The sequence below is a fragment of the Pelobates fuscus genome, chromosome 6, assembly GCF_036172605.1.
Source record: "Pelobates fuscus isolate aPelFus1 chromosome 6, aPelFus1.pri, whole genome shotgun sequence".
Taxonomy (NCBI): domain Eukaryota; kingdom Metazoa; phylum Chordata; class Amphibia; order Anura; family Pelobatidae; genus Pelobates; species Pelobates fuscus.
Genome location: NC_086322.1, coordinates 50,115,493 through 50,403,850, shown reverse-complemented (window position 1 = coordinate 50,403,850; position 288,358 = coordinate 50,115,493). Strand labels below are relative to the sequence as shown.

The 288,358-nt window shown below is 41.4% G+C and overlaps 4 protein-coding genes across 6 annotated transcripts; 3 read left to right on the top strand and 1 right to left on the bottom strand.

The window, feature by feature from the left end:
* Nucleotides 1-58,214: 58,214 nt before the first annotated feature.
* Nucleotides 58,215-81,855, top strand: NELFA (negative elongation factor complex member A). The gene is made up of 11 exons (XM_063457677.1): nt 58,215-58,474; nt 70,860-71,031; nt 72,773-72,934; nt 73,071-73,160; nt 77,097-77,227; nt 77,459-77,528; nt 77,642-77,733; nt 77,970-78,081; nt 78,344-78,603; nt 79,592-79,691; nt 80,133-81,855. Exons 1-11 carry the CDS (start codon nt 58,265-58,267, stop codon nt 80,315-80,317), a joined length of 1,584 nt encoding a protein of 527 aa, XP_063313747.1. The 5' UTR covers nt 58,215-58,264; the 3' UTR covers nt 80,318-81,855.
* Nucleotides 81,856-102,701: 20,846 nt separating this feature from the next.
* Nucleotides 102,702-138,629, top strand: LOC134615340 (multiple epidermal growth factor-like domains protein 11). Its single transcript, XM_063459845.1, has 9 exons — nt 102,702-102,808; nt 110,985-111,122; nt 119,410-119,545; nt 122,046-122,134; nt 125,418-125,481; nt 132,252-132,340; nt 135,365-135,477; nt 136,814-136,970; nt 138,408-138,629. The coding sequence occupies exons 1-9, from the start codon at nt 102,769-102,771 to the stop codon at nt 138,614-138,616; spliced, it is 1,035 nt and encodes a 344-aa protein (XP_063315915.1). The 5' UTR covers nt 102,702-102,768; the 3' UTR covers nt 138,617-138,629.
* A 5,706-nt stretch (nt 138,630-144,335) lies between these two features.
* Nucleotides 144,336-213,618, bottom strand: NSD2 (nuclear receptor binding SET domain protein 2). 2 transcript variants are annotated; one of them, XM_063457675.1, is made up of 23 exons: nt 213,502-213,618; nt 188,365-188,955; nt 185,818-185,977; nt 183,680-183,846; nt 183,020-183,475; nt 181,033-181,174; nt 177,421-177,498; nt 175,671-175,780; nt 173,840-173,915; nt 172,575-172,693; nt 170,981-171,109; nt 167,762-167,882; nt 164,474-164,674; nt 164,023-164,202; nt 163,453-163,609; nt 162,075-162,280; nt 159,169-159,272; nt 158,814-159,083; nt 158,540-158,656; nt 151,834-151,975; nt 150,290-150,396; nt 147,431-147,635; nt 144,336-146,727 (listed from the first exon to the last, which is right to left on the bottom strand). In XM_063457675.1, exons 2-23 carry the CDS (start codon nt 188,896-188,898, stop codon nt 146,483-146,485), a joined length of 4,026 nt encoding a protein of 1,341 aa, XP_063313745.1. In that variant the 5' UTR covers nt 188,899-188,955; nt 213,502-213,618; the 3' UTR covers nt 144,336-146,482. The 2 variants fall into 2 exon arrangements, with proteins under 2 accessions (XP_063313745.1, XP_063313746.1); XM_063457676.1 differs by lacking the exon at nt 177,421-177,498.
* A 39,752-nt stretch (nt 213,619-253,370) lies between these two features.
* LETM1 (leucine zipper and EF-hand containing transmembrane protein 1) lies at nt 253,371-287,436 on the top strand. Of its 2 annotated transcripts, none has more exons than XM_063457674.1 (14): nt 253,371-253,609; nt 265,931-265,988; nt 267,839-268,286; nt 268,905-269,048; nt 269,752-269,889; nt 271,810-272,013; nt 272,735-272,854; nt 274,290-274,421; nt 277,421-277,591; nt 279,176-279,307; nt 282,313-282,447; nt 282,912-283,105; nt 284,891-285,029; nt 287,128-287,436. In XM_063457674.1, the coding sequence occupies exons 1-14, from the start codon at nt 253,519-253,521 to the stop codon at nt 287,278-287,280; spliced, it is 2,259 nt and encodes a 752-aa protein (XP_063313744.1). In that variant the 5' UTR covers nt 253,371-253,518; the 3' UTR covers nt 287,281-287,436. The 2 variants fall into 2 exon arrangements, with proteins under 2 accessions (XP_063313744.1, XP_063313743.1); XM_063457673.1 differs by having other exon boundaries at nt 284,873-285,029.
* The last annotated feature ends 922 nt before the right edge of the window (nt 287,437-288,358 follow it).

Below are 288,358 nucleotides of genomic sequence, written 5' to 3'. Positions count from 1 at the left end.
CAGGAATTGTCTGTGATATTTAGCCTTTTACTGTTTGAACTAATCAACACAGGAAGTGGATCAGAGCCTGATAATTTGTTGCACAAAGACACTTGTTAAACATGTTTATAAATATATCTGGCATGACACATTACCATTCCATTGTGTAATGAACACTGTTGTTTCACTTTTAATGCTGATAGATAAGGTCAGATTAGGTATCTTGGGATCTTAAATGACGAGTTGTAAAATATGGGCCCAGTTTATTTCAATACTGCAACACATACAAGCAAACTCGAAGAATTCAATAAAAGCAGTATATCAGCCGATGCCTAGCTTACTTTCCTTTCATATATTTATATACATAACATGTGTGACTGTTTATATTGGAAGTACTTGAAAATAACAACATTTCAATACATAGTCTTTTTTTTCTTTCTAAGTAAACAGTCCACACTGTGAGAAATAAGAGCATTTACGTTAACACATTTAATCAACACATTTACGTCAAGAAAAACTGCCTTGAACCCACAGAATGTGCCGTGTATTGCTTGTTGTACTATTTTAAATAATGAGTTCTTGGCATGTGTTAATACTACCCACTCCCTCCCATCTGACAGCATTACAATGCATTCAGTACATTACATCGGCATGCTGTCACTGCGAGCCTCATACATATGTAAAAACATTGCATTGACATCAAAGCATATGGCGTGACCACTTCCTGAGCAGTCCATATACACTGTCTTTATATGAACACCAAAAATACATTGAAGGAATACTATAGATATCAAAATCCTTAGGAGCTAAAGTTGTTATGGTGCTTATGGTATGCCTTTAAGTCTCTTTGTATTCAAATGAATAAATGCAATGTGATAAAAAGATAGAAACAGGCGAGGATTATTCATATGTAGAATGCTAAGGGTTTATTGATTCAAATTCACATTGTTGTAAATTAAAATCCAAATGGCAAAATGAAGGCTAAGCTAGCCAAATTGTGTCTAAAAGAGTTGAAGAATTTTTCCAGATCTGCAATTGTTTCTCAAATTAACGCCGATTTTGCTAGTACCACACAACTGCCCTGTTCCAGCAAGACCATTCTCATATTCACGATTCTGTCCTGCCGTCTTAGGGTTATTGTCCCCAAATGTAAACGATCAGGTCATTCAACGTCTGCTCATAGCTCTGTGCATGGGGTGCCATGAGTGGGGAAGGCTAGAGTGGCTGTGAATCATAAAGGCAGCCTCCTTTTTGGCTTATTCACCACTGTCCTGGATCCATGTCTGCTGTTGCTGGAAGTTATGAGACCTCCATGATTTGTAAATGACCAAGGTAATTAGGGAAGCCCATGAGCTAATTATAAAATGTTTTACCTAGATGTTTTTTTGTTAATAACTCTTTAATTTTGTTGTACAAAATAATTATAGGCAGGCCTGCCATGCCACAATAGCAATATCAGACAATACAAAGCTTACAGTATCATGACATCATGACAGCACAATTTTTTATGAATAGTAAACTTGCAACATATGTGAAAGGTTGGGTGTAGTAATAAAAGCAACATATGCAAACTGATATGTTAGTCAAGATAAAATAAGACAAAAAAAATATAGCAAGATTTCACCCCTCTCCACCTTCCGGTAGATCATTTCCAACCACAGTGACAAGACTCTGGAGCCACCTCAATACACATGGCAGGCCATGCTGAGCAAGGTTTCCTGGACGGCATGAGTTGTGCTTGTAAGGTCACTGTGTAAGAACTCTTTGGTGGGGTACAGCATTTGGCTCACCATGGATCTGTGTGTGTAGCTGACCCTTCTCTCTTCTCTACACCACCTGGCTGCTGCGGTCCTGTGCTAAGCGCGGCGGTTGCTTGAGCCTCTGTCTTGGGTGTAACTTAGTCTGGGAGCATTTCTGGGTATTTGGATGGCACACTGGGCAGGGCACCTGTTGGACCTCCTGTCCTGAGGAAGATGGAAGAATCGCAGGAAAGCTAGGATGATTCTACATGCGAGTCCATAAAGCTTGGCAAATTTGAAAAAATTTAGCTTCAAAGATTTCACATCATGTCAGGTCCTCTATGCTAGTGTTGACATGCTGAGACTCCAGGGTAGCAGCCATCATAAGTGCACCACGCGGGCTCTGATTCAGCAGGGTAGTGCTTCAACACTGTAGAAATGCAAGTATGGCAAGTGGGGACCAGGATACCCCCCCCCCCACCCAATTGGTCCAGTGGGGTATGGGGGGCAGTAACAGGGCTTTAAGGACTTGAGTTCAGAGCCGGAAAAGCAGCTTCCTCCACTTACTACTGGACCACCAGCCTCAGTAGGCCACAAGATCAGACTTTTCCGTCAGGACCCCTGGAACAGGCATAATATGTTGCAGGATTATTGAGGGTGGTCCCCGGTCAGTTTAGGGGCATTTACTGCAAGATTAAGTTGGTTGTTTGCTCTATCGGTGGCTGGTGGAATACACATCTGGCCATCTTTGATGCACCAGGCCTCTGTGCTGGTAAGGCAATTTCTTCAACACCAAAATCATCCGACCATGATTTTATGGACCTTGCTTTGTGCACTGTGGCACAGTCATGCTGGAATAGAAAAGGAATTTGCACCAATCGATCCGATGCTTGGCATTGTATTTGGTGATGTGAGCCTTGTATGCAGCTGCCCAGTCATGGAAACCCATTCCATGAAACTAGAGGTACATAGTTTTTGAGCCGATATTAATACCAGTGGAAGTTAGGAACTCTTCAGACTGCGGAATTAGCAGAGCAATGGTGACTTTTACGCACCATGCAGCTCAGCAATTAGTGACCGCTTTACGTGGTCTTCCGAGTCATGGCTGAGTTGCTGCTCTTCTTAAACACTTCCACTTTCTGATAATACCACTTACAGTTCACCATGAAATATCTAGTAATTCTATATTGTTGGTGTGACTGAGTGTATAACAGAGCTCCACAGCAATAATAATCTCAGTAATGTGTATTTAAACTACAATAAATGTGTTTAGAAATCAGTCTGTGTAAATAAGATACATTGTCCTTCTTCTAAATTACATTATAGTTGCAAAAATGGTGCTTACAATTTCTCAGTACCCGCCCCTGGTCATACCCCCACTCACACCCCTAAAATTTAAATGTGCCTCTTTGACCATGTAAAATGTTGGGAGGCAGGGCTCGAGTCCTGCAGGAACGCATGGGAACGGCGTTCCTGCACTTTTTCCAAAGCAGGAACGCCGTTCCCGTTCCCAGTCCTGCAGGACCTGCCCTGCTAACTGCACACAGGGGCCATCACACGCGGTGTTTTTCTCCAGCTCTAACTCTCGCGAGAGACCCGCGGCTGTCAGAGCGTTGCCACGGGTTACCATGGCAACGCTCCGCACAGGCGAGTCTCGCGAGAGTTAGAGCTGGAGAAGAACACCGCGTGTGATGGCCCCTGTGTGCAGCGGCTGCTTCCCTCCACCGGACCACCAGGCGATCTCCCCCCTCCCTGACAAGGTAAGAAGCAGGGAGGGGGGAATAAAGTAAAAAAAAAAAACACATAAAGGTTAAAAAGCAAATGCATCCCACACATCATCCAGCACACACACACACACATCATCCAGCACACACACACACACATCATCCAGCACACACACACACACACACACACACATTATCCAGCACACACACACACATAATCTAGCACACACACACATAATCCAGCACACACACACACATTATCCAGCATACACACACATAATCCAGCACACACACACACATAATCCAGCACACACACACACATAATCCAGCACACACACACATAATCCAGCACACACACACATAATCCAGCACACACACACACATAATCCAGCACACACACACACACATAATCCAACACACACACACATAATCCAGCACACACATAATCCAGCACACACCCACATAATCCAGTACACACACACACATCATCCAGCACACACACACACACACACACACACATAATCCAGCACACACACATAATCCAGCACACACACATAATCCAGTACACACAGACACATCATCCAGCACACACACACACACATAATCCAGTACACACACACACATAATCCAGCACACACACACACATAATCCAGCACACACACACCATCCAGCACACACACACACATCATCCAGCACACACACACACAATCCAGCACACACATCATCCAGCACACACACACATAATCCAGCACACACACACATAATCCAGCACACACACACACCCATAATCCAGCACACACACACATAATCCAGCACACACACACATAATCCAGCACACACACACACACACACACACATCATCCAGCACACACACACACATAATCCAGTACACACACACATAATCCAGCACACACACACACATAATCCAGCACATACACACATCATCCAGCACACACACACATAATCCAGCACACACACACATAATCCAGCACGCACACACATCATCCAGCGCACACACACACATAATCCAGCACACACACACACACACATAATCCAGTACACACACACACACATAATCCAGCACACACACACACATAATCCAGCACACACACACATCATCCAGCACACACACACACACACATAATCCAGCACACACACACATAATCCAGCACGCACATACATCATCCAGCACACACACACATAATCCAGCACACACACACACACATAATCCAGTACACACACACACATAATCCAGCACACACACACACATAATCCAGCACACACACACACATAATCCAGCACACACACACATAATCCAGCACACACACATAATCCAGCACACACACACACACATAATCCAGCACACACACATAATCCAGCACACACACACATAATCCAGCACACACACATAATCCAGCACACACACACATAATCCAGCATGCACACACATAATCCAGCACGCACACACATCATCCAGCACACACACACACATAATCCAGCACACACACACATAATCCAGCGCACACACACACATAATCCAGCACACACACACACACACCATTCAGCACACACACACACACATCATCCAGCACACACACACACATCATCCAGCACACACACACACACATCATAGCCCACACACACACACATACATCATCCAGCACACACACACATCATCCAGCAAACAAACACACACACTTCATCCAGCACACACTTCATCCAGCACATACACACTCTGCATTCACTACAAACACACTACATACACTGCATTCATTATACACACTCTGGATTCACTACACACTACATTCACTATACACACTCTGCATTCACTATACACACTCTGCATTCACTACAAACACACTACATACACTGCATTCATTATACACACTCTGCACTCACTACAAACACACTGCATTCATTATACACACTTTGCACTCACTACAAATACACTGCATTCATTATACACACTCTGCACTCACTACAAACACACTACATTTATTATTCACACTGCACTCACTAAAAAACACTCTACACTCACTACAAACACACTGCATTCATTATACACACTCTGTACTCACTAGAAACACACTACATTCATTATACACACTGCATTCACTACACACACTACATTCATTATACACACTCTGCACTCACTACAAACACACTACATTCATTATACACACTCTGCACTCACTACAAACACACTGCATTCATTATACACACTCTGCACTCACTACAAACACACTACATTCATTATACACACTCTGCACTCACTACAAACACACTACATTCATTATACACACTCTGCACTCACTACAAACACACTACATTCACTATACACACTTTGCACTCACTACACACTATATTCATTATACACACTGCACTCACTACACACACACTACATTCATTATACACATTCTGCACTCACTACAAACACACTACATTTATTATACACACTGCACTCACTACAAACACTTCATTATACACACTCTGCTCTCACCACAAACACACTACATTTATTATACACAATCCGCACTCACTACAAACACACTGCATTCATTATACACACTCTACACTTACTACAAACACACTACATTCATTATACACACACTGCACTCACAACAAACACACTACATTCATTATACACACTCTGCACTCACTACAAACACACTAAATTTATTATACACACTGCACTCACTACAAACACACTACATTCATTATACACACTGCACTCACTACAAACACACTACATTCATTATCCATACTCTGCATTCACTACAAACACACTACATTCATTATACACACCCTGCACTGCACTATATGCATAGGAGTGTAATTTTTTTTTTAAGGGGGGGAGGCGGAATCTTGGGTGAGTTCCCACACTTTTTTCCCCAGGACTTGACCCCTGTTGGGAGGTATGCCTTTTCTGTCAGGCCCACTTGTATGAAATGGTATAACTGGCACCTGCTATTCTGCCCATTCCATCCCGATAGCTGATCTTTCAGTGCCAATAATGGTAATGGTAATTATGAATTATGGTAACTAATAATTCTTAAAAAATAAAAAATACAAATTGTGGAAAAAAAAAAAAGCAAGTGCAACAAAACCTACATATTGAACCATAGGTGTGGGTACCTGGAGTTCTCCTTCCGACTTGGATGCTTTCCTATTCAGACACCTATTTAGAAGAGCAGCACAGTTCCGTTACCAACTGAATGAGTGTATATATAAGCCCCGGGGATTTCCCTAATATAAAGTTTCTGCACGGTATATATCAGAGATAACAATCCAATTAGATCTTGGCTGACTGCTTGAGAAGTGTCCAGAGATTCGTAACCTAGATTCCCAAATAGTTATAAAAAAAAAGTCACTATTTGCTATCTCTGCTTTTAAGTGTAACATCTATCCACATACCTCATCCAAGACACATGTGGGTCACACGTATAACATGAATCTAGTTTGTTCTTGTGAAGTAATTTACATAGTCCATAGAAATTTACATTTTTTGTGTATTTTACTGATGTAGACAGTTACAAAGCCATTTATTAACATACCATGCCATAGCCATAATCAATGTTACACGGTACATCCCATCTTTAATACAGATAGATGGCTTACAGAACCTGAAGCGGATGGTGTTTTTTATCTTCATTTTTAGATTTCAGAATTATATTAAACAAATACAGCATTTGTGTTTTAAATGAAAATTATAATTTAAAAATAATATCAGGAAGTATTACTTTACTGAGAGGGTAGTGGATGCATGGAATAGCCTTCCCCCTGAAGTGGTAGAGGTTAACACAGTGAAGGAGTTTAAGCATGCGTGGGATAGGCATAAGGCTATCCTAACTATAAGATAAGGCCAGGGACTAATGAAAGTATTTAGAAAATTGGGCAGACTAGATGGGCCAAATGGTTCTTATCTGCCATCACATTCTACGCTTCTATGTTTAAGATGTTCTAGTCAGTCTCAACTTACATTGCTTGCCATTTACATACTACTCAACATTTCAAATGGACAGTTTTTAGCAGTGCAATGGGGGAGTGACCAGGGGCTGTTCTGAGACATTTTAGGATAAAAAAAAGGGACAGAGGGATTTTAGCTTAAAATAGTGACTGTCCATCCTCAGTAGGAGCATAAGGGAGGTATGTGTTTATTTGTCGCTGCCATTACATAAGCTGCAGAAAGTTAATTACTCACCAAAGCGAGCATCATAAACTCTTGTTGCATTATAACTCTCATGATTCTCTGTTCATCTATTGCCTTCAAAGAATTCTGGGAGTTGTAGGGCGTCAGCATCAGGAAGGGGGGGGCTAGGTTTTAAGATTATTGCACTAAAGAGTGGATTGCAGGGAATAAACAGGGAATTTCAAATGTTAGGCGGCCACAATAGCTCGATTGGAAAATGTAAACAAATTGGCAACATTTTCAGTTCAGTTATTTGGCTTAAAAATTTAAATTAAATTAGAATTCCCGGCAATGTGCAAATATTGTAGTCTACTCAGTGGCGGCTCGTCCATAGCGGCAGCACCCCACCAATTAAGTGGGGGGGAAATGTATTTGCAGTAGTGCCTCTAGCTTCTCCCAGAATGTCCGGAATATACCTGAGCTCTGTTTCCTTTCGGATTGTGAGCACAGTATCGGAGCATTGGCAGCCCACCATTTTGTGGGCTCCGCCCGTTGTTTATGGACTTCGTGGTTTTGTCACTTGGGCCTTGCGTGGCCGGTTAGTCTCATGTGGCAGGACCGGGATAACCCCCGCCGGTCCAGAGGGGGGGGGACGGGGGCTCCACCTCTGAGTTCCTTTCGTTCTCGGCGGCAGGAGGGCAGCTACCTCTCCTGCGCCCGCCATGCCAGTAGGCCTCACCGGCTCGTGGGTCGCATTTCGGGTCGGTCGTCGCTTGTTAGGTATCATATTGTGTGTCCCGATTTCCCCTCATGCTCGGTGGCCCTAGTCCGGCTCTCGGGTGCCATTTCAGTAGGATTTTCCCACCTACACAAATCTTATATCAAAACGTTCAGCTATCCCTGCTGTCACTAGAAATGTCCACGGCTAAGCCGTACTCCTGATAGTTTTCACAATATGAACATTTGTTTGCAACTCACGACGTCCATTGACATTCATTGAAACTTCACTCTAGCCAGCTTAAATTTGAAGGGCAATTTCTTAACTGTGACTGTGCCTTCATTGTTAATATTTCAGAGATATACTATGCATCAAAATGTAGGTCTGGGTCTTGTGATTATCACAATATAAAGCTCTTCGCTGTAGGATTTATAGTTTTTAAAATACGACCGTTTGAAGATGGCAACCGCCAAAATACTCTGACCTGTGCAAGGCTGGAGCAGCAAGTGATGTCATAGACAGGGCCTTTTGTACACCTGCTAATGTTTTTATAAATGTATGTTTTAATGTAACCGTCAAGCACTTTGGGCAACAACGTTGCAATTAAATGTGCCAAATAAAAAAATAAGTTACTGCGCCCACTCCAGTTGTAGACTACTGGTGGAGGCAAGAACACTTCACACAATTTCCCCAGAAATTGTAGCTTTTCTAGTTAAGTGTTCTTGCATAGCAAGACCACTTAATGTTAACTCACATATATATTATTAAGTGTTCTTGCATAGCAAGACCACTTAATGTTATCTCACATATATATTATTAAGTGTTCTTGCATAGCAAGACCACTTAATGTTATCTCACATATATATTATTAAGTGTTCTTGCATAGCAAGACCACTTAATGTTATCTCACATATATATTATTATTATTAAGTGTTCTTGCATAGCAAGACCACTTAATGTTATCTCACATATATATTATTATTAAGTGTTCTTGCATAGGAGCTGGCAAAAGCTGAAAAATCAGGACATGATTTCTAAACTGCCACCGCTCCCTCATTTTCAGGCCCACCTACACAAATCTTATATCAAAACGTTCAGCTATCCCTGCTGCCACTAGTAATGTCCACAGCTAAGCCATAGTCCTGATAGTTTTCACAATATGACCATTTGTTTGCAACTCACGCCTTCCATTGACATTCATTGAAACTCCACTCTGCAAAGCTCACATTTGAAGGGCAATTTCTAAACTGCGACTGTGCCTTCATTGTTAATATCTCAGAGACATACTATACATCAAAATGTAGGTCTGGGTCTTGTGATTCTCACAATATAAAGCTCTTCACTATAGGATTTATAGTTTTTAAAATACGACCGTTTGAAGATGGCAACCGCCAAAATACTCTGACCTGTGCAAGGCTGCAGCAGCAAGTGATGTCATAGACAAAGCCTTTTACACCTGCTAATTTTTTATAACTGTATGTTTTAATGTAACTGTGAAGCACTTTGGGCAACAACATTGCAATTGGTGGAGGCAAGAACACTTCACAATTTCCCCAGAAATTGTACCTTTTCTAGTTATTATTATTATTCTTATTATAGCCAAATTTGCCACCCTAACTCCTCCCACAGTTTTTACACTACATAGACAAAAATTTACCAAAACGTGCAGATTGTTCCCGATCGCGTTGCTATTACTTTGTGGAACATTTCGCTGAATGGTTCTCGGAATATCGTCGTTCTTGTGGCGAAATTTGTCCCATAGGAATGAATGGCAAAGCTAGAGTGGGAGCTGGCAAAAGCTGAAAAATCAGGACATGATTTCTAAACTGCCACTACTCCCTCATTTTCAAGCCCACCTACACAAATCTTATATCAAAACGTTCAGCTATCCCTGCTGCCACTAAAAATGTCCACGGCTAAGCCATAGTCCTGATAGTTTTCACAATATGACCATTTGTTTGCAACTCACGCCTTCCATTGACATTCATTGAAACTCCACTCTGCAAAGCTCACATTTGAAGGGCAATTTCTAAACTGCGACTGTGCCTTCATTGTTAATATCTCAGAGACATACTATACATCAAAATGTAGGTCTGGGTCTTGTGATTCTCACAATATAAAGCTCTTCACTGTAGGATTTATAGTTTTTAAAATATGACCGTTTGAAGATGGCAACCGCAAAAATACTCTGACCTGTGCAAGGCTGCAGCAGCAAGTGATGTCATAGACAAAGCCTTTTACACCTGCTAATTTTTTATAACTGTATGTTTTAATGTAACTGTGAAGCACTTTGGGCAACAACATTGCAATTAAATGTGCTATATAAATAAATACTAACAGTTACTCCGCCCACTCTAGTTGTAGACTACTGATGGAGGCAAGAACACTTCACACAATTTCCCCAGAAATTGTAGCTTTTCTAGTTCTTATTCTTATTCTTATTATAGCCAAATTTGCCACCCTAACTCCTCCCACAGTTTTTACACTACATAGACAAAAATATACCAAAACGTGCAGATTGTTCCCGATCGGATTGCTATTACTTTGTGGAACGTTTCGGCGAATGGTTCTCGGAATATCGTCGTTCTTGTGGCGAAATTTGTCCCATAGGAATGAATGGCAAAGCTAGAGTGGGAGCTGGCAAAACCTGAAAAATCAGGACATGATTTCTAAACTGCCACCATTCGCTCATTTTCAGGCCCACCTACACAAATCTTATATCAAAACGTTCAGCTATCCCTGCTGCCACTAAAAATGTCCACAGCTAAGCCATAGTCCTGATAGTTTTCACAATATTACCATTTGTTTGCAACTCACGCCGTCCATTGACATTCATTGAAACTCCACTCTGCAAAGTTCACATTTGAAGGGCAATTTCTAAACTGCGACTCTGCCTTCATTGTTAATATTGCAGAGACATACTAGGCATCGAAATGTAGGTCTGGGTCTCGTGATTCTCAGAATATAAACCTCTTCACTGTAGGATTTATAGTTTTTAAAATACGACCAGTTGAAGATGGCAACCGCAAAATACTCTGACCTGTGCCAGGCTGCAGCAGCAAGTGATGTCATAGACAAAGCCTTTTGTACACCTGCTAGAGTTTTTATAAATGTATGGTTTAATGTAACTGTGCAACAAAGTTGCAATTAAATGTGCTATATAAATGATAACAGTTACTCCGCCCACTCCAGTTGTAGACTACTGGTGGAGGCAAGAACACTTCACACAATTTCCCCAGAAATTGTAGCTTTTCTAGTTATTATTATTATTCTTATTATAGCCAAATTTGCCACCCTAACTCCTCCCACAGTTTTTACACTACATAGACGAAAATATACCAAAACGTGCAGATTGTTCCCGATCGGATTGCTATTACTTTGTGGAACGTTTCGCCAAATGGTTCACGGAATATCGTCGTTCTTGTGGCGAAATTTGTCCCATAGGAATGAATGGCAAAGCTAGAGTGGGAGCTGGCAAAAGCTGAAAAATCAGGACATGATTTCTAAACTGCCACCACTCCCTCATTTTCAGGCCCACCTACACAAATCTAATATCAAAACGTTCAGCTATCCCTGCTGCCACTAGAAATGTCCACGGCTAAGCCATAGTCCTGATAGTTTTCACAATATGACCATTTGTTTGCAACTCACGCCTTCCATTGACATTCATTGAAACTCCACTCTGCAAAGCTCACATTTGAAGGGCAATTTCTAAACTGCGACTGTGCCTTCATTGTTAATATCTCAGAGACATACTATACATCAAAATGTAGGTCTGGGTCTTGTGATTCTCACAATATAAAGCTCTTCACTGTAGGATTTATAGTTTTTAAAATATGACCGTTTGAAGATGGCAACCGCAAAAATACTCAGACCTGTGCAAGGCTGCAGCAGCAAGTGATGTCATAGACAAAGCCTTTTACACCTGCTAATGTTTTTATAACTGTATGTTTTAATGTAACTGTGAAGCACTTTGGGCAACAACATTGCAATTAAATGTGCTATATAAATAAATAATAAGTTACTCCGCCCACTCCAGTTGTAGACTACTGGTGGAGGCAAGAACACTTCACAATTTCCCCAGAAATTGTAGCTTTTCTAGTTAAGTGTTCTTGCATAGCAAGACCACTTAATGTTATCTCACATATATATTATTATTATTATTAAGTGTTCTTGCATAGCAAGACCACTTAATGTTATCTCACATATATATTATTATTAAGTGTTCTTGCATAGCAAGACCACTTAATGTTATCTCACATATATATTATTATTATTATTCTTATTATTCTTATTATAGCCAAATTTGCCACCCTAACTCCTCCCACAGTTTTTACACTACATAGACAAAAATATACCAAAACGTGCAGATTGTTCCCGATCGGATTGCTATTACTTTGTGGAACGTTTCGCCGAATGGTTCACGGAATATCGTCGTTCTTCTGGCGAAATTTGTCCCATAGGAATGAATGGCAAAGCTAGAGTGGGAGCTGTCAAAAGCTGAAAAATCAGGACATGATTTCTAAACTGCCACCGCTCCCTCATTTTCAGGCCCACCTACACAAATCTTATATCAAAACGTTCAGCTATCCCTGCTGCCACTAGTAATGTCCACAGCTAAGCCATAGTCCTGATAGTTTTCACAATATGACCATTTGTTTGCAACTCACGCCTTCCATTGACATTCATTGAAACTCCACTCTGCAAAGCTCACATTTGAAGGGCAATTTCTAAACTGCGACTGTGCCTTCATTGTTAATATCTCAGAGACATACTATACATCAAAATGTAGGTCTGGGTCTTGTGATTCTCACAATATAAAGCTCTTCACTATAGGATTTATAGTTTTTAAAATACGACCGTTTGAAGATGGCAACCGCCAAAATACTCTGACCTGTGCAAGGCTGCAGCAGCAAGTGATGTCATAGACAAAGCCTTTTACACCTGCTAATTTTTTATAACTGTATGTTTTAATGTAACTGTGAAGCACTTTGGGCAACAACATTGCAATTGGTGGAGGCAAGAACACTTCACAATTTCCCCAGAAATTGTACCTTTTCTAGTTATTATTATTATTCTTATTATAGCCAAATTTGCCACCCTAACTCCTCCCACAGTTTTTACACTACATAGACAAAAATTTACCAAAACGTGCAGATTGTTCCCGATCGCGTTGCTATTACTTTGTGGAACATTTCGCTGAATGGTTCTCGGAATATCGTCGTTCTTGTGGCGAAATTTGTCCCATAGGAATGAATGGCAAAGCTAGAGTGGGAGCTGGCAAAAGCTGAAAAATCAGGACATGATTTCTAAACTGCCACTACTCCCTCATTTTCAAGCCCACCTACACAAATCTTATATCAAAACGTTCAGCTATCCCTGCTGCCACTAAAAATGTCCACAGCTAAGCCATAGTCCTGATAGTTTTCACAATATTACCATTTGTTTGCAACTCACGCCTTCCATTGACATTCATTGAAACTCCACTCTGCAAAGTTCACATTTGAAGGGCAATTTCTAAACTGCGACTCTGCCTTCATTGTTAATATTGCAGAGACATACTAGGCATCGAAATGTAGGTCTGGGTCTCGTGATTCTCAGAATATAAACCTCTTCACTGTAGGATTTATAGTTTTTAAAATACGACCATTTGAAGATGGCAACCGCAAAATACTCTGACCTGTGCCAGGCTGCAGCAGCAAGTGATGTCATAGACAAAGCCTTTTGTACACCTGCTAGAGTTTTTATAAATGTATGGTTTAATGTAACTGTGCAACAAAGTTGCAATTAAATGTGCTATATAAATGATAACAGTTACTCCGCCCACTCCAGTTGTAGACTACTGGTGGAGGCAAGAACACTTCACACAATTTCCCCAGAAATTGTAGCTTTTCTAGTTATTATTATTATTCTTATTATAGCCAAATTTGCCACCCTAACTCCTCCCACAGTTTTTACACTACATAGACGAAAATATACCAAAACGTGCAGATTGTTCCCGATCGGATTGCTATTACTTTGTGGAACGTTTCGCCAAATGGTTCACGGAATATCGTCGTTCTTGTGGCGAAATTTGTCCCATAGGAATGAATGGCAAAGCTAGAGTGGGAGCTGGCAAAAGCTGAAAAATCAGGACATGATTTCTAAACTGCCACCACTCCCTCATTTTCAGGCCCACCTACACAAATCTAATATCAAAACGTTCAGCTATCCCTGCTGCCACTAGAAATGTCCACGGCTAAGCCATAGTCCTGATAGTTTTCACAATATGACCATTTGTTTGCAACTCACGCCTTCCATTGACATTCATTGAAACTCCACTCTGCAAAGCTCACATTTGAAGGGCAATTTCTAAACTGCGACTGTGCCTTCATTGTTAATATCTCAGAGACATACTATACATCAAAATGTAGGTCTGGGTCTTGTGATTCTCACAATATAAAGCTCTTCACTGTAGGATTTATAGTTTTTAAAATATGACCGTTTGAAGATGGCAACCGCAAAAATACTCTGACCTGTGCAAGGCTGCAGCAGCAAGTGATGTCATAGACAAAGCCTTTTACACCTGCTAATGTTTTTATAACTGTATGTTTTAATGTAACTGTGAAGCACTTTGGGCAACAACATTGCAATTAAATGTGCTATATAAATAAATAATAAGTTACTCCGCCCACTCCAGTTGTAGACTACTGGTGGAGGCAAGAACACTTCACAATTTCCCCAGAAATTGTAGCTTTTCTAGTTAAGTGTTCTTGCATAGCAAGACCACTTAATGTTATCTCACATATATATTATTATTATTATTAAGTGTTCTTGCATAGCAAGACCACTTAATGTTATCTCACATATATATTATTATTAAGTGTTCTTGCATAGCAAGACCACTTAATGTTATCTCACATATATATTATTATTATTATTCTTATTATTCTTATTATAGCCAAATTTGCCACCCTAACTCCTCCCACAGTTTTTACACTACATAGACAAAAATATACCAAAACGTGCAGATTGTTCCCGATCGGATTGCTATTACTTTGTGGAACGTTTCGCCGAATGGTTCACGGAATATCGTCGTTCTTCTGGCGAAATTTGTCCCATAGGAATGAATGGCAAAGCTAGAGTGGGAGCTGTCAAAAGCTGAAAAATCAGGACATGATTTCTAAACTGCCACCGCTCCCTCATTTTCAGGCCCACCTACACAAATCTTATATCAAAACGTTCAGCTATCCCTGCTGCCACTAGTAATGTCCACAGCTAAGCCATAGTCCTGATAGTTTTCACAATATGACCATTTGTTTGCAACTCACGCCTTCCATTGACATTCATTGAAACTCCACTCTGCAAAGCTCACATTTGAAGGGCAATTTCTAAACTGCGACTGTGCCTTCATTGTTAATATCTCAGAGACATACTATACATCAAAATGTAGGTCTGGGTCTTGTGATTCTCACAATATAAAGCTCTTCACTATAGGATTTATAGTTTTTAAAATACGACCGTTTGAAGATGGCAACCGCCAAAATACTCTGACCTGTGCAAGGCTGCAGCAGCAAGTGATGTCATAGACAAAGCCTTTTACACCTGCTAATTTTTTATAACTGTATGTTTTAATGTAACTGTGAAGCACTTTGGGCAACAACATTGCAATTGGTGGAGGCAAGAACACTTCACAATTTCCCCAGAAATTGTACCTTTTCTAGTTATTATTATTATTCTTATTATAGCCAAATTTGCCACCCTAACTCCTCCCACAGTTTTTACACTACATAGACAAAAATTTACCAAAACGTGCAGATTGTTCCCGATCGCGTTGCTATTACTTTGTGGAACATTTCGCTGAATGGTTCTCGGAATATCGTCGTTCTTGTGGCGAAATTTGTCCCATAGGAATGAATGGCAAAGCTAGAGTGGGAGCTGGCAAAATCTGAAAAATCAGGACATGATTTCTAAACTGCCACTACTCCCTCATTTTCAAGCCCACCTACACAAATCTTATATCAAAACGTTCAGCTATCCCTGCTGCCACTAAAAATGTCCACGGCTAAGCCATAGTCCTGATTGTTTTCGCAATATGACCATTTGTTTGCAACTCACGCAGTCCATTGACATTCATTGAAACGCCACTCTGCAAAGCTCACATTTGAAGGGCAATTTCTAAACTGCGACTGTGCCTTCCTTGTTAATATCTCAGAGACATACTATACATCAAAATGTAGGTCTGGGTCTTGTGATTCTCACAATATAAAGCTCTTCACTATAGGATTTATAGTTTTTAAAATACGACCGTTTGAAGATGGCAACCGCCAAAATACTCTGACCTGTGCAAGGCTGCAGCAGCAAGTGATGTCATAGACAAAGCCTTTTACACCTGCTAATTTTTTATAACTGTATGTTTTAATGTAACTGTGAAGCACTTTGGGCAACAACATTGCAATTGGTGGAGGCAAGAACACTTCACAATTTCCCCAGAAATTGTACCTTTTCTAGTTATTATTATTATTCTTATTATAGCCAAATTTGCCACCCTAACTCCTCCCACAGTTTTTACACTACATAGACAAAAATTTACCAAAACGTGCAGATTGTTCCCGATCGCGTTGCTATTACTTTGTGGAACATTTCGCTGAATGGTTCTCGGAATATCGTCGTTCTTGTGGCGAAATTTGTCCCATAGGAATGAATGGCAAAGCTAGAGTGGGAGCTGGCAAAAGCTGAAAAATCAGGACATGATTTCTAAACTGCCACTACTCCCTCATTTTCAAGCCCACCTACACAAATCTTATATCAAAACGTTCAGCTATCCCTGCTGCCACTAAAAATGTCCACGGCTAAGCCATAGTCCTGATTGTTTTCGCAATATGACCATTTGTTTGCAACTCACGCAGTCCATTGACATTCATTGAAACGCCACTCTGCAAAGCTCACATTTGAAGGGCAATTTCTAAACTGCGACTGTGCCTTCCTTGTTAATATCTCAGAGACATACTATACATCAAAATGTAGGTCTGGGTCTTGTGATTCTCACAATATAAAGCTCTTCACTGTAGGATTTATAGTTTTTAAAATACGACCGTTTGAAGAGGGCAACCGCAAAAATACTCTGACCTGTGCAAGGCTGCAGCAGCAAGTGATGTCATAGACAGGGCCATTTGCACCTGCTAATGTTTTTATAACTGTATGTTTTAATGTAACTGTGCAACAACGTTGCAATTAAATGTGCTATATAAATAAATAATAACAGTTACTCCGCCCACTCCAGTTGTATACTACTGGTGGAGGCAAGAACACTTCACAATTTCCCCAGAAATTGTAGCTTTTCTAGTTATTATTATTCTTATTATTCTTATTATAGCCAAATTTGCCACCCTAACTCCTCCCACAGTTTTTACACTACATAGACAAAAATATACCAAAACGTGCAGATTGTTCCCGATCGGATTGCTATTACTTTGTGGAACGTTTCGCCGAATGGTTCACGGAATATCGTCGTTCTTGTGGCGAAATTTGTCCCATAGGAATGAATGGCAAAGCTAGAGTGGGAGCTGGCAAAAGCTGAAAAATCAGGACATGATTTCTAAACTGCCACCACTCCCTCATTTTCAGGCCCACCTACACAAATCTAATATCAAAACGTTCAGCTATCCCTGCTGCCACTAGAAATGTCCACGGCTAAGCCATAGTCCTGATAGTTTTCACAATATGACCATTTGTTTGCAACTCACGCCTTCCATTGACATTCATTGAAACTCCACTCTGCAAAGCTCACATTTGAAGGGCAATTTCTAAACTGCGACTGTGCCTTCATTGTTAATATCTCAGAGACATACTATACATCAAAATGTAGGTCTGGGTCTTGTGATTCTCACAATATAAAGCTCTTCACTGTAGGATTTATAGTTTTTAAAATATGACCGTTTGAAGATGGCAACCGCAAAAATACTCTGACCTGTGCAAGGCTGCAGCAGCAAGTGATGTCATAGACAAAGCCTTTTACACCTGCTAATTTTTTATAACTGTATGTTTTAATGTAACTGTGAAGCACTTTGGGCAACAACATTGCAATTAAATGTGCTATATAAATAAATACTAACAGTTACTCCGCCCACTCTAGTTGTAGACTACTGATGGAGGCAAGAACACTTCACACAATTTCCCCAGAAATTGTAGCTTTTCTAGTTATTAAGTGTTCTTGCATAGCAAGACCACTTAATGTTATCTCACATATATATTATTCTTATTCTTATTCTTATTATAGCCAAATTTGCCACCCTAACTCCTCCCACAGTTTTTACACTACATAGACAAAAATATACCAAAACGTGCAGATTGTTCCCGATCGGATTGCTATTACTTTGTGGAACGTTTCGGCGAATGGTTCTCGGAATATCGTCGTTCTTGTGGCGAAATTTGTCCCATAGGAATGAATGGCAAAGCTAGAGTGGGAGCTGGCAAAACCTGAAAAATCAGGACATGATTTCTAAACTGCCACCATTCGCTCATTTTCAGGCCCACCTACACAAATCTTATATCAAAACGTTCAGCTATCCCTGCTGCCACTAAAAATGTCCACAGCTAAGCCATAGTCCTGATAGTTTTCACAATATTACCATTTGTTTGCAACTCACGCCGTCCATTGACATTCATTGAAACTCCACTCTGCAAAGTTCACATTTGAAGGGCAATTTCTAAACTGCGACTCTGCCTTCATTGTTAATATTGCAGAGACATACTAGGCATCGAAATGTAGGTCTGGGTCTCGTGATTCTCAGAATATAAACCTCTTCACTGTAGGATTTATAGTTTTTAAAATACGACCATTTGAAGATGGCAACCGCAAAATACTCTGACCTGTGCCAGGCTGCAGCAGCAAGTGATGTCATAGACAAAGCCTTTTGTACACCTGCTAGAGTTTTTATAAATGTATGGTTTAATGTAACTGTGCAACAAAGTTGCAATTAAATGTGCTATATAAATGATAACAGTTACTCCGCCCACTCCAGTTGTAGACTACTGGTGGAGGCAAGAACACTTCACACAATTTCCCCAGAAATTGTAGCTTTTCTAGTTCTTATTATTCTTATTATAGCCAAATTTGCCACCCTAACTCCTCCCACAGTTTTTACACTACATAGACAAAAATATACCAAAACGTGCAGATTGTTCCCGATCGGATTGCTATTACTTTGTGGAACGTTTCGCTGAATGGTTCACGGAATATCGTCGTTCTTGTGGCGAAATTTGTCCCATAGGAATGAATGGCAAAGCTAGAGTGGGAGCTGGCAAAAGCTGAAAAATCAGGACATGATTTCTAAACTGCCACCACTCCCTCATTTTCAGGCCCACCTACACAAATCTAATATCAAAACGTTCAGCTATCCCTGCTGCCACTAGAAATGTCCACGGCTAAGCCATAGTCCTGATAGTTTTCACAATATGACCATTTGTTTGCAACTCACGCCTTCCATTGACATTCATTGAAACTCCACTCTGCAAAGCTCACATTTGAAGGGCAATTTCTAAACTGCGACTGTGCCTTCATTGTTAATATCTCAGAGACATACTATACATCAAAATGTAGGTCTGGGTCTTGTGATTCTCACAATATAAAGCTCTTCACTGTAGGATTTATAGTTTTTAAAATATGACCGTTTGAAGATGGCAACCGCAAAAATACTCTGACCTGTGCAAGGCTGCAGCAGCAAGTGATGTCATAGACAAAGCCTTTTACACCTGCTAATGTTTTTATAACTGTATGTTTTAATGTAACTGTGAAGCACTTTGGGCAACAACATTGCAATTAAATGTGCTATATAAATAAATAATAAGTTACTCCGCCCACTCCAGTTGTAGACTACTGGTGGAGGCAAGAACACTTCACAATTTCCCCAGAAATTGTAGCTTTTCTAGTTAAGTGTTCTTGCATAGCAAGACCACTTAATGTTATCTCACATATATATTATTATTATTATTAAGTGTTCTTGCATAGCAAGACCACTTAATGTTATCTCACATATATATTATTATTAAGTGTTCTTGCATAGCAAGACCACTTAATGTTATCTCACATATATATTATTATTATTAAGTGTTCTTGCATAGCAAGACCACTTAATGTTATCTCACATATATATTATTATTATTATTCTTATTATTCTTATTATAGCCAAATTTGCCACCCTAACTCCTCCCACAGTTTTTACACTACATAGACAAAAATGTACCAAAACGTGCAGATTGTTCCCGATCGGATTGCTATTACTTTGTGGAACGTTTCGCCGAATGGTTCTCGGAATATCGTCGTTCTTCTGGCGAAATTTGTCCCATAGGAATGAATGGCAAAGCTAGAGTGGGAGCTGGCAAAAGATGAAAAATCAGGACATGATTTCTAAACTGCCACCACTTCCTCATTTTCAAGCCCACCTACACAAATCTTATATCAAAACGTTCAGCTATCCCTGCTGCCACTAGAAATGTCCACAGCTAAGCCATAGTCCTGATAGTTTTCACAATATGACCATTTGTTTGCAACTCACGCCGTCCATTGACATTCATTGAAACTCCACTCTGCAAAGCTCACATTTGAAGGGCAATTTCTAAACTGCGACTGTGCCTTCATTGTTAATATCTCAGAGACATACTATACATCAAAATGTAGGTCTGGGTCTTGTGATTCTCACAATATAAAGCTCTTCACTGTAGGAATTATAGTTTTTAAAATACGACCGTTTGAAGATGGCAACCGCCAAAATACTCTGACCTGTGCAAGGCTGCAGCAGCAAGTGATGTCATAGACAAAGCCTTTTACACCTGCTAATTTTTTATAACTGTATGTTTTAAAGTAACTGTGAAGCACTTTGGGCAACAACGTTGCAATTAAATGTGCTATATAAATAAATAATAACAGTTACTCCGCCCACTCCAGTTGTAGACTACTGGTGGAGGCAAGAACACTTCACACAATTTCCCCAGAAATTGTAGCTTTTCTAGTTATTCTTATTATTCTTATTATAGCCAAATTTGCCACCCTAACTCCTCCCACAGTTTTTACACTACATAGACAAAAATATACCAAAACGTGCAGATTGTTCCCGATCGGATTGCTATTACTTTGTGGAACGTTTCGCCGAATGGTTCACGGAATATCGTCGTTCTTCTGGCGAAATTTGTCCCATAGGAATGAATGGCAAAGCTAGAGTGGGAGCTGTCAAAAGCTGAAAAATCAGGACATGATTTCTAAACTGCCACCGCTCCCTCATTTTCAGGCCCACCTACACAAATCTTATATCAAAACGTTCAGCTATCCCTGCTGCCACTAGAAATGTCCACAGCTAAGCCATAGTCCTGATAGTTTTCACAATATGACCATTTGTTTGCAACTCACGCCTTCCATTGACATTCATTGAAACTCCACTCTGCAAAGCTCACATTTGAAGGGCAATTTCTAAACTGCGACTGTGCCTTCATTGTTAATATCTCAGAGACATACTATACATCAAAATGTAGGTCTGGGTCTTGTGATTCTCACAATATAAAGCTCTTCACTATAGGATTTATAGTTTTTAAAATACGACCGTTTGAAGATGGCAACCGCCAAAATACTCTGACCTGTGCAAGGCTGCAGCAGCAAGTGATGTCATAGACAAAGCCTTTTACACCTGCTAATTTTTTATAACTGTATGTTTTAATGTAACTGTGAAGCACTTTGGGCAACAACATTGCAATTGGTGGAGGCAAGAACACTTCACAATTTCCCCAGAAATTGTACCTTTTCTAGTTATTATTATTATTCTTATTATAGCCAAATTTGCCACCCTAACTCCTCCCACAGTTTTTACACTACATAGACAAAAATTTACCAAAACGTGCAGATTGTTCCCGATCGCGTTGCTATTACTTTGTGGAACATTTCGCTGAATGGTTCTCGGAATATCGTCGTTCTTGTGGCGAAATTTGTCCCATAGTAATGAATGGCAAAGCTAGAGTGGGAGCTGGCAAAAGCTGAAAAATCAGGACATGATTTCTAAACTGCCACTACTCCCTCATTTTCAAGCCCACCTACACAAATCTTATATCAAAACGTTCAGCTATCCCTGCTGCCACTAAAAATGTCCATGGCTAAGCCATAGTCCTGATTGTTTTCGCAATATGACCATTTGTTTGCAACTCACGCAGTCCATTGACATTCATTGAAACGCCACTCTGCAAAGCTCACATTTGAAGGGCAATTTCTAAACTGCGACTGTGCCTTCCTTGTTAATATCTCAGAGACATACTATACATCAAAATGTAGGTCTGGGTCTTGTGATTCTCACAATATAAAGCTCTTCACTGTAGGATTTATAGATTTTAAAATACGACCGTTTGAAGAGGGCAACCGCAAAAATACTCTGACCTGTGCAAGGCTGCAGCAGCAAGTGATGTCATAGACAGGGCCATTTGCACCTGCTAATGTTTTTATAACTGTATGTTTTAATGTAACTGTGCAACAACGTTGCAATTAAATGTGCTATATAAATAAATAATAACAGTTACTCCGCCCACTCCAGTTGTATACTATTGGTGGAGGCAAGAACACTTCACAATTTCCCCAGAAATTGTAGCTTTTCTAGTTATTATTATTCTTATTATTCTTATTATAGCCAAATTTGCCACCCTAACTCCTCCCACAGTTTTTACACTACATAGACAAAAATATACCAAAACGTGCAGATTGTTCCCGATCGGATTGCTATTACTTTGTGGAACGTTTCGCCGAATGGTTCACGGAATATCGTCGTTCTTGTGGCGAAATTTGTCCCATAGGAATGAATGGCAAAGCTAGAGTGGGAGCTGGCAAAAGCTGAAAAATCAGGACATGATTTCTAAACTGCCACCACTCCCTCATTTTCAGGCCCACCTACACAAATCTAATATCAAAACGTTCAGCTATCCCTGCTGCCACTAGAAATGTCCACGGCTAAGCCATAGTCCTGATAGTTTTCACAATATGACCATTTGTTTGCAACTCACGCCTTCCATTGACATTCATTGAAACTCCACTCTGCAAAGCTCACATTTGAAGGGCAATTTCTAAACTGCGACTGTGCCTTCATTGTTAATATCTCAGAGACATACTATACATCAAAATGTAGGTCTGGGTCTTGTGATTCTCACAATATAAAGCTCTTCACTGTAGGATTTATAGTTTTTAAAATATGACCGTTTGAAGATGGCAACCGCAAAAATACTCTGACCTGTGCAAGGCTGCAGCAGCAAGTGATGTCATAGACAAAGCCTTTTACACCTGCTAATTTTTTATAACTGTATGTTTTAATGTAACTGTGAAGCACTTTGGGCAACAACATTGCAATTAAATGTGCTATATAAATAAATACTAACAGTTACTCCGCCCACTCTAGTTGTAGACTACTGATGGAGGCAAGAACACTTCACACAATTTCCCCAGAAATTGTAGCTTTTCTAGTTATTAAGTGTTCTTGCATAGCAAGACCACTTAATGTTATCTCACATATATATTATTCTTATTCTTATTCTTATTATAGCCAAATTTGCCACCCTAACTCCTCCCACAGTTTTTACACTACATAGACAAAAATATACCAAAACGTGCAGATTGTTCCCGATCGGATTGCTATTACTTTGTGGAACGTTTCGGCGAATGGTTCTCGGAATATCGTCGTTCTTGTGGCGAAATTTGTCCCATAGGAATGAATGGCAAAGCTAGAGTGGGAGCTGGCAAAACCTGAAAAATCAGGACATGATTTCTAAACTGCCACCATTCGCTCATTTTCAGGCCCACCTACACAAATCTTATATCAAAACGTTCAGCTATCCCTGCTGCCACTAAAAATGTCCACAGCTAAGCCATAGTCCTGATAGTTTTCACAATATTACCATTTGTTTGCAACTCACGCCGTCCATTGACATTCATTGAAACTCCACTCTGCAAAGTTCACATTTGAAGGGCAATTTCTAAACTGCGACTCTGCCTTCATTGTTAATATTGCAGAGACATACTAGGCATCGAAATGTAGGTCTGGGTCTCGTGATTCTCAGAATATAAACCTCTTCACTGTAGGATTTATAGTTTTTAAAATACGACCATTTGAAGATGGCAACCGCAAAATACTCTGACCTGTGCCAGGCTGCAGCAGCAAGTGATGTCATAGACAAAGCCTTTTGTACACCTGCTAGAGTTTTTATAAATGTATGGTTTAATGTAACTGTGCAACAAAGTTGCAATTAAATGTGCTATATAAATGATAACAGTTACTCCGCCCACTCCAGTTGTAGACTACTGGTGGAGGCAAGAACACTTCACACAATTTCCCCAGAAATTGTAGCTTTTCTAGTTCTTATTATTCTTATTATAGCCAAATTTGCCACCCTAACTCCTCCCACAGTTTTTACACTACATAGACAAAAATATACCAAAACGTGCAGATTGTTCCCGATCGGATTGCTATTACTTTGTGGAACGTTTCGCCGAATGGTTCACGGAATATCGTCGTTCTTGTGGCGAAATTTGTCCCATAGGAATGAATGGCAAAGCTAGAGTGGGAGCTGGCAAAAGCTGAAAAATCAGGACATGATTTCTAAACTGCCACCACTCCCTCATTTTCAGGCCCACCTACACAAATCTTATATCAAAACGTTCAGCTATCCCTGCTGCCACTAGAAATGTCCACGGCTAAGCCATAGTCCTGATAGTTTTCACAATATGACCATTTGTTTGCAACTCACGCAGTCCATTGACATTCATTGAAACTCCACTCTGCAAAGCTCACATTTGAAGGGCAATTTCTAAACTGCGACTGTGCCTTCATTGTTAATATCTCAGAGACATACTATACATCAAAATGTAGGTCTGGGTCTTGTTATTCTCACAATATAAAGCTCTGCACTGTAGGATTTATAGTTTTTAAAATATGACCGTTTGAAGATGGCAACCGCAAAAATACTCTGACCTGTGCAAGGCTGCAGCAGCAAGTGATGTCATAGACAAAGCCTTTTACACCTGCTAATGTTTTTATAACTGTATGTTTTAATGTAACTGTGAAGCACTTTGGGCAACAACATTGCAATTAAATGTGCTATATAAATAAATAATAAGTTACTCCGCCCACTCCAGTTGTAGACTACTGGTGGAGGCAAGAACACTTCACAATTTCCCCAGAAATTGTAGCTTTTCTAGTTAAGTGTTCTTGCATAGCAAGACCACTTAATGTTATCTCACATATATATTATTATTATTATTAAGTGTTCTTGCATAGCAAGACCACTTAATGTTATCTCACATATATATTATTATTCTTATTATTCTTATTATAGCCAAATTTGCCACCCTAACTCCTCCCACAGTTTTTACACTACATAGACAAAAATATACCAAAACGTGCAGATTGTTCCCGATCGTATTGCTATTACTTTGTGGAACGTTTCGCCGAATGGTTCACGGAATATCGTCGTTCTTGTGGCGAAATTTGTCCCATAGGAATGAATGGCAAAGCTAGAGTGGGAGCTGGCAAAAGCTGAAAAATCAGGACATGATTTCTAAACTGCCACCACTCCCTCATTTTCAGGCCCACCTACACAAATCTAATATCAAAACGTTCAGCTATCCCTGCTGCCACTAGAAATGTCCACGGCTAAGCCATAGTCCTGATAGTTTTCACAATATGACCATTTGTTTGCAACTCACGCCTTCCATTGACATTCATTGAAACTCCACTCTGCAAAGCTCACATTTGAAGGGCAATTTCTAAACTGCGACTGTGCCTTCATTGTTAATATCTCAGAGACATACTATACATCAAAATGTAGGTCTGGGTCTTGTGATTCTCACAATATAAAGCTCTTCACTGTAGGATTTATAGTTTTTAAAATAGGACCGTTTGAAGATGGCAACCGCAAAAATACTCTGACCTGTGCAAGGCTGCAGCAGCAAGTGATGTCATAGACAAAGCCTTTTACACCTGCTAATTTTTTATAACTGTATGTTTTAAAGTAACTGTGAAGCACTTTGGGCAACAACGTTGCAATTAAATGTGCTATATAAATAAATAATAACAGTTACTCCGCCCACTCCAGTTGTAGACTACTGGTGGAGGCAAGAACACTTCACACAATTTCCCCAGAAATTGTAGCTTTTCTAGTTATTCTTATTATTCTTATTATAGCCAAATTTGTCACCCTAACTCCTCCCACAGTTTTTACACTACATAGACAAAAATATACCAAAACGTGCAGATTGTTCCCGATCGGATTGCTATTACTTTGTGGAACGTTTCGCCGAATGGTTCACGGAATATCGTCGTTCTTCTGGCGAAATTTGTCCCATAGGAATGAATGGCAAAGCTAGAGTGGGAGCTGTCAAAAGCTGAAAAATCAGGACATGATTTCTAAACTGCCACCGCTCCCTCATTTTCAGGCCCACCTACACAAATCTTATATCAAAACGTTCAGCTATCCCTGCTGCCACTAGAAATGTCCACAGCTAAGCCATAGTCCTGATAGTTTTCACAATATGACCATTTGTTTGCAACTCACGCCTTCCATTGACATTCATTGAAACTCCACTCTGCAAAGCTCACATTTGAAGGGCAATTTCTAAACTGCGACTGTGCCTTCATTGTTAATATCTCAGAGACATACTATACATCAAAATGTAGGTCTGGGTCTTGTGATTCTCACAATATAAAGCTCTTCACTATAGGATTTATAGTTTTTAAAATACGACCGTTTGAAGATGGCAACCGCCAAAATACTCTGACCTGTTCAAGGCTGCAGCAGCAAGTGATGTCATAGACAAAGCCTTTTACACCTGCTAATTTTTTATAACTGTATGTTTTAATGTAACTGTGAAGCACTTTGGGCAACAACATTGCAATTGGTGGAGGCAAGAACACTTCACAATTTCCCCAGAAATTGTACCTTTTCTAGTTATTATTATTATTCTTATTATAGCCAAATTTGCCACCCTAACTCCTCCCACAGTTTTTACACTACATAGACAAAAATATACCAAAACGTGCAGATTGTTCCCGATCGTATTGCTATTACTTTGTGGAACGTTTCGCCGAATGGTTCACGGAATATCGTCGTTCTTGTGGCGAAATTTGTCCCATAGGAATGAATGGCAAAGCTAGAGTGGGAGCTGGCAAAAGCTGAAAAATCAGGACATGATTTCTAAACTGCCACCACTCCCTCATTTTCAGGCCCACCTACACAAATCTAATATCAAAACGTTCAGCTATCCCTGCTGCCACTAGAAATGTCCACGGCTAAGCCATAGTCCTGATAGTTTTCACAATATGACCATTTGTTTGCAACTCACGCCTTCCATTGACATTCATTGAAACTCCACTCTGCAAAGCTCACATTTGAAGGGCAATTTCTAAACTGCGACTGTGCCTTCATTGTTAATATCTCAGAGACATACTATACATCAAAATGTAGGTCTGGGTCTTGTGATTCTCACAATATAAAGCTCTTCACTGTAGGATTTATAGTTTTTAAAATATGACCGTTTGAAGATGGCAACCGCAAAAATACTCTGACCTGTGCAAGGCTGCAGCAGCAAGTGATGTCATAGACAAAGCCTTTTACACCTGCTAATTTTTTATAACTGTATGTTTTAATGTAACTGTGAAGCACTTTGGGCAACAACATTGCAATTAAATGTGCTATATAAATAAATACTAACAGTTACTCCGCCCACTCTAGTTGTAGACTACTGATGGAGGCAAGAACACTTCACACAATTTCCCCAGAAATTGTAGCTTTTCTAGTTATTAAGTGTTCTTGCATAGCAAGACCACTTAATGTTATCTCACATATATATTATTCTTATTCTTATTCTTATTATAGCCAAATTTGCCACCCTAACTCCTCCCACAGTTTTTACACTACATAGACAAAAATATACCAAAACGTGCAGATTGTTCCCGATCGGATTGCTATTACTTTGTGGAACGTTTCGGCGAATGGTTCTCGGAATATCGTCGTTCTTGTGGCGAAATTTGTCCCATAGGAATGAATGGCAAAGCTAGAGTGGGAGCTGGCAAAACCTGAAAAATCAGGACATGATTTCTAAACTGCCACCATTCGCTCATTTTCAGGCCCACCTACACAAATCTTATATCAAAACGTTCAGCTATCCCTGCTGCCACTAAAAATGTCCACAGCTAAGCCATAGTCCTGATAGTTTTCACAATATTACCATTTGTTTGCAACTCACGCCGTCCATTGACATTCATTGAAACTCCACTCTGCAAAGTTCACATTTGAAGGGCAATTTCTAAACTGCGACTCTGCCTTCATTGTTAATATTGCAGAGACATACTAGGCATCGAAATGTAGGTCTGGGTCTCGTGATTCTCAGAATATAAACCTCTTCACTGTAGGATTTATAGTTTTTAAAATACGACCATTTGAAGATGGCAACCGCAAAATACTCTGACCTGTGCCAGGCTGCAGCAGCAAGTGATGTCATAGACAAAGCCTTTTGTACACCTGCTAGAGTTTTTATAAATGTATGGTTTAATGTAACTGTGCAACAAAGTTGCAATTAAATGTGCTATATAAATGATAACAGTTACTCCGCCCACTCCAGTTGTAGACTACTGGTGGAGGCAAGAACACTTCACACAATTTCCCCAGAAATTGTAGCTTTTCTAGTTCTTATTATTCTTATTATAGCCAAATTTGCCACCCTAACTCCTCCCACAGTTTTTACACTACATAGACAAAAATATACCAAAACGTGCAGATTGTTCCCGATCGGATTGCTATTACTTTGTGGAACGTTTCGCCGAATGGTTCACGGAATATCGTCGTTCTTGTGGCGAAATTTGTCCCATAGGAATGAATGGCAAAGCTAGAGTGGGAGCTGGCAAAAGCTGAAAAATCAGGACATGATTTCTAAACTGCCACCACTCCCTCATTTTCAGGCCCACCTACACAAATCTTATATCAAAACGTTCAGCTATCCCTGCTGCCACTAGAAATGTCCACGGCTAAGCCATAGTCCTGATAGTTTTCACAATATGACCATTTGTTTGCAACTCACGCAGTCCATTGACATTCATTGAAACTCCACTCTGCAAAGCTCACATTTGAAGGGCAATTTCTAAACTGCGACTGTGCCTTCATTGTTAATATCTCAGAGACATACTATACATCAAAATGTAGGTCTGGGTCTTGTTATTCTCACAATATAAAGCTCTGCACTGTAGGATTTATAGTTTTTAAAATATGACCGTTTGAAGATGGCAACCGCAAAAATACTCTGACCTGTGCAAGGCTGCAGCAGCAAGTGATGTCATAGACAAAGCCTTTTACACCTGCTAATGTTTTTATAACTGTATGTTTTAATGTAACTGTGAAGCACTTTGGGCAACAACATTGCAATTAAATGTGCTATATAAATAAATAATAAGTTACTCCGCCCACTCCAGTTGTAGACTACTGGTGGAGGCAAGAACACTTCACAATTTCCCCAGAAATTGTAGCTTTTCTAGTTAAGTGTTCTTGCATAGCAAGACCACTTAATGTTATCTCACATATATATTATTATTATTATTAAGTGTTCTTGCATAGCAAGACCACTTAATGTTATCTCACATATATATTATTATTATTATTATTCTTATTATTCTTATTATAGCCAAATTTGCCACCCTAACTCCTCCCACAGTTTTTACACTACATAGACAAAAATATACCAAAACGTGCAGATTGTTCCCGATCGTATTGCTATTACTTTGTGGAACGTTTCGCCGAATGGTTCACGGAATATCGTCGTTCTTGTGGCGAAATTTGTCCCATAGGAATGAATGGCAAAGCTAGAGTGGGAGCTGGCAAAAGCTGAAAAATCAGGACATGATTTCTAAACTGCCACCACTCCCTCATTTTCAGGCCCACCTACACAAATCTAATATCAAAACGTTCAGCTATCCCTGCTGCCACTAGAAATGTCCACGGCTAAGCCATAGTCCTGATAGTTTTCACAATATGACCATTTGTTTGCAACTCACGCCTTCCATTGACATTCATTGAAACTCCACTCTGCAAAGCTCACATTTGAAGGGCAATTTCTAAACTGCGACTGTGCCTTCATTGTTAATATCTCAGAGACATACTATACATCAAAATGTAGGTCTGGGTCTTGTGATTCTCACAATATAAAGCTCTTCACTGTAGGATTTATAGTTTTTAAAATAGGACCGTTTGAAGATGGCAACCGCAAAAATACTCTGACCTGTGCAAGGCTGCAGCAGCAAGTGATGTCATAGACAAAGCCTTTTACACCTGCTAATGTTTTTATAACTGTATGTTTTAATGTAACTGTGAAGCACTTTGGGCAACAACATTGCAATTAAATGTGCTATATAAATAAATAATAAGTTACTCCGCCCACTCCAGTTGTAGACTACTGGTGGAGGCAAGAACACTTCACAATTTCCCCAGAAATTGTAGCTTTTCTAGTTAAGTGTTCTTGCATAGCAAGACCACTTAATGTTATCTCACATATATATTATTATTATTATTAAGTGTTCTTGCATAGCAAGACCACTTAATGTTATCTCACATATATATTATTATTAAGTGTTCTTGCATAGCAAGACCACTTAGTGTTATCTCACATATATATTATTATTATTAAGTGTTCTTGCATAGCAAGACCACTTAATGTTATCTCACATATATATTATTATTATTATTCTTATTATTCTTATTATAGCCAAATTTGCCACCCTAACTCCTCCCACAGTTTTTACACTACATAGACAAAAATGTACCAAAACGTGCAGATTGTTCCCGATCGGATTGCTATTACTTTGTGGAACGTTTCGCCGAATGGTTCTCGGAATATCGTCGTTCTTCTGGCGAAATTTGTCCCATAGGAATGAATGGCAAAGCTAGAGTGGGAGCTGGCAAAAGATGAAAAATCAGGACATGATTTCTAAACTGCCACCACTTCCTCATTTTCAAGCCCACCTACACAAATCTTATATCAAAACGTTCAGCTATCCCTGCTGCCACTAGAAATGTCCACAGCTAAGCCATAGTCCTGATAGTTTTCACAATATGACCATTTGTTTGCAACTCACGCCGTCCATTGACATTCATTGAAACTCCACTCTGCAAAGCTCACATTTGAAGGGCAATTTCTAAACTGCGACTGTGCCTTCATTGTTAATATCTCAGAGACATACTATACATCAAAATGTAGGTCTGGGTCTTGTGATTCTCACAATATAAAGCTCTTCACTGTAGGAATTATAGTTTTTAAAATACGACCGTTTGAAGATGGCAACCGCCAAAATACTCTGACCTGTGCAAGGCTGCAGCAGCAAGTGATGTCATAGACAAAGCCTTTTACACCTGCTAATTTTTTATAACTGTATGTTTTAAAGTAACTGTGAAGCACTTTGGGCAACAACGTTGCAATTAAATGTGCTATATAAATAAATAATAACAGTTACTCCGCCCACTCCAGTTGTAGACTACTGGTGGAGGCAAGAACACTTCACACAATTTCCCCAGAAATTGTAGCTTTTCTAGTTATTCTTATTATTCTTATTATAGCCAAATTTGTCACCCTAACTCCTCCCACAGTTTTTACACTACATAGACAAAAATATACCAAAACGTGCAGATTGTTCCCGATCGGATTGCTATTACTTTGTGGAACGTTTCGCCGAATGGTTCACGGAATATCGTCGTTCTTCTGGCGAAATTTGTCCCATAGGAATGAATGGCAAAGCTAGAGTGGGAGCTGTCAAAAGCTGAAAAATCAGGACATGATTTCTAAACTGCCACCGCTCCCTCATTTTCAGGCCCACCTACACAAATCTTATATCAAAACGTTCAGCTATCCCTGCTGCCACTAGAAATGTCCACAGCTAAGCCATAGTCCTGATAGTTTTCACAATATGACCATTTGTTTGCAACTCACGCCTTCCATTGACATTCATTGAAACTCCACTCTGCAAAGCTCACATTTGAAGGGCAATTTCTAAACTGCGACTGTGCCTTCATTGTTAATATCTCAGAGACATACTATACATCAAAATGTAGGTCTGGGTCTTGTGATTCTCACAATATAAAGCTCTTCACTATAGGATTTATAGTTTTTAAAATACGACCGTTTGAAGATGGCAACCGCCAAAATACTCTGACCTGTGCAAGGCTGCAGCAGCAAGTGATGTCATAGACAAAGCCTTTTACACCTGCTAATTTTTTATAACTGTATGTTTTAATGTAACTGTGAAGCACTTTGGGCAACAACATTGCAATTGGTGGAGGCAAGAACACTTCACAATTTCCCCAGAAATTGTACCTTTTCTAGTTATTATTATTATTCTTATTATAGCCAAATTTGCCACCCTAACTCCTCCCACAGTTTTTACACTACATAGACAAAAATTTACCAAAACGTGCAGATTGTTCCCGATCGCGTTGCTATTACTTTGTGGAACATTTCGCTGAATGGTTCTCGGAATATCGTCGTTCTTGTGGCGAAATTTGTCCCATAGGAATGAATGGCAAAGCTAGAGTGGGAGCTGGCAAAAGCTGAAAAATCAGGACATGATTTCTAAACTGCCACTACTCCCTCATTTTCAAGCCCACCTACACAAATCTTATATCAAAACGTTCAGCTATCCCTGCTGCCACTAAAAATGTCCATGGCTAAGCCATAGTCCTGATTGTTTTCGCAATATGACCATTTGTTTGCAACTCACGCAGTCCATTGACATTCATTGAAACGCCACTCTGCAAAGCTCACATTTGAAGGGCAATTTCTAAACTGCGACTGTGCCTTCCTTGTTAATATCTCAGAGACATACTATACATCAAAATGTAGGTCTGGGTCTTGTGATTCTCACAATATAAAGCTCTTCACTGTAGGATTTATAGTTTTTAAAATACGACCGTTTGAAGAGGACAACCGCAAAAATACTCTGACCTGTGCAAGGCTGCAGCAGCAAGTGATGTCATAGACAGGGCCATTTGCACCTGCTAATGTTTTTATAACTGTATGTTTTAATGTAACTGTGCAACAACGTTGCAATTAAATGTGCTATATAAATAAATAATAACAGTTACTCCGCCCACTCCAGTTGTATACTACTGGTGGAGGCAAGAACACTTCACAATTTCCCCAGAAATTGTAGCTTTTCTAGTTATTATTATTCTTATTATTCTTATTATAGCCAAATTTGCCACCCTAACTCCTCCCACAGTTTTTACACTACATAGACAAAAATATACCAAAACGTGCAGATTGTTCCCGATCGGATTGCTATTACTTTGTGGAACGTTTCGCCGAATGGTTCACGGAATATCGTCGTTCTTGTGGCGAAATTTGTCCCATAGGAATGAATGGCAAAGCTAGAGTGGGAGCTGGCAAAAGCTGAAAAATCAGGACATGATTTCTAAACTGCCACCACTCCCTCATTTTCAGGCCCACCTACACAAATCTAATATCAAAACGTTCAGCTATCCCTGCTGCCACTAGAAATGTCCACGGCTTAGCCATAGTCCTGATAGTTTTCACAATATGACCATTTGTTTGCAACTCACGCCTTCCATTGACATTCATTGAAACTCCACTCTGCAAAGCTCACATTTGAAGGGCAATTTCTAAACTGCGACTGTGCCTTCATTGTTAATATCTCAGAGACATACTATACATCAAAATGTAGGTCTGGGTCTTGTGATTCTCACAATATAAAGCTCTTCACTGTAGGATTTATAGTTTTTAAAATACGACCGTTTGAAGATGGCAACCGCCAAAATACTCTGACCTGTGCCAGGCTGCAGCAGCAAGTGATGTCATAGACAAAGCCTTTTACACCTGCTAATTTTTTATAACTGTATGTTTTAATGTAACTGTGAAGCACTTTGGGCAACAACATTGCAATTAAATGTGCTATATAAATAAATACTAACAGTTACTCCGCCCACTCTAGTTGTAGACTACTGATGGAGGCAAGAACACTTCACACAATTTCCCCAGAAATTGTAGCTTTTCTAGTTATTAAGTGTTCTTGCATAGCAAGACCACTTAATGTTATCTCACATATATATTATTATTATTATTCTTATTATAGCCAAATTTGCCACCCTAACTCCTCCCACAGTTTTTACACTACATAGACAAAAATTTACCAAAACGTGCAGATTGTTCCCGATCGCGTTGCTATTACTTTGTGGAACATTTCGCTGAATGGTTCTCGGAATATCGTCGTTCTTGTGGCGAAATTTGTCCCATAGGAATGAATGGCAAAGCTAGAGTGGGAGCTGGCAAAAGCTGAAAAATCAGGACATGATTTCTAAACTGCCACTACTCCCTCATTTTCAAGCCCACCTACACAAATCTTATATCAAAACGTTCAGCTATCCCTGCTGCCACTAAAAATGTCCACGGCTAAGCCATAGTCCTGATTGTTTTCGCAATATGACCATTTGTTTGCAACTCACGCAGTCCATTGACATTCATTGAAACGCCACTCTGCAAAGCTCACATTTGAAGGGCAATTTCTAAACTGCGACTGTGCCTTCCTTGTTAATATCTCAGAGACATACTATACATCAAAATGTAGGTCTGGGTCTTGTGATTCTCACAATATAAAGCTCTTCACTGTAGGATTTATAGTTTTTAAAATACGACCGTTTGAAGAGGGCAACCGCAAAAATACTCTGACCTGTGCAAGGCTGCAGCAGCAAGTGATGTCATAGACAGGGCCATTTGCACCTGCTAATGTTTTTATAACTGTATGTTTTAATGTAACTGTGCAACAACGTTGCAATTAAATGTGCTATATAAATAAATAATAACAGTTACTCCGCCCACTCCAGTTGTATACTACTGGTGGAGGCAAGAACACTTCACAATTTCCCCAGAAATTGTAGCTTTTCTAGTTCTTATTCTTATTCTTATTATAGCCAAATTTGCCACCCTAACTCCTCCCACAGTTTTTACACTACATAGACAAAAATTTACCAAAACGTGCAGATTGTTCCCGATCGGATTGCTATTACTTTGTGGAACGTTTCGCCGAATGGTTCACGGAATATCGTCGTTCTTGTGGCGAAATTTGTCCCATAGGAATGAATGGCAAAGCTAGAGTGGGAGCTGGCAAAAGCTGAAAAATCAGGACATGATTTCTAAACTGCCACCACTCCCTCATTTTCAAGCCCACCTACACAAATCTTATATCAAAACGTTCAGCTATCCCTGCTGCCACTAAAAATGTCCACAGCTAAGTCGTATTCCTTATAGTTTTCACAATATGACCATTTGTTTGCAACTCACGCAGTCCATTGACATTCATTGAAACTCCACTCTGCAAAGCTCACATTTGAAGGGCAATTTCTAAACTGCGACTGTGCCTTCATTGTTAATATCTCAGAGACATACTATACATCAAAATGTAGGTCTGGGTCTTGTGATTCTCACAATATAAAGCTCTTCACTGTAGGATTTATAGTTTTTAAAATACGACCGTTTGAAGATGGCAACCGCAAAAATACTCTGACCTGTGCAAGGCTGCAGCAGCAAGTGATGTCATAGACAGGGCCTTTTGCACCTGCTAATGGTTTCTATAACTGTATGTTTTAATGTAACTGTGAAGCACTTTGGGCAACAACGTTGCAATTAAATGTGCTATATAAATAAATAATAACAGTTACTCCGCCCACTCCAGTTGTAGACTACTGGTGGAGGCAAGAACACTTCACAATTTCCCCAGAAATTGTAGCTTTTCTAGTTCTTATTCTTATTCTCATTATAGCCAAATTTGCCACCCTAACTCCTCCCACAGTTTTTACACTACATAGACAAAAATTTACCAAAGCGTGCAGATTGTTCCCGATCGGATTGCTATTACTTTGTGGAACGTTTTGCTGAATGGTTCTCGGAATATCGTCGTTCTTGAGGCGAAATTTGTCCCATAGGAATGAATGGCAAAGCTAGAGTGGGAGCTGGCAAAAGTTGAAAAATCAGGACATGATTTCTAAACTGCCACCACTCCCTCATTTTTAGGCCCACCTACTCAAATCTTATATCAAAACGTTCAGCTATCCCTGCTGTCACTAAAAATGTCCACGGCTAAGCCATAGTTCTGATAGTTTTCACAATATGACCATTTGTTTGCAACTCACGCAGTCCATTGACATTCATTGAAACTCCACTCTGCAAAGCTCACATTTAAAGGGCAATTTCTAAACTCCGACTGTGCCTTCATTGTTAATATCTCAGAGACATACTATACATCAAAATGTAGGTCTGGGTCTTGTGATTCTCACAATATAAAGCTCTTCACTGTAGGATTTATAGTTTTTAAAATACGACCGTTTGAAGATGGCAACCGCAAAAATACTCTGACCTGTGCAAGGCTGCAGCAGCAAGTGATGTCATAGACAGGGCCATTTGCACCTGCTAATGTTTTTATAACTGTATGTTTTAATGTAACTGTGCAACAACGTTGCAATTAAATGTGCTATATAAATAAATAATAACAGTTACTCCGCCCACTCCAGTTGTATACTACTGGTGGAGGCAAGAACACTTCACAATTTCCCCAGAAATTGTAGCTTTTCTAGTTCTTATTCTTATTCTTATTATAGCCAAATTTGCCACCCTAACTCCTCCCACAGTTTTTACACTACATAGACAAAAATTTACCAAAACGTGCAGATTGTTCCCGATCGGATTGCTATTACTTTGTGGAACGTTTCGCCGAATGGTTCACGGAATATCGTCGTTCTTGTGGCGAAATTTGTCCCATAGGAATGAATGGCAAAGCTAGAGTGGGAGCTGGCAAAAGCTGAAAAATCAGGACATGATTTCTAAACTGCCACCCCTCCCTCATTTTCAAGCCCACCTACACAAATCTTATATCAAAACGTTCAGCTATCCCTGCTGCCACTAAAAATGTCCACAGCTAAGTCGTATTCCTTATAGTTTTCACAATATGACCATTTGTTTGCAACTCACGCAGTCCATTGACATTCATTGAAACTCCACTCTGCAAAGCTCACATTTGAAGGGCAATTTCTAAACTGCGACTGTGCCTTCATTGTTAATATCTCAGAGACATACTATACATCAAAATGTAGGTCTGGGTCTTGTGATTCTCACAATATAAAGCTCTTCACTGTAGGATTTATAGTTTTTAAAATACGACCGTTTGAAGATGGCAATCGCAAAAATACTCTGACCTGTGCAAGGCTGCAGCAGCAAGTGATGTCATAGACAGGGCCTTTTGCACCTGCTAATGGTTTCTATAACTGTATGTTTTAATGTAACTGTGAAGCACTTTGGGCAACAACGTTGCAATTAAATGTGCTATATAAATAAATAATAACAGTTACCCCGCCCACTCCAGTTGTAGACTACTGGTGGAGGCAAGAACACTTCACAATTTCCCCAGAAATTGTAGCTTTTCTAGTTCTTATTCTTATTCTTATTATAGCCAAATTTGCCACCCTAACTCCTCCCACAGTTTTTACACTACATAGACAAAAATTTACCAAAGCGTGCAGATTGTTCCCGATCGGATTGCTATTACTTTGTGGAACGTTTTGCTGAATGGTTCTCGGAATATCGTCGTTCTTGAGGCGAAATTTGTCCCATAGGAATGAATGGCAAAGCTAGAGTGGGAGCTGGCAAAAGTTGAAAAATCAGGACATGATTTCTAAACTGCCACCACTCCCTCATTTTTAGGCCCACCTACTCAAATCTTATATCAAAACGTTCAGCTATCCCTGCTGTCACTAAAAATGTCCACGGCTAAGCCATAGTTCTGATAGTTTTCACAATATGACCATTTGTTTGCAACTCACGCAGTCCATTGACATTCATTGAAACTCCACTCTGCAAAGCTCACATTTAAAGGGCAATTTCTAAACTCCGACTGTGCCTTCATTGTTAATATCTCAGAGACATACTATACATCAAAATGTAGGTCTGGGTCTTGTGATTCTCACAATATAAAGCTCTTCACTGTAGGATTTATAGTTTTTAAAATACGACCGTTTGAAGATGGCAACCGCAAAAATACTCTGACCTGTGCAAGGCTGCAGCAGCAAGTGATGTCATAGACAGGGCCATTTGCACCTGCTAATGTTTTTATAACTGTATGTTTTAATGTAACTGTGCAACAACGTTGCAATTAAATGTGCTATATAAATAAATAATAACAGTTACTCCGCCCACTCCAGTTGTATACTACTGGTGGAGGCAAGAACACTTCACAATTTCCCCAGAAATTGTAGCTTTTCTAGTTCTTATTCTTATTCTTATTATAGCCAAATTTGCCACCCTAACTCCTCCCACAGTTTTTACACTACATAGACAAAAATTTACCAAAACGTGCAGATTGTTCCCGATCGGATTGCTATTACTTTGTGGAACGTTTCGCCGAATGGTTCACGGAATATCGTCGTTCTTGTGGCGAAATTTGTCCCATAGGAATGAATGGCAAAGCTAGAGTGGGAGCTGGCAAAAGCTGAAAAATCAGGACATGATTTCTAAACTGCCACCACTCCCTCATTTTCAAGCCCACCTACACAAATCTTATATCAAAACGTTCAGCTATCCCTGCTGCCACTAAAAATGTCCACAGCTAAGTCGTATTCCTTATAGTTTTCACAATATGACCATTTGTTTGCAACTCACGCAGTCCATTGACATTCATTGAAACTCCACTCTGCAAAGCTCACATTTGAAGGGCAATTTCTAAACTGCGACTGTGCCTTCATTGTTAATATCTCAGAGACATACTATACATCAAAATGTAGGTCTGGGTCTTGTGATTCTCACAATATAAAGCTCTTCACTGTAGGATTTATAGTTTTTAAAATACGACCGTTTGAAGATGGCAACCGCAAAAATACTCTGACCTGTGCAAGGCTGCAGCAGCAAGTGATGTCATAGACAGGGCCATTTGCACCTGCTAATGTTTTTATAACTGTATGTTTTAATGTAACTGTGCAACAACGTTGCAATTAAATGTGCTATATAAATAAATAATAACAGTTACTCCGCCCACTCCAGTTGTATACTACTGGTGGAGGCAAGAACACTTCACAATTTCCCCAGAAATTGTAGCTTTTCTAGTTCTTATTCTTATTCTTATTATAGCCAAATTTGCCACCCTAACTCCTCCCACAGTTTTTACACTACATAGACAAAAATTTACCAAAACGTGCAGATTGTTCCCGATCGGATTGCTATTACTTTGTGGAACGTTTCGCCGAATGGTTCACGGAATATCGTCGTTCTTGTGGCGAAATTTGTCCCATAGGAATGAATGGCAAAGCTAGAGTGGGAGCTGGCAAAAGCTGAAAAATCAGGACATGATTTCTAAACTGCCACCACTCCCTCATTTTCAAGCCCACCTACACAAATCTTATATCAAAACGTTCAGCTATCCCTGCTGCCACTAAAAATGTCCACAGCTAAGTCGTATTCCTTATAGTTTTCACAATATGACCATTTGTTTGCAACTCACGCAGTCCATTGACATTCATTGAAACTCCACTCTGCAAAGCTCACATTTGAAGGGCAATTTCTAAACTGCGACTGTGCCTTCATTGTTAATATCTCAGAGACATACTATACATCAAAATGTAGGTCTGGGTCTTGTGATTCTCACAATATAAAGCTCTTCACTGTAGGATTTATAGTTTTTAAAATACGACCGTTTGAAGATGGCAATCGCAAAAATACTCTGACCTGTGCAAGGCTGCAGCAGCAAGTGATGTCATAGACAGGGCCTTTTGCACCTGCTAATGGTTTCTATAACTGTATGTTTTAATGTAACTGTGAAGCACTTTGGGCAACAACGTTGCAATTAAATGTGCTATATAAATAAATAATAACAGTTACTCCGCCCACTCCAGTTGTAGACTACTGGTGGAGGCAAGAACACTTCACAATTTCCCCAGAAATTGTAGCTTTTCTAGTTCTTATTCTTATTCTTATTATAGCCAAATTTGCCACCCTAACTCCTCCCACAGTTTTTACACTACATAGACAAAAATTTACCAAAGCGTGCAGATTGTTCCCGATCGGATTGCTATTACTTTGTGGAACGTTTTGCTGAATGGTTCTCGGAATATCGTCGTTCTTGAGGCGAAATTTGTCCCATAGGAATGAATGGCAAAGCTAGAGTGGGAGCTGGCAAAAGTTGAAAAATCAGGACATGATTTCTAAACTGCCACCACTCCCTCATTTTTAGGCCCACCTACTCAAATCTTATATCAAAACGTTCAGCTATCCCTGCTGTCACTAAAAATGTCCACGGCTAAGCCATAGTTCTGATAGTTTTCACAATATGACCATTTGTTTGCAACTCACGCAGTCCATTGACATTCATTGAAACTCCACTCTGCAAAGCTCACATTTAAAGGGCAATTTCTAAACTCCGACTGTGCCTTCATTGTTAATATCTCAGAGACATACTATACATCAAAATGTAGGTCTGGGTCTTGTGATTCTCACAATATAAAGCTCTTCACTGTAGGATTTATAGTTTTTAAAATACGACCGTTTGAAGATGGCAACCGCAAAAATACTCTGACCTGTGCAAGGCTGCAGCAGCAAGTGATGTCATAGACAGGGCCATTTGCACCTGCTAATGTTTTTATAACTGTATGTTTTAATGTAACTGTGCAACAACGTTGCAATTAAATGTGCTATATAAATAAATAACAGTTACTCCGCCCACTCCAGTTGTATACTACTGGTGGAGGCAAGAACACTTCACAATTTCCCCAGAAATTGTAGCTTTTCTAGTTATTATTATTATTATTATTCTTATTATAGCCAAATTTGCCACCCTAACTCCTCCCACAGTTTTTACACTACATAGACAAAAATTTACCAAAACGTGCAGATTGTTCCCGATCGCGTTGCTATTACTTTGTGGAACGTTTCGCTGAATGGTTCTCGGAATATCGTCATTCTTGTGGCGAAATTTGTCCCATAGGAATGAATGGCAAAGCTAGAGTGGGAGCTGGCAAAAGCTGAAAAATCAGGACATGATTTCTAAACTGCCACTACTCCCTCATTTTCAAGCCCACCTACACAAATCTTATATCAAAACGTTCAGCTATCCCTGCTGCCACTAAAAATGTCCACGGCTAAGCCATAGTCCTGATTGTTTTCGCAATATGACCATTTGTTTGCAACTCACGCAGTCCATTGACATTCATTGAAACGCCACTCTGCAAAGCTCACATTTGAAGGGCAATTTCTAAACTGCGACTGTGCCTTCCTTGTTAATATCTCAGAGACATACTATACATCAAAATGTAGGTCTGGGTCTTGTGATTCTCACAATATAAAGCTCTTCACTGTAGGATTTATAGTTTTTAAAATACGACCGTTTGAACATGGCAACCGCAAAAATACTCTGACCTGTGCAAGGCTGCAGCAGCAAGTGATGTCATAGACAGGGCCATTTGCACCTGCTAATGTTTTTATAACTGTATGTTTTAATGTAACTGTGCAACAACGTTGCAATTAAATGTGCTATATAAATAAATAACAGTTACTCCGCCCACTCCAGTTGTATACTACTGGTGGAGGCAAGAACACTTCACACAATTTCCCCAGAAATTGTAGCTTTTCTAGTTATTATTATTATTCTTATTATAGCCAAATTTGCCACCCTAACTCCTCCCACAGTTTTTACACTACATAGACGAAAATTTACCAAAACGTGCAGATTGTTCCCGATCGGATTGCTATTACTTTGTGGAACGTTTCGCCGAATGGTTCACGGAATATCGTTGTTCTTGTGGCGAAATTTGTCCCATAGGAATGAATGGCAAAGCTAGAGTGGGAGCTGGCAAAATCTGAAAAATAAGGACATGATTTCTAAACTGCCACCACTCCCTCATTTTCAGGCCCACCTACACAAATCTTATATCAAAACGTTCAGCTATCCCTGCTTCCACTAAAAATGTCCACAGCTAAGCCATAGTCCTGATAGTTTTCACAATATGACCATTTGTTTGCAACTCACGCAGTCCATTGACATTCATTGAAACTCCACTCTGCAAAGCTCACATTTGAAGGGCAATTTCTAAACTGTGACTGTGCCTTCATTGTTAATATCTCAGAGACATACTATACACCAAAATGTAGGTCTGGGTCTTGTGATTCTCACAATATAAAGCTCTTCACTGTAGGATTTATAGTTTTTAAAATACGACCGTTTGAAGATGGCAACCGCAAAAATACTCTGACCTGTGCAAGGCTGCAGCAGCAAGTGATGTCATAGACAAAGCCTTTTACACCTGCTAATGTTTTTATAACTGTATGTTTTAATGTAACTGTGAAGCACTTTGGGCAACAACATTGCAATTAAATGTGCTATATAAATAAATAATAACAGCTACTCCGCCCACTCCAGTTGTAGACTACTGGTGGAGGCAAGAACACTTCACAATTTCCCCAGAAATTGTACCTTTTCTAGTTATTATTATTCTTATTATAGCCAAATTTGCCACCCTAACTCCTCCCACAGTTTTTACACTACATAGACAACAATTTACCAAAACGTGCAGATTGTTCCCGATCGGATTGCTATTACTTTGTGGAACGTTTCGCCAAATTGTTCTCAGAATATCGTCGTTCTTGTGGCGAAATTTGTCCCATAGGAATGAATGGCAAAGCTAGAGTGGGAGCTGGCAAAAGCTGAAAAATCAGGACATGATTTCTAAACTGCCACCACTCCCTCATTTTCAGGCCCACCTACACAAATCTTATATCAAAACATTCAGCTATCCCTGCTGCCACTAAACATGTCCACAGCTAAGCCATAGTCCTGATGGTTTTCACAATATGACCATTTGTTTGCAACTCACACCGTCCATTGACATTCATTGAAACTCCACTCTGCAAAGCTCACATTTGAAGGGCAATTTCTAAACTGCGACTGTGTCTTCATTGTTAATATTGCAGAGACATACTATACATCAAAATGTAGGTCTGGGTCTTGTGATTCTCACAATATAAAGCTCTTCACTGTAGGATTTATAGTTTTTAAAATACGACCGTTTGAAGATGGCAACTGCCAAAATACTCTGACCTGTGCCAGGCTGCAGCAGCAAGTGATGTCATAGACAAAGCCTTTTTCACACCTGCTAATGTTTTTATAAATGTATGTTTTAATGTAACTGTGCAACAAAGTTGCAATGAAATGTGCTATATAAATGATAACAGTTACTCCGCCCACTCCAGTTGTAGACTACTGGTGGAGGCAAGAACACTTTACACAATTTCCCCAGAAATTGTAGCTTTTCTAGTTCTTATTCTTATTATAGCCAAATTTACCACCCTAACTCCTCCCACAGTTTTTACACTACATAGACAGAAATATACTAAAACGTGCGGAATGTTCCCGATTGGATTGCTATTACTTTGTGGAACGTTTCGCCGAATGGTTCACGGAATATCGTCGTTCTTTTATTTATATATACCGTATATACCCGAGTATAAGCCGAGTTTTTTAGCACATTTTTTGTGCTAAAAAACCCCAACTCGGCTTATACTCGAGTCAGAGTCTGTATATTATTATGGCAATTTGCATTGCCATAATACAGACTGGCGGAGAGGGGGGCTGGCAGAGCTGTAACTTACCTGTCCTGCAGCTCCTGTCAGCTCTCTCCTCCTCCGCGCCGTCCGTTCAGCACCTCGGTCAGCTCCCAGTGTAAGTCTCGCGAGAGCCGCGGCTCTCGCGAGACTTACACTGGGAGCTGACAGAGGGAGCTGCACGGACGGCGCGGAGGAGGAGAGAGCTGACAGGAGCTGCAGGACAGGTAAGTTACAGCTCTGCCAGCCCCCCTTCCCCCCACTGAACTGCCAATGCCACTGGACCACCAGGGAAGGAGAGCCCCCCTCCCTGCCATGTATCAAGCAGGGAGGGGGGACGAAAAAAAAAAATTAGTAATAATAATAATAAAAAATAATTAAATAATAATACAATAATAATAATAATTACATTAAATAAATAAAAATAATAATGAATAATAATAAAAAAATTAAAATAATAAAAATGTAAATAATAAAAAAAAAAACACCCACCCCCCACCAAGGCTCTGCAACACACACACACCACTCATACACTGCACTGATACACTCACACTGCACTCATACACACGCTGCACTCATACACACGCTGCACTCATACACTCACACTGCACTCATACACACACACTGCATCCATACACACACGCTGCATTCATACACACACGCTGCACTCATACACACGCTGCACTCATACACACGCTGCACTCATACACACGCTGCACTCATACACACGCTGCACTCATACACACACTGCATTCATACACTCACTGCATTCATACACTCACACTGCATTCATACACACACACTGCATTCATGCACACACACTGCATTCATACACACACACTGCATTCATTATACACACACTGTAAATAAATATTCAATTAATATATTTTTTTTAGGATCTAATTTTATTTAGAAATTTACCAGTAGCTGCTGCATTTCTCACCCTAGTCTTATACTCGAGTCAATAAGTTTTCCCAGTTTTTTGGGGTAAAATTAGGGGCCTCGGCTTATATTCGGGTCGGCTTATACTCGAGTATATACAGTAGATGTCATAGACAGGGCCTTTTGTACACCTGCTAATATTTTTATAAATGTATGTTTTAATGTAACTGTGAAGCACTTTGGGCAACAACGTTGCAATTAAATGTGCTATATAAATAAATAATAACAGTTACTTCGCCCACTCCAGTTGTAGACTACTGGTGGAGGCAAGAACACTTCACACAATTTCCCCAGAAATTGTAGCTTTTCTAGTTAAGTGTTTTTGTATAGCAAGACCACTTAATGTTATCTCACATATATATTATTATTCTTATTATAGCCAAATTTACCACCCTAACTCCTCCCACAGTTTTTACACTACATACACAGTAATATAATGAAACGTGCGGATTGTTCCCGATTGGTGTGCTATTACTTTGTGGAACGTTTCGCCGAATGGTTCACGGAATTTCGTCGTTCTTCTGGCGAAATTGGTCCCATAGGAATGAATGGCAAAATTTTCAAAACTAGAGTGGGAGCTGGCAAAAGCTGAAAAATCAGGACATGATTTCTTAACTGCCACCACTCCCTCATTTTCAAGCCCTGCTACACAAATCTTATCTGCAAAACACTCAATAACCTACTCAATCTGCAAAACACTCCCTAACCTACTAGAGGGAGCCACCCCCACTCTACTACACCACCTCAAATACAGACAACTATGAAGTTATGTACGAACACTCCCAGGCGGCACAGCCCTGACGAGAAACCCCACCACGTTTGTGCATGGACCCAGACCCCCAGCCACATGGGATCTCACTCCTCTACTCCACACTCCAAAGGGAAACCCTGATAGAGCTACCAAAGTTCATGGGGAAATGGGAACAGACACTAGGTAAAACATTCACTGATGGAGACTGGGAGAAGATATGCTACTTAACACATCACTGCTCAGTCTTCAGCAGGACACAAGAAATGGCATTTAAGCTTCTTACAAACTGGTACTGCACTCCGACCACACTCCACGCTATTAATCCGGAACACTCAGAACTCTGCTGGAGATGCAACACTGAAATAGGCACCACACTCCACCTCTGGTGGGACTGTGAGGCTATCCGAACCTTCTGGAAAGGCATACACGGCCTCCTCCTAACATTTTCCGACGCACCCCCACCCTTCCTACCCGAAGCCATGCTCCTACACCACACAAAGACCCCCAGATCACGTTACAAGAAATCACTAACCATACGAATTCTAAACGTAGCCAAACAGGTGCTCCCACAATTTTGGAAGCAGACGGTTACACCCCCACTGACGATATGGTTCTCCCAAATGGAAGAGCTTAGGGCAATAGAAGAGCTCAATATGTGCGCCACTAACGCCTCTGACAAATATCTAGAAATCTGGTCACACTGGCTCCTGACGACCTCCAAAACAGACTTTGCACACAGACTCAGATATGAGACCCAAGTGAATGCCGACGGAGACATACCCCAACAACGACCCGACCCCCCACGGACAGAACCCCCACCCAAACCCCCCCACACTACACACACGCCACTAGAGATCATATGAACCGACGACTAGACCTGGTGTATGACCACCCACGGTAGTCACCAACACCTACAGTGACACGCGCAGAACCATAACACCACGGAGAGGCGCGACCCGCAGAAGGGGGCCATACCCGAGGGCAGAACCCACAATTAGGGCACAAGCTGTGCACACACAACACCGTTACAAGCGCGACGCCACACGACAGTGCGTGGCAGACCGGACAGTGCGTGGCAGACTTGGTTCAGGCACCGTGAGCCCACAACATACGAACACCGGCAGACTGTCTAAAGTGCCGACACCGGAAAACCTCACCAGACGCAACACCCAGACGACTTATAGGCCACCACGACACAGGTCCATGAGTTACAATACACTACTACCACATAGGCCTCTGTGCCACACGACAGACAACAGGTGAGGGATCTGCGTATCCCGACTTCTTAGACTGCTGCACCGCACAGAGACTTGCGAGCCTCAACTGCCTCTGAACCTCTCACAAAGGTGACTCTGTCATGATACTACCTGCCACCTAGTGGCCTGCGAGCCAGGGAAACAAACACACAAACCCGCAATGACACACGAAAGGGCTCGTAATCTCCTGTAACGTGCACTAACCTTAGGCGAAATGAGACCTGCGTGTCCACACTATCATTTACTGTACCGCGTGAAAACACTACCTAATGTTTATGTTTCATGGGACCTGCGAGTCCAACAAGTAACTGTTACTGTCGCTACGCTGTGACCTGCGCGTCACCAACCTTTGTTTGCATGATCAACACCATCATTTCTTCAGTTATCCCAAGGTGCTAGTTTTTAAACAAACTTTCTGGGACCTGCGTGTCCGCGTTATATATTGGCACTGAAAAGTGAAAATACCCAATAAAAAATATATTTACAAAAAAAAAAATCTTATATCAAAACGTTCAGCTATCCCTGCTGCCACTAAAAATGTCCATGGCTAAGCCATAGTCCTGATAGTTTTCACAATATGACCATTTGTTTGCAACTCATGCAGTCCATTGACATTCATTGAAACTCCACTCTGCAAAGCTCACATTTGAAGGGCAATTTCTAAACTGCGACTGTGCCTTCATTGTTAATATCTCAGAGACATACTATACATCAAAATGTAGGTCTGGGTCTTGTTATTCTCACAATATAAAGCTCTTTGCTGTAGGATTTATAGTTTTTAAAATACGACCGTTTGAAAATGGCAACCGCCAAAGTACTCTGACCTGTGCCAGTCTGGAGCAGCACGTGATGTCATAGACAGGACCTTTTGTACACCTGCTAATGTTTTTATAAATGTATGTTTTAATGTAACTGTGAAGCACTTTGGGCAACAACGTTGAAATTAAATGTGCTATATAAATAAATAAAAGTTGGAATGCATTTCTCACTCTATCAAGCTTGCCATGTGCTCTTTTTAAATTTGATCAATCGATTAGTGTAATGTTTACTATCTTTACTCACTCCAAACACTCCACACAGTTACTCTGCCCACTCTATAAAGTTACTCTGCCCAGTCCAACCTTTCCACAGTTACTCCAGCCACTCCAACCACACAACAGTTACTCAAGCAACTCCACCCAGTTACTCCGCCCACTCCAGTTGTAGACTACTGGTGGAGGCAAGAACACTTCACACAATTTCCCCAGAAATTGTAGCTTTTCTAGTTAAGTGTTCTTGCATAGCAAGACCACTTAATGTTATCTCACATATATATTATTATTATTATAGCCAAATTTACCACCCTAACTCCTCCCACAGTTTTTACACTACATAGACAGAAATATACTAAAACGTGGTGCGGATTGTTCCCGATTGGATTGCTATTACTTTGTGGAACATTTCGCCGAATGTTTCACGGAATATCGTCGTTCTTTTATTTATATATAGATTACATAGACAGGGCCTTTTGTACACCTGCTAATGTTTTTATAAATGTATGTTTTAATGTAACTGTGAAGCACTTTGGGCAACAACTTTGCAATTAAATGTGCTATATAAATAAATAATAACAGTTACTCCGCCCACTCCAGTTGTAGACTACTGGTGGAGGCAAGAACACTTCACACAATTTCCCCAGAAATTGTAGCTTTTCTAGTTTTACCTACTGCACATACCCACCATCTTATTAAAATTGAGCAGTCACTCTTCAGATGAGACCTTGTCAGTATATTTACACTGGCAGACATTTTGTGTTAAGATAGAAATTAAAAATGTATACTGTAAGTCACCATCAGAACAGAGGTGACTCCATTTTGTAACAAATTTCAAAGAAAGACATATTTTTTACTTCTCTGTACTCTATTCATTCGGCCAATAGCAAAGGAATGCGACTAACATAAACAGTAAAACAGACACGCAGCACCGCTCACACACACACAGCACCCCTCACACAAACACACTGCAGCCCGCACACAACATCCCTCACACATACAGCATCTTTTACACACACTGCACCTCTCCCACACACGCTGCACCCCTCAAACAAACACACACGGCTCACACACGCAGCACCACTCTTACACACACACACAGAACCTCTCACACAAATACACTGCACCCACACACACAGAACCCCTCACACACACACAGCATCCCTCACACACACAGAGAACCCCTCACACAAACACACTGCACACCTCACACACACACACACTGCATCTCACACATACACACGCACACTGCGAATAGCAACATCATCAAGCTAACATCACACCAAAGAGAAGCAGTTCCAGCCATCACATTAGGAGTGAGTTAATTAAAATACAGCAGGCTAATTTTTGAGTTGATTATTTTGTATGACCCGTTAATGATGTTTTAAATATCCAAATAGCCCTTGGTAGATAAAAGGTTCCCCACCCCTGGGATAGATAGATCGATAGATAGATAGATAGGTGGCTCTATATGTATTTCTGCGTTTTTCTGTCTCTTTATATTTATTTATTCATAATAAACATATATCACTACATGATATCTAATGTGGTGAGGAAATGTCTGTGGTATGTAAGTTATAGTGTCTGAATGTTGATAACTACGAGGAGGTGTGGGTAGACATTGTAGATAGGTGTTAAGCTGAGTGGAGCTCAGGCACGCCCAGTAAGGTATAATTGGTATGTGGATAAGTGTCAAGGATAATCCACACTCACATTGCCCAGAGCTAACTCAGAGCTCAGCTGTTAACCCGCGTGGACGGAACAATCCCCGTCTAAGGATATGTAGGTATCTTGTCAATCTCAGGCAGGCGATATGTAGAGAGAAAAGAATCCAGATGGTGCAGTATGTACTGATAAAATATACAGATAAATAATAAAATATCGTACTCACATTTGCTAGAGCAGAACTTGCTCTAGTCTTAATGGCGTGGGTGGTATAGTCCCCACCAAGGAACAAGATGGTAACCAGGAAGGAAAAATAATAAAATCCAAATATAGTAAAAATGGATAAGGATAATTTATTACATATATATTAAAATAATAAAAGTATATGTATAAAGTCTATAAGAATCCACTTGACGCGTTTCACCTTCAAAAGGCTTCCTCAGAAGTGTACGTATATATATTTGTTTATTCAGGGCGTGGTCTCCTTTCCCTTTTTTCACACACCTATTTATTACAAGGTCGGGGTTCCTTGTACTGGTTACTGCTGCCACACCATTATATTTCATATAGTGAGCGCTTAATTGATCTTAATTTGTACGCCCAGTAAGGTGTCATTGTCAGGCACGCCCATAAGGTGTCATTACTGATTCTCATAGAGAACCATTGGAGCATGGCCATTATTGGACAGTCTGGCTGAAATACAGGAAGCAGGGAGAAAGCAGAGGGGGAAATGACATGAAATCAGAGGAGGATCAGAAAATGTGATCATAGTAAAGATTAAAACAGGTACCTTTAAAGCTATTTTTTTACACTTTTTTTAGGGGGAAAAGCATTTAGTGACACTAGGTTTACTGTAGGGGGGGGGGGGGTTGAGGTGATATGCATGTTTTTGCCTATACAGTTCCTTTAAGTGGTTTTGATAAGTAAAAGAGTATCCCTTTAAAATTGAATGTAGTGCATAGCTCAGCTTTGTATTGATCTTGTATGGACATGGCAGTAGAAAAAAAAGACAGCAGCTGTAGATGTCTTATTTTCTATAAGGGTGATTTATGTGCAACAAAAATACCCTTTTAATAACTGTCAGAATAAATTAGATGGATTGCCCAGTAGCTCTGGTTAATGTATTATCAATAGTTCAATCATTCACAAGATGCCATCACAATGTTTTTTTTCTTGTAATATATCGGGCACTTGTTCAGATTACTGCGAGGCCTAATGGAATTCGGTTCATTGTGTGTGACAGCTTAATATGTATTCTTTGTAAGCAGATGAGGATACAGAATAACAAAGCACATTCACTGGTGATTGTATACATTAGAATGTACATCCCATGGAGAGAATATTAATTACACACAATTACTTTACAGTTGGATTTAGACATAGACACCTAATCTCAGTGAATTAAAAACTGCATTGTTTATTTTAATCTAAATTTTACAATAAATTTTTCTGTTCAGCTGTGATTGGTGAGTGTTTTATTCACTAAACAGTGAATTGTGGTGAATTCATAACTGAATTTGTTACATTTAGATAAAGGTAGATTGGGTATGCATGCATGAGTTGTGTTTTTTTGTCTTTGTAAAGAACAAACCTCTGATTGTGTGGGCAGGTTTAGTAGCAAAAAGGGTTACATAAGGGATACAGTTTTGTTTTTTTTATAATTCACTGAAGACACATTTTGTTAACAAAGTTGATGGAGTTCCTCTATGTTTTAACCTGATCATGCGACTACTTCCCATCCATGTGAGTTAGTGTGCCTGTAGCCTGTCTTGTAAAACAGTGCCCCCTGCTGGGACGCACACATGCAACAGCGCAAACCATATGCTAAACGCACCAGGGGCTTTCAACGCTTCCGTCTAGCTGTTAATAAATTATAAATCCAACAATCCTTCATCAGCAGACCCAGTGTGTGAATTACAAAGAAATCATCAAAGAAATCAAAACGTAATGCAAGAGTAAGTGAGATGGCTTGCTCTATGGCCGACTTGGAGAATGTGCGATTCCCTGGTGATTTGCAGCAGTCACCATTAAGTGCACTATGCGACTGTGACTATGGTTGAGTTAATGATTTTTTTTTTTTTTTTTTTAAATCTGCTATTTTGGCCTCACGTGATGCCATTTGAATTTGAATTCACTAAATTTTTTTTTTTAATTCTTTATTTTCTTGGTGCTTAATTGTCAATAAAGCATTGATTGGCATTGTACATTGACATCAACAGTATACATTGCAAGGTAAAAAGAAATATGAGGACATGCACCGTTTTATTTTTTTGTCCAAGGAACAAAAATAGAGTATAGGATAATCTTGCTCAACAAACATGTCAAAACTTTACATACTGATTAACATACATCAGTGAGGCTAGCTAGGGATAAGGATGACTCAGTAAGTGTTTTCTAACTTGTGGGCCGTTACGTGTAAGTATGAAGTGTAATTGATACTCTACAGGTAGGGTATTTGTGCCTCTCTTATAATTAAGAGCATCGATGGCTTCACTGTTCTCTGTGCTATCGGGTAGTATAAGGAGAGTTGGAAGATTCAAAGCGAGAGCTGGGATGCCTAGTCGCAATAATACTTAATTTGGAAGACATAGTGGTTGTACGCCTCTGAGGTGAGAAATTATGGCGTACAACGCTGTCAATAGGCAGGGGGGGGGGGGGTGTGGGTCGGTCTGTAAGACCATTCCAGCTGAGAGTAATAGGTGTTATCAGGCTTATTGCCTGAACCGCAAGTCCAGTTATAGTGAGTCCCAAAGAAAACTAAAATGGTTGAGAGTGGTGGGCAACTACTATGTGTCCATGTGGAGAGGTATTCATGTAGAATCCACTGTGGATCGCACTTGTGTGGACCGTTGAGGAACAAAGGGTCGTGCTGTAGCCGGGTTCCACTGATGAGGTGCCCTTTCCTTTGCCCGGGTTCCCGTGGGAGTCTGAGAGTTCTGCGGTACGTTCAGGGTAGGCAGTAGGGCCTTGGCTTCCTCTAGGTCGCGTACGAACCATCTTTCTTCGTCCTTGAGCACCATGAGGGGGTGTGCCGCGCGCCACCAGTATTGGAGGTGGTGTTGTCTGAGCAGGGACGTGAAGGGCAGTAAGGATCTCCTCCATGCCAGAGTGCTTCCCGAGAGGTCTGAGTACACTGTAAGTGACATGTTCTCAAACTGGTAGGGTGTGCGATCTTTGATGGCACCAAGGACTGCCCTCCCATCTCCTTCGCCCCGAAAGCGGACTATCAGATCCCGTGGTGCGTCGGCTGGGGCCTTGGGTGGCTTGGGAATGCAGAATATACCCTCCAGCTCCATTGTCTTGCGGTCAGGAGCGCTGCCATTAGGCGCCTAAGAAAGTGCGGTAGTTCCGCTGCTGGCATGTCTTCGCTTATTCCGTGTATTTTTATGTTCTTTTTGCGCCTTAAATCCTCCAGTTCCGCAAAGCGACGGTTGTGGGCATCGTTTTGATTTTGCAGGCCCATCATTGCCTGCTGCAGGGAGGCGATTTGTGTTGTGTGTTCTCCCGTAGTGGCGTCCTGCACTCCTAGCCTGCTTGACAGGCCTTTGATGTCCGTGCGGATCGTCGCCAGGTCCGACAATATGGTCGCTTGAAGGTCCGCTAGGAGGGATTTAACAGGTTCTTTGTCTGGGCTCCGTACTGCCGGGTCCGGAGGCTTTATTATCGGCGGAGCTTCGATTTCATCCTCGAGGGAAAAATCATCGGAGTACTCCGAGTAGGCCTCGGGGCGCGCAGCCATTTTGAGTCCCACCGCGTTGTTTGCTTGGCGCAGGAGGTCTCCGATATTCAGACCCGGTCGCGGTTTGTCCTGCTTCAGTTTTGGGTTTTTTCTGCCCATTGTGGTGCTGGGATAGCAGGTACTTGTTCTGGGGTCCCCAGTTTAGCGTTTTGGGCTCTCCAATGTGTAAATTTGTCGGTAAATGCCCGGAGCTCTATCTCAGTGCGGCCACTCTGCTCGGGTGCTTGGCTCCGCCCCCTAAATTTTGGAGTTTTAGTGAATAATTTAAAAAAAATTTAAAAGAGAGTATTTGTCCATAAAAATAACTCCTGAGAGATTTGGGGCTTATTTCCTTAGCACAGACATGTGGTGAACTGACAGACAAATTGCATTATTTAGACTGAAATAGCCAAGCTGTAACTTATAGTTGGCGTTTAAGAATTTTTCCAAGTAAGCCTAAATTGTCACTCTGGTTTAAAGCCGGAAGATCCTCAAGTAATAGCAATTTCTCTTAATGAACAAAAAACTGAATTTTACTATTGATCCCGGGGAAATGGTCCTGTATATCATGGAGGAGGAAATGAGGGTTAATAATCCCAATGGGTGCAGATTAGACTTGCGCAAAGCAAAACAAAATAAAAAATGGTTTGTCTAAAATTAAACATTTAGACTTGCTGAGTTCCATCCAATAGTTAAACTCAAAGTGTCTGGAAGAATCCTGCTTGGAAATATATATAGCTTTACTGCTCCTACTTTCCCCCCCTATATTGCTCACTTCTCACTTAATATGTGAATAAAATCAACATTTAGTGGCTGTCCATTAATCATCAATAATCTTTTTCTCCATTTTATTCCACCTCAAAAGATACAGCCCATATCATTAGCCTCCATGGGAAAAAAAAGTTTCATTTTCAATCATACTTTAGCAGCACAGTATGTTTACTATAGACATTATTATCACCTACTCTTGTTAAGTGAACTTTAACCACACAGAAGGCTGTTGCAGGCTCTAGCAGGCAATTAAGAGAGCAAGGGATAAGAAATTATAAACTAAGTGCACAGCACAATAAGATAATCTAAACAAATGAGACATCTTTTTTTCAGGAAGTGTGTAGGGAGACTGCTACAGTGGAGGGCTGGCATTTTTGGCCTGGGAGATTTGTACAAGTGAATGGCTTTTTGTTTCACAAAATTCAGAAGTGCCCACCTTTCTCTCAAAAATTGTACTCAAAAAATGTTGTTACAGGTACATACTGTTGCTCGCAAAGATTGATGAATTTCTACTTAGTGATTTACTCTTTGTCCACACAGTCTTTTTCCAACACTAAAATGAAAACTCTTTTGATATAAATAAAGATTGTCAAAATAAAAAACAACTCAGAAGTGTGGGATATGAGATGTATGGATTTGACAGATAAAAGCTGATGGAATTGCGAGGTCTGACATCATATATCAGTGTAGCCACCATGTGTATGACTTATATCACATCATGGAACATTCACAGATATCTGTGCATGTCTAAAGACAAAGACTTTATGTCCCAAGACTCCACTTCCACCGATCAGGGGTGTATTTACCCCGAGGTAAACAAGGCATCTGCCTTGGGCAGCACTTTCTGGGGGGGCCCCGCAGGCTGGCAGCGGCGGCACTTTCCGGCCAGGCGGCGAGGGAGCACTAATCCTCCTGTTCAGCTCCCTCACGTGTGTGTGTCTGTTAGTGAGTGTGTTACTATGTGTGTGTATGTCTGTTAGTTTGTGTGTGTCTGTTAGTGTGTATGCATGTCTGTTAGTAAGAGTGTATGCGTGTCTGTTAGTGAATGTATGCAGGGGCGTTTAAAGGAATTTGGGGGCCCCAAGCAAAATGGACATGGAGGCCCCCCAAACCTCCCCTCACCCCCCCGCACGCATGCAAAGCCTACAGGAACCACAGCATAGCCATACAGTTTAAGTTCACCCACTCTTTATATAAATAAAAAATGTTTACAGTGCAAATACTGCTGTTGCATATACTGTGCATAAATAAAAAAATGTTTACAGTGCAAATGCTGATTTTGCATATAATGTGCATAAAATTGGAAAATTTTCAACAATTGAACATTTGCAAAAAACACCACTGTACCATAACATCAAATATACATTAAACAAGTGCACAATAACTAAATCCAACATACTTAAAACACACTCACTGACACACCCACTAACAGACAAACACACACTCACCCACTAACAGACACACACACACAAACAGACATACACACACTAACAGACATACACACACTAACAGACACACACTCACTCACATTAACACACACTTTTTTAATTTAACCCCCACAGCCTCCTTACCTTTGGGAATTCTGGGGGAGGGGGGTTCTCCCTCTCCCTGGGGTCTAGTGGTACTGCTGGGCGGTCGGTCGGGCGGCGCTGGCAAGGGAGCACTTTTCCCTGAGCGCTCTGCTCGGCTCCCTCGCGTGCCGCAGAGTGATGCCGGGAGCCAGCAGCCCCACTGGACCCCAGGGAAAGTGTTAATCCACCCCAGCATTCCCAAAGGTAGGGAGGCTGGGGGGATTGAATTTTTTTTTTTTTTTTAAATGTGAGTGTGTTAATGTGTGTGTCTGTTAGTGTGATAGATAGTCAAACAGACATAAAGATCCTTAAGTTTGACTTTGAGATTTTATTTACTTAAAGGGAAACTCCAGTGCCAGGAAAACAATCCGTTTTCCTGGCACTGGAGGGTCCCTCTCCCTCCCACCCCCCAATCCCCAGTTGCTGAAGGGGTGAATAGACAGCCACTAGGGGAGGACTTAACCCTGCAAGGTAAATATTGCAGTTTTAAAAAAACTGCAATAATTACACTTGCAGGGTTAAGGGTAGTGGGAGTTGGCACCCAGACCACTCCAATGAGCTGAAGTGGTCTGGGTGCCTGGAGTGTCCCTTTAAAGGGACACTATAGTCACCTGAACAACTTTAGCTTAATGAAGCAGTTTTGGTGTATAGAACATGCCCCTGCAGCCTCACTGCTCAATCCTCTGCCATTTAGGAGTTAAATCCCTTTGTTTATGAACCCTAGTCACACCTCCCTGCATGTGACTTGCACAGCCTTCCATAAACACTTCCTGTAAAGAGAGCCCTATTTAGGCTTTCTTTATTGCAAGTTCTGTTTAATTAAGAATTTCTTATCCCCTGCTATGTTAATAGCTTGCTAGACCCTGCAAGAGCCTCCTGTATGTAATTTAAAGTTCAGTTTAGAGATTGAGATACAATTATTTAAGGTAAATTACATCTGTTTGAAAGTGAAACCAGTTTTTTTTTTCATGCAGGCTCTGTCAATCAGGGCTGCATAAACAGAAACAAAGTGATTTAACTACTAAATGACAGTGAATTGAGCAGTGAAATTGCAGGGGAATGATCTATACACTAAAACTGCTTTATTTAGCTAAAGTACCGTAATTTAGGTGACTATCGTGTTCCTTTAACCAGCTGTTGTTGAAAACAAACAAGACAATTCCAAATGTTAACCCAAAATAGATTAGTTCTAAAATATTACATATTGTTATTCACTGAACTGGGAATTGTAGAGAAATGTCAAGAAAACGAAAAAATGTTTTATCAAAACAAATCCCAATTTACAGGGTTATTCACTGAACTATAGCTAAAATGCATCAAGCTGAGTCTTTAGGTGAGAGATATTTTTTCCTGAACATTTTCTCTAAATTTTGCAATATGGGTTTTAAATGTGTTAGCATTGTAAGCTTAGTGAACTTTATTAATCTTTATGAAATACTCATTTTAGTGAAATTCCAACACAGTCAAGAGAGAGAGACAAATTATGGACTACTTTGTCTCTATATTTCTCCTCCGCCTGACTTTTCTTGATACAAGGCTGAGTCTAAGTGTCAATCGCTGCAGCGAATTCGATGTGTCTATAAAGCCCCGCCGCGGTCTCCTCCATAGTCCTCAAAGCTGTACTCTTGCGCACGTGAGTTGGCGCTGACGGGGACCTCGCCGGACCAAAATGGTGGCGCTCAGGAAAGACAGGTTCAGGTATGTAAACCTTTACCTTACCCCCACCCCTGGGCAACGAGCGGTGATGTCATCGTCAAGAGAATTCGGCAAAGTCCCAAAAGAGTGACAATGCTGGTTTGGGGGGGGGAGGAGGGGGGATTTCTCTAACTCTAAAATCCATGATTTTTCAAAAGTGTGAATTGTCGAAATATGCAATTTTAGTTCAAAATAGTGGAAAAACTCTCCACGTGGAATCTGATGGCGCTGTATAAATAATAATAATAATAATGTGGGCTATGTTTTCTATAGCTTCAAAAATCACTTTGAATTCCTGAAAATTGTCACAATATATCCCTGCCTCTGCTGGATTAGTGGATACACCGCACAGCATGGAGCAAGTATTGCCAACCCATCCCTTAATTTACCACCAATATAGTGCAGGATGTGGGGAGTGACACAAGCAAATCCCGAACAATTCCCGCTCCTTATAAAACGGGTTCAAGGAGCGAAAACAGCAAAAACGAGATTGTCCTCTGCGGGGACCCGTCCAGGGCGCCCGGCTACGTCACTCCCCCGCCGGCCATATTTGATTAGGGAATCGACTTCTCATTCGAAAGCCGCGAGCAAAGAGAGAGAGCGGTCTCGGCTGGTTTCCTTCCCTTGGCAGCGCCTCCTATACAAAGCGGGCACAAACATGGCGTCTCACCGCCGTTTTGTTTCTGTCAGGCGATCCCCGCGTACGGATGCGGCTCCCTGACGGAGGGGGTGGGGAATATCGTTGGTCTCTCCGTCTCACAGTCCGCGCGCGCGGTAAGGCCAGATCTCGCGAGACTCAGCGCGCGCACTCGCTCGCTCCTGGGTCCCTCAGCGCGCGCGCTCCGAACGCCTAGCGCCAGCAGGGGGGCCTCGCGGTGGGTCCTTTCCCATTTTTTTTTTTTTTTTTTAGGTGTCTTCATAAAATGCCTGCTGCCGCTCGGTTTCTTTTTTCAAGATGGCGTCGATGAGGGAGAGCGACACCGGCCTGTGGCTTCATAACAAGCTGGGCTCGGCGGACGAGCTCTGGTCTCCCCCCAGTATCGCCTCGCTGCTCACGGCCTCGGTCATCGACAATGTGCGGCTCTGCTTCCACAGCCTGTCCTCCGCCGTCAAAATCAAACTGCTCCTGGGGATGCTGCACCTCCCGCGCCGAACCGTGGACGAGGTGAGACACCCCCACCCCCCTGCTGCTGCTCCCAGGGGGGGGCAAATACTGGGCCTCCAGCCGCTACAGGACTACAACTCCCAGCATGCTTTGCCAGGGGAGCTGCAGGTCTATCATTGCCCATCCCTGCCCCAAATCTCCCAGCTTTATTACTTACCCCCTCCATGTACCCCCCCACCGAAACTGCTCCCTGTGTGTACCCGTACCCTGTCACCCAGTCGCACAGTATCACTGCAGGGAGAGGGGGGGGGGGGGACTGTAATATTAAACATTATGTTGGTCCAATAAAACAAAATGTATTGGTGCATACTGCAGTACTCTGATATCTTATTTATATATAATATGCAATCTAACTTTCTTTTCCCTCTTACTAGACATTTTTTTTATTTACACCACCGCAATACTTTTAAATGTTCCACATTATTATAATTCTGTTTAAATATCTGTATGGAGAGTCATGTATACATGGCAAAAGCAGAGCTGACAGGATTTTTATTTTTTTATATATATATATATATATATATATATATATATATATATAATCTCTTTCCTGGTAAAATATTTCATAAATAAATAAAAAAAAAAAAAAAAAAAAAAAAATATATATATATATATATAATAATTTTTCTGAGCCCATATTTCCATTTCTGATATAATGTGCAAAGAGATTTTTCTTACAGTAGCATACCAATTATACATGCTGTGTGCTGGCAGCATTTTGCATGTGATGCCCAACATATCCAGGTTAGCATAGATAAGAGTTCCCCCCCCCCCCCCCCCCCAAGTCATTTCCATACTGACAGGGATAAACTATGTGGCAAGTGTAGAACGACTGTGAGTGAGCAGATTGCTGGTTTTTGTTTAAAACGTTGCAAAAAATGCACCTTTTATTTCTATAGCAGCTTTTTTAGAGAGAGAAATGTTGGAATATGATTTATACTAGCTGAATCTTTGACAGTTGGAATACAGACTTACTTTGTACATGTCTGTAATTTCTGCAAAATGCACACCATAACAATCTCAAAAAATATTTAAATTTTATTATGTACAAAAAAGTACCAGAATGTAAACATATAAGAAAAAATAAATATAAACAAAGTAACAGAAGTAAAGGCAGATACAATAAAATAATAGTAATAAATTACCACAAAAATCTTTACAAGCCTCAGACAGAAACACGAGTCACCAAACCCCCCCAACGTTTCGGCACCAACTGGCTGCCTTTATCAAGGTTACCCTTGATAAAGGCAGCCAGTTGGTGCCGAAACGTTGGGGGGGTTTGGTGACTCGTGTTTCTGTCTGAGGCTTGTAAAGATTTTTGTGGTAATTTATTACTATTATTTTATTGTATCTGCCTTTACTTCTGTTACTTTGTTTATATTTATTTTTTCTTATATGTTTACATTCTGGTACTTTTTTGTACATAATAAAATTTAAATATTTTTTGAGATTGTTATGGTGTGCATTCTATATCCTATATACATTTGAATATTTAAAGCACTTGAGGGAGTGCTTATATGGTTTGCACCTGGCTGTTTTTATATTGTTTTGTCTCTCCATGTGCTGTTGATTTGAGAATGTAATTTCTCCAAAAAACATGCATGGCACCTTTTTACGTACAATAGAAGGATTGAGAAAATTAGGGCATGCTTCCTGACCTGAGTGAGCATCTCTACTACTGTCTCCCTCTATTGCTAGGCATTGTGCGGTCGCTCACCGAACAGGCATCTTTGTAACATTCAGCAAGACTTCTGACACTTGTGGGATGTTGCTACATGGAGAGCGTACCATGTACACAGTCAATACAAAAGGTAGAGCGTGCCTTGTCCGTAAGCTGAGTTCTAGCCATTGAAGTTTTTTTTTTTTTTTTTTTTTTTTTTTTTTTTTTATATATATACAAACTACTTGGCTAGATGGCCAATTAGCTAACTATCTAAAGATATCACACTGCTCTCTCCTATGAATCTTCTGTTGCTTGGCTCTGAGAGATGACAGGATTGGACTGCAAGTCAAACAGGATGAAGTGTCTGAAGTACAGGTTGATACTAAAACGTGTTCATCTTTGATTTTTATTTTTATTGTCACTGTACCACCTGCTCAGTCATCAACTCCCTCCATACAAACTGACCCTAAAGTACCTACGCACCCTTTATTTTTGGACATAGAAAGGTATAGATTAAAAAGGAACGGAGGGAGGGAGGCTCTTACAGCTTCGATATAGTGTAAGCGCACAAGGTTATAATGCTGGCATCTTGGCATTATAACCTTGTGCTCTTAAACTATATTGAAGCTGTTGATGAGAAGAGGAATATGCTAGTTTTATCTGACGCTTCTGTAGGAAAGACTGGCAAAAAGCTTGGTTGCCAGGATGAATGCTGAATTTCAGACAGTAAAAGGGCTTTCTATAGTGTTAACATCCTTTTGCAAAGTCTTTTTTTATAGTCATTCTCAACCCCTATACTACTATACACAGAATTTCACTTTGCACATTATTCCTTGGCTAAACAGCGAGCATGCGTCAAGCACCCATTGCTGTCATGTGATCTTCGTGCATGAAGCTCAGGAAGATTTATTTTTTAACTGGGGTAAGGTATACTACAGTTCTTGTATAGCTGTTAACCTATGATCCTCACATGTTGGCACACTAATGTTATTTCTCATGACCATGTCAAGTTGTAATTGCTGTACAAACTAATTTTATAAACCATTACAAAATCCCACATTTCATTGCAGGAATTGGTCACAACTGTTCTTCACATGGTTCAATATTTTATGTATTAAACTGTGTGTGGTGGAGGGGTTTACTGGAGATCTAATCTTAATAAACATTTTTAAGTGGTCGACCGAAGGTTAAAGGAGTCCATTTCAAAGACTTTGTATACTGATCATCATAAACACCACTATGTCTTTATATATGCATTCTCTTGTTTACAACCTTTAAATATGTACTATGTAGATGGTGTAAAATAATCAAATGCATTGTAAATATTAGGGGTGCACCGAAATGAAAATTCTGAACCAAAACCGAAAATTACTTCCCCCCCCCCCCCCATCCCCCCAAATGATTTTAAAATAGTTTTTTCTATATTGTTATTAATATTAGACTTTTTAATGAATCTAATAAAAAACTAGAAGCCAATTAAATAACCACACTTTTATTGAAAGTAAGTAATGCACCAAAATTGGACAGAAAATAATATATAAAAAAATAAAAATCTACATTTAGTTAAGCAGGGTGAATTCATTTACACAGCAGTGAGAACAGTTTGACAGTCCATTTTCAGTATCAGCTGTGTTGCAAAGTGAAACACTACAACACATGCAAGAAAAAAAAAAGTATTCACTTGCCATTAGACTAGTGCTACCATGTTTGTGGAATAAAGACATCCCACGGTACACATGAAACCAAAATAGTAGCATACAAGTGTATAGTGGCAGAATTGGCAATAGCTTTAAACTTACTGGTGGGTCTGTGCACATGTCAAGGAACTAAAATTAACCCAAAACCCCAGGAGAGCCATCACATCCCTGGGGAGGGGAGGGGAACCAGGGATTGACCCAGGAGCTGGCACTCCTATCCTATCAGGAGATTAAATCTATAGAGATGCTCTACTCAGCCCTGTGTAGATAGTGTCCTACAGCTATCTGGGCACTCCCTGTAACGTGATCGGGAAAGCCGCAGTCAGGTCACTGAGGGAGGGAAGCCAAGCTAAAGCCATGTCGGGGGGAATGGATAAGGAGCTGCTGAGGGGGGAGCCAGGGTGACTGGGGTCTGAGCCATTGAATGATGCCTTGCCCCCACCCAAAGTGCCCTAGTCACTATGTCCCGGTCACAGCTCACCTTAGCTCCCATAATGTGGGCTGGCTGTGATGAGACATGGCCGGCTGGTGTGCGGTTGGCCTGGTTTGCGGGAGGAAGTGGAGGATGCGGCATGCCCTGGGTGGGGAGCGACTTGTACTTGGAGCCAGCAAGGAGCGAGCCTGAAAGGCCAGAGTTTGGACAAGGTTGAAAATGATTCTGACCCCTCCCCCTGGGCAGTGACGTCACGTGGCTGCCCTCTTTAGAGAGGCAGAAGGTGAACGGGGAAAGCTCCTGGAACGTCTGGGAGGGTTGGGATGTCTGCGCACGCGGGGGAAAGGGAGAGGGTGTCATTTTCGGCAGATTTTAGCAATTTTCAGCCGAAATGGAATAGGTCCAATTTCGGCCGCCAAAATTTCGGTGCACCCCTAGTAATAGTTCTCCCTACTTTTGCTACAATTTCACCAGCTCTGCTTCATTTGAAGTGACCTCTGCTGAAGCCACATGTCAAAATTCTATCAATTCTGGTCCTATTGTAGCTTTCCGTGGAAGATTTGTATCTCATGAACAGCTTTATGCCTGCATGCACAAAACCGCATTGCTGTGTATAATAGTTGTAAAGGTTTCATTCTTCAATGAGTAATTTAATGAAAACTGTTCATGCAAAATGAATGGTAACTTTATTTACGTTATTGTTTGTCACATTCTTGCAGTTTTGCTGGGTAGAGTATCGGTTCCCAAAAATAATTTTATTGAAAATCTAATAGGTCAAGTAGCAGTCGTGGTTTACGTGTGATCAAGAAAGAACAGTTTGTCATATGAATCAAGAACCAACTGTGCAATGGTGCCAGTGGACTGTTGTCACTAAAACTCCTACAGCAATCATCAGTGGTTATGTTATGGAGTGCTCCTTTAAATTATCAGTAGTTCACACTGCAGGGGTGCCCAAGCGGTAGACCCCCAGATGTCGTAGAGCTAAACTTCCATTATGCTTTTAGAATGACAAAGCATCATGGAGGTTGTAGTTTTAAATTATCTGGGGATCTACATTTTGGGCTCCTCTAGCGTAGTGTCTATGGGTAAAGCCCAAGTAGTCTGCCAGTAGAGAACGAAAAATTGATTTATTTGGTTGCATCTCTCTCATCATGCTCTTGAAGTTGGCGTTTCAAATGTGAAAATAAAGATAACACCAGGCAGTATCTTCCACAGTCTGTTTGTTTAAAATTACTTGCTTGATAGAGGTGAATAGGAACCTGTAACACAGAATTTTCAAGGGGTCTAGGAGTGATCCCCCTAGATTTAAATTCACTCCTGAGTGTTTACTTTGGCATACAAACCTTTTCTTTAACTGATTTATTAATGTTAAAGCAGGGCTTGACTAATTTGCTTGGAATCTAGAAGCCAGCTAGAAAATTTAGGAGCCAAAGAAATCAACGACTAAAATACAATTCTTAAAGGGACACAATAGTCACAGAACCACTACAGCTTAAAGGGACACAATAGTCACAGAACCACTACAGCTAATTGAATTTGTTTAGGCTTTCTTTATTTCAAGTTCTGTTTAATTACGATTTTCTTATCCCCTGCTATGTTAATAGCTTGCTAGACCCTGCAAGAACCTCCTGTATGTGAATAAAGTTCAATTTAGAGATTGAGATACAATTATTTAAGGTAAATTACATATGTTTGAAAGTGAAACCAGTTTTTTTTTTTTTCATGCAGGCTCTGTCAATCATAGCCAGGGGATGTGTGGCTAGGGCTGCATAAACAGAAACAAAGTGATTTAACTCCTAAATGACATGGAATTGAGCAGCAGTGAAGGGGTTAATGTAGTTATACTTAAAGGGACACTTCAGGCACCCAGACCACTTCTGCCCATTGGAGTGGTCTGGGTGCCAACTCCCACTACCCTTACCCCTGCAAGTGTAATTATTGCAGTTTTCAAAAACTGCAATATTTACATTGGGGGTTAAGTCCTCCTCTAGTGGCTGTCTACTAGACCGCCACTAGAGGACACTTCTGTGTTTTATAACAACGCTGGATGTCCTTACACTATGTGAGGACCTCCAGCGTCGCCGAAAACCCCCTAGGAAAGCATTATTCAATGCTTTCCTAGGGGGAGGTCTAATGTGCGTGCCGACATTGACGTCGGCGGGGGAGGAGCATGGGTGCTGTGGGACATCGGCACTGGATACAGGTAAGTCACTGAATGGGGTTTTAACCCCTTCAGCAATGGGGGGGGGGGGAGGTAGAGGAAACCTGTTTTCCTGGCACTGGAGAGTCCCTTGAAGTCTATATCCTGTCCCTGAATGCTTTTCAATGTAAACACTGAATTTTCAGACAAAAGGCAGAATTTACATTGCTGCCTGGTGACACCTCTAGCGACAGTCACTCAGACGGCCTCTAGAGGTGCTTACTGGGTCAGTGCTTCAAAATGTGCGGGACGTACATTAATGTTTCTTATAGGTATGCATTGATTCAATGCACCTTTATGAGAAGTTAAATTGGCGCAGTGGCATTTTGCCGTGCATGTGCAATAGTTTCCAGTGCTTTCCTATGGGGAAGCATTGGATTGGCTGAGATCGTCAAGATTGATAATCTCAGCTATGGAGGGGCTAGCTACGGCGTGAGTAAAAACACCTTTCCCATGTGATTGGAGGGAAGACACACTCAGTCCGACAGTTTTGCTCACAGACATTCAGACACACACTCACAAGTAATTACTTTTGTATTTAAATCCATCCAGCCTCCTTACTTCTGGAGTGGATAGGCTTTCCCTGGGGTTCAGTGGGGCTGCTTTCATCTCCCTACTCTGCTGTTTAGTGGGCCAGAGTGAATGAGCAGAGCAGCGAGATTACAGCTCCTACGCCGCGGCTCTAAGTCAGCCGTCCGCCCCCTCCCTCAGCAATACATGAGCAGGCCAGCCGACCGCCTCCTTCAGTCAGCAGCCTGCCTCAGCCCTCCGTGATCCGACTGCAGTCTCTGCTCTCAGGCAGCCGGTCACCTTAGGGGCTGAACAGGGTCACAAATCCCAGGCCATGGCGACCTGGTGTCTGGGATTTGTCGAGCCCTGTGTTAGTTACAAAATGTGATTTGTGCAATAATTGCCTATAATTAAGCAGTTTACTGTAAATGTATTGCAAATATGCAAGTAACTAGCAGTTCTGGCTGCAAGCCTCTGCAGAGAAAACTGCTGGAGGGGTGTCTGTCTGGTCCCTTCCTGCATTGAAGATAAAAGTAAGCTGCCCACGTAGACTGCAGGTCACTGAATTGATTAGTAGTGTTGGCAGAAACACGTGTTAAGTCTCTGCAGTGGAGGTCTGATTGGAGAACTCTTAAAGGGACACTATAGTCACCAGAACAACTACAGCTTAATGTAGTTTTTCTGCTGAGTATAATGGATCCCTTCAGGCATTTTCATGTAAACACTGCCTTTTAAGAGAAAAGGCAGTGTTTACATTGCCCCTAGGGACACTTCCAAGTGGCCACTCCTTAGCAGCCCTGCTGTTCAGTGTCCCCATGCTCTGCATGGAGAAGCTGAATTTTCCTCATAGAGATGCATTGATTTAATGCATCTCTATGAGGAGGTACTGATTGGCCAAAACGGCATTTGGCCCTGCCCTGTGCCTATTTTAGCCAATCCAATGCATTCTCTATAGGAAAGCATTGGATTGGCTAAAAATCGGCCGTTTTGATGGTGTCACAAAGGGGCTGGCGCTGGAAATAAGGGGGAGTTTTAAATTTTTTTTTTTTTTAATGGGGGGGGGGGGGGGAGGGTGGTGTAAGCCACCTAAATGGTGGGTTAAACACTATAGGGTCATGAATACATGTGATCCTTTAAATTCTGTAATATGTGTGTACTTTAGCCTGAGTCTCTGGGTATAGTTCAAACTCTGCTTATTCGGTTCATATGTGGAGGGATGGAAATCCTTGTAATATTTACCAAAAAAGTCATTTGAAATGCTGCAATTTGTGATTCAGAGTATCGGGTGTTTAAAAAAAAAAAAAATCTAGCATCAATTTTTAAAAATGATCAGTCTTATTTTTGTGGTTGAAAATAATGTGTAATGAGGACCACCCCAACACCCATTAGAACACGGAACACCCCACTTCTGAAGTGCAAAACGGCAAAGGAAACAATAAATGCTCTCCTGGGTGACCACCATTTTCTTAACTTATTTTGGATAGGCACTCCGGTGAAGATGAAACTGCTGACGAACGCAGAGACGAACGGCTTTTGGCAGATATAGATTGTAAGCTCATTTGAGCAGTGTCCACAACTACCTATTGTTCCTGTTGCATTTTGTTATTGTCTCATTTGGTAAATTCCCCTCTTATTGTAAAGCGCTGCGGAATAAGCTGGCACTATATAAATAATAACCAATAATTACCGAATGGAGGGAGCATTCGCTACGTGAAAGCAATGGAATATCCTTTGTGGTTTTCGTATAAAAACCCTCGAACTGAGACAGGCCGTTGCCACTATTTCTCTGGAACTATTTTGGGCTTCTACCTCGTGGTTTTCGTATAAAAACCCTCAAACTGAGACAGGCCGTTGCCACTATTTCTCTGGAACTATTTTGGGCTTCTACCTCATGGTCGGCCAGTCAAAACTTTACCCCAGTGGGATTCCAAACTACTGAACCAATCGGAGGGCTTTTTGGATATGTTGGGTGCTCAGATCAGGGCTATCCGGGGATGTGACTCTCAAGGGGTTTCCACGTATTTTTTGGGGGTAAATTTTTTATACTTTTCGGTACCTGTGAGATAAGTTACAGGTTTCCTGACTCAATTATATCTCAGGCACAGGGAGGAGTTTTACTGTGTCTAAATTGCTTGCCTGAAATTAACAGATCTACTGCCTGCATTCAGTCTCGACTAATGTATGGGGGGGGGGGGGGGGGAAGCTATACCAACGATATTTACTTTAATGGTTGGTAGAGCTACTTCACTTTGGGAAAGGGAGTCCGTGGCGGCGATATAGTGGCGGTCCGCCACACTGAGTACCTCTGTAATCTGGGCTAAAGTCCATATCTATTCATAACCTGTACAACAAACATACACTTCTCTCCCTGGGAACTTCCAGGAGACAGTACTTCAGTACAGATTTTTTGAGGTAGGAAATGACACAGTTGATTCACTAATTTGGAAAAAAAAAGTGTACTTGTAGTTTTATTTAGTTTTCTTTCTCCTCTCCTGGCGTGTCCTTCTTTTGAGGCAATCGTCACATTGTGAATCTTTGCAAAAAGCTTTGAAAAGTTCAATGTGTGTTTTTGTCTGTATTTGGATCAATTGCTAGAGGGATTTGTGAAACGCTGACATTGATGGACTTTTAAAGTGACGTTTCAATTTATAATCTCTGCTAGAAGACTCATTGTGTACAGTCAAGGGTAGGCATCCTTTGGCACTCCAGGTGTTGTGTACTAAATCTCCCATAATTCTCTTGCAGCCATAATGCTGGCAAAGCATCAGGGGAGATATAGTCCACAACATCTGGAGTGCCGAAGGTGGTCTACCCCTGGGAACGGTGATGTCTCCTAATACATAGCTAATAACGAACAGGGTTTTTGCAAATGTATCTGTACTCAAGCCTTCTCCTTTCATGTCAGGGGAAGCTATACTTACTCTACTTTCTGTCTCTAAGCACTTGCTCCACAGTTGTTTGCATGCACAGTAAGAAGCATGGGCAACTGCTGTATACAGGACCAATAAAAACTGCATGGGGATGCCGAAATAATAGCCGCTGTTACCCACTTATTCATCAGTTACAATAAGAGGCTCCTGATTATGCCATTACCTGCACTGGCAGAGCTCTCTTCCTTGCTGGCTGCCTGTGTATTTACATCAGAAATATTAGTGTTACACTCCAACCTGCACCATACCAATTCATACCAGGCATTGTTGTAGTGATGTGCTGAGAGCATTCACCTGATGGTGTCAGCCCATCACTAAAAAGTTTAACTGTAATTTGGGGCCAGGCACATAAGGACTCCAGGCACTGTAACCACTCTACTTAATCAAGGGAAGTTGTGGTGCTTATCAGATCCCTTTTGTATCATCGTAAATGTATCATTACTATGATACACTAGATCAGGGGTTAGGCAACCTTTGGCACTCCAGATGTTACAAACTACTTCTTCGTAATGTTTTTACAGCCATGATGCTGTCAAAGAATCAATGGAGATGTAGTCCTGATGGTTGCCTACCCCTGCACTAGACCATAAAATCATGTTTGATCCATAAACTCCCTATACACAGCAGATCCAGATGTGATTTTTGTCTTGGCCTCTAGTTTTCAGTTTGTGAATACATTACACTCCTATAAAGATGTTAATCTAACACGCTGGAAGCTGGTCTTTGTAAAGAGTTAATGGCTGCAAGGTGAGCTTCCTTAGAGGTGAACTTGTTTCATTCTATTGCACCAGCACATGATGAAACAGAGAAACTGTTATTGCAAAAGGTTCTTCTTTTGTTTTCAAAGTGTCAGGTATTCTCAGAAGTGTAAAAAAAAAAAATCCCCTATGCCTTTTCCCACCCCTCTAAAAATATGAGTATTAAAACAACACGATAAAGGCATTTTTATCCAAACACCACTGGCATGTTTTATACAAAAACATTTATAAAAAAAAATTGCTTGTAACATTTAAAGCAAAACTATAGTATTAGGAATACAAAGTACAAGTGACTTCTCATTGTTTAGAATCCAGAACTCCACATACAGTTAAAAAAAATAATAATAATAATTTACCCGGTACAGCTGCCCACTCCTCCTGTAACAATGTCATCTGACAGGTGTTGTTTCTATATCTTCTCATCCTCATCAGGAAGACAGCCAGTAAAGGTGTGGTTAACCCTACAATTGAAACCTTGCTGCGTCTACTAGACCCCAATGTCATTGCAGGGCAAAACCTAAAAAATCACTGTATTCAGAACATTTCATTGAGTGTATTATAATATTCTAACTATTGGGACTGTACCTGAAGTCTTCTGACATTTGATTAAGTAACATTGTTGCTTCTGGCTTTCACAAACAACAAACCTACACACAACCTATGAATGATGACCAAAATGTTGGTGAATTTAGCAAAAGGCACATCCAGCATCACTTGCTAACTGGTGTCTAGTGCAGAAGAAGACTGTTGCATCTCATTAAGCATGCTTGAGAAGATCTGTAGCAGATGTTTGTCAAACCGAAGTCAAATTTTCTTTTTTTGTCTGCTTTGTTGGATCTTTGTATAACTTACTTTCTCTGTAGAAACAGTGTTTGTCTTCATTCTCTGTGTGCCTAACAAAAAATTAGTTGAATTTCGTCTTTAAAGGACCACTATATTGCCAGGAAAAACACTCTTTTTCCTGGCACTATAGTGCCCTGAGCGTGCCCCCACCCTCAGGGTCCCCCTCCCTCCAGGGCTCTAGGGGGTGGAAGGGGTTAATCTTACCTCTTTCTCCAGCGCCGGGTGGACATTCAGTCAGTCTATAGGAAAGCATTCTCAATGCTTTCCTATGGACGCTGGTGTCTTCTCACTGTGAAAATCACAGTGAGAAGCGCGGAAGCCCTCTAGCGGCTGTCAATGAGACAGCCACTAGAGGCTGGATTAACCCATAGGTAAACATAGCAGTTTCTCTGAAACTGCTATGTTAATATAAAAAAGGTTAAACCTAGCTGGACCAAGCACCCAGACCACTTCATTAAGCTGAAGTGGTCTGGGTGCCTATAGTGGTCCTTTAAGTTTCACGTATGCCTATTGGTGGTGGTATTGACTGTGTTGTGCTTCCTATAATGCTGCTTATAAGTGCACCTATCAGAAAATGTCCTGTAAAGACTACTCTTCTCCATCTTAAAGGGATACTGTAGGCATCAAAACAACTTTAGCTTAATGAAGCCGTGTTTGTGTATAGATCAAGCCACTGTGGTCTTGCAGCATAAAAGTTGTTACCTTCCCATCCAACTCTGAGGCAGCCCCAGCTGCAGTTCCTAATAGTATGGTTGCATTCCACTTATTCAGCACTTCTGCTCATCCTATGTGCAGCATTTTCATTTTTCAGATATAAAACATGCAATTTGCTTTAATTTTTATTTTATTTTAATTTTTTGCACCAGATGAAAGCACATACTGGTGCTGCCTGGTCTTGATGCAAATGTCAAGAGTTAAGCTATAGGCAGAGAGCTTCCACCTCTCGAAGAGGCAGGGACTGAAATTTGGCGGATCCCAACTAAAAAGTCGTGCCAGTCATTTAGATGAGAGGGAGTGTTAGAGCTCTCCTGTCCCCATAACCTTTAGAGCATGCTGTAGTGGTTATGGTGCTTGATGTGTTGCCTTAAATACCCAACTACGTAGGTTCTTTACTAAAATGTTGTTGAAATGGTGTTCACGTAAAAACTGTTCAGAATGGGGTGGAAAAAATAATCAGCCAACAGCACACCAGTCACTTAATTTTTACACCCTTAAGGACTGACCGAGTACAGTTCCATGTTCTTAAGGGATACATATACATTTTCTGTATTAATCTTGTGGGGTTTTTTTTTTTTTTTTTTTAAGATTTTATTGTGAAACTAATGGTCTTATCATAATGTTCTCTCTTCAGATGAAAGGCGCTCTGACTGAAATCATCCAACTGGCTACCTTAGACTCTGATCCCTGGATATTAATGGTAGCTGATATTTTGAAAACCTTTCCAGATACAGGATCCTTAAATCTTGACCTCGAGGAGCAAAATCCAAATGTTCAGGACATCTTAGGAGAACTTCGAGAAAAAGGCAAGCTACCAATTCTCACAATCGATTTAGTCCAGCATTTTAATACCACTGCCCTCTCAGAGCTTGTTTACTCTTAAAGGGACACTCCAGTGCCAGGAAAACAATCCGTTTTCCTGGCACTGCAGGTCCCCTCTCCCTCCCACCACCCATCCCTGGTTGCTGAAGGGGTGAAAACCCCTTCAGTCACTTACCTGAGACCCTGCCGATGTCCCTCGGCAGTGGTTTCGGATCGCCGCCGCTCCTCCCCTTCCTTACGTCAGCCGGTAGGCGAAACTGATCCCGCCGGCTGGGGAGACCTAATGCACATGCTTTTCAATGTTTTCCTATGGGGAATTGAGCGACGCTGGAGGTCCTCACACAGCGTGAGGACGTCCAGCGACGCTCTAGCACAGAAAACCTATGCTATAGACACGGAAGTGCCCTCTAGTGGCTGTCTAGAAGACAGCCACTAGAGGAGGAGTTAACCCTGCAATGTAATTATTGCAGTTTATAAAAAAAAAAAAAAATGCAATAATTACACTTGCAGGGTTAAGGGTAGTGGGAGTTGGCACCCAGACCACTCCAATGGGCAGAAGTGGTCTGGGTGCCTGGGCCTGGAGTGTCCCTTTAAAGTAAAGATACTTCGGTATTGTGAGTGGAAATCTTGGACCTATATAAACTATACGCTGTGACATAATAACCCTTCACTCACTTTAAAAAAAGTGCTCTGAATCTTGTTACTTTGTGTGTATTTTAGAATTGTTACTAGCAATGCCTGTGTATATTTTAACGTTTTGAGTGTGATGTTACACTTAATAGGTGTTTCAGTGGTGTTTTATTTCTATTTACCGTATAAACCGAGGTACTTAATTTTACCACCAAAAACTGGGAAAACTTAGTGACTCGAGTATACGCCTAGGGTGGGAAATGCAGCAGCTACTGCGTGCCGAGCGGAGCGTTGCCATGGTAACCCGTGGCAACGCTCTGACTACCGCAGGACTCGCAAGATTTAGATGGGGGAGCTGAAGGGAGCTGCTGGAAAGGTAAGTAACAGCTTGTTGCTGCTCCCAGGACCGCCGTGCTTGTAATGAGCCCGGAGGTCCTGGTCTGTATTATGGCAATGTAAGTTGCCATAATACAGACCCTGACTCGAGTATAAGCAGAGGGGGGCTTTTTCAGCACAAAATACTAGAGTATATACGCTGTTTAGTTTACTAACTCTTCCTTGGCTATAAAGTAGGGATGCACCGAAATTAAAGTTCTGGGCCGAAAAATTACTGCAGTATTCTTGACTTTTCATGTTATCATTACTATCTTTCATTGTGATATATAATCATCTGAATTGTCAATGCAAGCATGTCTGTTAAACTGTGCACTACAAAATTTATTTATTTCTACTATAAAGCAGGATAGATGCCCCAGTGTAAAGTTTTAATAACTGACTTTTTGGTTTGTTGACATTCTATTTTTATGATCAATTAACATGCTAGTATGGATTTTTTTTTTTTAGGACTTTCCCAACACACACGTGCCATTTATTCTATACACTACAGCTTATTCTTGTGCAAGTAGTCAGATTGCAGTCAGAGCGTGTTTGGCAATTATGTGGATGTAGTGTCCTCTTATAAACTTGTTTGTGTTTTCCTGTATGGGCATCATGCTGTAAATCTAGGAACTTCTGACTTCCCCCTCCCACATAGAGGAAGGTTGTACTGATTTAGAATGTCATTACACCAGGTTTACTTTTCTTGCTCTCACCCAGTTAGTGAATGCGAGGCTTCTTCAATGCTACCTCTGGAGTGTCAGTATCTAAACAAGAATGCCCTCACAATGCTGGCCGGACCACTTACTCCTCCAGTGAAACATTTCCAACTCAAGCGCAAACCAAAGAGTGCCACGCTCAGGGCTGAGCTTTTACAAAAATGTAAGTTGTTAGAGTGCTTAACACTTGAGGTGACCTCTCATGTCTTGTAAAAAGTCAAAGCTGCTTTTTCTGTAACTTTTGCTAAACCTTATTGTTTCTCTTGTAGTTTATGAATGAATACATTGTTTGTTTTTAGCCACAGAAGCTGCACAGCAACTGAAAAAGACAGCAGGAGTTCCATTTCATGCGAAAGGAAGGGGCCTGGTGAAAAAACTGGACACAACAAGTAAGTTTAACCTTGCTGATATGCAAGCAGTATATTGTTTGTTTTTGCGCTTTTTATTTTCCCCCCTCTATTTTTTGAAGATTGTATAGGAGGTCTGTAAGCTGTGCAGAATTTACAGTGAGCTCTCCCTAAACAAGAAAGCAACGGATTACTAGACTTTTTCTAAAGCACTGCTTAACTCTCCATAATCAGTGCTCTAAGAACACAGCTAGAGTTTCTGGGCACTGGTTGAATTACACTGCATTTGGAACAAAACTAGTGCTTGGTTTGCTTTTAAAAATAACACTAAAGAACATTAAAGGGACACTAGTCTCCAAAACAACTTTATTTTGTTTTGGTGTATAGATTATGCCCATGCAGCCTCACTGTTCAATTCTCTGCCATTTAGATGTTAAATTACTTTGTTTAGGAAGCCCTAGTCATACGTTCTGTAAAGAAGCATCTAATGTTTACACATCCTGTATTGCAAATTCTGTGTATTTTAAAGCTTCCTAGACCCTACAGGAGCCTTCTGTATGTGATTAAATTTTAACTTACAGAGCAGGAGATACAAACTTTTAAAGTAAGTTACGTCTGAAAATGAAACCACTTTATTTCATATAGGATGTGTCACTCACTGACCAGGGAAGGTCAAACAAAAGTGATTTAACTCCTGAATGGCACATAATTGAGCAGTGAAAGTTCAGAGGCAGGATCTATACACTAAAACTTCTTAATTAAGCTAAAGTTGTTTTGGTGACTAGAGTGTCCCTTTAAGAAGGAAAATTCATAACTGTAACTTTACAGGAGCACTACAGGGTCAGGAACACAAACATGTATTCCTGACCCTATAGGGTTAAAACCACCATCTAGCCACCCTGGTCCCCTCATGCCTCCCTAAATATAGTAAAATCTTACTTGTATTCAAGTCTGGAGATGTTTACTTTGTCCATTTCCTTTTGACCTTCCCACTGACTGCTGACCTCATCAGAAGTGGTAGCCTGATCCAATCACAATGCTTCCCCATAGGATTGGCTGAGACTAACAAGGAGGCAGATCAGGGGCGGAGCCAGCACAATTCAAACACAGCCTTGGCCAATCAGCATCTCCTCATAGAGATGAATTGAATCAATGAATCTCTATGAGGAAAGTTCAGTGTCTGCATGCAGAGGGAGGAGATACTGAATGTTTGGATGCATTTTAGGCAGCCATGACCCAGGAAGAATCTCTAGCAGCCATCTGAGGAGTGGCCAGTGGAGTTATCACTAGGCTGTAAAGTAAACACTGCATTTTCTCTGAAAAGACAGTGTTTACAGCAAAAAGCCTAAAGGTAATGATTCTACTCACCAGAACAAATGCAATAAGCTGTAGTTGTTCTGGTGATTATAGTGTCCCTTTAATACACATAGCACTAAACATATGTTGGTGTGTGGTGTTCCTTTTTAAAGGTCTCTGGCATATTTGCACAAGGACACAAGTTATGATCTTGCCCCATTCTTAAATTTTCAATATGGCTTTTTAATGTACCGTATTTTTCGCTCCGTAAGACGCACCTCACCATAAGACGCACCTAGTTTTTAGAGGAAGAAACCCAGAAAACAATATATTCTGAACAAACTGTCCCATAGTGTTTCTTACTATGGGACAGTTTGTTCAGAATATTTTTTTTTTCTCCCCTGTCTTCACCCCCCCTCCCCATAGTCTTCATCCCCCCCCTCCCCTCCCCATAGTCTTCATCCCCCCCTCCCCAAAGTCTTCATCCCCCCCCTCCCCTCCCCATAGTCTTCATCCCCCCCCTCCTCTCCCCATAGTCTTCATCCCCCCCCTCCTCTCCCCATAGTCTTCATCCCCCCCCTCCTCTCCCCATAGTCTTCATCCCCCCCCTCCTCTCCCCATAGTCTTCATCCCCCCTCCCCTCCCCATAGTCTTCATCCCCCCCTCCCCATAGTCTTCATCCCCCCCTCCCCTCCCCATAGTCTTCATCCCCCCCTCCCCATAGTCTTCATCCCCCCCTCCCCTCCCCATAGTCTTCATCCCCCCCTCCCCTCCCCATAGTCTTCATCCCCCCCTCCCCTCCCCATAGTCTTCATCCCCCCCTCCCCTCCCCATAGTCTTCATCCCCCCCCTCCCCTCCCCATAGTCTTCATCCCCCCCCTCCCCTCCCCATAGTCTTCATCCCCCCCCTCCCCTCCCCATAGTCTTCATCCCCCCCCTCCCCTCCCCATAGTCTTCATCCCCCCCCTCCCCTCCCCATAGTCTTCATCCCCCCCTCCCCTCCCCATAGTCTTAATCCCCCCCTCCCCTCCCCATAGTCTTCATCCCCCCCTCCCCTCCCCATAGTCTTCATCCCCCCTCCCCTCCCCATAGTCTTCATCCTCCCTCCCCTCCCCATAGTCTTCATCCCCCCCTCCCCTCCCCATAGTCTTCATCCCCCCCTCCCCATAGTCTTCATCCCCCCCCTCCCCATAGTCTTCATCCCCCCCTCCCCATAGTCTTCATCCCCCTCGCCTCCCCTCCCCATAGTCTTCATCCCCCTCGCCTCCCCTCCCCATAGTCTTCATCCCCCTCGCCTCCCCTCCCCATAGTCTTCATCCCCCTCGCCTCCCCTCCCCATAGTCTTCATCCCCCTCGCCTCCCCTCCCCATAGTCTTCATCCCCCTCGCCTCCCCTCCCCATAGTCTTCATCCCCCTCGCCTCCCCTCCCCATAGTCTTCATCCCCCTCGCCTCCCCTCCCCATAGTCTTCATCCCCCTCGCCTCCCCTCCCCATAGTCTTCATCCCCCTCGCCTCCCCTCCCCATAGTCTTCATCCCCCTCGCCTCCCCTCCCCATAGTCTTCATCCCCCTCGCCTCCCCTCCCCATAGTCTTCATCCCCCTCGCCTCCCCTCCCCATAGTCTTCATCCCCCTCGCCTCCCCTCCCCATAGTCTTCATCCCCCTCGCCTCCCCTCCCCATAGTCTTCATCCCCCTCGCCTCCCCTCCCCATAGTCTTCATCCCCCTCGCCTCCCCTCCCCATAGTCTTCATCCCCCTCGCCTCCCCTCCCCATAGTCTTCATCCCCCTCGCCTCCCCTCCCCATAGTCTTCATCCCCCTCGCCTCCCCTCCCCATAGTCTTCATCCCCCTCGCCTCCCCTCCCCATAGTCTTCATCCCCCTCGCCTCCCCTCCCCATAGTCTTCATCCCCCTCGCCTCCCCTCCCCATAGTCTTCATCCCCCTCGCCTCCCCTCGCCTCCCCATAGTCTTCATCCCCCTCGCCTCCCCTCGCCTCCCCATAGTCTTCATCCCCCTCGCCTCCCCTCGCCTCCCCATAGTCTTCATCCCCCTCGCCTCCCCATAGTCTTCATCCCCCTCGCCTCCCCTCCCCTCGCCTCCCCTCCCCATAGTCTTCTCTTCTCTCCCATACTGTCCCCCTCCCCTTGTCCCATAATTACTTACCTGTCTTGTAGCGTTTCTCGGCAGCACAGGGCGCACCGCGGTACTGGAACTTGAATTTTTTATGTTCCGGTTTCCGGCAGGACTGAAAGGAAGTGCGCACACTGAGCTGAGTGCGCACTTCCTTTCAGTCCCGCCGGAAACCGGAACATGAAATTCAAGTTCCAGTACCGCGGTGCGCCCTGTGCTGACGAGAAACGCTACAAGACAGGTAAGTAAAGCTTCATATTCGCTCCATAAGACGCACAGACATTTCCCCTCACTTTTGAGGGGAAAAAAGTGCGTCTTATGGAGCGAAAAATACGGTAAGTTACCCTTGTGCTGGTCAGCTGAGTGGCACCATCAGAAGTGCTGCTAATTGTCTGACAGTGCCCATAAACGGTCATCAGCATAACCACTATACTAAGCTGTAGTGATTATTTTGCTTTGTGTCCTTTTCAAATTTACTTGAACACAAATCTGCACACACAAAAAAAGCACCTGAATTCATTTTTTTTTTTTTTTTTTCATGTTCTCCCATCAGCTCCTTTGAAAGGCATACCAAAGCAAGCTCCATTCAGGAGTCCAACTACACCTAGTGTATTTAGCCCAACGGCAAACAGAACACCCATTGCACCTTCCAGAACACCGCTGCGGAAAGAGAGAGGCGTCAAGGTATGTGAACATTCTTTTAATCATTTCCTTCACTCCATGGTGCCTTTTTTTTTTTTTTTTTTTTAACATTTGAGTACATCTTGTTGACATATTTTGTCTAGGCTATGCAGAGCTTTAGATTGCTTATTTATTTATTACATTTTTTTTTGGCTTAAACAATTATATTTTTAACAGCTTCAGGAAATAAAACCCTCAGATGATTACATATTCTTGCATTTACTGTTTTGATAGTTTTTGGACATAAAGGAACTGGACATGGTGGGCGCAGGCCGAGAAGCCAAGAAGAGGAGAAAGACTGTTGGTGAATATAGTGTGGTTTTACAAATGTTGGGGTATTTTAAACCAACTGACTGTTGCCCTTTGTTTAAATCTGAATTCAAAGAACTTTTTTTTGGTTTGTTTTTTTATCAAAAGATGTGGAAGTTGTGGAAAAACCCCCAAAAGAAGAGCCTGTTGTGGAAAGTGCTACTCCGGATTATGCTGCTGGCCTTGTACCTACTACACAAGTACGTCTGTTTTTAGTCTTTTTACAAACCAGTTTATTTCAAGTCCACCTTTTTGTAAAGAAGTAAAATTGCATGGGGCATAAAAGTTTTATATATATATATATTTTTTTTTTCTCTAAAATGTATTTACTATATTGATTTTCTATACTATGTATAATATGTTTTTAATTTTAATGTTTTGTCGTTTCCATGTATCAGATGAAACTGCTTACAATGACTTTCTATTCTCTGTGTAGAAACTTAGTGCTCTGAACTCGGAGAGTGCACTTCCATCTACCAGCTACATGCCTGCCACCCCGAGTGTGGTACCATCCTCCTCTTATATCCCAACGTCAGAAGCACAGCAGGGTGAGCAAAGAAATGGGTGGGGCATGTACATCCCTGCATGTGGTCATTATAGCACTGCTAGTTATTTTATTAATTTGTTTAGCATTCTTCAGTGATTCTAAAAAAAAAAAAAAAAAAAAAAGTGTGTACTTGTCAGTAGGAAGGTGTTTATGTACTATTTGTGCATTGCCTTGTTTTCATTTTATATTGAACATATTTGACACGGTCGTCCTTGTCAGCAATGTGGTTAAATAAAGTTGGTTTTTGGTTTCCGGTCCCGTAGCTGGATCTGTACGGGAAGCCTTGCAGACTACGAGACAAACTGAGGAGTCCATACCTTCTAGCAATCCACCCTTTAAGCAAAGGACTCCTATGTATCACAGCAATTCCAATGCCGCTGCTGCTGTCACCACACCAACACCTGCAGCCACGCCTACCTCTCCTCTAACACCTGCAGCGCCTCCACTCGTGTCTCCAGCAGCTCCGGCACCTCAGATCACCACTCAAACTCAACCTCAGCCCAAAAAAAGTCTCTCTCTCACAGTAAGCATAGCCTTCTCTTCTCTGCATGGTTTAACTTTATCATGAGATCTGTGTTTGTAAAATCAGTTTTGTAAAAGAGTACATACTCCCTCTACTGTACAAAGGTGTTTACAAATTCCACCTCTGCTGCCAGCCTTAACTACCACTGGGAATGTCTTTTATATTAATAAGGATTTATTAATAACTAGTAATTCTAAATTCCAAATGGAAATCTCCTGTAAAGCATGTCTTGTTTATCTTGGTGGGGGGAAATATAAAATAGATTTTCTGAGTCACTACCAATATGCCGAACAATTAATTTTCTGTGTGCTAGGTTTTACTACGTCATAAATGTAGAATTGGTGAGGGTAGGACTGGAAAATCCTCCACTGATGGTAGTCAAACACGTTGGTTTAAAAGAACTCTCCCCACACAGTGGTTTTTTTTTTTTTATTATTTATTTATTTATTTTTTTATTATTATTATTATTTATTATTTTCTTTTTTTTTTTTAATAAAAGTTTTTATTTCAGTTGAAATTGGCACTTTTATAATTGTGGGCAGAAACATTTCTTCTCAAGCTGTCTGGAATTTTCTTCCACCGGTTCCACAGAGCTGGCAGGAATGGCAGCTCCAGCTCATTGAGAATCAGAAGATAGCTGCAGTCACCGCTCCATGGCAGTGGCTTCTTGATGAGATTTTTAGTCTGTGCCGGGGAAAGAGCGGAGGGCTCCCGCAGGTCTGCAGCTTTTGCAAGCAAGCTAGTTTTTCATGTACCTCACAAGAAAAAATAAAAAAAATCTTGGGGGTATATCTATCAAATTGTGTAAAAAAAAAAAAAAAAAAAGAGGTTTTCCTTTAATAATGATTAAAATGTTTTCCAGATACTGACGTAGGTGGATACTGTATTCTCTTACTTGTTTATAAATCATAACCATTCATAATTAAAGCACAATGTGTATGCATGGAAGGTAGGTTAATTGTCCTCTAATATTGTGTCATTGTTACAGAGAGAACAAATGTTTGCTGCACAAGAAATGTTCAAGACTGCAAACAAGGTTACAAGGCCAGAAAAGGCCCTTATACTTGGTTTCATGGCAGGTTCCAGAGGTACGTTTAACAATAAAATCTCTAATTGATTACATTAACAAGGAGGGGTGAGAACGCAAAGGGTTTGTAATTGTAAGATACGTTCCAAAATGCAAATTTCACATCTGTTGGTAATCTACTTTTAACAAGTTTGTCTGCCTTACTTGAGCAGATTATTTTATGTGTGTGAGACTGTGTGTGTGTGTGTGTGTGTGTGTGTGTTTTTTAAATCTACAATAGTTATGAATTGTCCAGAAACCTACAAGTCTGGAGTTTTGTTACAGCTTACTTGAGGGTTATGGGGCAGCACCTAATGACCAGTGCAGTTTGCCCCATAACCAGTACAATGAACTATAGTGAATAGAGTGCTTGGAGTATCCCATTTAAACCTATGCTGCTCAGGGAGGTTGCTGTGTTTTTTAGTTGAGATTAACCAATGTGTATGTTCTGCTGCATTTACAGAGAACCCATGCCCAGAACAGGGTGATATCATTCAAATCAAGCTCAGTGAATACACAGAAATTTTGCCGAAAGCAGATGGCACAGGCAGCACCACAATGTTAGTGGACACTGTGTTTGAAATGAACTATTCTACTGGCCAATGGACCAAGCTTAAAAAATATAAGCCTATAACCAATGTATCATAATGAATTCCAGAAAGGAACTATGGACCAAACCAGACTTTCTCTCTGGTTCCTGTTTATGCCTAAGCCAACACCACGAATCTAATGGAAACAAATATGGTGGGACGTAAACAAGAAAAGTGGCACAGGATGCATTACCTTCAGCTGAATTCAAAGAGAAATTTGATGTCTATTAAACAAGTTCTTTAAGCAAGATTTACAGATGAAAAATTGGCCAGTTTTTGTACTACAAAAGTCTGTTTTAACGTGATACAATTGGATACAGATATGGTTTGGTTTGAAGATTCTTGCAAACGATCTTGTATTTTGTGACCCTTTATTTCTGCCCTCTTCGTTTTTCGTTTTTGTCCGCCTCACAGGTTACTTTTTAACCCCTTAAGTGCCAAGGACATTCTATGCTATCAGTTTCATCTGTTCATCAAAGACCCCTTTCTAACATGGAATGTCCTACTTGTTTGTAGTTTACAGTGGCCTCCCTATTACTAAATGGGCAGTCTCTTGTCAATGTAGTTTCCATACACAAAAAGTATTTGGTCTTTAATGGGGTGTTGATGGCTAGTGGGTTTGGTTTTTTCCCATTGCTGCCTTTAAAATGTTATGCTACCAAGGCTTTTTTTCCCTCTAAAATAAAGTGATTTGTGCAAACACAGTTTTCACTTAAAATAAGCAGGTTGGTCATAATATAGTTGAATTGGAGGATTCTTCCATAATTTTCCAACTTCGGGTTTTCCTCTTTCCCTCTGTAGTGAATAAACCCCATAATCTTTATCTCCAGATTATTATTTTGTTTTAGTCTGTTGGTGTTCACCTCTCATGCTGGACATTTGAAGTGGACACCCCTGCCACTGCTTAACATTGTGATATCCAGATTGTTTTAATACTTATTACTCCTGACGAGTACAAGGCATCCTCAAAAGCTGACCTCTGTAGACCCAGACCAAGCATAATCTTGTGAATGTGAAGTAGCTGAGTAATGCCATGTGTTGCTCAACCCCTTTGGCATGAACAGAGTTTACGAAACGGACCCTCTGTCACTTTTGCAAACAGAAGTATGGAGGGAAATACACAAATTCCATTTATAGAAGTAACACATTTTCTTTTGGTTTAAAGAAACTCCTCAAACCCATAATGCATTTCAGCTTGCAGTTAAGTGTCAGATCTGTTGCCTAATATAATGGCAATTTAGAGATATATGCACTCTTTTATAAGGCTCTAGGTTGCACCCTCCCAACTGTCTGCTCTTCCTTGTACATTTTTAGGGTTCAATGTTTCTCTATGAGCAGTATTACTGGTAGATTGTGGAAGTTGCTGCGCCCTGCCTCACAGTGCTTCTCTTTGTGAAGCGTTGGTTGACCAGGAGATGATCATCCCTAATGATCTCCTGGACACAGTGCGGTGTGGAGGCCATCTCACTGCTGTATTAGTAATAAAGTAACCGATTTTACAGGATGCTGAAAAGAGTTGCAAAATGGCTAGCCAAGTTAACAGCTTGGGTGAAAATGTTTAGGCGTCCTAAATTAAAGGTTAAAAGAAGTAAAGCCCCCCCCCAAATTACAAGTCTGCATTCACCTCTCTCCAACTCACTGTTTTGTGAATAGGTATGTTGAGTTTCAGTCAGTTGTTGCGTGTTACAGTAAGGGTGGGCATGTTCTAATACACTAGCTCTAATATGATACACTAGCTCTAATATGAACGCGCCATGAGTACAGATCACTTAAACTGAAAAGTTCTACCCAAAAGTTTCCTACAGGTGGTGTTTTTTTTTCTATAGTGTCCACCTTCCTCCTACCCCTCCACATTGGAAGCCCACCAATTTTAAATGCATTTATAACTTTTATTTTCAGTTTATATAAACACACACTGTATAGATGTATGTATGTATGTATGTATATACCGGATGTGGAAAACTTTCATAGCAATGTTATAAACGTAATTATAAAGGGGTATCTGCATCTAATGAAATGTAAAAATTACCTATTCCAAGCACAAGATGGCAATGTCTGTAAAAATAGAGCTGTAACAAAATCCTTTTTCCAGCCTTAATTTTTAGAACAACACTAAACAAAGATGCCCCTGAAATATGGCCCAAATATTCTGTAAAGCAGTGTTTCTTTTCCACCTCCATACCACACTCTACTCTGCGAAATAGACATGTAAGGCAACCGTACACTTAGGTAGTTGGGTAATAAATTCGAAAGGGGGTCAGTGAATTCATGGTCCTGAATAGGTAGTGGTGTACAGAAGTGACATATTGCATAGAGTAATTCGTATAGCATTGAGGCCAATTAAAGTATTCTCCGGTAGGTGAAAATCTAAATCTGATTTTTGCATTTGAGGAAGACCTGTATTTTGCTTATTTTGAGGTTTGTCAAAAATTCTTGTTGGTTTTATTTTTTCGTTTAGCCCATTATTTTGATACTCCAGTTCAGATTCCTGTAAGCAGGATTTAAATGTTTCACAAACGATATATACTAGAATAAACACTGTAAAGGCTTGGTGGTACATTGCCGTGCAATGTTGCAAGTCTCCTGTGGTGCAAAACGTAATGGCTATTGTAGAAATTGTACTAGCGTTTTAAAAAGTTTTTGCATTTGTTAAAATGGTGGAGGATGGAGCCTGGTTGTATTGCTTACAAGCAAAACTTGTAAAGGTTTATTTTATTTTGGTTTTCTCCTTGTGCTGGATCCACATTTGTCCTATATTTACATAACTGAAAGACAGATGATCTCTTCTGAATGTACTTCAAATGCTTTTATGAACCTGGAAACAAGACATGTATATTAAACAAACATTTTACTATGGATTCCAGAACCTGGACAAGATTTTCTTTTGGATAATTTTTTTTTTTTTCTGCAAGTGTTAAATCTACAGCGTCATATGGTTTTGATTACATTTTATTTTTCCTTTTTTTTTTTTTTTTTGTACAGTTGTTTAAAATATGGTTTGTCTTCTGCTATTCATTTTCAGTGTATCACAATGTGTATAATAAAAGTTTAGATTTTCTAAGAAAAGCCTTTTCTCGTAACTCTCATGGCTGTCTAGAAATAATTCTGTATTTTTATTTTTTTTTAAATTCTTTACTTTATTTGTGCTAGAGGTGACAACAGATTAGCAGTGCCACAGCAGCATCTGCAGGCGTATTCGTTGCATCGCACAGTATGGCATGTAAACAGCACATTTTTTATAATATAACATAAAGGTCATAGGCTTTAAAACATTCGCAGTTAGTAGTAGACATGTCAGGTCTAATGTTTGTTTGACAGTTGTACACACAGAAGCTTATGGTGTTTGTGTAGGCATGTTGCAAGACAATAAGGGGGACATATCCTCAACCAAAGGTAATCAAGCTTCGGTTATGCATCAGTAGTATTATGTAAGGAGGTGGCTATTCTCAAAATGCATATAATGACGACTGTGTTCAAGGCTAGGGCTGTGTGAATTTTCTAAAAGCCTACATTTATATTTCACCGGGCCAGCGACAGATGTGTGATTATGTTATCATGTACAATTATTGTTAAGTCGGAGCTTCAGTTTTAGATGCAGGTGTGTCATTTAAACAGAATTAAGTCATGCAAGAACTAGGTTAGTGGCAACAACATAGTACAGTTTTAACATGCTAGTGACGACACTTGGCTAGTGCATTTGTACCTGCTAAGCGTTTAACAGTTAGTAGGAGATATACTGCGTATTCAATAAGAAGCAAAACATGACAAATATAGAAACTAAAGGGAACATAAAAATAAACAGCGAAGCCTTTGACATGTTTAACCACTCTGCTCTACAAGGGGTTTGAGTGGGCAGCGCAGAATGACAGTCCTGCCATCCGAAGTGGGTCTCTCAGGGGTGGGCTGCACATTTAGGTAAGTGTTCCAGCAAGTGTGGGTAGTCCATGTCACAGGTGCCCTAGGGTGAGTCTTTCTCCTTCAGTGCCGTTCCGCCGATGCCTTGTGTGGGCAGAGTACTGACCTGAGAAACTCTGCATGTTGCTGTTCAGATTATTAGACCGGTTTGTGTCCATATGTCAGTCCCAGAGGCTCACAGGAGAGCCTGAACTTGTTGGGTGTCCACTAGGATATACCAGGGCTGCAGTGCCATCAGTGCCTGTGCCATGAGACAGTCCGGAGCTTCTTGCCCGTTCATCCAATGCCGAGTCTATGAGGTGGTTGGTGTTCGCTCGGCAGTGGGTATGTATCATGCCGGAATGTACCTGTCATCCAGACGTGAAACAGTGCTGTGCCCGGGTGCCTCGTGGTGCTCCTGGACACCGGTCCGCCATCTTGTGGGCCTTTGTTTGTCCGAGTTCCATTCGTGAGGCAGGTGTCTCGCCGGTCATCCTTAGTTGCTGGGTTCTCAGAATAGTCGGCAGCTTATGTGTGCCAGTGGTGTTTGCCCTGTTGTTTGGAGGCATAACTGCTGCTGTCGGGGGGGGGGGCATGGTGCTGTTTTTTGCCCCGCTGGTGCCGTTTGTTACTGGAGGTCGCCATATAGTAGCGGTGGGTAGGTGCCGGCTAACCGGGCGGATCCATGCCTCCATTCCTCTTAGCGCTTGCCTGTAGAGTTGTCTTCGGGAGCTCAGTTTCCCCCAGAGGTATGCGCTGAACCTCTCGTAAAATTCCAGAGCATGCTGGGGTGGTTTGGTGAGTGCGCGTTTTGTCTTGGTCTGCTGTAGGGCCGCCATCTTGGCTAGGCTCCGACTGCCCTGCAAGCTGCGGGGTTTCGTCGCTTGGGCTATCTGGGGCGTGGGCAAAGTCATCCCCAGCGAGGACCGGGATGTCCCCCACCGGTCCATGGGGGGGGGGGGCAGCAGGGCTTTGGTATTCTCTCGCTTGTGAGCGCTTTCTGGGCCGTGGGATCGGCCGCCTCCCCCGGACCTCGGGTCCTGCTCTGTAGTAGGCCGCATGGCCGGCGTCTTTTTTTTTTGTTTGTTTTTTTTGGCGTGCCGGGCAGGTATCTTTAGATAGCTTGAGTCCTCCTGTGCCCTTTGCAGGTCACCGTTTGCCGCTAGCGCCTTCAGTTTGCTCGTTTTCACCAATCTTTTGCCTGTTGCTGCAGCAGCTCTGAGATTGTGCGTCCGGCCATCTTGGCTGTCAGGCCCCGCCCCCAATAATTCTGTATTTTTTAAATACAAAACTACTAATACTAAAATCAGAAAAAATGGTGTGGGACTGGAATCATTCACCTGGTTAGTTTCAACTTGATGAAGAAGCCAACTAACTTATGTTGCCCATCTAGAAGGTATTTGCTTAGCCTCAAGCAGTTATGGGATTCATGGTACATTTCATCTACATCTTGGAGAGTAAAAGTTTCATAAATTGAACAGTTTATGCCAAACAGCATAGCATGGGGACATGGTGCCAGTTTTGGCTTTGTACCCTGCCATGTAAGTAATCCACTGTTTTTCTCATTTGACAACTTACTTGGGGGGGTGCTGTCTTCAACTCCTATGATAGCTGAAAACTCATCAGCTGGGATCCTTGGCCAATGAGCTGGCCTTGCGAAGCAAGAGCTTCAGGCTCTAAATGGATTAAGGGACCGGTGTCTGGTAGGATTCCAAGTACGCAGTCAATCTGTTATCAAATTATTTGAGATAAATCTAGAATTAAAAATCAATTAAAATTATAGACCATCCACTAAAGCATGAAAAATCCCAAATGGGTATACATACAAACACCAACATATAATACTGGTGGTAGCGCTGGCATATTGTATCTTCTCTGAAAGGGGTATATACATATGTGATAAATAAAAGGAATTGCATCTAAACTTCAGAAATGTATATAGACTAATGCAAAATGTAATATCATCTGTCAAAAGAATGGCATTTCACTCCATGCACACTGCAAAATACATCATAAATCCCTTTAAGATAAAAAAATGAAACTACAAGAGTTCTTGCAAATATAGCATGATTTAGCTTTCTTTTTTCTTATATACCCGACCTCATCTTTTTACTCCAAAGCAATCCACAAAATCACCTTATATACAGCTGTCACAAATTAAACTAGTCTATGGGTCATCACAGGCGTAAATCAGCCTGAACTAATTAATCATAAATCATCCTAAAGTTAATGCAGGAAAGTCAGGGATTTTATTAAGACACGGAGGCTCCTATTATGCTGCACTCTTTCTTTATTTCCCTCAGCAGCAAAGAAAAAATTTGAAAATATAACCAGTACATAACATTAACAGTCTGAGAGCAGGGCGCCATGGTACCTATACTGCTCATAGGCCCTGACTATCACCTGGCTAGGGGACCGATCTGCCGATGCGGGGGTGTGGGGGCGCCCAGAATCGCCGGATACAGCCCCCCGGGTCGCACCCAGAACCCCGCAACCTACTGCTGAAGTCGCACTGGGGGCCTAGGGGGGCTCACACCCAATTTACATTTCACAGGGGTAACTAAATAAAACCCCAACATTGACAGCAGGAACATACCAGGGCCCCTGGGCGGAGATCGGGAGACGAATTCTCTAGCCACCAAGCAAACACCATTCAGGCGCACTCTCACTCCCACGATCCCATCCCTGCTCCTGAGACCTTTACAATGACGGGCCCCACTAGCCTGCGAAGCATACATCCCGCCTCACCAGGTATAGCATCAGCCTAATGATTACTCATAAACCTATATAGCTGTTGGTCACAGGTGTGCACTAGAGATCAGGGAGAGGACAAGACGCCCGAGATAGACCCAAACCTACCCGCCCCCCCCCTTCCCTTCCCCCCCCCCCCCCCCAACTTGTGAGGGCTAGGATGTCTGCCTACCCTGATACTTGCACGAAGGGGGAATACCTAGTGAAGGGTGACGACGCCCCGCAAGACTTACCGCTCCTCAGACACGACACCACACACACTGACTATCACAACTGGCGACAACGCCATACTAGACACCAAGCTGACCATACTACCTATGCTGACACCGACAAGCATACACGTTTAAACTAATGTTTGGATATTGAATTTGCTATTGAAATAATCTTTACCAATACCAAGATCCTCATGCTGTAGCTATGTTGACCCATCCTCGTGGGGACCCACGGGTCCCGCAGTTTACTGAAAATTATGTTGTTCTTAACTGTTAAAGTATATGTATTAGAATTGACTGGTTCTTAAGTACACCAGGAACAACTGAAGCAAAATGGACATTCACACGCTCTATTCCCTCGTAAGCCTTTCTGATATGGATCTGCGTATCCTTCATCCCCATTGTTGATGTGACTTACTTGGAGACCTGCGAGTCCCACCGCTAAAATGTCTGATATATATGCTTGTTCCTTTATTTTGTCAACTGAACACAATAAAAAGTAACTTTACAAAAAAAAAAAAAACAGTCTGAGAGCAGTGTCTCCTTAGCAACGGTAACAGCCAATCAGGTTCTTCTCTCCAGCATAATAGGTTCTGTCAACCAATCCTATTTCTCTTTCTTTGCTGCTCCCTCAGTTAAGTAACATCAGGTCCCCACGGTTCCTTAACTGTGGGGATCATATTTTGTATTAATTAAATTATATTCATATAGTTGTAATTCATTACTGTACCTTTAACGTTATACTGATTAATATTGTCTATGTACAAAGATCTGTGGGATTTAGGTATCCCTTTAATTGATTCTCCTCATATACAGTTTACTTATATTTTATATTTTGTATGCATAACTGTTATTACATTAATGATCTCTAAGGATCCTGATTCCAACACTGCCGACCTGAGCCCAATCTTTGTTGATCGGGCGCAGGAAAGTTTGACGGAAATCTAGGATCCTGTCAGCGTTTTTTACCCTGTCAGAGCCGACCGCCATTCATTTGGTTTCCTCTAACCACTTATTGGCGGATCGCGAAAATAGCATATTTTCTGTAGTTCCCCCGTCACGATTATATGACTACATTCGACGGCCAGTTAGACAACAAGCTCCTGTCTTGCTCGGGATTTTCGCCACGGCCATTTTTTCTTGGTTTCCCGCGCTCATTATCTGATACCGCCCCCAACGGCCGGACCTCGGAGTTGGAGTTTAGTGTTAATGGCGGTCGGACGGCTCAAGGTATCTCCGGTTTGATTTTTACACTTATCTGTACTTATTTACATTAACTATATTGTGAGTAATTGTGTGTGCCTGATTTCCTCCCCCTTGCTTTGGGTTAATCAACCCTCATTTCTAGGTTGTTTTATTTCTATAGGTCAAATTTAAACTGTCTCTTTACACCTGCCAGTTTTCTCAGCATAATCAATATGCCTACTGACAAGGATAATCAAACTCCCTCTGGGTCTCAGGTCCCCATTCAAGGGATTTCAAATACACCTTCAGCTGAATTTAATACCACTGCTGATATGCAGACTTTATTTGACAGAACTATGTCAGGCTATGACAAAAGCCTTTACTTCAGCTATGGGACTTATGTCTGATTCACTGTCACAGACACTGACACATGCCCTCATGCAGGCACAGAAATCAGCTCAAACAGCCACTACCCAGGCCCCTATACAGCCTCAGGCTGGCTGCAAGGCATTGACCAAATCAAAACCCTCCTCTCTATCTCAGATGGACAGCTATGCACCTGTCACAGATGGCGCGCCTATTCCACCACCGCGCAAAAGAGCCACTAGCCGGGCAAAATCGGCTAGGTTATGGAAGAGGGCAAAAGCCCAACTAGACTCTGAGTCGGATCTCAGTGATATTGAGGAGGATACTTATCAGGATTCTGAAGATCCCTCGGATCTAGAATCAGATAGTCTGGCTGAAGGTTACGATCCTGACTGAGACCGCACTGCGTCTCAAGCCGATGTATATCAGGTGCACCAACAAACCCCAGGGGACACGGATACGATCCTGGACCCCCACGGGGAGCCCCTGTTTGACCCCGTTGACGTGCGTCACCCGCGATCAGCGGAATGGTCACCCTCGGACCATGTGGCGAGATATATTGCATCTAGAGTGCGCAAGCCTTTGGATAAGGTGACACGCAATAAACTCCGGGCAGAATGCCCACGACCCACGGTCCCTGATGATGCTTGCAGAACACCTGCAGTAGACCCAAAAATTATACAATTCCTGAGTAAAACAGGTTGGAAGCCTAACAAAGGCTTGGATTTTTCCCTGCGCAATTGCCAGGATAAAGTGTTAGACATACTTGGTCCAGCAACCAAGATTTTTGAGATGGTCGAAGACGACCAGGAGTTGGACCAAGCCGCCATAAGCGGGTGGATCCAAAGACTGATTTGCTTAATTGGCAATGCCAACACTGTGATGGCTACGGAGCGTTGCAAATCAATATTGCTTAAAATTGAATCAAAATTAATTAATATGGCTCTGAATGAGCCGGGCACCCAAGCCAAAGGTCTCCTGTTCGGAGACAACTTCGTTAAGGAACTGGGCCCTTGATAAGGCGCAATCTGACATGCGCAAAGTATTCCACCCTAAGGTTTTTGGTGGGGCCGGAAGAGCCAGGAGCCGCCTGTCCGGCCGTGTTAACAGGAGTTCTTTCAGACAGAACCGAGGCTCCTACATTGGGCGAGCTACCTTCCAGGAACATCGCAACGCCCCGGCCTTCTTCCCACAACGTGGGCGGCCATGGGTTGCTCGCGAACCACGAAGTGCCCACTCAGGACGACGACTTTATGGTAAGTCCTCTTACGTTTCATTCTTCCCTAGGGGCAGTGGGGGGCAGACTCCGTAATTTTTCCCATGTATGGGCACACATTACATCAGATGTCTGGGTACTGAACACTGTAAAGGGATATGGCATAGACTTCCTATCCACACCAATACAACACTACCCCCCACGGGAAATCCATTTTTCCCAACAAGACACAACCCTTGTCACCAAGGAGATACAAGATTTGGTAAGAAAACAGGCCATTACAGAAATCCCTGTGAACACACCAGGGTATGTGAGCAACCTATTCCTAGTTGCCAAAAAAGGTGGCGGTGTTCGCCCAGTGATCAATTTGAAGCATCTCAACACTTATGTAGCATACAACCATTTCAAAATGGAGGTAATACATTGTCTAAGAGACCTCCTCCAACCATCAGATTGGATGGTAAAGTTAGACCTACAAGATGCGTACCTCACGGTACCGGTTGCCCTACAACACCAGGACTTCCTGCAATTCATATGGCAGGGCAGGAAATGGAGATTCTCATGTCTCCCGTTCGGACTATCTTCAGCTCCGTGGTGCTTCACCAAACTGATGAAGCCCATTAGTCGCCTTATTGCGCAATCGAGGAGTACGTCTCGTAATCTACTTAGACGACATCCTCGTTATGGGCCAATCTTCACAACTTGCCGAAACCCATCTATACTGGACTCAGACTCTGCTACAAAACCTGGGTTTTCTCGTCAATTGGGAGAAATCCATTCTGGTTCCCACACAACACATAGAATTCTTGGGCCTCATCGTGGACTCTACGTCTCAAACCTTACATCTGCCAATAACGAAACTGAACGGTATAAAGAAAGAAATCAGACGCACGCTGGCAACGCCCCAGCTCACCATCAGACAATTGGCAAGGATGATAGGTCTTCTAGCGGCCTCTATACAAGCCATTTTTCCAGGCCCTCTACATTATCGGGCACTACAACGCCTACAGGCTTCCCATTTGAGAGACGGGGTAGCCTACTCGGACTGGATCACCCTAAACACAGAAGCAAAAGAAGAACTAAAATGGTGGCTCCTCCATATGGAAGCCTGGAATGGTCGCGCCATCTTTGGCACCACACCAGACCTCATTATAGAATCTGACGCGAGTTTACTCGGTTGGGGTGCATGCTGTGGGAATGTATCTACAGGTGGCAGATGGTCCGACATGGAATCATCCCTCCATATCAATTGCCTGGAACTTCTCGCTGGATCCTTCGCGATCCGCAGCTTTTCGCCAACCCATGCCCAGTGCTCTATTCTTTTGAAGATGGACAATATATCAGCAGTTCGGTATATCAACCATCTAGGGGGCACGAAATCGAGGATTCTGGCGAACATGGCACGAGATTTCTGGCAATTCTGCCTGTCACAAGGCATTTCAGTCACAGCAGAATACATTCCCGGTCTATGCAACACCACTGCGGATTGGTGCTCACGACACCTCAGGGACCCCAGTGACTGGCGACTGAGCCCCAGGGTCTTCAAAGAGATCCGGTCATTATGGGGCCCCTTGGACAAAGATCTCTTTGCTTCCCGCTTGAATGCACAAATACCCAGATTTGTCAGCTGGAGACCGGACCCATCTGCACTGGCAACAGATGCATTCACCCAAGATTGGGCGTCCACAAGGAATTATGCCTTTCCACCGTTCGCATTGATCCCACGTTGCCTACTGCAACTACGTCGCCAGACGGGAACAATGGTGATTGTGACACCGTTATGGCCTTCCCAACCATGGTTCCCTCCCCTCTTAGAGATGGCGATAGATATACCCCGCATTCTCCCACACTTCGAGTACCTCCTCCAGGACCCGGACGGATCCCCTCATCCCTTGATACAACAAGGTCTTCTCCATCTCACAGCGTGGTTGATTTAAGGGGACCTTGGGCAATCCACGGAGTTTCGGAGGCAACTCTCCAGCTTCTCGAGGGTGCATGGGCACCCGGCACGAGACAGGCTTATAAGTCTGCTTGGAACAGATGGCGTGATTGGTGCTTGGAACGAGGTTTGGATCCCATATCGGCTCCTTTGACTTCGATCCTTCAGTTCCTGACTTCACTATTTCAAGATGGCAAGGCAAGATGATACGGTAAACCTGTATCGTTCGGCCATTTCGGCTTCACATCGGGGTCTAGATGGAATCCCGATAGGAAGACAGCCAATGATATGTAGACTTTTACGCGGCATGAAATTTGCACGCCCACCGTTACCACGATATTCAGTATTATGGGACGTCTCCATCGTTCTCACTTTTCTAGAAGCATGGCCAGACAATGCAGTCATGTCTCTGAAACAACTATCTGCTAAACTAGTGATGCTCCTGTGCCTCATATCCTGTAAGAGGGTTTCTGATGTCAGGGCTTTAGACCTCACCACACGCTCCTACACCCCCGAAGGGGTCACTTTCGATATTTCTCGAAGAACAAAGACATCATCTAAGAGTGTGTCATACCCAGCATTTCCAGACAGGCCACTCCTATGCCCGGTCAAATGCTTACAAACTTACTAATCTCGTACCTCAACAATACGAGACATAACGAAACATGAACTCTTCATCTCATTCCAAAAACCACACCTTCCAGTTTCCACTCGGACACTAGCTTGCTGGGTTAAGTGGATTATGTCCTCAGCGGGCATTGACACTTCATTGTTCGCACCTCACTCTGTTCGGGGAGCGATGGCCTCCAAGGCCTCCTCGATTGGTTGCCGACTTGAAGACATTATGAAAGCGGACGATTGGTCATCAGAATCCACCTTTCGTGATTTCTATTTTAAACCTATTCAACACTTTGCGGGAACGGTAGTCTCCCAGCTTTAAACCAGCATAATAGGAGCCTCCGTGTCTTAATAAAATTCACAGATTTTACTATTACCATGACGTAAAGTCATGATTTTATTAATGACACGGAGGCGAGTATTATCCCTCCCACCCAACCCGAGGAAGGAGGGAATTTGGGTAAGTTGATCTCAAGGTAAGTCCTGACTTGGTAAGTTTCTTCGTAATGTTATAAATGTTTGCTTGATCTTAACCACAAAGGTCGGATAAGTGGTAAGTGGGTGCACGGTAAGTCCTGATGTCATGGAGTTTCCCTCCGGTTATGTTTCTCAACCATTACTACGTTTTCACATTAGCGTAAAATACAGACACTATATCCACAATGCCTGGTAATGTTGCATACATCCAGTTTTATACTAGAATATTACCATATTTCTCCTTTTTCTACAGCCTAACCTACATCTTATTATGGATATTACATTGGTACCCGGATTAATTTTTCTCATTTTGACGGTTATCATTCTTCGGGATCGCAAATAAAGAGGAATAGGATTGGTTGACAGAACCTATTATGCTGGAGAGAAGAACCTGATTGGCTGTTACCATTGCTAAGGAGACACTGCTCTCAGACTGTTAATGTTATGTACTGGTTATATTTTCAAATTTTTTCTTTGCTGCTGAGGGAAATAAAGAAAGAGTGCAGCATAATACTCGCCTCCGTGTCATTAATAAAATCATGACTTTACGTCATGGTAATAGTAAAATCTGTGAATTTCAGTCCATTGATGATGTGTTGGCTGCACATTCACGCAAACCTCCCATTTTGTATTGTGTTAAGATCTAGAGACGGCAGATGATTGGAATACTAAGCTAATGGTTTGTGGAACCAGTTTGAAGTGGAGTACTTTGTGATATGGGGTGTTATTGTGATGTGGGTAGATTGTGGCCATAAAGTGGATACATGTGTTTGGTGCACAGGTAGACTACATGCAACAAAACTGTATTAAGGAGCCTACTGTGTACAAGGCATATATTCCCCCTACCATTGTACCATCATTGGCCTGAACCATATAGCACAAATCCATGACACTTCCTACATTGTGTAAAGATTCTGTTGAAGCAGAAATAGTCTGTGTGGTTTTGTGTCAAAGTATTTCAGCCTATGGCTTCACGATACACTTTTTATTTTATTTTTTAAATTCAGCAGCTCCTTCCCCTTACCCCTAGTTGTATTGATTAAAAAAAATACGTCCGTTACAGGTAGCAGGTTGACCAGGCTGTAAGGTGATCCTGGCAATACCAAATCCTAAAGTTAGAGTGTGTGAATGTGTGTGTGCTTTTAGCCATTTGTGTAATTATGATTGTCTTTGTGAGTGATTGGGCATTTAAATATTTACTTACAAGCAAGATTTCCAGCATTTATATGTGTGTATATATATATGTAAGTAGCGGTTTGGCTCTTTGTGTGTGTGTGTGTGTGTGTATGTGTATGTGTATGGCCTAAATAGTTGTGAGTTGCCATTTCAATGTGAGCGAGTACAGGTATAAGTAGTATAAGTAGTTGAACACGTATGTGTGAGTGTGGTAAGAAGGTATGCTTATTGGGGTCTCATTGACTCACTAGGCTTAGGACAGTCTACAACTTAAATACACCACTATCTATCTACCTTGGTGTTGGCAGTTGGTGTATGCACTTGGACAGAGAAAGCAGTACTGTGGGTGAGGCCTGACTATCATGTCTGCCGGACTCGTTTGCAGTGAGCTCCTCACAACCTCTGCATTATATCTCACTACTAGCCGAGGTATCATCCCCAAAACGTACCCAGCTGGGTACAGACCTGCTTCTAATGATCAGGGGGCCCTCGGAATCAAGCCTGGAGACACGCTCACCGATCCACGGCCCGGCACAGCTCCAGCGCCCTGTATGCCAGGTGGGTCCCATGAAGGGAGGAAACAGACGTTCTTCCAGCCGGGGATCGCAGGTGCCATGCAACTCACCTGATCTCCCTCCTCCCTCCCCCCCATCTGGACCTTACCACCTCAGGTTAAAATGTCCCCCACCATCCCAGAGCCCCAAAACATTACAATGGCCCGGGGCATGCCCTAAACCTGGTAGACCCAGGGGCCCACAATACTGGTGAAGGGATCAATGGAATACAGGCGCGGGCGACCGCTAAGGCCTTGGGCCGAAGATACCGGGTACGGAGACCTCGCAGGCCCACGCATTGGCAGCAGGAAAGTGTACCTCATCCTTGCAGACAGGGAACTCGCAGGGGCAAAGATAGAGCAGGGATGTCATACTAGACATGGCATGAACTGAAAGGACTACCACTCAAAAAAGTCGACTGAAAGCCGTGCTTTTACAGAGGGAGGTCGTGCCAACTTGCTGAGACGCAGCGGTGGCGACTGCGAATACTACCTGCTTCACATTTTCAGTTTTATTTAGGCCTGTTGTCTGTTTAGTTTACTTAAATATTGCAGTGATACCATAATGCCACTCTACCGCCTTCCTAATTCTGCACATTCACACAGCCACTCACCTTAGCAGCTAGCCACGAGCCACCCTAGTGCTTTACACGGCTTTAAATGGCCCTATCTGAGAAGCAACGCTACCTTCCCAAGCTTTGCCCATAAGCATATATAGAGACCGCTTCACTTGCTGTTTAGCCTGTTACTTAACTACATTACAAAACAGGCAAACATATCTACTGCATAATACTACTGACCCTCCCTGCCCGATCCGCTAAGCATGTTTCACTGACTTGTCCACCTAGCTTGACATACTATGACTTAAGCGTGTTTCTTCGTTATTAGTTTTCCTACTACTTCATTGGCCTAGCAGTATGTCTAATTATATTAACTTGTTTACCACTATACAAAATTAGGCTGATATGCACACGGCCATAATGTATGCTACAACTGTATACTTGAATTGTACTCACTCGCTATAACCTATTTTCTTCATTCTGTACCGTTATTCTTTGCCTCAATAAAAGAAAGATTTAAAAACAAAAAGAAGAAGCAGTAATACAAGAAGAAAATTAAGTTGGGACTTCCATGTAGGTTCCAAGACACCACTATGCATTTTTCTCCAGAACCAGACTTTACAAAGTGCCTGACACTTCCTACGATCTCAGTAGGTGCTTCATCCACCACTGACCCTGTTGCTAAATGCAGTCCTGAGCTTCTCTCAAACATTTATTCATCACCCTCTTTCTCATCCCCTTTCGATTCCAGAAAAAACATTTGACTGTGGACTTGACTCTATTGAAAGCTCTTTGCGATGCAAAGACTCTGCTTTGGAGTGTCATCAGATGCTAGTAGTCAACAATCAACACTACCACTCCCGTGTTTAGCTTGATGTAATCACTACTGGCTGTCTGCACTTTCCAGGGAAGATTGGCAGAAAATAATGATTCTGACACACACATGCTCCTCAGCATTGATAAAGGAATATTCATATAAAATATTTATAAGGTGGTACCATACAAAAAAAACCTCTACATGATCACATCTCAGCTGTCCGGGCCACTTGTTGGTGATATGATTCACACTTGGTCATACCCAAAGTTGCAGAATATCTAGACAGCTATACGTATGAACGTCAGCAATCTTGAAGATTCTCCACTCTCAACTGAATCAGCTACAATGCTCTACCATCACATTTCCTTACCAATGAAGATGTATAAAGGTCAGTAGAGTTGAGACTCCTTGAGGCGCTGAAAATCACAATGCCCCCTACTGTTATTGGCAGTCTGGTTCTGATTACTTGAGCACATGGAGAGCTTTGAACATCTACAGTGAACTCGCTGATGGTTTTATTGGCCAAAATAGATTTCTTCTCCAGAAGCTTGTCAGATACTCCAGAGCTATAAGCGACCTTTTTGGACACAATCTAGCAAATTGTTATAGAGCTTTGAACAAACTGCCTTGGATGCATAAACCTTACTGGAACATACAATGTGATCATGCTGATGGACGGCCACTAGGGGGGCTTTTTCAGGCTCCGGCCCTCTTCGGGTGGTGAGAAGCTCGGGGCAAAATACCTGCAGCTATATCCTCCCGCTTCATCTTTCTTTGATGAGGTCTAGCAGGAGATTCCAAGAAGAGTGGAGTAACGAATTAACACAACCAAAACAAACACCAATGGGAACCGAAGAATTCCAGATTAAACTGGGGAAAAAAAGACCTTGTGAAACTAAACTGTAATCACAGAGTGCCGCACAAATCAACAACCATAAAAGCAAACAATTTTAAAAACATCCAAGCAATGCAGCATAGCATGCATGAGGAGTCAAACTTAAGAAACCAAGTGAATCATTAAGCAAACAACAGGATATACAAGTCAAACACCCCCAACAATAAAAAAGGGAAACAAGGGAAAGGAACAAACAAAACCATATGGGAGGGAATAAGAAGCTTTATATTTGCTCTTTTAATTCCCCAAAACGAAGGCAAATGAAGCGTGCGGTCAAAGGAGAATGTCCTAACGGTTGATTTACTAGACCAGACCGCCGCCACAAGGATCTCCGACAAGGGACCACCGGAATCCAAGGCCTGCCAATGACGTGGTGCTACAAACCAAGCAAGCTCCGAAGCATCTCTCCACACCAGCCAAACAAGGAGCCATATGACTCAATAAGCAATTGTTGGAATGAATACCGCTGAATCAAAAGCTGACCATGTGAAGAATTGAGAACAGGCGAAGACATAGAAACACAATGACGTAGACAGCAAGCAACGCAAAGACGTGGTTGATCCGGAAAGCATGGGTACAAAACTGACAGTGTTAGACTTCAGTGTAATTACCATATAGGATACCTCTCTATCCTGAATCCCAGGGTGCAACAGGGCCCGAGGTTGGCCAATCCTCACAATGTAATTTAAGCCCTTGACAAAGGCACTGTTGTGGGGCGAAATGTTTGCTTTTCAGTTACTTTAATAAACCTGCCTATTGGATTTACCATTAATGGCTGGACCATCATTTAGTTTCTGCAAAATAGAATTAGACTTCGTCCTACACATCAGAGAAAAAGAGACACCTTCAGGGGAAAAACTAAAAATAATTTCACACCAAACGCCTGAATGTCCAAAACACGGCAAAAGGACACAAGACAAAAGAGAAGGGTCAACTTCGCCAAGAGCTGACATAGAGACAACCTATGTTATCTGGTCAGTTCTCAAGAATGAAGAGACATCCCAGAATAAAGAATAATGTGAAGAGGGAGGCCGTGAAAGCCTGATACCTCGAAGCAGGTGACAGACCGTGGGATCCTTTCCCACACAAAAACCATGAAAGGGAACATGAGCTGCCAAAGTGGCACTCTAAAAGATGTGAATAGTCCGATAGGACTTACCCTGGGAAAACTCGGAGGATAAGAAATTCAGGACGGCCACCACAGGGGCTGTAAATGAAGCTGACCTTTACTCTTAGCGAGTGAGCAGTGGTATAGATCTAGACTGCATGGGCTGGTGTTTTATTTTTACGATACACATCTGATTCTGATAAACAAATTAGAATCATTTATTACATCACCTATAGATGCTTTGCTCATGCGATAAGTTTGAGCACACATCTGTCTTCGTGAGATGTATTCAAAACATTATAGAATGCAGAACCCACAAACCTTAACTATAAAAGCAATCCTATAAACTGAACAGCGCACTTTAAGGAAAATAAAACCAGCTTTTAATTATCCGACCATATTCTAATTGAATTCGCTGTATCTAATGGCTAATGGTTACTAATTATTACTGTTTCCTGTAGGAGGCAAAGTGTGTGTTCTTGTATAAAAATGTCCTTATCTTGTTTATACTCTATTACCTATTCTAGAGTCTCTGCAATAGAGTAGAAAATAAATTAAAAAGAATGAAGACTGTTTGGTTAAATATTTCATATGTTATAATATATTCTCTGTGTTCTCTTTTACAGCTGCCATATCCTATCAGGCTTCCCCAAAATAATATACTATTCAGATTTGCGCTTCCCCAAACTCCGGCCCTCCAGATGTTGCTGAACTACAACTCCCAGGATTCTATGAATGAAATGGATAGGCTGAGAATCATGGGAGTTGTAGTTCAGCAACATCTGGAGGGCCGGAGTTTGGGGAAGCGCAAATCTGAATAGTAGATTATTCTTCTCTAGCAGATTCCAGTATAATCACATACTCTCCTGGTTTATTAAATCAGCTCCTAAAGTGAAGTTTAACAAGGAAGCAATTGATTTGAAATAATTAGAGCAAATCAAGAAGTCCTCTTCTCTTCATTGTACACACATGACAAAGTATGGCCCCGTGTACTGCACTCATTCAAGGCTGAATTTGAGCACTTATTAGGTGGGTAGCTGGACACAGTGATAAAGAATCATGGTTACTTATTTCCTTTGCTCTCAGTGTTGCCTGCCTGGGGAGAAGCGAGAACGTCTGGCGATATACAGTCAGGTCCATAAATATTGGAACATTCGACACAATTCTAATCTTTTTGGCTCTATACACCAACACAATGGGTTTGAAATGAAACAAACAATATGTTCTTATACTGCAGACTTTCAGCTTTATTTGAGGGTATTTACATCCAAATCAGGTGAACGGTGTAGGAATTACAACAGTTTGTATATGTGCTTCCCACTTTTCAAGGGACCAAAAGTAATGGGACAATTAGCTGCTCAGCTGTTCCATGGCCAGGTTTGTGTTATTCCCTCATTATCCCATTTACAAGGAGCAGATAAAAGGTCCAGAGTTCATTTCAAGTGTGCTATTTGCATTTGGAATCTGTTGCTGTCAACTCTCAATATGAGATCCAAGGAGCTCTCACTATCAGTGAAGCAAGCCATTATTAGGCTGAAAAAACAAAACAAACCCATCAGAGAGATAGCAAAAACATTAGGTGTGGCCAAATCAACTGTTTGGAATATCCTTAAAAAGAGCTCAGCAACACCAAAAGACCCGGAAGACCACGGAAAACAACTGTGGTGGATGACCGAAGAATTCTTTCACTGGTGAAGAAAACACCCTTCACAACAGTTGGCCAGATCAAAAACACTCTTCATGAGGTAGGTGTATGTGTGTCAAAGTCAACAATCAAGAGAAGACTTCACCAGAGTGAAAACAGAGGGTTCACCACAAGATGTAAACCATTGGTGAGCCTCAAAAACAGGAAGGCCAGATTAGAGTTTGCCAAACAACATCTAAAAAAGCCTTCACAGTTCTGGAACAACATCCTATGGACAGATGAGACCAAGATCAACTTGTACCAGAGTGATGGGAAGAGAAGAGTATGGAGAAGGAAAGGAACTGCTCATGATCCAAAGCATACCACCTCATCAGTGAAGCATGGTGGTGATAGTGTCATGGCGTGGGCATGTATGGCTGCCAATGGAATTGGTTCTCTTGTATTTATTGATGATGTGACTGCTGACAAAAGCAGCAGGATGAATTCTGAAGTATTTCGGGCAATATTATCTGCTCATATTCAGCCAAATGCTTCAGAACTCATTGGACAGCGCTTCACAGTGCAGATGGACAATGACCCGAAGCATACTGCAAAAGCAACCAAAGAGTTTTTTTAAGGGAAAGAAGTGGAATGTTATGCAATGGCCAAGTCAATCACCTGACCTGAATCCGATTGAGTATGCATTTCACTTGATGAAGGGAAAATGCCCCAAGAACAAGCAGGAACTGAAGACAGTTGCAGTAGAGGCCTGGCAGAGCATCACCAGGGATGAAACCCAGCGTCTGGTGATGTCTATGCGTTCCAGACTTCAGGCTGTAATTGACTGCAAAGGATTTGCAACCATGTATTAAAAAGTGAAAGTTTGATTTATGACTGTTAATCTGTCCCATTACTTTTGGTCCCTTAAAAAGTGGGAAGCACATATACAAACTGTTGTAATTCCTACACCGTTCACCTGATTTTGATGTAAATACCCTCAAATTAAAGCTGAAAGTATGCAGTTAAAGCACAACTTGTTCATTTCATTTCAAATCCATTGTGGTGGTGTATAGAGCCAAAAAGATTAGAATTGTGTCGATGTCCCAATATTTATGGACCTGACTGTAAGTATTTATATGCACAGAATTCACACTAGGCGGCCCGGTAAACCTGACACCTGGCACAAACGTGCAAATATCTCTGAAGTAATCAAAAATATAGCTGAAATGCTGAACATACAGAATCATACCACTATGACCACTTCTAAAAGCAGACGTTGTCATGCTAGTTGGTGTAACCCTTTAACAACATTACAACGGCATGAAATGTCCTGTACTCTTGGTGTGAGAATAGTTGAATCCCTGCTCACACCGGGGAGACATCATTCAATATCTTTCGTTCCCCTCTGTCAGCTTGGGCTATATTTAGTGACTTCAACCTGACAGTTTGACTTGGCTTTTTTTGCATTATGCTACAGATGCCCATGTACTCTCACTCAATAACATATCAGTAATCAAGGACCACCACATTCCTATGCTCTATTATTCAACCCTTCCCCTCATCCCCTTCACATTTAGTTTTTCTTTTTATAACTCAGCCACATGACTCTGTTGCTTATCCTTGACAGAGGGATGATTTAGCTTTAGTGTATTCTGCAGTTATGTAACTGAAGCAGTTTTGGTGTATAGATCATGCCCCTGTAGGCTGGCTGCTCAATTATCTGCTATTTAGGAATTAAGTCACTTTGTTTATGCAGCCCTAGACACAATTCTCTTTACTGTGACTCACACAGCCAGCTTGACACAAAATTTCATTTTCAATCAGATTTTTTTTTATCTCATGTTCTGTAGCTTGAACTTTTAGCACACACACCAGGTGACTGCATGATCTAGCAGGCTATTATCAGAGCAAGAGGTTTACAGGAAGTGTGTAGGGATACTGTGTGACTAGTGCTGCATAAGAAAAGTGATTTAATCCCTAAATGGCTGAGAATCGAGCGGTTTGACTGCAGAGGCATAATCTATATACACCAAAACTGCTTCATTAAGCTAAAGTTGCTTTGGTGACTATAGTGTCCCTAATGCAGGGCATTCAGCAGGACACTCCCAATTTCAAGGGCATATCCCAGCATCCCAATTTAGTTCCATGAATCCAGGAACACCAAGGAGCACAGTATGAGTGCATGAAACCCATGCATAGAGCACTGGGCTGTATGATTATGCCTCGACATGACAGCAGGAGTTATTTACCTATATTAATGTCTCAAGATAGCTGACTTGGAACCTGATTGGTTTGCTCTATCTTTTCCAAATAGTTGGGAGTATGAGCTTGGGTCAAGGAGTGGGCATGCCTGTGGGGGTATGCAAGCAATGTTGGGCTGGAGGAACAGGAGCCCAAATTCGGGACTTTTACCGAGTGAAAGGAAATAAAGGGAAGAAAGAATGCACAATAAATCGGTATCAACGAGAGGGGGAATGAGAGAATTTGTGCTATGATACAGCGGGATCATCTGTTAATATAGTTATTGGATGACTTTCTACATAATCTAAAGAGACAACATTTTCATTGCACGCCTAGCAATAGCAGTCAATGGAGGGTATGCATAAAAACTCACTTTTTTCTGATTTGCACCAAAAGTTTCCAACCATATCACTTATATATACTTATATTATTATTATTTATATAGCGCCAACAAATTCCGTAGCGCTGTACAATGGGTGGACTAACAGACATATATAATCATATACTTATTTATCTATTTTTCAGGGTACTGTTTGTTTGCATATAACAATTGGAAAGGAAATGTTCTGTATATAAATTATTTTGGGCAGCCTTTGGCCCCACCTCTGCTCTTGGAGCACAAGTCCTACTATCCTCAGACAGGGGCTGGCAGAGGGTAATGGGAGTTGCAGGCCAGCCAAAAGAGATGAAGTGGTTTGGTGGCTGCAGTTGCTGCTGCTGGCTTTAATAAGGAGAGCAGTAAGAGCTGAGATTGCTGGGAGCGGGTATTAGACAGTCTCACATGATGTGGGTCAGGTGATGAGAAGCAGAAGTAGTTGAAAGCTGGAGGCTGGAGGGGGGAAGCTCGCTGTCTGTGTGTTGGTGTCATGCTGTGAACATGAGGATCCTGTGCTCTGTGACTGGGTTGTGCTTGCTAGGTGAGTTCTATCACATCCTCACGCAGACAGGGATTTATCCGTACAAACTGCAACATTGTGACAGTCCACCCAGGATTGTCCCCTGAACTTGGAAAGCTGCAGGTCCTGCAGACCATGTGGGTTAGTGAATGTGGAAACCCAGGGAGCTCTATAGTTAACTATTAGATTGCTGTAAAACATGAAGACCAGGTTTAGAGGTTTGTTAAAACATTACAATGTGTTGTCACCTGATTGTTTGTCTGCCAGAGGGGGATATCAGGATTTTATATAATTAGTAATACTTCCAGTGCAAAGACTTGTGTAGCTTCTAACTGAAAGGGTTAAGTTCTTTCTTTCTAACCAGTCAGGAAAAAAAAATCCCTGTTCTAAGACGGGGGTAGGAGGTAGGGTATATTTTGGCAAATCCTGGTTTCACTTTGTTTTGGATTTGTTTTTGCTTTTTCTTTTCATAGCTTGTTGTCTAACTAGTCTGAGTAACTGCCAAAAACTTTTATTTTTTATTTATTTTTTTATTTTTGGAGTAATTGTTTCAATTAATAATTTTTTTTATAAGTGGAACTACCACATATTGTCACGGTTATTCACTTTCTAATGAATATTCCATTGATATTAAAATAAAATGTTGCATTTTTAGGCTAGAGCGGGTTTAATGGTTAGTGTTGGGGTGCTGTGTAAGGGTTAATCTGTAGTGTTGCAGACATTATTAAAGTGTAGCGTAGGGGCTAAGGGAGACGTTTACTGTCCAAGTGCTGCCTGACATTAGTGTGAGTTACAGTAACTGGTGGCAGCAACCTTGCCTACAGAAATGGGCACTCCACCAGCCTGCTGTAATGGGGATGATACTGGAAAGAAAGCCCTGGCACCCCCATTCCATACTCCTTACAGTAGAGGGCACCAGGCCACTTCTGGTACCATAACCACTTCAGTGCACTGTAGTGGTTATGGTGTTGGAATGTACCATTAAAATGGCAGCAGATACTGTTCAAGTGTTTGCTAATCTAGGTCAAAATGGCTACATATCCATCTGTTCAATGTGGGATTCTAAAACGTAATCTGCTCACTAAAATAACACATAATTTATATATATATATATATATATATATATATATATTATTTACATTTTTTTTTTTCTTTCTATTCTTCTGTTTTTATTCTCTTTTTTCCCCCTCCCCTCCCCCTTTTTATGTGAGCTGATTTGGGAGAAACTCATGACTAGGGTGTATATCTGTAGTAGTTGTTTAGCAGTCACGTATCACAAGGAGTGCATATATATGTTTTGTTGTATTTTTTTTTATTTTTCATTTGGGTATTCTAGGCGTGTGCGTAGATGGCCCTGAGCTTAAAATACACACAAAAGAACCTATTTTTAAAAGCAGACACCCCCAAGGTGTTTTTACACTTTTCCTGTTACCATTTTATTTCAGTGGTTTCTAACACCATATTTATCAATATTTACTGACAAATGCTGACTATTTTACAATAGTTTTTCGGGTTATAAAAAGCATCCCCAAATAATGAGATTTATCACATTTCTTATTTTCCCTGGGCCATGTTTGAGACTTTCTAAAACTCCCAGAAGTCTGGCTGACTGATTTGCTGGGCCTCTGTACTATTTTGGGGGATTTTATCAGACGAGCAATTCAAATTATTTTTACATTATTGATAAGTAGAAGTCCTGGAATATTTGGCACAGGGAATTTTAAAGCTGTTCACAAAATGATTTTACCACCAATTCTTGTTTCGTGGAGGTCACATTGATGGAGAATGCATGGCTATATGAAGTCACTCCTATGGCCATCTGATAGACAGAATCCTGCATTCTCGAAACACAACGCATGTTCAAGAGTACAGCATTGAGATCTATGGAGGAGCCTGCGGTACTGCAATAACCTCCATAGACAAAAGAAATTTCCTGCAGCCATCACTGATGATGGCAGTGGAGAGGGGGGGGGGGGGAGGATTGACACTTCTAGACGGCAATAGCTCCTCTGTCCAATGTTTAGAAGTGTCAAGCAGTCTAAATGTTCAGAGACAAAGTGGTCCCTTCTTTGGCTCCGTATATCTCTTGACTGGGCTCCAACACAGTCAGAAAGCGTTTCATAAAGATTCTGTCTGTATGACTCCTGCTTTGGGGGCCAATTTGAGTAACTCACATCATCTGGCTGTTAATCATCCACTCCCACATTCAAATGTATTGTTCAAGTGCCTAAATATGTATTCTAGAGTTTCTATAATCTCCTCTCAATAATGACCCTTCAACTTTCCTCACTATTACCAGGCAACATGTTCAAAATCCTAGTAATTCTGTAAAATGACTAGGCGGTGGGGAATGACCACCGTGCTTATCTCTGCTTGAGCTCTGAGAGGAAAACAGATTTTTTTTTTTGGTTTTCTCCAGAAAAGACTGCCTCTTAATGGTGAATAATCCTATCAGAAGCCCTTCATTAAGAAGCCTCTGAATCTCTGCGCGCAGTTCATGTGCGCCGTATCGCGCACCTGAGAGATCTGTCTCGAGCTCGCATCTGATCTGAGGTCTCCGGAGGCATTGGTGCTCATGAACATGCTGGTCTCCGGTCTCTGGAGGATGAGGCATGCACACTCTAGTAGAGTGGGCCTGCCACTTCCGTTAGCTCAGTTTGACAGCCAGGGGAATTATTTTATGCCTGCTTTTACAAACTGTGTGTAAAATAGAATATTCCTACTGCCTGACTTAGTGCTTTAAGCATGTGGCGTGGTCTTTTAATAGTTCACCATGAGATCAGGCATTCCAGCTGGGAATTGGCTAAGTGGCCTAGAGCCTTAAGTGAGTCTGCTCCCAACTGTTAAAACTGGTCCTATGCTCCTATTTATATGCCAATTATCATTTAGTATTGCTTCATATATTTTCTGTTGTCTTGCTGTAATTTGTTAGTACCCGAATGAAAAACACGAGCATGCAAAATTCTCACTTGGATTCAAAATAACAATCTACAGATGCTACAGTGTTTTTATATCACTCCGATAATTCACCTGATATATGTCCATATAACTAAAGTAACATATAGTCTGGAAACATCACGATGACCTTTCTGTGTTTGAGGTTTTGTCGAATACTTCATAGAGCCTTGTCTAGCAGTCCACAAACCGAAATGACTTAACCTAAAAGTTGTATTACCGTGCATACAGTCTCCCTTTTATACGATTCATGTAAGATTCTTAGATCCACTTGGAAAATCAGCCCCATCAAGTCAAGTGTCGCTCTTAGAAGGAGCTGAAAGAATTCTTTCCATTCTTTAAAATATTTAGACTTTAGTTACTTTGTTACCTATACCCTTCTATATGTAAGCAATCCATCCAATTCCGTATTATCCCATCCCCACACACACTAAGGGCTTGTTGGTAAACATTGCACCGATGGTGTTCACTATTTTGCTTTAGGTGCGCTCAGCATATGGGCAGCCTCTCTATGGGCATGCGTGTTGTCCATGACCATAATTCAATTTCTTATAGTGAAGACAATGCAGTCCAGGCACTCAGGGTCCTTTTCAAACAGCAGTTTTATTGGAGAAACACAGCAAACACTGCAACGTTTCGATCCACACTCGGAGCTTTGTCGAGGATCTTTGTGGATCGACACGTTGCTGTGTTTGCCGTGTTTCTCCAATAAAACTGCTGTTTGAAAAGGACCCTGAGTGCCTGGACTGCATTGTCTTCACTCTTCACTATATGGAATTGGGGGTCTGCCAACCCTAGTAGCAATGCATTGAAGTCTACTAGTGATGAGTGAGGATCCCTCCTTTGTTTGCAATATGTTAATTTCCGACATGTTCTATCACAGGCTCTCCACAACAGGAATTCAGACCTGCTAGCTTTGAAATTTCTCCGTACATGCATAGACATGCAATATCCTATTTCTCGGGTGTTTCAATCTCTGAAATGTGAGAATCCATTGTTGGAGGCTTTTTGTGAACTCCTCTGAAATCAATCCTGAAACCTGTTCTTCTTGCTCTGGACGCTTTCTTATCAAAGGATAGAAAAGAAGGGGAACAACTCATTCATCACACTATGGGACCTCACGAGTATGCAAAAGCTACACTACACACAAGTGAAATATATTTTCTGGGGGACCAGCGGTTGTTACCAGGTGGAGACAGGGAACTGACGACTTTTGAACGACTGCGTAAAACTCACTCTATGAAACGAAAACTATTATCCACAATGTACAAACTGATACTGTGCGCCAATACACCAGACACCCCGGGATTTACATCCAAACGGGCAAAAGAAATGAACATAGACATATCAGGATAACAATGGAAACCAATATTTATCAGAAATCACAAAGTATCTAGAGCCACTGACTATCAGGAAAGTAATTATAAACGTCTTACTCGTTGGCACTATACCCCGTCTAAAATCAGTAAAATGTTCCCAGGAACACAAGATCCTTGCTGGCGATGTGGACAGGGGGAGGCAAACTCGACACACATCTGGTGGCAATACCCAGACATTAAGAAATTTTGGATACGTATACACAAATTTATACAGACCATTATGCATAAACAGATCCCCTTTTCACCAGAATATATGCTGTTCATGCTTCCACCTCACAATCTAAATAAAAGAAAAAATGACCTGACATCCCAACTGCTGATGGTGGCCAACCATCTCATTCCAGTTTATTGGACACAAGAAAAGACTCCTTCTGTCAGGGAATGGGTTAATAGAGTGGAAAGTATTAAACAGATGGAGGGAATTACTTATGCCATTTCGAAAAATTACTTACACTTTGCTCAAATATGGAGGCCATGGTCTCTCTACCTGGGGAGAGTGGAAGGCGACAGGGGCGGCATTAAGCACACCAGACGGGGCAACTGAGGACAAATTGTCAGGAAGCAAGATATAACTTGGAATGTATAGACAATAACTAATACAAAGGAACAGGCAAACAATCTCACCACCCCAGAGGTAGATATAGAGTTGGGGGTTTAGGGAACTTAAGGGCATAGCTCACCATACCCAACCTTAGGTCTTTGTGAGGTACCTTTTGATTAATATTCAACAAAAGTCTGCATGTCACTTGCAAGAACATTAATATATCGGGAAAAAATGTGAAACTTTATTTCACTTTTTCATTTTTATAATTTTGTAACATTATCTGTTGACGTTGAACAAATCTATGTACAGATTTGAACGTTGTTTATATAAACCAATGTATTGAAAATCAATAAAAATGATAAAATAAAAAAGAAGCGGAAAATCAGAGCGTGCACATCAGGTGCATTCTAGAAAATCTTCACTCAATAAGTCTTGGAGGGGCTGGAAATATGCTGCTCCAGCACTTTATAAAACATTAGCACACCAGGGTTTACAAGCCATTGCACTCCAGCTGTTTTGTTGACAATTTCCACGATGCTTGGCCATTTGGGAAATTTTAAAGGACAACTGTCAACTCAAATGTTTTTTAATCTTTTCATATCAATTTGAAAGAAATATATTTATGCAAACAAAAAAAGAAACTCATGGCTACTTTAGGATATGACAGGATTCTTTAGCCACATAAATGTACCTTGGGTCAGTCAGTGTTGGAAAACCAACAGTTGGTCTCTATGATCTTCCTTCTTCTATGCAGGGAAGACCATAGAGATTGACTCATACTAAAAGCAGTAATTTTTTTTTAATCTACTTAAAGGGACACTTTAGTCACCAGAACAACTACAGCTTGATGTAGTTGTCCTGGTGTCTACTGACTGTCCGAGAAGGCAGTGTTGACATTGATCATTTAGACAGCCATTAGAGGTGGTTCCTGGGTCAGTGCTGCACAGTGTGATGCTGAATGATCCCCATACCGATCCATTGATTCAGTACATCTCTATGTGCAGATGCTGATTGGCATAGCGTGGCGTTTTGCTGCCCATGCACAATAGCTCCAGATTGGCATAGGTTATAAAGTCTGATCTCAGCCAAGGGGGCGGAGCCAGGCATGAGGAGACCTGCGTGGCGCTGAAAAATGGTGAACAAATCACTTTCCTTTATTTTAAAAAGGAGACTATTTGTATTCCTGTCACTATAGTGTTCCTTTAATTTTAAAGAATCTGTGTCCATTCAAAACTTTATGATATAAATATTATATTAAAAAAAATTTGTGGTGACCAATTGTCATTTAAGGCAATTAAATCTCTACTTAATTAAGAGGATATAAAATTGTAATGATTATTTTAATTATTGCTTCCCTCTTTTTCTTAAAATCTTGATCTTGCAACCTAAGAGCCCACAGGTAAGTAATTATTAACCCCTTAACATGTGACATGTCATGATTCCCTTTTATTCCAGAAGTTTGGTCCTTAAGGGGTTAATTTAGATCTATGGATTGTATATTTTTATTTATTGTAATGGTAAGCCTGCAAATTGGATATAAAATATTTTATTTGTTTTATAATTCGTTTCCACATGAATCACAAAGCACTTGATACTGTACTTTAATTTATTGCATGGACAGTATTATCTTGCATTGTAGGTGTGTTCTATGTTCACTTAAAGGGGCAATATGGCGCCATTGTAACAACGTATTGGCCATGGTTCCATTAGGCTGCAGGTGCTGTCCAAGTCATTTCTGAGCAATCATGTTTGATCAAAACCACAGAGACTTGAAGCACCCACAACCTGGCTCCCTGCTTAACCCCTTAAGGACACACGACGTGTGTGACACGTCATGATTCCCTTTTATTCCAGAAGTTTGGTCCTTAAGGGGTTAAAGGACCACTATAGGCACCCAGACCACTTCAGCTTAATGAAGTGGTCTGGGTGCCAGGTCCATCTAGGGTTAACCCTGCCTACTGTAAAGTTTATTTTAGGGTTAATCCAGCCTCTAGTGGCTGTCTCATTGACAGCCGCTAGAGGCGCTTCTCACTGTGAAAATCACAGTGAGTAGACGCCAGCGTCCATAGTAAAGCATTGAGAATGCTTGCTTTCCTATGGACTGACTGTGCGCATTCGGCGGAAGAGGGAGGAGAGTCCCCAGCGCCGAGGGAGCCCGGAGCTGGAGAAAGGTAAGTGTTTAACCCCTGACTCATTCTAGAGCCCGGCGGGAGGGGGGCCATGAGGGTGGGGAGGACCTATTTATAATATAGTGACAGGAAAACAAGTTTGTTTTCCTGGCACTATAGTGGTCCTTTAATGTTTGATAATACCAGAGGACCTGCTCAGCCAAAAAGTTTTGTTAAAATATGGATACAATTGTTATTGCTAATGCAAATGGGTACCTTCTGCTTGAGCAATGAACAAACCGGAAGCCAGATTGTTGGTATCTCAAAAATGGCCCAGAACTGGGTGTTGGTGTTCACAGGCTAATGACACCAGGGCACTTGAAGGCCTTAGACCTTCAGGTAACCTGTGCAAAACTTAGGAGTCACACCTCCCTTTTTCCATTCATCATCCTCTGCCTAAATAAAAAAAATGACTATTTAGTGTATATACCACTAATGAAAATTTGCATGCATTTAATTATTCACTGCAGCCTTGAGTGCTAACTGAACACTGATAAATATACAAAAGGTATTGTTCAGTTGTGTGCAAAAAAAACCTTTTTAATTTGTTTTATTTATTTATTTATTTTTCTTGTGTTCTGTGTTAAATCCTTTATGTAATAACCTCCATTAATTGACTGCTGATAACTCACTGTGATTTCATTCTGATTATCATAAAGGGAGCTGTCATCTCTGAGGATTTTCAATATTATGTTTACACATCCCCCTGTATTTAACAAATATGTGTTTGTGAGGTCCGAAACCTAAAATGGCATGCAGAAATCCACATACATCTTGCAACTGGGCACCGCCATCTTGCCATTGTTGTAGGCTACATCCATTGCACCTGGCAGTCAGCTTAGAGAAAGCAAACAGGACAGAAGAGATGGAACAATGTTTCAATTTCTCCTTTACATTTGCAATGTTTGCCCTGACTATGCTTTGTCTGAACTGGATTATGTTGTGCTCAATTGTTAATAGAAAGCTCTTTATGGAACAGGTTTTAAATGATTTTCAATGGTGTAAATTCTAAAGAAGTGTCCGTTTTCCTTTTATAGTAAAAACTTGGCAAAATCTGGGCTGACAATAAAACCAAAGTGTTGGATGTCATAGACAATTGGCCAAACTGATAAACAACGATGAGCTTGTATATTTTGTGCTCCATTTTGCAGTGTGTTTAGTTGGAAGCCAGTTGTCCACCAGTGTAATCCCTTTCCTTACCTCGGATGTTTCCACCATTGGTGCCAATTGCAGTTCTGTGAACACCACTCAGTGCACGGCTTGCCCAGCGGGGACGTTTTCCAGTAATGGTAAGTAGTACCTCTGTTGGAACCAGAAAATAAATGCCTTTTAATAAGTGATGCACATAGATGGGTAACCACACAGCTACTGATGTACTACCCGCCCCCCGGTGCCAACTATGATTCTGAGCAGACATTACCCAATACAAACAATATGTTCTGTGTTCGACCAATCAAAGTCACTGCTTGTTTGTATAATAGAAATAGCTTTGTGGCCAGAAATTGGGTTAAAAATTCTATGATGGCTTCTGCCCAGTGAACTGATTTACTCCTAACAGGCTTTTAGTGGTGATAACAAGATTAGGTTGTAATTCACAAGTCTTCTAGTTATTTTCTATGATGATTTATTAGATCCTAGGATCAGATTGGAGTGTACTATATGTATACAGAGCTATCCCCAGAGGGTTCTACTAGAGAACATTATACTCTTTTTCTGCTATTTAGTAACCGACCACTATGTGCCTACTTCCAAGATTTTACTATTAACATGACGTAAAGTCACGATTTTATTAATGACACCGAGGCGAGTATTATGTGTGACGAAACCAACCTCGCCACTGGGCATTGGAGAAGCCTGTTTGCCCGCCTCCTACCTGCTGACTATGGCCCCTTGAAAATTGGTACGTTTAGAGAACTATATTTGGGCATATTGTATTTTATTGTGCGGCTGCTGGCCCTTTAAGCACAGTGAATGGTATTTTATTGTACTGCTGCTGGCCCTTTAAGAACTGTCTGGGGACATATTGAGACTTTGGGTAACAATACCCTTTAAGACTATGGCCCCTGAAAAGTATGAACTTTTATTGTGTGTGTATGGCCCTTTAAGAACCGTCTGGGGGACATATTGTGACTTTGCTGAACAATGCCCCTTTAAGACTATGTCCCCAGACCTGTAAAATAACTTGTTCCTGGCTTTCCCCCACTTGGTTCAGTAAATAGGGCTTACTGAACCAAGTACCACACAGGCGGACCACCCAGAAGTTAAAGTGTGCAGGCAATTTACCTCCCAGGCTGTGAGGTTACTGCAGGTTAATTGCACGTGGCGGCGGCCATCTTTGTTCAGTCGAATGCGGTCAGCGGTGTATGCTAAAGATTCTGTGGAACTAAAATCGGCTACACATTTTACCGAACACCGCTGACCCTTACCTTCTTCCATACTGAACTTGCAGCTCCAGAGACTAAGTCCCGTTCGAAATGGGACTTAGTCGTTTTTTCGCATGAAATTGACCGGCCGCACAGCCCAAATCTATGGAACTGTTTTGGGCAGGAAAACGTGCTTGCGGTCGGTCATAAAGGGACCTCCAGCTAACTTTTGATCCGCTGGAGGGATTTGGCTGAATTTTGGAAGGGTGTATGTTTAAAGTGTGCTGATTCTAAATATATGGTGCTGATTCTAAATATATTCTATATATATATTTTTGGGAAGATTGGATGTACGGTTTTAAAGTTATAGCACATGTATAAAAACTGTATTTTCCCTGGCTGTAATAATTATGTTAACTGGTTATCTGAGGGGAAGGAACTTGTGGGTTGTAACCGTTATGCTATTGGCTGTTTTACCCCGCCCCTGTGGGCGGTCTTTTATGTGTAAGATGGAAATAAAAGCAGACTGGGTGTGCTAGCACCTCAGATCATCTTGTACCTTCATGAAGTTTCGGCTCATGTTTGGGGGATTGGAGAACTACACTCTGGGGATTGCTATAATCACTATACTCCCCAGGGTATTATCGCTGAGCTCTGCTAAGAGCTGTTCCTGTGCCTGCTCTCTGGAATTCGGAGAGGTCCATCTACTGGAAGCTAGACCCTGGTCTTGGGTCCAGAGTGGGTAGCTTGGCGAGACCCCAACCAAGCTGCGGCGGTTTGCGGGAGTCTACAGTGGTTATGGTGTCTGGTGGAGTGCTTGGAGACCTCGGAAAGCACTAGGAGCATCCGTCAGCGGAGGGTACCCGGTCGGGGTGCCAGCGGTTCCGTTACATATGCTTTTCTCTTTCTTTATTTTCCCTCCGCAGCATCGACAATATGTAAACTTGAAATATGAATAAAATAATAAATATAACAACTCTGCCTAGAAACAGGGCAGCCAATCAGGATACAGGAACAATCTATAAAAGGTCTTGAACTAGCCATCCACTTCCTCTTCTCTGTCTGTACGACCGAAGACCAGAAAATAGACCAAAAACTTCAAACAGGAACCACGGTCACATAGGAAAACCATCTAGTTCGAAAATCAAGCTGTGAAGAAACAAAATATATGGTAAAATCTAAACTCTGGACCCATCATAATATTAGCTTAATCTGAAGGCTCCAGGAATATAGCAAAGTTATAACGATACACAAGCGTCATACAACGATATCTGCATAACACCTCACAAAAGACCTACCTTGCAGATAATTAAACATAATAACCAAGTAGTGTCCGTCAACCCACCGTGAGGGCGGGTGGGAATAATACTCGCCTCCGTGTCATTAATAAAATCATGACTTTACGTCATGTTAATGGTAAAATCTTGGAATTTTATTAATGACACGGAGGCTTCTATTATGCTAGTTCAAAGGTAAGCCACCACCTGAGAAGGAAAAATGGTCAATCGGGCGGAAACAGAAATCCCGAAATGTAGATTCATGGGACCAATCCCCGATGCTTTAGAGGCCATGGCCCCCCTCACAGAATGAGCAGAGAACATTGAAGTATCAATCCCTGTAATGGAGAGAAGGTCCCATACCCACCGTGCTAGAGTGGGCGTAGACTGGAAGATGTGGTGTATGAAATGATATAAACAATAGATGTAAGTCGGGTAATCTCAATATTCGCGCACTATCAAGGTAAGATCGAAAACATGCCACCGGGCACAGATTAATTTTGACAGAATCTCATGTAGGATTCTGATTTCGTATCTGTTTAGTCCTACGAGAAATGTTGAATGATACTCCTACTGGGATGAAGGATATCGCAGTCCAACTCAAGGCTCTAACATCTGATATCCTCTTACAAGAGAGCAAACAGAGAAGCATAAGTAGTTTCCAAGACAGGTGTTTCAGGGACAATTCTTCATCCATTCACCAGGAGTCCAAAAAGGTCAACACATACCTTGACATCCCAAAATGAGGGGGGTCTTTTTAAGTAGCCTACAAACGAAAGAATGTAGTCTGATCGGGGAACCATCCAGACCTCGATGACCCGCAGAAATAGCCGATCTATCAACATTAACTGTGCGATAAGCCTTCCCCGATTTAAACAGCGATGTCAGGAAACGCAGTATCGCATTCAGAGAGGTAGAAATTGGATCCAATGACCTTTCCATACACCAGCCAGCCCAGATGCACGATTCAGAACGATAGGCATCGTCCAGGAGTTCTGTAGTTGATCATGGAATGTCTGCGAGTGACCAGGGACTCTGGAAATTAACCATGCCACAAGTTGAAGTAGGTCTTGGTCTATCAATCCGTATGAGTTCCCATCTGGATCCAGAAGCAAATCCAGTGTCACTGGTATCAGCCGTGGGAATCCAACAACCTTTTCAGAGGCCAAGGGAACCACGGCTGAGTTTGCCACATAGGAACCACTATCACCAGCGAGCATTCGTGCCTTCATAGGAAAGATAGTGTCCGAGCGATCAGGTTGAACGGAGGAAAGGCATAGTGACGTGGTGGTCATGCCCTAATATTAGGCCATATTGGAAGCAAATACATACCAGGATTACTGAAATCCCGGACTCAGACCTGCCCTTTCAACCCTTACCAATGCTACTGCATCACACAACGCTTTCTCTTTCAGCATACAAGTGCTCCCTCACGAGACATTTCCTAAATGCTGCGAAATCTCTTATCCCGCTCAAGTGGTGCTCGGCAGCATTCATCCCAACCTGGTTGAGGGCCTTCAGTCACCGTAGAAAGAGACCAAAGGGGCCCACGCTCAAGCGGAGTGGCGGATTCGGCCTGTTGCAAACTGCTGATACTGGCCGGAGGACCGGGAGGGTCCACGGGACAGTGACCAAGTCTTGAAGGTATTGGACGCACCGTTAAAAAGGCGGAATCGCAATCAGTAGCAGGTGGAGGGGTGCGCCCCACTCTCCTTTTTTTTTTCCCTCCCCTTCTTTTCTCTCTCCTCTCTTTCTCCATTGTTTTCCTCATTCTACTCTCTCCAATTCTTCCTTCCTCCCCAGTGTTACTGGGACTGCCAGTATACAAAGGGTTGTGGGGGGTTGTGGGGAGGGAAATTTAGACTCCCATAAGTTTCCTTAGACCGCAGTACCCTTATCGGTAGCTTTGTCACCCACCACCACTGTGGAAACCTACTTGAAGGTAGCATACACTACTGCTACCTTTAACGACTCTATTAGGACTGACTCCCCAGACTCGGCTGTTAGTTCAATGTATATTCTACCTGTGAGTGGCTCGCTGTTTACTGGATATGCTCATCTGATATGTAACTGGGGGGGAAAAAAAGTAGGGAATCTGTTGTCCAGGATGTGTACTTTCTACCCTCTGAGTTGGGCAACAAAGGTAATGATTTTATTCCTCCTCCCTTACCACAAAAGTCATGCTCTTTGTGCCCAACTACATATCTTGTATGGAGCTACATCCCCCATAGCCAGAATTACTTTTGAAACAACTGGCTTGTGAGCTTATAATGGCCTTTAATTGGAATGTTCTGCGCTATTACATCCAGTAATTAGTGAGTTGATTGACTTTTTTTTTTAGTTTTCAGAATGTGTAATTCTTGTGTCTTCTTGTCGTGTCTCCCAGTAATTATCTATTTTCTATAAGAAAACCACTCATTTTCGATATTGAATGTTTAAGACCCCCTAACCTTTTGATGTATATTCTAGATTAAAGATTTCTTTGAAGGACTCTAATTGGATAATGATAATGGTTTTCTTCCTAGATGTGTCTACATGTTATACAACATTGGAAAATCTGTTGGTTTTACGTGAGAGAGATTTTTTTTTTTAATTTTACATTTTAAATTTTTGTAATTTTTTTTTTTACTTTCTCCCAAGTCATTATTCCGACATACAGTATTACACTCTATAAACATATGGCCATTTATAGAAAGTAACAAAGCAAACCCAGAGAATAAAACACATGGCATAGCTGTTCATGTGGGCTCTCTCTGTTTGTATAAATGTTTTCCCATAAAAATGTCCTGCTCTGATATGACTTTAGGTTTTTTTTTTGTTTTTTTTTAAGGTCCATGGAAGAAAATGTGCGATGTATTCAATAAAACTGTATGAGCCATTTAAAATCTGCGTATAGACCAGAAACCGGTTATCGTAGAGCAGAAAGAAATGCTCAACTGATAAAGCCGTCGTGTAGAGCTTTTCAATTTATAAAAGTCCATTTATCACTGGAATCCCCATATTCATAAGACTGAATATCACAAATAAATACAACATTGACCTAATTATGCACATTGCAACATACAATCCCTATTTCTGGGTAGCAAAGCACTTGTTAAATTCTCATTAACTGACCCAGAAGCAAGCGTGAAGACCTTATATAGTACATCAAGCATACGTAAACTCTATACTAAAACCAAACCCAAGGGGGGGGGGGGGGGAAAACAAGGCATGAAAAATAAAATCGATCCATAAATAATTGGAAAGCTAGACTATTTATTACCAATATTAAATACCGTATATAATGTTAGGAAGGAAAGCGCAGCAAAACGGACAATCTTCAAAGACCACTTTAGCTCATGTTGACAAAATATCAGATTTTTGTTAATATACTTAGTACAAGAAAATGTTTACATTGGTATTGGTATTGGAAGGGGGGGGGGGGGTGAATTCACTCCCCCACCAAAAATAATAATAATCTAGTGATGAGATAAGAGAGGTAAGATTCCTTCATGGTCATGATGGTGGAAAACTTAACAAAACCTATTTTAAGGAAGGTGAGAGAACCTCAGTGGGAAAACCTGTATAGAATAACTATTTTAAAAAAGTATTTTATATGATTTTGGGAGAAATTGCTTGTTTATTACCTTCCACTAATTTGCCTATAGAACACTGCATGGTTTATTTCTTAGACTGAGTGTGTGTGTGTATCTATCTTTAATCTGGTATGCTCTTTCTTTAGTACTCTAATTCAGTCCACACACACTACATGGACAAAAGGATGTGGACGTCTGACCATCACACATATTTGAGCTTGTTGGATTTCCTATTCCAAACCCACGGGCATTTGCAGCTACAACAGCAACCACACTTCAGTGAAGGTGTTTGCTTTGTATCTGTAGAAATCAGTGACCATTCAGCCAGTAGAGCATTTGTGAGGTCAGGCAGTGATGTTGGCTCAGAAGGTCTGGCCTGCAAATTGCCTCCCACTTCATCCCAAAGGTGTTCAGTGGGGTTGAGGTCAGGTTCCTTCTCACCAAATTCATCAAATTATATCTTTTTGGACTTCACTTTATGCACAGGAACAGAATCCTGCTCGAATAGGGAGTGGCATGCCCCAAACTATTGCCACAAAGGTGGAAGCAATCCGTTGTCTAAAATGTCTTTGCATCTTGTAACGTTAAGATGACCTTTCACTAGAGCCACGTGGCCTAGCTCCCTGAAAACCAGACCATTATCTTCCACCAAACTTTACAATGGGCACTGTTCCATTAAGGGTCTCTCCAGTGCCAGGAAAACAAATCAGTTTTACTGGCACTGCAGAATCCTGCCGTGCCCCCCTCCCTACAACCACCCATCCCATGTTGCTCAAGGGTTAAATCCCCTTCAGTAACTTACCTGAATCTTGCGCCGATGCTCCACCCACGCTCCTCTCCCGCTGACATCAGCCGACGGGGGAGATCGCATGCGGAATGGACGTGCACGCGCACATTAGACCTCCCTTTAGGAACGCATTATTCAATGCTTTCCTATGGGGATTCAGGCGACGCTGGAGGTCATCATGCATAGCGTGAGGATGTCCAGCGTCGTTTAAACTACTTTTCGTGTTTTAAAAACGCGGAAGTCCCTCTAGTGGCTGTCTGATAGAAAGCCACTAGAGGAGGACTTAACCCTACAAGGTCATTATTGCAGTTGATAAAAACTACAATAATTACACTTACAGGGTTAAGGGTGATGGGAGTTGGCACCCAGATCACTCCAATGGGCAGAAGTGGTCTGGTGCTTGGAGTGTCCCTTTAAGTAGTGTTCTCCTGACAAAGAAACACCCAGATTATTACATCAAACTGCTAGCCACTTCGGGTGACACTTGGCATTGCGCATGTTGATGTGAGGCTTGTGTACATGAAACTCACAACATACAGTTCTGGCACTGTAGCATGTGTATATAAAAACAGAAATACACTCTCTCTTAGGTTTTGTTTCACTGTGCAGGTAAAAAAATAAGCAATATTGGACAAAGGCCGAATCAATAAAATACACTGAAGTTGGTGCCCAGAGTGTTTGAGATCTCCTCTAATCTCGGAGTATGTGTGCTGAGCATATTGCTTGTTACATTTGGTCTGCGTATAAAGTTTGCATTGTGCTCTGTAGTTTACTGTAAACACGGTATGATCTAAATCCATACTAGACCTACTTGCTGTACTGAGATACAATCTGTATTTTGCCATAGAACGTAAACACACTGGCGGCCTACTTTACAAACGCAACATTTTGTCACTTTTGTCCGTCACCATGTTTTGGGCGTCTCATATTACAGTGACTGCAGTTGTCTATCTATAGATGGAAACAGAAAGCAGAAATACACCTGCATGTCATTTAGAACAAGAACAATGTATATTATTTACCCAGACTGATTTCTATACCCCCTTTTTTGTAGTTTAAAGACACATTACTGTGAGTATTATTTCTGCGGAGCTTAATTATACACTCCGACACACCAACAATATGGAGGTTATAGAAAAAATAGACCGAGGGATTTGGGTCCAAAATAAGGACTGTCCCTCCTAAATAGGGAAACTTGGGAGGTATGGTTTTGGATCTACAACTCCTAAAGTTGGAGAAAACACCACAGGAGATGGTTTTCTACGACTGGTATCTGTTGGTTCCATAAAACAATTCTAGTGAATAAAAGAAGGAAAAAAGATACAATGTTATGTTGCGGTAAAGAAGTGTCGGTGATTGGTAAGAGGTTAGATTGCTGGTTGCTTTCTTCTCTAAATTTAGTTCCTAACTTCATCCTTGTTAGGAAATCAACTGGTAGGACTTCAGTAACATTGACCTTTACGCCTACCACTGCCATGGAGCCTACAATACTGGTAGAAATGGCTTGGCATAAACAAGTGCTGAGATTATTATTATTATTATTATTTTTTTTTTACTTCTTTCTCCATTCACAGATACTGAATCCTGTGTCTGTTGTCAGAGTGGCTTCTGTCTGGATTCCTCTGGATGTTTTCCATGCTCAGCGGGTTTCTACCAGCCACAGCCAAGCCAATTGACCTGTCTTCCATGTCCAGAAGGGTTTTATAGCAAGTAAGGAGGCTGCAAGACTGCACAGTCTGTTATGAGCTCTAGCATATGGTTTAAACCTGAGCTACCGAACAGAGGCTTAGCGTGTTCATTTAGTAACCGGGGCAAGTCTATAAACTGCGCCCCCTCAAAGCCCTTCCATGAAAGCTTTATTTTTATGAGACACACCCACACCATGGCTTCTTACCCACAAACAAGTTAGTTGACAGGCACACACAAACACACACTTACTCACGCTTGCACAGTGACCCATACACACTTACTCACGCTTGCACAGTGACCCATACACACTTCCGCTTGCACAGTGACCCATATACACTGACACGCGCACAGTGACCCATACACACTGACACGCGCACAGTGACCCATACACACTGACACGCGCACAGTGACCCATACACACTGACACGCGCACAGTGAAACCTGCACGCACACATTCATGCGCAGTGACCCACACACACGGTGACCCATACTCACAGTGACACCAGCACACAAACATTGCTTCATTACCCATGGGATGGAGAGCGTGGAGATCTGTAAGGGAAGCTTCAGTAATGGCAAACAATCTGAGAACTTGTTGGCGACCCACTGCATGATAAAACTTGTACCCTCTTTGTTGCATCTCTTCCACTGGAATCATTGAAGACCTAGTATCCCTCGCATTTTAATCTTTATTAAAGGCTAGTCAGTGCATTTTTATTTTTTTTATATCTTCAGTTGAATGTCATTGAGTGATGGGTAAACTATGGGGCTGGTTTCTGGTTCTTTTTCTTGTATTTTGTGTGTTTTTTTTTTTCCCCCCATTTGCATTCTACATAGAATCTTTCCCTATTCATTGTGTGCCCAAAAATTGATGCAAACTCAATGTGCTAAAAAACAGAATACAAATGTATTTTTATCTGTGCACCGTTTCCTAATCTGTATATTGTATACATTTTGATCTCTGAGAAATACGTGTCTAATTCCTTTTTTTGTTCTTTTCAATGTTAGTATGGACTTTCTCTGCAGTCATTGTGCTTTTTTTATTATTTTCTTTCAAATTCTAGAAATGGTAAAAGGTACAGATCTAAATAGTCTCCAAGGGTAATGGAACGGTAACAGTCCTTTGTGAACAGAATGTTATATACATCATGTGACATACACTACGAGACCAATAAAGGGGTTTAATACTGTGTGTACACAATATGATGTACTCTCACCCTGTGACCTGGTCCTAATGCTGACAAACGTGTCCTAAAAGCATTAACTGTATTTATTTTACTTTCCCCTACTCCTTTGTAGTATACAAACGTATAATTAATCTGTGACAAGAAAAAGAAGAAAAAAACAAAGATACAAAATAATGTGAATCACCAAAGTGATAATATGTAAATAAATAGAATACCAATTGGAGATATGGAGAAATGTAAAAAACTCAATGATATCTGTAAAAAATATGACCAGTACATAGGGTAATATTGCTAAAGACCACTGAGCAGTATGGGTGGTAGCAAACTCACAAAAGTAAGATGAATTCAGGCATATCTCCCTTTGTGTTAGGGAACTGGATAGTATGAGAGACCTCCAGCGATGAATCACAGTGGAAGAAGGTTATAAATCTTCTAATGCACTCCAAAGATAGAGAAAAGAAAATGGATGGTGCAGATTGTATAAAAAAATAACAATTTTATTGCATATATTGCACTTACAGTGTGTCAAAGTAAAAACAGCATGTCTCCACACAGGGTGGTATTCATAAGCAGCAACTGGACCAATCAGGATACAGGATCAGGAACAGCAGTAGCAGCACCAAACAAAATACAAATAAAAGTTCGGTTTAAAACGAAAATAAAAATAAACGAAAATAAAACAATTTTTTTTTTCGTTTTAAACCGAACTTTTATTTGTATTTTGTTTGGTGCTGCTACTGCTGTTCCTGATCCTGTATCCTGATTGGTCCAGTTGCTGCTTATGAATACCACCCTGTGTGGAGTCATGCTGTTTTTACTTTGATACACTGTAAGTGCAATATATGCAATAAATTTTTTATTTTTTTATACAATCTGCACCATCCATTTTCTTTTCTCTATCTTTGGAGTGCATTAGAAGATTTATAACCTTCTTCCACTGTGATTCACGCTGGAGGTCTCTCATACTATCCAGTTCCCTAACACAAAGGGAGATATGCCTGAATTCATCTTACTTTTGTGAGTTTGCTACCACCCATACTGCTCAGTGGTCTTTAGCAATATTACCCTATGTACTGGTCATATTTTTTACAGATATCATTTTGAGTTTTTTACATTTCTCCATATCTCCGATTGGTATTATATTTATTTACATATTATCACTTTGGTGATTCACATTATTTTGTACCTTTTGGTTTTTTCTTCTTTTTCTTGTCACAGTGTTTTTGAGTGTTTATAAGGGTACACTTGTAAACCTAGGGTACTGTGTGCTATATAGTACTGACAGTTAACTTCTTGTTGTTCTCCGTATAATTAATCTGTGCTTTATATTTCAGCACCAATCAAAGCACTGTGTGCCAATCCTGCCCAGCTGGCCACTACTCCAATCAAACTGCCTCTGTGCTCTGTATGGACTGTGATAAAGGTACTGTTCTTAAATTTATCTGCTAAAAGGCTCTGTTTGGCAACATGCATTTAGCTGCCAGGAAAATGGCTGATTTAATATCCGTACACTACAGTTATACAGCACAGAAGACTTTGCTGTACACCTCTATGTTCATGTTCCCATTGTACAGCGCTACAGAATCTGATGGCGCTATACAAATAATAAAATATCATGTTTTATATCTAAATATCCAGCAGAAAAACATTTTTCTCCTAATTTTGGTTGTCATGTAAGGATATGCAGTGATGACCTGAGAGGGTGATTTTATCATTCGAGGTCTGAAACAGCCTGTCTAGTGCCCCATCTGAGATGGACTGCTTTGCGTGCCCACCGTTAATTTATCTACTAATTCTGGGTAATATGGGTTACGAATTCACTAACTGTTTTTTCTTGGTGGCATGTACGACCACACGAGCCTAGCTATTTCGCTCTTATTAAAAGGAAATCAATATTGACAGTTCATGCCGTCACGCTCACTTAAGTCTATCATGTTCCTGTTCTATGTATCTATTTTTTTTTTTTGGAATACATTGTTTTATTTTCTGTAAGGTAAACAATGGGATACAGAAAGGAAATAGGTAGGGGGACATAATACAAGCAAATCGGATAAGTGATACAATCAATATCAGCCGAAGTGGAGCAAAAAATACAAGCTTAGATGCCTGGTATGTTAACCCTGTATAGTGCTCTTTGACTTTGCGTGCTGACTTTTCTTATCATCTTGTTGGGGGGATGGGGGGGTGAGGGGGGAGAAAGGGGGGGAAGGGAGAGGGACCACAACTCCTTTTTGATCATCTTCTTAGATTGGTTATCAGGCGTAGCTTTTGTGCAAAGAAAAGGGTATGGGTTTGCAAGGTATGTAGTTTCGTATCTTGCTTCTTGCGTGGGTTCTAGCGAGATGTTCCGTCGTATCTTGTTGTATCTTTGAGGCATGGCTTCTGATCGTTTTCGGTCATGTCGTCTTGTCGGGGTTATCCATATGTGTGGCTTCCAACCACGGCTTCCACAGGGACTCTAAGTTTTCAGTCCTGACATGTGACTCAGATGAGAGTAATTCGTATCTATAATATTGGTGAACTTTTCGTGTTAGTTCTTTGTTAGCCGGGCAATATGTGGTTTTCCAGTTAAGTGCTAGAAGATTTCTAGCTGCCAGGATGATTATGGTAGCTAGCCGTTTAGAATTTCGCGTCCAAGCATCTGAGAACAATAGTAACAAGCCAGTCTTGGGAGTAAGTGTGGGGCAGCCTCCTGCGCCCAGAGGTATCAGGGTTTTGACATGGGCCCACAGTGGCCTGATCAATTCACATTCCCACCATATATGAGTCATGTGTCCTGGTGCGTTCTGGCATCTCCAACAGTTGGGTCCGACTGCCGGGTAAATGTTGTTTAGGCGGTGTGGTGTAAGATACCAGCAAAATACTATTTTCTTGTGAGCTTCAATGTGGGAAAACAGGTTGTAATGCCTCGTAGGGCGTCTAGCGATTTGAGCCATTGTTCAGTCGTTAACTTGGGAATACCTTCTTTTTCCCATTGCGAAGTATATTTAAAGTGTTGTGGTGGGCGACTGTCCAGCAATGTTTGGTAACACAGAGAGAGAGTTTTTGGTGTCGTCGGATTCGACAGGCATCTATTGATGAGGTTTGCTTGACGGCTCTGTCTATATTCATGTCTGTAATGCGAAAACTCGACTTTAGTGCTGACTATGCTCTTCAATTGAAGATACGAGAAGATAAAGGAATTCGGTAGTTTGTATTTCTCTTGTAGGTCGGGGAATGGTAGTATCTGGGCTTTACCACATAAATCTTTGATGTGATGTATACTCAGTGCAGTCCATAGTTTTAGTGAGATCCACGGAGAAATCGCTTTTAGTGCCATGAGGGGAGCGCGTGAGTCGAAACGTTTGTTTTTAGCCGATTCCGTGTGGAGAAGGTCCCAGAACCGCAAAGTAAGAGCAGTCGTGTGGGGTATGGTGTGTCTCCCTGCCGTCTATATGGCTTCGGGGTCCATAAGACATTCCTTAAAGAGTGTGGATGTATCGCTTCTCGTTCCATATCCACCCATTGGAAGGTGTTGTTAGGTGCGTGGAGTCGGACTGCTATTTCTAATAGTGCTGCCTTGTAATACGTGAGAAGTTTAGGCAAACCCACTCCCCCTTCTTTAGGTGTCATTTGTAATAGGGATAATAGTAAGCGTGGGTTTGTTTTGCCCCATACGAATCTATTCAGTGTTCGTTGCGTGGTCTTGAACCATATTAATGGAACGTGTAGTGGCAACATCCTAAACACATATAGGACTTTCAGCAATATCATCATCTTGTTAGTTTGTATTCTCCCCATCCAGGAGATACGGACATCTTTCCATTTTTGGAAGCTCGAGTTGCACATGTTTACCAACGGTTTGTAGTTTAATGAGACCATTTTCTGGTCGTGTAAAGCCAATTTGACTCCCAGATATGTTACCAATATGAATGGAGGCGTGATTATGTCAGTGTTCTGCAGAATTTGCAGTCGGTGTAGTGGTATGCTGATCGGTAAAGCCTGAGTTTTTGATGTATTTAATTTGTAAAACGATACCTGTCCGTATGTGTGTAGTAGGCTCATGAGTCTTGGTAGCGAAGATTCTGGTTTACTGAGGGATAGAAAGCTGTCGTCTGCAAACATAGCTAGTCGGTAGTTGTGCGTGTGGATCTGAATGCCCGTAATCAGTGGGTCACTTCTAATTTTATGGGCTAGGGGCTCTAGTGATAAGATAAATAGAAGGGGGGTTAGCGGGCAGCCTTGTCTTGTGCCATTGGTAAGGTTGAAGGGAGTGGATATGAAGCCTCCATTGGAGACTTGTGCGGATGGTCTGCCATAAAGCGCCATTATGCCCTGGATAAATTCCGTGGGGAAGTTATATTTTTCTAGAACTGTTGTCACGTAAGACCAATTTAGTTGGTTGAAGGCCTTCTCTGCGTCCAAAGCCAACAGAAGGCCTTCTGTGTTATGTTTCTCCATTTGTGATAAGATATTTAAAATCTTCCTGGTGTTATCGCAGTCTTGTCTGCCCCTAATAAAACCTGACTGGTCTGTGTGCACGATTCTGGGGAGGATCGGCGCCAACCTATTTGCTATGATTTTGGCATAAATTTTCGTATCACAATTAAGCAAGGATATAGGTCTGAAGTTAGAACATTGGGTGGGGGGCTATATCTATTTTGAGGTTGTTGGTATTTTCATGTTATCTGACTTGCCACCGTTAACCCTAAACTTCTCTTTAACAGGTTTCTTCTCCTCTCAAGAGAATGCCACATCCTGCCAAGCGTGTTTACCTGGGACTTTTTGCAAGTAATGTGTGTTTTTGTTTTTTATATAAATATTTTTAACTATTTTATTCTGAACAGAATGTGTTTTTCAGCTTCAGGTTGTGATTGAGTTAGTGACATCTTAAAACTTGGCGTATTGCTTGAAAAATATCACTAAAGTACAGCACTTTTTATTTTTTCTCTAATATTGCATGTATACATAATACAAGTAATTTAGCCTTCACACAGGTTTCTTTTGTAATGGGTCTGGCTGTAAGCTTTTTATATATATATATATATATATATATATATATATATATATACTGTACTATATATATACTGTACATAGGTTGTAAAAAGTAAATAAAGTACAACCTTTTAAAACGCAATGCTGTTTACCCAAAAAGGCCAAAATAAAAATGTTTGGAGCGATTGCTGATTATGCCTCAAAAAGAGGTTAAAAAAAACAAACAAAACATTTTTGACTCCATAGTGGCAATCTAATTTTCTCCCTGGATCAAAAATCCACGTTAATTTTGTCCTTGAATATTCAATTTTTTTTTTTCTTTTTCTTTTTTGAAAAATATCTACAGAATTAGAGAAGATTACCTCTCTGGTTAGAGAATTCCACATCTTTTTGTTTTTACCGTAAATAACACTTTCCTCTGCTTTAAGCAAAACACGTTTCGCCCAGTCTATATTTATTAATTTTTCACTCCAGCTTTCGAGCACAGAGTCTATTTAAACGTGATTTAATGAACCTGATATACACTTGTCAGGGTAATGTGTACTTTTTTACCTTTTTTTTTTTTTTACATTTTTTGAAATCTATTTTATGTTTTAGTTTTGTGTTAAATTTTCTTTATTGTTTTGTCATTTAAAGCAGAATAAGATTGAAACAGTACACATTATTAATAAAAGTACTTTTGTAGGCGAATAAAAAAAAAGCGCCATTTATAATAAAGTAAATAAGTTTTTTGCGTATACTACACGGATGCTAAGCCGTGAATGGCTAATAAGTATAGTGCATGCTTAAAAGTAAACCAAATCATAAATGCAAATATGCTATCACATCATAATTAAAGGACCACTCTAGGCACCCAGACCACTTCAGCTTAATGAAGTGGTCTGGGTGCCAGGTCCTTCTAGGGTTAACCCATTTTTTCAGAAACATAGCAGTTTCAGAGAAACTGCTATGTTTATGAATGGGTTAAGCCTTCCCCCTATGTCCTCTAGTGGCTGTCTCATTGACAGCCGCTAGAGGCGCTTGCGTGCTTCTCACTGTGATTTTCACAGTGAGAGCACGCCAGCGTCCATAGGAAAGCATTGTGAATGCTTTCCTATGTGACCGGCTGAATGCGCGCGCAGCTCTTGCCGCGCGTGCGCATTCAGCCGACGGGGAGGAGAAGAGGAGGAGAGCAGGAGGAGATCTCTCCGCCCAGCACTGGAAAAAGGTAAGTTTTTACCCCTTTCCCCTTTCCAGAGCTGGGCGGGAGGGGGTCCCTGAGGGTGGGGGCACCCTCAGGGCACTCTAGTGCCAGGAAAACGAGTATGCTTTCCTGGCACTAGAGTGGTCCTTTAAGGTATGCAAATATTAGCCTGATCCTACGTAGACATGACGTAAGTTCTAGGTGCTTTAAATTTGACTTAACGGAAACTATTACAAAAAGGCTCCCCCGGGTGGCCACCATCTTGTCTCCCTAACGCAGGCAGCGGTACCAGGAACTTATTTTGGCTAGGCACCCCCACGAACACCGGTGACTATGAAACTGCTGCCCGTTCAAATTCCCGACCACCTATACGAATGGCATTTGGGAGATCTAAATACCAAATGCGGGGAGCATTCGACACCTAAAAGCGTTCGCATATTACGCATACAAATCCACGAAAGTGGTCAAAAGTACACCTCGATGGAAAATCCAAACCACCGAACTGATCAGTTATTTTTGGATGTGATAGTCACTCAGATCAGGGCTATCCAGGAACATGACTTTCAAAGGGGTTTCCATGGATTTGAGGTGGACTTTTGGGGTATTTAAAAAAATTGTTATATTTTTCTGTTCCTGCTTGATAAGTGAATTGTAGGTTTCCTGACTCCATTATCTCTCAGGAGTTTACTGTATGTATAAATTGAGAGTGCTTGCCTGCATTAAACAGATCTGCTCCCGGTATCCGTCTCCACTAATGTGTCATGGGAAAGTGATACCAGCGATATTTACTTTGATGTGTATTGGAGCTACGTTATTTTGGGAAAGGGAACCCGTGGCGGCGTTATATTGGCGGTCCCCCACAGCAACTATTAAAATAATTAACAAGGAGGGGACATAATGTCCGCCCAAACTTGCAGGGCACAAGCAGGGGGTGAACACTAGTTTAATAGCCCCCACTATTAAGCTATTTGTTAGTGTGAGTAGGGGCTAATTGTAAAATAAAAATAAAGTGAAGTGTGCTGCGTAGTGACCAGTCAGAATGCCCATGAAGACCCCTGTCCACTGCTGAAAGCACCTTCAATGGGGTATTGGCATCCGCAATGGAGATTCTCTTGCTAACAGGCAACAGGGTTGCCTGTTCTGATGATTCACATTTTCATTTAGATCAGGTGGGTGCTCTGGTGCGTGTGCGTTCTTTATCTGGTGAAGAGATGGTATTGGGATGCACTATTGGAAGAAGACCGGTCCTGGCATGTGGGTGTTATTTTTTTTTATTTGCATTTTATAATATCAACATTCCATACATAATATCACATAGTATGAATAAATAACATTGCAGTATAATGCTTCGCAGCAGTCCTGCGATTCATACATAATATTTCACATGTTGATACAATTTTATATTACAACATTAACAATAACTGAAGAGGGACGGGATAAGGGGGGTAGGAAGGTCAGAGGAAAGAGGGGTAATGAGGGAAGGATATTATGATCATGGTTGTTGCGGATCTAGAGCTGTTATATTGCTCGTATTGAGGGTTACAGGGCTTATTCCTTTCCCCTGCAGGTGGATGCGTACATTACAATGTCCCTTAACTTTGTTATAGGGGTGTCTGCGCCTTTCACTACCTCCTATTCTGGTCTTACTGGGTAGCACAGATCTCCCCTTTTCTACTCATCATGTACACTTCCCATGTTTCCCAGGCTTTCACTATTGCCCGCTTTGGTGGTGCGTTTTTACGCGCCATTATTTCATATTGTTTTGTCATTTGTAGTGCTGCAAGGCATTGAGTCGAAGATGGTGACTTCGTGTTTCTCCATTGCCTGCTAATTGTTTGTAGGGCTGCTACTATTATGTGGTATATGAGGTATAATTGGGATTTTGTGATGTCTGTGGGGAAGAGCTGTAATAGATATACCTCAGGTGTTAGGGGTAGGCAGATGCCTGTACTGTCTTGTATGATTTTATGTATGTCCTTCCAATATGTTTCTAATTTTGGACAAGACCACCATATATGTAGCATGGATCCTTTGTGCCTCGTGCATCGCCAGCACGTGTCTGGAATACCTGGGTTCCCCTTGTTGAGTCTGGTTGGAACCATGTACCATCTATACATGAGTTTGCATGTTATCTCTGCATGTGAGGCACACATGGAGAGATTCCTATGTCCCCTAAGTATTCGGACCCATTGATCCCGAGTTATATGGGTCTGTATTTCCCGGTCCCATGCTTTTATGAATGTATATTCATGAGAATCACCTGTGGAGTTATATATTGCGTATATTAAGGAGATTAGTTTTTTCTTTGGTTTTAGGTTGAGACAGATGGATTCTATCTCCGTTAGTTGCAGACCTGATTTTGGATGGTATGAACAAATTGTTTGTGCCTTGTACCATGACGTTAGTTGCATGTATGAGAAAAGGGCTATGGTGGGTAGCCCGAAGATTTTTTGGAGCTCTAGAAATGGCCTCAGTACTGAGCCTTGGCTTATTTGGTAGAGATTGGTGATACCATGGTTGTGCCACATCCGAACAGGGAATCCCGGTATTGCTATGGATAGTGTCGCTAGTGGTGTCACTAGGGATGTGTTCCCTTTTAATATATACGCCTCCCCGAATTTATCCCAAATTTGTAGTGTGAGTTTGGTGGATGGGAGCATAGTCTTATACTTAGGTCTGAGCTTTCTGGACATCCAAGCTAACGTAGTTACTTTGAAGTTATTGGTGTAATATGCTTCTATATGGACCCATTGCGGGGGACTTGGCGTACCAGTAGCTGCCACGAGCGGACCTAATATTGCCGCTTTGTAATAATTAGTTACATTCGGTAACCCCATGCCCCCTTTCCCCAGTGGCTGATGTAGGGTGGACTTCGCTATCCTAGGCTTAGCCTTATTCCATATAAACGAGGATATCATTCTTTGTACTTCATCTAGATAATGTTTTGGGAGTGCCAGCGGGATGTTTCGAAAAAGGTATTGCAGCCGTGGAAGTAGAAGCATCTTTACAGTGGCTATTCTGCCCATCCACGAGATAAACTTCCCCCTCCAGCTGTGTATCAGATTTTTCAGTTCCGCCAAAAGTGGCACATGGTTGGCCTTATAGATTCCTGTTATTGTTTTAGTTAGAGCTATCCCTAAGAATTTAATCTTATCCGTGCACCAGTCGAATTTAAATTTCCCTTTGAGGTCCTTCAACTGAGGTGGGGGTATATCAATGCTCATCGCCTGTGTTTTGTTAATGTTCAATTTATAGTATGAGCATTGCCCATATTGATGTATCAAATTATGTAATGTCGTTAGGGAAGTGCGTGGGTTTTGTAGTGTAAGGAGGATGTCATCCGCAAATAGTGTTATCTTATATTCTTCATTTTTTACTTTAATTCCCTGTATCAGGGGGTCGTTCCTGATTAGGTGTGTGAGCGGTTCTAGGGCGAGTATATATAGTATTGGCGACAGGGGGCATCCCTGCCTAGACCCATTTGAGATTTCAAAAGTATCCGAGAAAAAGCCCCCATTTACCACTTTCGCAGAGGGGCAGGAGTACAATGCCTCCACCAATGATTTGAACCGTGGGGGGAACCCAAATCTCCCTAGGACCGCGCGGAGGAAGGGCCAGTGAAGCCGGTCGAAAGCTTTTTCTGCATCTAACGACACAACCACACTCGGCTCGCTTCCCCCCCGCAGTCCACCCAGCAGGTCCAGCACCTTTCTTACTCCATCCGCCCCTGTCTACCTCTCACGAATCCCACCTGGTCTGCGTGTACCAGGGTAGGAACTATCGGCGCCAGTCTATTAGCAAAAACTTTGGCTAAGATTTTTGTGTCTGTATCTAGGAGCGAGATTGGGCGCAAGTTTTGACACTTATTCGGCATGTGGGTGTTATTTTGACACGTCCCACCTGCCTAGAGATTGTTGTAGACCATGTACACCCCTTTATGGCAGTGGCATCTTTCAACAGAAAAAATGCACCCTGCCAAAATTGTTCAGGAATAGTTTGAGGAGCATTACAGAGTTCAGGCTGTTGCCTTGGCCTCCAAATTCCGCAGATCTCAATCTGATTGAGCATTTGTGGGATGTGCTGGAACAAAAAAAAAATCTGATAAATGGAGGCCCCACTTTGCAACTTGCAGGACTTAAAGGATCGGCTGCTAATGTCTTGGTGCCAGTTACCACAGGACATGTTCAGAGGTCTTGTGGAGTCAGAGCGAGGGGAACGTACACGGTATTGGCCAGGTTGTTTTAATGTTGTGGCTTATCAGGGTACACATATAAATTCTCATTTATGATTTAAATGTGTGCCTGATTAATGCAAAAGTAACTCAAAATAAAGTCATGTATTTGTCCTGATTTTATAAAGTACATTAGATGTATAGGATTTAATTTTTTTTGTGACCTGTAACTACCAAAAATAGAGTAACCTACAATTTCAATGATGAGCGATTTTAAAATTAGGTATGTTTGTCTTCCAAATTTAATTGCAATCACAGGAAACACAATTGCCACACGAAAGTATATATTTATATAAAGTAGACATCACCGACTATTAACCTGAGGGTATTCTGACACTTTTTACATTTAGCCAATTTCTGCTAAATATTGCAGTAAAGATGTGGGGGATTCTCCTGTTAACCCAAACCCTAATCTGAAACTTAATTCTAATGCTAATCCTAAACCTAATCTTAATCCCTAATCCAAAGGGTTTCCCACTGCTACCATCAGTATTGATATTGGCAAAGGAAATTCTAAGCTAAAAACTGTAGAAAGTGGTGTGTTGCCGACATCTACTGGTTGTGTTCAGTATGACGGGGTATATATCATGTCATACTGCAGATTCAATGCCCATTACACTCTGATCGATGCTGTGCAACTGTCCAGCTCCATCCAAATGGCATTGGGACATGGCAGGAGCCTTTTTTTTCAGGGTGTCCCTTAAGCATTTTGCACATAGATAATCACCATGGTTGAGCGCCATCACTCATGGATTCCTCAGTAGATTTAAAGGGCTGGATGCAGCGCTGACTTTCAGTGCTACATTGACATCATCAAATCCGTCTGGGGCAACTAGGTACAGATTGATCCCTGGGTTCCCTTGTTACCAATCCGAATAATCCTCGGCACACAGAAAATGTGTCCATATCACAGGCTAACTGCATCCGTCCATGCTTGTAAAAAAAGACATGATGATTTTTTTTTTGTGTGGGTGTAAGGGGGAGTTTGGAAATAGTCAGTTTTATTTTTTTGTTTCAAAAACTGATCATAACCGTTCTAATACTTCAGGCAGATTTTATTTTTAACACTACTGTTATTTTACAGAACTGATGATATGAATGCACATTGCACTGTGATAGCTGTATCTATTGTCCTGTGATCTCTTTCCATAGCGTGACCACATGTACCAGCTGTACGGTTTGTCCAAATGGTCAGGAAGCTGTAAATGCAGGTTCTCCAGAGTGCAGTCTATGTCTTCCAGGTAATTTCTTCTATTTACTCTGTTGAAATGCGCGGGTTGACGACGTTATCCATACGTAACTACGTAATCTGCCATTTTCTTTTACTCATGAGATCTCACAATCTTGCAAACACTGGTTCGGTGGACAATATTTTAGATATCCAACAGTAGATTTACTGTTTAATCATGCAGAATTCATCAGAGCATACGAAGGAGCATTGCAGGCCCTTAAAGCGTTACTCCAAGCATGATAACCACTATAGTACCTGTGACAGAGCCCCAACACTCTGACCGAGTACCTCCACCAAGTCCGCTTCCTCGTAGCTATCAGGGACCCTGAAGCACTTCAGACCCAGTTGCCGAGGCTTGACTGGGATCACTAAGAGCCTTTTCCACCTTGAACCAAACACCAGACTACACTTAGTGAAGGTTAACGCCACAACTAACTTTACTAGACCTAGCACACACATTTTAAGCCCCCAACAGCCTCATTTACATACAATGGTGCATAGAGTATTATAGTGCAAGGAAGGGTGGGGTCAAACAATAGCAAGGGCTGATGGGAGATTGAGGAGGGACAAAGCAGCTAGTTTAAACTGGTCTGGCTGTGTCCCTGGGACAAAGCCCTGCTGGGGAAACAATAGGATAGAAAAAAAGTTGAGGGAGAGAGGCACAGACAAGTAATACATTTAACATACCCTGCAGGCCTGCACCAATAATGGGCACAGGGTGACCAAAACACAAAAAGAATCTGGGGACCCACACATAGTGCCTGTCTTCCCTACCCAGTAACAGTGACTACCGTCACAGTACTCTGACGTCACAGTACCCTGGCCCCATGCCGCAATAATGGTTTGGACTGTTGTGCAAAAATTATCCCTTTTGACTTGGGTCTCCACTTGGTGCCTAGTTAAGAATGTCCGGATCTAGCAGTACTGCAGCAACTAGATGCCAATTTTGTCACCATTCAATGACTTAGAGCGTCAGCCGATTACGCTCAGCCTATGAATGAGTGTTTATATAAATATGCACAGAAGTGACCTCAAAAAGAGTTCCCGGCTGGCTTATGATGCCCTAATGACTCTGCCGGAGGTGGAGTTACACCTCCAGCTGCAAAAGGGGTTTACCTCTGTATGTGACGTGTTTCATAATGAAATCCTGTATATAGACTCTAAGCACCATAGACACTTTAGTGACTTGAAGTGGTCATGGTGTTTTGAGTAACCCTTTAAAGGGACTCTATAGTGCCAGGAAAACAAAGCCGTTTTTCTGGCACTATAGATTCCTGCAGGGCTTACCTGAATCCAGCGCTGAATGTCCCTGGGTCAGGCTCCGCTCACGCTCCTCCAATGGCGCACTAGCATTGGGATTTCCCTATGGAAAAGCCTATTTATTCAATGCTTTCCTATGGGGGAAAAAAACAGATGCTGGAGGTCCTCATGCAGAGCGTGAGGATGTCCAGCGTAAAATAACGGACCAAATGTCCATTTTAAACCAGTAGGCCCACTAGTGGCTGTCTGGTAGACAGCCACTAAAAGGTGGAGTTAAATCTGGATAGTTATTATTGCAGTTTCTCAATAACTGCAATAATTACTATTGCAGGGTTAAAGGACTTGAGCTGAAGTGGTCTGGGTGCCTACAGTGTCCCTTGAAAAACATTTCAGCTGTAACTGCTCAAAGTTATAACCTCAAACCGAACTATAGTTCACACTAGAAATGGATAAATTAAGAATATGCAACAAACCTCAAATGCTCATTGGGGGGGGGGGGGGGGGGGTTCTGCAAGATATGCTACCATACAGCTAAAATGTATATAAGTCCATAATCCACACACAGCTGATATTGAACAACTACGAGCAAAATTGGAGTCTTTTACGGGGCAGTTAATAGTTATGCAGTCTTGTGAATGTGACTTGTACAGTGGTCATCATCAACTTAGGTCTGTCTGAAGTTGAATTAGTGCCAATTTCTTCCATTCATGTTAACACATACATTGATTAATTGGGCAGCATTTTAGTAAACCTCAAACAAAGACGCTCTCTACTTATACCAGTATTCTAACATACTGATCTGTATATTTCAGACTATGAATGCATTTGGACTGCAGACTGAAATCACTTTGCAATAACAATTTAATTTTCAGTAGAATATATTTCAATTGCAGTTTGTCCACTTACTTATATTATATGTTATAGTAAATATATTATTACTAGTCTGTGTGAAGACAATGCTTCCGTACTTGTAGATTATACTGGGTGGAAAAAGTTGTTGGCACCAATACAGCAAATCTTATCGCTCCTATTAAATATAAAGCGATATGCTGAATTTAAACCAACAAAGGTCTTAGACTCTGAATGAGCACCTGTTTCTTAAGTTTTCACTTCCTTTTCTGCATTTTCCTGTGTTCTACTGAATTACTCGTATGCAAAGTAAGCTGAAACAGAAGAGTTTATTTTTGATTGAATCTTCTAATGCAAATTGCAACATTGGCCCGTCGTTTTTCTAGCGAGCAGAGAAACTGCTCTAGCTCCTAAACTGAATTGCGTTCGTAGGGCAGTAAGAAGATCCACAAAGTGTTTTAATTTGTCACTGTTTAACAGCTGTAATCGACACCAAATCAATGTACAAAATATATGCTGGCTTTTCACAAACACACAGACCCCATACTAACACTCACAGTGCCATTACAGAAAGCATTGTGATGGGCTGCTCTCCAGTGAGGCTCTGTATTTAAACTAATGTATGCCGAGATCTCTGAGTAGGAGCTCACACTGAAAGAGCTGGTTAGGTCTCTCTAAATCTGATAAATATTTAACTAATGTCAATAATAAAAATGTGCGATCCATTTGACCATCTTACTGGGAGGTAAGGGGTTAATGTATGGCCACACTACTTCCTCCACATTTTGTTGTCCAGGACGAAGGAAGACCTACTTGGCAGGGGACAGACTAGTGACCCTTACTGTACGTTGTGGAGGGTATTAAATGTTGGGCCAAAGGATGCAACATCTAGAATCTGATGTACCATACTTTTTGTTTTATGCAGGAACATCTAAAGGACCCGGACAACTTTTTTGTGTGTACTGTCGAGATGGTGAATATCAGGACAAATGGGGTGCGGAACGTTGTGAAATGTGTCCTGCAGCTCACTATTGTCCTGTAAGTCCATTTGGTTAAAGCAATAAGTGTGTGTACAGAACCTGTGTGGAGGATGTATACTGGTGAAGTGTGGATATTTTATATTGTATGAAACAAACTTTCAGCCCGTTAATTCTGCAAGCGTGATGTAATTACATTTCAGAAGAGGAAGAGTCTGGGTCTTCGTATGTATACAGTGATGTAGAGCGGACTTTCTCGCCACAGCCAACACATCGGAATATATTTGTAATAATTTGAGGCATTTGAATAGCGCATGCCAAATAAAGCTATGTCAATGGACGGGTCAAGTCTCACGTTTGTGAGTAAAGAAATGCAGTCACGTACCTCCTTCCAAGATTGTATAGCTGTCTGGGGGACCACAGACTGTGCTACAGCATTACCTAATCATTTTGGGCACTTTTTAGTGTATCTAAACATAATTTGTAATGGTTTGTCCAGCTCATAGTGTACATAGTGCGCTAACCTATTTCTTGTCACACAACTCAACTGGTTTGACAAAAAAACACAAACCTAAACCTTGGAAGGTAACAAGTACCTACACTGAGCTGTAGATGTTAGTTTGCCTTATTTCCAAACTAACTTAAACACTCCAAGCACCATAACAACTAAAATGGTGCCTTGTTACTTCCCTCGCCAACCCCCACGGTAAGGAAGGAGTCAAACCATTTTTTAGAGTAGTTTGATCTGTTACCTGGGGTCTCCTGGGCACCACTCCCCATCTTCACTACCTCCACCTAAGAGCTGGAAGCTCCTACGCAGGATCTTCCATTGGTTCTTCTGACTTAAGCTGATTGCTCGCAGCCAATGAGCTAAGCCCTGCACAACTGGGTTTAACTCAGATTTTATTGGTTAGCTGGCTGAGGTATGGATTTGCCAGAGTTGTAGTGGTTATGATGCTTGTAGTACCTTTTAAGGAACACTCTGGGATTTAACTATTCATTAGACTTCAATGTCAGCTGACTGTCTCAGCCAATGACTAGTATTCCCATTGAGAAAACTGTCGGAGAAAGGTATGTTCCTTCCTCACACAGTCTTCTCAATGGGAAGCTGAGGACTTGCCTGAATTAGGAGGACAGAGGAGACAGGCATCATTTAAACTACTTTGGTGTTAAACAGTATATTCCCTTAAGGTAAAACGGCACCCGAGACATCCGGGCACCATAACAACCTCAGTGCAATTATGGTGCCGGAAGTGTTCCTTTTAAGCTGATAGTTCATGTAAGGAGTTATTGCAGTGGAGGTGGTAAGATGTGTTTTTGTATATCTTAGAACTTAACTATAGAAGCTATTTAATATTGCCACAAGGCTAAAATAAAATCCATGTTCCCTTACCCAGAGCCCTGATATTAGTCCCATTGCATGTCCTGAGGACGCATTCTGCCCAGAAGGAAGCACTGCGCCACGTTACTGCATGGAAACCTTCTTGAGTAAATCGGGAGATACTTGTGTGTGGTCAACTCTCAGCTTTGCACTGCTAATGCTAACTGTGTCGCGTAAGTTTTTTTTTTTATTATATGTATATGTGCCGTTTGTACTAGACAATGGGAATTCTACTTTTCCCCTCTGACAATATATCTTTGAATGATGGAAATAAAGTAGGTTCTATCCCGGCACCACGACTGGGCTGTAGAGATGGCTGCTTGTTTATAGGAAGATATTAGAAGTAAGTGACAGATCTAAATTACAGGACCACTATACTCATCCAGACCAATTCATCTCAATGAAGTGGTGTGGGTGATGTGGCCCTGTCGTTTTGGTCCTCCAATCCAAAATATTGCCATTTTGGAGATACGACAATGCCTTTTATATTGCAGTGCTAAACACACCTCTAGTGGCCATTAGGAAGACCACTACCAGATGGTGCTTCCCCTGTGAGAAGTATTTGATGCACTTCTCGTCCACAATGTTTCTCTGAGACACATTTGATTGGATGAGAAAATGAGCAAGATTGAACAGCTATGATGACAAAATAGGAGCAGGAGTCCTGCAAAGACCTTGACTTTGGCCTTAAACATAACACTTAGCACAACTTTTTTTTAAAGGGCCACTCTAGGCACCCCAGACCACTTCAGCTTAATGAAGTGGTCTGGGTGCCAGGTCTAGCTAGGATTAACTTTTTTTTTTTATAAACATAGTTTCAGAGAAACTGCTATGTTTATAACAGGGTTAATCCAGCCTCCAAATTCTCTAGTGGCTGTCTCACTGACAGCCGCTAGAGGCGCTTGCGTGATTCTCACTGTGAAAATCAGTAAGAGCACGCAAGCGTCCATATGAGACCGGCTGAATGCGCGCGCAGCTGTTGTCGCGCATGCGCATTCAGCCGAAAGGGAGGATCGGAGGCGGAGGAGAGCTCCCTGCCAGGCGCTGGAATAAAGGAAAGTTTTAACCCTTTACTCTCCCCAGAGCCCGGCAGGAGGGGTCCCTGAGGGTGGGGGCACCCTCAGGGCACTATAGTGGTCCTTTAATTTTTGGGAAAGGGGGGGATTTAAAAAAACAAACTTATTTTCAGAACTATATCTTCTCTTTAAGGTGCAGAAGATTGAGATCACATCTTTAGTGTCCAAGGAAAAAACATTTTAACGGTAGAATCAGATAACAGTGTTGAAATCCTTGTAGATTTAGGAAAGCATTGAAGTATGGTTTGGTGGTTTATCATTGTTCCAATATTCAGGTACAAGTCTACTTTGATAACCGCATTCGTAGGTATGTTATGTATCCCATCAACGTAAAGAATGTAAATTCCTAATGCACTCAAACACTGCTTTAAATTGTATTTAGAAAGCCTTTTTATTTTATTTTTAGTTACCATGTATTACTAGAACACAATTTGCACTTTAGTAAAATTTAGCAAATTAACCCAATAAAACCATAAATACTACATAACTATTTTTGTTTTGTATTTATTTTGTTTTCTCTCCCGTTTCTTACAGTTGGATTAGTTATTTGTGCTGGCATTATATGCTATCGTGATCGTCGGATTCTTAATAGAATAAGAATCTTTTTACCTCAAAGACCTTTCTACGTCGGACCCATCAGAACCCAAACTGACAGTTCTCGAACTCCCTTGATTGGTGAGCAAAATTCGCCAGGTTCAATGTATGTAAAGTACGACTCCGAGCCAGTGTATGCTGGATGGTAGCTTGTAAGGACCTAATTTCCAGTTTTGTAAATATGTTAGTTTTTTTTGATTTGCATTGTACAGTCCAAGGATATTTAAGATTACAATGTGATTTATAAAACAGAACTGTTATACATAGTGTACAGTCATATGTAAAATAAAACTTTATGGCTTTCATATACCTGTTTAAATTCTCTCTCCACCTCTCGCACTGTCTATATACGTACAGAATTTAAATTCCTTGTTAATTTGTTTAGAAGTCGTCAAATGGAGACGTATGACATTATCGATCACATGACAAGTCTTACCTGTACAGAGAGAGCTGGTGAAAAACCTGCCCATGTTTAAGTACGCTTATAGTGTACATTCTGAAAATTCTATAAACTGATGTAAACGTCTACATAATCGCTGCAGTTGGCAGAATAGACCTATTTGTGTCTGCCACAACAATGAAGAAACGCCTCTACAACAGATCATGTAGAGATCTATTTACTAATGTTTTATGTATATCTTAAAGTGGATCTGTCACCTTGTAGGGTCTGCATAATTTTCAAAGACCCCCGACTGTGACACTGATTTGAAGTGGTCCTGGTACCTGGAGTAAAGAAATGCTAGATGTGTAATGTCATCTCCAACCACATCACTAGCCCAGCCTGGGGACCCTCAATATCCCCTGTCCGCTTTCCCTCCCTTGCCCATCGCCTCCCCCACATCCACTTTGGCTGCAATCCATCTGTCGTATCATTCGCGGGGGCCCCTATCCTAAAATATTGTCTGTGGCAATCGGCTGGATTTCAGCCACAGCGCTTGTTTGTGACTCCTTTTGAGTCATTCCCCTAATCTTTAGCTTTAGTAGGTGTTCAAATGTCCTTATTGGTAACTTGACCATCCAGGAGGGGGCCTGTATTTGGGGAAGCAAAGAGAGGGATGGGGGGGTGGGGAATGCCTTGCTTGCTGAGGGGCAAGGGAGAATGAGTAGCTACTTCGTGGTAGTGATATTTGAGTGAGGTATAGGAAAATTGGAGGGGGGCAGTGGGGGAGAGAGAAGGGGGAATATAGATATATGGTCAACCATGAAATACACAACTTCTATTTACTAAACTCTAAATATATTAGCTAATTTAAATCCAAATTGAAAACCTGCAGCAAAAATTCTTCAACTCCGCCAACAATGAAGCCTCAACTTGTTTATTTTCTCCTGGGTTTTGCCGTTTTGGATTTAATTTGATAAAATTCAGAATTTGGTTAAACAACCCATCTTGTGAACATTGTCTATGAAGAGACTGTATGGTGAACTAATGTTGGTGACGTTTTGAATTGCAAGCAATGCTTTGATTTGTCCAGGATTGTTAAAGGAACACTATAGCATTTTAGAGAGGGAGAGAGATCGTGTCAGTCTGTCTTCCAATCCAAAAATGTATTTAAATGTATACAGGTAGTCCTCACTTAGCAACTTAAGACCAGCTCTCTAGAGTGGAAATTTGAGGGATTCCCCAAATGACTGAGCTGGTCTATGTTTAGGGAATTTTTCCCCAACATAATTTTTCCCTGCACTAGGGAGCTGGCTTATGTTCGAACGGAGACCACCTCTCTAGCACGTCCTCAGTGAGGATCATCTGTATCTAGTTAGGATCATTAAAGGGACACTATACACCAAAACTGCTTCATTGTGCTAAACTTGTTTTGGTGACTAAAGATCATGCTGCGGTAGTCTCACTGCTCTATTTTCTGCTATTTGAGTTAAATCACTTTGTTTATGCAGCCCTAGTCACATCTCCCTGTATGTGATTTGCACAGTCTAAACACTTCCTGTAAAGAGTCATCTAAGGTTTACACTTCATCTCCTTCTGTTAATAGCTTGCTAGACCCCACAGGGGCCTATTTATTAAAGTAACATCTGATTGAAAGTAAAATCATTGTTTCCGTGGAGGTGTGGCTAGGGCTGAATAAACAGAAATAAGTGTTCACTCCTACATGGCAGATAATTGAGCAGTAAAACTTCAGAGGCATGATCTATGCACCATAACTGCTTCATTAATCTAACGTTTTTTCTTTATAACCAGGGAGGGGGGGAATGGCGATGATTCCTGGTGACTAGGTGTCTGCACTCAGGGAAGTGAGTCACTAAAGCGCAGAGTGTGTTATTTTTGTGAGCCCTGTTACTATGCAGTATCAGTATGCCTTGGTAACCCATGCAATGCTCAGACAAGCCAGGCTCACAAGACTAATACTTGGTCTGTACATCCGCCGGGCTCCCCTTCATCAATATAAACTTGCACTGGCCTGGTAGATTATCTGCCCACTTGGCCTTTGTCTATATCTAGTGGTTTTCTAACCCAAATGTTAAATAAATATTTTAAATGGTCTTTGTTTTAAAGAAGGTATTGAAAATAGTATGATAGATGTGAAGTTACCATTTCTAATGTGTTTTTCTAAGATGCTTTTTGTCACAGCTCAGTTCTGCTCAGACTATAGTCACCAGAACAACTCTGTAAAGCTGTATGTGTTCTGGTGAGTATAATCATCCCCGGCAGGCATTTTCATGCAAACTTATTTTCTCCTTTCTTTCAGAGAGAAGGCAGTGGTTACATTGCCCCGATAGGGACACCTCCAGTGACCACTCCTCAGCTGGTTACAGGAGGTGCTTCCTTGGGCACTACTGTTCAATGTCTCCACGCTCTGCATCTGATACTCAGTATGTATCGGTGTGTATCTGTTTCAGTGTGTATATCTGTGTTTATATGCGCCAGTGTGTATCTAATGCAGATACATACATCTTGAGTCACAAATACACAACTTATATACACACCCATTGATACAGTGACATACACGCAGATACACAAATACTCTTTGACTTACACTCTCAATGACCGACATACAATTATTTTTTTTAACATTTTACTCCACCCAGCCCCCCCACCCTTTAGGAGTGCTGGCATGGAGTCCCTGTGGGGTTGCTGGCTAGCGCTCCCTGTGGTCCAGTGGGGCTGCTGAGTGGCTGGCACGATCTCCCTGCTCAGCTCCCTCCTGCACCTCTTAGTGATGCCAGAGTGATATCATATTCCGGCTTCAGCATCACTGCTGTGCACACAAGGGCGTTCACTGCTCCCACGCCACCCGCCCCCATTTTATTTTTTAAACTTTTGGCGGAACCCCAATTGGGAAACGCTGCCCTATAGGAAAAGATGCAGCTCGGGGGCAGGGCCAACACCAGCAGACAACACAAAATGAAAAACAAGATTTTTAAACTTTACTGATTACCTTTTAAGAGGGGGACAACTACCTAAATGCTAGTTTTGTGTTCCTGAACCTGTTTCTTCAAAATAAAACTTTATGCTGCATAAGCCAGCCTCTCCCCCTTATTTTCACACTTTGTTCTTGGACCAGCCTCTGTCTCACAGTACATACTTGCCCACTAATTGCTATTACAAGATGGTCTGATTTAGTAACCCAGCAACTGAAAACACTGAAAGGAATGCCAAGCTTTTCAATGTAGGGTTCACACTCCTTTTAGTGGCTGTGTTTAAAACACTTTCACAGTTAAACAGTTCTAGATCAAATGACTAACAGAGCATTTCATTAGTGCTGTGTAGCATTTTGCTGCATGTACGCACTAGCCTCCTAATGGCTTTCTTATGGGCGTAACATGGGATTATCGATCTCGTGCAGGAAGGCAGAGCAGCAGCACAGAGATCCTTCTGCCATGGAATGTAACAAGCTAAATGGCTGCCTTCCCCAATCATCAGTTATTTACATTTTTACAGTTGTCCTATTATAAAAGTTTTAAAAAAAAAAAACTGTTCAACTTTAGTTATTCCAGTGCTTGGGGGTTTTCAAGCATGGTTTGAAAACTTACCTGGGTAGGTTGCTTGTGGCTGCATACCCTGGACCTGGTATTTTCAAGCAAGATTGCTCTATAGCCAGAAACAAGCCCATGATTGACCACGCTCACTGGCTGAGGTTATCAATCAATAAACGAGAACTGCATTGACTGTGCTTTATTTTACAGAGGTATGCACCTTATCCTGCTGTGAAACACTGAATGTAGCCATAGGCATCTGTCAGGGTGGCTCTTGGAAATTCCCTTTAAAGGAAAATTTGTCACCACTTATCGATAAGTTTTAATGTGACTCAGATTCCTAATGCCACCAATTTGTCTTTGAATATTAAGAAACACTACCCTTAAATTAAACTAGAGTTTTTGGTTCAATACTTGGTAAAATGCTAGATTAAATGGATGTCGGCATAATAACCACTACAAGCCAATAGCAGTTATGTTGGGCACTCTTTTTTTTTTTTTATCTTTTTCATGTAGTTGAAGTGCCTCACTTTTTCCCCACCAAAGCCCGCTCATAAGCACAAGTTAAAATGCTTAGAGCATGCTTTACTATAGTAGCCAGTTACACAAAACTGCACCTTTCAGCAGAAATGCCAAAGTATCTGAACAGATTGCTTTATACACAAAGCCATCCTTTAAATGAGCGGCACCTCTAATATTGTGTACATAAGTTACCCACAACACATTTTGACTCAGTCTGTATTGATTTTAAAGAAGCATTAGCCATAGAATAATTACAAGGTTGTTTTGGCAAACATTTACATGATTTGTTAGCAGGCAGGTTTAGAGTACAAAAAAAAATAAAAAACGTTGTGCTACCCTACACAGAATTTAAGCAAACAAGAAAAATTCACGGTCATGGTCTTTTCAGGCGATTTATATAGTTTAAGAGCTTTCCAATAATATAAACAAAATTAAACGGCAAGTTGCAGTAATGACACATAAGCAACTTTTTTTTCTTTTTAAACCAAATACAAAAAGATGGCAATTATGGACCTGCTAATGATCAACACAGGTCTATTCAAGGCAGAATTAGCTTTGAGCATTCATTAAGACAGGTAAGTTGTTTTACCATGATTTTCATCAGATCTGACCAGCTACCAGAGGTGTTATTTAAATTATGATGCCACAGTTTGTTGATACACATATTACATTGTTTAAACAACTCAATGCAGAGTCTAAAAATGCACTGGATGGAGACAAAGGCAAGCTTTGCAGTATTGTGAACCGGTCAATGCTGTAATTACCTTGTGTAATCAATTTAAAAATCTTGATCTGTTGTATGGCTTCGGAAACAAGACTCCGATGCAACTGATAGAGGTTTGTTTAAAGAGGGCATTTTACTTTGTTGTATTAAAAAAATATATATATATAAAAAATTAACTGCATTTAAGACACTTTTTTAAACAAAAACAAACAAAAGAGGGCAAGGAGTTACTTTAAAGAAACAGTATAGACACCAGATCCACTACAGCTTAATGTAGCCTGTCCCTGCAGCTTTAGCGCGGTAAACACCACCTTCTCAGAGAAAAGGCAACGTTTAAATTGCTGGCTAGATACTCAGATGGCCACGTCAGGTGCTTTGTCAGTGCGCAGTATTGGTGTTTAGCGTCTCCATACATAGAGGTGCATTAAATCAATGCATCTCTATGAGAAGATGCTGATGCGTGTTGCCACAAATGTGCAATAACCTCCCGATGCTTTCCTGTGGGAAAGCATTGGATTGGCTGAAATCATCAAAAATGGTGGGACCGGTACCAGAGATCTAAACAGCCACACCAGCATTATAGTGTAAGGAATACAGGTTTGTATTCCCGACACTATGGTGTTCCTTTATGATTACAATACTATTGAAAACAGTTATTCTTTAGGATTGTTTGTTCAAGAAGAACACTTTGTGTTTGGGGTTGAGTAGTCTAAACTACGGTATAGCTTAAGACATCAGTTTCTCTTGTGATCCAACATTCACTATATTGGTAATGACCATAGAGTTTGCTTCTTGAAAATGATCTTCATTTATTGTTTACTCTTTATCTTGTACAGTCACCTGTTTCCTTAGCAGTTACACTTCAACCTGATTTAATCCAAGTTCAAATAGGATGATCTGAAAACTTTGTAGAATGCATCAGTTCTCACAAGTTGAACAGGAGTTAAGTGGTATAAACAAAGGTAATACACAAGAAGGTTAAAACGTAATCAAGTTTCAAAATGGTCTTAACAGTTGTATCTTAAAGAACAAATATTTCAATAGGAATACAAAATCTTGGCACATAGGATGTGCTAACTTGCAGAACGCATTGATAAATAATCCAAGATCACACAGACAGATTATACTTTTAACAAAGATTGCATGGAAGAAAATACTACTTTACACAGTATTTTAAGCAGTTGTGGTTGGGGGTTATGTGAAACTTAAACAGTGATCATTTAAAAAGCTCAAAGGAAAAAAACAGAATATCATAACAGGGCAAGAACTGTGCAAAAGCATGGCAATATAGGAAATGTCACAATATTACCTTTCCAAAGGTCTACTGCAATGATATCTCTAAAAATTGTGGCTTTTGAACTTCAATCAAATGCCACAGATGGGGGAATGCAGGTTGGTGGTAAGTGCAGTTACCTAAAATATTAAGAATTATTTTGAAGACCATAAGGATGTTGGAAAGCAAAACTGTGAAATTTCATATAAGCCCAACTTCTTCCCAATTGCTGCCCCTTCAAATGAACGGTTAACATAACTAATTTGCTCTCTCTACACTGTGCTTCCAGAGGGCTAGCAAGCATACAGCTGAAGTGTCATTTAAGTTATACATGTACTTAAATGCTACATTTCTGGATAGCAGGAGTATGCCTGTTCTGGCAAGAACTGCAAGCTGGTCCACACAGACCATGCATTCTGGGTAACCTGCAAAGTATGTTGGACTGCTTATGCACAGTGACTGGGCTACAGCAATATCCAGAAAATCTTCTAGGTAAATGATACTCTAGTGGATTATTAGCAACCTGGATAGCACAATGTATAGAACATGTGATAGTACAAAAATAAAATACAACGTTCCTGGATTACTTATTTTTATCACTACTGATTTTTTTCCTCCAAGGGAGGATGTGTTTTAGACATAATGCAGCATTAAGAATGATTTGTTTATAGGAAGTGAAAATAGAACTCTAACAAAGTGGTATGGCCTGCTTTTGCTCTGCAAGCATATTGCAGGTGCTTCTGGCAGCACTTATTAAATCCACATTCATTCATTTTTATCCCAATAATGTGAGGTAGCATCTGTGCATTTGTAAAACGATCACACTGATTCAGCTGAACACATGTAAACCTCAACATCGAAAGTCTTACTCATCGTCAACAGTAAGGCAATCACATGTAAAAACAATGAAATAGGTTTCACTAAAAATGTAAAAAATAAAAAATAAAATAAAAAAATGCACTTTTAGCCCCTCAAGTCTCAGAGGAGAAAACAATAATATTGCTTGCCCCAGTGGTGCTCTGAAGACTCACTACAGACTGTGCGTGCGTCAATTGCTGCACATTCACAGAATCTACTCCAGATTTGAACCCCCCTCCCTGAACCTATAAAAATTAACATATTGCGTTATAGTACCTATGCCTCATTAAGAAAAGGGTTACACAAAAGGCTTGTATGAACTATATAAAATACAACTAAAATAAAATACATAGGCACTGGTAAACTGGAGCTAATAGTGTCTTGTTTTTGAAACCTGAAATATCTGCAGTATTGCATGTAGTATTAATACCATACATTTGCATGAGAGGGTGGGTGTAATGCCGAGTAATGTTTCAAGGTTTACCTCCTGACTCTCTGAGAACCGTGGGCAGTCACAGTTCAGTATCAGTGCAGATGCAGCGCTGGCTGCAGAGTATGGCTCAGTGAATACATTTTGTCCTGAATTGAAAATATTTAAGCTAGCTGTACAGAAATTAAATGGAAAAAATGATATCTTTCTGGCCTTATTCACAAATAGGCATATTTACAGACATGTTGGCAATACAGTCCCTTAGATAAATAGAAGTTAGACTATCTGGCTTTTGACGTCTTCTTATACTTGGCTTTAGAACGCTCCTTGGCTTTTACTACAACAGCATTGCTTGAAACGGACTCTTCATGATCATGTTCCAAGCAACATAGCTGTCCATCTGCATTTCTCTCAAACAGTTCTTCATTATAGTGATTTTTACAAAAGGAATTTGGGCATAAGGAACAGTAGGTCACGGACGCCTTTCCACAGACGTCACAGTGGTGCCAAGGACATTCCCACTTCCCTAAAAGAAAACGTAACATGAGCATTTATATCAGTAATTGTAGCCTTCAGTAGAATTAAGGAAATGTACATTGGTAATCACAAAAGCACGTCAAAATAAAAATGGTGTAAAATAACCAGAACCCTAAAGTACCCATAGCTTGTTTATATTCTGCAAACAAATTACATGTGGTTAGCTAGGGAATAAGTAATGTCAGAGGGCAACATTACATTACAGCAATGCCAAGTTGAGGGGTGCTGACAGGTATAGGACTGATAGTGTGTAAAACAATATTGCATAACGATCACATAAGGAAAATCAGAGCCGCTTGTCAAACATGGCTCCATCTCTGTCCTACTATGGAGAATTTCAAAGTCTCCCCACGAGCACAGGGAAATAAGTCATAAAGAGACTTATTTTATCTGTCATGCAAGGAGCAGGAATACAAATTGTCAATACTTGACATATAGGATATAAGGGCCAGTGCTCGGGTGTGATTGAATACCTTGGAAGCACAGGATGTAATAATTTTTTGAGAGAGCTACTTGCTTATATGAGGCAAAGAAAAAAAATTGTGGCAACAAAGAAGACATGCTCAAGCCACTCATTCAAGATATGCTTAGGTCCACCTCTACAAAGGAGTGGATATGCTTCCGACCCACTTCTAAAAAACACATCCATCAGCAACACAGATTAACAGATTAGGATTATGCTGAACTCTTACCAAAAGGCCGCTTGACAAGATCCAGACAAGAGAGGTGATACGCCTTTGTGCAAAATTTCCGGTCACATAAGATTAGCTCACCACCATCATCACAACGAAAGCAGTAATCCTCAGACTCTTTCCTCCCATCAGATCTAGATCGGCGTTTCTTCTGCTTTTTCTTGGGTTTCTTTGTTTTCTCTTCATGTGAGGCTGCAGAGGAGTTCTAAAACATAAAAATGCAAATGTTACACGAAGAGCCAGTAGTTGCTTTTGGTAATCTCTTCAAATATAAGAGTCATGGATCGTGAAAATAGAAATTAGTTGCCATTGAATTTTACAACAGCCTAAGTACCTACTTACAACAGACATTTGCACAAGCGGTCATTAATAAAAAGCCATAAAGACATAAGAAACTGCAAGGCACACATCAGGAAGCAACATACACAGAATTAATGCTTTAGAAAAGCCAAAATGTTAATAGAAAGATCAGGGAGAAAAAGACAAACCGATCCACTATGAGATTGTGTAATATGCAACCTTTGCAAAACATGTTATTGCCATCTACAGTAATTAAAATATAAAAAGTACCAGGTGACCTTATCACATGGTAACTAGTGAAAGTACAAAACATACAGTATAAAATGTGTCGAGTGGGAATGCAAAAAATATTAATAAAATGGTAAAGCATCAATGAAGTTTCTCTCAAGATCCAACTATACAAATTTCACCAAAATCTTACCTAAATTGATGATCTATTGCGATTCAAAGTACTGTATGCATATACACTATAACATCCTTTAAAAATGTTCACTGGTCCTTTTGCAAATGACTGCACAGGTTGTTAGGTATGAAGAATTAACCACTACAGTACAATGCGACTTGTGCTATAGTTTGTGATTGGCTTTACCAGAAGAATGAAAAACACATAAGACCATGTCCATTGGCTGAGTGGAGCTAACAGAAGCTCCTTTGCAAGATATGGACTCTAAGTAAGATTTGAATCTGTTCTTAAACAGTGGGCTTTAGTTATGATGGAGTGCTTCTTTAAACAAAAAGTCACCAGGCTATAAATATCTTTTTATTTGAAAAAACACAAAACTGCAAAAATAAGAGGCATTTCTGCTTTTTACAAGTTGAACAATCTACAGAAATGTCAGTTTCAAGGTTTTCTTTGTGATCCATAATAGAGAGACACTTTGGAATATCAGAGGGCTCCAAGCTAGTCGTTAACCCATGTAGAGAAAAATTGACATGGCTTAAATAGTGGCACTTCGCATTGTTGGACCTCGGATGCATGGGAAGTGTCGCAACGAGAGGAACATGGACGGAGAGCTGGAACGGATTAATTAAAGGAAGTGACAAAAGTTGAGGTGTGGGGTCAGGCAGGCGGCAAGTGTTGTGGAGGGAAGGCGATACTTTAAAGAAGGGAACAAGCAGAGTATTGGACTGTGTGTACGCAATCCACACGCACACAGTCATACAGGTTTCACATCAAAATAAGTCTGTTGCCAGCGCACAGAGAGTGCGGACAGAATTTTTGCAAAGAACATTAGGCAGTATGGAACAGCTAAAGGCTGTCTACTTCATGAGTGCAGGGGGGAGTAACTACACCACTGCAGAAGTCTCTGTATATCCAACATTTCAAGCTGAAACACTGCACATTCAGCACGAAAATATTATCAGGTCTCAGACGGTTGGATGTTTTGAAACAGTATTGCAGAAGGTAGTGGACAAATGCGATCATTACAAAGATTAAAGGGACACTCTAGGCGGGAGGGAGAGGGGACCTGCAGTGGCAGGAAAACTGTTTTCCTGGCACTGGAGAGTCCCTTTAAGGGGACTGTACACTTATCTGAATTTGTCCACCAATTTCCATAATGTCCGAATGGGTGAAAGCCAACCATACTTTTGTGCTAAATAGCCCTCTCTACAGGATGCATTTGTTTAGGATATTTTCATGCCTTTACCCTATCACATATGCTTGAGTCTGAGATCTATAAATGCCAACAAATCTCCACTCCTGAAAATCTAGAAGGCAGAAGGGAGTCTGCTTTCTATGACTCCAAAACAGATTCTTAAAACTTCCCAGGAGTGGTTGATAACAGTCTACACACTTGTCTCTGTTGCTTTAAATGTGGTTGACAGAGGCTTGCCTGCAGGGAAATTCAGTAGGTTGTTCATTCTATAATAAAAATTATTGTAAGAAATATACCTGAAGGAAACCTCAATATCTGACCAGCCTTCCAACTTAGGAACATAGTGCAGAAGCCGAACGTACTGCAACCTGTAGCCATCAGCGTGTACAAGATCCTTTCACACATGCTCAGTAGCACAAAATATGCAAAGTAGAAAAATGCAATGTGTGCATTATAGTCCACTGACAAATCCCTGTTAAGGAATTAAAACTGCTGTAGAATAAAAATGCCAGCTGGTGTGCATTATACAAACAGAAGGCGGTGGTGGTCTTAGGTTGGCGCTAAAAGTTTTATGTTATATTGGTAAGTATCAGAAAGGAAGTAAAAATGACAGCTCTTAGTTTGTAATTCGAGTGAAATTTTACATCATAAAAATTGGGCCATCTCTTATCTGTAGTGTGGATCAACTCAGGGCATCATGATACTGTAGTTTTAGTCCTGCACATTTGGGCATCTACAGAGAAATTCTGTAGACGAGCATAAGCTCTGTACAGCCCTACAAAGGCTAACTAATTTGCATGTTGCCCCGGTGCCCAGAAAAAGTTTATAAATGAAAAGTAAGTATCACAGCCAATAAATATTTGTTTTAAAAAGATACATCCCAATTCGCTTACACAGCTCTCTTAACAGAAAGCTTTGTCCCAACAAAGAAATGAATTAAACAGAAAATAAGTATTCAAACCTTTGGGCGGTCACCAAGGAATCCACTACAGTTAGGAGCTCCACATCTGCATATTGTTTTCTCATTACCAAGGCAATCTAAGTTGTAGTTAAACGTTAGTTCCTCACCTAAGATACAAAATGAAAATGGCAACAAAATGATTTGACATGCACGTAAAACCAAAGCAACTCATTTAACCGTAGGAATTACAGGAGAGAAGTTTTAAGAACAGTTTATAATTTCCTAATTGACAAATCTGCAGACCGATAAACTACAGTCGATAAGACTAAGGGTTCAGCAACGCCTTGGAAAGCTGTTTACAAACATTTTCAGCACTAGATTTAGCCATGACTGCTTTGGTACACAGTATGTATGTGCCGCATTGCCATTACTGTGCAACGTCTAGTGCAAGTAAAATAAACTTACAGGAACACTTCACGTTAGCCGAGCGTGTCCGTTTTAAATTTATGTTTTGTCATTTCTATTAATTTACCAGTCAAACTTGCATTAATGGCTTCATGGGTCTCTAAAGCCAACACACTTAAATTAACACTCCAGGCACACAGACCACTTCTGCCCATTGGAGTGTACTGGGTGCCAACTCCCATCACCCTTAACCCTGCAAGCATAATTACTGCATTTTTTATAAACTGCAATAATTACCTTGCAGGGTTAAGTCCTCCTGTAGTGGCTTTCTATCAGACAGCCACTAGAGGGATTTCCGTGTTTTTAGAACACGAAAAGTGTTTTAATGACGCTGGATGTCCCCACGCTATGCATGAGGACCTCCAGCGTCGCTGGAATCCCCAAAGGAAAGCATTGGATGCTTTCCTATGAGAAGGACTAATGCGCGCGTGTGGCCATTGCTGTGCATGCGCATTAGGTCTCCCCCAGAGGAGCATAGGCGGAGCCTGACCCAGCACGACATCGGCGCTGGATTCAGGTAAGTCACTGAATGGGGTTTTAACCCCTTCAGCAACATGGGATGGGGGCTGGGAGGGAGAGGGGCACTGCAGGGTCCTGCAGTGCCAGGAAAACGGATATGTTTTCCTGGCACTAGAGAGTCCCTTTAAGAGGTATAACAAAAAGCCTGATGTATTGCAAGTACAAGCATGCAAAAATGAAGAGAAAAAAAAAACCTAGTACAATAGCCACTTAAAGCTCGGCTAAGAGGTCCACAGTCACAGCTATTTTATTGTAAGACCATAGAAAGAAAGGTTAAACTTTCAAAATAACGCATTGAAGATTAAAACAAACAAGACTACACGGCAAGTTTCCACCATGTTAAAAAGATTATATCTTAGGGGGGAGAATGTCACTTCAGCTGAATTATTTAAGACGTTCAAACAATGCTAGTTTTATGTGAATTGGAACCATATGGTTTTAGAGAAAAACCCAATAGTTTACAGAAATGCGCCCAGGATTAGAAAGATGTACTTTTTTTTGGCTAGTCTTGTTTTGACTCTGGTCTTAATAATCCTTTGAATGTCAAAGCATTTATAGAAAGGAACAAATAAATTTAGTTAGTATGTGTCAAGCGAGAGATTCTTCTATTTATCACTTACCTGCAGGTATATCACGTACTGCAAATAGACCTACACGTGTATCTCCATTCACTGTCCATTTCTGGGTATCACAGTTTGGTTGGCAGCTGTGATTCATAAAACGAGAATAGTTTCCTTTTGGCCCGGCATCAATTATTCGGTCCTGTGAACAAGCAAACATATGCACAGATTCAGCAGGCACTAAGAACCATGTCCCAGAACTTACAATCAAGTACAGAGGAATTCTATATAAAGATGTCTATTCATTATGTACCAAATTGAAGTGTTTCTACTGGTAACTCATGTGGCTATTCACAAGAGGCAAACTCGTTTTTCAGACATATTTGCACTTCCATTTGGCTGCCATGCAGTTTGTGGTTAAAATCAATCAAATATATCTAAGTTTGCCAAACTGAATATTCACAAGTAGCTGAAATGTAACAGAGTGGCCTTCACTACTTTGTGATTCCCTTGGTTTATATTAACTCTAAACTCCCTTACCCCGTAACTTGGATAACAGAGAAACATATGGGCGACCAATTCAAAAACGGTTTATGACTAAGACAGGATGGCAGCCAGGAATTCCAGTTCCACTTCATTGAGATGAAGTAAATACATGCACACATTTATTTTAAGTGATTCGTCCAAACAAGATTCCTGGTAACAGAACAATCTGTTCCGGTTTCAACTAACAGGAATTTTATTCAGGTGAATTGTTTCAAAGTCTAAGATGAATTTAATGTAATAAGGAGTCCAATAATGTATTATGGAGTAGGTTTACAGTTTGATTCCTGGGAACCCAATTCTTTTTAGTTCTGAATTATGCCTAAGGGGACAGTGCACTATTTGTTGGTCTCCAGTTTTTTTAAAAATTCTCTGCACGTTGGACTCTTGAGGTCCACATAAAGGTCACATGATTTTCAGACCAACATGACCCGTGTTTTATCTAACTTCTGTGAGGCAATGGGAAGTGTTTGACTTCATCCACCCGTTAATGAAATTACATTAATCTGTGTAGCAGAAACAATCTAAAATAATAGCAATAGGGAAACCACATAATGGATTGCATCTGCTGGACAAGGCACTCCTACTCATGTAAAACTGCCCATATTAAGTGGTAATTGGCAATGATTATTGTTTGCATGGACCAATAAAATTATTACAATGTTCCCATCTTGTTAAACAGAAGATAATTGCCACTGTGGGTGAAGATATGCATGGCCTTAAACTCAATCCTGAAAAATAATGAAATGGTAATTGTTTGCCCTCTTGTACTGCCAACACATACTGTGAATTAAAACGCAGTCTTAATGACTTGCTTTAGTTCAACCATTTTTGTTTGGTATTTGTTATTTTACCCACAACTTGCATGGGTAAAGATTCCTTCCTTCTACACAGATAAGGGCGGTAGTCAGGTTAAAGGGGTACTTTAAGCTCCAAAACCACTACATATTTAATGTGATTTTTATGCATAGATGCTGCGGTCCCATTACACACAGGAGAACATTGCCATTTGTTAATAAATGTATTAACATGAGCATGTTCCTTTAAAGGAACACTATAGTCACCTAAATTACTTTAGCTAAATAAAGCAGTTTTAGTGTATAGATCAGCGGTTCCCAAAGTGTGGGTCGCGACCCACTGGTGGGTCGCAGGGCGATTCCCAGTGGGTCGCGCTAACCCACACATCCAGGGCCGCCGGGCAGTCAGGCAGACTGACACCAGGAGGGAGCACGGCGGCTTGCCCTGTATGCCGCCGGGCTCCCTCCAATCAGTCTGCCCAGCAGCTCCTGTCTGCAGCTCCGCCGGGTGCAGAGCAGCAGACTGTGTGATAGAAGTCTCGCGAGCTCCCAGAGCGTTACCATGGCAACACTCAGGGAGCTCGCGAGACTTTTATTACACTGTCTGCAGCTCTGCACCCGGCGGAGCTCAGACCGGAGAGTTACCCCACTGGACCACCAGGGAGACACTGGACCACCAGGTAAATCAAGGAAGGTAGGACAGCCCCCAGATCCTGCCCCCTAATGTAAATAATTTTCTTCCTCCCCCCCAAACTGTAACCCCTTCCCCTCCCCACCCTGTAACCCCTTCACTCCCTGCCCCCTCCCCACCCTGTAACCCCTTCATTCCCTACCCCCCTCCCCACCCTGTAACCCCTTCACTCCCTGCCCCTCCCCACCCTGTAACCCCTTCACTCCCTGCCCCCTCCCCACCCTGTAACCCCTTCACTCCCTGCCCCCTCCCCACCCTGTAACCCCTTCACTCCCTGCCCCCTCCCCACCCTGTAACCCCTTCATTCCCTACCCCCCTCCCCACCCTGTAACCCCTTCACTCCCTGCCCCTCCCCACCCTGTAACCCCTTCACTCCCTGCCCCCTCCCCACCCTGTAACCCCTTCACTCCCTGCCCCCTCCCCACCCTGTAACCCCTTCACTCCCTGCCCCCTCCCCACCCTGTAACCCCTTCACTCCCTGCCCCCTCCCCACCCTGTAACCCCTTCACTCCCTGCCCCCTCCCCCTCCCCACCCTGTAACCCCATCACTCCCTGCCCCCTCCCCCTCCCCACCCCTCCCCACCCTGTAACCCCTTCACTCCCTGCCCCCCTCCCCACCCTGTAACCCCTTCACTCCCTGCCCCCCTCCCCACCCTGTAACCCCTTCACTCCCTGCCCCCCTCCCCACCCTGTAACCCCTTCACTCCCTGCCCCCCTCCCCACCCTGTAACCCCTTCACTCCCTGCCCCCCTCCCCACACTGTAACCCCTTCACTCCCTGCCCCCCTCCCCACACTGTAACCCCTTCACTCCCTGCCCCCTCCCCACACTGTAACCCCTTCACTCCCTGCCCCCCTCCCCACCCTGTAACCCCTTCACTCCCTGCCCCCCTCCCCACCCTGTAACCCCTTCACTCCCTGCCCCCCTCCCCACCCTGTAACCCCTTCACTCCCTGCCCCCTCCCCACCCTGTAACCCCTTCACTCCCTGCCCCCTCCCCACACTGTAACCCCTTCACTCCCTGCCCCCTCCCCACACTGTAACCCCTTCACTCCCTGCCCCCTCCCCACACTGTAATCCCTTCACTCCCTGCCCCCTCCCCACACTGTAACCCCTTCACTCCCTGCCCCCTCCCTACACTGTAACCCCTTCACTCCCTGCCCCCCTCTCCCCACTGTAACCCCTGCTCTCCCTGCCCCCCCACACTGTAACGCCTGCTCTCCCTGCTCCCCCACTGTAACCCATTTTCTTCCTGCCCCCCCAATGTAGCCTTCTCTCCCCCTGCCCCCCCCACTGTAGCCCTCTCTCCCTCTGCCCCCACTGTAGCCCTTTCTCCCCCTGCCCCTACACTGTAGCCCTTTCTCCCCCTGCCCCCTACACTGTAGCCCTTTCTCCCCCTGCCCCCTACACTGTAGCCCTTTCTCCCCCTGCCCCCTACACTGTAGCCCTTTCTCCCCCTGCCCCCTACACTGTAGCCCTTTCTCCCCCTGCCCCCTACACTGTAGCCCTTTCTCTCCCCTGCCCACCCACTGTAACACTTTCTCCCCCTGCCCGCCCACTGTAACACTTTCTCCCCCTGCCCGCCGCCCACTGTAACCCTTTTTCACCCTGCCCCCCTACACTGTTACCTGCACACACACTCCCTACCACACGGTCACCCTCACCTGTCTTTGCGTGTATGTGTATCTGAGTCTCCTTTTGTGTCAGTGTGTGTGTATTTGTGTGTCAGTGTGTATCTGTTTACATGAGTGTATGTGTATCTGTGTGTAGGAAAATAAGTGTCATTGTGTGTGTATCGCTGTGTCAGTATGTGTATGTGTGTGTCTCTGTATGTGTGTATTTGTGTGTCTCTGTATGTGTATACACTGCACACATACTCCATGCAAAAAACATGCTTACATCCAAACACACATTGTGTATATGTATATTTTATATACACAATATACACACACTGCATCCACTACACACGCACTGCAATCAAACGCAAACATTACATACAAACACACCCATATATTAAAACACTAAAATGATATACAAACACCCCTTCATTCAAACACCGACACTACACACAAAAAGCACACCTGCATGTAAAGTCCAGCACTACATTCAAACACCCCTGCGTTCAGACGCAAACATTACAAACAAGTACACCACTACATTCCAATGGCAACAGTACATACAAACACTCCCATACATGCACACACATACTTAAAGGACCACTTCAGGTTAATGAAGTGGTCTGGGTGCCAGGTCCATCTAGGATTAACCCTGCCTGCTGAAAAGCAGTTTCAGATAAATTGCTATGTTTACAAATGGGTTAATCCAGCCTCTAGTGGCTGACTCATTGACCGCTGCTAGAGGCGCTTCAGCGCTTCTTACTGTGATTTTCACAGTGAGAAGACGCCAGCGTCCATAGGAAAGCATTGAGAATGCTTTCCTATGGACTGGCTATATGCGCGCACGGCTCTTGCCGCGCATGCGCATTCAGCCGATGACGGCTAAAGGAGGAGAGTCCCCAGCGCCGAGGGAGCCCAGCGCTGGAGAAAGGTGAGTTTTTAAGCCCCTTTCTCTTCCTTCAGCCTGGCGGGAATGGGACCCTGAGGGTGGGGGCACCCTCGGGGCACTTTAGTGCCAGGAAAGCGAGTTTGTTTTCCTGGCACTATAGTGGTCCTTTAATACACAAACATGCTTACATTTAAACGCTCAAACACTGCTCACAAATATAACCCTGCAACGATGGGCAAATGGTAGATTCCCAGCAGGCATAGCATTGTTGAAGTTCTCCGACAGATGGAGATCTACCTTTTGGCCACACTTGCACTAGAGGGGGCCCCCAGAAAGCATACTTGCACCAGGGCTCTCTCTACATTAGTTCCACCACTGGGATAATCAATGTGAGGGGCCTGGATGAGCAGGACACAACGTCTAATTCTGACTGAGTCTGTGAGTAAGCAGTTGTATGCCTCTAAAACTGATTGCCATGAAATGCAAAGTTTCTGCCTCTAAAACTCCATGATATATCAACATTATGCATCTAAAACTGCCATGATATGCCAAATTATGCCTCTAAAACTGCCATGATATGCCAATTTTATGCATCTAAAGCTGATTGCCATGGTGTGCCAATTGTATGCTTTTAAAGCTGATTGCCAGGGAGTGCCAATTTAATGCATCTGACTGTTTGCCAATTGTATACCTCTGAAGCTGATTGCCATGATGTGCCAAGTTTATGCATCTAAAAGTGATTGCCATAATGTACCAATTTTATGCATCTAAAGCTGCCATAATGTTCCAATTGTATGCCTGTAAAACTGATTGCCATGGTGTGCCAATTGTAAGCATCTAAAGCTGATTGCCATGGTATGCCCAACTGTATGCCTCTAAAACTGATTGCCATAATGTACCAATCTTATGCATCTAAAGCCGATTGCCACGGTATGCCTATTTTATGCATCTAAAGCTGCCATTATGTTCCAATTGTATGCCTGTAAAGCTGATTGCCATGGTATGCCAACTGTATGCCTCTAAAGCGGATTGCTATAGTGTGCCAATTGTATGCCTCTTAAGCTGTTTGCTATGGTGTGCCAGATTTATGCCTCTAAAAGCAATTGCCATGGTGTACATCTAAAGCGGATTGCTATGGTGTGCCAATTGTATGCCTCTAAAGCGGATTGTCATGGTGTTCACTTTTTAAAATATGCATTTAAAAAAGCAAGTGGGTCTCGAAAAATTACCATTTTGAAAAGTGGGTCTCGGGCCATAAAAGTTTGGGAAGCCCTGGTATAGATCATTCCCCTGCAATTTCACTGTTCAATTCACTGTCATTTAGGAGTTAAATCACTTTGTTTCTGTTTATGCAGCCCTAGCCACACCTCCCCTGGCTATGATTGACAGAGCCTGCATGAAAAAAAAAACTGGTTTCACTTTCAAACATATGTAATTTACCTTAAATAATTGTATCTCAATCTCTAAATTGAACTTTAATCACATACAGGAGGCTCTTGCAGGGTCTAGCAAGCTATTAACATAGCAGGGGATAAGAAAATCTTAATTAAACAGAACTTGCAATAAAGAAAGCCTAAATAGGGCTCTCTTTACAGGAAGTGTTTATGGAAGGCTGTGCAAGTCACATGCAGGGAGGTGTGACTAGGGTTCATAAACAAAGGGATTTAACTCCTAAATGGCAGAGGATTGAGCAGTGAGGCTGCAGGGGCATGTTATATACACCAAAACTGCTTCATTAAGCTAAAGTTGTTCAGGTGACTATAGTGTCCCTTTAACTTCTTCATAAAAGCGTATCAATTAAACTGTTAATAGCTCCCGACTGATTCCTCTCTTGCAACTGTCATTAGTCTAATACTATCCTTAACTTTTGTGTCACTTTACCCCACTCCCTCAAGCATGTGAACTCATTGAGCAGGGCCCTCAACCCCTCTGTTCCTGTGTGTCCAACTTGTCTGGTTACAACTACATGTCTGTTCGTCCACCCACTGTAAAGCGCTGTGGAATTTGTTGACGCTATGTAAACAATAACATAATAACTACCCTCTAGTGGTATGTGTTGAATGGAAAACCGTGGTGACACATTACACTAGATATGGCACCCCCAAACCAATACATAATTAATGTAGCTCAAACACTCCACACCTTTGCCAAGAATATAAGACAGGGTTAGAGAGGCAGAGCATATTTGTAAATAAAGGTATGAAGTAACAGTTTGGTTGTGGATCATATTACCTTGTCAATGGTCAGCATGTAAAAGTGCGTAATATCATTCTCCTGTGCATGCCTAATACGTGCCATACATTCCTCTTCATCTATAAGTTCACCAATATATTCATTCACAAATTCACCCTGGAATTATGAAACAAAATTAAATATTAACTTGAACCACACCTTAGAATAATACATCTAAGACAAAATTATAGCCACAACATATAGTGCATCTTCCTCAGTGTATGCATACCTGAAGTATTCATTAAGTTTCACAATGTGGGCAGTTAAAGCTTACCTTTTTAATATCTCTGGTAGCAATCAAACCCCATCCCTTCCCTTCAGTTTTAATAATCTTTGTTTCTGGATATTGCCGTTTTGTAAATGCCTGGTTCTGACATCGTTCTCCCGCAGGACATACATGGGGGTGGCATTCATACATCAGCATTCGGTTTAAACATTCCGAGTCGAGCCCACAAGGCTTCTCACTTGACGGCTTACAATTGCACTTGGGAATTTCAGATATGTCAGCCGTGTAAACTTGAACTTTTCCGTAAGGCTTATTCACCTTGAAAACATACAAATATAAAGGAGTTGGACAGGAAATGATGACCACTGTAGGCTATACTATTGTTAAAGAAAGGTTATGCTACCTTTATGTGTTTATAAGGCGGTGGTTTCTTTTCATTTTCAAGAGTTTCCTTGGCTTCCCGTTGGCACTTCACTTCACAAAAGCGAGCTTCTGCATCTCGAAGAGCTGAATAAAGTACAAAATTAAAGTAGAAAATTAAAACACAAAATAGAGAACTTACAATTTAATTTTAGAAAGAAGGTGGAAAAAATTAAACATTTACAGATTAAACATTATGTAATATATTGGATGCAGAGCTAGCTCCCAAATTTCCTAAATTAAAATATATGGTACCTCTAATCTAGCAAAATCTCAGACGTCTGAAACAAGAGCAAAGAAGCAGAAATACAAGGATTGTCAAATAGAAAAAAACAAAACAGCAAAAAAACACCAAAATGTTATAGCCTGTTTATGAGGATTTGTATGGAACCTGGTGGCACTTTTAAGAATGCAGTCTCTGAAAACTTTTTTTTTTTTTTTCATTTTTAATTCTTTATTTTGTTGTGCATTAATAAGACAAGGTACATTTTATACTAGCAATGCCACAATAGCAAATGCCAGAGTTTTCATAAGCATAAATGTACAATCATTTGGCATGGATAGACTGTGCACATTTTTTATGTTATATAAGAGTAGACAACAGTATAATGCTGAGCTTAACGTGTATATAAAAAAAATTAAACAGGCTTATCTCCAAGTTATGCAATATAAGAGTGTTGGAAATGCTTGTCTGAGAGTGCTAAGGTAGATGCTTGTTCCCGAGGGGACTATCACTTTGCTCAGTTTAATTATTAGGCAATTAAACAGTAAAACATGAAACTTAGTATTATTTCACCATGTTCAGTGACGATTAAGTACAGGTAAATATTGTCTGACCTATCAAAAGTTATATATTAGACATATTAACATAATTGCCCGTATTTGGCTCTGTCTTCAAGAGTGGTTCTGTCAAGGCTGGTAGTAAAATGCCGCTTAGTTATGTTAGCCTGATATCGCTGTATAGTAATGAACTGCCTAATTTCCTAGCAGTTAAAACATAAAGGCTAAAAAATATATGGGTATGTGCTCAAGATTGCCTATGCGTAGCATGGTTAAGTAAACAAGATAATGTGGACGCTTGTGTTTCATAGTATGCATGATGTACAGTGGTAGTCAGCCTGATCCAGCAATTATATACCAACAGTTCCTGACTATTTTAGACAGTAGATCAAGCAAACTAAACGTAAAACAGGCTTAGAGAACAGGCTTGTGACACAGGCTTACAAGAATATTAATACAAGAAAAGTAAATGTTAATCTCAAACCAGCACTATGTACATTATAGAGTCTATTTTGCTTGGTTAATCATCAGTGAGTATGTGAGTATGTGAATACTATAGGACCATGTGTTGTCCCTTCATAAGTACAGTCCACCACAGGTGCCTGGTATCCCAGTCAGCCGACGCCCACCCTTGAGGCTCGACAAGTGGGCCATGGGCACCTGCGGTGTCTGTTGGGGCCGAGAGTTCAGTCAGCCGATGCCTTCCAAAGGGGCTCTGCAGTCCCGCAGCTCTGAGGGGCACAGTGAGCCTCTGATTCTGACGGACGACAGGTGGGGTCGGTCTGCTGCTGGCGCAGTGAGCAGGCGGATAGCGATATTTGATAGTCCACTGGTCGTAGGATCTGGGAACCCGGTGCAGCCACTGCAAGGCCTCTGGTGTCTTTATCTTAAGTCCGCCACGGTCTGTGTCGGGTCTAGGGCTGGAGGGTTGTGAGTTAGGCTCCTGATAGCGTGCCCTCCGCATTGCGGCCCTGTCGTTCTGCCACAGCGGGTAGAGAGGGGAGAGTGCATGGTAGCGGCGTGGCTAATTACTCTGCTTCCCGCAGTTGCGGCCCGGGGGGTGAGTCTCTGCTGTGGTTTCAAGCGACTCACCAGTGGGCAAGGATTGGGGCGCCGCTGCTTGCTCCACGTTCTTTGTTTCGCTGCGTAGGGGCCCCTTCTGTGCGGCTCGTTTGTGGTGCTTCGTTTGGGCCGTGTATAAGGGTGGCCGGGCGGTGGGTTTGATCGTAGCGTGGACTGCATAGTTTGCCGGTGTTGGGCCCTTGGTGTCTCTAGAGGCCTCTTCTCCCTCTGTGGTGCCGGTCGGCCGTCAGGGTGTTGAGGCGCCCGTCGGCTTTTTAATTGTAGCTTCTGTTCTGGGGGGTTTTCCCCTTGGAAAGGAGATGATTGCCATAGTCTGCGTTCCAGCTCCCTCCAAAGCTTCACGAAGTGCCTGTTCAGCCTTATGTGATAGTCTTGTATAGCCTCGTTGTGGTGCTCTGTATCTGCAGATTCGGCCATCTTGGGTGAGGCCTTGCGCTTTCTCTTTACCCCTAAGGCAGTCTGCTCTGCTACAGCATGCCTGGGATAGCCTCCGCTGTGCGGACCGGGATCTCCTCCACCGGTCCAAAGGGGGGGGGCAACGGGGCTCGCTCTCTTTGAACGTGTCGTCAGAGTACCTCCAGTACCTCCCGCCTGTCGTGTGCTAGGCCACACCGCCGGTCCCGGTGTCAGCGGGTGTCCCAGGCTCCCACTTCACGCTCACTGTTGCGGGGTGTTTACAGGTATGCGGTGCCGCTGTTTCTCCCCTGGGATGTTGCCTTATGTCGCTTGTGCTGTCGGAGTTGAGCAGGAGCTCCTGAGACACACGTCTGGTCGCCATGTTAGTTAGGCCCTGCCCCCCCTGTGAAAACTTTTAAAGAATGAATATAGTAGGCACAGATTTTTTCCCCCAACACAAAAAATGTATACAATTCTGTGGCACTGAAGCCTGCAAAGAATGTTAATAGTACTTCTAACCCAGGAAATAACATTTAATGTAACAAATTGGAAAAAAATTTCTGGGCACTAGATTTCTTAACTTATTACATTGCCTCGTGGTAATTTAAAAAAGCATGTAGTGCAGCCTACCATTTTTGAAAACTTTTCCAATGCCTTTTCCGCTGTGGTGTCTGCTGCCCCGGTCTCCTTCCATGTATGGGAACACCCTGGCTTGGTGAGTCCAGTAATAATCTTTGGAACCGAAGAAGAACACTGGAAATTCTCCAATTTCATGCTTCATCTTTTGGATGTTTGGAGGGACATTCTTAGGGTGATACACTTCTGCAGGCCACCACCTATCAAAGTAACAATGCAACAATTGCAGCAAACACTTGCTGATATACCCAGGGAATTAAACATGCACTAATGCAATTTTATTGAATGCCTATAAAAACTGGGGCAAGCTTAATGAATATTAAACCAACAAATGACATAACTAATAGGAATATGTATAACTAGATATGCTGCTGTTCATATTTAAGCCAAAAGCACTGTGGTTACTTAAGGCTTTTGTAGAGAAGGAAGTTATAAATTAAAAGATTTTAAATTTGATGTAGTTGCTTTGTAAAGACTGCATATTCCTACAACCATCCACTCACACTGTATGTCCTCACTCTGTTTCACATCAAGCAATGCAGGTAACAGTACTTTGAGGATTCCTTAATGCAGCCTGTTATAGTTTCTTTATATAAAACATAACAATTTTAATAAAGCTGCCAGTACCATGTGTTTAATATAGATGGCAAATACCATCATTTTCACTGATTTCATTGTCAGTGCATTGTTGTGTGAGCAAAATAATGCCAGACAATGTCCAGGCAGTCACTGAAATTATATGTACTGTGTAAGAGAATATGGAAATACCCAAAGGAAGTCTTTCTGCTTGTGTTTAGATCTTGGCATACAGGGCAATAACTGGCACATGTGAATGCCAAAGCCAGACTGACATATAGGGAAGGCAACATTTTATTGATCTTTTTGTAAAATTTACATTTAGACTTTAGTTTTATGTGGGCACAACAGAAAGGCAGGATACCAACATATTCATGAAAACAGCATTAGCAGGTTCTGCCATTGTGGTGTATGACACATGATTTAGTGTCATGACACTTTGCTAGCCTTTTCAGTTTGAACCAGTAAAGAGTTTAAACCCTTTGCTGCTGGAGGTGTAACTATCTCTCTTGCAGAGTCATTTGCCAGTACCAAAAAAGGGCATTTTCATTGGTTGAGAGCCTTGGCTCCTCTCAGGACCCAGGTTTAGAGCAAACAGCTGCAGAACAGCATGCTCCATTATCAAGGAACAGCATCGACATACTCCTCACATCATAACTACTATGGCAGGCTGTCGAGGTTACGATGCCTGAGGCAAACTTTGAAGGATGCCAATGCATAGCAAGCATTTTGGTGGCAGTTCTCCTTCAAGTGAAAAAGTACATATATAAAACATCTGAATTATTTTCTTGCGGACCTGTAGTTCCCCAGCTTCACCCAAATGATGTCTTGAAATTGCGGTTTCTTCCCTGCTCGGCAATCATTGCAAAACCAGCTGCCATCTGGCATTTCAATATTCAAGCAGTCGGGGTGAAATGCAGCAGGGCAGGACTCGCAACACAGCAAGCTTCCTCCTGCATAAATAAAAGTTTACTTTTTAATAATGATCTATTTGTATATATAAACATTACTTTGACAACCTTTCTCCTCAAAACAAACCCATAAAATAGTACATGCTACAGGCTTTAGCTGGCTTTCTAATAGTAAACTCAAATGAAGTTTCAGCATTCCACAGTATTGAAAAACACTCCAACTTTTTGAGACCTCCATAGCAAACATACAACCTTTCAACTTCTTATCATCCGTTACTGGATAATGGAACTAGGGTCACTATGCAAACAGATAAGTGTGTTAAAAAGGCTTGGTGCTAGCTGTGCTTGATTTTAAACAAAAGTAAACCTTGCTCTCAGTGACTAACCCTAGGGGCTTGTACAGTGCAAAACAGAACTGTGGCAGACACGCAAAGTAGGCAAATAAAATAGATTACCGTTTGAACATATAAAACACCAGTTCACGTTTACATGTGCATGATGACTTTTTCCTTTCTTAGCAGCAAAATGTGCAGTACAGATTATACTGGAAGAAGTTAACATTGCGCATCCTGCAGCAACACAAGCTTCACCACCATGATACGCAACCGGGCAGCGAACACAACGGATAAGTTTCCCTGTAAACAGAAAATCAGTAAACACTTTACATTTTTATATATAATTATATATGCCCTTATGGAACAAGATCTTAATTTTTCCAAAAACCCATGACAGTGTGTACTTTATTTCTATAGAAAGAACTGACATCTAACAGAGTTTATAGCTAAAACTCCCAAAACGCACACAAAAAATCCCCACAAAACAAAACAAAAAAAAAAGGAAAAAAATTAATTATATCTGAATAAAGGTTTGGTTTTTAAAGCAGTTTGCATTTAAGAAACAGATTACCTTTTGATGTCCTCGGATTAGAAGGGTTTGCAATGCAACAGCTGGCACAGCGATGAAGAGGGCACCGAATACCTTTGTTGTCAAACACCGTCAGAGGGTAGTTTTGGAGACAGATCTCATGATAAAACTTTCCACAGTTTGAAGCAACACAGCGTTTAACATCCGGTGTATTCATCTTACACACAAAGCAGGAGTGGATACCTTAACAGGAGAAAATATTACAGTACAGTACAGAAATTGCAGGTGATGAAGGAAAATATAAACACATTTAAAAAAAACAAAAAAAAACAAATGTTCCTAATTTTGTTTTAACTTTATTAAAGCAGTAGCAAATCTACTAAACTGCTACTAAATCTGGATTACACATCTCACAAATACAGATTTTTGTGTCTAGCCAAACTGAGGTTCTGTTTTTTCTTCCTGTTCCCTAAATTCAACAAATCTGTATTTGTGAGATGTGTAAATTAAAATTAAATGTAGAAATCCACACCTCTATTCTGCAACTGGGCATCTCCATATTAGTTCCCTTCCAATCATGGTTATAAGCTCCCTCTCTTGCATCAGGTTGTGAGCATAGAGAGATGAGGAGAAGTTAAACAATGTTTCTTTTTCTCCACACTATCTGCACTGTTTTCCTTGCTTTGTGTGAACTGGATAATGAGGAGATGCTAAATTGTTAATAACATTTTAAACTGTAACTTGCAGAGAAGTGACAGAGCCCCATTAAACTCTAGATCAGTGGTAGTCAACCTGGTCCCTACTGCCCATTCAAGCTTTCATGGTGGGCGGTTTTATCCGCGACCCTCTGTTCTCCGTCACAACAACATGCCTGCGCCTTCCTCCATCGAGAGAGACATCTCACAAAAAAGCCCAACACGCATTGCATGAATGTCTGTGTTTGCTAAATCTCTCTCGATGGCTAGAAAGAAAAGTGCGCGCAGCTACACTCCTGATTGGGACTGACGGGGGCGTGATGATGTAACACACCGGAAGAGGAAAGGGACAGAAAGAAGTGTGGCGTTTAGAGTGCCTGCCATTTTCTTTTGGCAAGACAAGTTCTGTTATTTTCTGTTAACTTAAAATAAAAGAAAGAAGGAAAAGAAAAATAAGTAAAGGAGAGATTAAAGAGAAAGGGGAAAAAATCCTGATACAAAGATATTCCCTTTTTCTGTTTTATTTTTTGTTGTTGGCTACTAATAAAGTCTGCTACCTTGTTTAGCCTTCTTGCTGGTGATTGCAATAAGAAAGGAAAAAAAGAAAAGGATAAAGAGAAAAAAAAAGAAAAGGCTAGGTTTCACATTTAAACTTTTTTTCTTCAATTTTAGCTGCTCCCTCGCTAGTAGTCACTGCATTGATGGAGATGCGAAAATTCATTAAATTTTAAATGTATGTTTGTGAACATGCATAAAATAGAAATTCAAAGACATTTAAGTACTTTAAAAAAAAAAAGCCTTTTTCTAAAATATATTTTGCACGTGCGCTACAAAAGTTAATGCAGAAATTTTACCATAAAAAAAAAAAAAACACACAAGTGGGCGGTATGTATTTGAAGGTTAACTACCCCTGCTCTAGATAAGAACCGTCAATTTGCTGTACGTTAAACCCTTAACGGCGGGCGTGCTATGCAGTCCATGGGGATCCGGCTCTAAACCGCGACACGTCCACGCAGTCCTATTCACTTACCTACTATTTTTACAGCTGCAGGGTTAAAACCTGGGAGACCTGATACCCAGACCACTTCATTGAGCTGAAGTGGTCTGGGTGACTATAGTGGTCCTTTAAAAACACACACACACACACACACACACACACACACACTTTGATATCACAATACACTTATAACAAATACATCTATATACATAAATATATACACACACGTATAAAAAACTATTCTAAAAATTATAAATATATATTATTTCTACATATATTTATGTAATATTTTTACATAATTAAGTAATTTTATTACAGTTTGCGGGACCTGCCTGATAACCCAGGCAGAAAGTCCAGATAATTTAATTTGCTAGCACTATATTTAACCCTGTAACTTTCTATGGCACCATAAAACCTGTACATGGGGGCTACTGTTTTACTCGGGAGACTTCGCTGAACACAAATATCAGTGTTTCTAAATAGTAAAATGTACTACAACGATGATATCAGTGAACGTGACTTTTTTTGCATTTTTCACACACAAAACGGAACTCACACCGACGATATAGTTCTTGTTATAGTGTTTCAAAACCGTAAAACGTACCACAAGAATTATATCGTCAGAGTAAGTGCCGTTTGTGTGTGAAAAATGCAAAAAAGATTCACGTTCACTGATTATACCATCGTTGTAATAAATTTTACGGTTTTGACACACTAATATTTGTGTTCAGCAAAGTCTCCCGAGTATAACAGTACCCCTCATGTACAGGTTTTATGGTGTTTTCAAAAGTTACAGAATCAAATATAAGGCTTGTGTTTCAGTTTTTTCAAATTTAAATTCGCCAGATTGATTACGTTGCCTTTGAGAGTGTGTTTGGTAGCCCAGGATTGAAAATTACCCACATTATGGCATACCATTTGCAAAAGTAGACAACCCGAAGTATTGCAAATGGGGTATGTCCAGTCTGGAACTGGACATACCCCATTTGCAATACCTTGGGTTGTCTACTATTGCAAATGGTATGCCATAATGATGGTCACTCATTGGCAACGTAACCAATCTGACAAATTTCAATGTGAAAAAAATGAAATGTAACATGCTATATTTGATCCTGTAACGTCCCAAAACACCATAAAACCTGTACATAGGGGGTACTGTTTTACATGTAATACATTGCTGAATACAAATGTGTATTTTATTGCAGTAAAAGCAAACCGTATGACATCCACAGTTAAAATGTTATGCAGAACTAAAAAAAAAAAAAAAAAAATTCATTTCTTAATGTCTCACTTTTTTTTTATATTTTATTCATATTAAATGTTTCATAGCTATATATTTGATGTTAAATGAAAGCCCGGTTTTTCTCCTGAATAAAATGATATGTAATAAGTGTGGGTGCACTTATTATGAAAGGTGAATTACGGTTGAACAGCAATATAGTCAAATCAAAAGTACATTTGGCTCAGTCCGTTAGGGGTTAAACGCAGCACATTAAAGTTTTGTTTTTTTATTTACTTATCTGGATACTCATTATGGTCAATTAGAGACACCTAACTGAATGACACTTTCAAATTAATATTTTTATTGGTTACTTGCTTACTCAAGTAAGGAGAAGGATAAAAGGCATTAAAACTAACCTGACGTGCATTCCTTGCAATAGAAGCCTTTCGGTGTGGTAGAAAGCCCAAGGCAGGCTGGGTGGAAGGCAGAGTAACACACCCCTTCACATAGCAAGAGATCTCCAGGTTTTTCACACACCTAGTAAATATTTACAAAAATATACTTTTGACTAACTTTCAATATTGAATACAAGCACTGTTATTTGAACACAATGTGCAGATCAGATTTACAAACACACAAATACTTGGTAAATATTTGAGTCACAAAATGTGTAGTGAATAAAGTTCCAATCATGCATTGGCTAGCAATATAACGGAGTCAAAGTATAAATGAAATGTTATCAAAGTTAGTCACACAAAGTGATGTTGGCTAGGTGTTTCATCCTCCTCCTGTTCCACATAAAATCATGCACTGGCATGAATCTCCGTTAATTTATAAAATCACTTAATTCCGTGGTGCGCATTTTGCAAATGTACTTTGCACTGCACAGTCATATGCCATCTTAGAAACTGGCATTAAATGGAGTCAAATGCAGTTATATCTGCAGCTCCCGTTCTACTTATCAGTTAAATTACCATGAATGCAAAGATGTAAAGTGCATCTGTATTCTGTATGTTTTTCTAATATGTGCAGCAAACAGACTGGAGAAATGCACTTCCAAGAATCATTCTATTAAGTTTACTTATCTAAATATTTGCAATAATAAAAATTAATTTAAAAAAACATAGGCATAGGCAAATGCTTTGAGAAACCTCAGCAGCTTGCCCTTCAGTTAGTCCCCACTCAAGTCTCAAATGTTTTTTGCTCCCTTGTGCCATTTGCATAACAGACTGATCCTTCCCAAAAATGGCAGCTAGTTCTTACTGCACAAGAGGTACAGCGAGTTAGAACGGATACTCCGCTAGGCACAGTGAGCACGGGGTCCACATCTGGATTACCCTTTTGACTTGGGGATAGCCTAAGTAAATGTATATACGACAGGTGTAAATAATAAAATTAAATGGAGAAATCAACACTCTTCTCCTAAAAATTGGAGTCTACAGCTTAGCTTAATGTTAATCATTGTTATAAACTTTGTCCTTCACACATGGCAGTCAGCAAGTAGAGCAGGTATAGGAAATCTTAGGCACTCCAGATATTGAGGGCATACCAATGTTTCATTAAACATGTTGCCTGGTATTGCCTTGTCTAAATAGGTTTTTTTAATGTAATTTGCTAAATCCTGGATAGAAATTTTTAAAAAGGACCACTACGGGGGCGGGGACGGACCGCCGAGCTGGACGGTCGCACTCGACACCAGCTCCTGCAAACTATGCCCAAATAGGCACTAAAACTGCAATTTTGGGCAGAAAACCGTCCAGCACTGGTGGCCCTCAGCGGGCCTTCTCCCTCCTCTGGGCAAAGTACAAGACGACTCACTGATTCGCCGGCTGCCCGCAACCACTACCACACCGCGGGGCTTACCGACACGTGGTGAAGCAGCAGTCAAGCAATCACCTAAACCCCTGCTGCCGAGGAGTGTATCACATGCTGCAAACACTCAGCAGAGTACCAGCCTAGTGAACAGCACCCAGCGACTGGAAGCAGACCGGGCACCCTGGTACGCCAAACCTGTGGCTGAAAGATCTACACACCAAAGGCTCCAAACGGCACCGGCTACACGTGGCACCTCTTGAGCAGAGACTTTCCATCAGCAGAGGACTCTAAATCGCGAGAAGCGCACATCCACCCCCAAAAAGGCATTGGATGAGTCAACTCAAGAAGGGGACTTAATGTTAGGCAAAGAGACCAAAATTCCCTACCAGATGAACTCCCACGACTGCATTTGCCTCCAGACTGGTCAGATACAGTGAGCTGTTTTTATGCAAATCTGCACTGGCAGTAATTTGGGGTATTCTTGCACTCATCTGTTTCAACTATTATTTCTATCATAGTCTCTCTTTCCTTGCTTTAATTGTTATTATGGGACTCATACCTGTGTATTACGAACCACCTTGGGGGCCTCTCATAAGTCCGCACAGTCTCTACTCACAATTCAGTGCTAACATATTTATCAACCATAAGCTAACTAAAGGTTAAAGCATGTTATAATTACTCTAGTTTGCCTATCTTAAAATAGAAAGACATTTATTTACCACTCTTGTATATCGTATGGCATAAATAGCATCAACCTATTAATGTATAGGATAGTGTAACACAGGTGTCGTTTTAAGCAAATCTTTATCTTATATATCACACACAAAATGTCTCTATAATGCCTGAAATCCTACAAAATATACTAAGCAAGCCTCTATCCTTGTTGTTATACCTGTTCGAAATAAAAAAAATGTGCATGTCTCTCTCACTGCCTCACCAAGTATAAGCTATGTATTGTGAACCTACTGTTGTTGGCTGATGGGGCATGACAAAAATGTGTGCTTTGTATTCTGCACTACAAAAATAAAGAATAAAAAAAAAAAAAAAAAAAAAAAAACGGACCACAGGCACCCACTCTTAATAAAGTGCTTGGTGTTTTGTTAAACTGCAGTTTTACTTGTGGAATGTAAATCATTGTTAGAGATGTTTTTAAGGCAGGGCTAATGTACCCTCTAGTGACCTAGTATCCCCCTGACAGCCATTAGAGGGATATTCTGCTGCAATAACCAAGTCAAACTTTGTCAAGTAACATTTGATTTCCTCACACAAGGAGTAAGGTTGACATTTACAGGTGATTTTTAATGTTGTATTCAACTGTAAATTCCAGAGAAGTAACCATTGCCTTTTAACAGTTTCCAAACATTAGTGCACAGTTATGTAGATATACCCACCAGCCAATTCAGACCTGAGGGACCACTGTAACTTACCTTTTCCCCTCAAATGGATCTGTGTTGACTCTCACTATTGCGCAAGAATCACAGTAGTCCCTACGTTTCGTTATGTATAACTTTAAAAAAAAATAAAGTGTAATTTCAAAAAAGAAATGGGGCACCTTAGTGAGGGTGGGAAAGGGGGGCCTGTGGACATGCAAAAAAAATATTTAAATAAATATATATATTTATTTTTTTTAAATGGACAAATCCGCTTTGACACAATGCCTTGTCTTACACATTTAGGCTCTAGCTAGTACACAGATAATCCCTGTCTATAATATAAGAGGGATTACAAATCTGTTAAACCAGTCCCTGGACTTTCAATTAGAAATCAATCAAGAAACATGCATTTACACAAATTCAATATATGCATAAAGCCCACTTTACCTGGCAGACCATTTCTTTCCTTGCGTGACACTTTTCTGACTTTCTGGACAACATGGAAACTTCAGCCTGACATTCATCAGCGCTTTCAGATGTGGACTCTGACCGCTCGTCCCCATGACCATCAAAGACCTATAATAAAAGGTTTGCTGCGTGGATTAGGAGCTAGATTCAGATCAAATTTAAGCCCTGAAGCAAATTTAGCACAGTTGCTGGAAAATCTTTAACTAAACATGTTGGTAAAAATATACATGGCAGCACATACAAATAGCCAAAAACCAAAACTACATGTCCCCTCTCCAATCAAAAGAAGGCATACCATTGTAAAAGTTTGACATGCAGCCAATCATCAAGTTTACCATAGCTCTAGAGACACTGCAACCTATATTTTATGAAAGTTTCCTAAAACATAATCCGAAAGGTACATCTAGTTTGCCTTTAGAATTCCAATAATGTGCACAAATAAGATAAATGTTAAAAACACCCTGGAAAAATCAACTGTGATCGGAAGACCAGAAAAAAAACCCAACAAAAAAAGCAGCTACACTGTTGCCTTGTTCGTAATATTTGCCAGGTATCAATAACTACACATTAAAAGCATACTTAACTTTTATTGGTGCAAAATATAAAGTACATCAAAATGAACCAGTCGGCATTTCTACTTATTCAAGTCTTTTCCAAGCATTTATAAACACAAATTACTGTTGTGCATCACTTGCCTATCTCAAGTTTGAGTTTGAGCTGTGCTTCTTCGGCAAAGATATTGAAGATATATTTCCCCAACTAGCCCAGAGTTCCATGCCTGACATTCAAATGAGCACAAGCAGGCATTGTTTTAGACTTCATACAGCATTTAGGAGCTCTGGTATAGTTGTGCAAATCCATTTTCTTAAGTTTCTATTCCCAAGAAGAACAGATTTAACCCCTTAAGGACCAAACTTCTGTAATAAAATGGAATCATGACATGTCATGTGTCCTTAAGGGGTTAAAGGGACAATCCAGACGCCTAAAACACTTCAGGTTGCTGAAGTGCTTTATGTGTGAAGAATGTGTATTTTTGTCCTCAATTTAAAAAAAGTGAGATTTCAATAGAAATTGACACTTTTAAATAGACCTTTTTACAACCCCATGTCATGTAGTTCTATGGAGTTAAAAGCAAGAGGCAGGCAAATGCCCAGAAAACCTGCTTTACAAAGACTTGACAATCACAAAGTCTGGGCTAGAAAGGAAAGGCTTCAGAAAAGATTTGTAGCTTTTGTAGGCAGTTATTAGTAATACTCCAAAATAAAAAAAAAATGCATAGTTAAATGCATGCATGTTTTCATTGTGGGTATATTACTAACCAGATTTGGGCAGTGGAGTGTCCCTTTAAGGGTTAAAATAGAAAATCTGTATTGCGATTATTTGTTGGCAAGACAATTAAGTTTTTTAATTATAAAATGTACACTGATCTTTCTAAATCTACATGTATACGTTCTTACTCTTCTTGTTCTAAAACAGGAATGTTAAATTAGTGCCCTTCATGCTGGTGGAAGAGAGAGTTGCACAACATGCCAATGGCTTGTTCAAAAGAATTCCTTGCTAATCAAGAGAATACCTCATTCTCAGTCAGGGATACCAGAGAACTCTTGGTAACCGCAAGTGTGGCACAGCCAATCCGTGAATTCCGGTTTCGCTTCTTCAGTGGTTTGCAGTCATCTGACAAGCTGTGCATTCCTGAACATAAAAGTGAAATATAGTTACACTGTTGCCTTGTTAGAAATATTTGCAGGTTCAAATAAAGACAGATTAAAAGAAGACTGATAAAATGGCAGAATAATATTTAACCATTTCACATCAAACGCATGCCATTAACGGGTGATGGAAAGTTGCAGAGTAGAAATCACACGGATAACATGACAATATTTAGAAAACTGCACCGGGTAGAAGATATAATAGAAAGTGGCACCGATTAGAATGTTAACTACATGATGACGCCTAAACACATGCTTTGAGTAAAAAGCACGGTGCTAGTGAAACCTGAAAGACTGCACTGATGACAATGCACACTACCACCACCATGCGGCCAGGAGAGTTGCGCCAATTAAAAAGCAGGAATTAAGAAGCACAAATATATCATGCAATTCGGAAACCTGACAATCGAAATTCACAATTCTAACTGAATAGTTCTGAAACAGTAGAAAGCACTGTGCTAATGTCACCTGGAAAGCCACACCGATTAGAATGCACCTTGCTAACATTCGGTGACCAGGACAGATTCACAGATAAGAAATCACAATGCAACACAAATACACACCTGCTGCTCTTTAGAAAGACTGATAGGTGTTTATACAACTACTGCAACATCGTTTAGCGCTAAAATCCATCTAGTATACATAGATTGATTGTATTCCCAAACAAGGGTTGTCAGTCAAACCCTCATATACACATGCAGTTCAGGTTTTATGGCGTTTGTATAGAAGACAGAATGAGTGACTATACCAGTGCGAAAAAACAACCTGCTCTGAAGCTGTTATATATATATATATATATATATATATATATATATATATATATATATAAAACGTCTTGATGTGTCAAAGATTGTGACTATCAAAACACTTTGTTTTCACATGAAACTACAATTTATTAGAGACAATTTTTTTTTTTTAAGTTATTCCTTTCCATAACCTACAAGTAAATTAAAATACAAACATTTTTTTGTAGCTAGCAAACCAAATAAAGCTGAGTAAACAATGTTTCCATGAAAAATAAGGTTTTAGTAATATTAGCTCAATATAATTAGAAAACCAGAACGAAGTACTCCTAACTTGCAGTCTCTTTCAGCCACAAAGGATTAGAATTAAACAGCTTCTGATTTACCTGTTTTGGATCTTATTGAGGAAGTGTCTCTGGATCTACATGCCCTGTGGGGTTTTTCATTGGTGGTTTCTTTTTGCTAAGGAAAATAAATAAAGATTAAAAGCTATTTGTCTGACAGCAACGGAGTAAAAAAAAAATATTAAAATATTCCCATACTACCCAATATAGTTATTTTTTTTTGATAAGTAGTTGGGGATATTATGTATGGATGAGATACCCACGTGTCCTTCAGATGCCAAATATCCTGATATAGCTTTAATCAAGATTATAAATATTTATCAAAAGTCACTGGTGGGAGTTTTTGAAATGGACAATTTAAAATTTTGAAAATGTTAGTGTGATATATTTCACGCGAACTACTGATAATTAAGATCTACATTACAAAGAGTTAAAAATAGCATAGGAAATTTCAAAATGCTTGCATGCCCTCTAGTGGAAAGCTAGGCCAGCAGAAAAAGTCTGGAAAGGCTACGCATGCCTTGTTTAAAGCAGGAAGTGATATGACGTCTACTTGATTTAAGCAGTTAAGAAGACGAGTCTGATCATATTCCTGCTGGTTACTCCTGTAGGATGAATTGATCAGATATAATCACCTACATTATCTTTTTAACGTCCATCTATTTGTCCATGAGCTACACAATTACTATGCTACAGCCAGATGCTATTCTCAGAATGCCAGCGTTCACGAGCAACGAGTTTTCGAACTAGATTGAACTGGAAATATTTAATAGAAGGGACTTAATACTTTTTGCAGAAATCCAACACAAACCCTAAATAGGTCATTAAATACAGAGGGAGGTCAGTGTTTTCTTCATAGAACAATTTTATATTTATAACACTATTTACCTTCACAGTTTCCACATGTGAAACCTTTAGCTCATTCACCAAACCATAAATGCTTTTGCTTTTTTTTTTCAATAAATAAAGTTTTGAGGTGCAGAACTAAGTGGGAACTTAGATTTATACTTGCATTAGATATTCCAAAAACAAAAACCATTATGGATAGCAGTTTCTTAGTGTGCTTCCATCATTGAGGCATAAAATATTGAAGTATTCTGAGCTGTCCGTTTTCACAAACCCACCATTTTGCATGCTTAAAATGGTTACAGCTCTGCTGTATGCACGGGTATTTTATGATAAAATACTGGTATACAGAAAATCTTCCTTTTAGCCATTTGAACTTGCTGTTGTGAAATGGTCAAAAGTGTACATATAGAATTCTCTAAAAATCAAAGAACCAGACTCCTTTTCCTAAGAACATGTTTAAGAACATTTGTGTATGGTATTATGCATAGATTTCCTTTTTCCGAAGTTTGTAACCAATATGACCAGATCTATACTGATGTGTAAAAAAACAAACAAACAAAAAACCCCACCAACATTATGACACTACTGCAGTGTGCCATTTTTGTCATGGCTGCGAAAGTCAATATCCTAGAAAGTTTGTCAGTTTCTCTAAATGCAGAACGACTAAATAAATTGTTACTTGTGATGGGTGGAGGCTGGGAGAAGAAATATAAAATGTGAATAGAAACTATAGTAACATTGTTATGAAGATGTAAGATGGGGAGGGAGAGGTTGTTCTTAACAGACTACACCTTTGTAGATCTGCAATAAATGTACAGTACCGCCTATGTTGAATTATACCAGGGCTAGAGAGCTTTGTGTGTTAAATACACAGAATTGAGCACATAGTACCTACATACGAGGGTATTCCTATTTATAGTTCGTTTTGGAAATAAGCAGGGAAGCCCAGCTACGATGTTAGTAAAGTAGTGTTGGTTAAAAAGAAAAGGTGGAAAGAGTCTTAATAACTTAAAAAGAAGTTTACCTTTTGGATATTCACCCGAAGTCTCTTTCTAGGAGTTTCCTTGATTTCATAGTCTTCAACTCGCTTGCGTGTCCTCTTTATGTGGTTTCGTTTATTTCCATGCAATTTACCTTTAGGGGGAGGTTGTGAAACTTGTATGAAAAGCCCAGGAGTAATAGTTTATTTTCCCTTTTTGGTTTAAATGTGGTCAGGCATTTTATGATATACCTGACAGAAAATCTTTATTTTCCCCATTGTATTTATGAAAACATATCTGTATTCATTTGACACTTCAATACCATTTAAGTCTGAACCCTTGAATACAGTGTAGCATAAAGGTGCCCAAACCACTCTTTAAATAACAAGAAATATAGACTATATATTAAAAAGCTTCAAGCTAATTGCTGAAGCCATGCAGAACACACATTATTTAAAGGACAGACTTTGCGTACCTGTAGCATCTAATACTTGCCACTAAAATGTTGATCCTATGGTATTAGTTACATGAGTTTATTTAGGAACAAAACTGCTTTATAAGCAGCAATAATTGTTCAATGTTTATAAAAAGTGAAGTCCACATCCATGTTTGCGAGCATGAGGAAAGTTTGTTTCAAAAAAATGAAATGTCACACTTTCTAATGTTTCAGTCAAACATACAAACGGTTGAACTAGAGAGTAAGTCGGTTTTATCGCAAGATGTTATCTATGACATTTAAGACCCCATGAAAGTCATTTTACTAAAGAGCAAATTGTCTCAAAGAGTGTTCAGCCACATTTAAGGCAGGTGTAATATAGGCATGGAAACACATGTGATTTCTGAACACTCAACCTTAAACAATGTGAGCTAATGGTTTAAGTTGATTTGTACACCTGTGCTCAAGCAGAATACTCCGATCTCACATATTTACAGTCTATTAAGACCTGAGCTTGTAAACCGTTATATAAGGCACAGTAGGTTCTAACATTAAAATTGTCCATGTAAATGGAATCCCAGAGCAAGTATGTTCTACATATTTATTACACACATATATTGTGCAAACTTTAGTAATGCATAAAACCACAAGGCTAGGGCACTCAAAGTCCAGATTTAAAACAGCTCTGTCCACACTATTTACTCTTTGTACAAAAACGGATGCAATGATTTGTTTATTATGATGAAATGATGCAATCGCTGCATGTTGTGCCCATACATATACCATAAATTTATGACAATCAGTGTGCTGTTATTTATGGGTGATTACAACAAGCGTGACTTTGCACAACTAAAGTGGATATCACAATAGAAGTATTTACAAAATCGGTCTTTCAAACAGAGCCCTCAATGCAAAACTTAAAAGGGTTTATTAATAGAGTTGCACTTCTTTCCTTAGTAAGCAAGTCTATCGCGGGGCACGCAATTAAAGGGGAATTTATTTTTTTTAATAAAATAAAACAATCCCAGGCTCCCAACAAGGTGGGGGTGTACATCTACAACAATAAACAGGGTACAATTCTATATTTAACTGGCCAGGGAGGAATATTGATGTAAAGGCCGCACAACAAATCACGTGTAACTTACAGTAATTTTTTTTGTTTATCTTGTTACATACACTGTGGGTTTCCCATGATAAAAAGGACAAAAATCACCACTACACCTATTAAGATATTGAAATATTAACAAATCCATGTCTATTGTCAATCTCTTAGAAGAGCCTCAGTTTTCAGGTTTTACTCTAGAACACTAAAAAAAAATAAAAACAAAAACAAACGCATAACAGGTTATTTCAATTACTTCTTGATCTTGAGTTCCTCTGCGGTAACTCTTGGAGAAGGTTTCGCTTGACTTCCAGCATATTCTTCGTTGATGTACCTTGAGAGATACAGAAGTTTTTTTGGGTGTTGTGTTTTTCATGTTAACCGGTATCCAATTATTCCATGACATTTTTCAGATACAAACAAGGAAACAAGTCACTGTTCCGGTGGCGGGACAGAGAAGAGGCTATGTGGACAGCAGCATTCATTTTACATTATTGATCAGTTACATCCTTTTATTCATCTGAATCTCTGCCCAAAACCGTATGCATCGCTGAAGACGACCACTAGACAGAGGACAAAACATGTACTCCAGTCTGGAAAGCTGCATGTTAAAATGTCGATTTCTCAGTAAACCTGCTTGCACATCTTAAATTAAGGGGGCAACTAAAATGCAATGTATTAGTGGAGCTTCAAAAAGCAGCTGTCCATGCTTTTACAGCCTTAAGGCTGTAAAAAGAAGCCTGTAATGGAGAAATGTACATTGAATTTGCCAGTCAATAGACTACAACATAAGTTTATGTGCGGAACCTTCTGCATTAATGGGAGAGTAATGTTAAATTGTATAAATCCTTCAATAATAAGCCTGGTTTTAATGCAGTGATCTGTCTGAAATAGTTTAAGTAGCATATTAAACCTACACACATTTCCATGGACACCAAGGTTTATTCACTAAACTCACTAACTGACAAATTGTAAAATTTAGAATACAATAGTAAGAGGGCCTTAAAAAGTTACTTCAGCATCCATGACTACTTATGCTTCACAGCCAGATTCTTTCCTCCATGACTTAAAAAAAAGAGAAGTGGTCATGGAGTTAAGAATGTCTGTGAAGCATTTCAGCTTGAAACTGTGTACAATCAGTTATTTGCACCAGACTGCCTAATGTCGATTCTGTGCTTATTTTACATGTCAGCATGCACTGCACGCTGCCAAAAGACAATCCAATTCTCTGCTTGCAAGGGGAGTCTTATGTCTCCTCTCCCTCCCTACAGCCCGTCCAACTACAGACCCATTCATTTAAGCTTTTTTTTTTTAGGCTCCCTCACTGGCTCAGTTTGCACATGCACTCTGAGCAAGCTAAAGAGTCCAATCAAAGGCTACACTTAAAAAATAAAAAACAAAATAGGGCATTATGCATTTAAAAAAATAAAATGATAGGGGTTGGAGAGACCCTTTAAATTTGGAACGTCCTGGTGCATTCCACACAATTCACAGTTTAGTGAATAAAACACGGCATGCATTATTCTGCAATGCAAAACTAAATATTTTACAATGAATCTAACCTATAACCATTTCTCTATGTGAGCTTAAGCCAGCTTTGTATAATAAACAATGTGGGTGCAATGAGAACACTAAAACATGCAGATAAGTAAGGAATACTTTTGCCATATACCACTGCATATGTAAAACAAATTAAAAATAGTGTAGTATATCAAGACATAAAAACAAATTATATGCTATGCATAACACACTCACATACTGCTGAATCAATCTCAAACTGACTCAAGACTTTTTGTGCTTGTGGTAAATATTCCCATGTAGGAATTTGGACCTTTTGAACTACGATATTGAAGAAATTGAGGTCCCCAAGGCTCTTTTGGAAAATCTTCCAGGCTTATCAAACAAAGTATAAAATCAAAATACTAAATAAGAATATGCATCTTTGAAACAGACCCATGAGGGGTTGAAACACCAAAAAAAAGATTCACCAAAATTTTTATTATTGTTGTATATTGTGATTTTGAAGGTCCAATTCTGACAAAGGAATATTTACCACAAGCACAAAAAGTATGAGTCAGCTTGAGATTGACTCAGCAGTATGTGAGTGTTTAATACATAGCATATCATGTTTTTATGTCTTGCTATACTAACACCATGTATTTCTAATTTGTGTTTTACGAATGCAGTGGTATATGGCATAAGTATTCCTTGGTTATCTGCATGTTTTACGGTTATTACACCGACATTGTTTATTATACACTGTATATTTTTTGGTGTTAAGGAGTGACACCTTAGTGGGTGTAATTTACTGCACTGCATTAGCACTTTACACTGTTGCACCTTTGTTCATTTATTGTTTGTTTAACTTTTAAGCCAGGGCCTTTGCCTTGAGACCTCTGGGCTCACCTTAATGCTCATTTTCTGGGTCATTATGGGAAACTGCTTAAAAAAACAAACAAAAAACAAACAAACACATAACACGAACTTGCGATTTGCCTATTTTCTTTAACTTCTTTAACCACTTTGTTATAGGGATTGTGTGCCTCTGTATTGCTTTGGATTCTCATAATGGCCTCAAATATGTTTGGATAAGCTTCAAAAATATTTAAACTGCTTGAAAAACTTTCCAAATGATTTATCTACAAAAGTTACCATAGACTTTATTAGTGACTTCTGCAAATACATCATTTGGAAAGTGATTACAGTAGATTTGAATTATGTGAAAAGCTTATATAAAATAAAATTGAGGGCCATTTTTGGAAATGTTAACACAGATTGTATAGGCTCTAATGTTATAGCATTAATGTGTCTCGGATGAATGATCAGAGAAATTAATGTTCAAGTATCCCTGAAAGCAATTTTTTCCCATAGCCTGCAGATGGGGGGAGTGGGGTCTTCCTTTTGGACAGACAAATGTGTCCATCCTCTGCTAAAGCAAATGGCACTTTTATTTCAGACAGACCTATATGCGAATGTTCATATCAATGAACTTACAGGAATAATAAGATGAATTTTTAAACTAGATTTGTGCTGTAAATTACTCAAAGGAACTATGGAGTAAAAACGGATTTTCAACAAATTTGAAACCATTAAAACCAGGACAGTTCATTATTTTTGATGTTTTTTTTAATTTAACATTACTTTTTCCATCCGTGGGCAATGGCAGATTAAGAATGTTACTAATTTTCTGTTTTATCACTATTCATATTGACAGATGCCATACAATGTATTAGAGTCAAATTGAGCTAGTGACCATGTCCATTATCCCAAGTACCCCAATACACATTTATATCTCAATTTTATTTAAGTATTAACCATCACCCCATATACACAGTACCAGCCTCACATACAAAAATGTGTTTAGTGGTCTGGTGAAGGTGCAATGAGGAGATGGTTAAGGAGAACTACATACTTAAAATTAGTTTGTGCACTATTCTAAAAATTACATATGACTCCAATCTATAAAGCCACCACCATATTTCTTAATATGTTAACATTCTATACATGCCAAATGCGAATCAAAAGCACCTGTGCAGCCTCAAAATCATCCAGTTTTATTATGGATGGTTATAGTCCATAATTATTTTGTGAGGTAAAACATGTTAAGAAAACAGTGCGTTTTGAGGATGGCTTTTTTTGTTAATAAAAATCTATTCTGTGCCTGTGCTATTTGAAAATAACTGAGCACAGTGGTCACAGGCTGGACAATTACAATAAAGTAGCAAATAAGGGCTAAATATTTAAAGTAGATTAGAAGAAACTCTGCTGATTTGTTTTAATTTTTCTCTCACTTTTTTTTTCCTTTTTCTTTTAAACTATCAAGATAGAGCTTAAAATCCCTTAGAGTACAGTGTGGTTTCATGTTTACCAGAGTCTTCGGGTTTGGGAGAGGTGACAATTGCAAACTTTGTGTTATAGCGCGCTTTTTGTTTATCACTGAGCATATTCCACTGCGATTCAAGCAACTCTTCAATCTCTTCTGCTGATGCATCTGGGTGCTCATTTATCACCTAGAAGTCCAAAGAAAGAATGCTGGTTAAAAATAAAAATATATAAAATGATATTTCAGCAATGGTGAAAGTTCCAGAGAATTTATTATTAGCTAGATTAATACAGCTATCAATACTGTTTCCACTTTTAGGACAGGCACTATTAAAAAATAAAATAAAAAGAGTGCAATAATGTTAAAGTGGTAAACATCCATCATAAGAAGTATATCAGGAATTCCTCTATTCTCTGTATCCTGCATAGAGTTCAATTTTAAAGAACCACTATAGGCACCCAGACCACTTTAGCTTAATGAAGTGGTCTGGGTGCCAGGTCCATCTAGGATTAACCCTTTCTGCTGTAAACATAGTTTCAGAGAAACTGCTATGCTTACCTATGGGTTAATCAAGCCTCTAGTGGCTGTCTCATTGACAGCCGCTAGAGGCGCTTCCGCGCTTCTCACAGTGAGAAGATGCCAGCGTCCATAGGAAAGCATTGAGAATGCTTTTCTATGGACTGGCTGAATGCGCACGCGGCTCTTCCCAGTTCAGTCATTCAAACAATCAGCATTATCCATGGACTGAACACATGAAGTATTTAGCGACTTCGGACATGCCTACAGTTGGGAGGTGCATCCTACACACATTGTATGTCAGAAAGACAGTACAAAACGTTATGCACGGATTTATGAAGCCCAGATACAAATTTAAAAAACATGTCAATGACAGGTTATGTATTGTCCAACAGGAAAGCAACTATATTATTGCCAATGTAAAGTATAAAAAAAAGAGGCACATTGATTAACACATTGATTTTGTACAAATAAAGCGAACTAGATGTCTGTATACTAACTGCAGCACATGACAAACACTCTGGATAGCAAAATGTACAGATGTAGTTTTACATACTACGTAGGCAGATATTGCAAAACACGCAAACACAAACATACCTGGATGGAGCAGTGGTAACATCACTGCCTTAGAACTGAGAAACAAGGATTTCAAGCTTGTTTGAGCCTTCTAAAATTGTTAAATGCGGCAAAACATGTTGGTGCTGTAAGAATGCTAATTATTATAATACCTACTACTGTGTGTCCCTTTAAAGTATATTGCGACTAATTTAGTAGGCTCTATAACCATTTCATCTTCATGAATTAAAGGGCTACTCTATGCATTTTAATCCATGCTTTACAGGTTATGTGAGGAGTACAATAGCCCTGTTTCCTGTTAAAGGGGAAATCTGTTTTGCCCTCTTAACCTATTTTTGCCCTCTTACAGCCAGAGATGTGCATCTGGCTTCTGAAGAAGGATGCTAATAGTGTCAGCCACTCATTGGCTGAGAGCATCAGTTGGGCAGACTCAGCTAATGAATGCAACACTGTGTTTATTATTTTCCTACATGACAACCAATGAATCTAAAGCTAAGGTCAGATTATGCTAGACAAATACGCAAACAAAAGAAAGCAGTGTGTAGAAAGAACCATGTCTTTTACACAAGTCTCGGACATGGTTCTTACATATTAGAATAGCCCTTCCATATTAGAAAAGCTACTCTTCACTCCACTAATGTAAAACTTTTTTCACAAAGGAAGCTCTCTGCAATAGCATCCAAGTTTGCTTTTACCTTCGTGATTGCAACTTGCATGTGTACTGCTTAAACACTATATGCACACAGATATCACCACTTGCAGCAATAAGCAATCTGATGGCTTTGTCCCAGAACATTAATTGCCATTTGAAAAGAGTACTTCTGCTTTAAAAGCAGTGTAAGAGTAACACCCTACATATATCACCTTACAACTCCTAAGAATCACATTTTAACAACCAGTTTAAAAAAAAAAAAAAAAAAAAAAAAAAAAACACATTTACCTCATCTTTGTGCTTCTGACAAAACACCAGAAACTGTGTAACTGCACCAACTTTTCTGCTCCTTGAGGTATATGCTCCAGACTTTCTTTTGGTGCTGGGGGGAGAGACATTTTTTCTAAACTCTGGGCTCTCTGAAACCTTTGCAGGAGACTTCACATCAGAAGGTTCAGACTTTTGATTGCTGGGAGCCCTGGACACTCTCCTTCTCTTGCTAGGCACTCCATCTTTATTAGAGCTCTCCGACTTTTCATCCATATCTTCACTTGTTTCCGGGATTGGTTCTAATGGGATGCCTGCTTCCATGGCTACCTTGGGATTGAGATGAGGACGGTCCTTCACATAAACAAAAGTAAATTTTTCCTTTCTCTCCTCTAATGTCATCGTTAGAGCTTCTTTAGCCTGCTGAATTCCAATGTCCCACTGACCACGGATTTTGCCAGTGATTGGTTTTAAAAGCTGATCAGGGAGATAAAGTTGCAGTTAATTTAAATGCATTTCCAAACTAATGCACACATTTATTATGTAGGAATAAATTCTATACAATTTGCAGAGACTTTTTGTAGTTTGAACTTTACGTTTAAGACAATTTTCAACCCAATGCAAAAGCAAAAGGCTGAAGTATAAATATTTTAGGGGCTCTGTTGGCATAAGTCTGCGTACCTTCATCTTTTCTGCTTTATTTGGTGTTTGTTTTGCACTCTCTTGGCATAGCTGATCATATTCATTCTCTCCTTTGAAAAGTGTGATGCTTTTCTCAAAGATCCATGCTCTTTCAGGGGCATTGCCAAAAAACTGCACATGATATTGACGGATACTCTTTCTTTGCCCTAAATAAGCATGTGAGAGAAAAATAGGGGAATGGAGGGGGTATGGGGGAAGAAATATATATAGTTTTTTTAAATTGTCACGCAATGACACAAGAAAGAATCACAAAACAATTTAACAGATTTAGCAGTTTGTTTACCCACTCATTACCAAAGATAACTAGTAGAAACTAGAAGGCTGATCTCTAGGATTGTATCAATTGCACAATTTCCTTTACTACAAACTTTGCCCATCCTAGTCTATACTTGAATTCACATGTTCTTCTTAAATTTCAAACATTCTTTAATTTGAACGATTTAAAGAATGCCATGAGGTTCATTTTAAAGGAACACTACAGTGTTAGGAATACAGAGATGTAATGTTTACACTAGAGTGTACCTCTGCCACCCCCTCCCACCATGGTAGTTAAAGGGCAATAAACCCTTTAAAACAGTTACCAGATTCCAGAGCCCAAGACAATGTTGAGGAGGAACCTAACTTGCATCCGTGTCAAATGCCGCATTGAATTGATGCATTCTTATGGAGTATTTAAAGAGACTGTATGCCCTCATGCACAGCTTGACATACAGTTTTTTTTTTCATAGCGTTAAACAGTGTAAATGTAGAAATCGCCTCTAGTGGTTGTTAGACATATTACCTGCAATATAAACATTGCAGTTTCTCTGAAATTGCAATGTTTTAGACTACAGGTTTAAAGATCCAGGGACAGTGCACCCATACCACTTTAATGAGACAAAGTGGTATGGGTGCCTATAGAACTAGAAATTACTAGTGTCATGATTCCAGATTTGTAGATATTGCACGAATGCATCCCTCCATCTGACCAGATGATACTCAGGAATACTTTCTTGTACCTTACTTTTGATGCCCCACATTTGTTCATTGCCTGTGTATTAACATAGTAGTCCAAAACATCTGGAGTGCCGAAGGTTGCCTATGCCTGGTATAGATTAGGGATTGACCGATATTGATTTATTTAGAGCAGATACCGATAATCTGTGAACTTTCAGGCCGATGGCTGATAACTTACTTGTACATTTACCATTTTTTAAAAAAACTATTTCTACACAAATCTACTGTTAACTGAACATGTTTATTCTATTTATTTTGCAAATCTTTATTAAGGTAAATGCACAAAATATACATGCCAGTCCGAATTTTGTATGTTTTCAAGAATGTTTGTGTAGTGTGTGTAGTGAACGCAGAGTGTTTGTGTAGTGAATGCAGAGTGTTTGTGTAGTGTGTGTAGTGAATGCAGTGTGTTTGTGTAGTGTGTATATAATGAATGCAGAGTGTGTTTGTGTAGTGAATGCAGTGTGTATATATATATATATATATAGAATGCAGAGTGTGTGTTTGTGTAGGTATACAAAGTGTGTAAATTGGGGGAGCGTTGCCATGGTAACCTCTGGCAACACTGACGGCTGCAGGACTCGCAAGAGTTAGACAGGGGAGCTGCTGGGAAGGTAAGTAAGAGTGTGCTGGGCCCACCAGGACCCTGATGGCAGCCCTGGTCTGCATTATCGACAATATCGGTATCGGCCAGACCAGTAATCGGTCGATCCCTAGTATAGATGCATTTTTTTGTATTTGACTTGTTTAGAAATTACAGATCTAGATTTAAAGTTCGTTATAGACTGAGTGAGCAATCTTGGAAGGTCAGTTGCAAATTATGTACCAACAGCCAATATTAACAGCATACACCCATAAACATATGGTTATTATATAAAAAAAAAAAAAAAAAAATGCAGTAGAGTGAATCTACTACAATTAGGTGGAAATCCTTATATAAAATAAATCCAGGAATTGTGGCAGTACAGTTTATAATCCACAACAGTGCAGAATTATTATACATGCAATGTTTTATTGCGTTATTCCAAGTCATTGCTAATCCATGTGGAAATCTAAATTTCAGTATGCATAGAAGGCTAATTCACACAGTGTAACTTAATGGACACTAAGTAAAAACATACCCTTGATCTTTGTATGGCTAAGCAGGACCGGGTCAGATGTTACCATACACGGCCACCATGGGTACCCAGAAACTTTAGACCATACCAAGTCTCCAACAGAAAATTTAAATGAAGCATCTTCTTCATCTTTCGCAGTCGATGTATCCAATTCAGAGACTTCCTTTGAATCACAACAACAAAATGACATGAGCAAGAAAAACAAAGGCTAAGATCATGGATAATTTTATTTTATATGTTTTGTAAACCACTGACTTTTTAAAATTTACCATTTACTGGACAACAAAATGAAGATGTTAACGCCGACCAGTCAAAAGCATAAAGATCAGGTCACTTTCAGGTAGGTGCACATTTAACTTAAAGGACAATCTACATATAATGTGATCTATGTTTAATCAGCTTGTCCAAGGGATTAATAAAGTGGTAGCCCAATTCACTCAACAAATGTTTGCAATTTAAGGGACACTATAGTCACCAGAACCACTGCAGCTCAATGTATTGGTTCTGGTGTCTATAGCATGTCCCTATAGGCTTTTCAGAGAAAATGCATTCATTGTTTACATCCCTGCCTAGTAACACCTCTGTTGACAGTCATTCAGACGATCACTAGAGGTGCTTTCAATCTAATGCTGCACTGTATACAGCATCAATAGTGTATACAGCGTTGAGACCCTAATTCACATGCGCAATAGCCTCCCAATGCTTTCCTATGGGAAAGCCATTGGATTGGTTGAGATAGTCCAGACTGATTTTCTCAGCTGTAGAGGCGGGGACAGCCACAGCAAAACCAGGGCAGCGATGAAATGTAAAAGTCTTTTAGCTCCACAGAGAGGGGGAAGGAACCCATATTTATTCAAGCACTATACTGTTAGGAATGATTTTATAACACTATAGTGTTCCTTTAGATCTGAATTTAAAAATTAAAGGGACACTATAGTCACCTGAACAACTTTAGCTTAATGAAGCAGTTTTGGTGTATAGAACATGCCCCTGCAGCCTCACTGCTCAATCCTCTGCCATTTAGGAGTTAAATCCCTTTGTTTATGAACCCTAGTCACACCTCCCTGCATGTGACTTGCACAGCCTTCCATAAACACTTCCTGTATTTAGGCTTTATTTATTGTAAGTTCTGTTTAATTAAGATTTTCTTATCCCCTGCTATGTTAATAGCTTGCTAGACCCTGCAAGAGCCTCCTGTATGTGATTAAAGTTCAATTTAGAGATTGAGATACAATTATTTAAGGTAAATTACATATGTTTGAAAGTGAAACCAGTTTTTTTTTCATGCTGGCTCTGTCAATCATAGCCAGGGGAGGTGTGGCTAGGGCTGCATAAACAGAAACAAAGTGATTTAACTTCTAAATGACAGTGAAATTGCAGTGGAATGATCTATACACTAAAACTGCTTTATTTAGGTAAAGTAATTTAGTGTTCCTTTAAAGTAAAAAAACTGAACTGGAAAAATTATCCAAACTTAGCTAGCGTCACAACCTTTTGCCTCATTTTTAAAATTTGGATCTAATTTGCAAAAGTTTTTAATTTACAGAATAACCCCAAATGTCTCACCCTGGTCCACACAAAGTCTCTCCCACTGCATCCCCACACCCGTGTGTGTGTGTGGTGCATGTATGTGCATGCTTGCTTTGTGCAATGCATATGTTGGCTGCTTGCAATGTATGCATAATGTGCATATATGATGTGGGTGCTGGTTATGTGTAATGGGTTTGTTCTCCATCCTTCCTGATTACTATAGTCGTTGGTTGTAAAATAGGGGAGCAAGTGACCTGCACATTCGGTGGGTGCAATAAACACTCCCTCTCAATCCCAGGAACACAATGGGTCAGAGACCAGCCACCAGGATTCACAGCTAAGGCTAGGAGTCATTAGTGACCAATGGACTGTAAGGAGCAATAACGGTGGTCTGCACCCACTCTATGAACAGACCTTACAGTACACAACCGCTCAAGGAAAGGAGGAAAGCCTACAAAAATCTGCCTGTTTGGTGCCTGGAACCACATGTTCTAGGCGTCTCGTAATCAGAATTTCCCATCCCTAAAGGAAAATCCAATCAGCAAGTGAAACAAATCACATCCATCCCCTTTAAAAAGTCTGGCAGTTGAATGCAGTGAGCTCCATTCAGAGCAGAAAAGTTTATACCACAATCAGGAGCCTCACATTGTGTTCTATGGGTACTCAACATATGCAATACATCCTTGTCCAGAATGCCAGCATAGACAATTCATCCATAATGCATCCATCCAAAATGGGGAATAGGTTTGAGGACCAAGAGCAGCCTCGTAAAACATTGCAATGGTTTGTTATTAAACCGGGACAACACTTCCACTCTAAACAATATAACCACAGCGAGCCATTGTGGTTAAATTGCCTGTACTGCCCATTTCAATGGCTTATATTTTTTGTTTTAAATTAAGCTAATTGCTTGGGGGTAGTGCCTTTATGACATAAGCTGCTTCTTGCTAGATCTGTTCTGCTTATCAAGTTATGTTATAGGCAATTTGAGTTATCAGAAGTGAAAAACTAGGAAATTACCTTAAGGTCAGATGAGTCAAGGGCATCAGATTTATCAGAGGCCTCATCACTCTGCTTCTCCTCAGCTGTGCCAAACTTTATACTTTTTCTCTTCCTTCCTCTTTTACTTTTCTTATCCTCCTCAACGTCCTCTGCAATGGTAGGTTCTTCCCCTGCTTCCCCACAAATTGAAGACTCAAACAAGGGCTTTCCATTCATGTAGGTCTTGGTAATTTTTAATTTTATTTCAGGGGATCCATTCTTTGTTGGGGTAGTTGAAGGTGGTGTCTCAGTACCTTTAATTTCAGGTTCATCAAAGCGAACTTTGGCTTCTTGGGCCCCAGAATCTCCATTAAAAACACGTGATGTTAGGTCCTTCAGTTTATCAGGTGGAAGAAATGGTAGTGTATCATGGCCATTAAGTTTCTGAATGACCCCATCTTGTAGAGTTGCTGAAATCTGAGCTCTTCCAAGGAATACAGAGCACTCTCTGCTAACTTCAGGATTGGAACTCTTCATGACCGGAGTCACGAGGATATGGGGAACTTGCTTCATTGTGTGTTTGTTTTATGTTAACTGTAGAGAATTCAGGTAGAATTGAACAATTTTACACTAAAAGGAAAAAAAGCAAATGGAGAAAGTTACTACAGGAAGTACAAAATGAACATACCAGGTAAAAAAAATAAATTAAAAAAAAAAAAAACGGTTGTAGTCTGCATTCCCTCACAAAATAATGGGGGGAGAGGGAGGTATTGTAATGTGGAATTCAAACCAGGTTTACCACTATTATACAAGTGATTAAAGCTGCAGCAAAAATGGGTTTGGACTTTCAATGGTTGAAGGAATATTCAGCATGCAAAGGTTTTACAGAATGTCCATCTTTGTCTCTTTATAAAAAAGGACAAATCTCAGGACACATCTGCAGTTTTATAAAGTGACAGGATTGTACTCTCCCGGTTGTCAGACCACCAGGAGGGCGATATAACGGATTTCCTTGCTCCAACCAACATGAAGGCAATATTTCTCTTTGAGAAGCATTCTACGGATCATTCGAATATTAGTACTGATGGCCTCCCAGTAGGCAGTGTGATTTTTTTCGCTGCTTAATTAGTGGTAAGTGCTTTATTTCAGGGAAGGGAGGGTGGGGGTGAACCCTTTATTAGTATATACATATAACACTGGAGTGTTCCTTCCTAACGTACATTTGTTTTAAAGGTTAAGGTATGCCTGAATTGGAAAAAAATATATACACACACATATACTTTTTTTATTATTATAATATAAATACAGACATTCCAGCTAAGGCACACAAATATATCACAAGTATGCACACACATATTAGTTTGCCTGATATATTTAACAAATCTCCTTTAAGCCTGAAAAGGTTTTAAAGTTATTTACAAATATTAAAATAAGGTATTAATCTGCTAAAAATCAATATTTTGTGAATAACTTTAAAGTACCTAAACGGCTACTATAAGCCTTTTGAGAGGGGAGACCTTTCCAGTGTAATATTATAGAGAAGATCCCCCTTTCATTTTTCAGTAAAACCTGCAAAAGAAGGTTTTACTCAACTGGAATCCAGCACCAGACGAAACTCCTAGTGTTGATCTTCCGACGTCTTATCGTAGAGAAACCTGTGATTGGACCATTTCGCCTGTTCAGAGAACATGTGCGCGATCTGGACTGGTAAGGTTAGAATTTTAAAATGAATAAAATGTGCAATGTGAAGATTTTCACATCTGTCAGCAGCGTGTAGTGCAAAACACTAATTTTTTCACACAATTGATGTTCGTATGCCTGTAAACAGCTAATTGTTGACAATGAGGCCAGAGGTGAAATTACACCACTGGCAGCAAAGACGTTAATCCCTGTATGTGCAGTCATCTATAGTGACAACACGTGCTTGGAGTAATCCTTTACTCGGTACTGCAAACCATAACATACTGTCAGTAATGAATTTCTACATTTGGCTAGTGGAAGTACTGAATCTTCTTTATATTGATTGTTATAAAGTGTGTTGGGGTTTTTGGTCTAATTTGGCTAAGGTAACGTAGGACTCCCCATTTTTAAATTGTCCTGTTCATGGCAGCTTTTATATTAGGATCTGTGTGGATGGTGTTAACAGGGTGATTATCCTTTTGGGTCTAGAACACTGATCTTTTCAAATTTTCACCCTGGCACACACCTGGAATGGCCTTGTTCATGACTGCTGTATGTACAATAGCACACAAAATGGAAACCTTTATTTATGCATGTTTAGGCAGTACGAAGTTCACAGAGAAACTGGCAAAAAAGCCATGATCCTAAATACTTTGCACTTTCTATTGATGACCGTGTGAAAAATATTTCCGGATATCCTTGTGTATTTACAATGGAGGGGGACTATGAAGCAGGTTTTGCTTAGCTGAATACACACACTTGGAATGTCAATATGAAGATGCATTCATGAGACAGGTGGCCATTAAAATAAAGAACACTTGACAGCAGGGCAACATGAAGAGTACATTAACGCTTAACCAAAAAAAAACCAAAAAAAAACTTTTTAAATGTCGGGACCACTGCACCCACTCACCCCACACACACAAAAAAACCTTTTTAAACAACAAACGTATTCAATACTGCTTTCAATGTGGCCAGTTCTTGGGTAGGGGCCGAGCTATTAGAAACACAAATACATCTATACATTAATAAATCATAAAGGCTTATTTAATTTTACAAACCATTGTCTGTTTTGAACTATGCACAATCTTTGGTTTATTTCTCCCAAGTCTGAAATGCAGCAACACTCTCCATGTCTCAGCGTTTGTCTCAATCTCTATGTATGCACAATCTCAATGTCAGTTGATGTTCTCAACCAATTAACCCCTTAAGGACCAGACTTTTTTTGCGATGTTGTACATTTGCGACCAGGCATCTTTTTACACTTTTGTGGTGTTTGTGTTTAGCTGTAATTTTCCGCTCTCTCATTTACTGTTCCCATACAAATTATATATTGTTTTTTTCAGGACAAAAGGGGCTTTCTTTACATACCATTATTTATATAATCTCATGTAATTTAATTTTTTTAAAAATGAAAAAATGTTGAAAAATTAAAAAAAAATACACGGTTTTTGAATTTTATGTGAAAAATCTTTTACTCATCTACAAAAGCGAATGAAAAAAACTGCTAAATAGATTCAAAATGTTGTCCTGAGTTCAAAAATACCCAGTGTTTACATGCTTTTTGCTATTTTTTTGCATGTTATAGGGCTATAAGTAGGATATTGCGGTTTCAAAACATACATTTTTAACCCCTTAAGGACCAAACTTCTGGAATAAAAGGGAATCATGACATGTCCCACACGTCATGTGTCCTTGAGGGGTTAAAATGTATCAATAGTGACATTGTAACACTATTATCTGTCATAAATTGCTAAATAACACCCCACATGTACATATTTTTTTAAAAGTAGACAACCCAGGGTATTCAATATGGGGTATGTCCACACTTTAGTAGCCACTTAGTCGCAAACACTGGCCAAAGTTAGCATTCATATTTGTTTGTGTGTGAAAAAAGTAAAAAACTAAATTGAACGCTAATTTTGGCCAGTGTTTGTGACTAAGTGGTTACTAAAAAAGACTGGACATAACCCAAGGTATTGCAAATGGGGTGTCTTCTTTTGCAAATGGTATGCCACCATGGGGGTAATTCTCATTCCTGGGCTACCATACGCTCTCAAAGGCAACGTAACCAACCTGGCCATTTTCAATGTAAAAATATTTGACCCATTTATTTGACCCTGTAACTTTCAAAAACGCTATAAAACCTGTACATGGGGGGTCCTGTTCTACTCAGGAGACTTTGCTGAACACAAATATTAGTGTTTCAAAACTGGAAAATGTATCACAACAATTATATCATCAGTAAAAGTGCTGTTTGTGTGTGAAAAATGCAAAAAAAAAAGTCACTTTCACTGACAATATCATCGCTGTGATAGGTTTTACTGTTTTGAATCACTAATATTTGTGTTCAGCGAAGTCTCCCGAGTAAAACAGTACCCCCCATGTACAGGTTTTAGGGTGTCGTAGAACGTTACAGGGTAAAATACAGTGATAGCAAATTAAATTCTCTGGACTTTCTGCCTGGGTTGGCAGGCAGGTCCCTTAAATTGCAATCAATAAAATAACTTAATTATGTAAAAATATTACATAAATACGCACGTAGAATTTAAATATATATGCATATTTATATATTTGAAGTCTACGTGTATATTTATATAATTATTTATGTGATTTTGTATATGGACATATGAATAGTTCGCATTCTTTTTATTTATTTATTTATTTATATATACATAGATATATATACAATTTCATTCTAAGTGTATTTTGATATAAATATATATATTAATATCAAAATACAGTTAGAATACAATTTCGTATAGATATATAATTTTTTTTAATTTTTATTATTATTTTTAATTTTTTTAATTTAATTTAAATTATTTATTATTCGTATTTTATAATAATATATATACACAATATATATAGTTATTATATATATATTATATATATATATATATATACACGTGAGTAAATTAATTATAAGTGTATTTTTATATTAATATATGTACATATTAATATAAAAATACACTTAGCATGACATTATATATATATATATATATATGATATATAGACATATTATATAGGTATAATATATGTCTATATATCACATATACACATATATTATAATATTTTTTTTATTAACTTTCACTTTAAATTTATTTCTGATTTTACAGTTGCAGGGAGACTGCCTGTCAGCACAGACAGTCCCCCTGCAGGCAGAGACTAGGACACCTATTGTGACCATGTGGTCGCCCTGTTGAGCGATCACATGGCCACAGGGGTCCTAAACCGCCATGGGGAGACTGTCTGGGCTGCAGGCAGTCTCCCCACACCGGGAGCACCGCCAATCGCCGCCGGGGGAACGACGGCGATCGGGTAAGTACATTTTAAATTTAGGACGGTTCAGGACCGTCGTCGGTCGGCAAGTGAAAAATGCCGATGACGGTCCTGAACCGTCCAGCGTCCTTAAGGGGTTAATGACCTAAACTTGCATAAATACGCCCTAAATTGGAATTCAAATGCATGTTTTAGCTGTGTGGAGGAAACTTGAAATGTGGGTGCCTAAGGGAAAACAGACCAATTTCAAAATGTTACCCCTAAAGTACTTTACCTTGCAGAAGTGCTTTATGTGGGAAGAATGAGTCTGTCAAAAGAAACAGATAGAGGCTTTTACTAAACTCATTAGATTTTTGTTGTGTCGACTAAAATCTGGAGATTTACTCAACTAAAACAATTCATGACAAATACGACAAACAGTTTTTTAGTCAAAAGACTGACTAAAACGAAATTGAAATTTTCCACCACAATTAACACTGATACATTGTTTAAAAATAAATTTAGTGAATGACACTTGAACACAAATCTCAGTTTTTACCACAGTTCCAGAATTTTGATAAACATAGGGGCACACTGATATAAACATTCCACAGATCATAAATAACTCGTAGCATTACCATAAAATGTATTTTAAACATAGCACAGCATCCGTTTTATATTTACACTAATATACAGGTCTGAAACCTGTATATTGTTAAATGTATTTGACTTACATTTTTATTTTGTCAACCATTTTTAAGGTGAGCAGCTTTAAAATGGTTAAAAAAAAAAAAAAAACATTAAAAACATTTTTAATTTGATTTTATCCTTCTATGATTTAACTTATCCTCACCATTCCCAACTAAGCATTCACAATATAAATCAACTACCGTAGTTTAGCCGAAGAAGCTTCAAATGGATATAGCCATCTTTGTAGTATTTACGTGTTCTGTAGATACCCACATGCATGTCTGGATAATCCTTGAGCACATGGAAAAGGTAGAGAAGCACTAACTTTACAGAAAAACTAAACATTTCAGTCCTGCCATTTAATGCTTTTCTCTTCCAAACATGCCAGAAGTGTCATCACTAACTCACAAATCACATTATTTAGTATTAAAGGGACACTATAATCACCTGAACAACTTTAGCTTAATGAAGCAGTTTTGGTGTATATAACATGCCCCTGCAGCCTCACTGCTCAATCCTCTGCCATTTAGGAGTTAAATCCCTTTGTTTATGAACCCTAGTCACACCTCCCTGCATGTGACTTGCACAGCCTTCCATAAACACTTCCTGTAAAGAGAGCCCTATTTAGGGTTTCTTTATTGCAAGTTCTGTTTAATTAAGATTTTCTTATCCCCTACTATGTTAATAGCTTGCTAGACCCTGCAAGAGCCTCCTGTTTGTGATTAAAGTTCAATTTAGAGATTGACATACAATTATTTAAACATAGAATATGACGGCAGATAAGAACCATTCGGCCCATCTAGTCTGCCCAGTAAATTACATCTGTTTGGCTCTCATGCAGGCTCTGTCAATCATAGCCAGGGGAGGTTTGGCTAGGGCTGCATAAACAGAAACAAAGTGATTTAACTCCTAAATGACAGTGAATTGAGCAGTGAAATTGCAGGGGAATGATCTATACACTAAAACTGCTTTATTTAGCTAAAGTAATTTAGGTGACCATCGTGTTCCTTTAAGAGGAGGATGGGCTTAACCTTTTAAAGTTTTTAATACAGTTCTGCCTGCCTTTTCTGCTGCAAGGAAATGGCGATAACCCTCTTGTTGCACTGACCCTAATCTGGAGGGAAAGTGGTCACTTTCATAAAGTGACACGGTTGCACATTTCCAGCTTCACGGCTGCTCTTCCTATTTTGTGGGCTAGCAAATACCAGAAAGCAATGATTTGCAAACTGAACTGCAGGCACTATAGGCATTTCTGCTCATTGAGTTGGTTATAGTGCCTGGAGTAGTATTAAACCATCTTCGAGCAGTCTAGAACAACCACAGCCTGGCACTCATTGGCAGTATGGCTAAGACAGTTTACAAGTTTTATTCTAGCTATGATAATTTATGCCAACAACAGGGGTGGTGATAGGTTGAAAGAGGACTGCCAATACTTTTTCACTATAATTTGTGAATAGGGAGCTACTCATCCTATCAGCAGCACCCCAGTTTGAGGCTTCCTAAATGAATGCAAGTGAAGGAGCAGAGCCAATGGATGTTGGATTGAAAACACAGGGGTTAAACCATTCATCAATAGAACACTAACATGCAAATCGGTGAGCAGGACCTCCTTGGACCATAACTTAATACATATTATGTTCTTATATTGCATAAATGAACCCAGTGAGTTTGCATTAGGCTTCCTCAGAGCATATCTGGATAGATATTTGTTTTAACGATGGTGTAATGACCATAAATAATTCTCTCTCAGTCTCTTTATTAGAATACAACCAGAAAATACAGGAAATGTGCATGCTGTATGTATGCATACATGCAAGGCCACACTCAAAGGGAATTCAGCAAATTAACTGGATACTCAAGATGTGGCATTCAAGCTGTTACAAAGAAATTTGTCATGGACCAAAAAAAAAAAAAAAAAAAAAAAAAAGGAATGGAAGGCTAAGAAAACTTTCTAAATCTGATAAGAAATGTGAGTTTCTTTGTTGAGAGACATCAAGAAGCCCAGAAAGGACCTGGCTCAGCATCTGGCAGCTTCATCAGGATCCCAAGTTGACCATTCTACATTCTTCTACAAAGAAGTTTGACCAAGAATGGTTTTTGCGGTAGGGTAGCAGCCAAGGGATGACTTTTTCAGAATAGGTAGGAACAGGGTGAAAAGGCTATGCAAAGATTGGAATGTATACCCTTCCACAAAGATCATTCCTGATCAAGCTTCTTCTGAATGTGGAATGAACTTGGCAACTCAATGAAGCTGCCAAATGTGGAGCCAGGTTCTTGGTGCACTTCTTTCTATCTTTCAAAGAAGAAACTCAGGCACTTATCAGATTTTGGGTATCTGCAGCAAGCTAGTTATTAAAGGGACACTATAGGCACCCAGACAACATCTCATTGCAGGACTAAAGGGGACATGGCACCCAGACCATTTCAATGTAAAACATTGCATTTTTAGAGAAACTAGAACCAAGACTGCCTCTAGCTGCGGTCTACCAGTTTGATTCCGTGAAACAACGCTGGACGTCACACTATGAATGAGAATCTCCAGCATCAGAGAAAACCCCATAGGAAGGCATTGTGGCAATGCCAACATATGGGGAAGGTCTAATGTGCCTCCGCATGACGGAGGAGGCGGACCGCGACACAGCCCATTATAGCAGCTTTCTGGAGATAAGAAAATGAGTATGCAACATTTCACCACAATGTTTAACTATGATCCTATAGAACGGTTAATTTGGAAACAAGTCCAGAAACAGTGAAATCGAGAGGAGGCAGATTATATTTCTAAACATAATAGAGAATGTCTTAGTTTTAAGGGAAATTGTCTTCTGTTTAACCCCTTAAGGACCAAACTTCTGGAATAAAAGGGAATCATGACATGTCACACTGTCATGTGTCCTTAAGGGGTTAAAAGGAATATCAACATTAGAGGGTTCAAACATTAAAACCTTATTATTACACACGATAATGTGAAGTATTTTAGGATTAAATGTAGGATACAGCAGTTTAGGATTAAATGTTAAAGGGACAATATAGTCACCAGAACAACTACAGCTTATTGATTTATTGTTTTGGTGAGTAGAATCATTACCTTCTGTCTTTTTGCTGTAAACACTGACTTTTCAGAGAAAATGCAGTGTTTACATTAGGGACCGACCGACATTTAATTTTTTAGAGCCGATAATCTGTTAACCATCAGGCCGATATTCTGTACATTTACCATTTTAAACTATTTCTAAAGGTAAATGCACAAAATATACAAGCCACATGCACTGGATGCAGTGTGTTTAGACAGTGGAGCTGTGTGTATTTGTGTAGTGTGTATATAATGAATGCAGAGTGTGTGTGTGTGTGTGTACATTATAGACACACATTACATTATATAGACCTACCTTATATAGACACACTACACTACACTACACACACACACACACAGAGTGTGTGTATATAATGCAGAGTGTGCGTGTTTTCCTGAAGGGATGTGATTTGTGTAAAATGGGGGTGCATTTCTTTATTTTAATATTTATGTTTATTTTAATATGTTTAATATTTACCGTATATACTCGAGTATAAGCCGAGTTTTTCAGCCCATTTTTTGGGCTGAAAAACCCCAACTCGGCTTATACTCGAGTCAGAGTCTGTATTATGGCAATTTGCATTGCCATAATACAGACTGGGGGGAGAGGGGGGCTGTCAGAGCTTTACTTACCTTTCCTGCAGCTCCTGTCAGCTCTCTCCTCCTCCGCGCCGTCCGTTCAGCACCTCGGTCAGCTCCCAGTGTAAGTCTCGCGAGAGCCGCGGCTCTCGCGAGACTTACACTGTGAGCTGACAGAAGAGCAGAACGGACGGCGCAGAGGAGGAGAGAGCTGACAGGAGCTGCAGGAAAGGTAAGTACAGCTCTGACAGCCCCCCTCTCCCCCCCACTGAACTGCCACTGGACCACCAGGAAAGGAGAGCCCCCCTCCCTGCCATATATCAAGCAGGGAGGGGGGACGAAAAAAAAAAAAAGTATAAATAAAAAGAAATAAAATAATAAAAAAAAAATTAATAATAAAAAAAAAAGGGGTATAAGGACCACTATGGGAGGGGGGGGGGGTATAAGGACCACTATGGGAGGGAGGGGGTGGGTTAAGGACCACTATGGGAGGGAGGGGGTTATAAGGACCGCTATGGGAGGGAGGGGGTTATAAGGACCGCTATGGGAGGGAGGGGGTTATAAGGACCGCTATGGGAGGGAGGGGGTTATAAGGACCGCTATGGGAGGGAGGGGGGGTATAAGGACCACTATGGGAGGGGGGGGGGGGTATAAGGACCACTATGGGAGGGAGGGGGGGGTATAAGGACCACTATGGGAGGGAGGGGGGGGGTAAGGACCACTATGGGAGGGAGGGGGGGGATAAGGACCACTATGGGAGGGGGGGGGGGATAAGGACCACTATGGGAGGGAGGGGGGGGTAAGGACCACTATGGGAGGGAGGGGGGGTATAAGGACCACTATGGGAGGGAGGGGGGGTATAAGGACCACTATGGGAGGGAGGGGGGGTATAAGGACCACTATGGGAGGGAGGGGGGGATAAGGACCACTATGGGAGGGAGGGGGGGTATAAGGACCACTATGGGAGGGAGGGGGGGTATAAGGACCACTATGGGAGGGAGGGGGGGATAAGGACCACTATGGGAGGGAGGGGGGGTATAAGGACCACTATGGGAGGGAGGGGGGGTATAAGGACCACTATGGGAGGGAGGGGGGGATAAGGACCACTATGGGAGGGAGGGGGGGGATAAGGACCACTATGGGAGGGAGGGGGGTATAAGGACCACTATGGGAGGGAGGGGGGGGATAAGGACCACTATGGGAGGGAGGGGGGGGATAAGGACCACTATGGGAGGGAGGGGGGTATAAGGACCACTATGGGAGGGAGGGGGGGTATAAGGACCACTATGGGAGGGAGGGGGGGTATAAGGACCACTATGGGAGGGAGGGGGGGTATAAGGACCACTATGGGAGGGAGGGGGGGTATAAGGACCACTATGGGAGGGAGGGGGGGGGTATATGGACCACTATGGGAGGGATGGGGGGGATAAGGAACACTATGGGAGGGAGAAGGGGGATAAGGACCACTATGAGAGGGAGGGGGTGGGATAAGGACCACTAGGGGAGGGGAGGGTAAGGACCACTGGGGGGGGGAGTGAAGGAACACGGGGGTGGGGAGGTAAGGACCACTGAGGGAGGAGGAGGGGAAGTCAGGACATATGGGGGGGGGGGGGGGGCGGCAAAAATTTTTTTGCCTACGGCGGCAAATATCCTTGCACCGGCCCTGCACACACTGCATTCACACACTGCATTCATGCACACACACACACACTGCATTCATGCACACACACACACACTGCATTCATGCACACACACACACACTGCATTCATGCACACACACACTGCATTCATGCACACACACACTGCATTCATGCACACACACACTGCATTCATGCACACACACACTGCATTCATGCACACACACACTGCATTCATGCACACACACACTGCATTCATGCACACACACACTGCATTCATGCACACACACACTGCATTCATACACACACTGCATTCATACACACACTGCATTCATACACACTGCATTCATACACACACTGCATTCATACACACACTGCATTCATACACACACTGCATTCATACACACACTGCATTCATACACACACTGCATTCATACACACACTGCATTCATACACACACTGCATTCATACACACACTGCATTCATACACACACTGCATTCATACACACACTGCATTCATACACACACTGCATTCATACACACACTGCATTCATACACACACATACGCACACACTGCATTCATTATACACACACTGTAAATAAATATTCAATTAATATATTTTTTTTAGGATCTAATTTTATTTAGAAATTTACCAGTAGCTGCTGCATTTCCCACCCTAGTCTTTTACTCGAGTCAATAAGTTTTCCCAGTTTTTTGGGATAAAATTAGGGGCCTCGGCTTATATTCGGGTCGGCTTATACTCGAGTATATACGGTATTTTAATTTTTAATATGTTTAATATTTATTTTAATTTTTAATATGTTTAATTATTTTTTTGCCCCCCCCTCCCTGCTTGTTGCCTGGCCAGGGAGTGGGGATATAACAGTGGTCCAGTGGCATTGGCTGAGCAGTGGGGGGGTCGGGTCCGCAGGTAGCGTTTACTTACATTTCCTGCAGATACTCCAGCTCCCAGTGTAAGTCTCGTGGCCGCGCGGAGCGTTGCCATGGTAACCCGTGGCAACACTGACTGCCGCAGGACTCGCGAGATTTGCACTGGGGAGCTGGAGGAAAGGTAAGTAAACGCTACCTGCGGGCCCCCCAGGACTTGTAATGAGCCCGGCGGTGATAGGAGGTATTATCGGCAATAGTGGTATCTCTATTGGCAGATACCGATATTGCCGAAAATATGGGTAAAACCGATAACCTGTTGATTCCTAGTTTACATTACAGCCTAGTGATAACTTCACTGGCCACTCCTCATATAGCTGTTGGAGATCCTTCCTGGGTCATGGCTGCCTTAAATGCATCCAAACATTCAGTATCTCCTCCCTCTGCATGCAGACACTGAACTTCATTGATTCAATTTATCTCTATGAGGAGATGCTGATTGCCCAGGGCTTTGTTTGAATCATGCTGGCTCTGCCCCATGATCTGCCTCCTTGTCGGTCTCAGCCAATCCTATGGGGAAGCATTGTGATTAGATCAGGCTACCACTTCTGCTGATGTCAGCAAACTGCTTGTTTTTCTGAGTCTAACATCATGCAGAGTTACAGCTTCAGGCTTGAATACAGTAAGATTTTTACTATATTTATGGAGGCATGAGGGGCCCGGGGGGGGGGGGGGGGGGGGCTAGATGGTGGTTTTAAACACTATAGGGTCAGGAATACATATTTTTGTTCCTGACTCTATAATGATCATTTAAGGTACTAATACTACCCAGAAACATGAACTAAAAGTGTTTGCAGTACACTAAGTGAGCTACAAAAGCCTATTATGTTGTGGATCCTTATGTTTTGAGAGAAGGATAGTTTTATAGTCAATAATAGCAAACATTGAATATTGATCAAGGTAAAATTCAATAAATGGTAACTACATGAATATATATATATTTTTTTTATTGCTTTAAAGGCACCCAATGAATTTGTATAGTCATTTATTTTGCCTTCAGTTATTGTGGCATTTAATACTTCTGGTTTGTTGGATCCCTCTTGTTTTGTTTCTGTACTAATAAAACTAATTTTTAAAACATTAAATTGGGATTTACAATACATTCAGGCTCAATATGAACACTTGCATGTCTAACAGAAAAGGTTAAGGTTGTTAATCAGATCATTAAATTAGTTGTCCTTGTAGAATGTTATATGATAGTCCAGGAATATCAAGACTACTAAAAAGGAAATTTTGTCCGTCTGTCTCCTTCACTCCAAAAAAGCCTACTTACTATGCACATAAGAATGAATCAGCGCACCCAAAACAAAAATGGCATTCCCTAAAGTGCACAAATATTTCCTTAGCCCTAAAAGCAAAAGTTCTTCTGCTAATGAAATAAGGCCAATGAAAACCCACCCATTTCTTCTCCAGTACTTAATTCCTTGTTACTGCTGGGCAATGTTCATTCAAATGTTTCATAGAGAAACAGAGGGATGATCTACATTGACTAACAGCTGGGAAATAAGCCTATTTTAAATCGTTTTTCTCTCTCTGCAATTGCTAGCACAAGGTATAGGTAGAATGTTATGTTCAATCTAATGAGTATACATTGTTTGGGGCATGACAGATGCCCTTTAAGGATTCATATTAAAAATTAAGCAAAAAAAAAAAAAAATAAAAGATTCTAACAAAACCAATTATAGCCATTCTTTACAGCTCAATTAGTTCACCTACAGTTTAAGTATTTGCTTCATGTATCCATTAAAATTGTGACATGCTCTATAATGCTATTGGACTAAAATTCTTAGCGGACCAAAGGATGAGGTTGGACTTATAAAAGGCACATAGGTTGCTTAGACCTCCTACTTTCCGAGTTATGGCATGGAGTGACTGATGTTACTCCATTCAGACACCGGCATGATGACAATGAAGGCAACATCCTTGCACCCTGGAGATTTGCCCTGCAGGCTGACTACACACACTAATAAAATAGGTTTCTTTTTTTTTTTTTCTTTTTTTTTTTTTTAAAGAAAGGCTGCAGAAATAGGGGCAGAGAAGGACACAAACACACAAAAAGAAAAGTAATTTACAATTTTTAAAAGGTACTTGTCAAGACAAAAAATTGAATCTGCTTGTAGTGGTTCATCCAATGTGAAACCAAGCATATATAGAAAACCCTGCCACAACAACTTGAAGAGGTACTGTCAGGTTGTCAACCCCCACAGTATACACACTTTTTTTTAGGCCCATTCATTTTTAATGATTACACTGCCTTTCAAGCTACTAGCCTTAAAGCCAGGTATTCTTCTATACGCGGAGTCTCAATCTCTGTGTGTTGCCATCACTTTGCTCTACTGTGGGATTCTTTTGGACTGTATGATTCAGGTGAAAGGTTAAACCTGAAATGGGACTTTGCTTAAAAGACCACTATAGGCAACCAGTACACTTGAGCTCAATGTCCATCTAGGGTTAACCCTGCAGCTGTAAACACAGTAGGGATCGATCGATTATCGGTTTTACCGATATTATCAGCCGATATTCGGTATTTTCGGCAATAACGTTATCTGCCAATTCAGATACAGATATTGCCGATAATATATGACAGGACCGCCAGGCTCAGTACAAGCCCAGCGGTCCTGGGGGGCCGGCAGCAAGCGTTTACTTACCTCCCAGCAGCTCCTCCAGCTCCCCAGTGTAAGTCTCGCGAGACCCGCGGCCATCAGAGCGTTGCCACGGGTTACCATGGCAACGCTCCGCGCGGCACGCTAGCCACGAGATTTACACTGGGGAGGGGGACAACAAAATGTATAAATATAAAAAAACTCAAATAATTTAATAAAAAATGCCCAAACGCACACACACACACACACACACACACACACACTGTATATAATGCAGTGTATTTGTATAGTGTGTGTATATAATGTACACTATACACACACTGCATTATATACACACACACCACACTTTGTGTAGTGTGTTTATATAATGCAGTGTATATAATGCACACTACACAAACAATGCATTATATACACACACACACACACACTACGCATTATATACAGCATTCACTTTACACACATTAGACAAACACATTAGACAAACACACACTGCATCCACTACACAAACACACACGGCATGTATATTTTGTGCATTTACCTTTAGAAATTGTTTTTATTTTCCAAAATGGTAAATGTACAGAATTTCGGCAAATTATATCGGCTATCGGCCTGAAAGTTCACAGAATATCAGTATCCGCTCCAAAAAATCAATATCGGTCGATCCCTAAAACATAGTTTCAGAGAAACTGCTATGTTTACAATAGGGTTAATCCATCCTCTAGTCTAGTGGCTGTCTCATTGACAGCCGCTAGAGGCTCTTCTCGCTGTGAAAATCCCAGTGAGAAGACGCTGACATCCATAGGAAAGCATTGAGAAATGCTTTCCTATGGACTTATTAAATGCGTGCGCGCCTCTTGCCGTGCATGCGCATTCAAAGCTGACGTTGGAAGAGGGAGGAGAGTTCCCCAGCCCTGAGGGAGCCCGGCCCTGGAGAAAGGTAAGTGTTTGTTTTCCAAGCACTATAGTGGTCCATTAAGCATGGTCTCTTCAAAATCATGCACCAATAAGAAAGTCGTCTACTTCTTATGTATAACTAAAAAAACGAATCAAAGTTTCAAAAACACAATTAGAAATTGGGGGACAAGAAATCTTTTTAAAATCACTTTAGAAACAAAACCCGCAAAGTGACAGTTGCTTTAAAACTGCTTGTATTCTGATAAATGGAACGGTCACATACGATACACTTTTGCTGAGCACTCCCACTGAGAGTACTAGGAGGATCAGGATTGGCAGACCTCCTAGTTTGGATAGAGCTCACTGCAAGAAGCTGCAAATAATGGGGATTTGTACAACTATCGAAAGTTCAAACAGAGAAGCTAGCTTTATTTGCATAGAAGGCATTATATAACATCAGAAGTGGAGGTCACCACAAATCTGAAGTATAATGTGCAGAAAGTCTAGTCTGTAAATTCCATATGGTTGTCTTTCCTGTCAGGGAAAAAAAACACTTCACTGCCGTAAGTGAGAAACACATTTCCCGTTAAAGAACTTCAGCAGATTACAAGAACGATCTTACACTCTGAAACCTACAAGACACTTGGTGGAAAGGTAGCAATTGTAAACTGGATAAAGTTCAAGTCACTTACAAGTAAAATACTAAGTGAAGCAATTTATTTTGTGAGTTAATTAATATACCTAAGCAAAGTTGTGGGTTGATTAGGATTGGTTTACAGATTTCAGCCACTTCCAAACTTGGCACTGATCAAGGTTGGGTATGTGCATTGCTTTTTCCTCCTGGCCATGCCCAAAGCCCTAGTGTAGCGGTTAACACGCTGCACATACGTACATTGATAAGGGCAACGAGGACAGTAGCATTAGGAATTCCTAAAGTTATAGTGTTCCTCCAACCTTTTTTGTATTAATATAATTATGCTTCCTCAAAGGAAAGTCATATTTTTAGAAGTATAATTTAAGATGAGTACCCTTATCATACAATCTTTTTTAGAGCAACAGTAAAGGGAAAATGCTCCTCACCTAGCATCTATGATAGCCCTGAAAGCTAAGCACAAGGGACAGATTGGAGACCATGCATAGTGTTTGACAAACTGTTACAGTTAAAGGGAAACTCCACTGACGAACCCCCTACACCCCATAATTTTTATTTTATTTTTTAAGTTAAAGAAATTGAATGGATCCAACCCCAATAAAATCATATATTTAATTATACTGTTTTCCACTGGGGGTATATCTAAAAACAGCTGGCAAAAGCTGCAGACTTTCAAAGATCTTTCATTCTAATCCCGCCCAGACGTTGTGACTCTCCAATCTTTGACTGAGTTGGAATATTTTGTGAAATTTCAACAGTCTATATTAGGGTGGTTGTTTTGGGGGGGAGAGGGGGACACACACTGCATTATACACACACACACTCCACACACTGCAATAAGTTTTCCCATTTTTGGGGGGTAAAATTAGGGGCCTCGGCTTATATTCGAGTATATACGGTAATTGAAATAGAGACTATGCAAAGCTACCAAGTTTAGATGTGTTAATCCCCTAGACACCACAAGTGATTGCTGCAGGGAGTAGGCCGCGTCTATGGAGGATCCCGCGGGACCCCCCATAGATATTAATGCTTATACTCCAGGAGCATAAGAGGGCCAGCAAGAAAAAGATAGCAGCGCCAACTAGCGACTTGTTCAGGTAAGTAAAAAAAAAAAAAAAAACTCACATTTGCCTGCCACCCACCTCCTGCAGCAATATCACTGTCGAAGTCTTTGCAAATTATGCAAAGTCGCCGCCAGGCAGTGATAGTGCCGCTTTAAGGTGGAACTGTGTATCTGACGAACATTTTAGCTGCAAATCTCTGAATGTGTCAGACAGCTAGTGTAATGTAACATTAACTGAAATCTGAAACAGATGTGACAACACTACTACACTCCTGCCATCATTTATAGATTAAGCACATCAAGAGACAATCACAACTGCTACATACCACTTTTAGATGAGACTTGGGGACAACTTACCAGCTACAGACCACCGTTTGAGTACTGAGGGATGCTTCTCTCTACAGAACATATGGCAAGATATTAAAGTTTCAATGATTTTACAATAAATCTAACAGCTATACCAGCTGAGATTTAGAATCACTATTAAAGCATTGTGTTTTTGCTCAAGGGCACTATTTTGCACAGAACAAACTCAACATTGACATATGTAAATTTTCAAAAGAGAAGTGTTCTTTAGTTGTGTAATAAATGTCAAAGTGCAAGTTATGTTAGAAGCTATTTTATAAGTGCATCCATTAAAACCCAAAGAGAACCATAATTATACAATCTTCCAAAGCAGACAAGCTAAGCCAGCAACACATCACTAGTACATGGACACCACACCATAAACCCTGAAAAGTGTCTAACAAAAACAAAACATCTAAAATTTCACAAGTGTTAGGGAGGACTGTTGTATACAAATCATGCGGATGACAGAATCACCTTTTGGCTTGCATACACAAATCAAGCAGATTAATTATATATTTTATAGTACACACAAATACGGGGTTCAATTCATAATGTGCAAAAGATGCCAAACCAAATTAAGCAAAAACGATTCAATACATTACTGGGTCATTCGGACTGCCAAATCGGTATATGGTTCATACTGTTTAACAATCACATTTTGCACTAGTGGCACAGAATGAGCCTGATCTTGCTGATATCTGGACTCAAATACTTAAAGTCTTGCATACTCAAAAGGATCGAAAATTAATTTTGGACTTAATTACAATTAAATATTAATGGTATGCATTTCTTTTATATGGGTGGGGTGGGAGGGGGATATCCATTGATAGAGTACAGTTATATATTATTGGTAATATAAAGTGGATAATATTATTGGAAAGATGGAGGAACACTATAAATAATGAAGAGAATTTGAATGTCAAAACACAATTTGTATGGTTAACGAAGGTAGCTATTGAAGAAATTAAGGCTTTGTATAAATAGCCTGGAGAAATATTTTGCTTATGAGAAGATCCTTAGGGGACTTCAAACACCACACAATTATTCTACATGGAGATTTTAGTCTGAATGGAATTCACATTTTAACATTTTGTGCTTTGAACCTGATGCAGACCATGTTAAAATACTACAGACTCAAATTGAGAGAATATTAAGAGATTAAACGAATCAGGATTACATTGGAGGAGTTCAAGGACTCAACCCACTACTTTGAGTTGAAAAAATAAATAAAAACCTTCGAGTGAAACATAAGTTCCCCCCCCCTCCCCCCTAGCTAATGCAGATCATTATTACATTTCTTAGGGACAAACAGTACTATATAGATGATAAAGTATATTGCTGGCATGTATACTGGAAACTGCTAGTTAAAAAAAAAAAAAAAGGGAGGATATTCAATACCTAGCAAATCTATTTTCAAAGGAACACTCTAGTATTAGGAATACAGATCTGTATTCCCAACGCTATGGTGCCCTAGTCCCTTATTAAAGTCTTTGCCTGTGTGTAAATGTGTTAAAAAATAAAATAAATCATCAACTTACTTTTTTTAGTGCAGAGACTCCCTATGTGCTGCTGCCCCCTCTACCTCCATGGCATCACTACTTTCATCTGATTGTCCGATGCTCTTCATAGAAAAGCTTAGAGGACAAGATGCGTGAGTGATGTGCGCATCCAATCAAATGCTTACCTATGAACTGCATACAACGACTTTCGGCATGCTTATGGAAGTTAAAAGTCACATAATGGAGTTTTCACTCAGTAGCACAGGAAGAGCTTCAAGTGGCATTCAGTAGAGGTGTGTTTGAAGAGACACTCCAGGAACCCAGACCCCTTCAGCTCATTGAAGTGGTCTTGGTACAGTGTCCCTATTGCATTTAGTGCTGCAATGTTAAACATTGTTTACATTGCAGCACTAAGTCTGCCTCCAGTGGCTGTCTAGTAGACAGCCACTGGAGGCACATCCAACATCGCAACGTACCTTTGGTCCGGTACCCTCCCGCTCTGCATGAAGACATCCAGTGTCAGCTTTTTCCCCGTAGGAAAGCAGAGTCAATGCTTTCCTATGGTGCAATCTATTGTGCGCGGTAGCCACGAGCCAGCGGCGAGGAACATCGGCGCTGGAATAAGGTAAGTAAAGAAAGGCTTTTTATGCCACACTGCGACAATCCGCATTGTACAATAGAGATGCATGAAATCAATGCATCTCTATGAGGAACATTGAGGGTCTGTGCAGAACTGACACAGGAAGCACCTCTTTGACCATCTGAGTGATTGCCACTAGAGGTGTAACTAGCCAGCAATGTAAACACTGTCTTGTATAAAATAAAATAAAAGTGACTGAGAAACTCTGAAGCTTTCAGGAAGAGAAGAGGATCAGAGGAATTAAAGCCCCCCCCCCCCTTTTTTTTTTTTAATTTGGGAAATTATAGGCTAGGATCACAAAGTTGTATTCCTAGCAGTATAGTCCCTCTTGCTTGCCCACCTCACCAGTGTAAATACCATTCTGTCACTTATAGCCTACGCTCTTCCTCCCCCAATGTCAGGGACCTAATGCACAGCGAGCCCTGCACTCACATTAGGACAACCCCATAAGTAAAGAATTGTATAAATTCTTTCCTATTTAGCTTACGCTAGATGTTCTTGTGCAAAGCGTGAGGAAGTCCAGCATTAGAAAGACTAGCAAAAGTCGCGTAACGAAGCAAAAAGCAATGGTGGAGTGCAATCATTAAGAGAAGGATGGAAAAAAAGGTAGGAAAAAAACATTACACTGGCGCCTTAACAAATGTGATCAATTTATCTAGAAACAGAAACTTGCACCTGCAGCATGGAGAGCCTTTGCCAGACAACCTAAAAATGTACCCATCATGCGAGGTACAACTTATGAACTAATCTCTGATTTAAAGAACATGAAATTCTCTCTATAAATTGTGTTAAAGGAACACTATAGTGTCAGGAACACAAACATGTATTCCTGACCCTAAAGTGCTAAACCCACCATTTAGGTGCCTCGAGATACGCGTGGATCTGCTGGCACTGCCCGCGCCTCCTTGGTGACAACCAGAATTGCAGATTTTTAGCCAACACAATGCTTTCCCATGGGGAAAGCAATGGATTGGACAAAATCGGCAAGGGGTGCGGCCAAACGGTGTTTTGGCCTATCAGCACCTAGAGATGCATTGAATTAACGCATCTCTATGAGGAAAATTCAGCATCTCCATGCAGTGCGTGGAGACGCTGAACGACAGTGCTGCCTACTGTGCAGCATTGGCCCAGGAAGCACCTCCAGTGGCCATATGAGGAGAGGCCACTTGGAGGTGTCCCTAGGGGCATTGCAAACACTGCATTTTCTCTGAAAAGGCAGTGTTTGCATTAAAATGCCTGAAGGCAATGATTATACTCACCAGAAACACTACATTAAACTGTAGTTCTGGTGACTATAGTGTCCCTTTAAAAGGTTTGCTAGCAAGTGTTAAGTTTGGGAATAGCCTACTAAAAAATAGGTCTCTCTCAACGCTCAGCCAGTTACCGACTGCCAACAATTTGACAGACAATTGAGAGCAAATAAGACCTCCCACAGGTAGTCCTCCTGCTCTCCTGAGCAAAGCATACATGCAGTGGTTGCTATGGTAACACTGAAGCACAAACTGCTAGCACTGGCGTGGGAAGGACTACAGTAGAGGGTAATTGATACCACTGTTTATATGCTGGGACCAAAGCCAGCATGACACAGGAGGTTCAATTTGCATTATGTTGCATCAACGTAATTTACAGAAGTTAGAATTGTTGAGAATTCAGAGTGAATTCCAAATTTCAAGCAAAAGTAAACAAACTTGAAGGATAGCTGGTTTGGAAAGTTTCTCAAAATCTGCTAATTTGGACTGAAATTAAAACTTACTGACTGCTGACAATTCTCACTTTATTAAATAACCCTGCCTGTATGGGGTTCAGAAGTGAAAAAGTACTTTTTCTGTTTACACCATCATATGCATCTGACAAAATATTGCCGATTTGGTTGAGTTGACTGAATTCGAACCAGAATCAGCATTAGTTAAAGGAACACTACAGGGTCAGGAACACAATCATGTATTCCTGACCCTATAATGTAAAAACTACCATCTAGCTCCCCCTTGCCTCTCTAAATATAGTAAAATCTTACTTGTATTCAAGTCTGCAGCTGCTGACTCTGCACCTGACCGGCCTACTGACATCATCAGAAGTGGTTGTCTCAGCCAATCCCAATGCTTCCCAAACGGATTGGCTGAGACCTTCAAGGAGGCAGATCAGGAGCAGAGCCAGCACAAGTCAAACAGCATTGGCCAATCAGCATCTCCTCATAGAGATTAATTAAATCAATGCATCTCTATGAGGAAAGGTCTGTATGTAGAGTGTGGAGACACTGAATGGCAGTCCTGCTCACTGTGCAGCACTGCCCCCAGGAAGCACCTGTAGCATCTGAGGAGTGGCCAGAGGAGTTATCACTAGGCTGTAATGTACACACTGCATTTTCTCAGAAAAGCAAGTGTTTTACTGCAAAAATCCTGAAGGGAATGATTCTACTCGCCAGAACAAATGCAATAAGCTTTAGTCGTTCTGGTGACTATAATGTCCCTTTAAGAGACTAGCCAAATCCATTCGGCACCCAGCCATTTTCACCAAATTTTGCCCTTCCAGACAAAAATCTGTGTTTAGTTATAGACCCGACAAATACATTTAACTAGCAACACATGAATGCCGCCTACAAAGCGACCAACAGAAATGGACGCAAGAGTCTGCACATGCAGCATAACAATAAGAACGGCTGCGTAAAGAAATATGGTCAGAAATGACATTGAATAATATTTCAAAGTACATTATTTTGTTTTACTGAACAAAATAAATTATGTGACAAAAACTGCAACCAATTTCAAACTAGGTCTTAATTTGTATTAAAAGAATAGGCCTCTGTATGGAGCAGACTTCGTCCAACAGCATCTGCTCTTGGTTTTGATGAATGGTGGTAGCATGCAGAATGGATAACTTTCTCGTGTCTGAGAGTGTTAAACAGGAGAGACGATTATAAAACAAGTGTACATTTGCCATTGAAAACATGTGTATTTTAAAAATGGGAATTTAGTGTTGGCCAACTTGTCACAATAAGTAACATGTGAAATATTGCATAATAAGCCTGCATTTTTTAGTCAACGCCATTCAGGTTATGACTAAATGAGGCAAAATTTGACTAATTTTTCCTGCATGTTCCCCTTATACACTACATGACAGTTCTTGGCATATAGATTGGTGTGATGTCTCAAAGTTATTTTCCCCATTATATTCTTTTTAGCTTCTTCTGCTATCAGCTAATTATCAAGGAGTGCAAATGGATCTTTATCCTAGATTAAGGCGTTAATAGTAATACCATGTGTACTGCAGTAAACATGTTGGTTCCTTGTATGTAAAATCAAAACTAAATCAGAGGACAGTTTCAAAATCAGCTGGAGCCTAATATTCTGCATACATATACTTATCTACATCCAAGTTGTGATGCCCTCACTCCTTCACTAAAGTTATGCTCGACTACATTACATATTTAGGATAGCCACTGCATATAAAAGGTTTCATACCATAATGGGTTGATATCTTTAGTTCTCATTAATAATGCTGAACAAAGAACCTGTACTTTATTTTTCTTTACAAGCTTTCAGGCCTTAATAAAATAAGAACAATTCTCTATTAAAATTCACTATATCACAGTAAACTCACATTTGCATTTAGATCTAGCTAAAAGTTATTCAGATAAGCCTATGCAGTTACTGCAGTGCTTTGAGGAAAAAATCTAACATAGCATCATTGCACAATACAGTATACCAAAGTGACATAACATCAAAGAAGGATGGATAGGACTTGGACACAAAAAAAGCAACTACACAAAGAAGCACAAACGTGAAGGCAATAACATCTCTAAATATTCACCAGTGATTACTAAAGCATGTTTCACTTTTGAGATTCACTGCTAAAGGATCACAAGCCATTTTCTAATCATAGCGAGATATTTAAGAAGAAAACATCCGAGTGCAAACGTTACACATCTCCATTTTACTTAATATGACTTCCAACCATTTCACCGCAGGCTTGGTCAAATAAAGCTGTGCAAGGAATGAATAAAAATGCAGGATATGCATTTTATTTTAAACAATTACTTATCTTTGACAGCTTACAATTATATGTTCATGTCTGACTTTACACTTAGGAACATGCTCAAAAGACTGAATGGTGAACACCAATATGACCATAGGAAGTATCTCCATATTACATCACTGAAATGTTACATTGACTCTAGAAGCAACAATCAATATTCACCACTATCACTTGTTTCAAACATGAGGTGAAAACCAGAAAAAGAGTTTGCTCACTAAATGAACCATAGCCTAGTCTAATGAATCTAGAGGGTTTGCAGCTTAGATTAACTGCAAAAAAGGCACAAAAAAAAAGCTCAAAAAGGCCATTTCCAGAAGATAATTACACTACAATCGCCAGGTTTCTTAGCAACATGAATGACAGAAAATGATGCTCGTCAACAGCTGGAGATCTTCCATGAAGCCATCCAAACTGTACATCACTCTACAATGCCAAATTAAAACTTATTTGAACAGATATTTCTCAGGGACTTCTTTTTCATGGCTTTGGAACTTTCTTCCCTAGCCTTGTTACAAAATGAAATAATATAGAATAGAATGACAATTGCACCCACCGTAGCATAAAAGTCAACACACACATGGATTAAAAAGGTCAATTCATTCAATTTTGGGTCTTTTCAAATGAAGTTATAGGTTCTGCCTTCTATCCATACAAAGGAGATATATATACATTTGTCTTAAAAAAAAAGTGCAAGGGTATATGAGTGTAGAAACATTTACTGAACTATAAACAAGGGGCAAAAAAAAAGTTACTTTGAGCAGCTAACGTCTTAATTTAGTATTAACTGGGATACATTTTATTTTCCGCTTTCCCATGATTTTTTTTTAAGAAGATGTATATCCATTTGCAAAAACATTTATTTTAACAATCAATCATGTATTAAATACAAATTAAGCAATTTCTTCATATCACACCTCCAGTAGATTATGTGTGTATGGGGGGGGGGGGGGAGAGGGAGATAACCTGTGGATGAATGATATGCTATGTTTTGGAGGGGGGGGGGGGAGGAGGAATAACCATTATGTAGGGGGGTGACCAGTGAATTAGGTCTGGGGGGTATGATCACCAGTATATTATGTGGGGGAGAGAATTACCAGATTGTTTATATGGGGGGGGGGGGTCCGTGGTATTTACAGACCCCCGCCGTGAATAAAATGAATGGCTGAGCTAATAATGAGGCCATAATCCCATTCCCCGTGCTATATAAATAATACAGCCTGGCTCTATCAGTGCAATGTCCCCACCATGGCCCAATACCAGACATGAGACCCCCCCCCCCCCCATTCCCCCCCAGTATGGCGGCCTGGCCCCCACTCCGAGCCAGGCAATGCCCGGGGCCGGCTATGCGGGGGCTATTGGGTGATTATTCGGGGAGGATGGGGTCAGGATGGGATGGAGCGGGGCTGCTGAGCTGATCCCGCCAAGTTTCAGGCCCAGCCGCCCACATCCCCCCCCCCCTCCTCCAGCATGCAGCCCCGGCCGGCCGGGCAGCGGGTGAGAGGCCGCCATGCGAGCCGTGCCGGGGGGGGGGGGGGGGGGGTGAGGGCAGCGCGGCGGACAGATAACGTGACTCAATGACCTGTTTGTCGCATCCTGAGGTAAAAGCTGCTCCTGGCTGGCAATCAATGGAGAGGCGCCGTCACCACCGCCGCCAAATAAGCCACTCCCACAAACCCACTCTCCAGAGACACGCCCCCTCCTCCTGCGGCTGGCGGACACGCCCCTCGATCCTCAGCAGCCCGCGGGAAATTTCCCGGACGCTGATTGGCTGAAGCGACCGCTGCTTTTTCAAATGGAAGCCTGTTTGGAATGCGGCGCAGTCAGGGGGAATAGGCTGGCAACGGAGCAGCCGCTAACGGTCACCCTGTGACGTCACGCAACCCCCTTTATCGGCGCGCGCCGAACATTCCATCCCCACCACCACCACCCGCAGAGAGGCCGAACCGCAGGCCGGGGTGACGTCATCGAGACCGCCATCATTTGCCCTAACCGCTTAAAACCATATGCCATTATAATCCCATTTTCCTGTGTGTCAGTGATTCAGTCACTAATGTGTACTTAGTAATAAATGGCTATTGGCAGGAAATGGTGCTGTGTATTATTATTATTATTTTATCTGAATTGTTTGTTTAACCCCTTAAGGACACATGACATGTGTGACATGTCATGATTCCCTTTTATTCCAGAAGTTTGGTCCTTAAGGGGTTAATAAAAGGCTGGTATTGGGAAATCCAGAGAGGAAATGTTACCTTCAATCATTTCACATAAATCATTGGCGCTGTCTCTAATGAGTTTTTCAAACATTTATACAATGATACTCATAACTGCCAACAGTCCTGAGTTTGGCCGAACAGTCACATATGGTCGTTCGTCCTGACTCGTCTCTCGTATCATCATAACTTGCAACTGATACCGGAGAAACTGACGGAAGCCAAGCACAGAGAGATGGACACAGGTTTCTTCAGGAAGGAAGAGATTCTTTATTGGATCACCGATCGGGACTCAGAGGGACTAATGTCACCAAAATACAGCAAGTTCTGAGCCCCGGACAATAGTGCAGGCTCCTTATATAGGCACATAACTCCTCCCATATTAAGCTCCACCCGCACATTCTCTTGACCAATCAATACAAATAAGAATTAACTTCCTGCTAGACCGCATGGCTTGTCCAGCACAATGGAGGAGGGGAATACTACATCCTGTATTCTTGCACATGCTCCGTACACTACTGATCGTATCTTTGCCTCGTGCAACCAACCGATCGATACGTCAGTATATGCACGTACACATGCCACGTGGTAATCTCGGCCTACTAAATTTATTTTTACCGAGATTCCACCACATTCCCCCCTTTGATGCCTCTTGATATTTCACAATTACTTGAGGCATCACTTAACCTTAGTTTGCATACACCGCAAGTTACCTTGAACCAGACCAGACTTATCTTATGATGTGAATCTTCAACACTCATCTTCCTGCATTGGTTCTCCCTGATCTAGAGCCTTATATTTATAAATTGCCATTATCTGTGCAGCAGCCTTCCTCTCTGCTATATTTTCTATCAGGCTTTGCACAGACCTAACTACTAAGGGTATAAGACACGGCAGGATTAGACACAACATTAAAATCAGTAGGACTCCACCTACCACTGCCTTAAGCCCTCCAAACCACTCATACCAGCTACCAAACCAACTGCTTGGATTGTACCCTTTCCATACCTGAGTAGGCACATGCGCTAGTTTAACCATATGGCTAGTAAGCTCAGCTATTGCTTGCCCTTCGTCATCTATTTGAAGACAGCAATTGCTCAGGTTAAACTTCCCACATACACCTCCCTCTACTGCCAAAAGGTAATCCAAGGCTAATCTATTTTGGTATACTGCTGTCCTCATCCTGGTATTATGCTTCGCTAGCAGATTGAGCGCTTGTGATGTCTCGTTAGTAATAATCTCAACCACTGCCTGTAATCTTATAATACGGTTGAGCATATAAATTGGGGTTCTATAACCAAAGGTACCATCTTCTGCCCACGTGGCTGGCCCATAGTTATCTATAATACGCTGGGGAGGCCATTCATTATCTTCCCAAGCGCCTATCTCTATGGGTCCCCTTTTCTTCCTATGATTCACATCATACACTTTAACACCTAAAGTCTCACCTGTTTCAATAGGTAACAAGAAGAAGGATGGTTTGAGCATACCCAACACACATGCCCCTTCCCAGTCCTGTGGCAACTCCGAATAGGCTTTCTTACCACAGATCCAGTACAAATTTGCTGGGGCTCTCCAGTTAGATGTGATGGATAGGTCAAACCACACATCCTTTAAATTGGCGTATCTAGCAAACGGGTTAGATGGTTCTGAGACATTTGAAGCCGACCACCAAGTTGTATTCTTTGTATCATCATCATAAGCTTTTTGCCCTAGACAAGTTAATTCTCCTACAGAAGTATTATACATCATTCCTTTCCTTGCTATGCAAACATAACCTATGATGGAGGTCTTTAATCTCCACTCAGATTTACCTCTAACACTCATATGATAATCGGCTTGTGTAGATATTAATTGGTCAACTGCCTCAGAACCGGACATTACCTCCTTTGCTTCCCAAGGCCATTGGTCTCCCATGTTAGTACCTCCACACACATAGCAGTTGGTAACATTAAGACTATCGGCAATACTTTCGGCTAAATCAATGAACAGGTTTTTAGCATTATGGGGGATCTTATTATCTATGCTCATCTCTTCATAAAAGGAATGGTACACTTGATGAGTTTGGGAGGATACCGTATCAGTCTCTATCCCTATAAACAATACTGTCCCAGGATCTAAACCCGTCCCATATATTTGAAACCCAAATAAATTACCATATTTATCTAAGAACTTGTCGGGGTTATTTATAAGTATATGGACTGGATTGCATTCCATAGACTTACAATATGGGCTGGTAGGCAACTTAGTCACAATCATGTCCCTGTCTACTGTCTGTCCCCAAGTTGCCCACCCCACACAAGACCAATATGGGCAAAAGTTATAATCTCTATTTGGGCATCTAGGACTCACATATTTATTTTTACTACTGGGACAAATATATTTATCGTTAGACCCATACGTCCTCTCCCATCTAAGATCCCCACATACATTCCACGGCTTTCTACCACTTGATATCGCCTTACACGCATCAAATAGCAGAACACCCGAAGAATGTACGGATTCTAATACCGTCTTATTAATTAGGGTCCCCTGAGGATCTCCATTCCCGAGAGTCAACCAAACTGCACGGGGCTGACACTCCGGACTGAAGCACCTAGGCTCTCCCACTCCTAAATGGCACACACTATACTCTATATTTAGGTATCTACATCTTGATACATCTCCTTTACACTCGCATTGTGAATGCCAAACTAGGGTTTGGGAAACATGGTTACCCGTTCTTGTAGTCTTAATGCACACCTCACAGCTAGGAGTGTCGGTACCTCTACCTTCCTGAATATAAAAATACACATATAAAAACATTATCATAAACACATCTTTCGTCGTCATCCTCAGTCTTCGTCCGTGCGAAGGCACCTCAGCCTCCAGGATGCAAGGGCTGCAGGGAATGGAGCCCCGCTCGTCCCCACAGGGGTCCCTTCGAGACTTTTCCTGGCTTATATACTATACGTCGGTGAGCGGACAGGCTTTATTATGGCCTTCTCACTCACTTACCAAATCCTTGAAACAATAAAATTTGCAATCCACAAAGCTCCTCGCCACTCCGACCGAGTCGTGCGCCCTAACCGGACCCTGCAGGGACTCTCTGGATCTGCTGTAGCTTGCCAAGAATCGACTGCTGCTGGTTTAACCCTGGAGTGATGTATCCACGGAGTCACCTCGGCCACCTCCATCGCTGCAGGGGTAGACAAAAGAACAACATAAGGACCTCTCCACTTGGGCCCTAACGGTACATTATTCCACTCTTTAATCCACACTTGGTCTCCTGGGTGGTAACTATGAACTGGGGGATAAATATTCACAGGTAATCTATCTTGTACCCATTTCTGTACCTCCTCCATAGTCTTACCCAACTCTACAACCTGCTGCCGGGTAATTCCTTCTCCCAACTGACTCAAATCCCCCCTTAAGTTACCAAGTACGGGAGGTGGTCGCCCATACATGATTTCAAAAGGAGAGAGGCCCATCCTTCTGGTAGGTGTACTGCGGATTCGCAATAGAGCTATGGGCAAGAGAACGTTCCACTTAAGTTGGGTTTCCTGACACATTTTAGCCAACTGATTCTTAATAGTTCCATTCATTCTCTCTACCTTACCAGAACTCTGGGGTCTATATGCCGTATGAAGCCTCCACTTTATACCAAGCATATGAGTCAGTTGTTGTAGGCACTGATGAACAAAAGCTGGACCATTGTCCGATCCTATAGAGCAGGGTAGTCCATATCGGGGTATTATTTCTCGTAGCAGGAATCTCACAACTTCTCCTGCTTTCTCTGTACGAGTAGGACATGCTTCTACCCAGCCTGAATAGGTACACACAACCACCAGCAGGTAGCGATGTCCACCCGATTCAGGCATCACTGTATAGTCAATTTGTAAATCGGACATGGGGAGTCCCCCCATAAACTGGACTCCTGGTGGCTTTACTGGTCCTTGCCTTGCATTATTTTTAGCACACGTTACACATCTTCGTACAATGGCCTGAGTCAAGTTGGACAATCTTGGTATGTAGAAATGTTTTCTGAGAGATTCTTCTGTGCTGTCTCTCCCAGAATGTGTCCCGTTGTGATAGTTTTGGACAATTTCTACCGCTAGTGATGCTGGAATGACTATTCTTCCATCTTCTAACTGATACCATTTGTTCTCCAAATACTTTCCAGGTTCAGTCTTTAACCACTCCTCTTCTTGAGCTGTATAAACTGGAGTCCATTGAGACAGTGGAGTTGGTATAAGAGCAGCTATATGCCCCACATACTCCTGTCTTCCCGACGGCACGCTTAGCTGTACTGTCTGCCATCCGATTTCCTTTGGTTACATCACCATCTCCTCTCAGATGCGCTCGACAATGTATAATACCGACTTCTCTCGGCTCCCACACTGCTTCCAATAGTTGTAGGATTTCAGCTGCGTACTTGATTTCTTTGCCTTCCGAATTCAATAGTCCTCTTTCTTTATACAAAGCTCCGTGGGCATGAGTGGTTAAAAACGCATACTTGGAGTCCGTGTAGATGTTCACTCTTAAACCTTCAGCCAATTGTAACGCTCGTGTCAGTGCTATCAATTCTGCCTTTTGTGCTGATGTTCCTTTTGCTAGTGGCCGAGCTTCTATCACCTTGTCTATTGTTGTTACTGCATATCCTGCATAGCGGATCCCTTCTTTCACATAACTACTGCCGTCGGTGTAATATTGAACATCGGGGTTCTGGATGGGAAAATCACGAAGATCTGGTCTACTTGAAAATACTTCATCCATTACTTCCAAACAATCATGTTGACTTTCAGTAGGTTGTGGCAAAAGGGTAGCTGGATTTAAGGTGTTTACAGTCTCTAAATGCACTCTTGGGTTTTCACACAACATTGCTTGATACTTGGTCATACGGCTGTTACTAAACCAATGGTTTCCTTTGTAATCCAACAACGTCTGTACCGCATGTGGGACTCGTACATAAAGTTCTTGACCCAGAGTGAGTTTATCGGCTTCAGCTACTAGCAGGGCGGCTGCAGCTACGGCTCTTAGACAAGGTGGAAGTCCGCTGGCCACTGCATCCAGTTGCTTAGACATGTAGGCAACAGGTCATTGCCATGATCCCAAGTACTGTGTCAATACTCCCACAGCCATTCCCCTTTGCTCATGTACGTACAGGTAGAATGGTCGTGTGTGATCAGGCAGACCCAATGCCGGGGCACTCATCAAAGCCTTCTTCACATCTTCAAATGCCGTTTGCTGTTCTTGAGTCCATAAGAAGGGGTCGTGCTCTGTACCTTTGATAGCTGCATACAGAGGTTTTGCCAGTATCGCGTAGCTGGGAATCCATATCCTACAGAAGCCTGCTGCCCCCAAGAATTCTCGCACTTGTCTTCTATTCTTGGGTATCGGTATTTGGCACACAGCTTCTTTTCTCTCTGGCCCCATAATTCTTTGACCTTCAGAGATATGGAATCCCAGATATTTGACAGTTGGCAAACACAACTGAGCCTTCTTTCTAGACACCTTGTATCCTGCCTTCCAGAGAATGTGTAGTAGATTGTGCGTTGCTTGCTGACATATTTCCTTTGTAACTGCTGCTATCAACAAGTCATCTACATATTGTAACAATACACACTCTCCTGGGATGGACTCGAAATCCAATAAATCCTGACTTAGAGCTGAACCAAATAGGGTAGGTGAATTTTTAAACCCTTGGGGCAGTCTTGTCCAGGTCATTTGGCGTTTTGAGCCCGTTACAGCGTTTTCCCATTGGAAAGCGAAGATACATTGACTTTCTGCGGCAATTCGGAGGCAAAAGAAGGCATCTTTGAGGTCTAAGACTGTAAAATAAGTAGCCCCGCCCGGAATTAAAGCAAGCAGGTTATATGGATTGGGCACAACTGGATGTATACTAACAACCGCATCATTGACTGCTCTCAAGTCCTGCACAGGTCGATACTCATCTGTACCGGGCTTTTGAACAGGCAGCAATGGGGTGTTCCAGGGGGAAGTACAGAATTTTAGGATACCATACCGTATGAACTTATCCAGACAAGACTGGATGTTCCCCTTAGCCTTCTGCGGGATGTGACATTGTCTCAGGCTCACCGGATAAACCCCAAGCTTTAGTTCGATTTTAATAGGTGGAATATTGCGGGCCAGTCCTGGTGGGTTGCTCCCTGCCCAAACTCCCGGTATGTTGAATAAGGACTCATCACTCCTAGGGTTTTGGCCAGTCAACGCTGTATAAAGTCGCCACTCTTCTTCCTTTGGTACGGATAATGTCACAATACCTGAAGGTCCATTAAACTTTAAGGATGCCGTTCCACTCGGTAGGAACGTAATCTGCGCTTGTAACTTAGATAGCACATCACGTCCCAGCAATCGGACTGGACACTCAGGCATATAAAGGAATTGATGTTTTACTACGTGGCCTCCCAATGTACAGAGTCGACTTTTAAGAACCGGTTTTGCAGCACTTCTTCCAGTTGCACCCACCACAGCAATAGTTCCTCCAGACGGAGGAGCAACCAGGTCAGTCACCACCGAATGTTCAGCACCAGTGTCGATCACGAACGCACTCCTCCCTCCCCCCACCGACACATCGACCATAGGCTCCGCTCGACCAAGGGGGATGGAGCCCGGTCGGCATCAATAGTCCTCCATGACCGTGTCAGCCAATCCCACAAAGTCCCCACCTTCTCCATCGCGGGACCTTTGCGCTGCTGGGTAGTACCTATCTTCCCTTACACTTCCTCTGTTCCCATTACTCCCTCTATTACCATTGCTTCCTCCGGGGCCTCCTCTACCTCTCGCTCTGCCTCTAAAGTTTCCGTAACCTGCCCTGGGTAAGTCTCTCTCGTACTGCTCTCTTTGCGGACACTCGTTTCTCCAATGCCCTTCTTCCTTGCAATACGCGCACTGATTCCTACTCAAAGGCTCCCTATTCCATCTACTATCGCCTCTATCTGGGCCCCGTCTATCTACGCCTGCGATCGCTACCGCTAGCATATCTGCCTTTTTACGCATCTTGCGCTCTTCCTCTTTCTTACTTTCTGTTTCCCTATTCATATACACTTTATTCGCTACCTCCATTAGTTGGGTGATAGACATACCTGCAAACCCTTCTAACTTCTGTAGCTTGCGCTTAATATCTCCGTAAGCTTGGCTGACAAAGGCGGAGTTCACCATTCGGGAATTATCTGCGTCTTCCGGATTAAAGGGGGTATACAAGCGGTATGCCTCCAATAATCGGTCATAAAAGACACTGGGCGCTTCATCACTTTTCTGAATCACCTCAACTGTGTTCGACATATTAATAGCTTTCTTTCCTCCGGCTTTCATGCCAGCAATTATAGCGTCTCTATAGGCTCTGAGTTGAACCATATCTGCGCCATTTACATTCCAATCGGGATCGGTATTAGGATAATGTGTTGTGGCCCATGCTGCTGGATTGGCTTGATTCAAAGCACGGGCTCCATCCTCCAGCGCTCCAATGGCCGCTTGACCAATCCCTGTCCTTTCCTCATTATTAAACAAAGTCATTAACAACTGCTGGCAATCAGCCCATGTCGGATTATGTGTCTGAACTATCGAAGTGAACAGATCGGTCATAGCTTGTGGTTTCTCAGTGTACGAGGAATTGTGGGTCTTCCAATTCAAGAGATCAGTAGTAGTGAACGGGACATATACGAAGACTGGGTCAGCATGTGCCATTTGACCTGCGGCATCGATATAGGCTGACCCGGGATTCAGACGAAGAGGCATCTGACAATGTTTTAATTGTTGGGTACCGGTCAGTTGTCGGGTTAGTATGGGGCTACGTGGAGGGGCGTCAGTTATGGGTTCCAGTCGGGGAGAAATAGGGCATGAGGATGTGGGAGCTTGATTTTGGGAAAAGTTAGTAAATAGAATACTCCCAGCCGAGCTAGAAGAAGCTTGACCGGAAGTTTGAAGTGGCGCCAAATCAGGATATTTAGATCTAACGGGGGTTGGTTCTGGTTCCGGAAGGGGAGGTTTAATACGAGGGGGGGTGGATTCTGTACTGGAGGAGGAAGCGGAAGTGGATGAGGGCAATGAGGGGAGGGGTATAGAACTTCCTGCATTCGCGTTACCTCTTCCTGTAGGGAAGTAAGGGGGCGGCAAAGGGATCTCGGACTCAGGGGGCGTGTCCAAAATGGGCCTAACCACAGTCCTAGTGGACAAACAAGTCCTGGCCACCATGAGGCGACATTGCTCCTCGTGGCATATCTGAATCAATTTTGGCGAGTCATTTACGGCCTGTCTCCAACAATCAATATATGGAAACTGCCCGTAAAGTTCAGGCCTACCTGACACAGCCACGTGTACGCGCTGTATCAGGGTTGGATCCAAACTACCACGTGGCGGCCATGCCGCAACCAAAGTAGGCCACTACCTAGTGCACAGAGTGACCAAACGTACAGGAGACATTTTAACCCCAAAATCACATGTTTTGAATCCCTTTTTAAAATTCTTTACCATACAACCTAAGGGATCCGGAATCGTTGACTCCGACGCGCCCATACTTATCAATGGAACGTCGTTGACAACGAATACTATGCACGCGTACTATTCAACAGTCACACCCGTTTCCTCTGGCAACAGCACCACGTTGTAAGGTTACCAAGTGAAACGTACACAATAACACAATAAACACTCAGGGAATTCCCGTACACACACAGCTGTTACACCAGTCACTAGATAATCAATATTATGCCCTTTGGCGGAACTATACAGTCACCCACGCTATAATTCTCTATATATGAATTACCCGTCTATAACACACCCCAGTAACATCGTCTTTTACAAATAGTGGTTACAGTACGGTTAGCATAGGTCAAAGCACAATTTAAGGTCACAATACAATTATTAGTGGTTATGGTGTTAAACATGCAATGGACGACAGTGATTAGTACTTATATACAGTGTCAGTAAATATACAGGGTTATGGTACCGTGCACTATGATACAGCAACACACTATTAACACTCTCGCTAGACGGCTGAGCTCGCGCTATCTAACAAGATATACACTTTACTAAACAATCTTTAACACATTTACAATTCCCAACTAAACTATTGGCCAGTACCTTGAATGGACTACCTAAAACTATGTACACCCGTTTTGGTTAGCCACACTGCCCAAGCACCACATATAGCGAGCTAGAGGACCGAATTTACACAGGCGCCTCTTAGTCGATTACTATCAAAAATCTAGTGGGTTCCAAATTTACACGCCTTCCCACTTAGCCAAGATAGGTTGAGAGCTAGCGAACCGAATTTACACAGGCGCCGCTTAGTCTCCCGGTCCCTCCGACCTAGCGAACGTAATATACACCCTAGAACGCTAGTCTAGACAAGACACCGGTGTCCGGCTAGGGCTATTTACACAGGACCCCGCCTGACTAACCAAATCAAACGGTCTTACTAAAGAGCGTTCGATTGAGCGGTGCGCCTTCGCTCCTTCCCTCCGACAGAGGGGGCAGATTCCATACACAATTCAAACCCCTTATGGGCCTACCGCACAATCGGTATACCCCTAGTGGGTCTGCCGTCTAAAACAGCAGTTGTCTTACCTCCTCGTTCCTGAACCTGAGTTCACACTCATCGACGGGGACACCCCAGCACTTCTTACGTAGAGGCCGATGATCTCCTGGACAACAGACCAGTGGCGCCGAGAGGAAGGGAGGTCCACGCAGAAGTTCAGGGGTGCAGCCGTAGAGAACGTGGGCAAAGATAGACCGTCTCACGCCTCTGCCTCTCAGCTACCGTTGAACGATGAGCTTCCCGGCCAATGCACCAAATGATACCGGAGAAACTGACGGAAGCCAAGCACAGAGAGATGGACACAGGTTTCTTCAGGAAGGAAGAGATTCTTTATTGGATCACCGATCGGGACTCAGAGGGACTAATGTCACCAAAATACAGCAAGTTCTGAGCCCCGGACAATAGTGCAGGCTCCTTATATAGGCACATAACTCCTCCCATATTAAGCTCCACCCGCACATTCTCTTGACCAATCAATACAAATAAGAATTAACTTCCTGCTAGACCGCATGGCTTGTCCAGCACAATGGAGGAGGGGAATACTACATCCTGTATTCTTGCACATGCTCCGTACACTACTGATCGTATCTTTGCCTCGTGCAACCAACCGATCGATACGTCAGCATATGCACGTACACATGCCACGTGGTAATCTCGGCCTACTAAATTTATTTTTACCGAGATTCCACCACACAACAACATGTATGTCCCCTGTATGGAGGATAATACACGTAACACTAGACGTGCTTGTTGCGCGATACGCGTCTGGCTAGGGTGGCCGGTGGTCCTTCTAGCACGCACCCTATATATTTCGACTAGTATCTGCCAACTGCTGTGATGCTAGGGACTACTTTGTTTAAAAAAAAATTCCAATTATATAGATAGTACCAACATAGTCTGCAGCGCTGTACAATAGTAAATGACGCACATTTAATTTAAGAAAATTAATGACATACAGGAACAGTAGGTGATGAGGGCCCGGCTCAAACAAGCTTACAATCTCAAATGTTGTGCTTGAGTCATATTCCGTTTGATAATTCTTCCTGTGATGAAAAATAGTCGTTATTGGGGGGCATGATCGGCCAGGGGCAGAAAACTGTAAGATGGCAGGCCAAGAAGGGGTTTGTGAAGGTATCTGTCATTTTCCACGTTCACTTATTGGCATCAATCAGCAGAAAATTACCGCACAAATGGGAGGGCGGGTTTAGGAGCAAGCTTACATGTTGTTTCATTTGTTTATTTTGATTTTTAAAAAAATGATTTCAATGTGTGTTGTGCATACTTAAAAGAACACTATAGCCACCCAGACCACTTCATCTGTCATGTTAACCCTGCAATGATGTAAAACACTTCAGGTTTTTTTAATAAAATTATTTAGTGTATAAGCACTACATAATGTACAAACAAGTTAAGGAAGTTTGGAAGAAACAACAAAAAAACAAAAACTAATGGGACAGGGCCGGACAGTCAAGGTGGCTGTATATGCTTTTTATAGCCACAACTTTCCAAATCTAAAGCTATGGCCAAATCGCATATAAGCGACTCAGAACTCATCCTGTACGGGCTACAGACTGATATAATTGCCTGTATCATAATCCGCTAAAATTTGGTCGGTCTGACTAGCACTCACTGAATCTGCCATCAGGCACTGACACCTACAGCGTCAGCTGGGGCTCAGCATGGCCCTTCGCGAAACCACGAGGGTTCACTGTCTGCTGAGAGATAACAGTTATGGCGCCTACGATGCTGAAGAGGAGGAAGATGCTGCGAAGGGGCATTATTATTATTATTATGTTATTATTTATATAGCGTCAACAAATTCCGCAGCGCTTTACAGTGAGTGGACGAACAGACATGTTGTTGTAACCAGACAAGTTGGACACACAGGAACAGAGGGGTTGAGGGTTGAGGGTCAGTGGGCTTACATGCTAGAGGGAGTGGGGTAAAATGACACAAAAAGGTAAGGATAGTATTAGACTAATGACAGTTGCAGAACAGGAATCAGTCAGGAGCTATTAACAGTTTAATTGATATGCTTTTATGAAGTAGTGGGTTTTTATTGGTTTAACGTAAGCCCGGTCCTACAGCTATTCGCCTCTTTCCTAGACCTCAGGCGCACGCTCGGAAGACTGACACTCCCTATGGCAGTGAAAAGCCTGATTGATCACAAGCTCCGTCCCTGATTAAAGTCGGCGTTGGGACCTGCTAGCATTCCGTTCTGGACTGTGGGGGAGTCTGGGGCTGGTGGGACTCACTTAATGCAGCACTCCGCAGTGGCTATACTGTCAGATGGGCATACGCTGAGTTACCATTATTGCTTTTTAGTTTATACTCTTTTTTTTTTTTTTTTGTCACTTTTGTTTTTGTGTGCTAATTGCTTACCTGTTCTGGTTAAGCCTGAGCGACCAGTGGTATTAACTCTCTGCTAGTTATCTTCATGTCTGAAAAACCTTATTGTTTTGTAAACTTATACTCTGATTTATGACCAGCCTTGTTCCCTTGACCTGCTTATATTTCTCTTTACTTTACCTTGTTTTCTAATCCAAAAAAGTGCAGTTTATTGTGACATACTATGTTATAAATAACTGTCTTCCCTCATTGTTCATATATAGATCATATGTCAATACTAACTCGAGTGTTTACTACTGCACATCAAAAATAAAGAATGTTAAAAGAAAAAAAAAAACCTCTTCCACTTCTGTCTGGATTAAAAAAAAACTATCAATTAAATAAATACTAGATCTGAATTTTGACCAGGGCCACAATGTACAGTTACAGGTTCTAAACAACTCTCAAAACACATAACCTTGCTTTGCAATTATTTAACGACTAGGTAGTAATTGCTAAAATGGCTTTCGCTTTCATTAGTGAGTACCACCAATTCCCTACAAAATGTAACGTTTAATGACTGGCAATTAGCCTGTTTGTTTTAGTAAAGGACCAGGCCCTAAATCAGATAAAGTCCAAGGAAGATTTATTGAAATACAGAAAGCAATGTTTTGGCTCAAATGAGTCTTGTACAAGCTGTTCTGACATCTCCTATGGAAATCAATACGAGGTATAAATGACCAACTACTCTTATCTGACTAAAAATTATACCTGCCGGATTGGAGTATAAAGAGAAAAAGACTGCAAGCTCTCGTTAAACAATATACATTATGTCATTTGTTTTCTAATACATATCTGTAATAGTTGGCAAGTCAGGTATGGAAACACTTAGCATTACTTGCTAAGATGATTGCAGGTGCAGTGACGATTGGTACCACCAAATAGTATTTAGACGTGGCTTATAGACAGGCCACGGCACAGTTTGTCCAAGACTGGCCCAGTGTCTTCTCCCATGCGATGTGAAAGTCTCTACGTTTTAAAGGCCTGTGTTGTTTCCTTTGTGAACAATAATTTAGGCCTCAATTCAATGTTGTCGGGTAAGCTTTTCAAATGACGTAATATTTTTGGATAACCTGTCAAAAAAATTCGAAATATTAAAAATATAAAAAATATAACAAAACATATAAAAATAGTAAAATATTTTTTTTTAAATGTTAGATCATTTTAAAACTGTATCCAAAATATTAAATAATTTGAAACGCTTATCCACAATATTAAATTGAGGCCTTGGTTGCCTATTTGTCTGGTACACAACCAAACAGTTGCTGGCTAATATTTATTTAAAGTATTTTACGGGGTCAGTTTTGGAGATCTCCTGATCTTTACAATTGGACTTTGGCCCAAGACCATTGAGCTTCCCACTGGGCATTTGCCACCTACTGTCAGCGTATAAACCTGACTGCAAATAGAAAAAGATACTCATTATTCTTGTTGTTGGTGTTTAATTTTTCAATTTCCACTCCTATTTCAAACATTTTACCAAACCAACCGTCAGGGCAACAAGAATGATGTTTTACAGCTTAACTGTGTGTGCTCTGCTATTCTTTATGATTCTCATATATTTTATTATCTGAGATACCGTAACACTTGCTATGAAAGGCACATAAAGTAATTTGGCCTTGTTGGGCCATTGGTGGCTTCTCCCCTGCTGGCTGTTTAAGGATGGAAAAAATACTGTTTTCTAGGGATGTGCATGGGAAAAATATTTGGTTCGGCATTCTGAAATTCGGGACTTCGGCAGCTCGGAACTTCGGCACTTCGGGACTTCGGGTAAGGGTAGGGTTAGGTGTAGGGTTAGGTTACGGGGTTGGGTTAAGCTAGGGTTGGTTTAGGAGTAGGGTTAGGGTAGGGTTAGGTTAGGGTTAGGTTAGGGGTAGGGTTAGGGTTGGTTTAGGAGTAGGGGTAGGGTTAGAGGTAGGGGGAGGATTAAGGGTAGTGTTAGGGTAGGGTTGGGTTAGGGGAAGGGTTAGAGGTAGGGGTACGGGAGGGCTAGTGGTAGGGTTAGGGGTATGGTTGGGTTATGTTAAAATGTTAGGGTGACCCTACCCCAACCCTACCCCTAACCCTACTCCAACCACTAACCCTACCCCAATCCCTACCCCAACCACTAACCCTACCCCAACCCCTTACTCCAACTCTCTCCTGTTTTGCCACTTTTCAGAAATCCAAAGCACTTCGGAAATTCTGCACCTCAGCAATTCGTTTCGGCATTCAGAAATTCGGCACTTCGGAAATTAGCCACTTCGGCAATTCGGTTCGGTTCTGCATTCTGAAATTCAGCACTTCGGAAATTGGGCAATTCGGCACTTCGGACATCAAGCATCAGAATGTTTGAATTTCTTAAATTCGTCTATTCGGAACGAAACAAATTGCACATTGCACACAAATTGCTACTATTTTCTGCTTTTCTGCCAAGCAACCCTTTTAGATCCAGCATAGAGGGTTGGTCTTAGGCCTTCAGAGACCTGTGCAAAACATTGAAGTGACTCCGTGCAGAGTGTCCATCCTCTCCCCATTATTGATTATCAGTATTTAATATTATTAGTAGGTCATAAGTGGCTTTATTACTGTTAAAAATAAATTATGAGGGGGGCGGGGCCAGACCGCCGAGCCGAGCGGTCGCAGGAGGATGCAGCTCCTGCAAAAAATGACCCATAAAGCTTACAAAACACGATCTTGAAGAAAATAACTTACCAGCCACTGCGACCCTTGATGTACACGGGCTGCCGGAGCTGAGGAGAGGCTTGTTCCTGAAGTTTTAGTCCCTCAGAGGTGAGGCCCCTGCTGTACCAGGCGGGGACTCGCCTGGCAGTGAGTGGGGTGGACGGCCGGCATACCACTATCCTGCCCGACGGAGCCCGATACTAACACAGACCATCTACAGTTCCAGTCCTGACCCCCCCCCCCCTTGGACCGGGGGGGTGATCCCGGTCCTGGCATCATAGCCATACATGGAGGCTCTGAGGCACCACTACACAGGCCCAAGGCCCAGACATAAGATGGCGGAGACTAGGGACGTTGGAACCGAACTGCAGAGTACTAAGCAGGCTAGGGGCCCCAACTGCCTCGGCACATAAAGCAACTGACACTAGAAGACCCATGCCAGGCAGCGTTTCCCAAACCTGGGAGCATACCGGGCGAATGGCGCAGGCAACCCGACATGAAGCACCACCCACGTGGACGCTCATTCAAAGCAAGCCAGACTAGACAAGCCGGATACAGCCAGCAAACACCACATGCGGTCCCCTCGCTGCTATATCGCAGCTCAGGCTTACAGCAAGTGCAAAAGGCTGGTCCGGGCAGATTCAGAAGGGCATCAGCCGCAACACCCAGAGATCCCAGATATCCTGCCAGCCTAACGAAAAGCACAACCTGGCAATCTTGCTCTACACAAGCATGGCGTCGGATGAAGGAGGAGCGGGACACTGTCGCTGGCATGGTACCTGACGATCACATCTGACTCCAACATATGCTGAGTACTTGTTTTGTGACTTACATTATTTTTAATACCTCGGCAGGGGTGATTATGCCAAGTAACTATTGACTGACCTTTCGCTAACCAGGCACTGGAGACGGGCAGGCTTGGGGTGCTATGTAATGTTTTGTTTCAGTGATATTCTCTATAGTTTTGCCTACTCATACACGTAGCTACAGCTCAAGTAACCCCTCATATGCTAACCAGCCATCACGCCTTACTCCTTAAGTTAATTGACGACAGTTGGTCATAATCTTGGGTAACAACAGCGTACTCCCCTCACATGGCTAAATTACTCACATATACTGCCATTATGATGTTTTATATGCACACAATACAAGGGAGGCATACTTAAAGCCCACAAGCAAAGTACTCAATGTGGAACACCTGTACTTAGCCATCGATATTCCACAAACGTATATAACAGCGCCCAGCATGATGCTATATGTGTTACTCTACTCTTTATCACTAAGCACTCATAAGGGTAAAGTTAATGTTAATGTATTTAGGTTAAGTGTAAATAACGACATCATCCTGTGTACCAGCAAAAATACACAGCTTAATCCTGCCAAGCTAATCAACAAATGTCAGAGCTTGATGTTCCCTTAATTGATTTATTGTTTTCCTATGTTACAATGCATCTAAGTCTTATACGTGTACCTTTCTTGATACCTAATGAAACAAAAATGTGCGCAGTTTCAACTATATGCCACTAATGTTCTGTCTATTGTCAAAACCTGTCTCGCTTTAGCTGCTGTGGCAAAGTGAGAATACCTGTAACTTTCAAGCGCTTCAAAAATAAAGAATTAAAAAAAAAAAAAAATTATGAGAAGGGGGAGAGCCAGCACCTGCACAAGCTGGATGCACATCGAGACAGCTCCGTGCGTTCAACCCACTGAACCGGGCTAATATCAGTTCCAGACCTCGCTATTCAGCACCAGCTCAACACACAAAGCTATGGGGGAAAAGTCAAAGAAACACTGAGCAGACCCGGGCTCCCGCGATATCGGCGATTTTCTCCGCACAACCCCGCAGCCAGACACAGCCAAGATGGCGCCGTCTGAAGGCTACACACCAACGTCGTCGGATGATGACAGTGCCACCGCCGACTTCTTCCCTCTATCCCGGCCACGCTCAGGGCCACAAACAGCTGCTGAGCTGACATCAGGGCATTTATGGCTGAAATTAAAACTATGTTTAATGCGCCCATGGCCCCAATCCGGGAGGCGGTAAGTAAACTCACAGACAAAGTGCAAGCTGTGGAGGAAGACAGGGCACCAAACTGACACAATCGGCCACAGATGCCGCCATAGGTGCACTTCAAAAACAGTTTGCAGATCAACAGGCACAGATAGCCACAATGGAAGACAGAGCCAGGGTCTGCAATCTAAGAATCCGGGGGGTACCGGAAATGGTTGCAGGAGCAGAACTTCCCCACTACTGCCGGAGGCTCATTGCCACACTGCTAATGCCTAAACAGGCAAAACAAGTGGTGGTAGACTCCTTAATAAGGCTCACAAAGCACCCAGAGAGACGTCCTGCTGAAACTGACCCGGGACTCCGACCGCGGAACAATCATGGGGCTGTGAGAGGATCCTCTACTGTGTCATTTGAGAGGGTACAGCTGATATTTTTTCCAGACTTCTCCAGACACACACTAACCTGGCGAAGATTCCTCAAGCCAGTCACCCAGCTACTGCAAGAGCACTCTATCCCCTACAAGTGGTGCCCATGCCGATTCCCGGTTGATAAAGCCGGCAAGCTGCACACATTGACATACCTCTCAGAAGCACCTACTTTCCTCCAGCATCTAGGCATATCAGCGGAGAAGGCACTACAGACGGAACGCAATCATGGACAGTTGAAGGAATCACTCCTTTCGTACCCAGAAGGGGGGGATGTGAGACGAACACCTCCCTCACCTGAAGGCTGCACCTACGGATACCCGTATTATTAGTTCACACTGTTTGTGGTTTGCAAGACTGACTGTCGCTGAGACCCACTGATTATACACCCATACCCTCACATATGTTTAAACTGGCTCCGTAAGCTGCTGGACCAGCCCTGTGTTTAGGTTTTATCCCTCCCCCCTCCATATCACCTTTCATACAACATGCAAAGGTCTAAAGTTTATTACCTTTCCATTTTAAGCGCACCCATGCACACATGGTCCACATCCTAGGCCTTCCACTCAAGTAATAGCCTTTCATGCGGCGTACTACTGCTTACGAAGGCTAGTAAGCCAACTACCCATCCCACAAGGCGCCTGACAAGAGCGATGAGGCGCTACAAGACCTAATGCTAGACCCCTTCATAGAAGTAGACAGCCCTAACGCACACTGCCCAAAAAGGGAGTCCTAGTCTTAATTATTTAAAAATGAGTGGAATAATGCTATGAGAACTTGAGTTCCTCGCTATTGTGCCATGCTTGTTATTGTATGTTTCATGTGTCTTGTTATCTTTAAGCGATCACTGGCAAAAATAAAGAATTAAAATAAAATAATAATTATGAGGAAAATGTGCAATGAGTAGATATCTGCTTGGGGTAAACAAATTATTGGTTATTATTGGTAAATCAATTATTGGTTAAACTATGCTACAAACTACCTAATATTGATATTAATTAGGACGAATACCTGTTAGTGCAAATTGGGAAAGTTGCACATTTGGGTAACACTTTAATTATTGGGGATTTGAATTACTTTTGCATAAATTGGGATAGAGGGAGTAGTAGTTCTACAAGGGGAATCTGATTTTTGAACCTGTTAAATGACACCTTCATATCACAACTAATAGAAGCACCAACCCGAACAGATGCATATCTAGATCTGGTTATAATGAACAATGTTGATCATCTGTCATATTTTCAAGGAAGGGAGCACTTTTAAAATAGTGATCACATTATGGTGCCTTTTGAAAGAAATTCCAAAGCAAATGCTCAGGGGGAATGCTAAAACACATCATTTTAAAAAGGCCAATCGCAATAAGATATTGATTGAAGAACCAAGCTCGAGGTGTATTCTCGGTTCTAGAGGTGTATTTAATACTTCGATGTAAACATTGCTGTTTCTACCAATATGATAATTGATTGAAGAATCAGGTTGGACTCGATTCTGGAGGTGTATTTAAATGGACACCATAGTTGCTGATACTTTAAAGAAATTTCCAAGGACACTTTTACATATAATTTTCTGTAAATATATTGAGCAATTTATAAAATGTGTCAAACTATTTCGCACCGTGGCATAAATAAACCTATCAATTAGCAGAGCATAATGTACTATTTGATTTTGCAATTTTTTAATATTATATATACACACTAATTTTTACAGATAGTAAACAGATTGCAGTACTTAGGAGTAGGTGTGTGTTTGTATGTAATTTTATCGTTTTAATACAGGGATGTGTTTGTGTGGAATGTTTGCATTTGCGTACAGAGGTGTATTTGGATGTAGTGCTGGATTTTAAATGTGGATGTACATTTGTGTGTAGTATTGGTGTTTGAGTGTTTGTATATAATTTTGGAGTTAGAGTTCAGGGGTCGCTTTTTAGATCATGTTTGTGTTTGCAGGAGTGTATGTTGTGTTGGTGTTTGATTGCTGGGATGTCTGTACATGTACTGCCACATACATACTTACTCATTAACAAACAAACACACCGACACACACACTAACACAGATACACACATCTTGATACACAGATACACAACGGCACATACACTACTTGACACACTAGCGCACAGATACACACACTGACAGATACACACTGACACATACACACACAGGCACACAGATACACACACTGGTACAAAGATACACACACTGACAAACAGATACACACACCTTGACACGCAGTGTATATGAGTGTGTGTGTGTGTATGTATCTGTGAGTCAAGGTGTTGGTATCTGGGTGCCTGTGTGTATCTGCCAGTGTGTGTATCTGTGTGTGTGTGCCAGTGTGTATCTGTGTGTCAAGTTGTGTATATCTGTGTGCATGTGCCGGTGTGTATATCTGTGTGTCTGTGTATATCTGTGTGTGTGTGTCTGTATCTGACACACCGATACACACACTGGCACATAGTGGCACACAGATACACATACTGACAGAAACAGTTATACACAGATATACATACTAACAGATACACACACCTTGGCACACAGATACACACACTGGCACAATGATACACACATTGGCACATACACACACACGCTGACAGGTACACTGATACATAGATACACACTAGCACATACACACACAGATACACACAATGACACAGACATACACAAACTGGCAAATACACACACAGATTCACACACATTGGCAGATACACACACTGACACAGGTACACACACACATAGACACATACACACAAAAACACTGACAGATACACTGACACATACCCACACACATACTCACAGCTCCACTGACACAAAGATACACACTAGCCCATACACACACAGACACAGATACACACTCTAACCCACATTGACACACAGATATACACACACCTTGACACACCTTTTTTCCTGCAGCATATGTTTAAATTTGCAGTTCACTTAGCTTTTTTTGTGCTGCTCAGACCCCGCTACTCCCTCTCTCCCTCCAGCCGGCGTGCTCTGTCTGGGAGGAAGTGCTGTCACTTCCTCCCAGCATTACATACAACAGGGGTCCAGTCGCGGTCTTAGACGGTCGCGATGCCTGACCGGACCCCTGTTTAGCGATACCCATCGGTTGGCCCTAAATGCTTGGGCCACCTGACGGCAAATCGCAGTGGAACCCCAGATTTCTTCTAGTGCATCCCTAGGGTTCAGCGGAACACTAATTGGGAAACGCTGCATTATATAATCCCTTTAAGTGCTTCTCTATGTGAGGGATCTTATTGGTTGAAAGTTAATCTAAATGAACTTGTTTTGCTTTCAGGAGGCCGCTGGAGACACTCTTACCTCATGGGGTTACACCGCGTTCCCTAACAGTTTAACCCCTAAGTTACCTCTCAAATTTCAGAAGGCGGATGTCGCCTGGGGAGGAGTGAAGATTTAAGTCTGAGTGCCTCCAGGGCAGGGGCAGATCCACATTTCGATCTATGGAAATTAATGAATCCTGTTTGTAAAATAGGATAAATAGAATTAGATTTGTTTTACGCACAGGATTCCTTCATTTTCATTATTACTTTTAAGTGGCAGCTGGTCAGTGCTTCCTAGCCATCGACCACATTAAATGTTAAGAAAATAAATAAATATAACCCTATGGGGGTCAATATTACCCCCACTTTAGTACATAGGATATTTTATAACTTCCCCATGCCCCCACTCACTATACCACGAGTAAGGGCATGTCTGCTAAACAGCTAGCAACAAGCGGGTGCTCTCTGTGATAAAAAACTAGCAATTGGGCAGCTAGCCTCTGGAGCTCCAATTTAAAGAATGGGGGATGGACAGATCACTGTCCACTCCCATGGCTCCACATTGGAGATAAATTCAAAGAAATAAAATAAAGCGGGGGACACGCATTGTACACATTGTGCCCCACCCGTGGCCAGTGGGGGCGGGGCACTTATTGTCCCCTTGGCTCCCACCCCTAGTCAGCGGGTTGGGGCTCTAATAAATCAGAGGGACACCTAATATCATGTTCTTCTTAATACAAATTTGTGCTGCCCTATCCCAACTTTGAAAATACATTTTGCCCCCCCTGCCTTATTTTATTTATTTAATTATATTAGCTCCACCTCAGGTAAACAGTAATCTGCCCACCCCCGTTCATTAAATTGAAGACCCCACCCGATGTCCACAGGGGGTAGGGGAGGAGGTGTATGTTACTAGTAACTGCCCAGTCATTATTTTATTACAGGCAGCAACCACTGGCTGTACACACCTCACAGTTTAGCAGACATGCCCCCTTGCGGCCAACGTGATGTGTGCCATAAAAGATGATGGCCTGTCCCCTTGAGTGAAGAATCGGTTGGGGCTTCAGGTCTCCTTGAGTAAATCAGCTATAAAAGCAGATGGTGTAGCCTTTATGGTACCTTGCATGTCCTATGTTTCTGAACACAACAATGGTACAAGTGACTCTGTGCCAACTTCAAAGTTATCTGTTCCTCTCTGTTCTATTTGCAGTCCCTCGCGTCATATTGCTGTCAGGTGTGATGCTAAGCAATGACTGCTCTAGGCCTCGCATCAATCTTGTCTCTATAAGTAAAAAAAAACCAAAACACAAACCCCAGTACACAGCAGAGGAATATTACAGTCTGTATTACAGGTCCCTAGAGTGGCTGGGTTTAACTAATGGAATGATAGCCGAGGTCAGGGGTAGGAGATAACCGAGGAAACGGTAAGCAAGTGATAGCATAGTTCAGGGTTTCTCTGATATACTGATTCAGCTTTTTTTTTACTTTCTTAATATCTGTATGCCTTGATCCAGCATGGAATCACATTTTTGTGTATCTCTGGATTCCCTGACCCTGACTTATTTCTTGAGTTTGCTTACTTGTTTCCCTTACTACAGGCTCTGGGTTGAGCTCAGCTATCCGCTCCGCTATCCTTCTTTCTATATATCTGGATAGCATAGGTGCAAGTTCTGCATGTTGAGTTATACTCTTCACCTTAATACTACAACAGAGTCATTGTACCTGCAAGCTCCAATTGGCTACCAATGAGGCTCACGTAGAGGATCTGGCCCACGACATGGCGCAATGTTTGGCGTACCTGCATATTTATCAGGCAGATGAAGCTTAAACGCCAGCCTAGAGAGTTTAGCTTGTTCTATGACTGCAGTCGCTACTTGAATGGGCAACATATGGCTTGCATTGACAAATTTTCTGGGTCTAACTTCTGAGCCAAGCTTAGCTACTTGTGTGGCGATGGAGTATCTTGCCAGCAGGAGGTCATACAGGCTTCATCTGTGTGATCCATTGTGTGGCCTTTTCCATAAGTCAGCTTGGGATCAGGGAAGCTAGCGTGTTGCTAGATTCTAGGGGTAAAAGCATGGTTATTGGAAGCTTCTTCTCTCCTCTAGGCTCTGCAGGTTAAGCCCTTACTGGCTGCTGAGACTTTGTTGATGACTGACACATCAATTGCATAAAGCACAGTCAGAGTGAGCATGAATTACATATTCCCTGTCGGACACCAGCAGAACACGAGGGAATAGTATACAACCACTGCTGTAGTAAATAAAAATGTAGTCTTTTATTGTTGTGCCACATTACAAAATGTATTCTCTGTTTTGCTCATCTACCTTGGAAATCTCCAGAGGGTATATTATTCTGGAATGCAAGTCAAGGAATGATAAACAGCTATACCAAATTGCAATAGATCATTTGAAAAGCTTTTTTTAGCTTTCTTTTCCAAGACTTATTTCCCTCAATCTTTGTGAGGCAAAGCCTTGTTCTTGTCCTCCCAATTCAGGGTCCCACTACCCCCCACCGTGCTTTGTTTATCCGAAGAATTGAACAGAAGCTTGGAGATCAATGGGTCAGTTGTACATAATAGTCAGGTGGGGGGAGGCAGCTAGGAAACAGAATTCCATGAAATCCCTTTATTTGTGAAGCAGTAAGAGTATCTGAAGAGGGACACGAACAAGTCCTGGTGAGGGAATTTTTTGGTGATGAATAGGTGACGTGAGTCACATTTCTTTATTAATGAGACAAAAAATTGTTTCATCCACTTGCAAATACCGTAACAGTTGTGTCTTGTAAGGTCCACTGAAAGATGACACTTTGATGCCAGATGTCGGCATAATAGCTCACATTACAATACACTAAGCTTACTAAACTCGTGGAAGATGGAAATGGGCATAAAAAAGACAAAATGCGTAAATCTCTGCTTTAAATAGAAAAACTTAAAACATTTTATTACATTTTGATTTAATTGTGATACTTGAAGAATGTTGTCTTTTTTGTTAGCCTGTGTATTATCTATTATTTGGACAGTCAATTGTTCTATCATGATATTAAGATTGCTGGATACCTATGAACCTCTACATTCTGTTGGAAAGGGTTTGAGAGTGCTGCCCAGCAGAAACCTGATTTTGTGTGCTCCCTGAGTTACATCAATTAATCGCATGTCACAGAGACAGCTCAAAGATTATGGAAGCTAGCTACAGTATCTCAGCAAAATCAAATCAGCCTTTCATACTGCTGAGGTCAATAAAATGAGTACCAGTAATTTGGGTTATAATAACATCTAGAATTTAGGATGTACTTGAAGCCACATGACAAACTAAATGTACCTTTCCTGATTAAATACTTCAATATTATTATCATGGCTGGACATATTATGTACAGAAATGTGGATGACGTTATCAGAATCACTTACCCCTCAACAATAATATCATTAAAATGTGTAAATATGGAGGTAAGTAACATTTCACATATTGAATATTTTACACCATATAGCAGATACACTGTATTTGTTCTGTATTTGGAACAGTTCCCACTCATAGATAACATTAAATGCGCTAATAATATTTAAAAGATATACAGTATTTCTATTGATAGATAAAAAAAACAATAGCAGGCAGCTATTTTTTGTGATAGTTAGAGTTATGCAGAGTTATCAAAATCAAAATAGTTATCAAAATCAAGAAATACATACAAATGTTACAAATAAACCAAAATAAGTTAAAAAAAAAGAAAGAACAGGAACCAAACATACAATGCCATTACAACAGGGAAGGTGCGGAGGGTTAATTGCCCCCCTAGATTATTAATTGTCCCACCCGTCTTTCCGGATATGTATCCAAATGGAGTGAGTTTGCAGTTAAGGCACGGTTTACCAAGTTGCATGCTGTCAAGTTACCTGCTACTCATGTCCCTCGAATGATGCAGAGCGACATTTTGCTTTGAGTCTCTATACTGCTCCACTCTATATTGACGCCACGAGTCATTCAGTTGCAACATGACGCTGCTCTTTCACGTTCTTTTATGCCAATATTCCCTTGCATTATCCTCAGGAGACGTCATTAGCTGTGTCATTGTGGTGACATTCATTATGTACATTTTGGCATCACAGAAATGTCGCTGGCAAATAGCATCCAGTTTTAACCTAAATATATCCTTTGTTCTGTTCAGCCTGTGCCCTGACATGGTTCATGCTACACGGAAATGCTTTCTTAATCCTGTTTTTTCTTTTTTGGTTTTGACCTGGCTCAGTTTGACTATTTTCGTGTTCTGTGTCCCTTGACTGTGGATAGCCTCACCATTCTGACGTACCTCTGTAATTCTATACTTCTTTTATACTGTTCTAGATAATTATTTTACTTATTATCTTTGAATTTATTAGTTGTTTTTTTTTTTTTTGTTTTTTTTAATTCTTTATTTTTGTAGTGCAGAAGCTTTATACAGTTGCTTGGTAGGTACCCCAAAGGCAATCCTCCAGCGTATTATGAAACATTAAAACAGAGAGGTACAGGATTGATCTTGCACATTTTTAAAAGTTGAATAATTACTGAAGCATATACATGACACAGAGTTAACTAAACTAAAACATTCTAAATTGACGTCGCTTTAACTTTCTGCTCTTGGAATAAGAGTAAGACGCTGTATCCAGCGTTATGGTAGCTATACCAGCGAGCTATTGTGGTTGATTCCGTCTTGTGGGTCGCTTAATGGAGTCATGAATCAGAGTGGAACTCCACTGTTAGTATAGGCTAGGCAAGTTATGAGGTGAGTATAATACTCTCGATAGCAGTTTATTGATACCCTCTCAATACAGTGCCCTTAAACATAAGTTAACCTCGGCTATAGCTAATAAGTGTAATATTTACTTTGGTGAGATGTTTAAAGTATAATAAGTAACGGTAAGAACATCGCTTAATATGCGTTAGCGTAGATATGCGGTTAATAAGCAAAATTAACATAGCCGCCATATTCTTTAAGACTTCGCTTTGGTGTGAATAATATGTTAGTATGTCTCGCTAATAGTGCAGCTGTTTATGTTGCAGTAAAACATATAAACATCATGTTTGCTCCATGCTGTTGTATACATTATGCTTAGGCTCTGAGAGATTATCACATGAATAACACAAACTAAATAAAGACATAGTCATCGCTTATAGTAAACTGGTGGACAGTCTTATCTGGTGAGCAGTAGGCCTGAAGGGAGTCGTAGTAGGTATCCCAGCAGGTTCCGTGTGGTTGCTTGGATCTGCTGCAGGAGAGTCGCCTGTACTGCTTCCGTGGGGCTGCCAGTCTTTTTAATAGGGCGTTCAACCGATGCCTTGGCTGGGTGCCTTGTAAGTAGTGTCTCTGCCCGTTCGAGATCGGTAAGTGGGTTGGTGAGGCTGGTTGGTCGCGCCTTGTTGCTGGTGTGTGCCGATGTCCAGTAGGTTGCTTCCTAGGTTCCACTCAGGGCCTCCGCTATGCTGCAGCCATTTTCCCCGCTGATGAAGGTCAGGGTGCTGTGGCATGTGTGTTGTCTTCCTGAGGTTAGGCGTTGGCACCGAGGGACCCCTTCTGCTTTGTTTAGTGTGGATGGTTGGCCTAAGGCTCGTGTGTGGGTGGCTCTGCTGCAAGTGAGGTTTACTCGCCTTCCGTTTTGTAGCTCTGGTGCCCTGGCGCTGGGTCACCGGCCGTCCGGTCGGCCGCGGTTTCTGTGTGAACGGGTCAGTGCTGCGTGGCTGGGCAGGTTGGTGTAGCCTGCGCTCCAGCTGCTTCCAGAACCGCTTGAAGTGTCCGTGGATCCTTGCCAGGACATCCGATATCTCGTCTGTGGGGCTCTCAGCGCCTGCAGTGTCCGCCATCTTGGGCAAAACTCTGCACTTGCCTGTCGCTTGTAAGGTTTGGTTTGCTTTGTCTCCGCTGGGTGGACCGGGATCTCCCCCGCCGGTCCAGAGGGGGGGGTAACGGGGCTTGCTCATCCTGTTGCCTGAGCGTCTCCGGGTCGGGAGAGCGGCCGTCTCTTCCACCCGGTGTGTGCTAGGCCGCGCTGTCGTTGTGTCGGCAGGTCTCGAGTGAGTCTCTCACCCTCACCCTGCATGCCCTCAGTGGTAGGGAGCCTGTGGGTATATTTTGTCGTCGTATTTGCTCTGAGATACTGCCTTAGGTCGCTTGTTTCGGTCTCACGGAGCGGGAGCTCCTGGGAGACACGTCTTGTCGCCATGATGGTTAGGCCCCGCCCCCCAGTTGTTTTTTTTTAAATAAAAGTACTTTTTTATTGGACCTGATCTTCTGCTGCTGAATCCCACCAATCCTGCTTGGTGGGGAACTTACCACTAATGCCAATTGGATTGAGCAAACCTTATTTTGCTCTGAAACATGTGAGTAGGTTTTTATTACTCTCACTGTGCTTTACATTCTAATTTTATGGTACGCACTATTGTATTTTTTTTATTATTCTTTTTTATATTCACCGAGGAATATCTACATCACCTATACCCTAGAATGGGGATCATACCACTTCACGCAATACTTCTGGCTCCATAATATGTGAGTGTACACCTATCTACATACCTACCCCTGCTTATTAGCTCAACATACTACACTATATATTTTTATTTTGTCTCTTTTTTTTTTATGACAATACCCATCGCTATAAGGAAAACTTGAAAAATCTGTACCACAATATATCCATAGGTGGGGATCATTCCGCCCAGGCATGCAAGTCGGAGCTATATTTAGGCTCCCTGAAAGTGTGAGTGTACCATTTTTTTTTTTTTTTAATTCTTTATTTTTCTTGTGCATTTGATTGTTTAACAGAGAGGCCTGTAGCGCCACGACAGCGTTTACAGGTGTGTCATTGGCATACATAGTCATGGCATAAAGTAACCCTACACATTTTTTTATAAGAGATAAAACAGGCTAGTAACACATTGAGGTTCATAAACATACTTAGTACAGGCTAGCTTTGCTTGTCCAGTCATCAAGCTTAGTACAATAGACATGCTGTGATTCCAGCATGTATAGCACTGGTTAGAGACGTTTAAACATTGCCTAACTGGCTGAAAATATTATCGCGGTTATTCGCAAGCATGGCATTAAACCAGGGGCATATAGTTGTTTACTGAGCAAGCAGTATATTCAATTATGAAATAACAGGAGATTAGTTCCACAGGTTAGACTAGAGCATCACTACTCAGGCTCACAATACTAACACAACTAAAGTGGGCAGTTATTCTAGCATGATGTTACATTAGTTAGGTGTAAGCTGGGTGTGCAGTTAGTAAGATCTTGTGGAAATCAGACATGTGTACAGATGTTTTTTTCCAGTAAGTAGCTTAGCTAGGGCAATTATTCAAATAATCAAGACTGTAGTTAAGTACATGTTAAATATACAATTACATGTTGTGCTATGCTGAGGCTAGAAGTGGCTTGAAGGCAAAGAAAATATAACAAAGGGAGCATGCAGGCAGTATATACTGTTTACGATTTGCTGGGTACATGCTTAGATGTGAGATAGATAACATCACCCCTTAGACCCTTATAGCTACACATAAATGACATTAGTAGGGCTGGAGCATTAAGACAGGAAATATTTCAGCATTGCCCTGGTTAAACTGAGACAAGTTAAGACTATTTAGAGTCCTCTTGTGACTGATTAATTCATGCCCTCTGTGGGCTCAGCGTGTTCCCACTGTTGTCCGGTGGTCTGCCTGTGTTGCGACTACCGCGGGGCTGGTTGCCAGGTGCTGCATGACAGACCGGGAGTGATGTGCGGTATCCGGCTCGTTGGACCTGGACCCCAGTGCGTCTGGAGGGTGGCGTGTCGTGGAGTGTGGGCTGATGGTCTCTGCTGTTTGGGCGAGCGTTGGCTTGGCTTGCTGTGCCCCTTTTTCTGCTGCCAGTTGCTGGTCCATCCTCTTACTGGAGCCGGGATCTTGAGGAAAGTCACCTGAGGTAGGTGTCCCGTTAGGGTGCCAGGATGAGTACGTGCGGCTGGACTTTGTGGTTGTCTGATCAGTTTGTGCTGCTGATCCACGTTGGTTGCGGTGTTTGTGGGGTGGGCAGCTTTCCTGAACGCAGGTCTTGGGGCTGTGGTGCGCGGTCTCCGCCATCTTAGGGTCTGCTCCTGGATTGCAGAGCGGTTTGGCAGTGCTGCTAGGCCTTAATCTCAGTCTCTGTTGTAGTGGTCGGGGCTTCAGGGTTTGGACCGGGATCACCCCCGCCGGTCCAGAGGGGGGGGGGAAACGGAGCCGGTTCCTCGAGGGTTTGGCCGGACACTGTTCGGCAGGATAGCGGGGCGGCGGCCGTCCACTCCACTCACCGCCGGAGTAGGCCTCAACTTTGGCATTGAAGATTTCTCCACCAGGGGACTAATATTCATTGAGCAAGCCTCACCCTGGGTCCAGTGCCCTCTGACCGTCAAGGGCCGCTGTTGCTGGTCGGTATATTGGGCAAAAATCGTAGTTTGTGGCTGAATGTTTTAGTTTTTTGCCGGAGCTGGTCCTTCTTGCGACCGTCCAGCATGGCGGTCCGGCCCCGCCCCCCGAGTGTACCATTTTTAATTTGCCTTACTCTATAAAGAAATGTTGAACTTACTACACTATCAGTCCTTTTTGTTTTTCTTTTTTTTGTTTTCTTTTTGTCATTACATACATTCTCTAAAGGATACTTCAGGCGCTACACCTTCTATTCGTATTTTATCCTACCGGAGAGAGACTCCATTTTTGGTGATTGAGCTGCCTTTGAACTATATCAGTATTGCATGAGTGCTGAATTTTTTCTGTTTTTATTTAATTCCATACTTCGCCTTTCCCTGACTCTAGTCTAAGGAACCTAATATGTATCTACCCTATATTTCTATGTTAGGACATTTCTTTGTGATAGCAGGGATAGGCAACCTTCAGCACTCCAGATGTTATGGACTACATCTCCCCTAATGCTCTTTCAATTATACTGCAGGCAAAGTATTGTGGGAGATGTAGTCCACAGCATCTGGATTGCCGAAGGTTGCCTACCCCTGTAACAGGGAAATAAATTCTGACACATACACAGCAAACCCCAACACTAATCGCTTTATGGAAAGGCCCAAAATACTTGGTTTAGGTTTTAATTGAGTAATTATTTCCCTTTAAAAATAGACCATCAATTACTACAAAATTATATACCGTTGGCACCTGGCCCCTTCAAGACTCCATAAAATGAACACAAGGTATTCAGATAGGTGTTGGAGGGGTTGTGGAGGCCTTGGTACTCTTTCACATATTTAGTGGCACTTTGCAAAATTGCAGCCGTTCTGGTAGGCAATACATTCACTGATTAAAAAGATTGATCCGTCAATTAAGATCGATCCGTCAATGATAACATTCTCTCCAGAGGTGGGTTTATTCAAAAATATCCCTAAGACAGGGATAGGCAACCTTCGGCTCTCCAGATGTTGTGGACTACATCCCCCATAATGCTCTTACACACATAATGCTGGCAAAGCATCATGGGAGGTGTAGTCCAAAACATCTGGAGAGCCGAAGGTTCCCCACCCCTGCCCTAAGACATCCTATAAATTAGGTAGAATCATGGTAGGCCACATTCTTATTGCGGCCACGTCGATTATACCTTGTTATTGGAAGTCTATTATTTACCATCAATTAAGGAAGTTAACAAAAGGTATGAACTGACGTTTCGGCAACCCTAACCTCAAAAAGTGAATTTGCAGTTTCATTGGGACGCCTGGGAAAATGATAGAAGTAAAAAGTTTCTCCTGTAGACAATTCCACACGCCCTGTTACATATTGATATACAATATATTTAGACATACAATCTGTTATATTGCTCTCTGTATTATATTTTGACAGAAACAAAGCCACTATTTTATTATTATACATTTGGATAGTACCCGTCCCCTCCCTTTTTAAAAACATATATATATTTTTTTCAAAATGTCACCTTCTCTTCTTATTTTTACACATGTTTCTATTGTTAAATGTTGATTTCTTTATATACCAAATTAATGTGAAATATGTTTTTCAAAATACTGTTCAATAAAAATAGTTAAAAAAAAAAAAAGACCATCTACACAAAAATAAAATGTATAATATATATTAATAATAAAATGTACTATGAAATATATTTAACCCCAAAACATCATCAAAGCTGTTGATGGATAACTAGAACTGTGGTTCTTCAGCCTTGGAATTAGTTAAGAATAGAAAATTAATTATAATACAAAAAGTCACAGAGAAAAATAATAACAAAAGTAATCAGTCTGTCTGTCTTTATACATTTGTCTGCCTGTCTGCTGACCTTTCCTGCTCCATCTCAGTGAGGTAACATTAGCAGCCTACAGAAATGTAAAAGGAACACTCACGGAGATTGCTTGGGATTTCAGAGAGAAGTGGAAACAAACTGCTTGGGAGGAAGATTTTAAAAAATGTGCCATGTAATGAGTAAATGTTCATAGCATTATTTGCTTTTTAGCTTTTTACAAATACATTTTTTACAGCTAGAATGAAAAAAACCAAAAAACAATACTGAACAAAACGGTACAATACTACCTCCTAAAAGTGTTTGGATGCCCCCTAGTGCTTAGATAAAAAAAAAACAGTGCTTCTATATATATATATTACAAGGAAAACTTGCTAAAACAAAAATCTAGCACAGTGATGGTGAACAATCCTTGACAGGGTTTTTCACTAAAGTGAGAATTCCAAGTAAATTTAAAATTTTAGGCAAAAGAAGCAACACTGGAAGCATAGCTGAATCTCTCCATTCCAACTATTTTGCCCTTAAATTTAATATTTACTTTGCTCCAAGGAACGAGGAAGGGAGCCAATATCCTTCTTATGGAACACAAGTGTGCCTGACTGTGTCTGAGTATGCCTGTGTGTGTCTGTCTGTATCTGTGTGTGTCTGTCTGTATCTGTGTGTCTGTCTGTATCTGTGTGTATGTGTACCTCTCTCTAACTGTATGTGTCTGTCTGGGACTGTGTATGCCTGTCTTTGGGTATGTCTATATCTGTGTTCCCCCTTCTGTGTGTCTGTTTCTTTGTGTGTCTGTCTGTGCCCGTCTGTTTCTATATGTGTCTGTGTCCTTCTGTGCCTGTTTACATCAGTGTGTACCTGTGTGTACCTGTTTATTACTGTCTCTGTCTGCGTTTTCCAAACTGTGCCTGTGTATGTTTGTGCATCTGTGGGTATCTGTAAGAAACTATGAATGTGTTGAGAAGCATGTATCTTGTGGATTTTCTGGAAAACTTTATAAAGCATAAAAACATATTTATAGTGGAATCAATCATCGGAAATAAAGTGCTTACTGAATAATGCAAGAACAGCCGTTAGAGTGGAAGTGACGCTGAGAGGATTGATGTCACACGTGTCACTGCCGCTTTGAACAGACAAATAAAAGTTTCAAAAAGGACCTATTAGCACCCAATTTACGCTCTCTAAAAGAAAAACACAAATGCAAAACCAAGAAAACAGTCAATACAAGGCAACGTGTGAACCTCTTAGACTAACGTCTTCAGGATGCAGGGGCACGTCTCTGAGATTAAGGTCTTCAAGATACAGGGTCAGACTTCTTGGACTCAGGCATTCTGAATGCAGGGAGCAAGACCTCCAGAAGCCAGCAAGCAGGAAAAAAAGGAGCAAGGTCTCTGACTTTTAGGATACAGATGAGGGAAACAGACGCCAAACCTGAACCAAATACAATGAACTGGCCACCAAAACAGTGGAACAGTTTTGGTGTATAGATCATGCCGCCGCAGTCTCACTGCTCAATTCTATGCTATTTCTCTCCCTGCATGTGACTTACACAGCCCTTCTAAACATTTCTTGTATAGAGTCATCTAATGTTTAAACTTCCTTCATTGCACATTCTGTTTAATTTAGAATTTCTTATCTTCTGATAATAGCCTGCTAGACCCCACAGGTGCCTCCTTAGTGTGATTAAAGTTCAGTTTATATAAAGCAGGAGATAATGTCTTCAAAAGCAAGTTAACACATAATTGAAAACTACAAATTTTTTTCATGTATCAGTCGCAGCCAGGGGACATGTGCCTAGGGCTACATAAACATAAACAAAAATGATTTAACTCCTAAATGGCAGAGAACTGAGCAGCGAGACTGCAGGGGCATGTTCTATAACTCCTTACCCCCTATAACTCCTGACGTTATAGTGTATAGATCCCGGGTGCCCAAACGGTAGATCCACAGATGTTTTAAAACTACAGTGTCCATGATGCTTTGTCATTCTAAAGCCATGCAAAGCATCATAGAAGTTGTAGTTCTACCACATCTAGGGATCTACCTCTTTGGCACCCCTGATCTATTCACTATAACATAAGGAGAACAAACCCCAAAGCCAAAAAAACGTGTGCAAGAGAATACTGAGAACGGCTCAAGATTGCCCTTCGGTGGGTCCCCACTCAAATCTCAAGCTAGTTTTAGCTCATCTTGTGCCATTGCAAAGAGAACCTAGTCCTAGGCTCAGGGCCGGATTAGGAGCACAGTGGGCCTGGTGCTGACAATTATGATGGGCCTAATTACGGAATCTTATCGACCAAAAACACTAAAACAGTCATACCTCCCAAGCGTCATGTATCTGATGGAGATGGTGCTGGAGGGAAACTCATAGGATGCAGCTATAAGAAAACACATACTCTATGCTAATCTCTCTCTAATTTATGCTTTCATCTTTCAAGTAAATCCATAACCCCTAACAGCAGTGTCCAGTGAAGCAGGAAGTCAATGGGCAGGGTAAAAGGGTGGGACACTGGTGCGAATCACGTGACCAGACCTGCCAAAAGGGGTGAAAATGCCCAAAAAGGGGGCATGTCTGTCCAAAGAATTTGAAGGACAGCCTGGCATGAATGCATGTCAGGCTGCCCGTCAATCCTGCAGGCTGTCCAACTAAGGGCATACTATGCAGGCAGCACCCTGAGCTTGACATAAATGCGTCTAAAGATGCGCTCACTCCATGCTTTCTAAGGACTGTCCCCTAGCACTCGCTGGTCCACTTGTCTCCTTACTTTCTTACTAGCAGGCAGAAATTCCTGGTATATAGTCTGAGACAGAGAAAAGGTGTATGTAGTGAGTTTAGAAGAAAGGGGACATGCCACAGTGTTAGAGAGACCAATGTCTGGATTACCTAAACTAATTTTATTGTCAGCCAGTCCACACAAGTTTTGTTCCCATACATCTCTCTTAAGCTTCCAAACTTAAAGGGACACTATAGTCACCAGAACAACTACAGCTTATTGTATTTGTTCTGGTAAGTAGAATCATTCCATTCAGACCTTTTGCAGTAAACACTGTCTTTTCAGAGAAAATAACTCCACTGGCCGCTCCTTAGATGGCTGCTAGAGGTGCTTCCTGGGGCAGTACTGCCTATTGTGCAGCACTGCCATTCAGTGTCTCCACCCTCTGCATGCAGACACTGAACTTTCCTCATAGAGATGCATTGATTCAATTTATCTTTATGAGGAGATGCTGATTGGCCAGGGCTATGTTGGACTTGTGATGGCTCTGCCCCTAATCTGCCTAGTTGACAGTCTCAGCCAATCCTATGGGCAAGTATTGTAATTTGCTCAGACCACCACTTCTGATGATGTCAGCAGACAGTCAGTTCAGAGGCAGAGCCAGCAGCTGCAGACTTGAATACAAGTTATATTTTACTATACTTAGGGAGGCAAGAAGGGGCCAGGGTGGTGGTTTAAACATAATAGGGTCAGAAATACATGATTGTGTTCCTGACCCTATAGTGCTTCTTTAAGCAAGAGTATGTGAAGAGTAGTTAGGGTTGCCACCTTTCTTGGGAAAAAATACCAGCCTTAATCATTTGTATAATCACAAGGAGTGACATCAGAGAAAATTCTGTAAAATCACCAACAAACTACTCACAGTTTGATTCTGCTGTGTAGATGGATTGCTCCCAATGTCTCCCAGTGTCTCAGTCTCGCAAGTCACCCAGTGTCTCAGTGTCCCTATGTATCACAGTGTCAGTGTCCCCATGTCGCCCAGTCCCCTAGTCTCCCAGTGTTTCAGTGTCCCCATGTCGCCCAGTGTCCCAATGTCTCAGTGTGTCCCCATGTCACTAGGATACTGGGGACACAGTGAGACCTGGGGACACTGAGAGACATGGGGACACTGAGAGACCCGGGAACACACAGACATGGGGACACTGGGAGACATGGGAACACTGAGACATTTAGGGAAACTGGGAGAAATGGGGACACTGAGACACTAGGGACACAGACACTGAGAGACATGGGGACACTGAAACATTTGGGGACACTAAGACACTAGGGACACAGAGACATGGGAACACATACACTGGGAGACTAGGGGACACTGGGAGACTAGGGGACACTGGGAGACTAGGGGACACTGGCTGGGAGACAGACACTTGGGGACACTGGAAGACATGGGGCAGTTGTGGACATAGACATGGGGACACTGGGACATATAGGGACACTGGGAGACATGGGGACACAGACACTAGGAGACTTGGGGACACTGAGACACTAGGGACACTGGCTGCGGGACATGGGAACACTGGGAGAAATGGGGACATAGTGTCTCCGTGTCCCAATGTCTCAGTGTCTCCCAATGTCCCTATGTCTCACAGCGTCCCCATGTGTCTCAGCGTCCCCATGTGTCTCAGCGTCCCCATGTTTTCCAGTGTCCCCAAGTGTCTCAGTGTTCCCAGGTCACCCAGTTTCTGTGTCCCAATGTGTCCTAGTGTCTCTGTGTCCCCTAGTGTCTCAGTGTCCCCATATGTCCCTTAGTGTCCCCTAGTGTCTCAGTGTCCCCACGTGTCCCCATGTGTCCCTGCTGCCTTTCCCCCCATCCCTCACTTACTGTAGAGCTGCTGTCTGGACTCTGTGCCATGTTGCTGCTCCCCCATGGATCAGTGAGTAGTAGAGAGAGGCAGGGATATGCTGTAACTTCCTATCCCTGCCTCTCTCCACAAACAGTGACCCCTACTGGCCGGTGCTGGTATTGCAGAGTAATCTCCATTTATTCGGAGAAAAATACCTGCATTTGTATTGCCGGTATTACTGCAATACCGGCACGGCCAGGCACACTCAAATACCGGCTGTGCCAGTAAAATACCAGTCAGGTGGCAAACCTAAGAGTAGTGTGTAAAAAAAAAAAATATATATATTTTTTTTAAATGGGCCTATTCCATGGGCCTGGAGCTGCAGCTCCATCAGCCCCTATGTTAATCCGGCCCTGCCTAGGCTATACACTATAACTGCTTCATTAAGCTACAGTTATCTTATTGTCCCTTTAAATAGGGAGATAATTAAAAAGAACCTGTTATTGATTTTCGAATGTGTGTGATCCTGCTTATTGTCTTGTCTAGTGTCCATATTCAATTTTTTTCTTACTAACCTTCTATGTGCCTTCATGGTGTTAAGGACATACCTATCTCTTGAAACCAAAAAAAGTGTAAAGAGCTTAAGAATACCAAAATTATAAATAGTGCACAAATCCACACAATTGCAGCAGCACTCACGAAAAGTGACAAACAAATGACCAAAAAAGTTAGTATACCAATAAAGAGTGAGCTTAAATTGTGTAAAACATAGAATCTTCAAATGCTATTCAGTAAATAATCAAATAAACATATATAGTGCAGACCATCTGTTGAAGGAAGCAGTGGCAGAACTACCGCAGTCGCAGGGGCTGACCCCTGCGACCAGGGTGCCCGCTGGCTTTGTGGTGCGGCTCTGGCCACGCAGAGGAACCGTCGGGGCCACAATGAAGGGACTCATCGGGTGGCCCATGCACTTGGGGCCACCCGATGGCAATGAATTTCCTGGGGCATAGGACATCCATTGCCATCGGGTGGCCCCAAGAGCATAGGCCACCTGATGGGTCCCTTCATTGCGGCCCCAGGCGGTTGCTCTGCCACCATTGATTAAGTCAGAGCGCCCACTGAGAGGAAGCCGTCACTTCCTCCCAGCATACACAGAGCCGCGCGGGAGGAGAACGCAGGGAAAGGAAAGAGTCAGAGTGGAAGCTCTGACTACCATCAGCATTAGGCAGCCACTGGACCCCAGGGAAGTCACCCTTATCCACCTAAAGGTAGGAAACAGGAGGGTGACTAAAATTTCTAACAGTTTGTGTGTGTGTGAATGTGTGCATATGTGTCTGTATTTGTGTGTGTGCATGTGTGTGACTGTCTGTATATCTGTGTGTCTGTATGTGTGTGTTTCTATAAGTGTGTGAATGTCTGTATCTGTGTGTGTCTGTATATGTGTGTGTGTTTGTGAATGTCTGTATCTGTATATCTGTGTGTCTGCATGTGTGTGCGTGAATGTCTGTATATGTGTGTCTGTATGTGTATATGTTTGTCTGCATGTGAGTCTGTATGTGTATCTGTTTGTCTGTATGGGTATCTGTCTGTCTGTATGTGTATCTGTTTGTATGTGTGTCAGTGTGTGCCCCTATGTATCTGTATGTGTGTCACAGTTTATATCTGTATGTGTGTCATTCTGTGTATCTGAATGTTTGTCGTTAAGTGTGTCTGTGTATCTGCATGTCACGACTGCTAATGTGGTCCAACACGCAGAAACTATGTAAACATATACATCTAAAATGAAAGGAAATAAAAGGACAGAGCGTAAACCGGACCTTAGAATGGCCGGACTAATACGCTAGAGATATAGAATGGTCAAAGGGAAAGCCGAGGTCAAGGAAGCCAGAAATACTCAAATACCGTTTAAACAAGCCAAAGTCAGGGGAACCAGAAATCGGAATAACCAGGAAAAGCCAAGATCAGAATACCAGGAAATCAGAATCACAAGGATAAACCCACTTTCGGGAACCAGGGACAGGAAACCACGACAGGGCAAGGAACTGGAGTGAATTAGGGATTTAAATATCCCTCTCTGGGCTCTGATTGGTCAGAGAGTGACCTCTGACCCCAGAACGTGCGCGTGCGTTGACGTTGTGACATCACGCGCACGTCCGTATAATTTGGACGGGCGGAGCTTGTGATTTGCGCGCCATCTTTGATTTGGGCGCACTGCCCAGAAGACGCGGAGGAGCGGTTCCCGGCCCGCCGACAAGCAGGTAAGCTCGCTATATCGGCGAGGTCGTGCCGGTCGGGCACAGGTGCGCCATGCGGCGGGCCGGGAGCCGCAACACTGCATGCATGTCTATATGTGTATCTGTCAGTACGTGTATCTGTGTATCCACATGTGTGTCTATGTGTTCAGAGTCTGTATGTGTATCTATTTGCATATTTGTCTGTATATATATATCTGTATGCGTATCTATTTGTCTGTATGTGTGTCAGTGTGTGCCCCTATGTATCTGTATGTGTGTCACACTTTATATCTGTATGCATATCATTAAGTGTGTCTGTGTATCTCCATGCGTGTCTATATGTGTGTCTGTGTATCCGCATGTGTATCTGCATATGTGTCTGTATGTGTATCTGTATGGTTATTGGTTTGTCTGCATATGTGTCTGTATGTGTATCTGCATATGTGTGTCAGTGTGTGCCCCTATGTATCTGTATGTGTGTCACTGTTTGTATCTGTATGCGTGTCATTCTGTGTATGTGTATATGCATTTGTATATATGTGTATCTCTCTGTATGTGTGTCTGTGTATCCTCAAGGGTGTCAGTGTGTGTCTGTGTATCTGTATGTATGTCAGTGTTTGTATCTGTAGAAGTGACATTCTGTGTATCTGAATGTGTCATTGTTTGTCGGTGTATTAGCATATGTGTCCATGCATGTATCTGTATTATACAACTGGAAGGTCGGAGGGGTGGGGGTGAGAGGGAAGATGTATGGGGGGGAGGGGGACCCAGGACAATTTTCGCACTGGGGCCCTGTGTTAAAGGCACAGTGCCTCAATCACAGTGGGAGGTATAAATATCTCCCACGTGTGATTGTTAACTCTGATTGGAAATTATCCAATCAGAGTTAAGCAATGGGTTTAAATACTTACCTTTCGTGTCTCTCTCTGCTCTGCCCTGTTGTGGTCTTGGCTTTCTAGTATTGCTGTTCTACTTGTGGTTCTCTCTGGTTTACGTACTCTCTGGCTTGTTTATCCGACTTTGTGACTTTCTCCTACCCTTTGACCTCGGCTTGTCTCTCGTTATTCTGTCTTCTGGTTCCCCTTACTCGGCTTGTCTCCTGACTATTCTTTGTGTGCTTAGCCCGGCCAATCTAAGGTCCGGTACTGCACCTTTTCTGTGTTTATGTTAGCGTGTTTTGGTTCCCAGAATTGTGACAGTACTGGTCTCCGGTGTGCCGCTCTGCCTCTTTAACAGAGATCATCGGGGACGATAATCTCAGCCAAGAAAATGCTTTCCCCATTACCATGCTCTCTGAGACCATCTGATTGAAATATAATTTCTGTGAAAGATACTCTATAACAGCCATTTGATGCAAAGTAATTAATTTCAGGATTAAAACAGGGTAGGACAGGGGACATGGCGCCCAGACCACTTCAGCGAGACAGAACACGCCTGGATGCCTATAGACTCCCTTAATATTTTTTTTTTTTTTTTGAGGGGGTGGGGAGAGGGGGTTACACAAGCTCATACAGCTGTGATGGTGAGATGTCCACAGGGATACATTTGGTTTAGTGTATTCTGTATGGAGCCTCTGATTATTAGAAATCCACATTCACCATGTTTTCCTGGACACATATCACTCCCTGGAGGAGCAGGATGGTAAATAAGAGTCTCCCTGACATAGTTTGTAGAAGTCAGAGGTAAGCAGCAGGAGGGAGTTTGATTGACCGGGTTTCCTATTGCATGTTTCACTGGCACAGTCACATCCTAATACAATGTGCTATGTCATGGCCTCTTCCCACAGCTAAGATGGCGGCTGGCGCCCTCACTGCCTGGTCTATGCCAACAGCCAAAGCCACTTCCGCCTCTTCCCTAAACCAACATGGCCGCCAGCGCCTCCAGTGGGCGTCCCGGCCTCTGACGTCACGTCCAGTCGCAGTCAGTAGGCTGCACGCAGTCAGGAGATGGAGGAGGTCCTGTGCTCTCTGGCAACGGGACATGGAGCAACCGCCAGCCATCGCTGACACCCACTGCAGGCACCGGTACTAACCTGTCAGCACTCCTCCTCCTCCCACCAGGACAACATGGCTGCCCTTCTCAGGAGAGGCTGCGTGCTTAGACCCTCATGGGCCACCAGGGCCCTTCCAGCCTGGGGCCACGGGGAGGGCATGAAGGGTAAGGAGCTGCTTGGCAATGTCTGTCTGTCTATAGTGTGCTGGGTACTGGGGTCACACAATCACAGGGCTGGTATAGGAAGACCAGAGTCAGGACAAAGGGCATTGCCCATCAGATGTCACAGGAGGAGAGGGAGATTGGCCTCAGGCCTAGGACAGCCATTCATTGTCTGCCAGCCAAAACAGCCCTCAGCCCAGACTGTGCCACGGGATACCACACTCACATTCACAGTCTGCCAGCCAAAACAGCCCTCCTGCTGAGACTGTGCCAGGGGATACCACACTCACACTCAGTCTGCCAGCCAAAACAGCCCTCTGCTGAGACTGTGACAGGGAATACCACACTGTGTGCCAGCCAAAACAGCCCTCTGCCCAGACTGTGCCAGGGGATACCAGGCTCACAGTCTGCCAGCCAAAACAGCCCTCTGCAGAGACCATGCCATGGGATACCAGGCTCTCATTCAGTGTGCCAGCCAAAACAATACTCTGCTCCGACTGTGCCAGGGGATACCAGGCTCACATTCACAGTGTGCCGGCCAAAACAATACTCTGCTCCGACTGTGCCAGGGGATACCACATTCACAGTCTGCCAGCCAAAACAATCCTCTGCTGAGACTGCCAGGGGATACCACACTCACATTCACAGTCTGCCAGACAAAACAGCTCTCTGCTGAGACTGTGCCAGGGGCTACCACACTCAGTCTGCCAGCCAAAACTATCCTCTGCTAAGACTGTGCCAGGGGATACCAGGCTCACATTCATATTTGCCAGCCAAAACAGCACTGTGGTAGACCCATAGTGCCAGTGCCCACATGGTGCTTTAACTCTCATGAGACTGTGCCAGGGGATACCACACTCACAGGAGTGGCAAATGAAGACACATAGTGCTAGTGCCCATCTGGTGCTTTACCTCTGCTGAGACTGTGTTGGGGGAAACACTCACAGGACTGGCAAAAAAAGGCCCATACTGCCAGTGCCCATCTGTTGCTTTACCTCTGCTGATCCCGTGGGCAGGGGAAATGGGGATCTGGTCTAGGAATTCCTTATACTGTAATTACTTTTTGTCTTAAATCCTTATTATATCCTATAGATTGTACGTTCATGGGCTATTTAACTAAGTACTTTGTATAAATGAGCTTCAGTGGCTAGATCCCTCTTTACCTTTTGGTATTTTATACGTTCTCCCCTAATTGTACAGCGCTGTTGAATATGTTGGCACTTTATAAATGTCTGTAATAAATAAACGTGGCTTACAGAGCTGGCATTTGGGTACCCTGAGTTGGTACGCCACCCAACATTGACTGTGTCGGGTTATAGGATTAACAGGCCACAGTATCACACTTCAGTGACCCTGCAGTTTTGAATGGCAAACTCCCCTTTATAGGGTTAAACATTCTTATCACCTTTGTGGAGATGTATCAGTTTATCTGCACATTGGTTCCATTAATCTGGCCTAGGGGTTCTGTATGAGCTAGGTTCAAACAAGGGGAGAAGTTGATGGAGGTTACTAGTATGTGTGAGTGCAACAGTTGGATGTGGAAAGTATAATGGGACAATTCTGGAGCAAAAAGCATCCAGCTCAATGTTACTGCCTTTTGATACATATTTCCCAGTATGTCATCAGCCACAATATTGTAACATAATAGCATGTTCAGATTGAGGTAGTGTCATGGCACTTCCAAACCATCTTGTGAATTTATTACCACTTATTTCCTGTGTTTCTTGCTTATTTGCTGTGTAATCTTGTATTAAATACTTGTCTTTTTAAGGAATGAGTAGTTGAAATTAACTTTGTATTGAGTTCATTTGGCTAGAATCTGGATGTGAAAAGAAGTGGCCTGCAGATTCCCTTTACTAACTGTAACTTTGTGTGGAAGAGTCACACTTAAAAGGACACTCCAGTGCCAGGAACAATCCTTTTTCCTGGCACTGCAGGTACCCTCTCCCTCCCACCACCCATCCCATGTTGCTGTAGGGGTGAAAACCCCTTCAGTGACTTATTTGAGACCCCCGCCGATGTCCCTCGGCGGTGGTTTTGAGTCCGCCCATGCTCCTCCCCTTCAGACGACATCCGGCAGGGAAGCCCGATCGCGCATGCGCGGCAGCCTGCGGGGGAGACCTAATGCGCATGTGCGGCAATGCCGCACGTGCGCATTAGACCTCTCCATAGGAAAGCATTGAAAATGTTTTCCTATGGGGAATTGAGCGACGCTGGAGGTCCTCACACACCGTGAGGACGTCCAGCGACGCTCTAGCACAGAAAACATGTGCTAGAAACCAGGAAGTGCCCTCTAGTGGCTGTCTAGTAGTCAGCCACTAGAGGAGTTAAACCTGCAAGGTAATTATTGCAGTTTATGAAAACTGCAATATTTACAGCTGCAGGGTTAAGGGTAGTGGGAGTTGGCACCCAGACCACTCCAATGGGCAGAAGTGGTCTGGGTGCCTGGAGTGTCCCTTTAACAGTGTAATGTGAAGTGCCATCTGAATTTCTAAACTTTTCACAAGAGTACTAGTGAAAAGCATACATTTGTCTGTTATCTTGAAGACTTTGGCTAAGCACCATAACGACAGCTAATTGTAGCTGTGATCGGGGAGTCAATTGTTGGATGCTTTCATGCAGTGAAGTCTGAGGTTTTCTTGTTGGAGATGGGTAGCTGCTATAGCAGGCATCCTAAACCTGTTACTAGCTTTGCATTCAGAAAACTGTGTGAGAAAGGTATGTAAGTAACTATCTACACAACATTGGAATTTAACCCCTTAAGGACACATGACATGTGACATGTCATGATTCCCTTTTATTCCAGAAGTTTGGTCTTTAAGGGGTTAAAGGGATTCTATAGTGCCAGGAAAATAAAGCAGTTTTCCTGGCACTATATAATCCTACAGGGCCCCCCTCCCTCAGCGCTTAAGGGGTTAAAACCTCTTTAGTGACTTATCTGATCCCAGGTTATGCTCCGCCCACGCACATGCTTACCTTTCCAGTGTCTAGACTCCATTGGCGCTGCTCTAATCTTGTCGTCCTCCGACGTCATTGAGGAGTAATGGCTTAATCCTTATATTATTAGACCATCATTGGGAGGCTAGTGCTCATGCTAGCTACGCTAGGGGTTGCATTTGATTGACAACCATGTTTGACTCAACAAAGAAGTGACTCAAGTGGCAATTGAGAAAAGTGGTCTGGATGCCTTCAGTGGTCCTTTAAACAAAGACAGCGCTCAGGACTTCTAGGCACTATAACAATTTAACAATTTCATTGAGATTAAGTTGTTATAGTGCCCTGAATGTTCCTTTGAACATGTGATGCCATTGAAGTATGATCTGAAAGTAGTACATTTCGACAAAATTATTACTACTTTGACATATGTCAGTAACTATAACTGTTCTAACTCACACCAAAAATGACAGTTCTAACTTGTTTTTTAGACCATCAACCATAGCATCAATATGTATCATCCCTCTGTCACAAGCACGACCCACTTCTTACCATTATCAATGGGCTGGCAATAATTATTAATTTGTGTAAATGATCGCAACTACCTGCTTTTTTATTAAGGGGTAGATCCTAACTTCCTTTCTCCCCTTTCCCTTGTCAGCACAACTCCAGGGTTTTTCATTGCTTGTGATCAGACATGTAGATCACGATCCTTTCGTTGGCTAGCGCTATACCTCTAATTTTGGACGCGCCCAGCCTCCGTAGCGGCTGACTACCGCTGATGACATCACACTTTTGGTTGATCCAATGATGACTCTTGGCGGGTTATTTAAACTCACCCTCTCTGGAGAGTCGGTTCCCCCTGATGAGCCTGTCTCTGGCGAAACGCGCGTCGGGGCTCGACGTTTGGTCCTGTGTAACTCACCTTGTGTTGAGTTTTGCGCTACCCTGCATATAGACATTGCATTTATCTTTGCTCTACTCAGGATCCTTGGACCTCTCCTCTCTTAATCTCGTGATATTAGATTATTAGTTCGGAGAATTTATTTAGCACGTTAGTAAGCTGATTATCCTTACTGCTAGGTGCCCAAGAAGGCACAGATTAGGGCTATAGCTCGGAGACTTTATTTTAGCACGTTAGTGGGCTTATTATCCTGACTGCTAGGTGCCCACGAAGGCACAGATTAGTGTATTTGCTAGCGAGAGATGTACATATTTTGTCTCTTTTATTAGGTGCCCACGAAGGCACAGTTTAGGACAACCGCTAGCTAGTGTACAGAGTTGCTATTATAGCCAGACGCTCACGAAGGCATACACTAGCCACAAACCCTTTTTCTCTGTGCCCTAACATTAGCGGCCCTCTCATCACCGGCTATACCCCCCCTGTATACCTATTGGGACCCTGCTGTATTTAATGTTTACGCAGTGGTATTTCCTAGGGGGTCGATAGCCTGGCATCCAATGTTATTACAGTCAGGTGCCCATGTAGGCACTTGCTAGCTTACAATCTCATTATCCTATGACCTACTATTAGCTGCTCACTCATTATTGGCTTGACCCTCCGGTATACCTATTGGGACTCTGCTGCACTTGATTGTTACGCAGGGACATCGCCCAGGGGGTTATTAGCCCTTACAGCTAGTGACAACTTACTAGCAATTGTATAGCTTCGTCGCTATTCTAGCCAAGTGCCCACCAAGGCACATACTAGCCACTAACTCTAATTTCATTATGGGTATTGTTTAGACCGATATCATGCCCATCTCCTGTTAGCAACGTGCTGTTTGTTGAGCTACATCCTCCGATATACCCATTGGGACCCTGTTGTATACACACATTTCTTTCAACACAGGGTTATTCCCTAGGGGGATATTAGCTTTTGTATATATTTTTCTTTTATGCTGGGCAATTTTCTCTTTTTCAGTAGTTACCACCTGGATTTGCAGGGTCATATACAGTACACTGTAGCCTATTTGTTCTTACTTTTACCATTGTTATTCTGTTACATGGCATCAGTATCCGTATACTAAGTTCACCCTGGGCAACTGGTACAAGGCTATCATACAGCCATCCCTGCAGGGACATACTCACTTAACTACTGTTTAGACTTTTTGCCCCATTTGTGTCCTATTTGTTTGTTCACCGCCTCTTCGTCTGTGTACACCCAGTAAGTACAGTTACAGTCACCTTTTCTGCCCCAATTATCCATTATTGAGGCAGTAGTGAACAGTAACTCCGTCAGTCTTTTTGTGTGTGTTTTTATTTCAATTGATTAAAGTAATTTTCTTTGATACCTTTCATTATTGAGGGACAGTCCCCTCCCTTTTCCTTTTTGCTCGCATTCTCTACTTAGGGTTATCCCCTGTACTGTCCCTTTAATTTACATTGATTACTATAGGGCTTATCTTGCATAATAGTACATTTCGACTCCACATCTTTAGATTGTAAGCTTCTTTGGGCAGGGCTCTCATTACCTTATTTTCCCGAATGTCAAACATGTTTTGTTAGAATGTAATGTTTGTCTTGCTTACCTATTGTACAGCGCTGCAGAATATGTTGGCACTATATCAATTGCAACACCTAAAGTAATTACATTTATCATATCGCTGTCACTGAATAGCTTCAAAGTAGCTCTGATTTGTCAATTCTATTGATTATGATGTGCGGCAGCCAATGACAGATTCCCAGCTGTTGCAGAACTACTTTCTTGGTACTTTGCCAAGCATAATGGGAGATGAGGTACAACAAAATCTGGGGATGTATCATTTGCCACCCCTAGTGTACAGAAAAGTGTGTATTCTCAGGGCCCTTGTGGTTTTTTTTTTTTCAGGGGTACCGGTAAATGCTCTTTTATTTTTTGTGTGTGTAATTTGTTTGTACAAATCAGGTGAGCTAGAAATCTTTGTCAGTTTAACCCCTTAAGGACCAAACTTCTGGAATAAAAGGGAATCATGACATGTCACACATGTCATGTGTCCTTAAGGGGTTAAAGGGACACTATAGTCATCAAAACAACTTTAGCTTAATGAAGCCATTTTGGTGTATATATCATGCACCTGCCGTCTCAATTCTCTGCAGTTTAGGAGTTAAATCACTTTGTTTATGCACCATGGCCACACCTCCCTGCATGTGACTTGCACAGCCTTCCTAAACACTTCCTGTAAAGTCATCTAATGTTTATACTTCCTTTCTAGCAAATTATGTTTAATTTAAAAATTCGTATCCACTGGACTGTTAATAGCTTGCTAGACCCTGCAAGAGCCTTGTGTGTGTGTGATTAAAGTTAAATTTTAGGGAGCAGAAGATACAAACTTTCAAAGTAAGTTACATCTGCTTGAAAGTGAAACCATATTTTTTTTTTTTTCCTCTATCCTGTCTGTGTGAGTCAGAGCCGGGGAGACTTGGCTATGGCTGCATGGACAAAAACAAGTACATTTCCTAGGCATGATCCATACACCAAAACTGCTTCATTAAAGGACCACTATAGTGCAAGTAAAACAAACTCGTTTACCTGGCACTATAGTGCCCTCACCCTCAGGGTCACACTCCCGCCGGGAGGAAGGGGTTAATCCCTTACCTTTTTTCCAGTGCCGGGCTCCCTCGGCGCTGGGACTCTCCTCCCTCTTCTGACGTCCCTGGCTGAATAAAAATGTGCGGCAAGAGCCACGCGCGCGTTCAGCCTGTCCATAGGAAAGCATTCTCAATGCTTTTCTATGGACACTGGCATCTTCTCACTATGATTTTCATAGTGAGAAGAGCGGAAGCACCTCTAGTGGCTGTCAATGAGACAGCCACCAGAGGCTGGATTAACCCATCGGTAAACAAAGTAGTTTTTCTGTAACTGCTATGTTTACAGCAAAAAGGGTTAAACCTAGCTGGACCTGGCACCCAGACCAGTTCATTAAGCTGAAGTGATCTGGGTGCCTATAGTGGTCCTTTAATAATGGAACTAATGTTATAGCAGGCAGTGTTGCTCCAAATTGTAGCTGCGATTTCTGATCTCTTTGCTATACCTCTGATCTGCTAATTTAGGCCAAACTCTGAATGGTATGTGGTGCTTTGTAGATCACTGCAATATGTAATTCATGGTGGTATTCTGTCCTTTACCCTTCTATAAAGAGCCAGTCATTTGTTAATGAAAGGCTATTGCCTGTAATTTGTGGTGTGTAATGAGTGCTTACTTGGTCTTCTTCCTGCTTGTAAAGAAGTAATTACTGATTTTTGTCTTGCTGTTTTATAATTAGCCCAGTTTCACAGTATTAAGAGGATTTTGTTTCACTCTTAAACGGGACAGATTTTCTGGATGTTGGCAGATCAGTGTCGTCCTTGCCCTGTAGTCGAAGAAATACATGTATAAATGGTTGCTGAGCCTGCCTTTCACTCTGTTTTCCTAAGCCTGTGTCTGAGTGACCTTGAGTTGATGATTACAGCTCCTTGTGGCCTGTGTGAGGTTTTGCACTCGTGCTGGAAATACAAATCTTTATTTCCTTTTTCATTGTCTTAAACTACTTGTTTTAAGAGACTCAAAATATTTGGATAAAAGTTACATTGTGAGCAATGGCTATATAAACCACAGATTTAATTAAATGTAATGCTTTGACCTTCGTGCTCAAGTTCTGCCTTTATAAAAGAGGCATATACTGTCCTGGATTCATAGCTATGGACTTTCCATGGTAGTGATTGTACTTTTTAAAATGTACTTTCGAAGGAAGCAGACCTGCTTTAACCTTTGACTATAAAAGTGTTTCCGAGATACTAAGTGTTTATTTCTGAACTGTTGGCCAGGTTATTCAAGGCCATCATGGCATAGCCTGGCACTCTAGATATTGTTCGATGCACCAGGTTACACAGTGCCAGCTGGCTAATTATGATGGGAAAAGGCTCTAACTAATGTAGTACTAGGAGTTAGCCTTTGCTTTCTTATTAGCGGTAGTGCCTAGGTAGACATCGCTATCTTATCTACTTACCCATAAACATGCCATATTGTTTTACTCACTCGAATAGCAAGAACAATAATCAGTGGAAAGAGGCAATTTACAAAATGGTCACTAAATTCAATTTACCAGTTTAGGGTAAATGATGTGTCAGGACTTAGCAATAGCGCAATTTTATTTTTATGTTGCAAAGTGACAATCCTGGAACTTAATGGCATATGTAATCCCCATACTATATATGCTCAGCCTTGCCTCAGCATGATAGTACTGATTTCGCTTTCCCTTAGTACTCGGGGATGCCCAGTTCCCTTTGCATGCAAAGGGCATTCGTAAAAAAACAGTGCCCCTGCACCATCTCTCAAACAGTTTTTATTACAATTTGTCACTCAGGTGGGTCACGGTAGAGTCCACACTGTTTCTGGATTTCTTGAGCTGGAAGCCAGATGTAGGTTTGTTCCGAGAGTACTCAGCTGGTGCACTCGGCTAATGAAGGCCTACATTGGCATCCCACCTTTCTTGCTCACAAAGACCAAAAGCAGTCTCCAGGCTAGTATAATAATTTGCCAATTTTTCCATGGTATTCCTTCATAATTTTTTTTTTTTTTCTCCTGTCAGTTCGGTTACATATGGATATATTATTTGAATGAAATGTCACACTTATTATTTATTATTCATTGAAACACAACCAAAAAAAAAAAGTTTGAGTGTTTCAGGGTATCTCTGGTCAAGCCCTTGAGGTGTAAAACGAGACCAGGCGATCCTCAGAGGTCTTTAAGTCTGGCTGGGAAGCACAATAATCGCTCCGGGCCCCTGTACACCTCTCCAGGGTTTCTTATGCAACATTATCTTTTAAGCGCACATGGGATTTTTAAGTTTACTTTATTTAACTCGGAACTGTGAGCAGTTTCCTCAAACTACTTATATTGGAGGTTTCCAGTGTTCCAAGCAGCAGACTTTGACTTTTGTCAATCAGACATGGTGTCTTGAATAGTTCGCATAAGGAACTTTGCCCAATATCTTTGACAAGAGGTGTGGGCTGTTACTGTTCTACAGCATAATTGTTGTTGTTATAAAGTTCACTTAAATCAATGTTATGTTAATAGAAGGCAGACTTGTGAGCATTTAACAAAGCTGCATTGTGTCCCAACTGGGCTTCCTTTGATTTACTTAGAACAGGCGATTTTGTTTGGGGATAATGCTTTAAATGTATGGTTCTTCTAAAAATAAATGGTTTATTTGATCCTTTACAAGATTCCAGAAAAACCTCACTGAAGGAGCAATGAAAAGATACATAGTCTTCCTGTTGAGTCCAAGCTTGTTGTGTTGTCTCAATTGCAGCATTTTGCTTTACGTACAAAAGCAAAATTTTCAAGTGCAGCCATCACCCTCGAATTTAATGGAAGAGTTCTTGCTAGTTTTTGAGCTGTGAATATGTAGCTGTTATATCCATGGCATTAGCTAGTCATGTTAATCACTGTAAGAAAACTCTTAGTGTGCTTATCCTGTCTTTGTTTTTTTATATTAATATGTATTTCTTGCACATAAAATAGTATTACTATTTGTTGTAGTTACAAACACAGTTTAGTAACTCAGATTGCGTTTTATTATATGCCTTGGTTTGTCTCTCTCTCTCTCTCTCTCTCTCTCTCTCTCTCTCTCTCTCTCTCTCTCTCTCTCTCTCTCTCTCTCTCTCTCTCTCTCTTCTCCCCCTCCCCCCCCCCCATTTTAAAATGCGTATTCGGCAATATCCCCAGGTAGTGGCAGTGACATCGCTGGGGGTCTGATGCCCAGTAGAGGCCGATAAAGGTGAGCATTTACTTACCTGATCATGTCCCTTACGGGCACCGCCATCTCCCTTTATTTGGTCCTCTTCAGCAGGAGCTGACCTCACTGCTGTACTCTTATATATCAAAACAGTAAATAGCACCCTATAAATAGTAAGGGTATCTAGTTATAAGTAATATACAAACAAAAATTACAAACAAAATATAGTGTAGTGAATTGTAATAAATTAACTGCACTCACAGAGAACAGAACAGGCTTATGGGGTATCGGTTTTCAGATCACTCATGTGGATGTTTACCACAGTGACCCCTCTTCTGTCTTCCAACCAGAACATCTCAAAGGAAGAACAAGAACAATGCAGAAATATCTAGTGCAGTAAGTTTGTCTGTAAAATCACTGAACCAAGAAATAGAACTGCTCACCGCAAAGGAAAACTACGGGGTCAGGAACACCTGACCCTATAGTATTAAAACCACCATTTAGGTGGCTTGCCTCCCCTTAAATGGTAATAAAACCTTCCTTATTTACCGCGCCGCGATGATCCGCCGGTGCTGGGCCCGCCACCGATCCGCTTTCTTGCTGACCTCATCAGAATTTCTGATTTTCGCCAATCCAAGTATTGGACGGGGGAGGAGGCAAACGCCGACTTGGCCAATCAGCACCTCCTCATAGAGATGCAGGGAATTAGTGCTACTCTATGAGAGAAATTCTGCGTCTTCATGCAGAGTGTGGAGACGTTGAATGGCAGTAATGCACACTGTGCAGCACAGCTCCAGGAAGCACATCCAGTGGCCATCTGAGTGGCCTCTTGACGTGTCCTTGGGAGTTAATGTAAACCCTGCCTTTTCTATTAAAAGGCAGTGTTTACAATTCCTGAAGGGAATGATTACTCCCCAAAACAACTACATTAAGCTTGTTACTATAGTGTCCTTCCTAAACGGTTCTTTGTAAAAGCACTTGCGTGATGATAATAAAGGGGAACATAAACCCTTCTTTAGTGCAAAAAAATTAGAATCAAAAGGTCATTGGCCGATACCTCGAGACGCGTTTTGCCATCTTGCATCTTCTTCAGTCTGATATACCAGTTTCCATAAAATGTCCTTTTTCAAGTAGCCTGATTGCATACAACCACCATGAGTCCTCTAATCACGGCTTGTGTGGGCAAGTTCCTGACCACTTCAAAACATAATTATGAAATCTATCGTGAACTGGAAGTGACACGTCTGCAGTGTAGCGTCATGCCACTTCTGATTTTCTTGCATCAAGATGTGATCTTGGTAACCTATAAACAAGAAGACATGGAACATAACGTGTTAATCAAGAACCTTCTCCATTAAGTGTAAATGTGTATTTTATTACAGAACAGTATATATCTAATACTTATAAGCATTTAAAAAGTGTAAATATTTAAATGGTTAAACAGGAATAAACTTGAACTTTCATCAGCTAGGGTAATTCATTGTTGCTATATAAACTAGTTGAATAATAAAATCATGAAATATGAGGTGCAGATATACAAGATCAGGCATAGTAAATAAAATGCTTAAACCGGGAAGTGATGTATCGGGTTCCTATGCAGACTCCCTTCCCATTGTATACATGTTATCCTAGTTACCTGATCTTAAATATTAAATGAGAACCTACATAGGCCATAAAGTACACTGCATAATGTGTACCGGTAATTTAATTCTAAAAAAAATAAGCAGATGGTTTATAAACTGATATTTAAAGTGGACAACCTACAATGGCCAATATTATAATGTACTATTTATAAACCAATATGTGCAGAGAATTAAAGGGACACTATAGTCACCTGAACAACTACAGCTTAATGTAGTTGTTCAGGTATGATCTATAGCTCCCTGCAGGCAATCTAATGTAAACACTGTATTTTCAGAGAAAATACAGTGTTTACATTGATAGGAATACCTCCAGTGGCCGTCACTCAGACGGCCACCAGAGGGACTTCCTATCATGCAGGGCCCTAAAAAGGCCCTGTACACGTCAGACGTATTAAAACACGTCTGACGTGTGCAGGAGAGAGAAGGCACTGTGTGCGCGCCTTCTCTCTCCAGCCTGTCAGCAGAGGAGGGGGGCGGGCAAAGACCGCGAGCTAAGCTGTCAGTCAGCTCAGCTCGCGGCCGCGCACACCGTGCGCCTGCGCGGTAGTGCGCTCAGGACTTCAGAGGGCAGCATGAATGCCGCCCTCTGAAGTATGTGCGCATGTGCGGCTTCACGAGGCTCCCGGTGCTGGTACCAGTTGAGTAAAGTCCTCTGCCTGGAGAGTCCCTTTAAGGTGGATGGAGGTGATAATGAAGTTTTTTTTCTATATAACTCCGCACTAATTACCCATAAAGTTTATAGGAGTAAGTGTATTTTTATTATAGCGCCCCACTTATCTCACTGGTGTTGGCTAAATATTGTGACCTTCCCAAGCCTGCCTTGGATAACGCATAAATTAGAAGTCATTCAGTTGTGTGAGCTTCTGTTATGTTTAAAAAGCAACTGTTTTGAAATGTTACTATATTAAACTGTTGTAAATCTGAATTACAATATATTGATCAGTAATACCTCCGGCAGCTGATTGTAAATGTTTTTTCACCCTGCAAATATGAATGCCTGGATTTCTTCCTTCACGGTTATTTATCCAACTGATATATTTTTGTTGCAGGTAATCTTGCTGAACGCGTGTGTCTTAGTTGCACTTCTCTGCGGTTGTCACACAACAGGTAAGAATGGGAAGTTTTACTGTCATAAATTCAACACTGAATTAGGGTAAATCTGTTTGCAGATGTTATCTTTCTTTCTAACTAAATTCAGCATATTATTTTTTACAACCTTTGTGCATCTTGGAACACTGCATGCCAGCTTTATGAACACGCACAGTTCTGCATGTAGTCCATCACACTTGCAGCATACCCTCATTATAAACCTGATCTCATTTACCTTGAATGTATTCTGGATTTCAGCAACTGAAAGATTGAAACCTGGAACCAAATGCCCAGATCCAAGAGAATTTGCTGCTGTTTGACTGCAGAGTTGTTTCAGCAGAATTTACTCTATTTGATTCAATTTGAGTTTAAGGAATTGTCCTTCAATTCAAATTGAAACTACTACATTGATAAACAATTATTAACATCATTTACATAACTACTCAAGGGAAAAGGGTTAGCTAGAATGAGTTACATTTGAACCCAATGATTACAATGCAAAAGTTTTTAGGTATTAAAAATCCATGCTATGATTGATACCGGGCTCAAAATTTCAAATAATTATTTACCAGCCAGGCTTACAATTCTCCTGCCCTTACAGACGTACAAAGCTAGCAGTTGTTTAAGGTGGTTAGTGTGTTTGTGTGAGAATGGACATTAAATGAAGCATTTCCCCTTTCTATCCTGTCAGTTTATTCATTCCTTTTTGGGAGAACTTCTCCCAATTACAGCAGGTGAGACACAGAGACCACCCATGGGTATGTTGCACATTTGACTACGATCTAGGAGAGAAGCATTAATTCAGGGCTTAATTCTCTGGACGCTTAAGGACTGGAAGCAAGTGACGAGAACCAGTGGCATCACTAGGGTTGATGTCACCTGGTGCAGGAGCTAACCCCTTGTGTGTGTGTGTGTGTGTTATCATCACAAAGATCCACACCAATATAACTCAGTGATGCGCAGAGTACATGAATGTATGGCAGAGCTCCTGTGTAGGGGTTGATGTGTGATTGTATGACAATCTCCTGGGTTGCCTGTCAATGCCCTGCAGACCATGATGTGCTGGCTTTAGGGATGCATCTGCTCCTGAAGGTAAGGTGACTCCATCATGAGCGAATTACTTGAGTAGAGTGTGTCACCCTCCCCGCCCCCAAAGGGTATCACCCAGGTGTGGTCTGCACCACGTTGGTGACGCCACTGCTGTATACTGTCTGTTACAAGCATGCCCCGTTTCCCTGTGGCTTGTGCTGCAGTTATCCAGGAAGCCAGATGTGACATCACGGAATACTGCAGTACAAGCCACGGGGAATCGTGTTTGTAACAAAATGAATACAGCCTTGTGTCTCTTTGGCTCTTAATGTTGGTAGACGTTCTGTTCCTGGAGCCTTCCGGCGGTCACATGTGCAATGCAGCCACAGATAATTAAATATTTTTGCCTAGCCTCTCACAAAGTCTGGAAATTCTAAACCCTGATTTTTTTTTTTAAAAAAGAAAAACATTTTTTAAAACAAATTTATATATATATATTATTTATTAAATCTGTATTCAAGTGATATGTTAAATAGTTAAATCCTTTGCTTACTGGCTGCTTGTGCTGTCAGTGGTTAAATACAGCAGAGCTCGGTAATTCTGGTGAATTTATTTTACAAATTTGCCTTTTACAAGGTTTGTTCTGCCTTAATTTGGATGCAGTGTTGTGTCTGACGAATTTGTAAATCCTACATTTATCATGTGATTGTTACGAAAGGTCACCCTCATGTGTGACTTTACTTTATATAAAGTAACTTAATTTTTTTCAAATATGATAATGTAGTAAGTATTTTTTCCTCCGTGCAGCTTGTATATAATCCATATTTTTCTTTGTTTAGAAACTTTGAAAGTTATTGCACTGCAACCCATTCTGTTTACATTTCCTCAAGGAGAGGGAATAATGGGTTTTCACGGACAAGCCAGTCTGATAGAACATATTTTAATAACTCACCGGCGACCTGGATCACCGTCACTCGCCCTGCTAATGTGGGACCACATTACTGTGCAGTGCGAGGCTTGCACTCCTCTCGACCCCTGTTCGATGACTCTGTGGTTGAAAAATCATTGAAGTCCTTGAAGGATAAAAATAAAATGCTGGAAGAAGGAGGTCCTGTATATAGTCCATCTGTAGAAACTGTTAAGAAGTCTATCGGACAGAAAGTAATGGATGAGGTAAAACACTACTACCATGGCTTTCGACTGCTGTGGATTGATACCAAAATAGCAGCTAGGATGATGTGGCAGATCCTCAATGGACATATCTTGTCTCGGAGAGAAAGGAGACAGGTAAGCTGATAGCATTGTAATCTATATAAATCCTACTTTCCAAGTAGTCGGAGAAACAGCGTTAAGAGAACAAAAATGTCACCTGCAGTCTTCCTAGAAAACTATTTGAAAGCTTGTGAAAATAACGTAATGGTTCAGTGTGAATAACACGCATATGTTGTACATACGAGCTTATGTGACGTCTTTAATTTGACATCACACAGTACATGTAGGGAAGGGATGTTGCTGATTTTTAGGTGAAATGAGACATTGACAGGGGAGCTCCTTGCATACCCTGAAGCATAAGTGATTATGGAGTTTGGAGTATATCAGTTGACGCCTCCTATACAGACTATCCATACATGGCTGTTTTCAAACATGTGCTGTTTGATTTTGCAAATCAAGTTTGTAATATTTCACTGTAGGTTCACTGTAAAAGAAGTCTTTATACTTTTCTCTGGTCCTAACTCCAGGGCTAAACATTTGCAGTCCAAACCTTGAAAGTTACACCCATCGCAAGCAATAGGATGCTCATGCAGGCTACATTTTTGCTTGCCTGTCGCTAGTGGTGAGTGGAGATTTTTAAGCCCTGTTTATTCTATATTTAATGTTTGATATCTATATTTTTTTTCATTGCAGTTTCTGAGGATATGCGCTGACCTCTTCCGCCTGGTACCTTTCCTGGTTTTCATTGTCGTTCCTTTTATGGAGTTCTTGCTTCCAGTTGTACTGAAATTATTCCCAAATATGCTGCCATCTACATTTGAAACCGTTTCAAAGAAGGTAAAAGCGTCTCCTGCCTCCTTGTGGTTTGTAACGGTTTGTTAAGATAGCTGCAGTGCTTGCTCCACAGTCATTCCGCTTATTGTTTGACCTTCCCAGATGCCCGGATCCCCCTGAAAGATAGCTGTTTGTATTAATAAAAGTGGGACCTCTGCCTGGCCAATACAAAGAACATATAGCGTCTCAATGGCACTCCCATCCAGTGATGGCTGTGCATGTTGTAAATATGGCTCTCCACTCTGTTGTAATGCATTTTAGTTGTGTTTCCATGTATGTATGCAAAACCCATTAGCTATTTTATTGTTTTGTTTTTTTGTTTGTTTTTGTTTTAGTCCTTTATTGCATTCTGAAGTGATGCATCCAATATTAAAATGTTAACCGTGTATAGTAGTGTTGAGCAGGTTGATTGACATACAGCCCTAATATTCTGTCACTACATAGATTAGCTTCATGTCAGTCTCACTTCTGCTTTCCTAGGGTGCTATATGTCATGGTTCTCAAGTTGGATGGGGGGGGGGGGGGGGGGGGGATCAGAATATAATTGTATTGTGACTTTCTTTTTCACATCATAGCTATGTAACATGACTGCTTGTTCTGGAATTATTCTTTTTCCCTTTGATTGCTAATTTTTAATTTGTTCATGCAGAAAGTCATTGTATACTTATCAGATCAGCAGAATATTAATTGACTTAATCCTTTACAGGAGGAGAGGTTGAAGAAAGAGCTGAGGGTAAAACTGGAAGTGGCCAAATTTTTGCAAGATACAATAGAAGAAATCGCATTAAAAAACAAAGCAGCCAAGGGAGACGTTACCAATGAGTTTGCTACATTTTTTCAAAAGGTAACACGTGACTTGGGAATAATCAAAACCTTAACCTAAAGAATAGTTGAGAGGGGTAGTTTATGAAGGTTTTTTTCTATTTATTTTATTTTAATTAAAAGAAAACTATAGTGTCAGAAATACAAATGTGTATTCCTAATGCTATAGGTGTTAAACCTATTTAGCCCTCCAGTTATAAAGGTGATTTGCTCACCTTTTTCCAGCTCTGCCCAGGTCCATTCAAATATGCCAAGGACTTTCTTGTCTCCGCCCTCCTTCTGGCATCAATCGTCACGTCCCTGTGTTTAGTCTACGGCTTCATCAGGACATGATTGGTAATACACACCATCTTTGATCATGGTGCTTAAGGGCAAAGCAGTACCGTCTACCTGAGGTCTGATTGGTCCTTCCATAAGTCCCAAATGTACATATTAATGCCTCATGTCCAAGATCCAATTAGTCAATGTTACACAGGAGTATTTAACCCCTTGGGTGGGTGAAGACAAAGTCAGCAACATATTTAGTTGCTAATAGGATCGTTCCGGAGACGGAGCTGCAAGGGGGAAGACGCTGTTATCGAGACTGCATTAACATCTCCTACTGACAAAGCTTTTGTGAGTACCGGCAGATGTGCTGCACATACCCACTTGTTTTTATCCAGTAAGGGGCAGTCATTCTTATCCCCCAGTCTTGTGTTGTATATTAATGTATGTTCTGTGTGTGTTTTTTTGTTTTTAAATTCATTGTTAATAAATCTTGATCAATTTTACATAATGATTACATAGATGAAATTGATAGCCTCAAACGAAAAATGGGACTCAAAACTGGTTTTTAAACAAAGTGCAGGAAACTCTCTTAATACATATAGTCTGTATGTGTATGTGTATATATATATGTATATGTATTAAGAGAGTTTCCTGCACTTTGTTTAAAAAACTGTTTTGAGTCCCATTTTTCGTTTGAGACTCTATCAATTTCATCTCTGTAATCATTATATCCTGGGTCCAAGCCCTTTATCTGGTGGATCTGGAACCACCACCCTGACTTCTGTGTGTTTCCGTTCCCACATTCTGTGAGATTTGGACACATATTTATCTTTTTGTATCTAATGAATTTTACATAACACACATCTCTCTGGTCTCAATACTATCACCTAAGTGTGAAATTTTATGAGCGTGATAGGAGTGAGACTCGTCATGATTATATTTTTATATGACAGGATTATACTATTGCCTGTTTTTTTTTTTTTAATATGCATATAAATTTCTTCAACTTGGAGTAAAAATATCAACATATGTATACACTTTTCTAATTTTTTTAAAAAAAATTTTATATCTATTTTAGAGTGTACTCTATTTTTTTAGCGCGCCACTTTATATACACTTCCCTAAATGGTGGTAGGCGCTTAAGTGTGTAGCTGCTTATGTATATATCTTTTACAAAATTCTATCTAATTTTATTTTCTTCCTATATCGTCATTTAACCACCCCCCCGCCCCCCCTTTTTTAATAACCCTTTTAAATGCCTTTTAGAGCCCTTATCTAATTATATATATATATATATATATATAATTTATATATATATAAATATCAACATATGTATACACTTTTCTAATTTTTTAAAAAAAAAATTTATATCTATTTTAGAGTGTACTCTATTTTTTTAGCGCGCCACTTTATATACACTTCCCTAAATGGTGGTAGGCGCTTAAGTGTGTAGCTGCTTATGTATATATCTTTTACAAAATTCTATCTAATTTTATTTTCTTCCTATATCGTCATTTAACCACCCCCCCCGCCCCCCCCTTTTTTTAATAACCCTTTTAAATGCCTTTTAGAGCCCTTATCTAATTATATATATATATATATATTTTTTATTTTTTTAAATCTAACTCTGTAGACATGAAAATAATACAGAATTCCTTTTTTTGCATTTGTGAAGATCAGGAGCTCCGGAGAGAGACCAAGCAATGAGGAGATTGTCCGATTCTCCAAGTTATTTGAAGATGAGTTGACCCTCGACAATCTAACTAGGCCACAGCTTGTGGCTCTTTGCAAACTCCTGGAACTTCAATCAATTGGGACAAACAACTTTCTACGCTTTCAGCTCACCATGAAGCTGCGATCCATTAAAGCCGATGACAAGGTAAACAGATTTGATATTGGAGTTTTTTTGTTTATAATAGAGAGAGATTAGAAGGTACACAAGCATAAAGGAAATCCAAGTGCCACCAAGCGAGATCGGCTTTGCTCCACAAAACAGACACAAAGACCAGACACAAATTAGATCTAAACCAAGATTGATTTATTGAGATATAAAGTACAACATTTTGACTTCTAAGCTTGACAGGGGCTCTTTATACCTTAATAAATCTGCCTGGGATTGTGCCCACTCTACTTTCATCTTTTTGTTTAGAAATCTGCAAACACATTGCTCTGCTCTGTACAGTATCCAGTAGTATTTTCTGATCTCTCATTGTGGGAATGAAGAGGCTGTTTTAGAATTAAGACGTCACCGTAACCAGAGCCTGCTGTGGCCCATAGGCCACCATAGCCCAAACCTGCACCACGGGCCGCCTTAGCCCGAGCCTGTGGTGCTCTTCTCAATTCCAGCAAAAATCAGGTTCTCCTTGGATCAACATTTGTTAACACTGTATGTTTGAATTTCACCAAAACCAGAAGCATTTATTGGGGTGCACAGATCTTAATGAAAACATAATTCTTAATAAATGTGTATTTTGATTCACCTTCACCTATCCCAGCTATATAACAGGCAGCTGGTATTTTGCTTTCCCACACCTCCTTAAATAAATCCTGATTGGTTGTCTCAAATGTTATACAAATTTTTATTTTTCTTTAAACCGTAGCTCATTGCCGAAGAAGGAGTAGACAGCCTGAATGTAAAAGAGCTACAAGCAGCCTGTCGTGCAAGGGGAATGAGAGCGCTCGGCGTCACAGAGGAACGGTTGAGAGACCAGCTTAAGCAGGTTAGTGGTAATTTTTTTTTTTTCTCTGAAATGATCTTGCGTTCTGAGTATTTCCCTCAGTGGTTATATTACTAAGCCAAAATTTATTGTGTTAGTTTACAACAGAGCTGGAAAATGTAGGATACAGCTCTGCTTTTTCTCTAATCACTGTTTATGTAAAAAAATAATACAAAAATTCCCCAGTAAGACAAGGATCTATAAAGGGCTAAACAAAGGATGTAAGTACAGGAATTGTAGTACTTTCACTGCTCGGGGGGGAGCTACCTTTTGCCCACCGCTGGGTTAACTGTCATTATCGTTCTTTATGAACGCTTTCCGTTATTGAGATGTTTCAAGCTGAAATGTTAAAGTTTCCCCAAATAGCAACAAAACGAGTAACCACAATTGTATAATGTGGGTTGTGTGTTTTGTTAGATTTTTTTTTTTTTGTCCTATTTGTTTTAGCAACCTTATGCAGGGTACCCTACACAGACTACCAGTAATACGGTATAAAGATTGGATTGAACACCTCTTAAGTTTGAAACTGCCCCTTATTGGTGACCTCATGTCCTGATGCCAGTTTTGGCTTAGTAGTTCCGTAGAACATGCAATCAATAGTAATGACCGGACAAAACAAGTTAATAGAACACTATCGTTTTATAAGGATTTGTAATGCGGAATTCTTGTGGAGTCTTGTGGGCCCCCTTCTCTTCCCTAATGCCTGTAAAAATAAAGGGTTAACTTGCCTCAAATCCTGCATGTGCTTTAGGAATGTTCCTTAAAACAACAGTTAAAGTGGAGCGGTCTGATTTGCGGCATAAAACAAAAAAGCCCTGCACACCAAGTTTCGGAAAGTATCTTTACAGACGGTCTATAACGTTATTTAGTCCAAACTTTTCTGTTGCAGTACCTTTAACATGGGGCATCTTTGCAAACCAAGACATACAGTCCTGTAAATATACGGTACCCAAAGCCATCGGTTACTAGTAGACAATTCTATTATTAGACAAGTTATTACTGTTAACCCCCCCCTCCTCCAATTCTGAAGCTTGTCCGTTGCTGCAAGACCTGGTTACTGTCAGGCTCCTCACGCGTGAGGCACTACAGCCCGAGGCAGCTATTTGCTTTAGGCACCAAAACAATTTGTGCATTGCGAAGCTGAAGATGTAAGTCAGTCAGAGCATGTGTCTGCTACTGCTGGTTGTCTCAAGGATGAGTCATCCAGCAATAGTGCTGCAGAGCCTGCCCTGGCATTGGATCACTGTGACAAGCTGATGTAAACCATTAACATTTTTTTCTAGAACTGTTTTTAGTGTAAAAGCTTAGAGCATTTATTGCCAACAAGTAGCTCTTTAGATGTTGTTGTGGAATTACATATCACATGATGCTTTGCCTGTACGTTCTTGTAAACCTGACAAATGTTACAAAGCAATAACTTTTTCCTTCATTGTTCTAGTGGTTGGAACTACACTTGAATCAGGAAATTCCTACATCATTACTCCTTTTGTCCAGAGCTTTGTATCTCCCGGACACACTGTCACCAGCTGATCAGCTCAAAACAACCCTGCAGACTTTGCCCGAAAGCATGGTATATACATCAACTCTATCCTGGCTGTTCTTCATTTACCTGAATGCATAGAATATGTATTGTGGTAGTCATTAGGCCTGAACGTACATGGCACACATGACAGCAATATCTGTTTCAGTGAGTGAAAATAAGAGCCTCTGAATACTGTACTAACGCAAGAGAGGTTTGCTATTGTTTGTGATCTTTTAGCTATACGTTATCCTGTATTTTAAATCCCTTTAACGGTTATTTGCTAAAGTGAAATTTCAAACTTAATTTCAGATTTTGGTAAAACGGGAAACATTCTGAGTCAGCTATGCTTCCAGTACAGTTACTCTAGCTTTGAATTTGAAATTAATTTAGATTTCTCCGTTTAGTAATTAATCGTGGTTTTGTCTACAGCATTTATTCAAGAACATATGATTATGTTAAGGCAAATATTATGCTGACCGCATATGATTAAAAAAAAAAAAAAAAACACAACAAAAACCTCTTGAGCCCCTCTACCGTGCTTAGAGTAATTAGGTAGCTTGTCTAGGGCATTAGATAATTGACCAGGGTGAGATGAGGATTTGGCGACCTGTGACAGATTAACAGAGGTAAGGGTGTTGGCTTTACCAAGATATGTTTGTAAAGCTGAACATGTTATGACACATGATGGCAAGTTTACAGGCTGGTGATATGAGGAAGAAAGGTGTGTTGAAGACTGAGTGCTGTCTGAAAGACGAGACCAAGAGTGTTGCCATCCTTATTGCCTAGAGGATCTATTTAACTCCTTCATGACTACTCTTATGCTGTTCTTTACCTGCCAAGTCACCTGTCATGAAAGAGTTAACAGTTCCTCCTCTTCAGTATAGCAGACTTGGTGTAAATCGACCTATCATGCACAGATTGTGTGGATAATCGAGATCCTTGGATAACGTCTGCTTTGTTTGTGGCTGCACAGTAGACATCACTGGATGCAAGAAGTGACATTGTAGTGAATGCACAAAGACCCACTGCGAGATGCATATTTATACCAAAGGTATATCCAAAGGTCACTACTCCATATTAATTCTCCTTGACCTCTCTGCTGCCTTTGACACAGTTGATCATTCTCTCCTCCTTCAAACTCTTCAATCACTCGGTCTCTGTGACTCTGTCCTCTCTTGGTTTTCCTCCTATCTCTCCCAACGCTCATTTAGTATCTCCTTTTCCAAGGATACCTCCTCCCCTCGCCCTGTCTCGGTTGGAGTTCCCCAAGGCTCTGTCCTTGGTCCCCTTCTATTTTCTCTTTATACTGCCTCTCTTGGAAAACTTATTGCCTCTTTTGGATTCAACTACCACCTGTACGCTGATGACACTCAGATATACCTCTCCTCACCGGACCACTCCCCGGCCGTCCTGCAACGTGTCACTGCTTGCCTCTCTTCCATCTCTGACTGGATGTCGTCACGCTTTCTCAAACTTAACCTCTCTAAAACTGAACTCCTTGTCTTTCCTCCTCCTAATACTGATCCTCCTCTCTCACTCTCCCTTCAAGTCAGTGATATCCACATAAGTCCATCCCTACAAGCGCGCTGTCTTGGCGTCATACTTGACTCTGGTCTCACCTTTGAGTCTCACATCCAGTTTGTTGCCAAGTCCTGTAGGTTCCAACTCAAAAACATAGCCCGCATCCGCCCCTTTCTTACGCAAGATGCTACCAAGGAGCTTGTCCATGCTCTAGTAATTTCCCGCATGGATTACTGTAACCCTCTCCTGATTGGTCTCCCCAAAAGCCGTACTGCCCCGCTACAGTCTGTAATGAATGCTGCAGCTAGACTGATTTTCCTATCCAGTCGGTCCTCTCACACCTCGCCCCTCTGCCAGTCCTTACATTGGCTCCCTGTATCCTATAGGAGTCAATTCAAAGTGCTAACCCATACATTTAAAGCACTGAACAATTCCAGCCCCTCTTATATCTCTTCACTGATCCAGAGGTATGCCCCTCCTCGTACCCTCAGCTCTGCCCGCGACCACCTCCTGACCGCTGCTCGCACCCGTACGGCCAACTCACGCTTGCAGGACTTCTCACGGGCGGCTCCTCTCCTATGGAATAACTTGCCTACTGCCATCAGACTCTCCCCTAGTCTTCAATCATTTAAGAAGGGCCTTAAATCCCATCTCTTCAGGAAAGCGTATGGCCTCCCAGAGTAATCTCTCCCTTACATACCTGTCCCTATGGGATAGTGCTTTGCTCTCTCCTCCAGCTCTGCTTCACTCCTACTTGATATTTCCTATCCTAATGTTTCTAATACCCCACTTCCTATAGACTGTAAGCTCATTTGAGCAGGGTCCTCTTCAACCTATTATTCCTGTAAGTTTTCTTGTAATTGTCTTATTTATTTTTACATCCCCCCCCTCTCAAAATATTGTAAAGCGCTACGGAATCTGTTGGCGCTATATAAATGGCAATAATAATAATAATAATAATAATAATATACCCAATGCTGCCCTTCCTATTGTGTTTAAATACACCACCCCCTGTAGATTGTAAGCTCATTGGAGCAGGTTCCTCACAAACTGCTTGTTCCTGTCACCATTTGTAATATTTTATCATTTTGTTGTTAAATCCTCTCTTTGCAATATTAGAAAGCACTCTTGAATAAGTTGTCACGGTATAAATGTGAATAATAGTTATTTGTAGTTATTACTAGCTATGGATGGACTGCTTCATTAGTAATTAGTCTGTTATTTCAGTAATTTGTAATTTGCTCATATATTGGGTAGAACATTGGATTTATCCGGTTTATAGAAGGAACATTTTCCCAAGTTATGCTGTATAATATGGGGTGATTCAGACTGCTTATAGTTTTTTGTTGTTTGTTTTTTCTTCTCCCTGACATGACCTTTCAGCAAGTTCTGCAAATGTAGCATGTTCTGGTTTACCATCCCATGAGTTTAGATGATTAAATAAGTGTTGTTTTCCCTCCTTCCTTTACGTGATGTGCTTTGTGGCTGTGTGATCTTCCTAATAACGTTGTAATCCTGTTTCTCAGGCCAAGGAGGCGCAGGTTAAAGTAGCTGCTGTTGAGTGTGAGAAAGTGGACAATAAAACCAAACTCGAAGCAACCCTTCAGGAAGAGGAAGCGATCAGGAAAGAAAACCAGGAGAAGGAAATGGAGAGATTGGCAGAGGCTGCCAAAGAAAGCTTGCAGGCTGCAGCCAAGGTAATTGTATTCTTCTTGTCTGTTTGACCAGAACCCTTCTATGTTGAATTATTAAATTTAACTATTACCAATGCAGTACAGCTCTCCCTTCCCCTTCCCCTTCCCCTTCCCCTTGTCCCCCAATAAATGCAATAATTATTTTAAAGCAGTGCAGGTTCCACATAGCTTTCACATACAACTTACAAGTCTCTGATTTAAAGGGTTATTCTAAGAACTTTGCATAAAATGTAACATGCCTACAAGGAAAGCAAATTATTTTGCCTCTTTTGTTTCAGGAAGTGTGTAGAGAGGCTGTGGGAGTCTCAGACAGGAGAGGAGTGGCTTGGGCTGCATAAACAAAGTGATTAAACTCCTAAATTACAGAGAATTGGGCAGTGAGATGGTAGGCACATGACCTATACCAGTGGTTCCCAACCTAGTCCCCAAGTACCCCCTAACAGTCCAGGATTTAAGAATTACTCCGTTGTGTCGAAGGTGTTTTGGGGGAAAAACAAAAAAACACTTTAGACACAACAGGGTAATCGCTAAATCCTGGACTGGTAGGGGGTACTTGAGGACTGGGATGGAACCCCCTGATCTATACCATTCTAAATCCTTTAAAAATGACAATGTTATTTTGGCACTTATGTCCCTTTTAAACACAGCCTGGTTCACTATACCAGTGTTAATTTTGTCGAATAATTTTAGTCCGACTTTTTTTTTTTTTTTTTTAGTCAACTAAAACCATTCAGATGACTATAATACGACAAGGACTAAAATTGCATTCATTTTCTCTAAAGGCAGTGTTTACAGCAAATAGGTTGTAGAGACTGACTATTCTCACCAGAACAACTACATTAATCAGTAGTTGTTCTGGTGACTATGGTGTTCCTTTAAAGCTCTTTAGTAAACGTGTATCCAATGTACTATACTTGAATGTCACACAGTGTGCATCTGCTGACCTTCATGCTATTTGTGACTGTATTATGCAAGATGTTTTAATTAAGGCAAACCTTAACCTTTCTAGTCTGACTTAGATTTTAATTTTGGCAGAGTGTCTGAGATAATCTTTTTTTCTTTACACAATCCTCTTGGAAATTCTTTGCTAACCCCTTTAGTCTCCTTGGATGACTTGGAAAGGATGTAAGCAGTTGTAAGGCACTGAGCGAAGTTAAAAAATTTATTTTATGAATTGTATTTCTAAAAATGTTATGTTAGATATTCTATACAGAAAAATGTATGTCAAATTCAATAACTGGAATGCGAATGTCTGACTGTAACCAGATGGATGCGATAGGCACACTAAATGTGGCTGGGTGCATGTTCATAAGGTCCATCAGAATTTAAAAATAAAATGAGGAACAAACTGCAACACTAGGCTTTTGTGGATGGATTTTATTTCACCCAAAGTGAAACCAGCAATGTTTAGACCTTTGGCAGGTTACAATTTGGACTTTTTTTTTCTCTTTTCTTTCCTACCTGTAGATCCCTTTGGAGCTGCAGCATTCCTGTGGCAATTTGTCAATATTTTTTCTTGGTAGTTGCACTCTGATGTTGTACAGTGATGACTGAGATGTGAATTTGTAATTAAACTCTTTCAATCAGGTGGAAATGCAGCCTGCCTCTGAAGCAGACCTGAAGATAAGTTCAGTAAGTGAACCGGAAGCCATTCCAGTGAAGGAGATTGAGGATCCTGAGCTATTGAAAGATACAGCACCCGTGTTGGACGCCAATAAGGTACGCGCGATATTCACATGGGTGTGTTTTATGCGAGCTAAAATTGCACATTAAATAAATAAATAAATAAGAGGGAATTGGGAGCACATCCGTAACATGTCTCATCAATGGTGCAGCCAGAGTGACCAATATTTATACAAAATACAGATTAAGGCACAGCGCACACACAAAAATAGTCTTACATTTTACAAGGCTACTTAAAATTGCATATCTCCCTAAATAAATATGGGGATTCACTTCCACCATATGGCCATATTTTGTTAAGTCCACCACCCCACCGATCTGTTTCAGATGCCACTTTGGATGAATTATGAATTTGTGGAGGTTTTGTATAGCAATGTCACTTTATTAATATTTATTTGTTATAGAGCAGATATTATATGCATTGTGAGTACAGACAGTCCCCGCTTACACACCGGGTTTCGTTCTTACGACTCGGTCGTAAAACTACTTGGTTGGTAAGTGAGGATGCATGTGCTAAAGAGCAGGTCTAAGTTCGGGGGAATTCCCTCCAAGCATAGAACAGTTCACTAGCGCAGGGAATCCCGCGAATCTATGTACCGGGAAAATTCCCTGAACATAGACCAGCTCTCTAACGTGGGGAATACCTTGAATCTCCACACTAGAGAGCTGGTTGTAAGCCCGAGCCATCATAAAGCAGGTAAGTCGCAAAGTGAGGACAACCTGTATATACATAAAAGCCAAATCACTTTGATTTAGTTATGACCGTGTATTTTTAAATTGTGGTTTTTTTTTGTTTTTTTTTTAATTCTTTATTTTTGTTGTGCAGGTAGGTACATGACATTTCAAACGCCACAACAGCGTACATATATATTCATATAGAATGAGCAGTGGCATGAGAGCGTGCACGTTTTTTTTTTCTTTTTTTAAATACAAACAATATAACAGGCTTAACATTGATGAATATTTACTGCCATGTAGTGTAGCATGTGGATGAGTTAAGGTTGCTGAGCTGTACACTATTGCAGTATAATGAATGCTGGGACATACAAGTCTGCATGGAAAACAAGACTGATGGTTCAATCGTAGGATATAGCAGACATGGGAATTTCTTGTTAAATAGATTAGGTAGGTAGATGAGAAATCTGGCCACACTGAATGGCTAGTACAGTTAACCCCCAAGGCTTTACACCCTTAAACATAGCTGCATTTTATGTGTTAACACAGGACTTCTAGCGACAACATTGTCGGCATCAGTATGATCAAAGACTATGAATTGCAACACAAAAAAAAAATGGTTATCAGGCATGTAGATGTCGGAATAAGGGTGGCATGATCAGACAGTCTAACGCCAACATATGCCCTGGTCTGGGGAGAGATAGAGGCTGTCCCTGGGTTGTTCAATGTGTGGCTGTCTTCAGGAGCTGTAGCTCAGTCACGGAAGGCACTGCGGTGTAGATCGAGGGTAGGGTGAGCCAACCGCTTGGGTAAGCCTGTGTCTGAGTCGCTCGGTGATGTTCCATGCTGTGCCTGTCAGTCAGCTGTCTCCTCGCCCATGCGTCGTGGCAGCTTTGTTCCGGCAAGCGTCGGAGTGGTGTGTTGCGGAGATCCTTCCTGTCAGGCTGCTTCATGCAGGTATGTGACTTCTGCCTTGCGTGTGTAAGGGCCTTAACCAGCGAGGGAGGAAAGAAGGCTTGGTTCCCATTGCGAGCTAGTGGATTTGCGTTTGCCGCCATTTTAGTGGGGCCTCGTGGTCTGAGTAGTGGGATCACTGGTGCGGTAAGGGCTACAGTGTGTGGGCCGGGATCACCCCCACCGGCCCAAGGGGGGGGGGGGGGATCGGGGCCCTGTTTGCACATCCGTTGGAGTCCAGCACGATACCGTCGGGCGAGATAGCGGGGCAGCGGCCGTCCACCCCACTCACCACTTGATTAGGCCTCATCCTGTAGGGACGACTGTTATCGTCTCGAGGGACTAAAGCAAAGGGTTTGCAAGCCTCTCCTCTGAGCCAGTGCTCCCTTGTGCCTCGGACCGCAGCTGCTAATCGTTAATCGTTAATCAGGTGTAAGATCTGCTTTTGTATGTTTAAAGTTTGAGGGTTGCAGGAGCTGTTGTTGTGTGCGACCATTCAGGTTGGCGGTCAGGCCCCGCCCCCCCTTTTGTTTTGTTTTTAAGCACATTTTTCATTTTATCATAATGTCAAGGTCTTCTATTAATAATAAATAGGAGATGAATGTGGTAACATTTAGTGCTAATCTTTACAGCTCCAATACCAAATACTGCTCATTTAAAGGATTTATGTAGGCACCCAGCCCAATTCATCTCAATGAAGTGGTGTGGGTGCCATATTCCCCTCTAGTTTTAACACAGTCTTAAGTGTCACGCTGACAACCTTCTAGAGGAGCTTCCAACGGAATAGTCATGTAAAACTCTATTTTAATCTGATGTCTCCTAGAGACCATATGATTGGCGCAGCGTCACATATTGCTGTGCATGTGCACATGCCTCCCACTGCTCTGCTATGGCAAAACATTGGCTGAGATCAGTGATCTCTATAATTTTGGCTAATGAAGCATGCCAGAAGGACAGAGACGAGGGCTGAAAGGTAAGTAAAACTCACCATTGGCCTTCAAACGACAGGCATACATTAGCACAGTTGGATAAAAACTATAGCGTTGGGAAAACCTGTTTGCATTCCTGATACTATAGTGTTACTTTAACTGTCAATATATGACATACCTTGGTGATAATCTTTTACAAATCATACAGAGCTTTATCTGCCAGGGTCTAAATACAAATTAGTAAAAAAAAAATAATAATAAAAATAGCACAACAGCAGCACGCTCTTAGTGCTATGGAATTTTCCATGACTTTTAGTTGACAAATCCTTTAAAACGGTTTATGGTTTCCCTCTTGTTAACACTATTAATGTCATACATTGTAATTTCCTTCTTCTAATAAGGTCAGCCAAAAATAATAAAATCTACTGTATGGAGGCGTTCAGGTAAGGGATATTTGATTTGATTCGTTTTTATATTTGGCAGGTTGAAGAGATCACAAAGGAAGAAATTGACATATTAGGTGATGCTTGCATTAAACTCAAAGAACAGAAAAAGTTGCTAACAAAGGAAAAAGAGGAGCTTTCTGAATTGAAGGTCGACGTTCAGGAGTATTGCGAGGTATGCTAGTAGTAGGCCGTTTAATATGGAACTTTTTACAATGAAAAAGGCAACGCAAGTTTACTACTACTCCAATATAGTTTTCTTTTCCAGTGTTAGGGTTGGCAAAGCATTGTGGGAGTAGGGGTTCTGCACCAGGAAGGGGTTCTGCACCAGGAAGGGGTTCTGCACCAGGAAGGGGTTCTGCACCAGGAAGGGGTTCTGCACCAGGAAGGGGTTCTGCACCAGGAAGGGGTTCTGCACCAGGAAGGGGTTCTGCACCAGGAAGGGGTTCTGCACCAGGAAGGGGTTCTGCACCAGGAAGGGGTTCTACCCTTTTAGCACCCTTTAACGGTGTAAAATCAGCTGTCTTCTCTCTTATGAACTAAGTGCCGTTGTATTCTAGGTTTTATTTAAGGTTGTCGTTGCATGCACAGAATTTTAAGTATTTATTATTTGTCACAGTACTCTACTTGCCTTTGTAGGACTTGCAAGAAATCAAGAAAGAGCTTTCAAAGACTGGCCAAGAGATGGTGGTGGAAGAATCGAAAGCGAGCAAGAGATTGACTAAAAGGGTAAACCGTATGATTGGGCAAATCGGCAAGATTATTACAGAGCTGGAAAATGAGGAAAAAGTGTTTGATGGGCACATAGCAGGAGAGTCTGTTCCTCCTGTTGGGTAAGTGTATACTGTCTTTGCACATTGTGTGAATCCTCATCAATCAGAGGCAAGTTTAGTTTTTATATGCACAGATCTGTTACTAACAAGAAAAGGCTAGAATTCTTTATCTTTTAAGGCTGTGCCATATTTCAAGTGCTTAATGCTATGTTCTCAATGTCAAGCTTGCAATTAGCATGTGAGGGTTAATCCAGGCTGGAGCTTGACTCTGTTTTAACGACTGGACAACCTGTTATTCATATAAAACAAGGCGAATCGACTTTACCTTCGACTTTAACCCCTTAAGGACCAAACTTCTGGAATAAAAGGGAATCATGACATGTCACACATGTCATGTGTCCTTAAGGGGTTAATATGCATGGCAGCTGTACAGGTGCTGGAGCTTTTCTTGTAGTGCTTCATTACATTTTCATGTGCGGCTTTAGAACATAGAATATGATCAGTTATGTTTTGTCTATTTTTTATTTTTTTGTTTTTTGTACAATGTAAGAGTGTTCTCACTTCCTGCCTTTAGTGCTTATAACTAGGGCTGAGCATAAGTTATGGAGAAGGAGTAAGACAAATTACATTTAAAGCATCACATTATTGTCAGTAAAAAATTGTTTCTAAAAATTTGTTTAAAAAAAAAAAAAAAAAAAACTAGCACAGCATTTTCATTAAATTCTGTAATCAGGCAAGTCCTTGTTGTATCAGCTATGGCCGTTTAGTGCTAGTAATGAGTCTGTGGTGTTCCGTCCATCTGACTAGCCACTAATTTGTATATTGTCCATGTTACTCAGTATAATGTGAAGTGTCAGGAATAGAAGACTTTTTAGGTCAGAATAGCCATATCAGAAAATTTGAAGTCTGCTATCAAGTTTATTTTCTAAACTTTGATTTGATCAGACTTAAAATATAAAAGGAGCAATTAATGCTAAAATAATGTAGTTTACTAAACAACCCCAAGTGTCTTCACTTTTCTATTTTGGCCAAAAATCTAATGTTTACTTTGACTTGGTAACAATTTCCTCTTTAGTGACTAAACAATTCCTAAGTAGGTTGGGCGAGCTCTTTTATTGACTTCACTTTGTTAAAACTAGACACGTTCTGCAACGTATGGCTTCATTCAAGAAAAAACTATGAATGAAGCCACGTAGCAAGCCTTAACAAGCTGCGCTACAATGGTTAATGGCCAGCGCTTCCATTGAAACCAATGAGAGACCTAGCAATCATCTCTTACAATCAGACCAGGGAAATTCAGAGGCATTTATGGTCTTGGTAACAAAACATGACTTTGATACCTGCTGCTTTTTGTCAAGTGTAGAAAAACTACGAAGACCAAAGTAGTCCGTACTTTAAAAATTGCATTTCTATGAAGACCAAATAGTCGTTAGTTTTATCTCAATAAGCATTAAAGAGACTTGGGGTTCAACTCCAGCTTGCTGCTAAGATATAAATATTGTTTGTGTTTTCTGGCAATGTTCCACCTTAAAGGCTCCTTCATGGAGGAATTTATGATAAAAATTCTGCTTACAATTTTGCGCATTGTGTGTGCAGTTTGTATGTCTGTGTGAATAATCTTGCATTTCTGTTTGTAGTCAAAATCCATATAAAACATGTGTTTGCAGTGGTTTATTTTGCTTTATGTACATTAATGCAATCACTTCCAGGTCCATGTAACCACCATGAGAGGTTCCCTGGCTTAATTGCTACTACCAACCTCCCCTTAAACTCTTCTGCTTGCTCTGTCTCCTCATTTTAACTCCTATAACTGTTTGCTGTACACAGATTGTATTTCGCCTTTAGGGAAAACCTTGTCAGCATCCATGAACTCATCAACATCATGAGGCACATCCAGAAGATTCCAGAGCAGAAATTGTTAAGAATTGCTGCAGCTCTTGATGAAAACAAGGATGGGAAAATCGATATTGATGATGTAGCCAAGGTAAGTGCTGTTAAAAGGGTGTTGGAATGTAGATCCAGAAAAGGCCTGTACTGTAATGTGGCAATTGAATCCTGTCATTATTTTATATTGTGTTTACTAAAGTGATGAAAAAAAAATTGTCTTAGAAAAGAAGCTGAAAGGAACTATTTTCTGCCAGTTTTTGCAGAAATTCCAATTTCAAACTCTCATATTTATACTTGTGGGAAACAAAATCAGCCAGATTTCTAGTGTAAACAGAAAAAACTCACCTTGAAATATTCCTAAATCCATTGCATTGACGTCTGGTACTCTGTGGGGGGGAAAGTGACACACTCACACTCACACTCTCACACACCTCCTCAGACTGAATATCCCACTCTCAACTGTTTAATACTAAACAATTGTTTAAGGTGTAATGACTTGCTCTTAGCAAGAGCCTAAGGATCCCTGGCTCTTCGGAATAATGGCTTGCTGTCACTTTGCGTTACTACCCAGCAGGATCACCTTGAGTGACTTCTGGAATCACTTGCCTAGAATTTACTTTAGCCAGTTATTTTATTTAACTTATAACAACAAACTATGCATATAATAATGATAACCAGTAAACCTAAGTAAAAATAGCCTGCTAAACGCTTTTTTTGCCACGCGGCTTCTTCAGTTTGCAGTAGGCAACTTTTACTGATATTTACGGGTTATCACAGTTATATGCATTGGGATGCTTAGGCTCTTACAAGGTGAGAAAGTCATTTCACCTTAAACCACGGTCAAGTTTTATTTACCCCAGTCGTCACTAGTAACAGCTGAGGGCGAAAAAGACTGTCTGTGAAAGCTCCTGCGCTCTCATGGGACCCTGCATAGACCTCAGTTTTCTACTCTGACATGCACAAGAGTACAACACTGATGTGGACTCCCAGCGGATGCAACCAGGTGCTGAGAGGACCAGCAGGGCAGGCTGCGCGGGACAGGTTCCGGCATGTGAAATGTACCTTCCATGCACCCTGCTGCCAATATACAATATATTGATACAAAAATCAGATTTTTCTAACCCTGCACTCTGTTGTCTGCATCTGCCGCAAAGAGTGATGATTTGTTCCAGTTTCTCCCTGAAAAAAACCCCAAACAAATCAAACCCTTATAAAGCTTGAGAACAAGGTGAAAAACTCTATATTATATATTGTGTGTCTTGAAGTGCACTACAATTAAATAAAGAAGGTAATACAGATAAACAAATACAAGGAGGACTAATGTAGTAGAGAAGATTTAATACTAAGCAGGTATCCACAATAAATCCGTTACCACTTCTTTTCACTATATAGAAATCTCTTTTCTACAATGTCTTAAAGTTTAGAAGGGCAGTAAGATTTTTAGGGACTACCAGAGCATAAGTTGAATTTTTGAAATCAAAATATTTGCATAATTGTTGCCCAGTGGTTATATGTTCACTGGGAGTTTAGTGGTGTAGCTATAATACAGTGCAAAGCCTAGGGGTGGGGACTAGGTCCTCTGCCTTAATTTCTATTCTAGGCCTGCCTACCCACGCAGATCAACAGGAGCGGCAATTACATATTTATGTGCAGCTACATGGGCTATGGAAATGGAAGTCTATTCTAAGCATAATTGTTTAACTTGTGTAGGTTTTTTTTTTTTTTACACACGCTGTGTGGTGAGTTATAGGGCTCCCTGTGCTAATGTTACTTCCTACACCATGGGACTCCTTTTCACAAGGAGTTAGAGAGAGGACCTTTCTTACTTCATATAGAATATAAGCTCGTTTGAGCAGGGTCCTCGTCAACCTATTGTTCCTGCAAGTTTTTTTTTTTTTTTTTGTAATTGTCCCATTTTTATAGTTAAATCCCCCCTCTCATAATATTGTAAAGCGCTACGGAATCTGTTGGCGCTATATAAATGGTAATAATATAGAAAAGTAGATTTTGGTCTGTGTGGCATTTGTGAAAGATCCATGACAACTGCAGCTGATCACCTGGCTCCAGTATAAACAAACATCTTCTTTATACGACACCATTTTTTTAACATGTGACATTTCTAAAACTAAAATAAATGTTTTGCAAAGGTGCAAATACCTGTCATTTACAATTCTTTCATCTTGTTTTCTAACCAGCTTGTGGAATTAATTGACAAAGAAGACATAGACATCACTACCAACCAGGTCGCTGAGATCATGGAACTCCTGCAGAAAGAAGAAAAGCTGGTTGAGAAAGAGAAGGCGAAAGAAAAGGCCGAGAAGGACCAAGCAGCAGAACTTCAGAATTAACGGATCTAATTCACATGCTGCCCAGCCCTGTGCATTATTCTTGCAGCTGCTACCGTGCCCCAAATTTATAATGCTTCTGCGATGATTTCATTGCCAAGCTACATCAATGTACACACTGTGTTACGGAGTGAAATAAAGACTTCCATTATCAAGCAAGTCATTTACTGTCATTCCATCGCTGTCTGCATTTTAGGAAGGCAGAGTACCTGCCCAAGTGCAATTGTTCTCCCAGCTGTGGGGTAAGCTTTTGGTCGGGGGTAGCCTACAGGTTGATCTACAGCTGTTGCAGAATGTCAACTCCCACGATACTTTGGCAGTCAATAGACCTTCATATGTGCACACTCATGACATTTGTGGCGGTACATGTGTGTGCATATATGGATATAGAGCAATATAAACTTGTAACAAACAATATATAGCTCCATGTGTTTATTTTTTTTTTTTTTTATGATTATTTTTTTTTTTTTTGCACTGATATGAATTAAAAGCTTCTAATGTTTGGATTGTAAATTATATCTTAATGCCTTGGAATTTTTTTTCCCCTTAATAATAAAATCATCCATCCATTTTATAATTTATATAAATATATATTCAGAAAACATTGTTTTGGTAGTGGCATAGCCACAATAATGATTACAATATGATTTTGTGTTCTGATTCTACAGCAGTGTTTTATTGTATTTTAAAATTGCTGTTTTTTTTTTTTTTTTCTTTTTTACTTGAACTTTAATTTAAAGTCATGCTGTTGCCTCCGTGGCAAAGAATGTATAATTATGGTTTAATGCTTTTGTTTTGTGTGGTTTTCATTTTTGTTTTTTTTTAAATAAATGCCTTCATGCATAGCGTGGGGGAAAAGCAACTCCTATTGCTATAAAAATATAACCGGTGCTGTAGGGTTCATAAAAACAGGAATGTATTATTTCATTGCTTTTTGTTTCTTTGTGTTACAAAACATTCATAAAAGATCTTTTACTTCATTTACTACTCGTTATACCGCTCACTGCATATTACACATACTTATTTGTGTAGTATTGATGGCATTGAAAGTGAGCCTCTCCATATCTTCAGGTTCCCTACT

Coding starts and splice junctions, on each gene's coding strand:
- NELFA (XM_063457677.1), top strand. CDS start 58,265: ATGGCGTCGATGAGGGAGAGCGACACCGGCCTGTGGCTTCATAACAAG. Junction 71,032..72,772: donor AGGAGAACTTCGAGAAAAAG/GCAAGCTACCAA, acceptor GCTCTCACCCAG/TTAGTGAATGCGAGGCTTCT. Junction 77,228..77,458: donor GGAAAGAGAGAGGCGTCAAG/GTATGTGAACAT, acceptor CTGTTTTGATAG/TTTTTGGACATAAAGGAACT.
- LOC134615340 (XM_063459845.1), top strand. CDS start 102,769: ATGAGGATCCTGTGCTCTGTGACTGGGTTGTGCTTGCTAG. Junction 122,135..125,417: donor CTGTATGGACTGTGATAAAG/GTACTGTTCTTA, acceptor TCTCTTTAACAG/GTTTCTTCTCCTCTCAAGAG. Junction 135,478..136,813: donor CTGCAGCTCACTATTGTCCT/GTAAGTCCATTT, acceptor TCCCTTACCCAG/AGCCCTGATATTAGTCCCAT.
- NSD2 (XM_063457675.1), bottom strand. CDS start 188,898: ATGAAGCAAGTTCCCCATATCCTCGTGACTCCGGTCATGAAGAGTTCC. Junction 151,976..158,539: donor ACATGCTGACCATTGACAAG/GTAATATGATCC, acceptor GCTTGTTCACAG/GACCGAATAATTGATGCCGG. Junction 146,728..147,430: donor TCTTGTCAAGCGGCCTTTTG/GTAAGAGTTCAG, acceptor GTTTTCTTTTAG/GGAAGTGGGAATGTCCTTGG.
- LETM1 (XM_063457673.1), top strand. CDS start 253,519: ATGGCTGCCCTTCTCAGGAGAGGCTGCGTGCTTAGACCCTCATGGGCC. Junction 253,610..265,930: donor CCACGGGGAGGGCATGAAGG/GTAAGGAGCTGC, acceptor TTTTTGTTGCAG/GTAATCTTGCTGAACGCGTG. Junction 277,592..279,175: donor GCTTGCAGGCTGCAGCCAAG/GTAATTGTATTC, acceptor TCTTTCAATCAG/GTGGAAATGCAGCCTGCCTC.